Source organism: Ursus arctos, unplaced genomic scaffold, assembly GCF_023065955.2.
Source record: "Ursus arctos isolate Adak ecotype North America unplaced genomic scaffold, UrsArc2.0 scaffold_2, whole genome shotgun sequence".
In the NCBI taxonomy this organism is placed as follows: Eukaryota; Metazoa; Chordata; class Mammalia; order Carnivora; family Ursidae; genus Ursus; species Ursus arctos.
In genome coordinates, this window is record NW_026622874.1 from 54,814,773 (window position 1) to 55,023,092 (window position 208,320).

Sequence of the window (208,320 nt, forward strand, 5' to 3'; positions counted from 1 at the left end):
GTTCAAGTCCCACATTGGGTATAGAGATTATTTTTTAAAAATAAAAATCTTTAAAAAAAAATAAGTTCAGGGGTGCCTGGGTGGCTCAGTTGGTTAAGCATCTGCCCGCCTCTCGGGTCATGATCTCAGGGTCCTGGCATTGAGCCTCCTGTGCAGCTCCCGGCTCAGTGGGGAGTCTGCTTCTCCCTCTCCCTCTGCCCCTCCTCCCTGCTCGTGGTCTCTCCCTCTTTCTCAAATAAATAAAACCTTTCAAAAAAAATAAGTTCATAGCCATTTTCAATTTAATCCTAAAAGTACTTCCCAACCATGATATTTAAATTCCTTTTTATACCCCACCTCCAGCCCCAATAATATTTAAATTCTTCATCCTATAGTCAAACTGTAATTATGCCTCGTTTTCTTTGATCATAGATGACTCAAGTAATTGTCACTCTGAAGCTCTTGATTTATGACAAAGCTAATAGAATGACTCATTTATTTACTTGCCAATAAAAGAAATAGATCCAACATAGTGATGTCAGTATTACCCTTCTTATAAAACTGCTAAATAAAATTCAAATTTGAGTTTGTACTTGCCTTTGTTCTTAGAGTATACCCTGGGAGACAGAGTGAATACTTTGGTCTAGAGAACTCCGAAATAATTCCTCACTCTGTGGGCTCGGGAAGTTCTGTCCAAATGTTTCCGTTCCTTTTGAGTTTGCAGGGGTCAGAGTTGACAGTTCTGAACTCTTACTATTTTAGCTTCTACTTTCTCCTTGGGGCTATATTCAGCCACTGGCAAAAGCGTTCATTTTATTAGTTTGCGTCACGAAGATAAATAGAAAGGCTTCAACAGTTGCATCTCCAAAGTACTGAATGAGATTCTCACACTGGCCCCTACAACGACTCAGTGCACACTTAGATGCGCGAGATTTATATACGTACGTTCTGCACAGGCCGGACAGACCTCGTCAGGCTTCTGCTGTTCAGTTTCTCCTAAGATATTTAGAATCTACAGTTTCATGTCTCCAATTAGATTTTCGTTGTACTAAATTCTATCCTAATATGAAAACTTTTCGGTTATCCGCCTTCTGCCCCACCCTCGCCAGCCTTTCTTCTCTCAGTCATATATGGTAGCATTCCCTTCTCATCAATAGATCATGTGCGTGAGATCATGCTGGATATGACGATGCCGCAGGTCTAAATAATGCTTTACTTAGTTTTATAATATATATGAGCCAAGATGGTTTTCCATGTTGCTGTTTTCTAAATACAGTACCAGTTATTTAGGTATCTTAATCTACCTCTGAGAAAAACACATGCACACACACACAGGTATTGGGAGATATATATATGAACAGCATATTACTGGCGAGGGAGAATATATACTGATGCAGGTTTTTCAGGTTTTGTCAGAAATATTCTTTTGGGGCACCTGGGTGGCTCAGTTGGTTAGGCGTCCAATTCTTCCAAGTCTGCTTATCTCTCTCTCCCTCTGCTCCTCCCACCACTCATTCTCTCTCTCTCTCATTAGTAAATAAATAAAATCTGTAAAAAAATAAAATAAAGAAATATTCTTTTAACTCATCAGGTCATAATTCTTTTTTTTTTTAATCTTCTTGAGCTCCTTTCTCACTTCTTTTTTTTTTTTTTTAAGATTTTATTTATTTGGCAGAGACAGCCAGCGAGAGAGGGAACACAAGCAGGGGGAGTGGGAGAGGAAGAAGCAGGCTCCCAGCGGAGGAGCCTGATGTGGGGCTCGATCCCAGAATGCCGGGATCACGCCCTGAGCCGAAGGCAGACGCCTAACGACTGCGCCACCCAGGCGCCCCTCATAAGGTCATAATTCTGACCTTATTTCTCTACACATACATTTTTCTTCTTTTTTCATTTAAGTTTAATTCCAGTTAACATACAGTATGCAAACATGTTTCTATTATCAACATTATGAAGGGCAGATAGCTCAGTAGTTCTCCAAATCTTCGTTGGCTTTTAGAGAGAAACAACCAAATTAGTTACGATCCCGTCACAGCGTTGAAGAATTATTTCACATGTCACACGTGCCAGTCTGAAGCTTTATCCACGGGAGACTTCTGACGCCGCTCCTGTCGCAGAAGGACTCAGTAGACCCTCCATCCGGTGAACACAGAGGTCCAAGTCTGTTTGCACGCAAACAAAAATCGTATTCCACGGTGACTTCAAGGAGTGGTGGGTGCAGGGCGGCCTTGGTGAATGGCATTTCAGAGAGGGACACGCCTCTCATAGGTGGACGGCCACCGAAGCTTCCAGTCCTGGGCCAGTCACTGAGCTGAGCGCGGGCTCGCCTGGCACGGAACGGCGACTCCTGGGGGGCGCGGAGAAAAGAGCCAAGCGTTCAGTGACAGCGTGAGCTGGCAGGCTGGATTGGTATCTGGAAGCGCCCCAAATAAAAGTAACCAAATCACTCAGCCCTAGGATGGCCCCCTGTTCCCCAGAGTTGTGCTGAGAAAGCAGCAGAGGAGGGGACACCAAAGAGCAGAGAGCCCTCGAGCTTTCTGGAGCATTCCGCACGGCGGTCCACACCAGAGCCATGCTGGAGTTGAAGCCAAAGGTGCACCCACACGCTCCTGCCGGGCTCGCAGCCCCTCCCAGCCCAGGTACTGACAAGATCAAAGCCTTTGGCCCCTTGATAGTGGCGCCCCGAACTTGGAGTCTGGGACGAACCAAAGGCAAACTCATTGGAGCTGTGGTCCCGCCAGCCCAGCCCTGCTGGGCTAACTCCTGTGGGGCTCCTGATGTCAGCCTCTCACGCTAGCCCCAGACAGGAAAAACTTGCTCTCTCTGGGAAAGAGAAAACAAAATTTCGGAAAAGACTTCAGAACTCAAGAGAAACAATTTTTGGAAGACCCTTGTTTTGTGACTGTACTAAATTTAAGCTGTAACCTCCTCCAAGTGCAATCCCGTCGTTTACCTTGTATTCGCCTGAAGTCTTTGCTCTTTGGTGCGGAAACCCAACCCCTTAGGGAAATAAAAATATCATATGCCTTAAATTCCCAATTTTGCATTCAGTGGGATCTGCACAATAACCACGATATATTTTTTAAAGAAAATATTTTAAAACATGAATGCAGGTGTTAAATTTCTCCTTTCTATGATGCCATCTATTTTATCACCTTTTGAACTACACGATATTTAATATAGAGGACTTCAAATTAAAAAATAATCTTTAAAACATATTTGTTTAAACTTAGAAGAGGTGGGGACTGACCATACTCCCTTTCTGGGACGCACAAAAACCAAGACTTCACTGAAATTCAACACGGCTCCCCTCTAACTTCAAGTTCGGTCCTTGGAAAGTTAAACTTGTTACATCTGTTTCATGGTTTCTAACCAGTTCTTATCTGCTCCAGAGATATAGTTTTTCTCAAGCCTAAGCTTCTCCTGTAAAGATAAACCGAGAGTTTCAACAACTTGAATTCGTAAAACTTCAGGTCTATATAGATTCCGCCCCCCACATTTATTACAAAACAAAAGATTAAAACAAAGTCTTTATATAGCGACAAATGGAAACTTTGTTTTCAGTTAAATATCTGTAACTGTTTCTATGTAATTTATTCCAAATACACAGTCATTTTTAAGACTGTAAGTTCTCTAAGAATTTTTTTTAAAAGATTTTATTTATTTATTTGACAGAGAGAGACAGCCAGCGAGAGAGGGAACACAAGCAGGGGGAGTGGGAGAGAAGAAGCAGGCCCATAGTGGAGGAGCCTGATGTGGGGCTCGATCCCGCAACGCCGGGATCATGCCCTGAGCCGAAGGCAGACGCCTAACCACTGTGCCACCCAGGCGCCCCCTAAGCATTTTTTTTTTAACTCTATAACTGATGATATATTTTCATGAGCCTTAACTCACCAGTGTTTTTGCTTCTCCGGGGGCAGTTTCCTAATTTTATCAGTAAGGAAAGATCCCCATGGATTGGGACCCAGCATCCTTTCCACCCCTTTCCTGTGCAGAGGCTAGGAGATGAAAACATGTTCCAGAGTGCTGTGAGTACTAGAGGGAATTTGGCAAGTTATAATCAGGTGCACGCTGGGAAGCTTTGGAAGGCAGAGCGGGGTGAAAGTGGTGTTTCTGCTATTTTGGCTGTTCTGATAATAAGCACAGTCCTGCAGGTGTCAGATTTTTCTGTGCCAGATTCCAGTGTCTGGTCAAGAGACGGGGGCAGGGGGGGCGGGAGGCGGAGTGTGGGGTCCGTGTTCTGTCGCACAGACCGGCAGGCATGGCTGGAGCTGGAGCTAACCGTGAGGGTTGGGGTGTCCTGCAGCCAACAGCTCTCAGGTGTCTTTCTGGTGCCGCAGCTTCTTGACCGTGCACAAATGTCAGCTCTGTTGTTCTAGCAGTTACGCTGGAGGTGGCCTCCCGGTCATTTGGAAGCCCTGAATTCCCCATATTAAATCCTGTCCCATGTGGCCGTTCAGAAGGGCACACAGGCACAGGCTAGGAAAGCAGAGATGAACCACAGGACTCCTGGGGGTTGAGGAGGGCGTAGGCAATGGGACGAAAGGGCATTTGCTGGGCCATGACAAGTAGAATAGAATGTTCCTAGTGGGAGCTCCCGAAGAACCAAAGGAAGAGCTTCAAACCCCTGCCAGGTCCAGAGGGCAGAGACAATAGTTTGGGCAGGTACCAGTGAAGGAATTTTTCTGCTCTCTTCTCTGTTTTGGCCTAGGAAGGATCAGGAACAAGCCTGGGGAGCTCAGAAACATGAGGTGGGGGAAACAGAAGAGAAACTTTTACACACACAAACAAACACCCGTGCTCGTGCAGAGCCTGTATCAGGTGCTGTCTGAGGGAGGAGAGGGGATTAAGTTTAAATCAAGTTCAAGGTGGGGAGCCGGGGTGGCTCTGTTGGTTAAGCATCTCACTCTTGATTTTGGCTCAGGTTCTGATTTCGGGGGTTGTAAGATAGAGCTCCGTGCTCAGAGGGGAGCCTGCTTGAGGTTCTCTCTCTCCCTCTCCCTCTGCCCCTCTGTTTCTCTCTCTAAATAAATTGATAAAATCTTAAAAAAAAAATCAAGTTCAAGGCTCTGAGTATCACACGAAGTTGAGCATTGTAAGATTTAAAATTTTATAAATCAAGGGGCACCTGGCTGGCTCAGTCCGTGAAGCATGCAATTCTTGATCTCAGGGTCATGAGTTCAAGCCCCATGCAGGGCATGAACTCTACTTAATAAATAAAATAAATCAAGACCTGTTTGCAACTTTGGAACTTTTTATTACCACTGTGTGATTAAAAAAATTATAAGGCTGCCTAAGTTTTCACCCAGGAGCAAGGGAAGAACTTCCCACACTGAATAACTTCTTCTCCTTTTTTTTTTTTTTTAAGATTTTATTTATTTGAGAGAGAGAGAAAGAGCATGAGCAAGAGATAGGCAGAGAGAGTGGGAGAAGTAGATTCCTCACTGAGCAGGGAGCCTGACATGGGGCTGGATCCCAGGACCCCAAGATCATGACCTGAGCTGAAATCAAGAGGTGGCTGCTTAACTGACTGAGCCACCCAGGAGCCCCCAAACCATCAGAGACTCTTAACGATAGAGAACAAACTGAGGGTTGATGGAGGGAGGGGGTGGGGGGTGAGCTAGATGGGTGATGGCTATTAAGGAGGGCCCTTGATGTGATGAGCACTGGGTGTTGTATATAAGTGATGAACCACTGAATTCTTCTGAAACCAGCATTGCACTGTATGTTAACTACATAGAATTTAAATAAAAATTTGAAGAAAAAAAATAAACATTGTGATATTTGAATAGTATTTTGTATGGACAAAACCCACATTTTTGGTCCCTTGTACATTTTACCTTCGTTTCTATTTGATACGCAGTTTGCGGGGAGAAGGGGCTTTCTGAAGTCAGTTTTTTTTTTGTTTTTGTTTTTTTAAGTAATCTCTAAACACCCAATGTGGGGCTAGAACTTATCATCCCAAGATCAAGAGTTACATGCCTCAGAGTGAGCCAGCCAGGCACCTCTGAAGCCAGTTTGATACACAGAAAAAGGACCGTTAAGACCTCTTTCATATATATAAATATGAAATTTATACATATATAGAAATATATGTATGAAATATATATGTATATGTATGTATATGTATATTATATATGTATATATATATGAAATTTATATATGTATAAATTAATACTTACTTCAGTTACAAATCCACAAATCTAGCTTCCCTTAACCTTTGTTTTATTTACAAACCTAATTACTTTTATGTACAAATCTAATAAAATTTAACTATTACAGTAAGGGGGATTTTACCATTCACTTAATTTAATTATCTTAAACATTTTAAATGACTTTTACAAACTTAGTATATTTAATTTTCAGGTATTTCAACGACGTACAAGGCTATGTAATTCTTACAAATATAGTAAATTAAATTTATTTTTATATTTCTTTCATTTAAACTTATAACTCTAAATCAATTGCTTGATTATACATTTTAAGTTGGAATCATAAAACTAATATTTGCATATTCTAATAAGCTCAATTGTAAATATTTTATGTACTTATAGCAACATATCCAAATCATTCTTAAATGTAGCCTGCACTTTAATAGTATTAAAATTTTAATGAAATTAATAACCCATATTATTTTATACTTAACTCTTAGTTTCCAAGAGTTAAAAGATATTTACTGACATAGAGGGCGCCTATAGGGCTTAGTCGGTTAAGCCTGGGATTCTTGATCTCAGCTCAGGTCTTGATCTCAGGGTGGAGAGTTCAAGGGCCGCCTTGGGCTCCACGCTATAAGTGGAATTTACTTTAAAAAAAAAAAACCAGAGAGATTTACCCACATGAGACAATAAGGCATTCCCTAAAAGGTTAAGATTCACCATGAGCCAAGAGATGCATTATCTACCAGTGATACTGTTGAAAGCCAGACTGTCATGATCACATCACCTGTCCTATGCTTGGGCCAGAACTTAGCTTGCCCAGCCCCGTTGGTTTGCTCCCCTTTCGCACTGTGAATCAGACTGAGATTAACACCGCGGACTCCGTGAGCTCTGTGTTTCTTTCTCTTTAAGATTTTATTTACTCATTTTCTAGAGAAAGGGAGCACGCACAAGCAGGGGGAGGAGCAGAGGGAGGAGCAGAGGATAAGCCCGACTCAGTGCTGAGCGCTGACCTGGGGCTCCATCCCGGGACCCTGAGATGGTGACCGCAGCCCAAACCAAGAGTCCTTCCTTCCCTCAACCGGCTGAGCCACCCAAGTGCCCCCGAGCTTTGTGTCTCTGACTGTATCCTTAGGATAGGTGTCCAGAAACGTATGGCCCTTTTTCAGGACTCTTGAGGAATAGTTTCTGATTGTCTTCTCCAAAGTTCGTCCCTGGTGCGCATCTCATGAATGTTGCATTACCACCCCCGTCCCACCACGTCCTCGCGGCACCGACTATAATCTTTACTATTATTATTATCATTGCCTCCGCCAATTTGATCGGGCAAATGACGTCTCGTTATTTGGGGTTCATGTATGTCGTTGCAAGTGCGGTGGAACGTGTTTCGGACGTTCACTGTGCACCCAGCTTTCGGGGTGTCCCCCTGCTTGGCCGCCAGGTAGGAGGCGGGCGGGTGGGGCTGAGCGCACAATCCCGAGCCCCGCGGCCAGGGGGCGCTGCCACCCAAGTCCCCCCACCCCCCTCTACCCACGCCCCGTCCGGGCTGGGGCGGGCGGCCGGCGGCGGGGGCGCAGGCGCAGGCGCGGGCGGGGCGCAAAGGTCGGTGTCTTCTCACCCCGACCTTCGCCAGAGGGGCCGCAGCATCATGACGGTGGGAGCCAGGCTCCGAAGCAAGGCGGCGAGCGGTTTCCTGCGCCGCGGGCCCCGGGGGCGAGCGCGGGCGGAGGGGGACGAGGAGACGGCTGCCCTCCTGGAGCAGCCGGAGCGCGGGGATGAGGCGGCGAGCGGGGCGAGCGCGGGGCGCCCGGGGGCCCGGAGCGCGCGCAAGGTGCACCTGGCCGTGCTCCCCGAGCGCTACGAGCCGCTGGAGGAGCCGGCGCCCGGCGAGAAGCCCAAGAGGAGGTACCGGCAGAAGCTGAAGAAGTACGGCAAGGTAGGGCCCCACGCCTGCCACCGCCCGCGGGCTCGGGGTGCGGACAGCCGCACCCCCGGCTTCCTGGCAGATCGCCCGGAGGGTGGGGGTCGGGTCCCCACCGTCCGGCTGCCCTCAGCTTCTCTGGGCTGCCTCTGCGTCCCCTCGCCAGCAGTCGTTACCAGAGCACCGAAGAGGGTTCCGCCTGTCGACTGGGAGGTGAAGGAAAACTAAATCGCAAGTAATGATAGAAGCCACACCGGAGCTTTGGGGGGGCTGGGGGCACCAATCCACCCACTCCTCCAGGGCTGGCCGCTTGGTTACATTCCCGGCATGTCTCAACATTCCCCGGGGTTCTGATCCTGGTGTGTGTCACGGCCCCTTGTACAGTTGGTAGGACAGAAATCCGTGTCCCTATTTTACAGATGGGAATACTGAGGCATCAGAGTGGTTAGGTGACTTGTAGAAGGTGACCCAGTTGGAAAGTAGGGAGTTGCAGGCCAATTCATCTCTTCTCTGGCAACATGCTTGCCAGGATATCCCACCAGCTGAGAATTGTTTGGGTTGTTATTCTCAAGTATTCCCAAGGCTATTTCCAGGGCCTGGGAGCTCAACAATACATAAATAGGCACTTGTTGAATCTACTTTTCCCTTCCCCCAGCTGGCTGGCTGTACTCTGGGACCTGCAAACATACTACTGCTTTTTGCCGTGGGGGCTGGGGGGGGGGGCAGAGGAAGGAGGGGAGACAGGAGGAGAGAGAGAGAGAATATGAATGTGGGATAAAATAAGTGTCCTCAGAGATCAAAGCCCAAGGCAGTGCCCAGGGGCCTCTGCCTGGAATCACTTGAAGCTACTCTGCTCCCGCCCCCTGGGGCTGGACAAGGCCACCCAGAAGACGATCATAAACTCACCGTGTCCTGGCCAAAGGCCCCATCTGATTCAGTCTCATCTGTGTCCTCCAGTGGCCTCTTAGCCTATCTGAAACCATCCAGTCTCCACCCCTAGAAACTTCAGTGTATCAACCCCTGTAAAAGCCCATCAGCAGCTTTGGGCGCAGTATATGGGCAGGCCGTGAGTGGTACAGGCTATTACTAAAAACTCTGAAGTCGAGACTCTCGGGTTCGGAGTCCTGCTTGAACCCATCATCCTCTTCCTGGGCTCGGTTGAGTACAAAGAAACCAGCACTAGCCTCTCAGCTGGCGAGCTGATACTGTGGACATCTCAGGTCAGAGGCTGGCGCCTGAAGATGGGGTTGGTGCTCACCTTGTGCAGGGATTGTGCTAACCACTAGGGATCGGAAAGCACACAGTACGGTCCTGCCCTGGTGGAGGCCACACCTCCCAGGGGAATCCCGGCAGAGTCCGGCGCCACCACGGAGCCGCATGGTCCAGAGTCCTTCAGGGATGAGGGTATAAAGTCAGGGCATTTTGAAATCAATGGTGACATGAGAACTTAGCAGCGAAGATTGAGGTTTCACAGGTTAACGACGAGGTACTATTTCACACTCACTAGGACGGCTATTATTTAAAACCAACAAACAAAAAATAACAATTGTTGGCAAGGATGTGGAGAAATTGGAATTCTGTGAATTGCTAATGGAAATGTAAAATGGTGCGGTTGCTGTGGCAAACAGTTTGGACGTTCCTCCAAAAATTAAGCATAGAACTGTCACATGGTTCAGCAATTCAGCTCCCAGGTATATACCCAAAATAATTGAAAATAAGTATAAAATATACATATATATGTATATGTGTACAATATATATGTATATATATGAGAGAGAGAACATATTCACACATTCATAGCAGCATTTTTCAAAATAGCCAAAAGGTGGAAACAGCTCCTGTGTCCACCAACTGATAAATGTTAAACGAAGTGTGGGAGATACATATGGTGCAATATTACTCAGTCATAAAAGGAATGAAGTACCGTTACGGGCCACAGCGTGGATGTGATGGAGGCTGGCTGGGTCCGAGGAGGGACCTTGGCTCCGTGCAGGGTGGCAGGCAAAACTCCAGCCAAGAGAAAGTGAGCGCTGGGTTTATTGAAGACAGAATATAGGTAGAGTGCCTCAGAGACTTGGAAAGAAAAGTGCGTCTCATCTGTGCTTGAGGCCTGGAGTTTTTACTGAGGATGATGGTCTGGTGTCTTCTTAGGCATCCGGAGGAAAGACTCCGTAAGTCACGCAGGCCCTGGAGCCGGGGATCTTGATACATCAGTGGCCTTGGAACCATCCTGCCTGGTCACTCCTTGTATGTTACCGATTGTGCTGGGAAGATCCATTATTGAAACAGACATTATCTGTTCTATAAGGTGTGTGTAGGGCGACGGTGTGGGTCCTGGTGAAAAATAGAAGCAGAAAAAAGCAGTTTTTCACGAGGTCCCTTGAGTTTCCCTGTCTCAGATGAACCTCGAAAGCATCGTGCGAAGTGAAAGAAACCGGCCACACAGGGTCCCATGCTGTATGCGTGGAGATGCCATTTATATAGAACATCCGAAATAGGCAAATGGGGAGAGAGGGAAGCAGAGGCGTGGTCCCCAGGGACTGGGGAGAAGGGGAAATGGGGGCAGGTGTGTAACAGGTGCGGCTCTTCCTCTGGGGACGGTGAAGGTGTTTTGGAAGTCGGTAGAGGTGCTGGTCGCATGACACTGTCCATGTACTAGATGCCACCGAATTTTTCACTTTAAAATGGTTAATTTTTATGTCATGTGAATTTCACCCCAATTACAAAAAAGGGAATTTACCCAGCAGAGAAGGGGTGGCGTCCGAGGCGGAGGGAACAGCGCAGGCAGGGATGTGGGCAGCGAAAGCTGTCGTGTCACACCCCAGCTCAGTAGACACCAGAAGCCACATGAGAGGACACTGTCCTGTTGGAGTTGGGCGTGCCCGCTCTGCCTTCAACTTCTTGGAGGTGTCTGGGAAGGTAACCAGTTAGGGTCCAACATGGAGGAAGAGAAAAGCCCACCCCTCTTTGCTGAAAATCCATGGCAACAGCCAAGCCTCTGCTAGGAGCTTGGGGAGGTGAGTCTCCGGGCTTTAGCCACCACGTGAATCCTTCCCTTACGGGGAAGGGGGAATAAGGAGGGACCTGCGAATGCACCACATTGTTAATGGATGGCTTTTCCTTCAAGGAAGGGGGCTTGGCAGTTCCTGTTCATCTGTTCCCCGGTCAAGCCCTGCGCCCAAGTCCCTTCCTGCCTCTGTTTAAAGAGAGGCATTTGGCTTTTGTGAAACGCAAAAGCATTTCTTCTCTCCTGCTGCCCTGTGGTCCTAGCCAGGCGTGGACCCCAGTGTCGAGCTGGCCCAGCCTCCCAGAGGAGGCTCGGGGCTCAAGGGCTGTGTGCCTGGACTCTTGCCCGGCAGTGTTCCCTGGTGGTTTGTAAGAAATGACACTAGTGTTCCCGTGGTGCTTGAATTGTTCTCAAAGTGCCATTTTCTGGGTTCAGGGAAGGGGAGGAACAGACGTGTGCTGTTCTGCTACGTGCCAAGAGCTGTGCCGCACATTTCATGTGTGGTACCTCCGAATTATCCCCAGGACCTTGGAAAGCTGGGGGGCCCCGTTTGCAGCTATGGAAAACTGGAGTTGAAGGACGTTGTGCTGTTGGAGGCTGCACAGCTGGAGAGTAGCCGCGCTGGGAGGCAGGAGTCTCACCTGGCAGTTGGGTGGAGGGGACTGACCCCCAAAACTTAGCTTAAGAGGAGAGGTCGCCTTTCCCAGGCACCCCTGAGAGCCGCAGGAGGGGTGTGGATGAGGAAAGTAAGTGCATTTTTTCTGTGAGGGAGCTGGGAGAGGGTCGGTTGTCCGCGAGGGAGGGTCGGGGGGGGGGGGGGGGAAAGAATGTGCGGAGTGACTTTTAGTAAACTCAAGAGGGAAAGAAATTATCCTTCTGCTCTAGGTGGCAGCAGGTAAGGACAGGGGCCCCAGAGCCCGGCTGCCAGGCTCAGACCCTGACTCCTGTTGGTTTGGGGACGTTGGGCTGGGCCCACCTCTTCGCCTCAGTTTCCTTCCCTGTAACATGGGGTAAAACGAGGGTTATGGCAGAAGTAAACGGGTTCCTCCCCGCAGAGATCCCCGAGCTCCCCTGGCAGGTGGCAAGGCTTTTGTGACTGTTGGCTGCTGTCTCAGGGGGTGAAGGAGAGACCCCACCCCGTAGGACTGTTGAGTTTCTGATTCCTTTTTCATCAGAACTCGGTAACTGAGAAAAAACCCTCCGTCTGTAGCTGGTCCCCCAGCTCAGCTTTGTGCCTGCGTCCTGACCACATTTCCAAACGTCCTGAAGCCTCAATCTTCATATTCAGGGGGACATGATCTTTGTTGGCAGCTGGGTTTTTGTTTTTGTTTGTTTGGGTTTTAATTTTTCGAAACTGGAGGGGGCGGGGAATCCCTGACTTCACTGGGGGTTGGTGAGTATGGAGAACCCCCTGAAAGCGTGACATCCTAGGACAGCTGTAATAGGTCACCGCCAGCGCGGTGGTCTAGGACCAACACCAGCTGTGCAGGTCTGGAGGCCAGAGTCTGAAATCAGTGTCACTGTGCTGAACTCAGCAGGCTGGTTCCCATAGAGGCCCCGGGGAAAAACCAGTTTCGTTGCCCTTTCCAGCTTCCAGAGGCGCCCATCCTCCCGCATCCCAGCCAGCACGGGTCCGCAGATCTCTCCCTCTGCTTCTGTCGCGACATTGCCTTCGGTGGCCCTTGTATAAGGACGGTTGTCTCCTTTGGGTCCTTATAAATACAAAGGGGCCCTTATAATGATTGGCCCCACCTGAATAATCGAGGACCATCTCCCCATCTTAAGACTCTTAGTTTATTTGCATCTGCAAAATCCCTTTTGCCCTATAAAGCCATACATTTACGGGTTCTTGGGACTTCTTCAGCCTACCACGCTCCTCTAGGTCCCCCATGCCCCACTCCTTCTCCGAGAGATTATTTGGGTTGAAAACTTGACTCCCATCAAAGAATTCAAAACCTCCCTCGAATGACACCGAAATGGTCGTGGATAGATATTTTACATTTCTTTGTATTGCTTTTCTCGAACCTGTGTTTTGACAGTGTTCCAGCTAATGAGCTATTTTATTTTATTTATTTTTTAAAGGTTTTTTAATTTATTTATTTGACAGAGATAGGGAGAGAGGGAACACAAGCAAGGGGAGTGTGAGAGGGAGAAGCAGGCTTCCCACCAGGCAGGGAGCCCGAGGCGGGGTTCGATCCCAGGACCCTGGGATCATGACCTGAGCCGAAGGCAGATGCTTAATGACCGAGCCACGCAGGCACCCCTTATGAGCTGTTTTAGTAGCTTTCTTCTAAATGGCAATGGTGAAGTGACGAGCAGTTTTTGCAAATAGCACGCTGAGGAAAATGGATGTACTGATGCCCAAAATGTCAAGTTCAGTGCCGGCCATCCATGATTCTGGTGGCCTTGCTTGTAAAGGACTGTTTACACTTGATCCCAGAGAACAGTCGTTTTGTTATTGTTATTTCAAGGAGGGAAGTAAAGTTCTCCCACTGAATCTTATTATACATTTATAGCGATGTCTCTCTTAGCAACCTCACGCCACCCCCCGCCCCACGCATGCACCCTAGTGTCTCACTGAGAAGTCAGCGGGCACTATGCCAGGAGTCAGTGTCTAGAGAAGCCATAGATGTGACCTGGCTCTCTCCAGGGCTCCTTGTTGAGCCTGAGAGCTTCCATAGGAAAGACCCGGACCCTTTCTGGGTGCTGGGGGTACAGGAACGAGCACAGGAAAGCCCCTTCATCCGGGAGAGAGGGAAAGTCAGGCTACGAGACAGAGTTAGGTTTGCTGGGCAGGGTCGGCTCCGAGCTCTGTGATTGTGATCAGGGATTTAAGCGAAACCGGGAATTTTAGGTGCTTATTGGATGTGGGAAGGTCGGGAGGCTGAGACACAAGGTGTGTGGTGGGGTCCAGGTCACGCACATGGGTGGTGACATAGTTGAGAGTGATGACGAACGTTGGGGGTAGGAAGTGGAAGTTGGGGTGGGGTGGGCAACAGCACCATTGATGTTAGTGGCGGGGGGGGGGGTCGCTGTGCTTCCTGTTGCCATTCTTGAGTCGCTGGGATGCCCCTTGTCCAGCACCAGGCCTTGCAGAAAGGGAGTGGATAGCAAGAGAGCATGGCGTAGCCCTTACCCTCCAGGAGTTTATAATTGTGCTGGAGGATGCCGCTGTTGGAGAACAGTGGGAGACTCCAGAGACAAATGTGCCGGTTGGACAGGAATCTGCCCTGGAGATGAGGGAGGGCAGGGGGGCTTTTAGATAAGGTGGAGGAGGGACACTTGACCCAGCCTCCAGATGATGCAGTGGCTCCGCTGGAACAGAGAAGAGGAGTAGGCTTTGGTTTAAAAATAAAACCAGGGGCGCCTGGCTCTTGATCTCAGGGTCGTGAGTTCAAGCCCCTGCTGGGCGTGGAGCCTACCTGGAAACAAAACAAAACAAAGCTGGTCTGGCTTTAGAGCCAGCAGCCTCACTGCCGTTCCCAGGGTGTCTGAACTGTCTGGCCACGTGCAGCGCTTGAAAGCCATTTGCAAGGTGATGATGTCTGTTCTGAACCCCCACATGTTCTTGGACTGGGGGCGGATGTGGAAACACGGCAGCTTGCTAATTTGCCCTAAGAGATGAGGCAGAATGGTCCCTTACGTGGGTCACCATCGCGTGCGAGGGAATACAGAGCTGCCTAACGCGCCCCTTTGCTTTTCTCTTCTCTTCTACAAAACAGAACGTTGGGAAGGTCGTCACCAAGGGATGCCGCTACGTGGTCCTCGGCCTGCAAGGGTTCGCCGCGGCCTACTCTGCCCCGTTCGGAGTTGCCACCAGCGTGGTCTCGTTTGTCCGCTAGCAGGAGCGCGGACGGAAGCCCCGCGCTGGGAGCTGTGCGGGCCCAGGACCATCTCCGACCCGAACCCACAAAATCCTTGGAGGAAATCAATGTCTTTCCTTGTTGCATTGGATGAATGCTATGAACGGAACATCCCTGCCCATCCGCTGAGCTTTTCATGACTCTAGGACACAGGTGGCTCCGATGGACAGTCCCGCAGAGAGTCAGGCCCGTATTAAGCTTGGGGTTACGGTGTGCGGACACCGAAGCCTTCACATGGAGGCCACGGGGGGCTGGCCCAGAGGCAGACGCTTGGCAGAAGGGGGCACTCTGGGTGGGTAGCGCACTGGGGATTATGAGGGGGGAAAGGGATTTTGACCTGGACTAATAAGATGATTTGTTATGTTCTGGGAAGGTCGCAGGCCGGCTTGGCGCTCACAGCCCTTGGCTGCCTCGATTCTGGGGGCAGCAGAGGAGCTGTTTGTCTGTCATGTGCCCCATCTCCTTCCTCCACCCCTTTGTCACCAGGAGTTTAATTATGGGCTTGAGAAGAAGGAAGGAAGGAAGGAAAATCTCTTTGAAGGTGGGGTTGCTTTGAAAACTGTGGATGACGTGTGTGACTGTTGAAAGCAGATAAAGCTTGTGATTCCCACCCCCCCACACGAATGTGCAGCTGGCAGGGAGGGAAGGAGAGGGTTCAGAGGCAGGCTGGGTGGGCTGGAGAGGTCGCTGGAGGGCACGCTCCTGCGGTTCCCGGGCCAGCCCTGGCCGGCTGCGGGCTCCGAGCTTCAGGCCTGTGGCTGGCTGACGGCTGCCCCACTCAGCTGCCAGGCACCGTCGCCGACTCCCCGCCGCTGTCCAGAGCCTCTACGCCAAGCCACCAGAGGCGTTTTGTCCAGAGAGAGGGGGACACTGTGCCTGGCAGGGAAAGAGTGTGATTTAGAGAAGGAACCAGTAAGTAGGAGACAGGTGTGCTGGAAGTAGACAGAAAGATGACGGACAGGAGGAGTGGAAGTCCGGGAGCAAGGTATGGTTTATCAGCCCTGGGAAATCGTAGGTGGGCTGGGCTTTCAGCTCCAGGTAGGGACCAGGAATGCTGGGGGGCTGGGGGTGCCACGGCTGGTGCTGCAAACCCCCCTGAGGCCCGTGAGCACTCTCTGGCTGCCTTTGTAGCGTCCTGTCCTCTTCGGTGCTGCCAAGTTGGTCCACATCTCACCTGGATTCAGAGCTCAGAGCCGCATGGGTCTGGGGCCGGACGCTCCCCCAGGACGGCCCAGGGACTGCCATTGGCCAGGGAGGTAAAAGAGGAGGCTCCTCTTACCGTACCCCTCGGCCAACCCCCGTGATAGGCCACCGTGTCGATGTTGCCAGAATACCCGGAAATCCAAATCGTTGTTGCTGATCCGTCTGTAGGGTGGGTGCCAACACCTGCGTGTGGCCCTGAGCAGTTCCCCAGGCCTCGCGGAGGAGCCCTCGGTGCTCATGCCTCACCGGTCAAGCCAACCAGGTGGCACCAGGATGTGGAGAAGGTGGGTGGGGAAGACAGACAGATGGACGGAAGAAGGAACCGGTGTAGGAGAAAGTTGTAGCCAGACATTCTGGAAGCTCGTGTTGAAGAACTTTGTTCCAGTTCTGCCTCCTTAATATTTGTGAGGAAAAGAGAGAACAAATGGTCTTATTTTAACTCAAATGATGAAAGTGGATGATGGCACATTTTCACACATGGGAGATAATGACAACTTGCCTGGTCACACTGGGACTCGGGGAGAAGAGACCGAAGTGGAAGAAAAAGCCAAGCAGAGTTTAGTGGGAGAGCCAGGCCTCCGCGGCCCCTGGGTGACGGGAGGAGGCAGCCTGTAGTGGGCTTGGAGGATGTCCCTCCCGGGGGCCCAGGGATGCTGACCCGCCCCCAGAAGCCTGTTGTGTCCCCTTGGCACGGAAGTGTGACCCCGGAAGGGACCAGTGCTGCCGAGGCCTGTCTGACAAGACCTTCCCCGTCCCATCCCCAAATTGGAGACACTATCAGGCCAAGCACACAGGCCCTGAAATTCAAATTGTCTGGTTAAGAATCCACCTAGAAATGTCATCAGTCAGAACGTGCGGGGATTGCCCTGCGAGCCAGATTCCTGTGTACAGAAGATGACCTTGTCCAAACTCCCGGAGCGCTCAGTCCCCGGGGACATGGCACATTACCTTTTGCCTGTTTCTCTGTCTGCAGTTGTGTTTTGTTTTGTTTTTTTAGTGTCCTGGGTCCACACCCTACTGAGAATTGAGTTTTAGAGCTTTGTCCTTACACGCTTGACCAGGAGGCTGCTTTTGTATCCTTTTCTTGCCCTGTAATGTAAATAAAACCCTTAATTTGTGTAATGTGTCTGTGTGTGAAGTTTCTCCCCCTCACTTTCCAGCCTCGCCTGAGATTCCTGCAGTGTCCAGCCAATGCTGACCTCACACCCGTCGTCGTTGGGGACCTCCCTGGGGCACCCAAGCCACCATGAGGAGCCCGGGACTGCCCCAGGGGGAGGGAGAGGGTCCCGGATTCATTTGGAACTCTGCTTAGGTGGTAAGGAGCAGAGGGGCGGGGCAGGGGGCAGATTCTCTAGAAACCTAGCAGAATAGGCTTCAGCTCACGCCTTTGTTGAAAGTGAAAATTTCCAGAATCTCCAATAGGTGAAAACCGAGCTCTGTGCTCAGGAGCCAGAATCCGTAGCTTGAAGACAGAGTCTGGGTATAAAGAAGGAAGACAGTTTATTACTTTGCCAGGCAAAGGAGGCTGCAGCCGGCTAGTGCCGCCAAGACCGCAAGCCCACCCAGGGTAAAGAGGCTGAGGGGTCTTGGAGGAAAACCCAGGATCTGGGCGGATTCGATAGGAAATCCGGTCCGAGCTGCGTAGCCATGTCTTCAAGGTGGTCTCCTGACTCGCGCTGGCTCTGGCCATCGGAATGTTGTTACCACATCAGCATCCATACTGAAATCCTGGAACAAAGGATTTTGCAGAAAAGTGAAGGCAGGAGGGGGAGAGGCTTCAAGAATGAGGAGGAGAGAAAACTTGTTCAGTTTAAAGTCAAGCCTTGCTGAAGCATGAGTGTGTCCCTCCAAATTTCCGTCCATCTTTACGTTTCTGTAGCGGTTTCACAATTTCGATTGAGAGGCTCCTGTGGGACCAGGAAGCTGCGTTTTTCCCTAGTGGCTTAGAACATGGTGAAGCCCCTGTCCCTTCTCTCCGAGCTGGAAATGCTGGCCCCCAGGGGGTTGCTGCAGGTTGCAGCTGCCAGTGGACTCCCCAGGTGGGAGGCTGGGGTCTGACATGAGCTGGGGCTGCGGAGGTGGGGGGGGGGGGCGCCTGGCAGGTGCCAGCCCCAGGGTGGCATATGTAACATGCCCTTTGACTGAGTCCCCACAGAAGCTGTGGGAAAGGGCTTGGTGGGAGGGAAGCCCACCTCTGCACCCAGTTGATGTCGTTTTGGGAGTACAGGTGAGGTTCAGTGGGGTGGAGTCTGGAGCTGACGGCCAAGAAAGAATTCTTGAGACGTCTTCAGTGCAAAATGCTGGCTTATTAAAGCACGGGGACAGGACCCGGGGGCCGAAAGAGCTGCTCCCCGGGTTGTGAGGGGTGGCTGATTATATACTATGGGGTTGGGGGGATTAAGGAAAGGGGAGGTTTCAAAAGGATTTTCATATGTTGAAGAGGACCTACTAGATACCAGAGGCCTTGCCATTGTCAAGTTAAGGTGGTTTTTCCCTCTAGCAGGGAGGGCAGGAGCATTAAGATGGTTGGGAGCTTCCTGGAAGAGTATCACGCGCGTCCCATCAGGGAGTAGGGGGTGGGGGCGAGGTTGCCGGGGGTCGCCTTATGCTCTGTCTTCAGCCAGCCTTCTGCTCCCTCATCACAGTGGGGATGTGTGAGTTTTCCAGCACCTCCACGCAGTTCTGATACGAGCTGGGTGTTCTAACGCTTCCCTGGAGGGAGCCTCATATCTCACAGATGAAAGGGCTGAGCCCTCCTACAGGACTGGTCCCTCTCTCCAGACCAGGAGCAAGTCCAAGTTGCCACCAGTGATTTGCATTGACCAGCTCAAGATCGGAGGTTCCAACAGCCCCCTCCTTGGGTCCCGTTAATTTGCTAGAGCGGCTCACAGAACTCAGAGAAACATTTTACTCCCTGTTACCTGTTTATTAGAAAAGGATCTAACTTGGAGCAGCTGGATCGAAGAGAAGCATAGGGCAAGGTCTGAGGAGAGGGCACAGAGCTTCCGTGCCTCCCCAAACACACCCCTCTCCCCAAATCTCCTGTGTGTTCACCAGCCCGGAAGGTCTCCCGAACGCGGTCTCCCCAAATCTGTGTGTTCACCAGCCCGGAAGGTCTCCCGAACGCGGTCTTTATGGAGATGTCATTACATAGGATGACTGATTAAAAATCAGTGGCAGTTGGCAATAGAGTTCAATCTCCATCCCCTCTCCTCCCCGGAGGTCTGGGGGGAGACGGAAAGTTCCAAGCCTTGAATCACAGGCTTGGTTCTGGCAACCTGGAGGCTTGTCTCATTAGCATAACAAAAGACACCTTGCCTGCTCTCACAACTTAGAAATTCCAGAAGGGTTTTAGGAGCTTGTGCCAGGAACAAGGACCAAGACCAAGTCTATATATATATATTTTTTTTTTTTTTGAAGACTTTTAAAATTTGAGACAGAGCCCAAGCAGGGGGAAAGGGCAGAGGGAGAGAGAGAAGCAGACTCCCCGGTGAGCAAGGAGCCGGATGCGGGGATCGGGCTCGATCCCAGGACCCAGAGATCATGAACTGAGCGAAAGGCAGCCGCTTCACCGACTGAGCCACCCAGGCATCCCACCAACTACATGTTTCTTATAAATCACAATAACACAGGCGGGTCAAGAGAGGCGGGGCGGTTCTGGGTAGCCGCGGATTGTACTCCCTGGGGGGCGGGAGTCCGTGTGTCCACCTGCTGTTAGGCGTAGAGCAAAGCAGGAAGTGAGGGACCTTGGAACCCCCCCTGCTGTCCCTCTCTGCGCCATACCTGCACTTTGTCCGAGAACCCTGACTGGCGTCTGTGACGGAGAAGCAGGGATTGAGCTCAGGCCTCCTGCACCTTCCGGTGGTCGTCTGGGACTCGGCAGCGCCCTCGGCAGACATGGTCCTGGGGCTGGGAAACCCTCCCGGCAGGTTCAAGGAGCTGCTGCTGTGGGGTTTGCCCCCACGATATCTTTTTTCCCCACTCCTGACTCTGCAGGAGCACCGGTAAAGTGAATTTAACTTTGTGATGCCATCATCCCCAAACTGTTTTGAAAACTTTATAATCTCTCTGTAAAGGTATATTATAGCACAAATTATATACAGAGTTAAAGGGGAAAAATAATGCCCTCGGCATCCTTGTAAAGGCTGTATTTGAGAGGTTCTGTGGTTTGGCTAAAAGCCTGAAGAAAAAAAAAATCTCAAACTCCCTTGACCATTCATGGGGAAATGTGGGAAAAAATAATACGTGGATTTTTTTTTTTTTTTAAGAGGCAAGTTTTCTGAGTCAAACCACTCCACTGAACTTCATAGGGGAAAGGAGGTCTCTTCAGATTTTCTAGAAGGCTCAGTGCCAGAGCCCGGTAGGTGTGAAAGCCACAAAGGGGCAGGCCTGGGAGGGGGAGGGAAGGGCAGAACAAAGGTTTGGCTGCTGGATGGCCGGGCCTAATCTCCCCCGCAGGGGTGCTCAGCCCCTTCTACCTTGCATCTAGGACATACTCTAGGGTCAGAATTCAACATCTCCAGGACTGGCTCGGCTGTGGTTTGGTTTTTTTGGTTTTGTTTTTGTTTTTTTTTTTAAAGATTTTTATTGATTTATTTATTTGACAAAGAGAGACAGCCAGCGAGAGAAAGAACACAAGCAGGGGGAGTGGGAGAGGAAGAAGCAGGCTCATAGCGGAAGAGCCCGATGTGGGGCTCGATCCCAGAACACCGGGATCATGCCCTGAGCCAAAGGCAGACGCTTAACGCCTGCGCCACCCAGGCGCCCCTGTTTTTGTTTTTTTTAACTGACGTTTCTCAGGTGATTCACTTGCATAACCTGTTGACAAGACTCTGAACAAGTGTGTCTGGTTTAAAGCTGGCACAGAAATGAGGACCAAAGTACAGACCGAGCTAAGAGGGAGCCCTTCCTGTCACTGGCTCTTTCGTTCCAGAGCAAACCCCTTCCACCCAGCCCCGCTTTCTCCATTCAAAATGGGGGGAAATAGGGCAGCAGGGTGGCTCCGCTGGTTAAGCGTCAGCCTTCGGCTCAGGTCATGGCCCCGAGGTCCTGGGATCAAGTCCCGTGTTGGGCTCCCTGCTCAGCGGGGAGTCTGCCTTTCCTTCTGCTGTTTCCCCTGCTTGTGCTCTCTGGCTCTGTGTGTGTGTGTCAAATAAATAAAATCTTTAAAAAAAAATCAAAACGGGGGAGATAATTCGTGTCTGTTTCCCTTCCTATGAGAGATGTTTAGAATCAGTGCAGAAGTAGAAAGTGGTGACGTAACACCTTTTTTGTTTGTTTGCGAGGGACTTACCTGCTGGAAAAAGCACTTTACAAGTTTATCTTCTTTCGTCGTGGAAAGAGCCCTGAGTTAGGTGTTAGTATCATGCCCCCACTTGGAGCCGGGAAGCAGAAGCACTTTCTGTGGGGGACGATGCTTTGTGGTTTTTGAGATCTATAGCATTAAGGAGAAAAAGTCATTTAAGTTATTTACGAATTCCCTTTATCACTGATGAGGGAACAGAAGGCAGGCTGAGGACAAAGCAGAAACTGACACCCCCCCCCCATGGGATATATGTGACATTCCTCAGGCGCTCCTGGCTGCCCGAAAGGACCAAGAAATAGTTAACCTATAGATACCACAATCCTGCAAGACTTAAGTCTCCCTCAGTTTACAAATGTCTTTAGCAGTTTACAAGAACGAAGCATTTCTATCAATAACTGAGCTTTCGGAAGGGAATGTAGATACAATTAAAGGTCCTTGTAATCTGCAGGCTCCAGGAAGTTCCCAACTATCTTCATGTTAATGCCTCGCTAGAGGGAAAACAATGGCAAGGCCTCTGGTATCTTGTGAGTCTTCTTTAACATATGAAAGTATTTCCTCAACCTCCCTTTTTCCTTACCTCCCCCAACCCCATGGTATATAACAGCCACCCCTCACAACCCGGGGCAGCAGCTCTTTCTGCCCACGGGTCCTGTCCCCGTGCTTTAATAAACCACCAATTTTGCTCCAAAGACGCCTCAAGAATTCTTTCTCGGTCGTCGGCTCCAGACTCCACCCCGCTGAACCTCACCTGTATTCTGTGTCCTCATCATCACCATTATTTTCCATGCAAAATCAAGCTTGAATTTGCCTCTTGGTGCCTTCATTTCAGTAAGTCAGTGAGCCATGCCCGTGGTCCCACAGGCCTGGGATTCGGTCTGCCCCCCCGCATTCCTCATGCTCCCCTGGATTCCACCTGTTCCTGGGCAGGGATTCTCCATGCCTCCCAGGTCTCCTTGGGCATCAAAGAGGAGGACCAGGCACACGCAGTCTCGTGCTGGCTGGCTTAACCACATCCTTCTATGTGATTCTGGGTCCAGGAAGCCCTGAAACCAGGACTCGGGCTGCGCTTTCAGCCCCTTCCAGCTGCCCCCCACTCGAGGTTCTCTCAGGCTCTGTTACCCCCGAGGGATCCCAAGGAAGAGAGAACTTTCAGCCTAAGCACATCCAATCCAATTATTTGCATTCCTAGGCCCAATAACGTGACCCAGCTAGGTAGCTAGAAACCCTGCAGCGAAAGACTCGGGGCGCTGACCAGCCCCTCATACCACGAATTTCTGAGATGCTGAGATTGCTTCGCTGCTGCTTTACCACAGGCGAGGTGCAGGACGTCGCTGCTGCTTTACCACAGGCGAGGTGCAGGACGTCCAGGCTGCTTTGAGGTAACAGGCTTGAGCGATGGAAGCTTGAGCAAGGCAGGAGGGCCCACGGTGACCAGAGAGCTGAGTGCCCAGAGGCTCGATAAGCGACCCACCCTGAAATAGCCATAGGCCCCGACTGACCAGTTATATCCAGGCACAGTTCCTGCGATTACCCAAAAAGGGGAAATTCCCTACAGCTCCATACTCCCTCACTCCATCCTATAGCTATGACCCCTCACCACCCGTGTTGCACACAGTCTCTCCTTTGCTCTTCTGTCCCCATCCCTTGTGCTGTATTCAATAAACTTCTTTTTTTCTGCGTTGGGTGAAGTATCTCACCACCTGTGCCACCAGCCCCCACCCAGTTGGGATGCCCCACGTTTGGGGACCCCCCCATCCCATCGCCGCACCCCACACAGAGGGCGGGGCATGGGGGCTGGGCCGGGGAAGGGATCTGTGCCCCCAGGTCGGTCGGGGCGGTTGACCTTTGTTTTGCCACATGTCCTCAGTGTGATTTCTGTTGCCACGGTTACTGTGTTCCCCTCCTGGGTTCCCTGCAGCGCCCAGGGGCCACGTGCCCGAGCCCCCAGGCTAGCAGGCAGCCGCCCTGCACCCCAGGAAGACCACTGGCAGTCCTCTAGCCTTGGACGAGGTCTGGTTTCTTTGAATTGCAGGGCTTGGTTTCTTTTGTAAAGTCGAGGAAGTCGTGGCTGCTTCCAGGCTCTTCGGCGGATCAGATTTGGAGTGTATGAGGCACGGAGCGCGCGGGGGTGTGGGCGGGTCTTCTCACCGACTGGCTCCCCCCCTGGATCAACAGACCGCGTGCTGGGGGGAAAGAAGACCTGGGGAGCAGGGGTGGGGTTGAAAGAGGAACTTCGGCTGCTTGATTTTGATCTCAGCGGTTTAGTGGGGTTCTTGTTTCCAGCTTGTCTCTGGGCTCAGGTGGAGCACCCCCTGATGGGAACCCCAGCCCCCCCCCCCCGCAGCCAGGAGCACCCTGAGCCAGCGAGACCCCCCCCACCGCCCGTCACTGACTCCCAGATAATGCTGGCTTGAACCTTCACTGTGTTCCTGCATGTGTGCGCCCACCTTTGCCTCCCCCCCCCCCCGTTTGCCTTATATACACCCACAACTATTTTCGGTATTTGGAGGCAGTCTTTGAAATGCCAGTCCACTGTCCTCCCCGTGGTGGCCAAACTGAAATAAATTCCTTTCTTGTTTCACCACCTCTGGATTTTGTCAGCGGCAAGTGGCCGTACCTGGTCTGTTTGGATGCCCCCCTGCCCCAGTCAGGTGCTGTTTGTGGCACCCCAACCTGCTACAGGGGAGGAGGGGGAGGGAACTGGGGGGGGGCAGAGAGACACACAGCCTGCTTGCCCTCCACTGTTAGTGTTTTTCTCTCTTCCCCCTAAACTTATCCTTTATCTACAGGGAATGGCTTCCAGGTTCCTGAGGGGAGCAGAGCCCCCACTTTTCCCTTGGCTTAAAACGAGCCCAGCTAGAGTTGCGGCAGAGCTGGAGTGGGGGCAGGGGCTCGAGGTTCCAGGAAAAGGTTTATTTGTAGCTTTCTGTCTTTTCCAGCCCTTCCAGGTGAGGAAGGACACTGCACTTTCACCCTGAACTGGGTTAGGTTTGCCGCGGGCCTTGTTTCCCAACACCCAGACTGGTCCTGTTTGTGACATGGGGGTGCAGAAGAAGTCCTGTCAACTTCTTTGGGCACAGTGTTCAAAGGACAAACGGGCCGCCTGAGGACCACTGGGAAAGCTCGGGGCTCTCAGGAGGGTGGCAGGAGGTCACCGTCGTGGCTCATGGCAGACACGCAGGGGCCCTACAAACTCAGTAATAACAACTCTGAGGACCGGGAGAGCCAATACACACTCTCATTAATCACCCAGGGAACCTCTTCATTTGTGTCCGCTCACGTGTTCAGCAAAGGAAGCTGTGTGCACCTGTCATGTCCCTGCAGCATGCAGGACGGCTGGGCGGCTCCACTGGGAGGCAACAGGACAGGTGGTTGTGGCTGTGTGTCCGGCTATCACGCTGCCCCGGGTTGCAGGGTCGAGTGCAGGAGGTTGTTAGGAGGTTGTAGAGAGCAAGATGGAGTCACTTGTGTCAAGCAGGGGCCTGTGTGAAGCAATGACCCAAGGAGCAAAGGGTACTGTAGCCGGGAGACATCGCCGAGACCAGCACCTGCTGACCACACCCCAGAGCTGACGACGAACAGAAGCAGAGGGGGTCTGCGGGGGCCCAAGACTGGTTCAGTCCCTCCAAAAAGGGAAGACTTGCAGTAAACTGTCAGACTCCTCAGACAGGAGCGGGAAATCCTTCCCTGCTTGAACTCAATAGGCAGTAAGTGCCCAGAGCCGACCGGACAAGACAAGGCTTTATCTCAGCTGCACGCCTACAGATGGTCTGCACGGTTGGTTCAGTAACTTCGGGTAACCGCTCTGTTATCTTGTTTGTTGTGTGACTATCTTCTGTTCTGCTCTGTGCACTCTCTACAAAGCCAAGTCAATCACGTGGTGCAATGTCATTGAGTTTGGAATCCTGAACCCGCTTTATAATTATGTTAACCTTGCTTTATGACTGAAGGGAGCTGACGTTGTGGAAAGACCCAGCTTGGGTGTGGCCTTCAGAGCACGCTCACGACAGAGAAGGAGGCAGGACTGGGCTGAAGGCGCCCAGCAGTTAGTGGAGGCCCAGCCATGGCCTCTGCCCACCCCCAGGAACTCTGATGCTAGTGTGGCCTTACAGGGTTGACCTGACTTGCTCCGAGATGGCCAGGCCCTTATACCCCATGCTGATCAGTCCATGGATCTGGGCTGCCCTCCGGACAAGGTGGCTCTCCAGTCTTAAAAGTCGTCTCAGTCCACAGACATTCCCAGCAGGTGGGGCCGAGTCTTTCCTGGAAGGCGGATCTGGGTAGCATATCTGAGTGTCCACTGCGCTGGCTCTGAACTCTGACGCCACAGCTCGCCCCCTGTGTGACCTTGGGCAAGAGGCTCAGCTTCTCTGAATCATAGTTTGCCCATCAGACAAGAGGGAGTTTGATAACCGTACCCACTTTGCAGAGTTATCAGAAGGATATTCATTCTCACAATAGTGAAACCCATAGAAAGAGCTCAGTATGTCATTGTTTCTGGAAATAATAAAAAAAGTAAGGTCTGGCCTTGAGGGAACTTCTATTCAATCATATAGTTTCAGACAATTATAATCCAGCCTGAAGAGTGCATGCGTGAGGAGATCGAGGAGCCCCTTAGGAGCGGCCCCTGACCCTATCTTGGGAAGGCTCCCCACAAGGCGGGGGACGTCAGAGCTGGGACCTGCGTGATAAGCAGGAGCTATCCAGGCAGGGGGAAGAAGGGGAGGGGAGGAAAGAGGGTTTCAGGCAATGGAGTAACCTGTGCAAAGGTCCAAAGGGGAGAGAAAAGTGAGTGACGGTGTGCCTGGACAAGGGCGTCCAGGGGGTGGTGGGGAGAAGGCAGCAGCCCCCGCCTGAGTCTTGAACACCCACCTTGGCGAAGGGAGCCCTTTCCAGGTGGCTTCCACCGTAAGCACGGCCTGCCCTTTTCTCCTGGTTGCCTGGGGCTGGAACCAGGCAGGGGTGGGGGTAGGGGTGGGGGGTCCTAGGCCTTGGAGGCGAAGGCTGTTGGGCAGAAAAGTGCCTTGACCTCCAAGGCCAGAAGGCCCTGGGCCCTGAGGTCTTCCTGGGCACGTGGGCAAGGGACGTCCTGCCTGGCTGGGAACTGGGAACCGTCCTCTGCTAACACGGAGCTTGGGAGGGAGGAGGGATCTGGGTCTGCCTTCGCACTGGCTCTCAGCCGCAGGAGTGATCTGAGTCAGGAAGGCAGCCAGCTGTGTGGCTTCACACCAGTCCCCTTCCTTCTGGACCCGTTTGGGCAGAGGCGGGTACATTATCAGGACCCCGTACCTCTGGTTCCCTGAGTCTGAGGGATTTTCTGCAGCTTCCCTCTGACAAAATCCTGGCTCGTTTGCTTTGTACTTTGATCTTGCTTATCTTTTCTTTCTTCAAGGGGCCATTTCCTATTCTTCCTCCCTCTTGACCTCTTGAGGAGCTCTCAAGGCCACTGTGACAATCAGGGCCTGCCGCCTCCTCTCCACAGCCCCCTGAGAAGGAAACAGAAACAATAGGAATCACTTCCCCAGCAGCCTCGGTCCCATGTCCAGAGGGGCATCGAGTTGTTTTCTGGCTGCTGCTGTTCTCCCCAAACCCACCACACCCATGGGCTGCCCTCCCTCGTGACCAGGCTTCCCCACCGCGGGCCCACAGAGGCCAAGCCCTGGCCTTTGCCCCAGCCCTTTGCCCCAGCCCTTCTCTCAGCTGCGTCCCAGCACTCTTCTCGCTCTTGGAGCTCTGCATCTGTCAGAAGGCTCAGCGCGAGGCCTCCTCCTCCATGGAACATTCCCTGATCTTGGCCTCTGGAATGAATTGGTTCTTCTGGACGCGGCAGCCTCCCGCCTGTCCGGAGCCTTAGCCTCCATTGTATTCCGTCCTGTATTAGAATTGGTTGTTAACACGTGATTCCCGATGATGTTTGCGTAGAGTAGGCGCTGGGTAAGTATTGGGGAAGGGGCAGAAAAGAAGCAGCTCGACTCTCTGTAGGAAGCTTCGCGGTGCATCTAGAGCAGAACTGGTCCCAATTTATTGTTTTATGTCCAAGAAAAATCACAAAACAAAGATCTCTGGAGCATGCATGGGCCCAGACAGTTCTCTCAGGCAGCCTGCTTCACCAGGAACAAGGAAGAAAGCTGTTAACAAGGTCTCCCTGTGTAATCGGTGACAGCGCTAGAAAGGTCACTGGGAACGGAAGGCGCTCAGCAGCCCCTTGTCCTGAGTGTATAGAAAGTGTGGGGGCAGGGAGGGCGGGACGCTGACCAGACAGTTCAGGGGTCTGGCCATGGGGCTACCCTAGGTCTGATCTCAAAGTGAATGGAGTTTGGCCCGTGTGCTGCCGGATGGCCGGAGGGAGTTGGGGGTAGAGTGCGAGGGGATGAGTTCAGGGAGCTGGAGGCATGGAGCTGTGGACAGGCCATCATGCAGGCCTTGGGCTCCATGACGGGGCTCTCCTTCAGAGAGATATGAGGCATCGCCGTCCGTTTTGAGCAGTCAAGGGCAGGACTGACTTCTGTGTTAGCAGTGCCCCACGGGGAGGGACTGTCATCAGCCCATTCCGCTGATGAGGCTGAAGCAGAGAAGGTGAGGATCCCAACCCCCACTCACAGCACTAGGGAACGTGACTCCCCATCCTAGCGGCCCCGCTCCCCGCCATCCCACCCCGCAGTTACGTGTCCATGTCCTGGCTGCTTGCTTGCGTGAGGCCTCACTCCCACCCCTGGAACGTAGGCTCCACGACAGCAGGAACTGTGCGGTGCCTTATGCGACGCCTATAATGTAGCAGGAGTTCAGGGAACTTTTGTGGATGAGCGGTCAGACATCCCAGAGGGCGCGAGCAGGTGTGCTGGGTGATGACTCTGGAAGGCTCAGCACTCGGGGTTTCCTGGGGAATTCCTGGGATGCGAAGCCAGCTTGAGGTCACATATGTGGGGCTCTGCGTGGCACCTCTCCCTACCCCACCAAGGCATATTTCTTGGAGAGTCAGAGAGGGCGCTTGGCTGTGTGCTATCTTTCATTTATCAATGTCTTCCTTCTTTCACAGGCTCAGTCACTCACAGCTGTCCAGCAGGTGTGCCCCGAGCATTATTCTGTGCCTGACACTGGGCTGGGATGGCCCGCTGGTGACCGACATTGAGGTGCCTGACCCTATGGACTTGGGGAGAGGGTGAATGAAGGGGAAACTTCGGATGGGTTCTTCATACAGGGTGAGGGAGAGGTGTTGGGGTCCGTTCCACGGTGAAAAGTCTCCCTGAGCGGCAGTGGGGACAGGGTAGGCCTGGGGTGGGCATTGCTGAAGTGAGGAGGGGAGGCAGAGCCTATAGTGTGGGCCATGAGAGGGAGAGGGCTCCCAGCTGAGAAAGCAAGAGGGACTGGACTTGCCAAGGTCGGGGTAGGGGTGAGGGAAAGAGAGGAATCAATGAATTCTCTCAGATTCTGGCCTGAACAACAGGGAAGGCACCGGCTGGGGGGAGAAGCATAAGAATGCCAAAAGTCTTTGGAGTTCAAGGCCAAGACCGCTGTTTATTTGTTTAGTTGCTACAATGCCTCTTTGCTGAGCCAGAAAATACAATGTGCAAGGCCAGGCCCCAGGGTTTTCTGCCGCAGCCCGGGCATTTCCCGCAACGTTGTTGTCATTTCTACACTGGGACCCGGGGAGTCATGTGACCGGCCCAGTCCCTGACCTTGGCCTCCTGGGGCAGGCAGGGACTCATTGTACACACTCTCCCTGCTGGTATTCCGGAATGTTGGAGGAGAAGTGAAGGGAACAGCTGACTTAAGGTTTGTGGGCCTGACGTTGTGGCCTATGAATATCACAGGGAATCAGCAAAAAACATCACAACCTCTGAGTATCAGGCAGAGAGTCCCTAAAAGCTGGGAGCACTACCACGCATGGCTACGAGTGCTCTGGTGCTTACACTTTGACCACATCTCTCAGTCAAGTGGGGGCTCTCATTCAAGGGAAGGGGGCAGATCACTGAAACAAGAAAGCCACAGGCCCCGAATGGGCCAAGTCACCAAACCAGGGCTTACTAACCAATCTAATTGCAGTTTCAACCTTCCCCAGACATGTAAGTCTTAACACTCAGTTCAGAATTTCCTGATCAGTGCCAAAAGGAATCTGTCACACGGGTCTTCTCTGTCTCCCAAAGGAAGAGGAAGTAGTCTGAGTGACAAGACCCGCTGCCCTTTCCCCGTGGGAAGGTGGTCTTGATATTGCCTGGGGTAGACCTTTTTCTTAATATAACTCCTTGTCCCGCCCTCTGCGATTCCTATAAAAACCTTCCATTTTGGAGGTGGTACGTAAATACACAATGGAATATTACTCAGCCGTCCAAAAGAATGAAATCTTGCCATTTGCAACGACATGGATGGAACTAGAGGGTATTTTGCGAAGTGAAATAACTCAGAGAAAGACAATTATCATATGATCTCACTCATATGTGGACTTTAGGAAACAAAACGAATGTGTGGGAAGGGGAAAAAAAGAGAAGAGAGAGGGAGAGGCAAACCATAAGAGGCTTTACAAATTTTTATTATTTTTTTATTTTTTAAAAGATTTTATTTATCAGAGAGGGAGAGAGGGAAAGCACAACAGGGAAAGCAGCAGGGGGAGGGAGAAGCAGGCTCCCTGCTGAGCAAGGAGCCCAGTGTGGGACTCATCCCAGGACCCTGGGATGATGACCTGAGTTGAGGGAGATGCCCAACTGACCAAGCCACCCAGGCATCCCCCAATTTCTTTTTTTTAAAGATTTATTTAGAGAGAGAGAGAGTGAAGGGAGGGACAGAGAGAGAGAGAGAATCTCAAGCAACTCCTTGCTGAGCCCACAGCCCTACATGGGCCTTGATCCCATGACCCTGAGGTCATGACCTCAGCTGAAACCATAGGTTGGATGCTCAACTGACTGAGCCACCCAGGTGTCCCAAGAGACTCTTAACTATAGGGAACAAAAGGAGGGTTGATGGGGGGTGGGCTAGATGGGTGATGGGTATTAAGGAGGGCACTTGATAGGATGAGCACTGGGTGTTGTACGTAAGTGATGAATCACTAAATTCTACTGCTAAAACCTATATTACACTACATGTTAACTTAACTAGAATTTAAATAAAAATTGGAAAGAAAAAAAGAAAAACAAAAACTTTCCATTTTGTACGCCTCCTCAGACCTCCCCCACCTCCCAACTTGCTAGATGGGAGGCTGCCCGATTCATGAATTGCTTAATAGAGCCAACTAGATGTGAAAATTTATTTGTTGAATTTTGTTTTTTTACAAAGGACAGCGGAGGAATTTCTACTTGTTTTACTTTAACTCTTAGAATCTTGTTTATAAATTAAGGCTTATAAAATCTACTATGGGTTTCATGAGAACTCAAAGAGATAATGGTTAGAAAAACATCCCACTCATGGAAGTCACTTAATGTTTGCTCCAATATGTTTTAAAATTTCCACCTTGTGGTCTACTCATAGAGTATGTGCGTAAGTTTGATGATTGGCGAAAATATTCTTGTTAACCTTAATCCCTTAGTAACTAATGTTGGAAAATGGATAAAGGGGAAGAGAAGAGGGGTCGATTTTGACGTTTCTCTTCTGCATCCTTATGGGTTTTTAGAATATTCTCATTTTTTAAAAAAGATTATTTATTTGACAGAGAGAGAGAGCGTGCATACATAAGACAAGGGGGCGAGGGGGTGGGGGGATGGCAAGGGCAGAGGGAGAAGCAGGCTCCCCACTGAGCAGGGAGCCCAACACAAGGCCCCATCCCAAGACTCCAGGATCATGACCTGAGCCAAAGGCAGACGCTTCACCGACTGAGCCACCCAGGCATCCCTAGAATGTTCTCATTAATAGTCCTAATGATGCAGGGTTGTTGAGCACAAGGGTCAAGAAAGAATTCTTGAGACGTTTTATGGTGCAGAAAAGTCCTTTTATTATTGCGCGGGGACAGGACGCATGGGCAGAGAGAGCTGTACTGTGATTGTGAGGTGGGACTGATTATATATTTTGAAGTTGGGTGGTAGAGAGAATAGAAGTCTCTAAAGGTATTTCTGTATGTCAAAGAAGGCAGGATCCTGGGCGTCTGGCTATTGTCGAGCTAAGGTTGCTTTTAGTTTCTAGCAAAGCAAGCATTCACATTAAGACAGCTATGAGTTCCTTGAGGAATGTCGCACTGCACGTCTCAGGTATTTATCCACGGGCTGCAAGTTGAAAGGAAATTTAATTTTATCTACATTTCTCTTGCTTTGTTCTCCTTATCGCTAATAATCGGCTAGAAAAGTCCCAGGCTCTAGACTTATGGGCTCCCAGTAGGACACTTGGAATCCACAAGGCTTTCCCCACAGAATATTAAAATCCTGAGGTACATACATCGCTGTAAATATGAATGGGGAAAGTGGGTCCCTTTCTCCTTGTTCTTAAACATTAAAACAAATTGCAAGAACTCTGAACTGGAAGGAAATACCTAGAAGCAGTGTTTTTGGATTAGGAGAAAAAAGCAGGATGTGAGACGGAGTGTCATCATGACGGCTTTTCATTAGGGGAACTAGACAGAAGATGGGCTTTCAAGCCTTAAAAAAATAATTCTTCATCCAGCAAAAGGAAGGAAACAAGGTCTAGATGTGGCATAGGTAAAAACCCTCTCTTCTCCAACTGGGTATCTAACAGAGATTACCCCAAATCTGTTGGGGCATTTCCTGCTTACACAGTTCTCAGTAGCTCTCCTGGTACCACGGTGAGCTCCCCATTCAGAAGTATGGTTTTTGGGGGCCTTTCTCAACAAGGAAGGAATCTTTCTTTTGACTCCAGGCAAAAGTTATTTCTCCTTTCTTTGAATCTCCGTATCACTAGACTACGTCAACTTCCCACAGGGCCTTATTCACTTTTCACCTTATATTTATTTACTTGTAGATTTATTTATACTGTAAAAAAACAAACAAAAACAAAAAACCCCAAACAATCCCATAGGCCCAAGATGGAGTCACTTATGCCAGGCCAAGTCACCACCCGGAGCCTTTGTACCTAACCTCTTCGCAGTTTTAACCTTTTCCAGAAATGTAGTCTTAGTCAGAAATTTTCTGGTGAGCACCCATCTATAACGTGTCCCTTGGGTTCTCTCCATTGCCATCCCCACCCCAGGAAGAGAAGGTAATCTACCTACGAAACCCCCTGCTGTTCCCCTGAGGGAAGGTGACTTTGCCTGAGGCCCTCCTTTCTTTTGCTAATTGGCCTGTTCTGCTTCCGCCTTTAAAGTCCTTCTGTTTTGTACAGCTTCCAGACTGATGTGCTGCCCCGTTCTTGAATCGCCTAATAAAGGCAATTAGATCTTCAAATTTACTAGGTTACATTTTGGTTTTTAACCATATGTATATTCTACCAACCAGATTGTAAGTTCTGGGGGGGGGAACCTCCGGGTTTGTTTTGTCAACGTAGGGAGTCTTGCACGTAATAATGCTCTGTCATAATTCATACGTGTCAGGATTACTGGAGTTTGTGGGGGGCAGGCACGACTAGAAACCTAAGTGCAGGGAAGATCGAGAGGCGTAGGGTGGGGCCGGGCATTACTAAATCTGCTTGTCCCCCATTCTGGTTATTGAAGGAGAGACAGAAAGGAAAACGTTTTCACACTGTCAAAGGTCCCAGTGGTTTATCCAAAATAGGAGGGTTTAGGGCACCTGGGTGGCTCAGTTGGTGAGGCACATGATCTCAGGGTCCTGGGATCGAATCGTCGGCAGGCTCCCTGCTCAGCGGGGAGCCTGCTTCTCCCTCTGCCTGCTGCTCCCCCTGGTTTACGCTCACTCTCCCTCTCAAATAAATAAATAAATAAATAAATAAAACAAAACAAAGCAAGAGAGTTTATTTGGTTTTCCATTTGTCGTGAAAAATTTCAAATAATAGCAATTGTGGAGTTTGGTTATGAAGTAGTGTTTTCCACCCAAGAGCATTCCTTCCTCAGAGCTGCTTTGTTAGAAGTTTAAATCTAAAATCAGCCAGGATTCCTTCTGTTAATGTCAACAGCTCTTTCAGCACACCATCCAGATGAAGTTGTTTCCTGTTGTGTTTCGCAGGAGGGTCAAGGATGGGCCCAGAAGGTCTCAGGTTGACCCCCAGCGTTCCTTTCTGTGCGTATAAAGGGTTGAGTTCCGGGTCCCTCCGCAGGATCCGTGAAAACAGACGGCTCTGGCTGCATTTCAACAGACAGAGTGCCGGGTGCGAGGTCTCTGCGACGTGGATGGGATTTCTATAGCAGGATGTGGTGAACCCAGTCTTTTTTATAAATTAGTCGATGCTATCAGCGTTCTGCTTCATTGTCTACTTTGACAAGAACATGAAATAAGGAAAGTTCTAGAGAAAGATGCCCCCCCCCCATTGCCTCATTCTCTCTGAGCCAAGTGCCCCCGGGTTCCTCTGACTTGACGAGCCTCAACCTGGGCCCATCAGGACTTGAACAAGCGGCAGCAGAGTTTGTAACAGCTCAGAGCTACGGCTCTGGGATGACCCTCGCTCCCCTTTAAGTGCCTGCTTGAGGAAACTCAAGGCGGCCAAAAGAATTTGCTGTATGTTCCAGCCAGCACCTGAAGACAGAGCCCCTGGCACGCCTCCGCATTTGTGGGCCCATGGGAGCCTAACTTGATAAGCTCCAGGTAGTGAACTCAGTGGGTTTCCTAGGGATCAAGCCCCTTTCCCACTCTGTTGTGATTTTTCACTTCTCTGACCAGCGCTCTGGCATTCTCTCCTTAACACTCCCACTCACCTCTGTGCAAACTGAAGTTGAGGTCAGTCATGCCCGACTCCTTTCCCTGTTGCAATAGTTGTTACTGACCAAAATCTGTCCTTACCAGTGTCCCTCGGTGTCCGATTTCGTCTAACATCTTTAGCAGTGTAAGTTCAGCTAAGACCATCCAAACAATCCCTTGATTGCTTGGGTATAGAATGGAAGGGGGTCAAAGGGTAGAAACCTCCATGTTGTGGTAAATAGGTTGTGGGGATGTCATGTACAGCATGGCGACTGTAGTCAACACGACTGTATCGTGTATTTGAAAGGTGCTCGGAGAGTACATCTTAAAGGTGTTCATCACAAGAAGGAAAAAAGTTGTGACTATACGAGGTGGTTGTTTTTTAATCTGAGGTGGTTGATGGTAACCTAACTTATTGTGATTTTTCACAATACATACATAAATCATCATGTTGTATACCGTAAATGAGTTCAATCTTGTATGTCAGTTATATCTTAATAGAACTGGGGATAAATGGGAGGGAAGGTACACATTGCTGGTGGGAAATGTAAAAGGGGGCAGCTGTTGTGGGCAACACCTAGACGGTTCCTCAGGACAGTTAAATGTAGAGTGACCATAGGACCCACCAGATTCCACTCCAGCATGTACATATGCAAGAGAATTGAAAACATATGTTCTCCCAAAATGTATACACAAATGTTGATAGCAAGTGATTTATAGCAGCATGATTTATGGACAAAATGTCGTCTATCCGTACAACGGAATATTATTCCTCCCAGGAGGGAAGGAAGGAGTAACACACATGACAACGGACATGGACCCTGAAAACCTTCTGCTAAATGAAGAAAACCAAACCCAGAAGCACGCGTTGTATGATTCCATTAATAGAGGATGTCAAAAACAAAACAAAACAATGAAGAAGAACAACCCAAAACCAGGATGTCCAGAATAGCCAAATCCATGAAGACAGAAAGCAGACTAGTGGTTGCCAGGGAATGGAGAGGGGGGAGGTATGGGACTTCTTTTGTGGTGATGGAAATGTTCTGGAATGAGGTAGAGGTAACGATTGCACAATACAGCAAAGATACTAAAACCCACTGGGCTGCACAATTCAAAATGGCGAGCTTTATGCTATTGAGTTGCATCTTAATTAAAAAAAGAACACGACTGTGCTTGCAACCCAAGAGTTGTAGCATCGATCACACCTGTGCCACTATTTTCTGGTCGTATTTACCAAGATGTTCAAGACTTTCGCAGTCGTGCAATAATAAATACATGGAATGAAAGGCATCCTGGGAAAGAGAGGTTGTTTTGGGGCTAACCACGGGTGAGGAGGTGCTTTGCCTAATCTTTTCTTGGAGCAGGGAGTGGAGAGAGCGAGGTTGGAGGGCAATGGCTTTCTAGGGGCTGGGATTGCGTTTGGAAAGGAAGCCCAAGCAAGGAGATTCTCTTCCCTTCCCAGATGGCTGTATCCTGTTGGAGCCTTCATCCTTCACTCTGACCAGGGAGCATGCTGCTCAGATGAAAAGCAAATCTTCCTACGGCAGCCAAAGAAAACAAACCCAGAGAAAAAGCAACCGAAAACAGAGAGGAGGTAGGACTCTGCATCCTGGCTGATAACATCCACAGAATCCAAGCCACAAAGACACGCGGCCGTGGCCACTGGGGGACCTGGGGGAGCTGGGGGACACCCAGGACCAGACTGGCCAGATGTGAGGAGGGCCCTGGTCCTCAGTGTCAGCGGCCCAACCCCACAGCTTTGCTCTTGCTATCAAAGGGACATCAGTATCCTTCCCGTATACAGGCAGAGGCCAACGAACTCCGCGGGTCATCTCTTTATTTATAAAAGATACACTGAGATTTCGCTGTGCCTGAGATACACAGATGGACCCCCAAGTCCCAGCCGGTGGAAGGCCACCTCACCAGGAGTGATGTGGGAAACAGGCAGAAGGAAATGTGGATAAAATTCGATGTCCGTTTAACCTGCAGCCCAGGGACAAGCCCTCGAGGCAGGCAGAGTATAATGTTCCTCCAGAGAGCTCCCAGGTATCTTCAAGTTAATGCCTTTGCTAGAGGGAAAAGCAACCTTAGTTTGACAATAGCACGGCCTCCTATATCCAGTGAGTTTTCTTCAGCAGATGAAAATCCTTTTGGAACTTCCCTTATCTTTACTCCCCCCCCCCCCATATAATCAGTTGCCCCTCACAATTCCGGGACAGGGGGGAGCAGCAGGGAGCAGAAGGCAGCAGCAGCTTTTTCTGCCCACAGGTCCTGTCCCCGTGCCTTAATAAAACCACCATCTAGATGTCTCAAGAATTCTTTCTTGGCTCTGGACCCCCCACCAAACCTCACCTGTGTTCCAGAACATCGGAAGGACGTTTGCGGTGACAGACATCTCAACGTCTTTCTCATGGCCCCACCATTCCTTGCTCCCTTTTCTACCCATATGTTCTTGGCACCCTGTCTTCATGTGGGGCTTTTCTCTCTCCTCCTCTTCCTCTCCAGGAAGGAAAGTGTGAGGAAACCACCACTGGGGGGACCTGCCTCTTTCTTGCTGGGTGGGTGTCCTTAGGGGAGGGAGACAAGGGACTCTGAGTGTCTTGGCTAATGCAGGAATAGACACCTTTTCCTATTTTTGACCCAGGAGCACAGTGAGGACCAAATAATTCTGTCTCTGATTCAGGTTTATTGACTGCAAAGCATTATTCACATGTCAGGGGTAATACAGAGTTGGGTCTGCTGCTCCCTTTCTATTTCAAAATACTTGGCCTGCAACTGGCTCTTGGTCCCGAGCCTTCCATGTGTTGGGCCAAGGGAGTTGTGCCTTCGGACTTACTCTGCAGGAAGGAAAGGAGGGCCTCCTTCCACTGCCTGCAGAAGCTGCTCCAGCCGCTTCCTCCCCGCCCTGCTCTCCAAAACCCTGATCACAGCGCCCCCTGGTGGAGGCCCAGCCCCCTGCCCCGGTGGCCGACCCAGAGCAACCCCAAAGACCCAGAGGGGTGGGATGGAATAGAGAGGGCAGGGACCCGGGGATGATGCCTAAAGGGACAGGCTCCAGTCAGGTGCCGCTGACTGCTGTCATGCAGAACACAGACTTCGCATTTCCTGATATTTTGATGTTTCAAGACAAGCTAGAAACTGCCCTATTGAAAAACTAAAACCAAAACCGAAAACCAACTGTATAAGCCAAAGAAAACAAGCAGTGGGAGAGTTTGGGCTGCAAACCAACAGGAAAGCTTGACTTTTGGGGGAAGAGACCAAACATTGATAACAGTTCATTCCAAAACATAAGTGAAGAACAATCTTGGAAATAGAAATATTTTCGATAAAATATAAAAATCTCCACTATGAACATATTTGATGAGGAAAAAAAACCAAACTTATTGACTTGCTCCTGAATTTTCCCATATACTTGCTCGTTACACCGATATTTTTTTTTACTTCTTATATGAACGAACAGAAACTGGGAGGTTTCAGTAAAAATTATGGGAGGAAAAATACAAAATAGAAAAAATTATTTTCATAAGTTATTTTTTTCTTGCTACTTGGGGGGAAAAATAATTCATCCTAAAGGTACATCCTGAAGCTTCCAGAATACCAATGTCCGTGTGGGTTTATTTGAACTTTTTAGGAAAGAAATTCATATAACATGCACAACTTGCACCATTTGGCCTCATCCCACCTGGTAGCTTCACCTCCCGCTCCTTCCTGGGCCGCTGTGATCCTCATACCAAAGGATTTTCCTCCAAAACCATTCCAGGGCTTTGGGGGAAGTTCTATTTTTTTTTTTTTTTTTGAGGTCTTCCTCTCTTTTCTATGCTTTAAAGCTCCTATGCATTCTTCAAAACCCAGATTACATGTTGCCTCCACCCAAACCCAGATTACAGGAGTCTCTGCAAGCCTTCGGAAGCAGAGATGGATCAACACCTCATACGTCTTTTGACAGTGGGAATCTACCCAGAGGCGTGCTGTGTCTGCTGAGGCATAAACTTTGAGAACGCGTTACGGGTTAGAAGCTGGTAGGGTAGGTTTGTGGTCTGTTTTGCTCCCCCAGAGCTTGGTACACAGCCAGACTCCTGTAACTAGGATAATTTAAGAACATACTGTAAAAATACTCTTATTTTCGAATTTTTGGAATTTTTTGGAATAAGTATGGATTTTCATGGTTCAGAGTGCGAAAGGGTATAAATGTACATACACGTGAAATTTCCGTCTCTCCCTTGTTTCCAGCCACTCAGTTTCTCTTCTTATCAGTAACTAGTTACTCAGTTTTAAATACCCTCTGGATGAAGCTCACATTCTTTTACACAGTGAAATCCTTCTACACCTGGGCTTGTCTTCCCAGCCCTCTCCCCACGCTTGGCCTTTGCCCTCTCCTTTCCAGCCTGTACTAAATTTAGCTCCTCAGAAAGCCCTGTTCTCTGTCACCCTCTCTCACTGCCCTTTCGTCAGTTAGCAGAATGTCTCTGGTCAGCCTGGCCTCAGCTTCTCTGTCGCAGCAGGGACCCGCTGTCCAGAGGCTCCAGGAGCCCCCACCCGTTCCCACCCCCGGTTCTCCTGATTGCCCCGTTGTTCCTGATGTGTGTTCCTAGCATGCTCCTGGCTCCTGGAGGCCCGAGACTCCCTAGTCATTATTAAAGACTAAGGACCAGAGGCTAACACACAGCAGGGCTGGAATGAAAGTTGCTGTCTCCCGGACGACAATCGGCCATTGTCCTCATTCTCGAAAACTCCTGAGCTCTGAGCCTCAGGAAGTTCTGGGACTGGCCTTTGGCAACTGAGGCATCACCTCCCTGGTATCCGTGCCAAACCCCACCTCCAACAATGTGGACGTGTCTCCTCCCGGCAGCCTGTAGGAGGCGCCCAGCTCACACACGAGTTACCCCAGGAGCTAGTCGATCCCCCCTTCCACCCTCACTGGGCACTGTTGGTCACACTGCTGTGCACGCTTGTGGGCATGGCGCGATATTTCTTATTATGAATGAGTAAAACAGCGTGGATGTTTTCGTTATCAGTCTCCTGTGAATCTTAGTAGCAGAGGTTAGTGTCCCTGAGCCCAGTCAGCCCACGACACTGAAAAGCTAGACTTTCTACTTTAAAAGGCCAAAAGGCAGATTCTGAACCAGGATGAATTTGCCTTGATGGATCCTCTCAGTGGGGACTTTATAGATGGACACCCCACTATGTGAGAACATGCCAGTAATAAATGTGGAAATGATAGTATTTTATTTTATTATTTTTTAAAGATTTTATTTATTTATTTGACACACAGAGAAAGAGAGAGGGAGCACAAGCCAGGGGAGCGGCAGGCAGAGGGGAAAGGGAGAAGCAGGCTTCCCGCTGAGGAAGGAGCCCGATGTGGGGCTCGATCCCGGGACCCTGGGATCATGACCTGAGCCGAAGGCAGACGCCTAACGGACTGAGCCACTCAGGTGCCCCTCCCATATGGATTTTTCTTATTTAATAAGACTTTGGATCAAGTCACTTCAGAGATGGTTGGTTTCCTTGTTGTTACTTCTGGTTTCAGGGCCAAGGGTAGTATAAAGATGGACTCACTCAACCCGGGAGTATGATAGCACATTTGTACAGGAACAACCCTGAGGGGGCTTTTTGCAGAAAGGGGTTCTGGGTGTGGTGCCAGCAGGGAAGCGATTGCTAGCATTATCAGTTCCAGACCCTCCTGCCCTTGCTGGGAACAGATAGACGGGATTTCGTATCCCCTCCTCCCTCTCTTCTGCAGCTACAGAACCTCCAACGTGAGCAGCTTGCACACCTTCGAGCCTCTCAAGCCCTTGGCAGATGTGGCTGTGCGGCTGGCCTCTGGTAGTGGATGTAAGTCGAAGGGCTGTGCACACTTCCAGGACCACCCAGTATAAAACCTCCCCCACAAGAGCCTCGCTTTTTTGCTCCTTTCACTGACTGGATGGAGAAGTCCTCTGGTGTCTAGGTGAGCAGAGAGCAACAACCCAGAAGGAGCCCGGGTCCTGGAATGCCTGGATGGTCGGGGCTCCGTTGTCGGCTTGCACTGAACTGGAATCTAAGTGAGAAATAAACTTGTACTTTGTTAGACTGTTGAGATTTTGAGGTTGCTACACTATGTTAGCCTATCTGACCCATACGATTTGTTACAGAAGTTCAAGGTCGATTATCATCACACTCTGATAATTTGCACATCTCCCCAGGAGAGAGGTACTGCTGGGTGGCCCTAATTAATATTTCTGTTGGCTGCTGGGGACCCATCATCCTGATGAGGGCCTGGCTGGGCAAGGGCAATATTTGCCTTTTATTTTATTTTATTTATTTTATTTTATTTTATTTTATTTTATTTTATTTTATTTTATTTTATTTTATTTTTAAATATGCTCCTGAGAAACATGAATAGAATCCAGGCTTAGTTTTCTTTTTTCTTTCTTTCTTTTTTTTTTTTTTTAAGATTTTATTTATTTATTTGACAGACAGAGAGACAGCCAGCGAGAGAGGGAACACAAGCAGGGGGAGTAGGAGAGGAAGAAGCAGGCTCCCAGCAGAGCAGGGAGCTGACATGGGGCTCGATCCCAGGACCCTGGGATCACACCCCAAGCCGAAGGCAGACACCTAACGACTGAGCCACCCAGGCGCCCCAATATTTGCCTTTTAAATTCTTTTTTTTCTCAGCTTCCTGGGTTGGTACTCTGATCAGTTGTGTTTTATTTGAATATACCAGTGCCTTTAGGCAGAGAGTGATGTGTTATTCATTAAAAAGAGAGATTCTGGGTGGCTCAGTCAGTTAAGCGTCTGCCTAAGGTCATCATGTCAGGGTCCTGGGATCTGCCTGCATTGGGCTCCCTGCACAGGGGGGAGTCTGCTGGTCTCTCTCTCTCTCTCTCTCTGTCTCTTCCCCTGCATGTGCCTGTGCTCTCTCTCTCTCAAATAGATAAAAAAAAATCTTACACACACACACACACGCACACACACAGGTCAAGTTACCTGTCCAGTAACTCTTCCTTACTTGAAGTCCCACAAATAACTCACACTCCATGTCTACAACAGACCTCATCATCTTTCTCCCCAGATCGGCTTCTCTTGATTTTTTTTTTTAATCTCAGGGAATGACATGCCCCACCTGTACCCAGACAGCCAGGCAGGAGAACTGGGAGTCATGGCAGACTCCTTCTCTCCCTCAACCTCAGTGTTCCGTCTGTCACCACGTCTTGCTAAGTGTCTCCCCACTGTCTCTCCTGTCCACATCCCCATCTCATCCCCACTGTTACTTCCCCTGATTCAGGATCACTTCGGCCCAAACCAGAGCATCGGCTTCTCATCGACCCACCCTTGGGGTTACTCCTTCTCGGACCGGTCGGTGTTGCCTTCCAACAACCACGTCCAGCCATGTCTCACACCGTTCAGAGTTCCGATGTGTCTCCACACGAAGTTGGGACAAGGAGCATCTGGACTGGGCCCCGCCCAGCTGTCCTGCCTCAGCTCCTGCCGCCTGCTGCGCTGGCCGGTAGGGACGCTCGCTGGCCGGTAGGGACGCTCGCTCGTGAAGCTCAACAGCTGGCAGTCGCCGCATCCTCACGTCCCTTCCGTTCCTCCAAGCGTTGTGTGCGCCTTTGGCCCCGAATCCCCTCTTCTGCCCCCTCTCCCAACCCTCCATGTGTTCAGGCTCAGCTCAAAAGCTCCCTCCTCTGAAGACACCACTGTCCTGAGACACAGCTGTCCACTGCATCTTGTCCACGCCTCCTCTCCGATGTCCTCCTCAGTCTGCCAGGGGCTCCCTAAGCTCCTGGATGGCGGGGCAGCTTCGAAACTTTAAATGGCCAGTGCCAGTCTAGGGCAAATGATCAATACATGTCTGTTGAAGGAACAGATCATTTAATAAGGAACATTTTCCCTGTCTGGGAGCTCCCCTCCAGGGAGGAGGATGGACTTACAGACAACCTCCATCTGACAGCAGGCTCTTGGCTGGGGGCCCGGGGGCGGGGGGGGGGGGGGGCTCTGACCCTCCCTCTTCAAGAGTCTGGAGAGGAAAAGGAATCAGGTACTCCTCATTCACAGCACCATGCTGGAAAAAGAAATGCAAGGCTTGGCCGAGAATGGGCGGTTACTGAACAGGCTAATTCCACTGGTCTGGGATTTCAAACAGGGGCTGTTTGGGGGGTGGGAGCTCAGGTGGTTTTGACTTTCACTTTTCACAAGGAGCAGTGGAAGGGAGCTGGCCTCTCTGGCTCCTTCCTCCAGCCTCTTCTCACCCTGGAGGGTGGCCCTCTTCTCCAGAGGGTGGCTCATTCATTCAGATTTGGGAGGTGGCCCACTGGTTGCCTTCTTAAGCGTTCCCAGAACAGTGCCACGATTTAAGGAAGGGTTTTTGGAGAAATAAACAACCTCAAACCTGAACGTGCCTAAGAAAATCCCCTGTTCACCGGATAGCCGCGTGAATGGAGCTGGTAAAGATGAACATTAAAGCAGTGAAAACAAATTTTATTCAGCAACTAGTGACAGGAGGGGAAAAGAGCTGAGCTCCAGGCCATTCCTGCAGAGGTGACTGGGCCGGTGAAAGGGACAATGGTGTGCGGGTGGGGAGTGAGTGAAAAACGACAAAAGACAAAACGGTTGGTTGGTCGGTAGCAACGTGGTCAGGCCCGCTGTGCCTGCTAGCCGGCACTCACTGAAGCTAGGATTCCATCCTCCCGCAGAGACGGGGAGACAAGCCCTGGCCCTCCTGGACAATTCGGAGTTGCAGAAGAGCATACACATCTCAGAGGGCCAGAGGAAGGATCCGTAATTGTGAGCTCTGCTGAGCACACGCTCTAGAAGGAGGTCAGGGCCCTATCCCCACATGGTGTGGAGCAAGCAGTGAAGGGTCAGCAGCGAGCTCCCAGGCGGGTGTTTTACTGGGGGAGGGGACTCGGGTCCTCCCGGGGACCTGGCCAGAAGCCACGCCGGCCTTGGGTCTTCTCTTAGTGTAGACGTTTCTTCTGAGAGGGATCTGCCAGAGCAGGTAGGTACTAACCCTCGTGACACCTCCCATTCCGCCGCCCGCGATCCGCTTCCCGGTTCCGTTCGGAGCGCCCGAGCCGGCAGCCGCGGGGCCGCGTCGGAATCGGGGCATAGGGAGAGCGGGGGGTGTGGGCGGCGGAGGGGTGCTCCTGCTTCCGCATGGGGCACTGTGGCCGCGCAGGCAGGGGGCGCCGGCGCGGTGCTGCTGACCTATCCGGAGAAAGTGGGCGGCGAGGCGGCGGGCCCGGGCCTCTCCGCCCCACATCCGGTTACGCGCGGCCGACGGCGATCCGCGCGTGCGCGGCAGGGAGGGCAGGGCTGCAGGGAGCGCAGGGCCGCCACGAGCCGCCGCGCCTCTTCCCGCCCGCCGCGAGCCTTAAGCGCCCCCGCGCCCCCAGCCGCCCCGGCCGCAGTCGCCGCCGCCCGCTCCCCGCCGACTCGGCCATGGGCACCGCCGCCTCGTCGGCTCTGGGCCGCCTCGGCCTCCCCGCGCCGCGCCTCCCCGCGGCGTCCCGGCCCGCCTGGCTCGGGGTGGCCGCGCTGGGACTGGCCGCCGTGGCGCTGGGGACGGTCGCCTGGCGCCGCGCGCGGTCCAGGCGGCGCCGGCGGCTGCAGCAGGTGGGCACCGTGGCGCAGCTCTGGATCTACCCGGTCAAGTCGTGCAAGGGGGTGCCGGTGAGCGCGGCCGAGTGCACGGCCTTGGGGCTGCGCAGCGGCCACCTGCGGGACAGGTAGGGCCGGGCCGGGCGGGGTGCGCGGCACCTGCCGGGGACGGGGTGGGGTGGGGGCCGCTCGCGGGAAGGAGCCCCCAGGTTTGCCTCTTGCGTTTCCTGGGCTGCTGGTCGGACGCTTTGCCTTTGATCCTTTAGCTGGGAAGGTCAATTCATGTCTGGTTCCGATTTGGAAAGGTACGTAGGGGCAGACTCCTGCCCCTCTCTAGATGAGAAGTTCCTCTGTAGAAGGATGGGGTCTGACCTGGTCATCTCCCAAGTCTCCTGCTAGTTCTAAACTTTCTGATTCTTAGTCCACTGTACAGTAGTAGAAAATAAAATGCTGTGAGCACACGTAGGCAGACAGCGGCAACGCTGAAACCAAGACTCTGTTCAAGGACACTGGCTTTGGTCTTGCTGGAGTTTGCTCCTCCCATGTCGTCATTCCTGGAGCAGGTGCCTGGGAGACCCAGGAGGTGGAGAGACTTGATCCACTTTCATAAGTAATGAACAGAGTGAAGTTTTGTGTTGTAATATTTGCCGTTAAGAGAATAGTGTGTCCCGTCTCCCCAGAGGCAAAGTGGTCCTTAATGAAGAAGAACTCAGGGTAAAGGATCTACCCACGTAAGGCCTGGCATATGGAAATTCCACTCCCTAAGAAAAGAAAAGAAGAAAGAAAAGAAAAGAAAAGAAAAGGTGTTCTGTCATTTAACTCATCCCAAAGGTGAGGCCACAGACACCTGCTCACTCTTAAGAATCATGCAGCTGGATATCTGGAAGGTTCACTTGATGGTGAACAATGCAACACTCTAGAAAGAGTGAACAAGGAAGGGCAGAATCCCCTTCTTTGGTTCGTTAGGGTTAAAATGCCTTCCTATCAGGCTGGGGTGGTTTTGTTGTGGTCCTCTGGACGTTTGCAAGTTGGTCGTTCAAAGAATCTTCTAGCAGAGACTATCTGCTGCTCTGAGTTTGCTCCAGGATACGTGTATTCGCTCTTCTCAGCTGTCTTCTTTAAAAAATGTGGACTCTGGGGCGCCTGGGTGGCACAGCGGTTAAGCGTCTGCCTTCGGCTCAGGGCGTGATCCCGGCGTTATGGGATCGAGCCCCACATCAGGCTCCTCCACTATGAGCCTGCTTCTTCCTCTCCCACTCCCCCTGCTGTGTTCCCTCTCTCGCTGGCTGTCTCTATCTCTATCTCTGTCAAATAAATAAATAAATAAAAATAAAAATAAATAAAAAATAAAAAATGTGGACTCTCACGGCTTTGAAAAACTTCAACTTGTTTAGAGAAATGTTGTGTATGCAGACCATATAACTCTTGGGGGTTTTCCGTCCTCCTCCACTCCAGATTTCTCATCCTGGAGAGATTTTTATGTTTTGTTTTTGTTTTCAGTAATTTCTACCCCCAACGTGGGGCTAGAACTCAGGACCCTGACATCAAGAGCGCCATGCTCTATAATGGAGCCAGCCAGGCACTCCTAATCCTGGAGAGGGTTTTATTATTTACTTATCTATCTATCTATCTCTATACTTTATTCACATTTTCTGGGTTTTCCACTAATGTCCTTCTTTTTCTACCCTAAGATCCCAACCAGGATACATTTATAATTCCATTTGGATGTCGTGACTCCTTGGGCTTCTCTAGACTGTAGTAATTTCTCAAGCTTTTATCGTTATTTGTTGACCTTGAGAATTTGGAGGAATCCTGAGTGGGCATTTTGTAGAGTGTCCTTCAGTTTGGGTTTGTCTGATGTTTGCCTTACGGTTGACAGGGAGTATGGAGTTTTAGGAGGAAGAGCACAGAAGTAAAGTTCCATTCTCCTGGTAGCATATCAAGGGTACATAACTTACCAACAAAACTTTTTTTTAAAGTTTTTATTTAAATTCCAGTTAACATACAGTGCAATATTAGTTTAAGATGTACAATATAGTGATTCAACACTTCCCTACGGACATCCATGCTCATCGCGACAGGTGCCCTCCTTAATCCCCATCACCTATTTAACCCATCCTCCCACCCCCCTCCCCTCTGGTGACCATCAGTTTGTTCTCTATAGTTAAGAGTCTGTTTCTTGGGGGCGCCTGGGTGGCTTGGTCAGTTAGGTGTCTGCCTTCAGCTCAGGTCAGGATCCTGGGGTCCTGGGATCCAGCCCCGCATCGGGCTCCCTGCTCAGCGGGGAGCCTGCTTCTCCCTCTCCCTCTGCCTGCTGCTCCCCCTGCCTATGCTCTCTCTCTCTCTCTCTCTCTGTGTCAAATGAATAAATAAAATCTTAAAATAAGTCTGTTTCTTGGTTTGTCTGTCTCCTTTTCCCTTTGCTCCTTTGTTTTCTTAAATCCCACATATGAGTGAAATCATGTGGAATTTGCCTTTCTCTGAGTGACTTATTTCAGGAGAGGAGTGAGTGACCAGAGGAACCATGACATTTAATGAGCCACCGGAGAGATTTTTAAAACTTTAATTTCCTGAGAGTCCCATCCCAGACCTATGGAATCAGAATCACCCAGAGCGAAGCCCCCTCGTGTCGTGTTAAGATCCCCCCGCTGAATCTGCTGTATCTGGGGCCGTGAAAAACGAGAAGAGCATGTTTAGAGCTTATTCAAGTATGCAGGACTAGACGAGCCTTCCTACTGCTGGGAAAACTCCAGGCACAGGGGTCCTGGACACCCTCCAGAAACTGGGAGGAGCAAATTCTCATGGCGCACATCTAGAGAAAGTCGCCTGTGCTCCTTCCGTCCCCACTTGAAGGACTGAAGTCATTGTTCAGAGAGAGATTTCCCGTTCTTATCTGTGTCTCTTCTGGTCATCTGAATGACTCTTTTCCCACTTATTGTCACTCCTTGGCTGTGATTATTGCTCTTGTGGAAAGGATTTGTCCCTTGCTTTTCTGCTGCCATGGGTATCTCAAAATCAATAGGACTGTATCCACTTCCCCTTGTTTTGAACCATAAATGCTTGGGATGGGTGCTGGGGCGCGGAGACTGGGAGGAGGCAGGGCAGGGCAGTGGGATGAACATAGATTCGTGCCTCACGTGCCTCGGACACTGAGCTGAATCCTGTCACGTAGATGACCTTACACAAGCCTCAGCACAGTCCGGTGGGCTAGACGTTATCTCCACTCTGCAAATAAAAACGGCAGGATCAGAAAGGAGGAGCGTCTCACCCAAAGCACTTCTGTGCTGGAGGGATGTGAACTCTGATCTCTGTGAGTACCGCAGTCACGCGCTTTTCATGAACCCAGTGTGATTTAGAAGAGTGAGGATTGCACGGAGGACCAGGAGACCCACGCACGGTCGTCTAAACTTTCTGAGCCTCCTTTTTTTCATTTACAAAAGAAAGGGGTTGGACTTGATGATCTCAAAGACCCTATTTCATCTGGGTTTTATTTATTAAAGGATAATGGAAACTCAGAAGCAAGCTAGAAAGAACTCTGCTGAATGAGTGCTGTTCTCTCAACTTAATAATAATGAAACTACCAACAGCCTGGAATGCAGGAAAAGGCCTCTTGGATTTCATTCCATTTTGAACCATTCTTTGGAACCATTCTGAGAATCTGGGCTCTTCCTCCATAGGGGCTCTGTCCTCCAACTTCTAGAACTATTTTGTTCAAAGCTCTTAACAAATTTGTGAGTGTTTGGCTTGGGCACCCTGGACTCTGGGCTGGTTCAGAGTCCGCCTAGCAGAACGCTGCGTTGCCTGATTGGCGCAGAAGGTGGGAGGGTTGGCCTCCCTCCTTGACCTTGTAAATCCCACTCTCCTTGGCGGGTATATAGGACTCAATCAGTCCTAAATCTGCCCTAACCCTTCGGAAGCCAGCCCTTGATGTTTTCTGCACAGACCGTGGTCTCCGGGAGAAACGAGTTCTCTAAGTTTATCATACTGAGTGTCACTACCCTCCTTCTATCTGTGGTGGGGTCCCTGCCCCCCCCCCCCCCCGCCCTTTAGGCACTTCTGCTTCCCAGACCAATTTCTTTTTCTTTTTTTTTTTTTTAAAGATTTTATTTATTTATTCGACAGAGATAGAGACAGCCAGTGAGAGAGGGAACACAAGCAGGGGGAGTGGGAGAGGAAGAAGCAGGCTCATAGCGGAAGAGCCTGATGTGGGGCTCGATCCCATAATGCCAGGATCACGCCCTGAGCTGAAGGCAGGCGCTTAACCGCTGTGCCACCCAGGCGCCCCCCCAGACCAATTTCTAGTTCAGACATGAGGTTTTCCAGCTGTCCTGGGCTCTGGTCCCCCACACCCATGGTCACTCTGGGCACCGTTGTTCCTTTGGAGACTGAGCTCTGGCTTCTGGACCGATCCTCACACCGCACACTCCTGTTTTAGGTGTAAAAGAAGGTGTTAGTTTGGGGATAACTTGGTCATGAAAAATCCACACTCCAGACTTACTCTTTTTTTTTTTAAAAAGATTTTATTTATTTATTTGACACAGACAGCCAGCGAGAGAGGGAACACAAGCAGGGGGAGTGGGAGAGGAAGAAGCAGGCTCCCAGCGGAGGAGCCTGATGTGGGGCTCAATCCCATAACGCTGGGATCACGCCCTGAGCCTAAGGCAGACGCTTAATGACTGCGCCACGCAGGCGCCCCTACTCTTTTTTTTTTTTTTTTTAAGATTTTATTTATCTGAGAGAGAGAGAGAGCATGAGTAGGGTGAGGGGCAGAGGGAGAAGCAGACTCCCCGCCGAGCCGGATGCTCAATCCAGGGCTCAATGCGGGGCTTGATCCAGGGACCCTGGGATCATGACCTGAGCTGAAGGCAGACACTTCACCGAATGAGCCACCCAGGCGCCCCCAGACTTACTTTCTTTCAGATCTGGCAGAACAGAGAGAGTTATTCACTGACAAATGCCATGACCCCAACGGACAGGGTAGTGAGAGTGGTCAGGGTCTGTTACGGGCAGCAACTTCTTATCTTTTATTGGTGTCTCTGTCTGATCCTGGTGGTAGACTCCCTGCAGGCTGCCAGCTGACTTTCCATTTGCAGCAGCTAGCACAAAATGTCCAGCCCCCCTTCTCACTGTTGACGCCAGGGGTTAACCCCTGTGCTGTTAAACAGCAGGCTGGAGCCTCAGCCTCGGAAGGGACTCACCGTCAGAAGTAACGTGCAGACTCCAGTTGGGACGTGCGTCTGGCTGGGTGCAACTCTCGGAGGGAGTCCTGTTGGGGGCCAGGACATGATGGACGTTTCGGGTGCAGCCTTGGGTAGGACTAACCAGAGCACGGTCATCCAGGACTCCGCACCCAGGGATGAGGCTGGAAATAGGAACAGGGCCCAGCCCCAAGGGAATGGAGCCGTAACAAGGTAGCAGGAAAGCCCTTGGTCGCAGAACCCCGTAGGCGAGCGGGCCAGACACCCCTGGGAGCCAAAGACGCCTGGAAGGAAAAAGATGGCTTCTCAGAGGGATGGGGGCCTGCTGCTGCCCGCATCACCAGCTCTGGGATGGGAATAGCCAAGACAGTTCCCAAGATGCGTCTGCACTGTCATTCATCCGCTGCCACACCCCGACACCAACACGTACCTGTCGCTAGCGGAGCACAGGTGCCGGCCAGAGTGCTGGGTGGTGGCAGGGAAGGGACACCCCCTGGGGTCAGGCGAGGGCCAAGACGGAGCCGCCTGCACTCTGAAATCAGAGATCCTCATCAGGTTAGGCAGGCATTCCCATTTGGTTCCAGTCGTGTTTGGTAGTGTCTCCCCTAGAGACATTCTGGTCGGGGCTGTCCCTCTCATCCTGCCCACGGTTAGAAAGCCCGAGCTTCCAGCTGGGATGGTGCCATCGAAACTTACTTTCTCCAGGGGGCAGAACGCTTTTTAAATATCTTTTAGTAATCAGATCGTTTGTGTGGTGTAACCCCAGACATACGCTGTGCTGTAGATAAAGGCGTAGCCGACCTGCCCGGGCCAGCCTCCCTTCCCCTTTCCAGGAAAGCCCAGCCGTTCTCCCCCTAGATATGATGCAGTGTGCAAACAGCCTAGAACAGCGGGCTCTCCAGAAGGAAGTGGAGTTCCGATCTAACTCATGGTTTGCGGGCATCTCGTTCTCGCAGTCAGAACATGCACGGGAAGAGGGGAGGCTGTTTGGGGGTCTCCTGATGTCAGACCTGCGAGGCTCAGCAGGTCAAACCGAGCGCAGGCATGTTTGCATCCTTTGGCGTCCTGAACAGTGCAAGACCCTGTCTAGAGTTCTAGTTCACTTGAGCCAGTAGTTTGGGCCTCAGCTTGTTCCACAGCAAAGAGACCTGGAAGACATCTTGCAACGACCGGGAGAGTTTAATAAGCGCCTGGAAATTTCTGACCAAAACAAAGCCCCAAACTAAGCACCAGGATTCCCAGTAAGGGAAATTTCTGCATTTTTGGAACTGGGGATTTTCATACATTGGCCACATGTTCTCTCCCAGGGCTGTTTCTTCCAAAGAAGCTGCTTTTCAGGGCACCAACTTTTGGAGTCAAAGAATTTGACCAGATCGGGGTAATTGTCTAGAAAAAAATTGCTGGATCCTGAGTCTGGGCGGGGAGGGGGTTTGATGAAATAAAAGCTAGAGGAAAGTCTCTGAGAGGGTCAAAGAGGCTTTTCTGAGCATGTTCGTGTTTGTTCCTCGGCAGGTTTTGGCTGGTGATCAAGGAAGATGGGCACATGGTCACCGCCCGGCAGGAGCCTCGCCTCGTGCTGGTATCCATCACCTGTGAGGGCGACCGCCTGATCCTCGAGGCTCCGGGCATGGACCAGCTGGCTTTGCCCAGCAAGCTGCCTTTCTCAAACAAGCTGCATGATTGCAGGTGCTCTGCTCGGGGCCCCTGGGGACCGGACGGGATTTTCCCGTAGGCTCCTCCCTGCACCTGTCCTGCTTCAGTGTGTATAGTCAGTGATGAGTTCGGGGAAGGAAATATTTAAGAGAAGTCTGGCTGGGGCTGGGATCAGTCGAGTGGTCAGAGGTGAGTGGGCGAGGCAGAGAACCGTTTTAAGGGTCCTGGGATGTGCTTTACTCAGGTATGGTAATGGGTGTGGAGGTGCCAGTGACCGTGAGGAAGAAAGAAGTTTTCTATGCTCACAGATCCCTGGGAACAGGAGGCTTGGCGTGTCCTGCAGGGCCGCACAGAGAAGCAGCAGGGTTGGTCAGGACGTGGGCTATGCTAGGGGGTGGGGGGATGGGAGGAAGAGACCTTTTTTTTTTTTTTTTAAGATTCTGTTTATTTATTTATTTGAGAGAGAGTGAGCAGAGAGAGAGAGAGAGCATGAGCGGTGGGAAGGGGCAGAAGGAGAGGGAGAGGCAGACTCTCCACTGAGTTGAGGTTGGGGGGAGCCTGATACGGGGCTCGATCCCAGGACCCCAAGATCATGACCTGAGCCAAAGGCTAATGCTTAACCGACTGAGCCACACAGGTGCCCCTACGAGAGCCTTTATTGTGGTTTCTATAGAAAGTACCAGACCAGGCAGGGTAAACAACTTCAGGATTGGCTGGTTTGAGCAATTTCAATGGGCTCTGGGCATAGAGGCTGTCTCTGGGTGCCTGGTACCTGGCCCTGGGTGATTAGGGCCGGGGGACAGTGGCCTGGTGTGAAAGAGCCCAGAGAGGAGGTGGTTGGGGGGGGGCCTCCAGATTGGTTGGCATGCACGCGAAAGGTGAGTGGTCTCCTGCCTGTGGGAATCTTCCAGCCCTGGGAGGGGCGATTCCTTCCACATCAGCAAGGCCCCAGGATGCCAGTGCATCAAGAATATAGGAAACACAAAAGCGTGATTACTACGCATAGAGAAGGGGTGCCAAGGGCCAGTCTTTAGAGTTCTTCTCTGTTTATTCAAGCTGGATGGACTTTTCTTCGGCATTGGCAGCACCCCCCCCCCCCCCCCAAGCAGACAAGGCAGTTAGTGGAGACGACCATTAACTCAGGGTTGGGTGAGAAGGGCGCCAGAGCTTGTCACGGTCACCGTGGCCTCTCAGGTCTCTGGCACAAGTCAGAGGTAGGAGATTCCCATCCCTGGCCTAGATATGCTTCAGGCCTGGGCTTCCTTTCAGTCTGTAGGACCCCTGTAGGGTGGTCAAATTTCATGGTTCCTGGGGGTCTTGTCCTGTGCTACTGGAAAGTCCTAGAGGCTTGGGTATCTGTCATGGGGTGCTCTGGATCCCTTTGTAACACCTGAGCTTTTTCAGCCTGTGGAGACGGGGTTGTCCAATAGTCCCAAGACTCAGAGGAAGACCACAGATTGCTCCCAGGGCCCTGACTGTATGCTTTTCCAAGCAGAGCATCTGAGCTGAAAACCATCATTCAACGTTCTGAAATTTCAAAAGCCTGAAGTAATAATTCATTGAATATGATATTTTAGCTAATCATCTCCACAAGCTCGTGAGGTGGAGATCATTAATTCCGCCTCACACGAGGGAACAGGACTCGCATCGCTGTCATGCAGGGCAGAGCTGGGATTTGAACCCACCTGCCTCCTAGTGTTTGCTCTTCATGCCTATGCACAGGGAAGGGAAAAGCTTTGCTGTATAGGATTTGGTTAGTATTTATTCCTTGATCATTGGGAGAACTTTCCGGTAAAACTGGATTTTCTTTGTAAAAATCCATTCACAGGGACGCCCGGGTGGCTCAGTCAGGTAAGCTTGGGACTCTTGGTTTCGGCTCAGGTCGTGATCTCAGGGTCGCATCGGGCTGAGTGCTCAGCAGGAGTCTGCTTCTCTCCCTCTCCTTCTGCCTCTCTTTCTCTTTCTCAAATAAATAAATAAATAAATAAATAAATAAATAAATAAATCTCTTTAAAAAATCCATTCAAGGCTTTATGTCTTAACTACTTTTTCGTAGTTTTGCTCTGTGAATTAGTGGATTGCTAACGAATGAAGTTCTGTTGTGCTCACATAGGAAGGATCAGTCTTTCTCTGTAGGGTATAGATGATGGAATATTTTGTGTCAAAATGTGGAAGAAGGTAGGGCCCTGGGTGACTCAGTCAGTTCAGTGTCTGCCTTCAGCTCAGGTCATGATCTCAGGGTCCGGGGATCGAGCCCCACATCGGGCTCCTGGCTCCGCAGGGATCCTGCTTCTCCCTCTCCCTCTGCCACTCCCCCTGCTTGTGCTCTCTCTCTCTATCAAATAAATAAAATAAAATCTTTACAAAAATGTGGAAGAAGAGTTTTGCATAACATTCTGGTAGAATGGAAGAAGCCGGGATGGTGCAGGGGTAGGTTGCACCTGCCACAGGGACGAGGAGTATGGACTAGTTGGGGGGTGGTGTTCAGGAGTGGGAAGGGCACTGCATAGTTACCATTCCCTTACCCACTGGCTGCTTTCTACTTTTCAAAGTGCCAACACTAGGTTCACCTGGCAGATGGAAGCTGAGGGGCAGAAGTGTGTGCCCTTCCACGGGGGCTGGTGTGAGGGGTTGAGGGACATGCTGGACCCGGGAGCAGGTGTTTCAGGAACTCATGAGCAGTGGGGTCAAGGCTGTTCCGAGTAGTTTGTTGTTTGAGGAGACTTCTAGGGGAAAGGCTGAAGGCCAGGAGAGGACCATGAGAAGGCTCTGGGACAAGCCAGGAATTAATCGGAGGTCAAGCAGGGGCGCCACGAAGAGGGTGTGGAGAGAAGAGAAAGGCCCAAGAAACTTGAGAACAGCAGGGAGATTTGACAGGCGATGGGAGAAGCTGTCCCAAAACAAGGCGGGTCTAAGGGTCAGAGCGGGACTGGGGGCGTCGGGGAGCACAGGGCTCGTTCCGGTCTGGAGCATGTTGTATGTGCACCGATTCTTTCCCATGCATTATCCCAGGAGGCCTCAAACCTGGGTAACGGTCACAGGTGGAGGTGCAGACACTTCTCGTGGTATATGAGGGTCCGTGAGGGCAGGGGATGCTTTAAGGGAATAGGTTTCCAGATCCTTAAATCCCATAGACGACAATCCGAATTGCACCCACAGTGGGCACCTTCTCCTCTCCCACCTCCCCTCTGTATTCACGAAAGTCTTACCCACCCCACATCTTAATGGGGAGCATTGCTCTGGGAGGGAAAAACCTATGGGCCCAAATAATGGGAAATGTTGGTGTTGATAAAGAGAATGACTCTGATGACAGGGAAAATCGTTACAAGTTGGTGGTGCCATGTCTTTGTCTTACACTAAAATGAAGGAGCCAGTAATCCAGTTGTTGCTCACAAGGAATAAAGCTGATGCTGAGCCTTATCTTATCCCAGCAATAAGGGTCATACACAGATACGTGGGTGTACGACAGGAGTTATTAAGAAATTAGTTTTAGGGACGCCTGGGTGGCTCAGTTGCTAAGCGTCTGCCTTTGGCTCAGGTCATGATCCCGGGGTCCTGGGATCGAGCCCCGCATCAGGCTCCCTGCTCGGCAGGAAGTCTGCTTCTCCCTCTCACACTCCCCTTGCTTGTGTTCCCTCTCTCGCCGTCTCTCTCTGTCAAATAAATAAATAAAATCTTCAAAAAAAAGAAATTAATTTTAAACAAAATTTTATTTTTTATGCTAATCAAATTATTGCTCGTAATACTTTTTTTAAAACAGTGGGCTCCATGTGAGGCACGGAGCCCAATGCAGGGCCTGAACTCATGACCCTGAGATCAAGACCCTGAGACCAAGAGTTGGACACTTAACCAACTGAGTCACCCAGGCGGCCCTTAACCATATATTTTAGAAAATGGATAGGAGTGGGTATCAAACCACAGTGGCATTTAGATTCTGTTGCATACTTTCAAAAACATAATTTTATAGCTTTGTATGTTAACGTGCATAATATGCTTTATAATCATATTTAAATGTTAATATTTATAATTCAATGGAAATGATATTTTCTACAATGAATTAAACTTATATATGTCAGCTTGCCATTCTGCGAGGGGTACATGGCTTTTATTTATTTATTTTTTATTTTATTTTATTTTTTTTAAAGATTTTATTTATTTATTCGACAGAGATAGAGACAGCCAGCGAGAGAGGGAACACAAGCAGGGGGAGTGGGAGAGGAAGAAGCAGGCTCATAGCGGAGGAGCCCGATGTGGGGCTCGATCCCATAATGCCAGGATCACGCCCTGAGCTGAAGGCAGACGCCCAACTGCTGTGCCACCCAGGCGCCCCGGGTACATGGCTTTTAAACATTTTTTTAGTGGTACTCAAGCACGAAGACCGCTGTGTCATCTAATTGTGTGCCTGCCTGGCCGGTAGGTACCGTATTAGCGTCTCCGGTTCACAGCTGGCGACACAAGGTCAGGGGAGTTCAGTGGTTCGTATAAGGTCCCAGTCTGGAGAATGGTGGAGTTCCACTTTGAACCAGTTCTGCCAGACTCCAAGCTTAGGCTGCATCGACCACACATTTGTCCCTGTCCTCTTCTGAAAGTAGCGTGAATCCTTGCTACTCAAAGTGTGGTCTGCGGACCAGCAGCGTAGGCCTCCTGAAGCTTGTCAGGCGGGCAGCCTGTCAGGCTCCAACCAGACCTTCTGAAGCAGAGTCTGCATTTTAACCCGATCTCAGTGATTTGCAGGCATGTTAGCATTTGAGGGGCTCTTCCCTGGAGCACGTTCTGTGGCCTCCCCTCCTGTTTCTGTCCAGCTTTGGCCCTTGGCCTGAAGACCACTTCCTCACGCTCTGGGATAGTCAGGTCCCAGCGGTCCAGTGGTCCCATCTTTGATGCCGTCTCTCAGCGTGTTGAGGCAGGACAGTAACGTTGGCGCTCTCTTGTGACCCTTCCAGGATCTTTGGTATGGACATCAAGGGCAGGGACTGTGGCGACCAGGCAGCTCAGTGGTTCACCAGCTTCTTGAAAACAGAGGCTTTTAGGCTGGTTCAGTTTGAGAAGCACATGAAGGGAAGACCATCACGGGAAATTTTCTCTACCGTGGTACCAAATTACCAGGTGAGCTTACAGAGGGCTGCCCTTCGCTTCTGCCAGTCACCCCTCTGTGTCTGACTTCCTTCTTGATCCACAAAGGGGGTCCCCAGTTAGGAAAGTGTAGCGATGGCCCAGGTGAGGGGGTCTGAAGGTGGGTCCAGGCAGGTATCGGGAATGGAGAGGGAAGCAGCTCCGAGCGGAGCAGGCTGTCCAGCATGCGTGGAGGCTGGATCGTGTCCGGTACTGTGGAGGGAGAGGCCAGGGTGACCCCCAGGGAGATGGGGACTCAGGAGACACTCCCGTTGGAAAGGTGAAATGAGAAGTTCATTTGGGACTGAACCAAGGTTCCTAAAATTACCAAAGCCGACTTCCTCCTGGGGCTGCCTTGGCCATCCGTCTGGTTTGGTTATTTCAGGCACCAGAAAGGCACCTTTGGAGGAAGACCACCCTGTGGGCCAGCTACAGCCCAAAGCCCAAAGCCTTCGGTTCTGCAGTGAGCTGGGGATCAAAACGCAGGCACCTCAGGCAGCTCTCCCGTCCTCCCTGAACCACAAGCTGTTTGAAGGCAGGGATTTTTACACCGCTGTTTGCCTGCCTAGAACAGTGCCTGGTACACAGGAAGTGCGTCATAAATAGAGTGAATGGGTGCCATCCGAAGAAATTGGGACCAGGGCATAGCTGATCGGCAGCAGATCCTTCCCCTGTGTGACAATGATGTTGTGGGAAGGGGGTCAGGGCTGGGCGCTGGAGTGAGGAACAGGGTGAGTCCCGGGAGGGGACATTGGCCCTCAGCCCTGGCCGCTGCCTTCCGTGGGGTGGGGGAGCCCCTGCGAGGCCCAGTGGCTCGAACCGGCCTGGCCCTGACTTGGCTGGTTCCAAGACCGCAGTGTCCACCCCCCTCCCCGAACGCCACTGGCCCTCCCTGCGCCGTGTACCCTCCGCATGGCCCTTCTGGCCTTTGCCTCGCTTTCAGCTGGGCTGGGGCATTTCACGGGGCAGGAGGCCTGAGGGTGCCATGTTCCTGGCGCAGGTGGCCTACCCGGACTGCTGCCCAATCATGATCCTCTCGGAAGCCTCCCTGGCGGATCTGAATACCAGGCTGGAGAAGAAAGTGAAAATGGACCAGTTCAGACCCAATATCGTGGTGACAGGCTGCGATGCTTTCGAGGAGGTAAGAGGCTCACCGCTTTTGTGCAAGAAGCTCAGATATGCTGTTCAAGACTCTTACAGAACGGCCGTCCCCCTTTCCCAGCCCCAGCACAGACCCTCCACGGTCAGCTGGGAGGGGGACTCTCCTCCCCCAAGAGTCACCTTAACCTGGTGGAGCTGTCCACTTATTGCTGTCACCGGCACCTCGCTGGCCTCCGGAGGGCGCCACTCACCCTTTCATGCGTGGGCCCCAAAGCAAGCAGTCAGAGCTCCAAGCTGTAGCAAGTCTGCACCGAGGGAGAAAGTAGCCTTAAGGCTCAGAGATAATTAAAAGGAAATGAAGATGAAGAGAGAGCCAGGAGTGCTTCAGGATTTGAGGCTCTGGGCAGGCCCAGACCATAAAGTGGAGGCCGAGAGGGTACAGGAGATGTGCCTGTGAACAGGGCCCCTGAGACGGTCCGCGCCGTGGCCGAGTTCTGTCCCGTAGGACCCACATGCTCCCCTGTGTGGCTGATGGCAGGAATTTCCACCCTCTCAGCCACAGCCCCTCGTAGCCCTAACGGTTCACCCACATCAAAACCCAGGTGTTCTGAGGTACGTACAGAGATACGTAACTGGGCGTTGCTTTGTGCTAAGAAACATCGACAGTCCTGTTAAACATTGGGGGCTAAACTTCACGAGCCCGGGAAGCGACCACAGCAAATCCATTGACTGCGTGTTTGCTGGACACCAGGCACCGAACTCACGTATTACTTCACACAGATTATTCTATTTGATCCCAATGGCAACCCTGGGAAGTCTGTATTACTGTCTCCTTTTGATAAGGAGATTGAAGCTGGGGGCCCTTACACCCTTGTTGGACGTGTGACTCGCGGTTCTGGGATTAGAACCTCACACTTGCACCTCTAGCTTCTGAGGGGGTGAGGTCATGCTTCCAATTTAGAAATCCCAAGTAGCTAAGTCGGAAGGGAGAGGCTCTCCATTCTTTGTTCCCTTGGGTGGCCACCTTTCCTTTTGTGTGAGTAAAATGTGCCCCTATTTGCTGATAAGTGTCGTCCTTTAGAATAAACCTTTGCAGGGGCGCCGGGGTGGCTCAGTCTGTGAAGCATCGGGCTCTTGGTTTCAGCTCAGGTCGTGATCTTGGGGTGGTGGAATTGAGCCCCGCATGCTGGCGGTGCCTGCGGGAGCACTGGCTACGGAGGGGGCAGCATAGGAAGGGGCCCCAACATTCTCGGGCAGTCAGCGCCTTAAGGGAAGAGACGTGATTTTTCTTCCCAGGAATAAATGCAGATTTGGTGGGACTTAACGTTTATACAATGTAGGGGGGGCTCCTTCAGAAAAGACAATAACGTAGTTAGGTGCGGGGCCTAGAAGGGGTCCAGTGCCCCCCGCCTCCCGCCCCCCGCCGGGGTCTACTAGTGCACGTAAGCGTGGGGTCCTTGCTGAACACAAATGAATTTGGTGCTCGGTGTTGTTGGTGCAAGTGGCTGAGATTTGGATTAGAAATTAGTCCACGAAGCAAAACGCCTTCCCAGGAATCCTGTAATTGCTCCATTATTTTCCGGGAAATTTTCTTTTCGGGAATACAATTTTTCTTGATTTGTCTCCATTGAAGGTCCTAATTTTAGTAAGATCTTGAGCCAAGAGGAATAAGAAGAAAAGCTACTTCTTAGCCAGATTCCTGGCTAAAGAATTTTTGCTTTCCTGGAATTGGCCAACTAAGAGTTTTTGCTCCCCTGTAACTTGTCTAAGCGAACCGAGGCCTAATGTGAGCCTAATCGTGTTCTCTTAGGCAATTTGAGTGGGTGGAGTGTTGTTTGGTTTTTTAATTAAAAAAACGTTCAGTCACCTTGAGCTCTGTTTTAATTCCTGCATCATGATGGATTTACTGGAATAGTAACGTAAGTAAACCAGAGTACTTTTATTTTTCTAGAAAAGTCCTCTGGTTGTATACATTCAAAAAAAAAAAAAAATCCTTCGTATAAAATGATGCCGATGTTGCCAATTTTTCTCCCTGAATTAGGAAGGCCCATGGTTAGGGCCTGATGCACTAACCTGCCTCCCCAGCATTGTTGCACAACTATAACCTTTTCAGTTAGTGGGACTCTATTAAATATTGATGTAAAATGCTAATGTACGTAAATGTTTAATAGACCAACTAGTAATAAAAAAATAGCAAATCTAAGCATGGTGCAAAGGGTCAGGCCACTTTTTTATTGGAAAAATACAGAGCAATAGTAGAATGCATTTTTGCAACATTTGCTCTTTGTGACCCAAAATACTTGGTACTTTTTCCATGTAACTCAGAATGGTAAGCAAGTTTTAAAAGGTGGCTTCCCTTGGGCCAGTGTGGAATGTGTGAGTTCGGGGAATGCAGAGCAATGGAGTTTAAAAATAATACAGTTGACCAATGCTTCTTGTCTGTGTGCTTGGCCATGGCAGGAGTCAGGGACCAGGTGTTTCCCGAACTTTGCTCACTTTCCTGGTACGCAGGACTTGACTTTTTTTTTTTTTTTTTGGAGTATCTTGTTTGTATCATTTCTCATTCCACGGTATGAAAGAACTGTGGAGAAGCTTGCAGAAAACCTTGGGTGTGCTATCTGTCACTCAGGAAGTGATTCTTCAAGAAGTTTCTAGAAAGGGTAGATCTTGAAGCCAGGCAGCTGTGGTTGGACTCCCAGGCCCATCACTCACTGGCTGCATGAACTGGGTCCTCTCAGTCCTATCCTTTGCAGCTGTTGAGAAACAAGGTTTTTGCAAACCATTATCACCCAACTCTCAGTCCCCCAAATCAGAGTGGGGACGAGTTAGGATTTTACTTGGGTGCGTACATTACAAGTCTCTGTCCTGGGGTAAGAACATCATCTCTGCCGGGCTGCAGGGATTTCTGAAGAAGCAATGTCAGCAACAGCACATAAAACAATAACAAAGTAACAGTAACAGCCACGAATGCACTGTATGTCCCAGGCCCTGTGCCAGGCATTTCTGTGCAGGATCTGACTTCATCCTTCTTACCCTTTCCAAACTGCAGGTCATAACCCATTATGGTGTTAGAATTTCAGTTCTATGGATCCTGACCAGCTCTAAAAACAAAAACAAAAAAAAGACTAGAATAGAATAAAAGGTATCAGAGTAAACTGTATGTAATCAGGTTAAGACTTGCTCTGTGGGCTCCTGGCTGCCCTGGTTCTCTGCGTCCTCCGTGTCACCGTTAAGTGTAGTCACCATCTGTCACCATACAGCATTATGACCATCTTTTTTTTTTTTTAATATTTTATTTATTTGAGAGAGAGAGAGAGAAAGAGTATGAGCAGGGGGGAGGCAGAGGGTGAGGGAGAAGCAGACTCCCCGCTGAGCAGGGAGCCCGACATGGGGCTCGATCTCAGGACTCTGGGATCATGACCTGAGCCGAAGGTAGACGCTTCACCCACTGAGCCCCCCAGGCACCCTCACTGTGACCATCTTACTGACTGTATTCCCTATGCCGTACTGGTCATCTCTGTGACTTCATTATTTCATAACTGGAGTTTGTACCTCTTGCCTTCAACTATTTCACCCATCCCCTCCTCCACCTCCCTTCTGGCAACTACCAGTTTGTTCTCTGTATTCAAGAGTCTGGTGGTTTTTTTGTTTGTTCATTTATTTTGTTTTTTTAGATTCCACATATAAGTAAAATCCTATGTATTTGTCTTTCTCTGACTTATCTCGCTTAGCATAATACCCTCTAGGTCCATCCATGTTGTGGCAAATGGCAAGATCGCATTCTTTTTTCCGACTGAGTAGTATTCCGTTGTGTACGTACACCCCATCTTCTTTATCCATTCGTCTGTGGTTGGGCATTTGGGCTGCTTCCGTATCTTGGCTGTTGTAAATAATGCTGCAACAAACATGGGGGGTACTTGCGTCTTTTTGATTAGTGTCTTCGTATTCTTTGGGTAAATACCCAGGAGTGTGATTACTGGATCATATGGTAATTCTATTTTTCACTTTTTAAGGAATCTCCATATTGCTTTCCATAGTGACGGCACCAATTTGCTTTCCCACCAATGGTGCACGAGTGTTCCTTTTTTCCCACCTCTTTGAAGAGTGGCCATTTGCTTTACAAAGCTACCCTAGAGGTTGGCCCATCATATATAGATGTTGAAGTCATGATGGAAGAGTAGCGGAGACAGGAGTTGTGTGGGAGACACCCCCACCCCCCAATCCATCTCTCTTATTGTGTTCTGGAGGACTGTGGTTCTCAACCAAGGGTGCCGAAGAGCAGCCCAGAGCAGCCTAGACAGCTGCCTTTGGGAATTGAATCGGTGGCTGCTTCTCCCAGACTCTGCTGTTGGTGGCTGTGGGACCCCTTCGCATCCCGGTCAGGAGCTGAACCCCAGGGGAGACTGGGATCTCCATGTTCACTAGGCACTGGACTCCTCATGGCTCTAACCTCCCTGAGAGGAGCCTGGGAGAAATTCAGTCACCTCAGCCCCGCAACGTATCCAACTCCATGAATACACATCAGAGATGGAGAAATACGAGAAACAGTTCAAGGTCTCTTTTTTCCCTTTTTGTAGCCTGTTTCTGGCGTTCCTCACAGCAGGTGGCCTCCAGGGACCTGAAGCAGCTTTGCAGAAAACCTGAGGCTTCTGTCCTTCCCTGCTGCCTGGATTTTCCCCAAACAACAAATTCCTCCTGGCACATTTATTATGCACTTAGATTTACAGAAACGTGTCTCTCGTGATTCTGTAGGAACAGGCACCAGCCACTGTGTAACGGGAGGAGACTCACGCTTTACAGATCAAGTATACCGCGTCTCTACACAGTGTTGTTCAAGGAGAAAGACTCGGGAGAGAATCTGGGACCGGGCTGCAGGGGTGCGGCAGGCTTTCTAATGATTCAATTCAAGAATCTTTCAGATAAACTTAATTTTTTTATTATAAAAGTAATTTTTTAAAAAAGATTTCATTTATTTATTTGAAAGAGACAGAGTGATGGAGGGAGAGAGCACAAGCTGGGGGTGTGTGGGGGGAAGAGGCAGAGGGAGAAGCAGGCTCCCCGCTGAGCAGGGAGCCCAACGCGGGGCTCCGTCCCGGGACCCTGGCATCATGACCTGAGCCGAAGGCAGATGCTTCACTGACTGAGCCACCCAGGCACCCCTGAAAGTCATTTTTTAAAGTACCTAAAGAAAAACCTGGAGGAATACAAATCTTTCTCCATCCTACCATCAAAAAGTAGCCTATGGTAACATTTTCTTGTGTTTCCACCATTATTTATGTGATATTGTACAGGGAGTATTGAATTCCCCCGTTTTCACTTAATGGTAGATGGCACACAGCTCTGGCTTTACAAATTGTTCGTTAGCATAGTTTTTGTGGTTCCGGAGCGGTCCATCTTTGAACTGTGCCGTAACTTACTTGTCATTGAGCATGTAGGCTGTTTTCCAGATTCCCTTACATAAATAATGAACAGCTTTGTAAAACAGTCTTTATCCACATTTCTCAACTTAATCTTAAGAATTGCGAAGGCAATTTTCAGGGCTTTTCATATATATTGCCAAGTGGATTTGCAGAAACCTCATACCAACTTATGTTCTCCTGAGTTGAGCAGAACCCGCCCTTTGTCTTGTACCCCGGCCAGCGCTGATGCCTCTAATCTTTACTAAATCCGATAAGCGAAAAGTCGTGTCTCCTGTAAATTGGGAATTCTTAGTGTAAGGAATCTTGTGTTAGTCAGTCTGTGAAGGAGCTTGGCCATGAGGTAGGGTTTTACTTCAGCTAAGGAAACTTAATCATACATTAATTAAACATTAATTATAACATTATATACATATACAACAAAAGGAAACATAATGATACAATTATACATTGGCCAAGGTCCTGGAACACTCATGCTTGCAACAGGTGTTTATTGAGTTTGCTGGATGCTAATCTCTGAGACAGACGCAAAAGTTACAGAAATGAACTCACTGTGTTTGCCTGCAAGGGTCTCAGGATGAAGCAGGATCCAGGGCTCGGTAGCTGGAGGGGTGAGGGACCTAACTTCACTCGCGGGAGCCCAGGGGAAGGAACGCTTAGCACAGGGTATGTGTGTGTTTGTGGGAAGAATGCCACAGGGTTTCTTGAAAGGGAGAGGATTTAAATTTTGGAATAGGACATTAAAGAATATTGTTTTGCATGTATATCTTAAAAACAGAACAGTTTTTGGGTTTGGGATAGTTGAACTGTGTGGTGTAATGGGAGATATGTATTTGGCGCATGTCCCCTGATACAGCCCCTAAAACCCTTGGAATGTCCTGAGTGATGGGAGGGAATACGAGCACTTTTCATTTTTAATAATAATGAGTTATGCTAATGAGGTGAGTGGTGGGGGTGGGGGTGGGGGTGGGGGTAGGTAGCTTCAGGTTGGAGGTATGTCACCAGCAAGACCAAGCCTTGACCGGAATTTGGAACTTTCAGCCCCGCCCCCAGGCCTCCAGGGAGGGCAGAGGGGCTGGAGGTTGAATTCAATTGCAAATAGACGGTGAGGTGATCTTCATGCCTAAGTAATAAAACCTCCATAAAAACCCTTAAAGGACTGGTTTTGGAACATTCCCGGGTTGGTGAAGACACCGAGGTGCTGGGTGCTGGGACTGTGGCTTGGAAGCTCTGTGTTCCTTCCCCAGTACCTTGTCCCCCACATCTCTTCCATCTGACTACCCTTGAGTTGTATCCTTTATAATGAACTGGTAATAGTAAAGCACTTTTCTGAGTTCTGTGAGCTCTCCTGGCAAGATATCCAACCTGATGAGGGCGTCCTGGGAATCCTCGATTTATAGCTGGTTGACCAGAAGTACGGGAGAGCTGTACGCTTGGCTTCTGAAGTGAGGGGCGAAGGGAAGTCTGTGGGACTGAGCCCTTAACCTGTAGGGTCTGTGCTAACTTCAGATGGTTAGCATCAGAACGGGGTTAAGTCATAGGACAGCACTTGGTGTCAGGGAATTGCAGAACTGGTGTTGGAAAAGACACCATGTGTTTGGCGTTGGAAAGAATCTGAGAAACTTCCTAGACCAAAATAATTTTAAAAATGTGTTGTTGGGATGATAATGCTTCTGATAAAAAAAAATAACACAAAAAAAGGAAACCAAAAAAAAAATTATTATAAAAATACTGTTTAAACTTGAGGAGCCTTCCAAATACCAAATATATTGCTATAAATATACACATAGCTGTGTATACAGGTTGGTTTTTTTTACATAAGCAGACTTATCCTACATATAGTATATATATAGATGTGCTTTCTTCACTCAGCAACATCTTGAACATGATTCAGTTGATAAATAAAGTCTCCTATCCTCCTTTCTGCTGCCCCAACAGTAATCGCTCTCTATATGGGCAGCATGTAGTTAGCCAGCCCCGGTTCATGGCTTCCCAAGCTCACTGTAATCTTGTGGCATCATGCATACCAAACCAGAAAAATAGCGAAGGATTTCTTTTTTTTTTTTTTTAAGATTTTATTTATTCATTCGACAGAGATAGAGACAGCCAGCGAGAGAGGGAACACAAGCAGGGGGAGTGGGAGAGGAAGAAACAGGCTCATAGAGGAAGAGCCTGATGTGGGGCTCGATCCCACAACGCCAGTATCACGCCCTGAGCCGAAGGCAGACGCTTAACCGCTGTGCCACCCAGGCGCCCCGAGGATTTCTAAACAACAAATTCGTTTAGTTACTTATTCAGTCCCTCCGTTTATTCCAACATGGCTTAAAATTGCTTCTAATCATTGAATGTGTGACATAATCTGTTAAACTTATGAGTAGCAATTAGAGAATTTGGAGCAGGGTACGGGGAGGCACCGATCTTGGGACTGAAGGGCTCCAGGGATGGCGGGAGACCCCGGCCTGAGGTATAGGTGCCCAGAAGCTCTGTAGCTGTGGTCGGGTAGAACTGCTGATCCAATCCGTGTTCTTCAGGATAATTCCTTTGATAGCCCATGGCAACAGCAGAGCGCTCCAGCTTTTGCCTTCTGTCTTTCTGTCTTACCCGCAGATGTCTTGTTCGTCTGTGGCACATGGGTGTTTAAGAGTGCACCTTGGGGGGGGCGCCTGGGTAGCGCAGTCGTTAAGCGTCTGCCTTCGGCTCAGGGCGTGATCCCAGCATTCTAGGATCGAGCCCCACATCAGGCTCCTCTGCTATAAGCCTGCTTCTTCCTCTCCCACTCCCCCTGCTTGTGTTCCCTCTCTCGCTGGCTGTCTCTCTCTGTCAAATAAATAAATAAAATCTTAAAAAAAAGAAAAAAAAGAGTAAGAGTGTACCTTGGTCTCCCTTCTCATCTGGTGCTCCCCCCCGTGTGTGTGTGTGTATAAAATATAGATATTATACACATATACATGTTATGTATATGCATGCATATGTACATACATTTACATATATAATATGTAGTGTATACATATTATATACACAAATTATATTCACACATACACATTCTATATACAACATATATAGAATATATGGACGAAGATAGAATAGATGTATTTCATCTATTCTCTCTCTTTAAATATATGTGTATAGCCATATGTGTGTGTGTGCTGTATGTGTGTACAAAGAGGGAAAGGGAGGGGGAGAGAGAGACCCAGAAAGAGAGGGGAGAATCTCCTGTCATACATTTAACTTATTGCTTGGCAGGTGCCTATAAGGACTCTAGTGAAGGCCTCAAAGAAGCAAACACCCTCATCTGCACTGTTCCGTGTGCTCCATAATAATTGCCCCAGAACCTTAATTTATGTCTTTCTTTGTGCTACTTGTCACAGGAAACCATGTAATCTTAATTTAGTGTTTACCAATGTGAACGGCAAATACATAGTAAATTCCCAGGCTGATTCCACAGAGCTGAGCCCATGGCGTACAGCGCTCTGTCCTTTCTCACTGCCTTTCTCTCTTCCTTTCCTTTCTTCTCGCACCTCAAAAGCTCCATGGTTTTATCCCTTCACCTAAATAAATGTCTTAGGGGCCTGGATTTTGCCAGACTGCAGAGAGGCAGCTCGCCAGCAGGGGGAGCAGTCAGCTCTTCCAGTAGTTTCCTGTGTTTAGGGAAGGCCCTGGAACCTCGGGAGTGTCTAGGAACCTAATGGAAAATTTAATTTCATGCGTTCTTAATTCAAATTAACTTTTAATAATCTACGGTGTTTTGTTATTTTCCTCTAATAACTGAATTAATAATTACATTTAAACTTAGTTCGCTTAGTGTTTTTTACTGCAAATAATGCTCTGCACCAGAATGCCAGTCTTGATCAGATTAAGGTGAGCGACGTTATTATATAAAGTGATTAATATTTTTGAAGGTCATGAGAGCTGGTATTTGGGGAGCTTCAGACAATTTCTATGAATGCAATTTGTTGCTCTGAACTGGGTACTGCCGCTTTCTAAGAGCGAAAGTGCAGATTAAATCTCTTATATTAAGCTAGGATACCTAATCGAACTTTTCAGGCTTTCCGACTTCATGCCACAGTCACAAGGCAGAGTTTCCACAGTTCTGTGGCTTTGAAATATGAAATTCCTCATCATTTGTGCAAAGACATTGAAAGGAAGGTAGTTGAAGAGCCAGGCGTGTTGGGGGGAGCGGGTCGCCGCGCTGATGGGTTCACATTCCTGTGGCCGCAGCGCCCTCGTGTGGCAAAATGTATCCAGTCTTTTCCGCCGCCCCCAGGCCAAGACTGCAGGCGACCCATCACTTCCCGGTGCAGGAGCCCTATTACTGGTCACTCGGGAGAGGTCACATACCCCCAGCTGAGCCACCTGCTCTGGTTGTCTTGCATATTTTTTGCCATTTGCACAGAGCTTGTAATAAGTCCTGGCTGGGATATAGAAATTCCATTTGTTCCATGGGGGTCCTTGCCTTTTACAAGGGCAACATGGTTCCTCCGTCAACTGGTTGTTGGGAACATAGATTTTATTTCCACACAGCAATGGTTTCATAAATGGTGGTTGGGAACCCAGGGCATCCACAGAGACCTCTCCCGCGGCTGTGCTCCTATTCCGTAAGAGATTTGTGAGCTGGGAAGAGCCAGTTAGGGACTGGAGTACCTTTCCTGTGTTGGCTAAATCACCCCTGTAGGCCCTGGGGGCTTCATGTACCCCTGGAAGAGAAGCAGAGCATGACGGGAGCCTGGTCATCAGTGGCGGAAGGGGCAGCATTATGCGTGAGTCCCTCCCCCTGCTCTTCCTTGCCTCCCGCAGAAACAGGCCCAGTCACTCCTGGAGGGTGGGCGGGGAGGAGTCAAGGACCAGGTGAGAGGAAGAGATGCCTCATTTCCTCACTTGGGGACTGACTTCTCACCAAATCCCTTAGACCCACGGCCTCCAAACCTCGTTTGGGTTGAGATCAGGAAACAATGTTTCAAGGGACATTTTTATTGCATCTGATTATAGATACTGTTGTCAGTTTCTGGAGCCTGGAGTGAGGCCCCTCCCCTGAGGCCTGGATGGAGGGTTGTCCAGGGAAATGCAAATCCCACAGATGGCTTCCCTATTAGCAAGAGAATCCTGTAACATGCCCTTGTTATGTGTGTGCATGTCTGCGTGCACAGGTGTGTAAATATGTATACCTAGGCATATGTCATCTGTATAATCTCCATATGTGTGTGTACAGGTATATACGTGTGTGTGTAGACAGATAGAGACAGAGATAAATTTAAAAGCTGGGTGGTTAGAAGTCCTGCCTTTCAGAATCTGAAGTTTTCAAACCTAGCTGCTGTGACCCTGAGAAAATCTCATAATCTCTCCAGGTCTTGGTTTCTTTGTATGAAACGGGGATCATAATAGTACCTTCTTCGAACTTGTGGGGATTTATTGAAGCCCCAAGGCGGATGTTGGCAGTGCCCACCTTTCGAGGGTGGGAAAGCAAAGCAGGGCCAGTGGCCATAATGCCGCCCCCCCCCCCCCCGTCCCCGGGGCAGTCTGCCTGTCTGTGGAGGTGGGAGTGGTGAATGTGTGACTCTCCTACCTGACTCCCCGTGGGTGATGTCCCCTTCATCAAAGAACTGTATCAGATTTCAACTTGGCTTCCGTTGTAGCTTAGCTATTGGGCTTGCCTTGCAAGCTGTACGTTTCTGTACTGATACATTATGTATCAGTAAATCGGCCTTGTAGCTGATGGATGATTCTCATGGCAAACTGCCCCCCAGAGAAGGAGGGTTCATGCTGTGCTGACAGACTCGGCTTCCTGAGACAGTGAGTCCGGAGGTGGACGGATCCTGGACTCACCCATATGCTGTCTCCCCTTGTGTCCCTTTGGGACATACCTCTTAGTGTCCGGCTTTGCTTTCTTCTGCTAGCTCCGTAGTTAGCACCAGCCAGAGAATAAACTGCTTTCAAGACTAGGGAAGCCTAGTGATTCTAAAAGATAACTTTTCCTTTCCTCCTAGGACACTTGGGATGAACTCCTGATTGGCAATGTCGAAATGAAGAAGGTTTTGTCTTGCCCCAGGTAAGGGTTCTCTGAGAGTCACCCTCTGGGGGTGGCGCGTTCATGGGTTCCTAACCGCCACCTAATCGTTGGTTCTTGAACGACAGGTGCATTTTGACCACTGTGGACCCAGACACCGGAGTGATAGACAGGAAGGAGCCACTGGAAACCCTGAAGAGGTAAACAGCAATGTGTCTGCTGTGTTTTTAATATTATCCCCAACCCAGAGCTACCTGTGGGGGTAGGTGCCCCGTCCGAGCACCTTTCACTCTGCCGTCTGGTTGGCATGTGTCGGTTAAGTTGCTTCCTCTTTTTTTAAGGACAGATCCTCAACTGCTTTTGACAGATTTTTTCATTGTCTAATACTGTGTTTTAAAATTTTCATATCTCTCACAAGAATTTTTAATAAGCTTCACGTGTGTATTTCCAAATTAAGACCTCAAATACTGTAATTATTGTTATTGCAGCTCAGATTTCTTTATTAGACTCAACATCGAGGATTATGAGACTAATGGAAGTTGCGTAATGAAATATTAGAAAAATGGAAATGGGACGAGTTGTGAGAGCTTGTTTTTTCAGGAGCTGCTTTTGCACCGGGTGTCTCCTTGTGCTATCAGCTGACTTTCGTTATCAATCGAGAATGTGTTTTTTTTTTTTTTTTTTTTTAAGATTTCATTCATTCATTCGACAGAGAGAGAGAGAGAGAGAGAGAGACAGCCAGCGAGAGAGGGAGCACAAGCAGGGGGAGCGGGAGAGGAAGAAGCAGGCTCCCAGCAGAGGAGCCTGATGTGGGGCTCGATCCCATAACGCTGGGATCACGCCCTGAGCTGAAGGCAGACGCCCAACGACTGAGCCACCCAGGCGCCCCGAGAGTGTGCTTTTAAAACGAAGTCAACACTTTCGGGAGATAATATTCTATTTTATTTTCCTTTTCTCTGTTTTGTTATTTGTTTCCAATGGTTTTGAGTTAGGGAAGAGGTTATTTCTTGAAGCCTTCAGACATGCAGTTCTGTTTTGTTTTTTTGGTTTTTGAGATGCAGTGAAGTTAATTTTTTTTCTCTGGAGACAGGCCTCTTGGAAAAGATTACCCTCATCAGTAGTCCAGCCCCATGCCACCTGCATCTGTATCTTCATTTTTGTTTACCAAAGAGCCTCAGCTCCGGGCTTGTAAACTGGGGGGGTTGGGGGCTGGGAGGTGGAAAGCACATTACTTACTACTTACGTGCATTGAACAGAAAGTTTGGAGGGCGCCTGGGTTGCTCAGCGAGTTAAGCAACTGACTTGATTTCAGCTCAGGTCACCATCTCAGGGTCCTGGGACTGAATCCTGCATCAGGCTCTGCGCTCAGCAGGGAGTCTGCTTCTCCCCCCACCAAATAAATAAATAAATAAATAAATAAATAAATGTAAAAAAAAAGAACTTGGAGAGTTCAGGCATTTCCATTTCGAGATTGTATGAGCATCTGTTTCAGGGAGTTGTGAAGTTAGAGGTATACATGCAAACATACCACTTACTGTTTTTTTTTTAAACATACCACTTATTTTTATATTTTTTTTAACATACCACTTATTTTGAGTAACACTTAAAGTTTTTTCAAACTGAAACCATGGAAAAACCATATAGACTCTCAGGATGCTTCTAGAAGAACTAGGATTACGTGTGGTTTGCCTACTTGCCCACAGACTTCTCTGTCCACATTGTAGAAGAGGTTTGCTATTTATGGGTAGGTCATCTGACAGTGAAAACTTGAATTCTCTTGGGAGCACTTAGATTCTTACCTCCCTTTTGTGCCTGATGATGAATTTTTGCCTCTTTCAGCTACCGCCTGTGTGATCCTTCCGAGAAGAAAATATACAAGTCGTCCCCACTTTTTGGGATCTATTATTCAGTGGAGAAAATTGGCAGCCTGAAAGTTGGTGACCCTGTGTATCGGATGGTTGAGTGACACGGTACGGTGAAAGGCCAGCTTTGCTGTTGCAATTCATTGCCTCAGGGCCATTGCCACATTTTCTTGTGTTGAGATGTTTTTACATTTTGCTGCTTTAACTCTTAGGAGAATGAGCGGTTTGTGTTCTGCTCTTTGGAGTTGGAAAATGCCTTTTATTTTTCTTCCCTCCGTTGCTTAGGCTTCTCTCCCACTTCCCTTTCAGTTACAAAATGCTGATGCAGGAGCCCCAGCAAAAGACAGGCAGATGTTCTCAGTTCATTAAGGAATAAGGAAAATAAGGTGAGCAGGTCTCATGAGTTCTAGATTGACTTTTTCTGTCTCCGATAGAAAAGTGAGGGGAAATGTTTAAATTATTCAAAATCAACTTGAGAAAAACATTAAATACTTTTTACAAAAATTATTTATTTATTTTTAAAGATTTTATTTATTTATTCGACAGAGATAGAGACAGCCAGCGAGAGAGGGAACACAAGCAGGGGGAGTGGGAGAGGAAGAAGCAGGCTCATAGCAGAGGAGCCTGATGTGGGGCTCGATCCCATAACGCCAGGATCACTCCCTGAGCCGAAGGCAGATGCTTAACTACTGTGCCACCCAGGTGCCCCACAAAAATTATTTTTAAAATATGATTTAAAGTTTGAAAAATATTAGTGCATCAAGGTGCCTGGATTCTGAATCCTAAAGTAGAAAATAATGTTCTCACACTGATTCTATCAGGCCAAATACAACCCTGACTCCTGGAGCATAACACCGACCCCCCAAATTACAGAAATAAAATCATTTGGAAGACTTCGAATTGAGTTTTTAAGCAACTCTTCCCATAAAATCTATAACCCAGTTCTGAAAGTCACCTCATGTCTGTAACTCTTGACCATCCTTGTTTCTAATTCTGGCCTGACCTTCTCACCTTCTCGCTTGACCAGCCTTGAGGACACCATGGGATACTGGTCCAGACTGTCTATATCCAGATCAGATAGACTTGGGTTCATAATCCTAGCAGCTCCTAACTTGGTTGAGTTATTTAACCTATCAGCCTTAGTACCGTTATCTGCAAAGTGGGACTGTGGCAGCACTCAACAAAATAATTGCAGTCATTTCAAGGATGATTTTATATAAAGTTGCAGCACTGCCACAGCAATGTCAGGTGTCCCAATTGGGTGGGGGCGGGAAGCACGGGCAGTGAAAGAATTCACCCAGGGCAGAGCAGAGGAGGGAGTTTATCGAATGCACTGCAGGGGAGCAGCAGGCAGGAGAGAAAAGAGAGACTGTCTGCTAGGAGGTGGTGGTGAGGGGCTATAGTTATAGGGCAGAGTGAGGGGGTATGGGGACATAGGGGATTTTCCCATTTTTGGTGATATTAGGAACTGTGCCTGGTGTAAGTAGTCCATTGGTTAGGTAGGGCCTATGAGTTAATGAGCCCGTTCGCACTCAGCTCTCTGGTCGCTGTGGGCCCTTTTGCCTTGCTCAAGCTTCCATAGCTCAAGCCTGTTGCCTGCAGCAACTTCTACAACAAGCACAGAAAATGCTCAATAAATATCAGCCATGATTTTTATTGTTGTCATTGCAGAGAGGCTCCTTGGAACACTGGCAGAAGCCAGCAAAGGTTAAACATTCTTACCAGAATCAGCTCTTGGGAGTCTCTGGCTGTAGGGCCCAGTTGAGAGAAAAATAAAAGTTCACGTTGTCCCTTCCTTTCCAAATCCAAACGCATTGTTGATGGATCCTTTCTCTCCCAGAGGGAGCTATTGCCTCTGCTTGTCTCGTTTTGCGTAACTGGGCTTGGCTTTCTGCCTGTCTGGAACTTGCAGGTTGCTGGTTCTTTCTTTTGGCCGTCTTTGGGACTGACTCCAGCTTTGGGGAACTTAATATTCTTTGTACCCTCATCGAGGACCTGTCTTATACCCAAGGGGAGGTTATTCAATACTGCAAAAAATATTTAAAATCTGGGGAGCCTGGGTGGCTCAGTTGGTTGAGCGTCTGATGGTTGATTTTGGCTCAGGTCATGATCTCAGGGTCCTGGGATTGAGCCCCTGACCGAGCTCTGCACTGAGCGTGGAGTCGGCTTGAGATTCTCTCCCCCTCTGCTCCCGCTCATGCTTTCTCTCTCTAAACTAAAATAAAGAAATAAAATCCTTAAAAAAAAGAAATATTTAAAATTTGAACTATATACCAGGAGGGAAAGAAGCAAATTGAGGGTAATGCAGGTTAGATGGGTGAATCGAGCCATAATGTCACTTAAGTTACAATCCAAATTCTAAAGAATTAAGAACAACTGTCCTTTTCTGACAGATCTTTTGCAAAACGAAAGTCAGCTCTAGAGGCAATTCAAAATTCACCTGTTCCTTTACCAGTCCCCAAACTTCCCTTATCTGTCTCAAAAGGCTTGAAAACTATTTGCTTTAGGAAACAAAAGTCCTTTTTGGAGGAATTTCCATTCCTTCGGTGACCCTTAGTTATACATCCTACCATGTCTTTGAAATTTAAACACAGCTCGCAATCAGGTATCTGAGACTAAGGGGAAAAAGAAAAAGGAAAAGAGGCCTTTTTGAAAATACAAACTATTTGTAACGGCACTTGTGCTCAAACTCCGGCAAGCCTCCTTAATTCCAGAGGCAAATATAAGTCTTAAAAATCTTCTCCAGCAAGATTGTAAGGTTTGTATATCTGTGTGCTTCTGTGTTTGTTATAAATGTGAGGCATTTTTCTACTTCTGGATGGTATTGCTCCAAGTAATGTGTGAAAGAGCTCTATTTAGTTGGTTGGAAGACAAGCATTTATAAGGCTTGGATATTTTGGAACTCTGAAAAAGATAGAAACTAACCCAAATGTTTTCCAGCTTCATGAGATCTGAGACAATGTTTGGTATTAAAGCTAATTTAAGTTTGTTGGTTTAGGGCGCCTGGGTGGCTCAGTGGGTTAAGCATCTGCCTTCTGCTAACAGGTCATGATCCCGGGGTCCTGGGATGGAGCCCCGCGTCAGGCTCCCTGCTCGGTGGGAAGTCTGCCTCTCTCTCTCCATCTGTGCCTCCTCCCCGCTCATGATCTCTCTCTTGCTTGCTTTCTCTCTCTCAAGTAAATAAATAAAATCTTTAAAAAATAATAATAAAGTTGTAGCAGGTTTGTGGAAAAGGAATCCTTGAAAAGGAATTTTAATATTTGGTCAAGCTGGCTAAGTTTAACGTGAATAGATTTTAAAGATTTTATTTATTTATTTGACAGAGAGAGAGACAGCCAGCGAGAGAGGGAACACAAGCAGGGGGAGTGGGAGAGGAAGAAGCAGGCTCCCAGCGGAGGAGCCTGATGTGGGGCTCGATCCCAGGACCCCCGGATCACGCCCTGAGCCGAAGGCAGATGCTTAACGACTGAGCCACCCAGGCGCCCCTAACATGAATAGATTTTAAAAATAAATTTTTTAAAAGATTTTATTTATTTATTTGAGAGGGTGAGAGCTAGAGAGAGAGAGTACACGCGGGGAGGAGAGGGAGAAGCAGATTCCCCTCTGAACAGGGAGCCCAACGTAGGGCTTGATCCCAGGACCCCGGGATTACACCCAGGTGCCCCTAAAAATAAGTTTTAATATCACGATTAAGCTGGTGCAAAATTACAATTTGGATTTCTCTATTAAAAAGACAAAGTGTTGGTGCTCGCTTCGGCAGCACATATACTAAAATTGGAACGATACAGAGAAGATTAGCATGGCCCCTGCGCAAGGATGACACGCAAATTCGTGAAGCGTTCCATATTTTTGTGCACTGGGTGTTATACACAACTAATGAATCATCGAGCCTTACATCAGAAACCGGGGATGTACTGTATGGTGACTAACATAATATAATAAAAAAATCATTAAAAAAAAAAAAAAAAGACAAAGTGTTGGGACACCTGGGTGGCTCAGTTGGTTAAGGGTCTGCCTGTGGCTCAGGTCATGATCCCAGGGTCTTGGGATCGAGTCCCACATTGGGCTCCTTGCTCAGCGGGGAGCTTCTCCCTCTGCCTGCCACTCTCCCTGCTTCTGCTCTCTCTCTCTCTCCCTCTCTGACAAATAAATAAATAAAAGCTTTAAAACAAATTAAAAAAAAAAAAAAGACAAAGTGTTTTTTGTTTTGTTTTGTTTTTTTCTGGACTTTTCATCTGCTTACGTCTTTTTGACCTGGAACATTCCAACAGATTTGCTCAACTGATTAGGCTTATTTGATATATCGAATTACATGAGAAGCATTGTCAAATAAGAGGTAATACTAAACCTTCTTCATGTTGCATTGTAAAATTGTGGCAAGTGGGGTAAGTCCATTCTTCTTCTGAGGGGGGAGAGAAAGAGGTGCTCACTGCCAGGCTTTTGCCATACCAGTGTCCTTACAACGTGGCCACGCTCTGCTCCTGACTTACCAACATGCAGGTAGGTAAACAATGCCTGGAAATGAAGTGAACAGTCGGGGTTATAGGAACCCCAAGAAGGCCACTTGGTTCTCCTTGGCTCCCTGGCAAGCCCCATTTTTCAGGTTTTGCATTCTTTCACCCACCGTAGTACGTTTAAGATGACTCCAGTTACAAACAGACAGTGGTGGAGAGATTGCAAAAACAGTCTGCCAGCAATGCCTGACCTGTCGGGCCCATAATCCTGAAACAAAACAAAACAAAATGAAACTGTTTTGATTCCCAGAGGCCTCAGACCTCCCTCTCTCTAGACCCTTCGAACACCTGCACCCGGACTTCATTCAGAGGCCAGTTAGTAGGGCTTATCAATATGTTCTTTTTATTGTATGCGTATTTTCCGGAGGGGCTGAAGCCTTTCCCTACTGCAAGGCTGATGCCCTCATGGTAGCAAAAACCTGTTAAAAAGTGTGTTTTCCGCTTGGGGTCTACCTTCCATGACTTCCGGTGATCAAGCACCCACGTCACTAGACAGAGCGTATGAGCCTTAACCATAACCTTGCAGAATTTGTAGAATTCTAGCAGCATGGAATGAAGCGACCATCTTCTGATCATCATGAGGTCGAAGAAGCTTCCCAGATCCCAGTTTGAAGGATCCTCTTGGTCATAGTTTATAGCCTGGTGACTAGGTATTCTGGAAGCATCATCAGAGGAAGACAGCCCTTCTAGCTCCACTAAGAGAGACCTCTCCTGGTGCTCCTGACCACTGACACTGCTGCCAGTCTAGAAGGTGTTACATCCTGGGGACATGTCACAAAGCAGGAGGCTCTCCATGACACCTGTCCTATACAGACCCTGAAGACCTAGAAATTAAATTAATGCAGAAGAGAAATCATTGATATGGCAGTCGACTTCCTCCACCCAAGACCAAGATCTTGACTTCCTACTTTGAACATAAAACCCTTCTCCTTCTTTTCCGTTCCTTTACTCTGGCCTTAGCTTGGGAAGATAACATTCCATCTCGCAGGCCACTGCTAAGGCTAAACTTACATTGTTGAGTTAAAAGGGACCTAGCAGTGGGGTTTCGTAGTCCAGGATTCACTCCTTTTGACAGGTCCCTGTTTCCCTAGTTAGGAATGAATGTAAACGAGGCTAATTTCCGGGGCGCCTGGGTGGCTCAGTCAGTTAAGCCTCCGACTCTTGATTTTGCTCAGGTCATGATCTCAGGGCTGTGAGATCGAGCCCCGCGTCTGGCTCCATGCTGAGTGTGGGGCTTGCTTAAGATTCTCTCCCTCTCCCTCTGCACCCGCCCTGGTTGTGAGCACACGTTCTCTCTCTCTCTCTCTAAAAAAAAAGGGGGCTGATTTCTTAATTCTTTTTTTTTTTTTAAGATTTTATTTATTTATTTGACAGAGATAGACAGCCAGCGAGAGAGGGAACACAAGCAGGGGGAGTGGGAGAGGAAGAAGCAGGCTCCTAGCAAAGGAGCCTGATGTGGGGCTCGATCCCAGAACGCTGGGATCACGCCCTGAGCCGAAGGCAGATGCTTAACGACTGTGCCACCCAGGCGCCCCTGAAGTCAGACATTTAACCAGTTGAGCCACCCAGGTGCCCCCAGGGCCATTTTACAATTGAGTGTTTTTCTGTAAGTTAGGTTGCTAATGTGGAATTATTGACGTGCGGGATACAGGCGTACGAATACATGTATATACATTCTGACCAATGGCTTTCAAAAGCGCTCTTCCCCTGTGCGCCCCCTCGTGCCCCGTGAGGCAGATCCTGGCTCTGGGCTCTTGCCAGACCTGGGTGGGCTTCTCCGTCTTAACAGGCTGCTTTTTCCCATGAAGGTAATTTGGCGCAGGACATAGCTTATGTTTCCTGCATTTTAACCTCATTGAGGGACTGTTTTGTGAGTGTTTGCGGTATTTATGACCTGTAGGAGAAATAACCAAATAATCAGAGGTCCTTGTCGTTTATTTCAGCAGCCGGGAGGCTTTCTTTAGGATTCTACCGACCGCGGCAACACCATGACCTCGGCGCACCCTTGCTAACCAGCCTGTGGCCGTCTTCACCCTGGAAATGAATCTCCATTTTTCACTTTTTGAAGTTATGCATGTTCCAAATTCCTGCAGGAAAAATATTAGAGGCAATTCAGAAATAAGAAGATCAACAGATTTTAGGTAGTGAGGACTTTTGAAATAGATAAAACTGTCTATGAAATTGTTTCGAATGTTACTAGAGCGATTACACTTCCCAATCCCTGACATTAATGCTGATGAGTAAAGAAAGCTTAAAGAATCAGTTAAAAAGCTGCAAAATATTTTTCTAAGCGTTGACATTTTACTACCTATCATTTGTGTTTTAGGAGGAAGGGGAAATGAGATCACTGTTTTCTGATGTGTGTTTTACATGTTAACACCAATTCCTGTTGTTGGTCTTTACATGGCTGTTGAATCCTGTCACCTTTTTGCTCATGGGTTTTGGAATCAGGTTGTACGTGAGTATGGAAGTTAATTTATAGATCTTGGTTTGGTATTCGACTAGCCTCTGTGAAGCCATATGGAAGTAATCTGTGTGTAACTGCCAGATACAGCGCCTGGAATTCCCAGTATGATGAAGAAAAGATGGGATTTTTAAAAGAATGGAATTTTGAGAGCGGGAGGGAGGAGGAGGAAAGCATGAGCACATTTAAATAATTTTTTTTGGAACAAAGAGAAGTGAACTATTTTGGTATGACTAAATAAAAACCCTCACTGAAGAAATCTGTGGATGAATGAACCCACTTATAATTTTGTAGTTCCTTTAATATTAATAAATGTGAATCTCAGTTGTATTTTTTCTTTGGTGTTTATAAGTCTGCTTTAGGGCTTCTCTCATTTGATATTAGAACTTTGGTCACTGGCTTTCATTTTTCTTTACTCTTTTCTAGTAGCCTAGCAGAGGGCTTGCCTCCAGAGATAGGAGTGGATGCTGCAAACATTACCTCCCGTGGTGGGTGGGGGATGGGAGGGTATCATGAACTACCGGCGGCCCACTGAGGCAGGATGGCCAGTGACCATGAGGAGACTGTCAAAGGAGACTTTGAAGTCAGCCATTGAAATAGAGAAGCAGATTTTTTCCTTTTGAATTTCTGAAGAGAGCAGCGCCTGGCTGGCTCAGTCAGAAGAGCACGTGGCTCCTGAACTTGGGATTGTGAGTTCAAGCCCCAAGTTGGGTGTCGAGATGATTTAAGTGAATAAATAAAAACTAAACTAAACTAAATTTCTGAAGAGAAGCTAGAGAGGGAGATAAACAGAAATGCACAAAATTGAGCGCCCCTGAGCTGTCTTTCTGTGGAGAACGTGGAGAATATGGAGCTGGAGTCCTGTGCCCTGCTAAGGTGTGTTGTTCTCGCTATCTCCCGATGGCACACATCACCATCCACCAACAATTCTCTGTGGGAAGCTAGGTTTACCCCTTCTTTTTCCAGCTCATTCCTGGAAGAGGCGGTCATTGATGTACCGTAACAGTGGAAGTAACCTTGCCCCCTGTGCTCTGAAGACAGTTCCTGGCTTTCACAGGAGTGGGGCAGGGAGAGGGAGACCTGGGGTTGGACCAGAGACTAGGACAGATATACTCTGTTTAGGCCTAAATATCTATGGTGAGGAAGAACGTTCAAAAACAGATCTTCCCTGAGCACTAAAGGCCCAGCGGTGTTGCCACTTGGGGAAAAAGGATTTGCTGTGCTTTGGAGACTCTCCCTTTACTGACGTAAGACATTCTCCATTTGTGCAGACAATTCTGGCGGGGTCTAGAATTGTACTGTTCTAGGCTGACAGAGCCTCTCTCCTTGACCAAACTAGTTAGGCTCCTCTGAAGCCCCTTCTCCACTAGGCCTTGCCTAGCTCAGTTTAGCAAGAATCCTGCTGAATCAGTTTGAGAGCGTCCTCACCCGTGATACCTGATCACTCGTATTAGTGGATTGAGTTCCTCATCTCCACCTTCTACATGTAAGACCTTGGCCTGCCTTCAGCAAGAATCTGCTGAGTCAGTTTAGCAAGAGTCCTCCTACTCTTGATGTTTCCCCCGAAGTAATTTTCCATCCACAGACCCCGTCTCTCTGCATCTTGTCTATAAATCCGCACTTGTCTTTGCTGTGTTCAGAGTTCAGCCCTATTATAATATCTCTATTGCAATTGTCTTATTTTTTTCTTGACCTATAACATTGTATTAGTTTAAGGCATATGATGTTATGATTTGGTGTATGTATGTATATATCATGAAATGATCACAAGAAGTCTAGTTAACATCCATTACCTCACACAGTTGTAATTTTTTTCTTGGGATGAGAACTTTTAAGATGAAATCTCTTAGCCACTTTTAAATTCACAACACAACATTGTTTTGTTTTTTTTTAAAGATTTTATTTATTTGTCAGAGAGAGAGAGCAGGCAAGGGGAATGGCAGGCAGAGGGAGAAGCAGGCTCCCCACCAAGCAAGGATGTGGGACTCGATTCGGGACTCAAGCCCAGGACCCTGGATCATGACCTGAGCTGAAGGTAGACACTTAACCAACTGAGTCACCCAGGCGCCCCCACAACACAGCGTGGTTAACTATAGTCAACATGCTGAGCATTACGTCCCCAGAACCTGTTCCTCTCACAACCGGAAGTTTGGGTCTTTTGACAACCTTCATTTATTTCGCACACCACCCACCCCCTGCCCTTGGCAATCACCAGTCTCCTCTCTGTATCCATGAGTTGTTTTTATTGTTGTTTTTGTTTTAGATAAACATATAAATGAGATCATATGATATTCGTCTTTCTCTATCTGACTTATTTCACTTAGCATAATGCTGTCAAAGTCTATCTACTTTGTCCTGAATAGCAGGATTTCATTTTTTTTTAATAAGGCTGAATAATATTCCATTGTAGGTATACACCACATTTTCTTTATTTGTTCATCTGTCCTGTGGACACTTAGGTTGTTTCCATGTCTTGGCTATTGGAAATAATGCTGCAATGAACATGGGAGCGCGTACATCTTTTCAAGTGAGTGTTTTCTCTTTCTTTGGATAAGTACCTAGAAATGGAATCGCTGGATCCTATGGCAGATCTGTTTTTAAATTTTTGAGGAAACTTCATACTGTTTTCCACAACGGCTACACCAATTTACATTCCCACCAACAGTGCACAAGGGTTTTCTCCACATCCTCCCCAACACTTGTTATCTCTTCTTGATACTAGCCGTTCTAACCTGTAAGGTGGTAGCTCGCTGTGGTTTTGATTTGCGTTTCCCTGATGATGAGTGATGGTGAGCACGTTTTCACGTAACTCTCGGCCATTGTATATCTTCTATGGAAATATGTCTGCTTGGTTATGCTGCTCATTTTCATTTTTATTTGTTTTTAAAGATTTTACTTGTCAGAGAGAGAGAGAGAGAGCACGCACAAGCTGGGGGAGCAGCAGGCAGAGGGAGAAGCAAGCTCCTCTCCTAGCAGGGAGCCTGAGGCAGGACTCCATCCCAGGACCCTGGGATCATGACCTGAGCTAAAGGCAGATGCTTAACCAACTGAGCCACCCAGGCGCCCTGAGTTGACTCTTCTGTACGGTGTAAGATAGGGGTCCGGTTCATTCTTTTGCATGTGACAGTTTTGCCCCTGCCATTTATTGAGGAGACCATCCTTTCCCCTTTGTATATTCTTGGCTTCTTTGTCATAAATTAATTGACCATATATGCATGAGTTTATTTCTTTTCTCTATTCTGTTCCATTGATCCATGTGTCTGTTTTTATGTTGATACTATATTGTTGTGATCACTCTGGCTTTGTAATATAGTTTGAAAACAAGAAGTATGATGCCTTCAGCTTCATTCTTTTTTCTCAAGATTACTTCGACTCTTCAGGGTCTTTTGTGGTTCCATGCAAATTTTAGGATTGTTTTTTTCTCATTTTTCTTTTCTTTTCTTCTTTTTAAAAAAGATCTTATTTATTTATTGGGCAGAGAGCACACACAAGCAGGGGAGCAGGAGAGGGAGAAGCAGGCTGAGTCCAGAGCCCAATGAGGGGCCCAATCCCAGGACCCTGGGATCATGACCCGGGCAGAAGGCAGATGCCTAACAGAGTGAGCCACCCAGGTGCCCTTCTTCTCCTTCTTTCTCCTTCTCCTCCTCCTCCTCCTCCTCCTCCTTCTTCTTCTTTTTCTTCTTCGATTTCGTTTTCAAGTGATCTCCACACCCAACATGGGCTTGAACTCACAACCCCAAGATCAAGAGTCGCACGCTCCACTGACTGAGCCAGTCAGGCACCCTAAGATTGTTTCCCCCCCCTATTTCTTTGAAAAATGCCACTGGAATTTTGGTAGAAATTACATTGACTCTGTAACTTGCTTTGCGTTCTATGGATATTTCAACAATATTAATTCTTCCAATCCATGAGCACAGAACAATTTAGCATTTATTTCTGTCGTCTTTAATTCCTTTGATTAATGTTTTATAATTTTCAGTGTATAGATCCTTTACCTCCTTGGTTAAATTTATTCCTAGATATTTTATTCTTTTTGATATAAATGGGATTATTTTTCTTAATTTCTCTTTCTGATGGTTTGTTGTTATGTATAGAAATGCAACTGGTTTTTGTATATTGTTTTTTTTTTAAAGATTTTATTTATTTATTTGACAGAGATAGAGACAGCCAGTGAGAGAGGGAACACAAGCAGGGGGAGTGGGAGAGGAAGAAGCAGGCTCATAGCGGAGGAGCCTGATGTGGGGCTCGATCCCATAACGCCAGGATCACGCCCTGAGGCTTAACCACTGTGCCACCCAGGCGCCCCTTTGTATATTGTTTTTTACTGAATTCAGTTATTCTAATAGTTTTTGGTGGTGTGTTTTGGGTTTTCTATATATGTGATCATGTTATCTGCAACACAAACAGATTTCCTTCTTCCTTTCTGATTTGGATGCCTTTCATTTTTTCCTTTCCTAATTGCTCTGCTAGGACTTCCAGTACTCTGTTGAATAAAGTGAGAAGAGTGGACATCTTTGTCTTGTTCCTGATCTTAGATGAGCAAAAGTCTGGAAAGAAGTCTTCCTTATGTCTTAGCAAGTGTCAGAGTAATTATTTAACAGTCTGGCACATCAAACAGGAGCCTAAGACTCTAACCCTGATCCTGATGGCTGACCTTGTTGTTTGAGACTGACCTGATTTGAAAGAAACAAGTGACTAAGGTCAGTGCCTGCCCCGTCGGTGGACATTCCCATCTGCCCTGAAGCAGCCTGGGGATCTTGGGCCAGTACCCGCCTTCCAAACTATGACCCCGGCAATGCTGCCAGGAGCGCACCGCGCCCTAAGCCCTGTAGAGGGCGCTTTCCGCCGCCCAGTGCTGCTCCGACCTGCGGCTGGGAGAGCCCGAACTACCGACAGCTCCTCGCCAGCCTCGGTTCGCGGGCCCTGGGCGCCTGGCCTCATCCGTCCGCCCTGATTCCCACTCCCGCAAACTCCCTCGTCCCGCGTGGCAGGCGGGGAGGATGGCGGAGGGCAGCGGGACGCTCCGTGCCAGCCACGTTGTGCCCACCGGCGCCCCATTATCCCCAAGGCGGGGATCTCCTGGCCGCCCGATTTCTAATTTAGATAGAAATCACGCTTTGTCCTGCAACTGTGGTATCTGTGACCGCTTTAGGTTTAATAAAAACCCACACATACGTAAAGAAAGAGGTCACTCGTAGCGAGCGTGGGGGAGGGCGCACGGCCTTGCAGTCGGAGGCCGCGGAAGGCGGAGGAGGCTGTGGGGCAAGCGCCCGGCCGAAGCGGAGCCACCACCTCCCACCGCCGGCGCCCCAGGGGCCACCCCTCAGGGAAAGGCCGCGGTACTCGGAGCGGCCCGGAAGGGGTTCGGGAGCGGCCTGCCCTTTGGGCTCCGGGCCAAGGGTCGCACCTCCCCCCCGGCCCCAGCGGCTGCCGCGCTCCGGCCGGGTGACGGATGACCGCTGGGCGTCCGTGGAGGGCCCCGCTGCAGCCGCCGCCGCCCGCTCCCGGCCCGCTCGGCTATGGGCACAGCCGCCTCGTCGGCTCTAGGCCGCCTCGGCCTCCCCGCGCCGCGCCTCCCCGCGCCGTCCCGGCCCGCCTGGCTCGGAGTGGCGGCACTGGGACTGGGCGCCGTGGCGCTGGGGACGGTCGCCTGGCGCCGCGCGCGGTCCAGGCGGCGCCGGCGGCTGCAGCAGGTGGGCACCGTGGCGCAGCTCTGGATCTACCCGGTCAAGTCGTGCAAGGGGGTGCCGGTGAGCGCGGCCGAGTGCACGGCCTTGGGGCTGCGCAGCGGCCACCTGCGGGACAGGTAGGGCCGGGCCGGGCGGGGTGCGCGGGGTGGGCTCCGGCCGCGGGCGGGAGCGGGGCGGGCTGCAGAGTCCGCCGGCGGGTCCTTCCTGCCCTTACAAAGGGGCAAGGACAAAGAAAACGGGGGGCTATTACCTCCCGACAGAGGACCCCAGGGGCCCGGGACCCTGGGCCTCTGTGTCGCGACCCAATTCCCGGAGACAGCTGTATTTCCACCTCCCACGGGCGCTTTCACCCCTGCGCTCCTGCCCAGGAGTGCTTTTGGCGCCCAGGTGTCCGCCAGTGCGCAAACGGGCTCCTTTAACTCCATCTAGAGGAGGCGACGAGCGTCCGGGGATTGGTCACCGCCACATTAGCTTTATTAACTGTCTCTGCAGAACTTGGGGCAACTTGGGGCCTCGGAGCCTACCCCTCAAGGAGCGCACCAAGGCGGAGCGCAGAATCCTAAGGACAGCTGTTGCGGCTGAAGCTTCTCGCAGCTGGGAAAGGGCTAGTGCCCGTGCTCCTTCCCCTCATTCTCGCAAGCCGCCGTGCGTGGACGGGGAAACCGAGTCCCGCGCCCCCCAGCGGGGGAACCCGGACCCTTGTTTTCTTCCGCACGCGGGTGCTGCGTGGAGAGGCCTGTTATTAAGGCCGGGTCTGGGTAGTCGCGATCCTCGCGAATGCTTGGGGTTCAGGGAGGGCGGCAGAGGCCCGGAGCGAGCGGCTTTGTTCTCCTCCGGGTCTGGCGTCAGGCCAGCCCGGAGCCTCATTGTAAGGCTGTGCTTCGAGCTCTTTCCTCCCACACGGGCCCTCACGGCTCCTGCAGGGAACACAGAAGGGAGGGGGGCTGAGGTTTTCCCGCCTTGCAGCTCCCGGCACAGAGCAACTCACAGCATAGTGAGGGGTGAGCTCTGCCTCTGCTTCAGGAAGGCAGCCAAGAGTCCCAGATATTTCATGGTTTGTACGGAGTCACTAACTCGGCAAGATGGTCGAATTTATCGAATTCGTTTTGTCGGCCCCAGAGGCAAAGGGCCTTATCATTTTACTGTATGGACTGGGACTATTTACTGAGCTCATATATTAATAAATAACAATCAGACACGATCTTCGTCCACCCACTTCCACGAAGTGTCATCGGGAGAAGCAGACAAAGGCTCACGGGACTCAGTGTGACAAGTGCCAGGGAGCACAAGGAAGGAGCACCAGAAACCGCGGGGGGTGGGCGGGAAGGACCTCATAGCTTGAACTGAATATTGAAAAGTAATTATGAACTTTCCGGGCAAGTCAATGGGGAGAGGAACATTCTAGAGAGAGCTGGGTAAACACCCGGAGGGAAGGAATGCTGGGGGAAAGGTGAGTGCTCTCTTAGGGAATGACCGGAAGGAACTGAAACCAGGCAGGTATGTCTACACCAGTGTCCCGTGCGGCGCTACTCACAGTGGCCGAAAGGTGGAATCAACCCCAACATCCACCCGCAGATGAACGACAAACAACATTTCCACACGATGGACTGTTGTTGGGCCACAAAAAGGAACGGAGTTCTGATACATAGATAAATCTTGAAAGCATTATGTAAAGTGAAATAAGCCAGACACAAAAGGACAGATATATGATCCTTATTATATGAAATAGCTGTAGTAGGCAAATTCACAGACAGGAAGTGGATTCGAGTTTACCAGGGGCTCAGGGGGGAGGGGGGAGGGGGAGTTATTGCTTAATGGGTTCAAAGTTTCTATTTGCGATGATGGAAGAGTTTTGGAAATTGCTAGTGGTGGTGGTTGCATAACGTTGTGGAGATACTTACTGCCACTGAATTGTGCACCTAAAATGATTAAAAACACATAACAAAAAAATATCCGTTCTCTGTTGATGGACAACTTGGTTGGTTTCCACCTTTTGGCGTTGTGAATAACGTGCTGTGAACATCAGGGTCCAAGTGTCTGTGTGAGGCCCTGTTTTCAGTCCTTTTGGATATACCTAAGAGCGTGCCAGGCATCTTATGTTGTAGATATTTTACCACAATAGAACAATTGAAAAAGGCTGGCCTGCGTGAGGGCCCAGGGAGTTGTGAGTGGCTGGGAGGGCAGCTGGGTTATGCTTTGCCGAAGAGTTAGGGTTTTATCCTGAAAGCAGGAACCAGGGAGGGATTTTTCATGAGGGGGTGACATGATTAGGTTGGTGGTTTTGAAAGATGAGACTGCCAGGGTGCCCAGCTGGCTCAGTGGGAGGAGCCTGTGACTTCGATCTTGGGGTCGTAAGTTCGAGCCCCCCCATTGGGCATGGAGAGGACTTTAAAATATTAAAAACAAAAGAAAGATCCGACTGCCATCAATACCTGGAAGAACTGTTACACGAAGAAGAATATTCCTGTGCCTGTAGGAAGGATTTGGAGCAGGGCAGAGCTCTGTCTGGGTCCAGGAGGAGGACCGATAAACGGGCAGTTCAGGAAAGGGGCTTCCACTAACCTTGTTTTTCTAGTGCAGCTGAAACATCTCGACCACGATGACCCGCCGGAGGTCATACAAGGGAGCTCTTTCACAGCCGCCCACGATTACCAGCATGTTATGTTGATGGACCCCAACAGCACAAGCTCACTTCTAGAACTGTAATCACTTGATCCAGGGTGAATTGAAATTACCAACATGTCAGTATGTTTCCCTTCCTCAGTAGCTGAGAAATAGCCCATACCAGTTACTCCCCACCTCCCACCCCTGACCAGTTTTCTAGTCTCTTATTTCTCCATTTATCTTTTTTTCTGGGAAGTGCCTCTGCGTCAGAGTATTGCACCAGAAAAAATTTTGGCCCTAGTAACGAGACCTTTGAGCAAATTGCAGCATTCACTGCCCTGAATATTGAAACCTTAATTTTTTAAAAAGGCAGGGGTGGATTTGACAAGGTGTAAGTGGCATCGTATGCCGCGCCACTGAACTCCGTGCTCTGAGCACAACAGAGCGACAGTCTTGTTATTTCACTGCCGGAGCCCAGGGCCTACTGTGTGCCAGGCACGGTGCTTCCTTGTGCCCTTAACGTCTTTCTGGGAAATAGTTTCTTGTCATCTCTTTGGGGCATGTTTAATGAAGGTGGTCAGAATTCCTGGCCGTTGAGATGAAAACATAATAACATCTTTGATTTCTGTGTCATCTAGGAGCTCAAAATATTCTGAAGATTATACACACACACACACACACACACACTCACGGGATGCTTGACTGGTTCCTCAACCCTTTGAAATTAACAGACTCAGTCTTGCTGTGCTGCTGAGTTGATGTTTGGGATGGACAGATAGACACACACATAGACACACAGACTCACACACACCAGGCTGACAGGGGACAAAATCAAAGAGGACAGTGTATGGGAGAAGCTCCCACAGAGACTGGCCATCCGTCACGGTGGGCCCCGCGTATCTTGTGTTTTGAACATGGCAGGTTTTGGCTTGTGATCAACGAGAAGGGGAACATGGTTACGGCTCGGCAGGAGCCTCGTCTGGTCCTGATTTCCCTGACTTGTGAGGGCGATGCCCTGACCCTCAGTGCGGCCTACACGAAGGATCTGCAGTTGCCGCTCAAGACACCTGCCACGAACGCGGTGTACAAGTGTAGGTAAGGAAGGGGTCGAGACAAATCACACCACCAGAGGAGGAAGGACAAAGATGGGGTGGGAGTGACAGTGGACAGTGGGAAGGGGTGGGATGAGATGTACACATTACCATCACTTGTCCTAGTACGCCTGGAGAGACTGGGAACCTTCCAAATCCGAGTTAGGAAGGGAGTCGCAAATGTTTTGGTGAACTGTGATGGTTAGTACCAACGAAGGGAAGTTCTAAGGTAGAAAAGACAGGTGCACCCAGGAGAGGGATCTGTCCTTCCCGTGCCCGGGGGTCTGTCCGCACGGTAGTGAGGGTGGAGATTTCAGCCAGGAAGGGCTTGGGCAGAGGCTCTTTCCCCAACATTAGAAGGGCTGCAAGGAAAATTCAGTCTAGGAAAACTAGCTTTGCTTCTGAGAACTCATATCTCAAGGTGATTTTTTTATTCCATTAAGGGGAAATTAGAATTTGGTTTAATTATACTCTTGTCATTGTTTCTACATCTTGAATTAATGCATTGTGAACGCGGAATGGAGTCCGTAACCTATCACAGAAAATAACATCACATCAAAAAATGCAGATCCGAGTTAGCTGAAAAATATCTAAAGACCCCAAAAAGTTTATAAGATGCAATACCCATCTAATTTCTGTAATATTTTAGAGTTTCAGGCATAATATGTTCTTATTTTAATTTGATGTTTTTAAAATTATAAATGTAATGCATATTCATAGTTGAAAAAATGGAAAATACGAAAAGGAGCAAACAAAAACCTGTGAGATAACTGTAAGTAGTATTCTGATGTTTTTTCTGTCTTTGTAGTTAATATTTTAAAAGAAATAATAGAAAAATCAGAGCCTTGAATATTGCCATATACTTGATATGTTGAGTAGCTTTTCATATTGTTAAAAATCTTCAAAAATAACAATTATCACGTTGGCCTAATATTTTATTCTAAGTGAGTGTCCTGTAATGCATTTTAACATGTTCCCATGATTAAATATTTGGATTGTTTTCCATTTTTTCCAGGTGTGAAGAAGAATGTGACAAATACCTTGGTGTAAATCTTTGTCAAAATGCTAATTATTTCCTTAGGGAAGAATGTTTAGCAGTGGTTTTGCTAGAAACAAGGAATGGTAGACTTTTGATACATGTTGCTAAATAGTTTTGCAGACCTGTTACACCAACTGTGTGGCTACCAGTATTTTATGGGCATCTCTGTCTAATTGCATTCTGACCACTACTGTAAAAACATTTGGGCATTCTTATAGGAAAAAGGTGGCCATTTCTTGTTGCTTTAATTTGCATTGTATTTATTGTCTGAGAAAAACTTTTTTTTTTACCTTTTTTTTTTTTTAAAGTAGGCTCTACACCCAACATGGGCCTTGAACTCACAACCCCACGATCAAAGAGTTGCATCCTTCACCGACTGAGCCAGCCAGGTGCCCCTGAGGGAAAGTTTTTACTATGTCTGTTGCAATTTGGATTATATATTTGCTCCTCATTCCTCTTTGTTTGCCATCACTAGGTATCTACCCATACTTACTTATGGTTATTTTTCCCACTAAATTATTGATTCATTTGGAATTAGGTGGAAACTTTTTTCATGGCCCCATACAGAATCTTTGGTCCACACTCAAAGACTAAACAAGAGCATGTTTGGAAATTGCAAAATGAGAAGGTTTAGACATGTTCCAATAGTTCACAGACTCTTAGGGCGAAGATGTCAGGGACCTTTTGGACCTGGGTTTCCTTTGGGAGCCAGGGCCATTCTCTTGTGAAGGAGTTGTAACTTCAGCCCTCAGTCTCCCAAAGATTTCTGATGAATCTTGGGGCCCTGGGGTCAATTTCAAAAGGTCACAATCATAGCCAGTACACCTGTTTTTTACTGTTGAGGTTGTTGCTTGATTTTCTTATAAGCCATGCTAGCCACTAGCGGGATGCAGAGAATTAGGGCCATTATATGGATTTCAGGCAAACAGCCTCAAACCATGCCTATATTATCTTTGTCAAAGGTTTTAGAAACATTTGGATTTTTTTTGGCTTGGATTTTTTTGGGACAGTGTGTCAGTGGAACGTTGGACCCCATGGCACAGCTGAGGCTGCTCAGAACATAGGAGAAATGTGGGAAGAGAACAGAAGAAGGCAGAGAACAAATTGTGCTAATTTAAGGGCCTCATATTGTGGAAATTTATGAATCTTGTCTACTGAAGGCAGTTAGTAAAGACTGAGGAGATAACTCCTAGTCAAATATGACAACAGCAACACAAAACCCCGAGGAACATGAAAAGTCAATGAAACATGACATCACTGAGAGAGCATAGGAACCAAGTAACCTATTTTGAAGACACAGAGATGTGTGATTTACCCAATAAAGCATTCAGATAGCCGTTTTGAGGAAATTCCATGAGATACAAGAAAGCATAGACAATTCAGTGAAAACAGGAAAATAATAAATATGGACAAAGTGAGAAGTTAAAGAGATAGAAATGATTAAAAAAAAAAAAATGAACCAAAGAGAAATTCTGGAGCTGAAGAATACAATGAATGAAATGAAAAATGCAATAGAATGTTACCAAGAGCAGCGTGGGTCCAGCAAACAGGGGAATCTGTGGGATTAAGAGCAGATCTTTGAAATTGTCCGGTCAGAGGAGAACAAATTAAAGAGAATGAAGAGTGAAAAAAGCCGATGTGCTCTATGGATTACCATTAAAAGAAACAACTGGTGAATTATTGGAGTTCCAGAAGAAGAAGAAAAGTGGAAGGGGCAGAAAACTTACATAAAGAAGTAATGGCTGAGAACTTCCTAAACCTGGGAGACCTTTGCATCTCCAATTTCGTGAAGCTTATAGGTCACCAAATAAATTCAACTTAAATAGAGGCTCTCTCAGACATGATAATAAAACAATAAAAGAATCAAAGAAAAAGAATCTTAAAAGCAGCAAGAGACAAGAAGCTTGTAACTTACAAGGGATCCCCCATAAACGTATCAGCCGACTTCTCAGCAGAAACCTTACAGGCTAGGAGAGACTGGGAGGATGAACAGTATTGCCAACCAAGAATACCCTCTCTGGCAAAGTTAGCCTTTAGAAATGAAGGACAGATAAGGACTTTCCCAAACACAAGCGGAGGGAGTTCATCTCCACTACATCTGCCTTACAAGAAATGCTAGAAGAAGTGCTTCAAGCTGAAAGGAAAAGATGCTAATTAGTCAAATGAGAGCATATGAAAATGTACAACACACTGATAAAGGTAAGCACAGAATTGGGACACATGGCTGGCTCAGTTGGTAGACACGTGACCCTTGATCTTGGGGTCATGAGTTTGAGCCTCACGTTGGGTGTAGATGACTAAAAGAGATAAATAAATATATAATAAACAGAGCATCAAATTCGGAATACTCTAATACTGACATATGTGGTGCGTTCGTCACTTTAGCATAATAGTTAAAGGACAAGAGTATTAGGACTATAGCTACAATAATTTGTTAATAAATATGCAGTATAAAAACAGGTGAATTGTGACATCAGAAACATAAAAGGGAGTGGGAAGTAAAAGAGCAGGGTTTTTATAAGAGATCAAAATTAAATTATCAGCCTAAAATAGACTGTTATATATATATATATATATATATATATATATATATATATATATATATATATATATATATATATATATATAAATGTTTCAATTAAACCTTATGGTAACCACAAAGCAAAAAACTGGCCATTGGAATCAAAAGATAAAGGGAAGGGAACCGAAGCATTCCACTATGGAAAATCATCAATTTACAAAGGAAGATAGAAAAAGAGGAAGAAAGGAACAAGGGAATTACAAACAACTAGAAAATAATAAGGTGGCATTAATTGGTCCTTAGTTATCAGTACTTTTTTTTTTTAGAGAGAGTGCATGCATGCACACAACAGCTTGGGGGGGGCGGCAGAGGGAGAGGACGAGAGAGAATCTTAAGCAGGCTCCACGCCCAGTGCAGAGCCCGATGTGGGGTTCAGTCTCACGACCCTGTGATCACGACCTGAGCTGAAAGCGAGAGCTGGATGCCTAACCGACTGGGCCACCCAGAAGCCCCTAGTTATCAATAATTTATGGAAATGGATTAAATTCTCCCATCAAAGGCACAGAGGCTGGATGGATAAACAAGACCCACAACTATGCTGCCTCTACGAGACTCACTTCAAATTTAGGGACACACATAGGCTCTGGGTGAAGGGTTAAGGAAAGATATTCTACACACATGGAAACCAAAAACCAAAAGAGAGCAAGGGTTGGTATATTTAATCAAACAAAATAGATTTTCAGTCAAAGATTGTAATGAGACAAAGAAGGTCATTATATAATGAAAAGGGATATTCTTTTTTTTTTTTTTTTTTTAAGATTTTATCTATTTGAGAGCCAGAGAGAGAGAGAAAGAGAGAGAGCACAAGCCAGGGGGAGGGGGGTGGGTGGGGAGGGGGAAGCATACTCCCCACTGACCAGGGAGCCTGATGGGGGCTCAATCCCAGGATCCTGAGATCGTGACCCGAGCTGAAGACAGACGCTCAACCAACTGAGCCACCCAGGCGCCCTGAAAAGGGATAAATGCATCAAGAAAATGTACCAATTGTAAATATATATGCCCCCCACCTTGGAGTTCCTAAATATATTAAGTAAATACTAACAAAAATGGGCAAAACAGCAATAGTCGGGACCTTGGTATCCCACTTTCGACGATGGATAGATCGTGTGGAGAGAAAAATCACTACTGAAACGTTGGCCTTGAACCATACTTCACACCAAGTGGACCTAACAGACATTTACAGAACATTTTCTCCAGCAGCAGCAGAATACACCGTCTGCTCAAGCAGACAACGAGTCTTCACCAGCATAGGTCCTGGGATAGGTCACAAAACAAGTCAGCAAACCTGGAAGACTGAAATCATATCAGATATATTTACAACCACAATGGCATGAAACCGGAAACCAAAATAGGACGCAAGCTGAAAAGTTTACAAACATACAGAAATTGAACAATACACTTCTGAACAACCAGTGAGTCAAAGAAGAAATCGAAAGGGAAATTAAAAAAAAAAAAGTCTTGAAACAAAGAAAAATGGAAACACAACTTACCAAAATCTGTGGGATGCCGCAAAAGCAGTTCCCAGGTTTTTTTAATGCTGACATTAAAAAAAAAAAAGATCACAAAGAAATAGCCTAATTTTATACCTCAAGGAGTTAGAAAACACGCTAAGCCTGAAGTTAACATAAGGAGGGAAGTAACAAAGATCAGAGCAGAAATAAATGAGAGGCTAGAACAATAATAGAAAAGACCAACAAGGGGGCGCCTGGGTGGCACAGCGGTTAAGCGTCTGCCTTCAGCTCAGGCCGTGATCCCGGCGTTATGGGATCGAGCCCCACATCAGGCTCCTCTGCTGTGAGCCTGCTTCTTCCTCTCCCACTCCCCCTGCTTGTGTTCCCTCTCTCGCTGGCTGTCTCTATCTCTGTCGAATAAATAGATAAAATCTTTAAAAAAAAAAAAGAGCAACAAAGCGAAGAGCTGGTTTATTTATTTTTATTTTTAAAAAATTTGGGGATGGTTGGCGCACGTAAGAGCTGGTTTTCTGAAAAGATACAATTGACAAACTTTTAGCTAGGGGCATTAAGAGCAATGAGAGCAGACTCAGATAAAATCAGAAACGGAAGAGGAGACATTAAAGCTGATAGCACAGAAATACAAAGGATTATAAGAGACTGCTGTGAAGAAAACTCACTTGAAATAACTGGGGGAAAAAAACCCCAAAACAAAACTAGAGTACTTACTACCATCTACTGAGAACATCCGAAACCTGAGAATCGTTCTGGGGACCTCGTATAGATGATCCCTGATGCTCGTAAGAAGGTTGTGATTTTATCCCCATTCTATAGATGAGAAAGCTAAGGCACAAAGTGAGAAATATCCCCAAGGTCACCGAGCTAGTCCTTTGTGGGAACAGGGCGCACTCCCCAGTAGGTCTACCTGACGCTCTCCTCTTTCCCAAACTTCAGGCATTTGCACAGCCGTGCGTTATGCTGACTCTCGGGCATACGGTTGAGCCCGGAGCAACACAGGTTTGAGCTCTGTGGATTCGAACATGCAGATGTTTTTCAATAAATACAGTGCAGTCCTGTAAATTTATTTCCTCTTCTTTACGATTCTCTTAATAACATTTTCTTTTCTTTAGCTTTATTGTAAGAATACGGTAGGTAATACATGTAGCCTACAAAATATGTGTTCATCACCTGTTTATGTTATCCATAAGGCTTCTGGTCAACAGTAGGCTCTTGTAGTTAAATTTTTGGGGAGTCAACACTTATATGTGGATTTTCCACTGCATGGAGGGTTGACACCCCTAACCCCCGTGTGGTTCAAGAGTCAACTGTATTTATTGAATGTTTTCCTTCAAATTGATTCAGCTTTTAAAAAAGACCTTAAAGGCATTTAATTAATTAATTAATTTTATTACTTATTCTTAGTATTTTTTTTATTGTACCAGATGTGTAGTGACTTTTTTACATACATCTTCAGTAGTAAAATATCAAAGTATTTTAATTCCGTGAGAAATGTATGTCTCGGGACACCTGGTGGCTCAGTCGGTGAAGCGTCTGCCTTCGGCTCAGGTCATCATCCCAGGGTCTTGGGATCGAGCCCCACGTTGGGCTCTTCTCCCTCTGCCTACCTCTCCCCCTGCTTGTGATCTCTCTCTTTCTGTATCTCAAATGGATAGATAAAATCTTTAAAAAAATATGTGCTATAAATGGAATGTAACCTACTAGAAATACTCCCTGCAGAGGTCTCTGGACCTGAGGTCTGTTCTTTCTTTTTAAAAAGAGATGATTACCACGTGTTGCTAGAATTAAAGCCTTACTGTCATGAACTGAACGGAATCATGTTCTGTCTGTGCAATTCACCACTCTTTCCTGTTGTTCCCAAGTACCAGTCTTATCTTGAATACCCACGATAGTAATGGTCCTACGCATGGGAAATACCATGCGATCGTTCTGGAGAACCATCCAGAAAACATACTATACTGTTTCTTTCTCTTTGCAGCAGTGAGACACATACAGCTCCCACGAAGTCCTGCATCCTGTATGTCGGGGGGGGGGGGGGGCGGGGAGACTTCAAATCCTATGCTGATTGCTAGCAATCAAATCAAATTAGATTATTCTTGTTGTCTATCGTGTTTTAGATTTTATAGAACATTTTCACATACATTGCTGTGACTACTTTCATTACCATCATACTGGTGACATGTGGCTGGGCCTATTAAGTACAGATTTCTGGTTGCTGTCCAGCTGGGTGAACCAGATTTTGCAGTAATTGTACGTTTACTTTACACCGATGCATTCGTTTTCTTCTGGAGAACTCCGTACCTTTTCAAACCTGTGTTCTTATTTTATTCTCCGTGCATTCCTTCCAGATGGGGAAGCACAGGTATGTATCACTCTGTTGTACAAGTGGGGAGAGCAAGGCTTGCCACAGACTTCACTGAGCCTTACACAGGGGTTCGGAGGCAGGGCCAGGCTAAAATCGTGTTTACTTGATAATTAAGGAATCACAGTGACACCCCAGCTTTTCGGATCTGTGTAGGACACGCTAGGGTGTCCAGATTTTCAAAGCCCATGGCCATTCTTTGCTCTTGCCACCCCCTGCAGAGTGCACGGCCTGGAGATCGAGGGCAGGGACTGTGGGGACGCTGCTGCCCAGTGGATAACCAGCTTCCTGAAGACACAGCCCTACCGCCTGGTGCACTTCGAGCCTCACCTGCGACCAAGAAATTCTCACCAAATATTGGACGCTTTCCGGCCTACCGACCAGGTCAGAGGAGCATCCCTTGGCTTTGGCCTTTGGTGTGTCCTGGGGAAGGCTGGCCTCCTCAGGGGTGCAGAGCCCATCAGGCAGGGCAGCCTGTGTGCTGAGCTCCGCTCGGTCATTTTGCGAGGCAGCCCCCAGGCAGCTTGGCCTGAGCGGCAGCTGGGGATTATAAACAGTAGGCAAAAATAAAGCCCTTCCTTTGGAAGCTTCATCTGTATTTCTTGATTTGGGGGACTCTTGCCTTTTTCCCATGGGCATCTACTTTCCTACTTATGCAAGCCTTCCAGTGCCAACAGGGTTTCAAAACTGTTCTATGTCAGGACTTTTTCCACGCTGTTCTGTAGCTGAATGTGGAGTCCAACCTTTGTACGGGGTGATTGCAATTGTCAGATGATCACACTTGGGCAAATGGTGTGAGGGTAAGGAGAGCCACAGGCTTCAAGGGACCAGGTTAGCCCTCTCGGGAATAAGGCTGTAAGGATTCATCATAAAGGGAGGGTTGGTAACACAACACTATGGTAGCACAATTATTATGGCCATTAAAAAATTATATAAATGGTCAGGAAACAGACTTGATGTTGATTTGCAGATTGCATAAAAAAATAGGTATCCAGAGAATCAGTGAATATTTTTATCACCCATATTAAGGTCATCAAGCCCATCGCATTGGGGAAGTTGAGGCTTGGAAAGGTGGAGTGACTTCCTTAAGGGCACTTGGCCAGTGGCAGCTCTCCATCCCAAGCCCATGTTCTCTTCATTCCCTCATATAATTCCAGTTATCTGCAAGGCTATTTAGGAATCCTGAACCACTGTGACTTTTCTATATAAAGAACTAAAGAAATACTTAGAAATATTGTGTATGTATGTGTGTGTGTGCGTGTGTGTGTGCATGTGTGTGTGCGTGTGTGTGTGTGTGTGTGTGTGTGCATGCGCGCACGTATACACGGGTGTAGGGGCTGGGGAAGAGAGGGTTCCAGGAACTAGACACATATGACCTCTGTGTACCACCTTCTAACCATTTCTATTTCCTTCCCAGGTTGCGTACTCAGATGCCAGCCCATTCTTGATTCTTTCTGAGGCATCGTTGGCAGATCTCAACTCCAGGCTGGAGAAGAAAGTTAAAGTGACTAACTTCAGGCCCAATATCGTAATTTCAGGGTGTGGTGTCTACGCAGAGGTAACACAATGCCTTCCTTGTCCCTTTCCTTGGATTTAACTTTTTTTTTTTAAGGTATAAGAGTCTCTGACATTGCATTAGATTATTCTAAAGAATTCATTAATTATCGGTTGTGTGCTAGACAATTCAGAGTTTCAATTTCTTGAGCATCTTATCAGTGCAGACTTCTGCACAGAAGGCGCAAATATACATGACGTGCTGGTGTCTGGGGGGCAGTTCTGGGTCTGAGACTTCTAAGGAGAGTTCCGGTATGTAGCGTAGTTTTCGAGTCAAATGTATGTAGCATAAAATACATGCTGTGTGTGGACCATGGCTCAAAGTCAGCATGGGCTCATGTCTTGTTGAGGTTGGCCTTCCTGTTCCATCGATGGCCCCAGGAGAAGACAGGCATCTATAGTATGGCTGCTGGGGCGTGCGAGTGAAGTCCCCAAGCTGGACGGCACTGCCCTAAAATTTTCCCAGTGCCACCTTCTATCTGTGCTCAGATGTCTGTGCTGTGGCTTAGCATGAGGGCACCATGATTCTGGTGGCAGATTTACCTTTGTCATTGTCTTTGGATATTTCGTTTGGTTCTCTTCCTCGTCAAACACGATGGTAGATGTTGGTGGCCTTGGGCATTTGGTGACTGATGACCACCCAGCTGTGGGTACTTGACGGAGGCACTAGCCCTCAGATGGGAATTCTGGAGTTCCGGCGGCGCATATTTCTAGATGGCAAGTGGAGGTGGAGGGCAGGCGGCAGAACTGAATCCACGTGACTGAGTTCTAATCCCTTATATTCAAGGGAACGGTTTCTGCCTTTCTGTCAGGCTGTGAGGAGGCAGCTATGTGTGCTGAAAGAAGCAGTCTAGGAATTTGAGGCCCACACTCAAACCCGAGGCTCTGAGGTCAGCTGCCAGCTTCCTCACTGGCCTCTCTAGGACCCTGTGCACTCCCTCTAAGGCTCCTTTACCTGCCTGGAGAATGGGATGATCTTTTCTGCTTGGGATTACCTTATAGGTTTGTTAAAGGATCAGTTTGGCTAAGGTGCCTTATGAAAAGTATAAATGCAGCGTCAGTCAGTGGAAGGCAACAGATGTACCCCCAAATCCACCTCTGCCATTTTATGTGAAACGCCCCGAGCATATCATGTCTTCCAAAGATGGCAGGTCAGCTGCTAGTGTGAGGTGGGAAATGTGCCCTATCCCCGAGAGCCTGGACTGGGCCGTCTCTCCGTGTTCCACTGTGACGAGGGAGCTCGTCTGCCCTCGATCACACCTGGCACAGTTCAGCCGGACTCAGACAAGAGGGAAAAATCCATGTGGGTTGCCTTTGACCATCTCATTGATATTCGTCTCTCACCAGTTGTGGCCAGGAAAACAGTTTCTCTGGAGGGTTTTCCTTCTTGGGAAAAGAGAAAGGAGAGGGAGGGTTTCCATTTAATTCTCACATTGTGCTTTGCAGCCCAGGGAGATGAAAGTCATCATTCCCATTTTATAAGGGGGAAAGGAGAGGGCTGGTGTGTGTGGGAGGGGTGACCTGACTTACTCAGGCTACCCCATAGCAAGAAGTGGAGGGGCTGGGTCTTGAACCCAGACTGTACCATGGGCCACAGGAACTCTGAGCATTGTAAGGGGTGTGCATGAGGTTGGGACACTGAATTTGAATCCACCTGCTTCACTAAGTGGCGGTGTGACCCTGGACAGGTCCTTCACCTCTCGAGGCCCCTGCTTCCTGCAGTTGTAAAACTCAGATGATTTCAGCCAGCCCCTCCCCTGATGGCAGCTGTCAGAATCAAGGTTGATAAATCTGCGGAAAAGCTCTTAGACATAGAAAGTGTCACAGGGAGGTGGGGGAGGGTTTCTGTCCTACAATCAGAGTGAAGGGGCCTGGCTCAGGCATTCCCAGCTGTGACCGACTTAAGCTTCCTTCCTCCTGCGATCCTTGAGCCCTGGGTCTTGTTGACGACGTTTCCTACCCCCAAATTCTGAGATGGTCAGATGCAGGTGAACTTGAGTACAGAGGAGATGGCTCAGAGTAGGAGCTCAGATTTAAATTTGTTTGAACCGAATCTAGTTCTGGAAGCCTTCCTTTCCCTCTACCTCTGAGCGCTCCCTAACTGGGAACATTTCATATTTTAAGTCGGATGGTAATACGACACCGGCTGAGCTCATTTTGCCATGGCGTGTCACTCATCACACTGAGTTGGTGCCTCTGTGTCCCATGCACTGTGGATGACACGAGGAAAACAGGATTGAAGACGAATGGCGGCTTCTTCCAAGGAGATCACAGTCCCAGGTGATCAGACTGTGAATAGGCCAGCGAGACAGGCCAGGAGGGTGGTGACTGCAGGCTGTTAGGTGTCCCCGGGGGTGTTACTGACCCAGACTGGATGGGAGGTGACGGCCCCCCCAGGGTCTGCTCAGGCACAGAGCATCCCAAGGCTCAGGCCTTGCACCCGTTTACATCCCTGGCTTTCCTTATGGTGGAATTTTCTACCTTATTTATCTGTGGCTCAACCCCCAACAGGTTCTAGTGTACCTAAAAGGGGCTCTGGAAATACTTCTTTAATGAATAATAAATTAATTTCCTACCCAGAACCCACATTTCTCCTTTTGGATCTTGTATGTTTTTATGACCACAGTGCCCCCTGGTGGGAAGACACACACAGAACAGGCTGGGGCTGCTCTAATCGGGTGCTCAGCTTTTTTGGACCCTTGTGATACCTGCAGTTAAAAGACCCACTTTATGATTAAAAACTGCAATACTTATAGCAAGAATGATACACACGCTCAGAATTAAAATTCTGAGTCTGCAGGTCTCTCTCTGGCTTGTGACCAACAAAGAACTGGGCAGGTTGGTTTTGACTCAAGAAATTCTGTCTTCAGCCCTCAGGCAGCTGGCACTTGTCTCCCAGGGTAAGAAGTTCAGGACTATGATCAGATGTCCTTCGTCTCCTCAGTGTCTTCCTTCTAATCATTCCCTGAGGCTCCTCACCCTTCTTCTGTGACTTCCAAAGTCTCTGCTCTGGAAGGTTCCGTTCAAATCCTCTCTTTTCTGTGAAACTTCCCCTGACCACAGCAACCTGAGGCTTTGTTCCTCTGAGCTTCCAGATCCGTTCTTGCCTGTGTGGGTGGACCCACACACAGTGTACCACCTTACAATGCTTTCTCTCCAATTCTCCGGAACTTTAAAAGAGAAATCGATCGTTTACCTTTTCCTGTCTCCCCTGCTGGATTCGAGGGGGCGCCAAGTCCATTGATTTGGTTTGCCCTGAAAAGGAGGCCCCACTGACCCAGGCTGTGGACAAATACCCGAGGAGCCCGCTGGGCTGGAGCCCTTTGTTCACACGCCTGTGGAGGTGCGGAGATAAGGGCCTTGGCCTCTTCTCCATCTGTTCGGATTCGCCGGGGGAGATGCGAGCTAACCCTACCAATGCCTCAGGGTCTGAATGCACCCAAGGCATGCACAATTTAGAGGGATGCCCCTCCCTACCCCTTTTCTCTGTCCCCCACGCCCCCTGGGGGCCCCAAGCCTTCCATTCCCCACCTCCTCGAGCCCAGTGGCATCCGGAAGGGGCATTCAGGGACATGAGCAGACATGTCCAGGCAGAGAGGGGACAGGAGGGTGTGTGGCTGCTGAGGGCTGACCCAAACGTCTGCCATCTCGGGTGTAAGTGGCTCCGTTAGGCAACACCATGTGTGAAGTCCTTACACAGGTGTGCAGGGCTCAGGCTTGGATGGACTCATAGGAATTTTGTGCTTTGTCCTCTAGGATTCGTGGGATGAGCTGCTTATTGGTGACGTGATACTGAAAAGAATAATGGCTTGTTCCAGGTAAGGCTCCTCTACCCCTGGCAGGGAGAGGGAGGGGAGAGCCAAGTCAGTCGGCTTTGTCCCTTGTATGATGCTATGTGTGTACTCAGGTGCGTCTTAACCACGGTGGACCCAGACACCGGCATCATGAACAGGAAGGAGCCGCTGGAGACCCTCAAGAGGTAGGACGAGGCAGCTTGATCTCTCTAGAAGCAGTGAAAACACCAGTGAACGTACAGTCTTAGAGCCGCCGGGGGTCCCAGTGGCTGGGTCCCTTGGGCAGTATTCCTGGCGGCCATTGGGCAGTCATTCCTGGCGGTTCCCAGAATGCCTGCTTGCACAAATAATTTAATTTCTCATTGAAAGTTCACGATTCAAACAAACCAACTTAAGAAATGCACTGTTTAGGTATTTCGGCAAATTATACTATGGAGTATTAGATGATACCGAAAATTTATTAAGTGTCATTATGGCATTGTGATGGAAGAATTTCCCCATATATTTTGGGAAGGGTGCTGAAGTAAGGAGGGGAATTGGCACCATGTCTGGGATGTGCTGTATTATTTTAGCAAAAAAAAAAAAAAGGTCATGTGGAAAAATGTGTCAAAACCTTGATTGATAGAATCTGGTGATAAGTATGTTCCCCATATACTTATTCATTGTAGCATTTCTACTTTTACGTTTATTCTGAAATATTCATAATAAAAAAATTTAAAAAATTTAAGTGAAAGATACAGAGAATAAGTTTAAATTGCATAGAAAGATAGTTAAAATAACATGGATTTTTAAAAGCTGATTGTAAAATAGCCTAAATAGTATTTATTTTTTATTTGATTTTACTTAATATTTTTTTTATTTTATTAAATATTTTTTATTTATTTGAGAGAGAAAGCAGAGGGCAGAGCAGAGGGAGAGGGAGAGAGAATCTCAAGCAGGCTCCACGCCCAGCATGGGGCCAGACTCGGGGGTCGATCCCATGACCCTGAGATCATGACCTGAGCCTAAACCAAGAGTCACCCAGACGCCCCTGATTTTACATTTTAAAACATAGAAATGCACATGAGTAATAAAGGGCTGAAAGTTTATTAATGCAGGTGTTCTTGTGGTAATGCAATTATGGGCAAATATATAGATATATATATATTCTTATATGTAGACTTTAAACTTTCTGTGATCATGCAGCCTTACTTTTGCTAAAATGACAGTTCAGGACCGAGCACGTCAGTGGTGTTATCTGCCCAGTGTGGGGTCCGAGAGGGGCTGTCAGGTCTCATCCCTGCAGCTCCTGAGCCCCTCAGCTTGGATCCCGACTTGTGCCCCAGGGTGTCTCTAACAGAGGGGGAGGGGAAGGCATGGAGCGCCGTGACTGCTGCTTCGGGCCAAGCCGCAGGAGACTTGGGGCAGGAACGTAGCTGGTGCCATCTGGCTCCAAAACCGTCGTGGGAGAGCACAGTGAGGGGTTCGTGCGACCAGACTCACTGCCCTGGAATGTGAGTCCTGCTGCCTCCCGTCCTGCCCTCTCTCACAAACCTCGTGGCCTTCTTTGGGCCAACTCTTTAGCTTCCTTTGATCAACACCAGTCTTCTCTGCCGATCTTGCTGTTTCAGCAGCTACTATCTGGCCGTTCCTGGGGTAGAGGGCTCTTGTCCCAGCCAGCAAATCACCCCCAGGCACATGGCTCTGGGCCTGCCCTCGGGGGCCATCACCCGTAGCCCGGGAAGACAGGTGTCCTTCATGAGGGCCAGGCCGCATGGCAGAGAGGTCGGTCAGAGTGAAGTCAGACGAGCTGGGTTGAGGGGGTTAAGGAGAAGCATTCTTAAAGTGAAGAGCAAATGGCTATTTTCCATCTGGGTCCCCACCACTGAGCGTGGATTTGCGAGAACATTCCAAGAGAGGGTTCAGACCAGCCTCAGGCAAATCTCATCATTTGGAGATGTATTTCTCAATGCACAAAACAACGTTAATTCACTTTCTCGTTTTCACTTAATAATTATTACTTAATATTAAGAACTTAATATGATAAAACACTTGAGATTTATATATTTCACTCCATGTACATCCCCCCCCCAAAAAAGTGAAGAAAAATTTAACTCTAGGGCATGATGTGCCAGTTGAATTGTTCAGAGGTGAAGTCCACTGATGTGTGTGAGTTACTTGAAAATGCCAAAAAATTATAATGAGTTGATGGATGGATAAAAATGTGATCAAGGAAGTGTCGTAAAGTGTTATGGGTAGAGTCCAGGTCATTGGTCAATGGGCGTTTGCTCTAAAATTCTTTTAACTGGTTTGCATGTCTGGGGATTGTAATAATCCTACGTGTGTTGGAACATTAGTAAGGGGAGCGGGGTTTTGAGAAGCAGCGATGACAGACTAGCTATTCCTCAAAATGCACTTACTGTCAGAACAAAGCAGAATCTGGTCTACTTCCGGTGGCCGCAGAGGAGCTGTGGGGAGAAGGGCAGGTGGGGGAGGAGAGCGCCGTCCTGGGAGTCAGGAGCCCTGTACTCATCAGCCGCGCCCCCTCTCACGCAGGCCAGGGTGTTCTTGCCTCTGAAACGAGCCAGGTAGGACAGATCTGGGTGAGTGTATGTGCAAACCTGCTGAGTGATTTTGGGAAATGATTGTCACCCTTTTGTGTACATCTTGTCCCGTCTTTCCCCCCAACATGTTACTTGGTGTCCCCCCAACATGTTACTTGGTTACTCTAGACTTAGTGTCTCTGCAGGCAGAAGCCCCTGAAAGCACTCGGGTGTTTAGGCCCATCCTCTGAATCTCTCGTGCCCGCCTCCATGGGGAAGCTGTGTTGATAGAACGAGGATAATTGACCCAAACGCAGAGCAAGGGCAAGCAGGCAGGGGTCACAGGGAGCCAGCACCCCCCACCCCCTGACCCTCCGCAGGCTTTCTGCTCCCCAGCGGTCACACCCTGATGGCTCCTAATCCCCCAGGAGACAGAGCAGCCAGTCTAGGTATCTTCCCCTAACTCTTACGGAGATGGAAATGGCCGTAGATGGGGTAATCCATGCCATCCCCAGGACAGGTGGCCATAAATCCAGAAGAGAAAGGCCGGGCCTCGCAACATGGATCATGGGAAGCACAGCAAACAGTGGGTCCAGAGCACCTTCTCCGCTCTCAGGCGGGTTGCTCAGAGCCAGACTGCTGTCCCTTGTCCTGGGTCCTCAGGTGCCCAGGGGCTGTGTTGCTTCGAGAATGCAAGGGAGACCTCTACCAGCCTTACCCACCGAAGCCTGTTGCCCACAGGCAGAGCGAGGGGTGGCAGAGCAATGAGAGGAAAAGAAACAGGTCTGGCACTGCTGCTCGTGTGCGAGCGGGAGGCCCAGGGGAGCCTCTGTCTGTAAAATCCCCGCAGTGGCGGCACAGAGGAGGCCTGATGCCTAGCGGGAAAGTAGGAAGACGGAATTACTCTTTTCTTTCTCCCTCTCTTCCTTCCTTCCTTCTTCCCTCTCTCCCTCCCTTCCTTTCTTCCTTTCTCTCAAGATTTTATTTATTTATTTTATTTTCAAGAGGGGGAGATAAAGGGACAGGGAGAGACAAATCCCAAGCAGATTCTGCTCTGAGTGTGGAGCCTGACATGGGACTTGATCCCAGGACCCTGAGATCATGACCTGAGCCCAAACCAAGAGTTGGACGCTCAACCGACTGAGCCACCCAGGCGCCCCCTACTCTTTTCTTTCTTAAGGGAGACTGACTTTCACACTGATCCCCAGAGCTTAAGGAGTGGTGGGAGTCCGTCATTGTTGCTTCCAGAACATCTGGAGCCTACTAGAAAGAGGAAAGCACGTTTGCCTAGTAGATGCAAAAGTTTCACCGGACACACGAATACTTTGGCATTAAGGACATTGGCCACTTGTGTTAGGCTGTGTTGAGCTAAAGACAGAAAGATATAGTAGTAATACTGTAGGGGGAGACAGACACCCCCAGCCCCATCTGGCTCTATCACCGATCATGTGACTTCCGCAAGTCACTTAGCTTCTCGATGCTTCAGTTTCCTTGTTGGTAAACACTGGACTAATAATACTGCTCCTGGTTGATCTGAATAAGGCAATAAATATGATTTAAAAAAATAGATGATAAAATATTGTACACAATGACCATGTAAGCTCTGGTTGTTGATAGTCTCAGTCTATGAACTTGACGCTTCTGGGAGAGGGAGAAGCCTGAAGACGCTTCTCTCTCTCCTCTGAAGCTATATTAAATAAAACCCAACCCAGATCGGCTCAGCCTCTAGGACTCGCCTCCTCTGAGCTGCCTTCACAGTACTGTTTCATTCTTAGCCTGGCCATCGGGTTAGTGGGTCTTGGGGCCTCAGAAGTGGCCCATGCCTGCAGGTTGGGGACCCAGCCATGACCAGAGACCCTGCTTGTGGTCATGGCCTGGGCATTGACCAGTAACCAAGCAGACCAGGCAGGGTAAATAATGAGCAGCCCTCACGGTGCAGAGGACTTTACAGGTAACAGTGTTTCCACTCACACCCTTCCAGTTTGGACACCTCTGTTTAAACTAAACAAAGTGTCTTGAAACTGCTCATTAGAGTAGTTGTAGGTTTCCTAGTCGTTGAAAAAGAAAATGCATTAATAAAAGGAGCTTTTAAATGAGTTTGTAATTTATCAATCCCCCCCCCCAAAATATATCTTTGAACAAAATCATAGATGATCCCAGGAAGATACAGCTCTGTTTGCAATCTGTTGAACAAAGCTTGGTGTGCACACGGTTCGCAGACCGCTCGCAGTACCCGCTCATCCCCACAAGGGGTCGCCCATGATCTCGGTTACGGGGGTTTCCCGCGTCCCTGCAGGGGCGGTGTTAAGGGGAGCTTCAGGTGGGGCGGAGAGTTGGGGAGGGTTGTAGGGAAGTCCTGGAAGGCTGGGCCCCGCGGACAGCCAGCTCTCCAAATGCCACAGCGCTTCCCGTTTCTAGTCCTAGACGACGAAATGGACTGCCACCTGCGAACCAGGTGACCAAACCTGCGCTCGCACAAAGCAACTTTCTTGCCCCACCCTGCACGGTTGAAGGGGCGGGGCTGGAAGGGACCCTCCCCTCTCATTTACCTGGTGGGGGCGTGAGTGCCCATGTGAGTGGCTGGTGGGAACAAGCGGGTAGAACCCACGAGCGGCCAAACCTTTGTGTGCAAGAATTAATACTAACCCGCTCAGTTTTTCTCAGGTCTGTGCGTGTACCCAGCTGGTACGTAGATGACCAGGGATCAACCACATCTGGGTAGGGAGCGTGGTGACTGTGGGCGGAGTGGCCAGACCCCGCCTGACCACTGAGATCTGTGCTCCGGGGCATGCTGGTTACTCCTCTGAGACTCACCTGTCAAGTGGGGAGAACCCACATTCTCACCTAGGCTTGTTGTAAGCATTAAGAGATTGCTGTGTGAGAAGTTCTTTAGAACTTTCAATACCCCCCCCCCCGCCCCCCAAGATAATCCGAGTGGAGGACCCAGGCTACAGAACTCCGATCCTGAAGAGGCCGTCCTCTGATAGACACAGATCCTAAAATGTCCCTGGTATTGCATGCTGACGGGAGGGAGAGGCAGGTGAGGAGAGGCACCTGGGCTCCCGGGGTCCAAGGTCATTGCGGGGACCTGACGGCCAAGCTGGGGGGTGCTGGGGGTGGGGGGGAGGCAGGGCAGCCTGGAGCAGCGGCTCATGGCCTTCATCCACTCGCTGATTGCTCATTTGTTTGCTCGGCCAACCTCGTTGGAGAGGCCGCAGCGATCCCGCAGGGAACGGGACAGGCCGGGCGCCTGCAGTCTGCCCGGAGCCGCGGGGCCCGGAAGGCGCCTCTGGATTTGATCCGCCATGTCTGATGTGAAGAACAAAATAAGGGCCAGGTTGCCACAAAAGTGGTTTTTTTTTTCCTTTTTAAAACACTGTAGAATGAAATGAAGACTTTCTATAAAAGTGTTTGAAATAGAAAGATGATATAAAATTGGAGCTAGCTTTGGTGAGAAACTGAGGGAAAGCTTTCTCCCAGTGGAGGGGAGAGCGGGGAGAATGTCGCCATGTTGTTCCACACACTCTGCCTGGGGCTGCTCGTGTTTTCCGCCAGGCAAAGATGTTCATCCTGATCCTAATAGAGGCTTTCAGTCACCCACACATTCATCCATTCGGCGAAGGATTGTGTGGGTCACTGGGCACCTGGGGGGCCCAGCGCTGGGTGTGAGCTGTACTAGGGAGTCTGTCACAGCTGCTGCTGTCAGGGACCCTCTGTCTTGCAGACAGACAGACATGTACCCCGACTACAGGACAGGGCATGGGAGTGTTCCAGGGGCAGTTAGGGAAACACTGAGGATGGGAAAATTACTCCTGGCAGGGGTCTCCTGGGCTTCGTTCCTGGCAGGTGGGGCATTTGAGTTGGGCCTTGAGGGGAAGGTAGAATTTTAACGCATGGGGAATCAGAAGAGGGACATCCCACAGGAGTCTCGGAGCCAGTGAAGTGCAAAGCAAGATAAAAGGACATTGAGGGATCCCGTGGAGAGCTACACAGGGGCAGGGAAGGGGCAGGGGGTGACAGGTTTGAAAAAGCTGCTGGGGCCAGGTGGAGAGCCTTGCACGCCCCACTGAAGAGTTGGAATGTTGTTCTGCAAGCACTGGGGAGCCATTGACAGTGTCTGAGCCTAGGCATGGTTAAGGCCAGAGCAAAATTAAGAAATATAGTGTCCCACCAACAACGAATTGGGAGCCAGGGAGCGGAGAATGAGGAAAAGAGTTTGGTTAAGAAGTTGTCACAATGGTCTGAGCGTGCTGGAAGCAAGGTGGTGGCCGTGGGAGAAACCTCGAGCAAATCCAGTGATGTGGGGCAGGAAGAACCTCAGGACTTGGTGACTACGGACAAGTAGGGGGGGGGGTAAGGGGAAGGGGGTCCTGGAGACCTCCAGGGCTCCAAGCCTGAGGCACTGGGAGGATGGTGGTTCTAGATGCCCAGGGAAAGGAAGGTGGTAACGTATGTCTGCACATCTCAAGAACCTCACCGTTTAATGCCACAAACGGGAACGTTCCATGGAGGAAAGATGTGGCGTCTGGCCATCGGGGGCTCTTCTGTAGTTTGTGCCAGGGGCAGGCTGCTCACCACACAACTCCGGGAGGCGCTGTTCTGTTAGACTTCGGTGGGAATGGTGCCCCCTGGTGGCCCTGTGGAGGGGTTGGACATTGACTTTAGCCGAGAAGGAATCATAGGCTGTTTGCACTCTTGCTTCTGCTATGACTCCTTGTGATCTTTCTCCTATTGCAGTTATCGTCTGTGTGACCCTTCTGAGCAGAAGCCGTATGGAAAATCACCTCTCTTCGGGCAGTATTTTGTTCTGGAAAGCACAGGGACCATCAAAGTGGGAGACCCTGTGTACCTGCTGGGCCACTAGTAGGAATCATGTCCTGCAATGTCAGATACCTTTGAAAAAATGTCCTCAAAAACGCCAATACTGGGAACACAGTTCTGGAACTGATACCTCAGCATTTTCTTTAGGTCTGTGACTTCCAAGCTTTTTGTCTTTTGGACTTCCTGGTGCCTCAGTGCTCCCCAGTGTCTTTGCACAAGGTGAAGAAATACAGTCTTGATAACTTAAGAGGAACTCAGTAAGTCATTTGGATGACAAGACAGAATTCTGAAAACCCCTTGTGTAACTGTGACGGTGGGATTCGTGTTCCTTCTTTTCCATTTACCTACCCAGAGGGCTAACCTCCATCATCTTATTACCACTCTGTAGGGAAAGAGAAGAGAAGAGCAAGAGGAAGAGTGGGCAAGTGAGAAGAATGTTCTGGAAGAATGCTATGGAGACGAACCAGCTCTCCAAATAAGTCTGGAGTGTCACATCATTTTTCTCCTCAGGCCCTAGACTAAGTTTTGAGAAAGTATAAAGAGCCTGACCTTCAGGAAACACTTGAGATGTTAATTTTCCATAGGTCATCTTGGACTTGGCACTGTTCCTCCTCAGACAACATCCATGAGGGTTTGATGGATCCTTCATAGCATGCAGTGTCTCTGGTCTGGAGAACCACTGACACGTCCGGGTAAAAGTCAACTCATGAGAGCAGCATTGCTGTCAGACTCTGATGTGGAACGTGTGAAAAGCAAGACAAAAACTTCCTCGCCTTGACACTTGAAAATATCAAATACATCTCATTAGGAATCCCAAAGTTTTCCCAACATACGAGAGTGGGCAGTAGCACTAGAGAGGGGAAGACCCCTAGTTTGATGTTGTCTGAGAGGCTGTTCAGTGTTGATCAGGGAAATGATAGTATCCTGTCTGTATTCGCAGAAGAGCAAAAAGAAGGGAAAGGAGAGGATGCCACCTAGTGGTGTTGAATGGTAGCTCAGCCCATGCTGTGGAAAACATTGAAAAAATACCGGTGGATGGGTTTTAATTTTCCATCCTTGAACTTTTTTTTTTCTTTAAGGAAGTGGGGGTACCCTCCAGGTGCTCTCTGCTTCTTGGCTGTAGGTATTTCATTTCCTAAAAGCTCTCAGAAGGGTGGCTGTGCTGCCACAAAGCCCTCTGAGATCCTTGCTGTTCCCATCAACTCATGACAGGGAATGCCTCCTTACTCGTGAGTGGGTACGCTTCCTCAAACTCAGGGTGAGAAAGTTCTGGAGTCCATGGATGAGAAGAAATGTGATTTTGTGATTTGAAATAAACCACTGGAAAACTTTCAAAGGAGAAAAAGAAAGCATGTTCTAGTTCATTAAAAACCAATATCCAATCTTTCTACCGATCCAATGACTTTTAACACTAAGTTGATGAACCATTTCTTTCACTGGCATTTTGTCCTTAGGAGCTGACCAAATCATGAAAAAATGTTCTCCAACTGTAAGTAAATGGAAGCGACTTTGACTGGTTTCAGATCTTACTAACTTCTTGGCACAGAAATCAGACTCTGAAGCTGACTGATGTGAATGGGCAAAGCCAATAATCCTGCCGCCTGACCAGAACCGGGTCTCTTACAAATGGACCTGCTCACACACGCCTTCCCCAGGCGAACACCCATCTTTGACGGGCTGTCAAGCGAACATGCTTTTTACCAAAAGCTCTGCATTTTCCACGTCGGTTTTATACAAGAGGTTAGTAATCATTGGAATCTAGCCTAGCTCTGAGGTAATGTTAGAAGTGAACAGGTGCACACGTGTATGTTTTCTGGTTGGCGAATTCTTGCCATTTGTGTCCTGCACACTCGGCGTGAAGTGGAGAATGAAAACAATCCATCAGGTAATCTGGCCCATCACCTTCCCCGATAAATCCACCGTATGCTGAAACTACAGAGAGACTGAAGCAAAAATAAGAGTTCAGCAAGTCACGTTCCTAATGGGACCTTGGGAGCCCGTGACAGAATTCACACAGGATTTAAGAAACCAGGTGAATATGGACTATAAGGGTAGCCAAGAGTTAGGCACTGGTGAGACACTCCAGGTTGGTTTGTGGCTGTTCTAGAGATTTGTAATCAGTGGCAAGCTGAATGCCTTCGATCTGAATTTCTAACCCTTTGTAAATAGTAACATCCGATTCCCCAGTGACCCATTCTGTGTCAAAGGCCATCCTTCCTGCAGACCCTATCACTGTCCGCAGTGCAGAGCCATCCTCAAATGGGGGAGGGGGTTCCCGGACACCATCATTTGTCGGCAGTCCCCTTCTGCCCCTCGGAGTGTGAGGAAGATTCCTGTCTGGAGAGAGAAGTTCCAATGACCTCTAGAATCTCAGAGTAGTTGCCAAGCTTTCTGTCAGGGAGATTTAAAAGCCATTTACTTGTGTTTATTTTATATTTAATGAGTTGGTTCATGCCAAAGGCCGGGCTGCTGTCTCGTTTATTTTGGATACCGAACATTTGCACACAATTCCACTTGAAATATAGGATCGGGAATATAGACGATCACAGACCCTCAGAAAGGTCTTACAGCTGTGGGTGATGGACATTCGAGGTCAGGCCAAAATATCCACTCTTGGTGGGTGTTGTGTTTCATTCTGGGTGGCGACTTTGTGCTGTAATCACAGCAGAGAGTTACCAAGCAAGAGCTGGAGATCCAGAAGTGAGGAGTGTGGGAAAGGCTCCACTGGGCAGACTGCTCGAAGGCTCACTTTCATGGCCGTTCCAGAGAAAAAGTTGGAGCTTTGCAACCGGGAGACAGAGCAGCGACTTAGACTCACAAGGGCAGAAAAAAATCAGGGTAGGCCTAGTGGGAATCAGGCAGTTGTCTGGCAATGAGAGATCCTCCTCCTGTCTTTCTGCCCTTAGGGTTGTGGGGGCAGGGTGAGGAGGTGTGCTTGTTGGGGGCTGCCCATTTGGTGGAGGCCAGGCCGGCTTGTCACTTTGGGAAATTATCTATGAGGCTGTCACCAACAGCGATGGCAAGCCAGAGCTCCTGGCCTGTGTCTCCAGAACTCGGGTAGTGTGACAGATTGGAGCGGTCCATGATGGCAGAGAGCAGAAGGTCAAGAGTCACTCAAAGGCGCTGGGGCGGCTCTCACACCAGGCTTTGACTGTAGGTCTAACCAGGGCGTTGGGGCTGTGTCCTAACACGACACTTCCCCAGGTTTTCTTGGTCCATGAAATTCTGGGACTTGGCCTGGAGGGTTGCTTCTAAAAAAGAATTGCACTCTGGGAAGGCCTGCGTGCCTCCCTTTAGGGTTTCTTCAGAGGCCTAGCAACTCATTGGAGGCTTGGGACCTGCATCGAAGAATTCTGTTGAACGCTGCCCTCCTCCAAACTCCTATCTGACCCTGCCTGAGAAACCTGTGCTGACCTCCAGAGCTCTCAAGGGAGCTCCAGCCAGGGGCAGGGAATCACGATTAGCAAGAGTGGTGCACTCATGAGAGGGCTGAGGGAGTTAAAAGAGCCCCCAACCACATGAGGAGGCGTCTCTTGGATGCTTCCTCCTGTCTTCCCCCTCGTCCCTGGACTGAGGCTTGAAAGGTTAAAGGAGGTGTAGAGAGAGCGTCTTAGACCAGCTTTCCCATTATGGAGCTTGGGGAGATGCATTCCTTTTCTTTGGACTCGTTTTCCAAACCTGCATTCACGGACGGATAGGGTGGATCGGGGTTGAGGGGTGGCACAGACTCTCGTCTTGGCCTTACAATGCCGCATCCGTTCTCCGGGGCGTTTATGCGCCAGGGCGGGGCCCTATCTTCCCAGCTGTTAGCTTTCCCTTTCCCTCGCCACTTGCAACTAGAGTTGCCTCTCTCTACCTGAAGCAGAACTACCCCAGGGGTCCTACTGCCCCGGCCATACATATATACTCACTGGATCCCATGATCTTACACCTGCAAGAACATTGTTTGCTTCTACCACCTTCTTAGAGATGGATGAGTGAGTTATGACAGGGTCTGAAGTTGCCCAATTTCAAGCAAGGGGAAGAATCTGGTTGAAGGATTCAACAAACGCACTTGGAATTGAGATAATAGAAGTGTACCTGAGGTATCCTTGTCTGCTTTGGCTGCACTGTCTTGAAGGAAGAGGCCCAGGCAACAGCTTTGACTCTGATCCTGTTCTCCCTCAAAACATAGCTGATAGGGGACTGGTGGGGCCATCTGGTCGCATCCTCTTTGGCCTAGCTCCGAAAGAGGAGTTGTTGCCCTAATCACATGATTAGTCTTCCTGGACAGGCTGTAGTAACAAAAGGGGCTGAGAAGTGTCTTCTCATCTAACTTCTTCCAAGGCTGATTTTGATGGGTGGGTCAAGTTCACTCACGTTTGGCTATTGACCAGCCTAATCTTTTCACTCTTGGTGGTCCTCAGTTGTGCTCCCTTACCTTCACAGAGCATTCTAGACTGCGCTTCCTCCTACTTCCCTACTGAGGCCCACGGCCCCTGATTCTTTCCCTTCATTTCCTGCTCTAGGCCCTCTACCGATCCCTGACCTATACCTTCAGTGGTCCGGACTCCAGTCCTGGTGGAGGCCTGTGGGATATAAGTCAAGGCTAACTTCTCTCCCTCTCTTTGGGATTTGCTGGGACTATTGTAAATAAAGTATTGTCATAATTATTTCTGATTAATATTTTTACACCTAGTAAAGTTTCAAAGGGATGGTGTTTACACTGTTTAGGGGAGGGGCACCTTCCAGATGACTTGCCCAGCAATTAAAGCCGCTTGTTAGTTGGAGGCCCGGGATGGCCGAGGACAGCTGGAGAGCTCTCTTTGCAAGCAGCTCTGGTTAACATCAACCGGGAAAGCTCTTTGTAAACACATGAATAATTGATCGTCCAGCGCTCACATAGCTACTGAGGATCTGAGCCTGTATGACTCATTTGCGAGCCATCCCTGTCGTCTGGATGCCATAACATTGGAGGAATGATGATCGTTTCTTGGAGATTCTTCTGTGGCCAGAGTTGCCAAGACCAAGGCTGTAATGGTTTGTTATGATGACCTTTGTTATTCCATTAGGCTCAATTGCTTTAAAAAATGATGTGTGCATACTTTGGGAACGTTTTTACCCTTTACGTTGACCTGACATCATAGTTTATATTACAAAATGTATTAATGACAGAGGAGTGTTTTCATGTCCCAAGGACAAATTTTAACAACCATAATCTGCCCTTAGTCATCATAAATATAAATGTATTGGTCAAACAGATCTCGTTAATGTGGCCAAGATAAATGTAAGTCTATATTTTAAGGCAGTTGAAGTTCTAGAGAATATTTGGAGCTTTTTGTGGGGCTAAGAGATCTTGTATACGTGCTATCAAAAGGCTGAGAAAATTAACATGTTTCCCCCTCTGGTTTTTCGTTGGACAGATATAAACGTCTTGGGGATGTCAAGTAAGATTGTTCACATAGTTTCTGGACTCTGTTAATGCCTGGTGGGGTGAAGCGTAGTTCTTAAAGCTGTATTCTTTTCATCATGCTCACAGTGCTTCTGAAAAGAAACAAAATAAAGATTTCAAGACTTAGCAATGTGTTGCTCAACCACATTTTCCTGTTTTACGTGGTGCCTTGAAGTTTTAATTTTGTTAGTGCCCCCTGCCCCACCATCTTGCTTCCTGTGGGAGGAGCCCCTTTTCCACAGATGCACGGCTGACATTTTGCCGCCTATATGCCGGGCACGGGCTGGGTGGAACGCTTTGCCTTCCTCTCCGTTACGCCGCAGCTCGGAAGTGTTGGCCGTTGCTGGTGTCCACATTTTAAGCTTCTCAGGCAGAAAATAAATCCTTGTTTAGAATCCTTTTTTAATCGTGTTCTTCGTTTGAACCATGAAAATGTGTTTAAGGCAGTAATGTCCCAAATGCCACTCTCTGAGAGAGTAGACCGTTTACAGGGTGAGTTTGTCTCCCCTGAATATGGCAAACATGGTGCCATAATTAAACCCTGATGACCCCAGGGTCCTGGGATTGAGCCCCGTGTTGGGCTTCTGGCTTGGCGGGGAGCCTGCTTCTCCCTCTGCCTGCTGCTCCCCCTGCTTGTGCTGTCTCTCTCCCCCTCCCCTGTCTGACAAATAAATAAAATCTTAAATAAATTACCACTGAACTGTACACTTCAAAGTGGCTAAGAGAGTAAATTTTAAGTGATGCGTATTTTGCCACAATTAAAAACTAGTAATAAAAAAGAAAAAAAAAGAGGGGCACATCGGAGATTTGGAGTTGACTTAATCCAAACTTCAAAGCCCCTTTTCTGGAAACAGCCTGACTCTAGCCCCAGAGATAACCTTACCCCCATCCAGAACACCAACAACTCCTCTTGTTGAGACTAAAGAGAATAAGAAAGTGAAATGTAATGGCTTTTAACTTAACCTTGATCAAGGGTGAGATAATTTAACTTTAGACTTTAATTTCTTGTTTTAACTTCTTTGGACCTTTACTTGTTTTGTTTTTAAAGATTTTATTTATTTTAGAGAGAGAGAGAGAGAGTGCAAGCAGCGAGGGGGGCAGAGGGAGAGGGGGAGAAAGAATCTCAAGCAGATTCTCCACAGAGCACAGAGCCCAAGGCGGGGCTCGATCTCATGACCCCGAAATCATGACCTGATCGGAAATCAAGAGTTGGACGCTTAACCAACTGAGCCACCCAGGTGCCCCTGGACCTTAACTTGCAAGGGGATTTTGAGCTTTGGAGTCCCTGGTAACTTGATATTTTGAGAGGAGTGAAGTTCCAATGTAGAACACCTCACTGTTGACCTTTTATTGTGGGGGCGCCTCTATGGTGTCATTGGGTCTCGCTGCCTAATTTCTAATAGGTTATGTTGGTCGATCAGGCTGGAGACAGACTGAGATGGAAAATAGAAGAGAATCTACATTTTCTATCTTGACTACAGAAAGGCCTTGAAGAACATAATGTACTGTACTGACCCATCTCAGAAACTTCTGGGGCAAAAATTCACACTTCCTGCCCAGGAAGATCCCTAATGGAACTGTGGCTGGTGTTAGGGGTGTCGAAGATACTGTCCCACTTCTGGCTGACTACAGGCATAACGGGTAAACACAATGGGTCCAAAGAACAACAACAACAACAAAAATGGAGGAATTTTGGGGCAGAGATGGTAATTTCCCTGCAATAGACCGCTTCAGGATTAAGATGGCACATATCCCAATGTACCCACATGAAGAGATGTTAATTAGTCTAGGGTCCTCTCTGCCTCCTCACACTCCTCTCCTCAGGGGAGACCTGACTGGTAAATTTAGAGGCAGCAACTGAGCTCTGCCCCTCCTCCTCCACCTTTCTTCTTGGGCTCTGCTCATCCTCCAGCTGCAGGATCCCAGGTCTCTTTGAGCCGAGTGGCGAGCTTGGCAGAAAAACCCTGCCCTTGTTGGGAGAAGCCTGCAGTTTCGTGTTGTGCTGCCCAAGGCTGGGTGGATAAATTCAGCACTGGGATTCAGCATGAGAAATTCAATTGCTTCTATGTTTCTAAACCACATCCTCCAAGCTAACTTTCATCAGTAATAAAATAGCTATTTTGATCTAAAACAAGAGGATTTTTCTTTGATCGAAAACCACGTCCACATACTCATTATGCCTTCACGTCGGTCGCATGTCATGCAGTCTGCAAAGCACGGTTGCCCGCACACGCTGGTTGACCTGGCAATCCTGTGAGCTCGGATGGATGGGAAAGCTTTTTGTACGAGGCTGCAGTGCTACAATCACACTTACCCCTAATCGCCGAAGCCCCGTCGGTGAGGTTTGAAGAGATTAACTCACGTGCCTGTGTTGTAGGTGATGGGCTAGAATGAGAACTCGAGGCTTCTGGCTTTGGGTCACGTGCTCCTAAAGAATGCGTTAGCAAGAGTTATCTCAAAGAGTGGTAGTATCTTCAACTGGAAACTGGTTTAATCCTACAGTCTTGTTTTGAAACATCTGCTTATGACTTCACAAAGGGACCTTTAAGCTCGGTGTCCGTAAGCTCTAGTGCGTATGTGACTCACGTGGGAACCTTGAGTAGAGTGGATATTCCTGTATCCGGCACCCAGCTCTGCCGATGGGGGACTGAGGTGGGGTTAGGGATTCTCATTTTTATAAAAACCCAACTGCTCTAAACCCTTCCCTGATTTTGTGTAGACCAAGTCCTCACAATCCTCACTCCGTTTTAACGTGGACATGCTTGCTGTATGGTGACTAACATAATATAATAAAAAAAAAGAATAAAAGAAAGAAAAAGAAAAAAAATAATATAGGCATGCTCCTTCGTGGTGGGTAAAGAGGGACAAATCCTGGCTTTCTTTGAAAAAGGGAACTTGGAAATACATCATGGTGAACCATGGATGCACACGTTTTGAATGATGGGGTTACACTGATGCAAACCCATAGAGGCCCCGGCAGCCCTCAGGGGACCACAGTGCCCCCTGCTGGATGCAGTGGTCCTGACAGACCGCGGAGCTCTGAAGGCTCAAAACCTACCACCTGAGCCTCCAAACGACTGAGTTAACGGCCACGTCACTAACTAATCCTGAAATAATTCTCCAGGAAGGGGCAATGCCTGGGGCTTAAGCATTGTGCACGTGTGTGTGTGTTGGGGGGGGGGGGGATAAATGAGAAAGAATGTTTTGTAAAGTATTTGCTTCTTGTTTTAATGAATCAGTGCCTTTCAACGAATCAACAAACAAGAAGGAGGTCCCAAATACAACGTTAACAGCGCGAAGCGTACGGGAGCCGACGGTATGGTTTAAAAAAAATATTTAAAGGCAAGGTAGGGATTAGGAATGCTGAGGAGTAATCGCTACATTCTCTCAGGGCTCAGGGAGTTGTTGCGAGCCTACTGGTTTTTCTCTCTTTCTGCTGCCCAGCCAAGCTTCAGAAGAAACTCTTTCCACGTGAACTGGAAAAGATGAATTTCAAGCTTCGTTGAGAGCTCTAAAACCTTAAATCCTTCTTGAAAATAACCTGCCGCTCGGGAATCTTTGGTCCCCCCAAATTATAAAGCTTTTCCTCGGGCTGAGGAATGGCTGCATTATTAACTATGATTACTTAAGTCTCTGAATAGAAGGATGCAATAAATCTGAAAGTATTTGTTCTGGTTTGTGACTAAGCAAAACTGTATAATATTAAATCAGATGTTGTTATAAACATATGAAATAGCACATTTTTTTCCCAACTTGGGGCATTGTGGCATGAAGCTTCTGGGAATCTAAAAAAAAAATGTTTTTACATTCTTGGATCCTGAGACTGGTTTCTGCTCGGTTTTCTTCTTTCTGAGCATGGATGTTAAATAAAAGTGCTTCTGTTTAGATCTCTGTGTTTTCCCAGTGAGTTAGCGAGGTTGAGGAGAGGTGTTCTTACTTCTTTGCAGACTGTTCTCTGGGGTGGAACTGGTGACCCAGGCCGTGTGTGTGTGTGTGTGTGTGTATGTGTGTGTGTGTGTCCGTGTGTGCCTGTCCAGTGGGGATGACGAATGGCGTCCGAGTACCCTGGCATGTTTGGGTTGGAAGGGCTCTTAGACACAAATTCGTTCACCAACCTCCTCATTGCCCAGGTCATATTTTCAAACTTTGGTTCAAGTGTGTGGGAGAGAGAAAGCCATACAAATCTGGAGGTGGGGAGGAATTTTGAAATTCAAGTCCAAGTTTCTAGGTTAAGCCTCTGTGGCCTCTGGCTTGGTCAGAAGAACAGGAGCGTTGTCAGTCACGTGACTAGCCTGCCGCTGTCCTTGGGGGGTCACCCCCAGCCCTGGGCAATGACAGATAATCACAGCCCTGGGGAAAGCTTCACGTTTGCCTCTGGACAGTGGTCAGGTTGGCTTCATTTTCCCCCTCAAAGGAGTGATAATGCCTCTGGATGGTGTATAGAATCGCGAGCAAAGAGCCACAAAGAGGGCAATAGAGGAAGTGTTAAAAAGTGATTACAGTTTTTCTTTTGTCGGCACTTACGGGCACTTTTTCTTTCTATCGTTTCCCAATATATTATTTTTTATCATTAGGATAATACATTTCTATTAAAAATAAAACTATAGCCTCAGAATACTGTGTATTTAATAATTGCCTTTTACAAAGATGAATTAGGGTATTAATAGCGTTCTACAATTATTTAGAGCTGCACTGTCCGAAATGGTAGCCATTTAGGGGTTATTGACATGTGGCTGGTCCAAATGCGGATACGTGTGAAACACCTACGAGATCTTAAAGACTTAGTAAAAATGAAAGGTTGTAAAGTATGGCTGCAGTCATTCTTATGATTACGTGTTGAAATGATAACAATTTGGATAAACAGGGTTAAGTAAATTATTAGAATTAATTTCATCTGCTTCTTTTTAATGTGGCTACTAGAAAATTAATAAATTAATTAATTTTTGTTTCTTTACGTCATCTTTATGCCCAACATGGGGCTTGAACTCACAACCCCGAGATCAAGAGTTGAATGCTCTACTGACTGAGCCAGCCAGGCTCCCTGCTACTAGAAAATTTAAAATTACATTACGTGGATGCTGTCTGAAGGAGAGAAGGTTAGCTTTCCCCAGACAAGGACAGAAGAGGCTGTCAGGCCTGTACAGCATTGTCACCTACTTGGTGGCATCTAAACATTGTTTCGAGGAAGGAGACTGACTGCTGGATGGGTACAAGGTATCCCCTTGGGGGAATGAAACTGTTCTGGGTAGACAGTGGTGACAGCGGCAGAATATTGTGAATGTGCGACATGTCACTGACGACAAATTTTATGTTATGTGTCTCTTACCACCATAAAAAAATTGCGGGGGCGCCTGGGTGGCTCAGTCAGTTGAGGGTCCCATTCTTGATTTTGGCTCAGGTCACGATCTCAGGGTTGTGAGATGGAGCCCGTCATCGGTTTCCATGCTCAGCATGGAGTCTGCTTGAGATTCTCTCTCTCTCTCTCCCTCTGCCCCTCCCCTGGCTCATGCTCTCTCTCTCTTTCTCAAGTAATAAATAAATAAATAAATCTTTTCAAAAATTGCATATGCAGCTCACGTTATACTTCTGTTTTCATTCCGTGTTTAAAGTAAAGAGGAGGGGGGTGTGCCTTTGCTGAAAACAGTGTCTCTAGAAACAGAGAGAAAAGTTGGAAGTGTGGCGGGAGAGGTCGGAACACTTTTCTCCCCGGGCCCCCATCTCTTCTAAAGCCTTCCTCTTCTCTCATCCCACCGTCCTCCCCGCGTGGCCTTCTGCCTGCCGCCAGGTTGCTCACGAAGATTGCTCTTTCCCTAAAATTCCTCCCCGTTTACGTGGTGTTAAGGAGTCAGGAATCTCGAGCGCTGGAAATAAAATAGGACACCCACATCAGGTTCGACAAGCCCCTCCACCTCCCAGATACTGCTGATTAAGAAAAAATAAAATCTGGGGCGCCTGGGTGGTGCAGTCATTAAGCGTCTGCCTTCAGCTCAGGACGTGATCCCGGCCTTATGGGATTGAGCCCCACATCAGGCTCCTCCCTATGAGCCTGCTTCTTCCTCTCCACTCCCCCTGCTTGTGTTCCCTCTCTTGTTGGCTGTCTCTCTCTCTGTTAAATAAATAAATAAAATCTTTAAAAAAAAAAAGAAAAAAGAACATCTTTTCTGCACATCGTTGGCATCCAGCTTCTTCAAAGTAAACCCCACAAGGCAAACTGATGGGTGGTGTTGGAAGTCAGGACAGCTCAGTTGGGGGGCTCGGGGTCGGGAGGAGGTGGGGGGGCGGGGGCTGGTTTGGGGCCTCCGAAAGGGCTGCGGGCAATACTCTGGTACCGACCTGGTGGCTGATGATCTTGGTGTATCCATTTGGTGAAACTCGGTTGAGCTTGTGACTTCTGTACTTTTCTGAATGCTCTTTACACATCAATAAAAAGTTTAAAAAACCCAAAAAACCCAACCCATCCTGTGAGGTGCATGCTTTTTTGAGTGGAAAGCTGGCAGTTCTGGAATGAGTGAACGCGGAGGGGCGGGCACACGTTCCGTGAGCACACCTACCAGAGGACGCTGTATCCCCTTCCTTACGGGGCCCGGACTGGCCCGGCAGGTCACGGAGGCCCGGGCCGAGGGGCCGTGGGAGGTCCTTCCCCAGATTAGTGATCTGTCTGGGGACAGATCGTGTGTGACGCACCTCAGAAAATTCGCTTTCGTACCTTATCTCTTGTCTCTCCATCTGGGGCACCCCCACGCTCAGAGACCAGGGAGGAGGGTGTCAAGAGTGACGTGCTGCTTACCGAGAGGCCGGCTCGGCTGTTGGTGGAGGTGAGTTCGCTAAGGACAGTCCCAGCCCTGTGGGAGCCTGGAGTGTCTCCGCGGCTTACTCGGCCGTCCAAAAGAATGAAGTCTGGCCATTTGCTACGATGTGGATGGAACTAGAGGGTATGATGCTAAGCGAAATAAGTCAATCAGAGAAAGACAAATGCCATATGATTTCACTCATTTGTGGAATTTAAGAAACAAAACAGATGAACATAGGGGAAGGGAAGGAAAAAGAAAATAAAATGAAAACAGAGAGGGAGACAGAGCATAAGAGACTCTTAACTCGAGGAGACAACCTGAGGGTTGCAGGAGGGGAGGTGGGTGGGGGGGGCTGGGGTAACTGGGTGATGGGCATGCAGGAGGGCTCGTGATGTAATGAGCACGGAGTGTTGCGTGCAACTGGTGAATCACTAAATTCTACCCCTGAAACGAATACTACAGTATATGTTAATTAAATTAAATTTAAATAAAAAAATCTTTTTAAAAAGAATTCTTCTCCTGCTGTAAAGAGTCGCTTGCAAGGACAGGAGGGACCACTCTGGGGTGAGCAGACCCTGGCTGCAGTTATCACCTACGGAAATCCTGTGTGCTGGTAAATTCCACCCTCAGCGAAGCCTGGAGAAGAGATGACAGGGACCAGAGGGGCTGGGAATGCTAATGGGGGAGCTCGTTAGCCAGATAGCGGCCGGGAGAGGCCGGGGGACATGGGTTGGAGGATCATATGCAGACACAGGGAAGGGAAAATAAATAAATGAGATAAGCAACTTCATTTGCTTCCTCCCTTATGACTCTTTTATTTTGTGGGGACTGTGGTCTCCCCTGGATCTCCTTTTCTGGGGACGACAGCCTGGCAACTGATTTTGAAAAACCAGGCCTGGCCCCTCCCTCCTTGCCCTGTGCCCGCCCCACTGCAGTGAACTTCAACACCATTGGCTGGACGGGCTTCCCAGAGCCCCTCCCCCCCCAGCAGGGTGTCCACCACAAGCTCAGACCCCGGTCCTCACCTATGAAGGGCAAAGGACACACGGCTACACAGCCAGCCGGACCCCCTCAGCACTCCCCCACACCAGAGAGACCAAATGCTGGGGTCACTATGAGGTAGCCAGGTCAAGAGAGCTTAATAACAATGCTGACGGCCTGTGGAGAGATTTCTTTTCTGTGGGAGCACAACCGGAAGTGGTCAGATTGGCCCCACGCTAAAGCGCTAAGGTCCAGGTCCGCCCGCTTGCTGGAAAGCAATGCTCCGGTTCCAACATCAACATCACTTGGTTCCCTTGGAAAAGCTTTGGACCTCACGTGATGGGCAAAAGGGAAAGGGGAAGGGGCTGGGAGAGCAGCCTGTCCATGCCTGTCCACCTCTCTGGTTCCACTGACGGTATGACCAGGGCTTTGCCAACCTGTGTTCGGACATCCGTAGTATAGGTATGACGATGATGACACAGCATACGTCAGATGATGATGATAATACCTCACAAATCCGTAAGGATCTGATAACACGTATGTGAAAAGCACTTTGCAAACTGCGGAGTGCCTAAATGTTGGCTCTCTGGCAGGGGCTGTCGGGCAGCATGCTATGAGGCGTGTGGAGAGTGAGTTGTGGCCAGAACTCAAAGAACTCCAGTTTGCAAATGGTTAACTTTTACTTCACAGAATCTTTAAGGGAGAATCATGATTCCAATTAAATCAGTTAAGCCCTACCCCTCACCAAGAGCCCATGCTGTCTAGTGACCCAAGAGAGGAACAGTTCAATGGAAAAGCAAGTCACGTAATTCTGTGGAACTGGCCTTGGGATGGCACTTTGGACTCACATCTCAAATCACTGTTTTCTCAGTCCGCCTCCAGGCCATTTCTATCCTGCTCACCTCACCTCCACTCCAGGGAGGGGATCCCTGCTCTGAACTCACTTCTACTGCAGTAAAGTGCAGTAGAACTTTTAGAAGTTTTCCTACATTGCTTGTTTAAGCCCAGGCCAATGGACTCCCCTCTGCTAGGCCTGCCTCCTCAAGCACACTCCTCGGTTTGGAGATAGGATGTGCCAGGGTTGGGTTGAGAGGGAGAGGAGGCCAGGAGCCGCCATGTTGAAAGTCTATGTACTGCTTCGCTATCCTCTGAATGTTCTCCATAAGGACTGTGAAGTCCTAGAGGCAGGGAAGAGATCTTAAAGCTATTCACTAAATATTACGGAGCACCTAGTATGGGCGAGGCATCCTTCATCATGAGCAAAACAGACACGCACCTACAGTCATTAATGGAGCTTACCGTGCAGTAGGGGCGCCTGGCGTTACACAACTAATGACACAAATAATTAATTGCAAGTGTGATGAGTGCTCCAAAGGGGAAGGGCGGGGTGCCAAGGGAATGTTTCAGTTGAGCCCTGAAGAATAATGGCCTCGGCCTAGTGAAGGGTGTAGTGGTGATGAGGGTCAGAAGTGGGTAGAGCCTTCCCAGCAAAGAGAACTTATAGACGTACATACTCCTCCATGAGAAGGGGCTCAATGCCATATATAGTCTGCTGATCCCCGGCCCCTCCCAGCCTCTCATCTCAACACTCTGCAACTCGGCAAACGTCGTTCCTTGACTAGACACAGAGAGGCTATGCTTAGTTACGAAAACCATCCCAATTTGTACATTTTCATATTATAGGCGTAAAACTTGCCTATTCCTCTTTGCTGCCCCGTCCCTGCCCCTTACATAACTGACCAAAAGAGAAACCCGAAGAAAACACACACTCCCAGAGTTTATTATAGTTATTATGACTCAGACATTTGAAGACTAGAATTTAATGGAGTTTTTTCTAACATTCCTTGGGGACTTGAAGGGCTTTTTTTTCCCACCAGCCATTGAAGTAAGATTCTAGAAGCACTGTTCTTTCTTTTCTTTTTTTTAAAGATTTTATTTATTTATTCGACAGAGATAGAGACAGCCAGCGAGAGAGGGAACACAAGCAGGGGGAGTGGGAGAGGAAGAAGCAGGCTCACAGCGGAGGAGCCTGATGTGGGGCTCGATCCCATAACGCCGGGATCACGCCCTGAGCTGAAGGCAGACGCTTAACCGCTGTGCCACCCAGGCGCCCCAGTACAGTTCTTTCTTAAAAGAAAAGAAAAAAATCTGAATTCAAAGTCAATTATCCTAGAAGCAGAGCACTTGTTTCATGTCCCCCCATACGTGCCTCTTCCCTCTCCTTCCCTCTTTCTTTATTTCTCTGGTGTGGTAATAAGCGAAATAGAAAAGCTGGTTTCAGTCTTGGCTCTTGACCTTGCCATGTGACTTTGGACAACCCACTTCTCCTGTCTCAACCTCAGCTTCTTCAAATACGGGGATGGATCCTAGGACTCGGAACCCTAACATTCCTTGTTTCTCTTGGGGAACCTCAACAGAGAGGCACTCTTCATCCAGCAGCTCCAAGCCCCATATTGAAAAGCCAGCATCAACTGAAGATCTCCTTTCTCAGGATGGAAACTGGAGGCAAGGCCTTCCTCGTCTTCCAAGATGACCCTGGTGGAGCCAACGTAAGTAGGGTTTCCTCTCGTCCAGGCCAGCTGCCCTCTCTCCAGCTCGCCTTGTCCCCACCTCCGTCTGTCTACACTTCTACAGGCCTTTGGAACTCCGGAAATCCTTAGTTTTCTCAGCTACCCCTACTGTTCCCCACATGGATCTCCACCCCTGAGACTGTCCAGACCAAGAATTAAATGCCTCCAGGACCCCGGTCTGGAACACAAATGAGACAAGATGTCTGGGTGAGGTGCACAAGGCCATACATTATAACAGGTGGGGACATGACCACCTCTGGTCTCACGCTCAATTGAAGGGGATCTAAGTTCCACTTAGCTCTGACCAGTTGGCATCATTCTGGAATAAGTGGGCAGCGTTGCCAGATATTCTGCCGATCTTTCAAGAGAATTGGTATTTTTAAGTCAAAAGTGGCTCAATTTCTAAAAATCATGACACAGGCCAAAGACAAAAGTCTATGGATCAGATTTAACCTGTGGCTGCTGGTTTGCTACCTGTGTGTGTGGACACAGTATTGGGTCCTTACCTATTCTACCCGTTATTTACAAAACCTGTAATACTTATCTGTGCCTTCATCCGTGTAATAAATATTTGCCACCTACCATGAGCTGGTTGTATGTAGGAACATAGGGAACTGAAATGCAACACACTGAAATTAGGAATGCTAGTGTGACCTTGGACTTGAGCTGGGCTGAAGCTAGCCCACTGATTTTATGTCACTCAGGGCTATGAAAGCAAGGGAAGTACCTTGTACCCTACCTCTCTCTCTCAACCTCGGCTTAAGAAACACTTTTGTCCAAAAAAAAAAAAAAAGGTTAATCAAATTGTTTTAAATCAGGTCACTTTATTTCTACCCTGTATCCACCCCCCAAAATGAGGAAGCAAAACCATAGAAACAAATAAGAATAAAAGTTTAATCTCTGAAAGCCAAGGGCATTCATTCATTCAGGATGAGAAACTTAACCATTTAACAGATGAGAGCTTTAAAGGGCAGATTTTAACAATCAGTATTAGTGGTTGGGGTGCCTGGGTGGCACAGCGGTTAAGCGTCTGCCTTTGGCTCAGGGCGTGATCCCGGCGTTATGGGATCGAGCCCCACATCAGGCTCCTCTGCTATGAGCCTGCTTCTTCCTCCCCACTCCCCCTGTTTGTGTTCCCTCTCTCACTGGCTGTCTCTATCTCTGTCGAATAAATAAATAAAATCTTAAAAAAAAAACAATCAGTATTAGTGGGAAAACCATTGGTTAGGAGTCAGGTCGCCTGGCCTCCAGCCCACCGCTGCGACCGTGAGGTCTTGAGCATACTACTGACTGCATCTGGCCTCGGTTGCTCCCCTCCCATGCCCCCCACCCTCCCACCTCCCCCATCCCTGGGTTAAATGAGAGGTGATGAGAGGATTTCCAGAGTTCTTTCTGACCTGAGTCTGGCAACTTAGTGGACAGAAAACATAAAGAAATATGAGCGGGGGGGGGGGGTGGCTCAGTTGGTCTAAGTGCCTGACTCTATTTTGGCTCAGGTCATGATCTCAGGGTTGAGAGATCAAGCCCCACATTGGGCTCTGCGCTAGGCGTGGAAACTGCTGGAGATTCTCCCTCTCCCTCTGCCCCTCCCCCACTCTCTCTCTCTCTCTAAAAAAAAAAAGAAGAAGAAGAAAACAAAAGAAAAAAAAAGAAATATGAGCAAACCTAAGAGATCTCGCTCTATGAGAGTGGCCAGAGCCTTGCTCTGCAAAGGACAGAAGGAGGGATGGGGCAGTGGAAATCTCACGTCCTCCCCTCTTCCTCAAGAACTAAGAGACTGGTTAAAAGCGTATTGAAATGCAGCATAAAATACAGACCACACCAGAGTTCAGGTCAAGGTTTTAACAGCACTCTGATACTTGGCATATTTATTTGGATTTCAGGTTTTTTAGGCCAAAGCTCTGCACCTCTCCATTCACCCAGCAGCAAAGTGTTCTCTAATTGGGGCTTTGGAGAGATCCACTGGGAAAAGGAGCATGGGGGACCAACGGGAGGTTTGGATGAAGAGCCAGGAAATGCTTCCTTGGGGGAAAGGGAAATCTGGCACTGTCAATAAGGTTGAGTCTATAAAATCATCTTCCTCTGGGATTAAAAGCTCGCTAGATGTATTACATTTATCAGTCAGCGAATCTCATTTACTGCCTTATTCAGAAATTCCACTTCCTATAGCTGACTTCTTTTGGCCCCTGACCTGTCTTATTTCTTACATGGCTAGTATATTGAATTTCAACGATCAGCACTCGGTAAAAACAAAGCACAGAAACCCAGCCAAACAAAACTTGGTTAAGAGCAAGTTTCTTAAACATCAGAAAAGTGTTAAGAAAGTTGCTCTTGAGGCTTTCACACCTTTTTAAAAGAAATGCCTTAGAGCAGACCCACAATCAGGGGTTTTCTAAATAAGGTGGAAATTAAACACTTTGAGAGCTTCCTGTTCCACAGAAGATGGTAAACTAGCACAAGGTGCTGGCTTCCTCCCAGAGCCCAACCGTGGAGAAGTGAGAGGGAGTTGCTGGATTCTGGAACCTAAGAGAAAAACTCTAGGGATTGTGGTGACGGTGGGAGACGGGAATGCACAGTGGGAAGGGGGCCAAGTGTCACAGACAGGGCATGACGATTGCCTTTGGGGGTCAACTGGACTGGGCCATGGGGTGTCCAGACATTTGGTCAAACATTGTTCTGAGTGTGTCTGTGAGGGTGTCTGGATGAGATTAATATCTGAATCTGTAGACTGATTAAAGCAGGTTGCCCTCCCTAGTTGAATGGGCCCCAATCAAACAAAGACCTGAACAGAACAAAAAAGTCTGAATTAGAGCACACCCCTTCTGCCTTTCTGCTGAGCTGGGACATTAGTCTTTTTTGGCCCTCAGACTTGAGCCGAAATACAGCTCCGCAGGTCTCAAGCCTGTCCACTTTGGACTGAAACTTCCACCATTAGCTCTCCTGGTTCTCAGGCCTTCAGACTTGGGCTAGATTGACATATGGCTCTCCTGGATCCCCATCTTGTTGGCTATAGGTCTTGGGACATATTAGCTTCCATAATTGCATGAGCCAATTCCTTATAATCTATCAATTGATCAATGGATCTATCTCCTATTGGTTCTGTTTACCTGGAGATACCTAAGTCACAGGAAAGTGCTTTCCAGTTGGATTCTTTTCTCTCTTTCGTATTTACTTAGATGAATCACATCCACCACATGGACCTTATAGAAAAACAAAAAAATTGTGCATCCCAGAGGCAGAAGAACATGATCCTCGATTTTGCCTAGGATGGTAAGTGGAGGCTAGCTATCCTCCTCTGAGTACTCCCTCACCAAAACATTCCTGCTGATGCTTTGGGTTTGGTGATGACCACAGAGAAAGATTATCTCTGAAAAAGAGAAGTGCCGGGGTAGAGGTTCTAGGCATTTCCTTGAGGGTGGTTACATAGGTAGTGATTATAGTGAAATTGCAACATCATTCTGAAGTGCCTGGAGAGATTCTCCTTCTCCCAACTCACTTGGAAGTCATGAAATCTAGGGCTTTAGGAGTGCCCAATGGATTTAAATTCAGAAGAAAAAAAATGAGACCTCTAGGGAAAGGCCCTGGACTGAACAACATATACCAGAGGAAGCAGAATTAATGAACTGGGAAGAATAGGAATGTAAAATAAACTTAATGAATATCTTCAAAGCCCTAATGAAGAATATTGAACACATGAAGCTGGGTGGCACAGCGGTTAAGCATCTGCCTTCGGCTCAGGGCGTGATCCCGGCGTTATGGGATTGAGCCCCACGTCAGGCTCCTCCGCTATGAGCCTGCTTCTTCCTCTCCCACTCCCCCTGCTTGTGTTCCCTCTCTCGCTGGCTGTCTCTATCTCTGTCGAATAAATAAATAAAAAATCTTAAAAAAAAAAGAAATAAGAACTTATGAATATGAGCCATATTTCCATTTGGCAATACTGAATGTGAAAATAATAATAGTTGAAATAAAGAACTCAGTGGTTAAGATGAAAGTACTCTTTTTCCCTCTTAATTTCATGAAAACATATGACTGTATAAAGCGAAAATTATAGTATTGTATTTGGGGGTTTATAATATATAGGATGTAATATGTATATAACAATAGCACAAAGGCTGGGGATAGGTACATGGAACCTACAGTTATGCTGTTCTTATATTTCACGTTATATTTCATATTAACTTATATTTTCATATTAACTCTAAGTGAGGAGTTAAGGATCTCTAAAAACAACCACTGAACAAAAAAACAAATGCAAGGGGGCAACGTTTAAGAGCAGTAAAGGAACGGAATGCTAAAAAAATTTCAATCAACCAAAAAGAAGACAGAAAAAAAAAAAACCCAGAGAAATAAAAAACAAATGGGAGGAATAAAAAACAAAGAGCAAATGGTAGACCTGGATCCAAGACATCAATAATTAAACTGAATGTAAATGGATCAATTTCATAGGCAGGGTTTATAGGAATGGATAAAAAAGCAAGACTGAACTATCTTCTTTTTTTTTTTTAAAGATTTTATTTATTTATTCACTAGAGATAGAGACAGCCAGTGAGAGAGGGAACACAAGTAGGGGGAGTGGGAAAGGAAGAAACAGGCTCATAGCAGAAGAGCCTGATGTGGGGCTCGATCCCTTAATGCTGGGATTACGCTCTGAGCCGAAGGCAGACGCTTAACCGCTGTGCCACCCAGGTGCCCCAAGACTGAACTATCTTCTGTCTACAAGAAAGGTACCTTAAATGTAAGAACACAGGTAGACTGAAAGTAAAAGAACAGGTAGTGATATACAATGTAAACAGTAGGCATATGAAAGTTTGAATGACTATATTAATATCAGGTGCAACAGACTTCAAAGCAAGGCATAGTGTCAGAGATAAGAGAGGCATTTCATAATCAGAAAATGGTGAATTCATCAGGAAAACCTAACGACCAGAAACATGTATTTGTGTAAGAACAGACCTACAAAGTACACTGAGCAAGAATTGATTGAACTAAAGGGAGAAAGAATCCCACAATCACAATTAAAGATACTCTTACCTCGCTCTCAAAAATTGATAGAACAACTATACAAAAACATCCTCAAGGAGATGGAAGATCTGAATAATATTATTAACACCCCTTGATGTAAATGACATTTATAGAACATTATAACCAACATCTGTTGATTACGCATTCTTCGTAAGTGCATACGGAGCATTTGCTAAGGTAGACTACATGCTGGGCTGTATGAAAAGTCTGAATACATTTCAAACGATGGAAATCTTACAGAGTATGTTTTCTATAATTAGATTACAAATCACTGGCAGTTATATAATGAACAATAATGTATGTATTAGACATATATCATTCATACATAAAGATATACATAGGGCCTCTCAGAAAGAAAGGCTGGTTCCAGGGCTGGGACAGGAAATACTGAGATGAGTCCAGAGCATTTTATTGTGACAGAAAGTCAGGAAACATTCAAGCCCCAATAATGGGGATACGTCAAAATGATACTGATTTTTGAAGTGGTTGTCACTAACCAAATCTGTGACAATTTTATAGTCAAAATAAGGAGTAACAGTAAAGGATTGAACTCATTAAATAAAATGAGAATCCACCAACCCATACTGATACAAACAAACAAATAAATACACGTGGATAAAGAGCGAGTTCTTTCTTACAATGGAAGGAACAATGGAATTAGAAAACACTCAATGGATGCTAAAACTAACGAGTGAAAGTTCAGAGAGGAACAGAATATTTACATGGTCTTAAGGGATCTTCCAACTATTACTTAATATTTATGAAGGAAAAAATCCTACTGTTACAGTGGAGAAATCTGGCAGGCGCCACCTTATATCAAGAAACCTTAGACAAGCCCAGATTGAAGAACATTCTACAAAGTAACTCTTCTTTTGAAGAGTCTGCACTCTTCAAAAATGTGAAGGTTGAGAAAAGGGCTGAAGAAATATTCCGAATAAAAAAAGATTAAAGAGGGGGCGCCTGGCTGGCTCCATCGGTGGAGCGAGCAATTCTTGATGTTGTGGTTTTTGAGTTTGATCCCATATTGGGTGTAGACGTGACTTTAAAAAAAAAAAAAAGGTGGGCTGCCTAGGTTGCACAGCCGGTTAAGTGACTGGCTTTTGGTTTTGGCTTGGGTTGTGATCTCAGGGCTGTGATCTCAGGGTAGTGGGATTGAGCTCCCCTTGCCTTCCCAGCTCCTCGAATAGTGTGGACTCTGCTTGGGACTTTCTCTCCCTCTCCCTCTGCCCCTCCACGCCACACTCACATGCACGTTCTCCCCCCGCCCCAAATAAAATAAATCTTTTTTTTTTTTTTTTAAAGGAGATTAAAGAGACACAACATGCATCACCCTGGATTGGGTACTGGATTGGGAAAGCTCGATAGCTCTATGCCATTAGTGGGACAACTGATGAAACGTGAATACGCACTCTGAATTAGATAACGGCATGATATCAATGTTAATATCCTGATTTTGACCCTAGAACTGTGATCCCTAAGAGTATGTTATTGCTCTTAAGGAAAAAGTCACTAAAATATTTAGGGATAAAGGGGCCTGATGACATCTCCGAACTTACTCTTAAATGCTTCAAAAACCCCACACAGATAGAGATAATAGATAAAGCAAATGGGGCAAAATGTAAATAGCTGGTCAATCTGGGTAGACTGTCTTGGACTGCCTTGCGCTCCTTTTTCAATTTTTCTGTGAGTTTGAAATTATATCAAAATTAGAAATTATCAACAAAACCAATGGAGAAAGAGTTGTTTAGTATGAGTAACCAAAATAGTGGAGAGCAAAAGGCAGTCATCGGTCCATTCTTAAGGGAACAGGTAAGTCTAAGATGGTAGGTAGATACAAATAATGGAATACAGTGTGGCGGTCAGAATTAAAAATCCGTATATATGTATAACAACATGACTAGGTCTTATTAGCACATACTATCGCCTGGCGTGAGAAATAGAACGAGATCTACGGCGAAATACTATCCACTTTTGGCTGAGCGCGCACTAGTCATTCTGCTTCTGTGAATGGACCACAAGAACCAACCTCATCACTCCTTCTCAATGTATGCTTCCTTGCCATCTGCAGTATTTCCTCTTAATCCCTGGGGTCTACAGTGTGTCGTCAGTTTTGTTTTGATTACTTTGATCTGTAAAACCAGCCCCATGTACGTTAAGAGTGATCTATAGAATTGTGAGGTCCAAGTTGGGTCTAAAATCCACTTGAACGTCGCACTCTGTGTCCAGACCAGTCATCGGCCCCCGTTATTGTTCCTCTAGAGTCTGATGGATGCGTCAGGCCCTTCCCAGGAGAATCTAGGCTCTTTCCACTCTCCTCACACCAAACATAACCCTCAGTCACACTGAATTAATAATTAAACAAAGATGTTCTAACATGAAGTCTGGAATAATGTACATGCGACCTCCGGCCCTTGGTTTCTACCAATGCCCGTAGAGAGGTCTGATCAGTGTTATTGTACATTACACTAGAAGAAAAAAGAATTTAAAACCTTTTGACAAATCTTAGCATGAATTACTATATCGTTTTGTCAGTCATAGCGGCTCAGGATGCAACTAATGAGAGTTACATTTTCCCACAGACGGTCTGGGATGTAAAACACATTGTTCATACTTTTGGGAAAAAAAAAAAGAAGAAATAATAAAAATAAGATCTTGTGAGAGCTTTGAAGTGCCTGGGGCACAATGGCAGGTTCCTTTGTTGACCAGCGGATTTTCCTAATGCCACTCGGCCAGATCCTTATCAAACGTTTCTGAGCAGGAGACAATGAGAATGAGCCAGCATGAATAAAAGAACAGATGAGGAATGTGCTGTGATAAAGGCAGAAAGGAGGCGGGCAAGCGCCTGGGTCCTCATTGAAAACAAATACCTCGAGGTGGGGAGAGAGGCGCACTTTATCTTCAGCATTCTTTTTATAGCTCTGATCCAGAACTGTTTTGCCTTGAAAATGAATGGAGTGCGGGGAGAGCGGCTCGGCCTTGTTTTCTGGCCTCTGTGTTGCACCACGCAGCCATTTTCATGAGTTATTTCTCTGAGTCGCCCTACCAGGCAGGTCGTCATCAATATCCCCGCTTTGGAAGCAGAGCTTAAGTGATGCAAGGGTTGAGGAGTGACTCAGTAATGGGCCTTAAATATGTGAGGGTCATGTGGCTGTGGATGGGGAGCAGCTGTCCTGAGAGTCTCTCCTGAGTTCAGAGGAGAGGATGTGAGCAGAGCGTCAGCAGGGAGGGAGGCATAGACAGGGAAAGAGTTTCCGGTCTACGCGGAAGTGCTCTCTGTGACATCAGGAAGCTTTCTGGGGGCCGGGATCTGTCTCCCACCTCTTGGTTTGCACCATCACAGCATCTCCTCGGTATATAGTCCCAGGAACAAATGCTCGATTGGTTGATTAATGAATGGTATGGATCCCTACTTGTGTAGGGATCTTTCAACCAAGACTAGAGACACATTGATCTTGGCTTGACTCGATCTACCAAGAAGGAAGGACCAGATGAGCCTACAAGGTCACCACTGTTTCTTGCGTTCCATAATTAGCTCCTATCTGATACTGGCTCTGTTCAATTTGATCGAAAATTCGATCAAATCACTATTTCTTGATCAGCTGCTATGTGGAAGGCTATGGCCAAAGCTTTGTGTGCATTGCAGAAATGAATTAGTCATGGCTCCTGTCCTCGAAAAAGCAAAAGGTAGAATGGGAGAGAAAGACATGCATATAACTTATTATATTTCATGTGTTGCCGAATATGAGAAGTGCTAGCTTAGCCATCAGTCAGGGTTCGTCAGATCATGGAGTAGCAAATGGGGCATTCCAGTTTGGGAACCGGTAGAAGAGTGATAGCAAGAACACAAACTAGCTTTACTGTGTGCTGGGCAAGTGATAAGAGCTTTCCTTGGATTATTTTCTTGAATCCTTGCAATAACCATGTACAATAAGTACTAATGCTATTTTTATTTTGCATCTGATAATTTGGAAGCAGAAAGTTAATTGACTTACCAGCAGGCAGCAGAGGCAGGATCAAAGCCGGCAGTCCACAGAGCTCGAGCTAAGTCTTGGAGAAAATTAACATATTTAGCACATGTGGGAGTCCAGTCTCTGGGCCAGGTGTTTCATAGAGATAATTCATTTATGGCTCATGATAACCCTGGAAATTATATTATCGTCTTCATGTTATAAGTCTGAGACTCAATGAGATTAAATGCCTTGACCAAGTTATATGGCTAATAAATACCAGATGGGGCATTTAAACCCAGGCAAGTGTGGTCTCACAATATGCCCTTTCCCCCCACTGGCCACATGCTGGCTCGAGAAAAAAAAATTGGCCAATGGTCCCTAAGGGCCTCAGGAACTCCAGGAAGGTAGTCATGTGCTGCTGAAGGCAATCGAAAGATCTAGGCATGGACCTGAAATCCTGCCCATCCATGTCTCCTGCCCACTGTAGCTGCATCTCTATGGAGGAACTGCCACTGGTAGGACTGTAGCAATAGCAGATTTCAGGTAGAGCTTCTACCATTTAAAAACTGGTCAAGTCATCGATAGTGCGATTGTATTAGTCATCTATTGCTGTGTAACAAATTACCACAAAATTAGTGGCTTAAGGAAATACCCATTTCTATCTCACAGCTGCTGTGTGTCAGGAGTTGGGATACCGGTTAGCTGGGTCCTCTGCTTAGGGTCTCACAAGGCTACAATCAAAGTATTGGCCTGTTGCATTATCATCTGGAGCTGAGGCTCGCTCCTCTTTCAAGCTCATTTAGATCGTTGGCAGAATTCAGTTCGTTGTAGTAGGACTCCTCAGCTCCTAGATGCTGCCCTCTCCACAGGCAGTTCACAGCATAGCTTTTTGCTTCTTCAAGGCCAGGAGGAGAATATCTCTCTTCTGAGGAAGGAGGAGGCTTCCTTTTAAAAGGCGTTCTCTTGATAAGTCATATCCATTTAAGACAATTTCCCTTTTGATTAACTCGAAACTGACTGATTTGAGATCTCAATTACATTTGCAAAATCTCTTCATCTTTGCTAATATAATTACCCTAATTGCAAGAGTGATACCCCACCCTCCATACGGGTTCTGTCACACTCAAGGGGAGGGGCTTATATTGGACATGTACCTGCAGGAAGTGAAGTTTGGGGGCCATCTTAGAATTCTGCCTGGCTCGTGGAACTCATTCCTGGTGCCTGTGGAGGTGTTGGCCTCCTTCAGGTTAAAATAGGACCCCGTTCCATTTTGTAGGCAGGGCCAGAGCAGAGTCTGTTGGTAAGCTGCATGTGCTTTGGAATTCTGTGTGTCCATTTCCTCTCGTGCAGGGCTCACCTACCACCCGTCACTCAGTTTTGGTCATTGGTCAGCATTTCCAATGAAAGATTTCGTGGAAAAACGGTGACATTTATGTCTAAAATTGATTTGGTGATTAGCTTTGGTGATTACCTTTTAATTATCTCTGCTTCCCTTCTCCCCCATTGTTGTCAACAGTCAAGACTTAGTTGTACATATTATTTATTGAACGAGCTGAAGAGGAAAAGGCCAAGGCTAAGGCCAAATAATTGAAAGGAAGCAACATGTCTGAGGACATCTAAATGTCAGTTGATGGAATCAGCCTCTAGACTTGAAGATTTTATCTTTAAACGCTCTTGGGAAACTGCTCTTCAACCAAGGAACTCTTATAAATGAAACTGGATTGCCTTTTCAAACGTTGCCTATTGAGACCCACCTTAAGGTTGGTTTGTTTTGTTTTGGTTTTATTTTGTTTTGTTCTGTTTACCATTTTCACGTATACACGCTCAGCGTAAAAGGATCGGACAATGAAAAAAGGCCAAGACTGTGGCACTAAGCAAATATGTAAGAAATCAATTTAGGGATTTCGATCTCATTTAAAAATGTCCAAGGCTTTGATATCCTTAGACAGTTCATGCAATAGTACTGCCGAAATGGAGACAACTTGTGCTCCAAAGTCAACTCTGATAGCGAGCCAGCTTTTACTGAACAAAAGCAAAGACAAAAACCCAACAAAACCCCCACCATTCTGATCAAAGGTAGATCCTTCCAATGTCCTCAAGACTGAAGAGGAGTTTATCCCATCCTCCATGGCTTCAGGGATTAAGTCTGCTCAGAACACAACCAGCTCACAAGGGCTCAGGTCCTGCAGTTGGTGAGAAAGGTCTTGCTGAAACAGCAGGGCAGAGGAACTTCTGTGGACTTGACATCTGTGCCCAGATTAGGACCAGGGTGAGTCTAGAATCCGGCTTTCAGGCCCCATCTCGTCCTCATCATCCTACCCATTCCAAATTCAGACTTGAAGGCCTTGGTGACTTTAAATATCTTTCTGGGTCTGTAATGAAGATGCTTATAAATATTACAAGAGATTTATCACTTCAGTGTGAAATTCTCTGATACCAGCAGGGAGTTTTTAAACACAACTGGCAACAAGAAGCATATGGTCAGAGATTCAAGTTACAGCTTTTTTTTTTTTTTTTTTTTATTGTTGTCTGCCAAGGACAATATATTTTTTTCCCTTCTTCAAAATAAACACTGTGCAGGAATGTGCCTCAGCAAATGGCTGGGGTTCTATTATATTTCATGCAGCTTTCTAAACAATTTCCAACCCTGGGCTGGCCTGGTGTCAAACAGAAGGCCACCAACAATAGCAAAATCCCATTAAAGCCGAGAAGGTTCCTTCCTGAGGTGAGCCTGGCCAGAAATAGTCATCTTGGCTCATTCTCCAGTTTGGCACCGGGGACTAATAATGCACGGTCTCCTAATGGAAATTATCTAATTTCATCCAAAAGGTCCTCTAGAGAGAGCCGGGCTGACGCACTAACAGTCAATATAACAACATTCTTCTTGAAGTGCTGAACAATGGGCCTTTGGAGAGGCTGTGACAAACCACGTCAGACTCCGGACAAACATGAGTGTAAAAATAGGCATCAGAGGCATTGACCCAGCCACCTAATTTCTCAGGAGGGAGGCCCACAGAGCAGGGTGTGTTCAGAGTGCTTGCTGGGAATACATCAGACCTGGTGGGAGAAGGAGAGTGGGGAAAGAAAGGAAAAGGAGTGGGAGAGAGTGAAAGAAAAGACAGAACAAGATCAAGAATGGGGGGAAATTAAGAAAGTGGTAAATGAACGAGAAGAGTTCATTCTCCATCTGTGGTCTGGAGTGTCGGCAACTGTATGTGGTTGGCTAATATAAATCATGCTTTGGGTGTGATTCCCATAAAAATCGGAGAGCTGTTTTTCAAATGCTATGGGCCAAGAACCCAACAGGAAATATGCTCCATTTAAAGATATATATTGGAGTTCTGTGAAATACACACACACACAGGAGTTCTATAACACTATATAATATATATTATAATAGAGTGTACCTATAACCATGTGTAACTAACTATATCTCTATCTGTTTGCCTATCTATCTATCTATCTATCTATCTATCTATCTATCTATCTATCTATCTATCTATCATCTATCTATCTATCATCTATCTATCTATTATCTATCTATCTATCTATCTATCTATCTATCATCTATCTATCTATCTATCTATCTATCATCTATCTATCATCTATCTGTCTATCTATCTATCTATCTATCATCTATCTATCTATCTATCTATCTATCTATCATCTATCATCTATCTATCATCTATCTATCATCTATCATCTATCTATCATCTATCTATCTATCTATCTATCTATCTATCATCTATCTATCTGTCTATCTATCTGTCTATCTATCTATCTATCATCTATCTATCTATCTATCTATCATCTATCTATCATCTATCATCTATCTATCTATCTATCTATCATCTATCTATCTATCATCTATCATCTATCTATCTATCATCTATCTATCATCTATCTATCTATCTATCTATCTATCATCTATCTATCTATCATCTATCTATCTATCTATTATCTATCTATCATCTATCTATCTATCTATCTATCTATCTATCTATCTATCATCTATCATCTATCTATCTATTATCTATCTATCATCTATCTATCTATCTATCTATCTATCATCTATCATCTATCTATCTATCTATCTATTATCTATCTATCATCTATCTATCTATCTATCTATCTATCTATCTATCTATCATCTATCTATCATCTATCTATCTATCTATCTATCTATCTATCTATTATCTATCTATCATCTATCTATCTATCTATCTATCTATCTATCTATCTATCTATTATCTATCATCTATCTATCTATCTATCTATCTATCTATCTATCATCTATCTATCTATCTATCATCTATCTATCATCTATCTATCTATCTATCTATCATCTATCATCTATCTATCTACCATCTATCTATCTATCTATCATCTATCTATCATCTATCTATCTATCATCTATCTATCTATCTATCTATCTATCTATCTATCTATCTATCTATCATCTATCTATCATCTATCTATCTATCTATCTATCTATCATCTATCTATCTATCTATCTATCTATCATCTATCTATCTATCTATCATCTATCTATCTATCTATCTATCTATCATCTATCTATCTATCTATCTATCTATCATCTATCTATCTATCTATCTATCTATCTATCATCTATCATCTATCAGTTATGTGAACTATCCCAATAGCACTTTTCTCAAACCAACAGGATAATCCTGAGGCATAGAGCTGGTTTTATGTTGTCCATGTTATTACTCATTTCATGAATATTTTTAGCTCCACGTAAATTTTAAGCTCTCCAAGGGTAGGAACTAGCTTGTGTCTATAATGGTTATTTACCTTAAGACATAAGCATCTGTCAAAACTGGTGGTTGATTGATCAGAATTATTGAGTCCATAGTCCTCAAATGTCAGAGAGTCTCTCATGTGTGGGCATTTTAAGAAAAATGGGAAAACTTCTTCAACATGAATCAAGCCAAGGCTCAAACCTATGTCACCATTTCCACACCCACTACCCCTTCCTCTCTCTCCTTCCATCAACAAATTAAAAAACAGTCTAGCTCCTGGAATAAGGAAAGAGTGCCCAGAAAGCCCTGAGGTGGAGAGATCACAAGGAATTTTCTTTGGATCTGATATGAGAATTTGCAGTTCTAGGCTGATGCAAGATTATACTCTGGCTGCATTCACAACACTGGAATGATATGCAGAGACTGAATCAAGATGGCAGTGTGAGCTTGCGAGTTGGCCTTTTCTCCTCCTTCCCAAATTTGGATATATATTTAGTACACTGATAACACTTGTGTCTGGGGAGGGAAACTCTGTGGCTGGGGAAAACCAGAGTGAAAATGCAACTTCTCTGAATAAGTTTTTATTTCTTTTCAAGTTTGAAATATGTGAATATAAGACTACCAATTTTTAAAAATTTTTTAAAACTTTTTTTAGAGGGAGCATGAGCTGGGGTGGGGAGAGAGAGAGAGAGAAAATCTTAAGCAAGCACCTCATCCATCATGGAGATTGACGTGAGGCTCGATCTCACAACCCTGAGATCATGATCAGAGCCAAAATCAAGAGTTTGATGCTTAACTGACCGAGCCACCCAGATGCCCCTACACTATAAAATTTTAAAATTAAATTTAAATTGGAGTATTTCTATGAGATGAAATGGAATGCAGGACCAAAGTTTAAAAGGAAAAGGAAGTGGATTTATATTGATTAAAAGTACAGTCCACCAAGAAGTTGTTAACCTCAACGTCTAACAACAACTTCAAAAAAATATAAAATAAAACCAATAGAAATGCAAGGAGAAACTGACGAAGATACACAAAAAGTCAGATTAAATACACAAAAATAAGTAATGATATAATAATAGTTTTCGAACAACATGTATGTACCTAATAGATATGTGTAAAACTTGGCATTCACCAGAGACAACCGCAGATTATTTTTCAAAACATTACAAAAATGAGATCATATGTTGAGCCACAGGGAAGAGAAAACACATCCCAAATAAATGGAATCATACAGGTTGCATTTGTTGTGTGCAATGCAATAACAATAAAAATGAACAAAAATGAACATCGCACACACATATTAATCTTTCCACTTGGAAATTTTTTTCCCACTTGGAAATTTTTAAATGTTTTTCTAAGTTCTTGGGGTTAAAACGAAGTCAAAACTATTTAGGAATAAATGATAAGAAAAGTTATCCAAAAAAATTTTATGGCTAAAGCAATACTGAGGAAGTTTTAGAGTTTTAATATGTATATCTTTAAGGAGATAAAAGGTTAAAAAATGAAGTATTCCACTTGGGAATAATCACAAAGTTAAATATAATAGAAGAAAATAATAAAATAGAAAAGTATTAGTGTGCATATACATATTTGACCATCTAAAAAGGAAACTATTGTGTTTTGGGGGGATTTCTTCTGGTGAATATATTGAAATGGACACTGTCTAATATCGAATTAAAGAAAGTATCCATGATTTCTGTTGAGAAATCAGTTGTTTATCCTGAGAGTTCCTTATGTGTGTTGAATGCTTCACTCTTGCCGCTTTCCAGATTTCTTCTTTTCTTTTCTTTTCTTTTTTTTTTTTTTTTTTGGTCTTTCAACAGTCTCATTATGATTGGTCTGGGTGTAGATGTCTTTCCACTTACCCTATTTGGAATTGGTGGAGCTTTTGGGGGTGTGTAGATAAATGTCTGTCTTTTTAAAGCAAATTTGGGAAGTATCCAGACACTATCTCTTCAAATATATTTTCTGCTGTTCCCTCTTCTCTTCTCAGACTCTCATTATGCATATGTTGGTGCAGTTGGTGATGTTTCACAAGTCTCTGAGTTTCTGTTCATTTTCCTTCATTCATTTTTGTTTCTGTTTCTCAGACAGGTAACCTCATTGACCTATTGTGAAGTTCACTATTTCTTTATTTTGCGACTCAAATCTACTGTTGAAACTCTGTAGTGAATTTTATTTATTTATTATTTATTTATTTTAATTATTATTATTTTTTTTTTGAGAGAGAGTGAGTGCAAGTGAGCAGGGCGGGGCAGATGGAGAGGGAGAGAGAATTGTAAGCAGGCTTCATGCTCAGCGAGAAGCCCAAGTTGGGGCTCAATCCCACAACCCTGAGATCATGACCTGAGTTGAAATTAAGAGTTGGATACCTAACCGACTGAGCCACTCAGGTGTCCTATGAAACTCTGTAGCGAATTAAAAAAAAAGTCAGTTCCTTTATTTTTCAACTCCAGAATTTCCATTCAACTCTTTTTTATTTTAAAGTTTTTATTTGTTTATTTGAGAGAGAGAGAGAGAGAGAGAGCACAAGCAGGGGGAGTAGCAGAGGGAGGAGGGAGAAGCTGAGCAGGGAACCTGATGTGGGGCTTGATCCCAGGACCCTGAGATCATGACCTGAGCAGCGCAGGCACCCCTCCATTCAACTCTTTAAAATAATTTCTATTTTTTATTGATATTCCTTATTTAGTGACATTCCATTCTCATATTTTGCTTCTGTCCTTTTTTTTTTTAAAGATTTTATTTATTTATTTGAGAGAAAGAGAGTGAAAGAGAGAGCATGCACAGAGAGAGAGGGAGAAGCAGACTCCCCACTGAGCAGGGAGCCTGATGTGGGGCTTGATTCCAGGACCCTGTCGCCATGACCTGAGCCAAAAGCAGATGCTTAACTAACTGAGCTACCCAGGGACCCCATGAAACTCTGTAGTGAATTAAAAAAAAAAAAAAGTCAGTTATTTTATTTTTCAACTCCAGAATTTCCATTTAACTCTTTAAAATAATTTCTATTTTTTTATTGACATTCCTTATTTGGTGACACCCCATCTCATATTTTCCTTCTGTCCTTTAAACATGCTTTCCTTTATTTCTTTGAACAAATTTTGAGTCTTTGTCTAGTAAGTCCAAAGTACGACGCTTCTCTGAGACAGTTTCTCTTGATGGCTTGTTTTGCTCAAATATGAGACATACTTTTCTCTTCCTTCACATGTCTTGTAATTTTTTTTAACTTGACATTTTTTTTAAAAGATTTTATTTGTTTATTTGACAGAGATAGAGACAGCCAGCGAGAGAGGGAACACAAGCAGGGAGAGTGGGAGAGGAAGAAGCAGGCTCATAGCGGAGGAGCCTGATGTGGGGCTTGATCCCATAACGCCGGGATCACGCCCTGAGCCGAAGGCAGACGCTTAACCGCTGTGCCACCCAGGCGCCCCTTAACTTGACATTTAAAAAACTATCATGACACAACTCTGGATTTCAGATTCCACTCCTCCACAAGCTTTGTTGTTTTTTTATGTTTGTTGTGGTAGTTGTTAGTATTTAGTGACTTTCCTGATGAATTATGTAAAGTCTTTATTCTTCATCATGTATCGTTATGGAAGTTTCTGCTTGACTAGCTTAGTGGTCAGCTAATGATTGGACAGAGATTTCCTTACACGCCTCATACCAGTAAGTCTTCCTGCCTTTGTCAAGAGACTCTGTGTACGTATTGGGGGTGCATCTCTAATGCCGTGGCAGGCAATTCACAATCATATCTTAGCCTTTATTTCCTGCGTTTGCACATCCTTGGGTTCAGCCAGAGATGAGCGATTAGGGCCTCAGATTTTCCTGAGCATGTGCCAGCCCTTGCGTGGGTGCATGACCTTATGAATTCTCAAGAATATGTCAGAGTTCTATAAAGCCCCCTGTAAACATCTCATTCCCCAGAGTTTTTTTGTTTTTGTTTTTTAGTATTTATTTATTTATTTATTTATTTATTTATTTATTTATTTATATTTGACAGAGAGAGAGACAGCCAGCGCGAGAGGGAACACAAGCAGAGGGAGTGGGAGAGGAAGAAGCAGGTTCCTAGAGGACGAACCTGATGTGGGGTTTGATCCCAGGACCTGGGATCATGCCCTGAGCCACCCAGGCGCCCCTGCCCAGAGTTTTTAAAGCATTTTTTGGTCGGGTTCTCGTTGGCCCTGACTGTTATGGCAGACTCAGGTAGCTGTGATGTTAAACAATTGTTGCTGATTGTTTTGATAAACGCTCCCAGGAAAAGGCTGTTTACACTGAATAAACTCTGTATCAGGTGAAATAAAGGTTATCCCTGTAAGTGGAAGTTTCTAGTGAACGTCTAGAGAGGTCAAATAGTGACAATTCTCTGGGGATGGGACTTCTAAGGATCTCCAAAGTTAATCACTTGCTCTAAGATTGCTAAGTGCTGGTTTTCATGGTACTATAATTAGGAAGTTGTCGGTGTTCATGGCTACTCCATAACTGAGGAGAGGGAAATCAGAATAGGGCAAGCCAAAGTGCCATCAAGCTCAGTGTTGTTAATAAGATTCAGCCATTTTATCTTAAGTTATTTTATTTTATTTTATTTTAATTTAATTTCAGTATAGTTAACATACAGTGTTATACTGCTTTCAGATATAAAATGTAGTGATTCAACAATTCCATACATCACACCGTGTTCATCACGACAAATGCACTCCTTAGTCTCCATCACCTGTTTCACTCATTTCCCCCACCCGTTTCCCCTCTGGTGACCATCAGTTTGTTCTCTATAGTTAAGAGTCTGTTTTCTTGGTTTTTCTCTCTCCTTTTTCTTTCCTTTGCTCATTTGTTTTGTTTCTTAAATTCCACATATGAGTAATATCATATAGTATTTGTCTTTCCTGACTGACTTATTTCACTTAGCATAATACTCTCTAGCTCCACCCAAGACTCAGTCAGTTTTCTCAAATAAATACTTCTCAAATTGTTATGAGGTTTTGGTTAATTTCTAGAGTTCTGAAAAAAATTGATTTTGACCATTTTTGCCAATGTTCTTGTTATTATAAAGGGGTGGCTTTTGGGGCAGCTGGGTGAAGTGTCCAACTCCTGATTTTGGCTCAGGTCATGATCTCAGGTCCTGGGATCGAGCCCCGCGTTGGGCTCCCCATTCAGCAGGGAGTCTGCTTGAGGATTCTTTCACTCCCTCTGCCTCTCCCCCTGCTTGTGCACTCTCTCTCTCTAAAATAAATAAAATAAATCTTTAAAAAAAAATAAAAGGTGGGTTTTCAGAGGTGCTTTACCAACATTTGGCCCTTTCTTGGTTTTCCATTGGTTTTGTCTGATTGTTCTCTTTAGCTTTTTTGCACTGCATGTCCGAGGCGTATTCCTCAACCAAACTGTCTGTATCTATGTATGTCAGCGTTGGAAAATTCAATCAACTAGCATCACATCAGTAATTCACATTCACTGTCTTGTCCTAAAGTATATTACACAGCTGCTGCTGAATGTTCTGCTTATATCAAAATGTAGTTTTTCAGTGTTATTCCTCTTATTTATTATCCCTTTATCCTGCTTTATCTTTCTCCACAGCATTTATCACCACTAACATAGTCACTTTTATTCACTTTTTGCAGACTTCACCTCTACAATGTGTGCTTCTAGAAAGCAAGGACATGGGATGCCTGGGTGGCTCAGTTGGTTAAGCATCGGCCTTTGACTCAGGTCATGATCCCAGGGTTCTGGGATGGAGCCCCACATCCAGCTCCCTGCTCAGCAGGGAGCCTGCTTCTCCCCCAGCTTATGCTCTCTCTGTGATAAATAAATAAATAAATAAATAAATAAATAAATAAATAAAATCTTAAAAAAAATAGAAAGCAAGGACATGTCTATTTTGTTCTGCTAGGTTGTCTGCTAAAGTTATGTAGTTGTCTAGGAGAGTTCCTAATACATAGTATCCAACTCAATAACTATTTGTGAATGAACTGAATTAAGTATTTATCAACTTAGGGAAGATAAAGGTCATTAGTTTGACACATTAGTTTGCTCTTTAAACAAAAAATCCGTTTGCAAATTTTGTCATTTGCAACAACGTGGATGGAACTAAAGGGTATAATGATAAGCAAAATAAGTTGTTAGAGAAAGACAAATACCATATGATTTCACTCATATGTGGAATTTAAGAAACAAAACAGATGAACATAGTGGAAGGGAAGGAAAAATAAAATAAGATGAAAATAGAGAGGGAGGCAAACCATAAGAGACTCAATTATAGGAAACAAGCTGAGGGTTGCTGGCGGGCAGTGGGTGGGGGGCTGGGGTAAATGGATGATAGGCATTAAGGAGGGCACTTGATGTAATGAACATTGGGTGTTATACGCACCTGCTGAATCACTAAATTCTAGCCCTGAACTAATAACACAGTATATATGAACTAAATTGAATTTAAATAAAGAATTTTAAAAAGACCATTTGCTTCAAAGGAATCCTATATGCTTTCCAAAAAATCCTTCAAATTATCTGCTTAATATTCCAGTCCAGGATTTCTAGAGAATAATATCATACTTAATAGTCTGAGGTTTAAAAACCCTTTACAATTTGGCCTAGTTTTTGCCTCTTGGGTTTGGTACCTCTCCCATTTCTCACACACTCTCAAAAATATCTTTAACAATCTAAGATTATACCTGAATGCTTTTCAACACTTTGGGACATAGGGAATCTGAGCTCAAGGACTGAATTTATTTAAAGTAGCTACTTTTTATTTTAGTATCTTCAATATTAAAGGGGATATAGAGGAGTGTGTTGCGTTGGAACTCCAAATTTGCATTAGCTGTTTAAAAATCATTTGCCGGGGCGCCTGGGTGGCTCGGTCATTGAGCGTCTGCCTTTTGCTCAGGGCGTGATCCCAGAATCCTCGGATCGAGCCCCGCATCAGGTTCCTCCGCTGGGAGCCTGCTTGTGTTCCCTCTCTCGCTGGCTGTCTCTCTCTCTGTCAAATAAATAAATAAAATCTTAAAAAAATAAAAAAAAATCATTTGCCATTTGAAAACAATTCTTTCTTAGAAGACTTGAATAAAGAGTTGCATAACTCTGGCTTGTCTGGCTCAGCTGAGAGCACACAATTTTCACTGAAGCCTCGTGCTTTTCCAGCCTTGTTTTTAGACATAGATTTAAAAGTCCTAGTTGGGGGCACCTGGGTGGCTCAGATGGTTAAGTGTCTGCCTTCGGCTCAGTTCATGATCCCAGGGTCCTGGGATCAAGCCCCACGTCGGGCTCCTGGCTCAGCGGGGAGTCTGCTTCTCCCTCTCCGTCTGTCCCTCCCCCTGCTCATGCTCTCTCTCTGTATCTCTTGGTCTCAAATGAATAAATGAAATCTTTAAAAAAAGAAAAGGATTGGCTGTAGATTTTTGGTTGGGTACACGTTAAGTTATCACTGCCCCCTCCCCCTTTTTTCATATTCTTGGTGTGTTTAGCCTTGAAAGGGTTAACTGAGGGGAGCTGAAACAGAAAGTAAGCCCTCTCAGCTGCCAGGAAAGCTAGGTGGGCAAGTAGACACGGCCGCTGTTGCTGCACACAGAAGTTGTGACCTCAGACTCCTGGCGGCAGCACAGGAAATCAGACGTCACTGGAGACAGGCTGACATGGGGGGAGGGGGCGGTCCCCCAAGTGTAGGGGGTCCAGCAATGGCTGTAAGGAGGACGCAGCACTTGGACCTCTGGGCCTATATCACAAGGCCCCAAGTTCTCCTGGAAGTTTAGGGACAGAGCCCAAACAAGTCAAGGCAAGCCACAAGCTAAGAAGAAAGAACTATGACCCAAAGTCATGATATGTCTTCAATATATAAAAGTTCATAGCCAATAAGAAGGAAAGCATAAAAATCTCCTCAGAAAGAAATGAGCGAGGACCAAGCAAAGGTAATTTTGATAAAGGGAATTAAAAACAACCCAAACCATGTGACTATATCAATTGTACGCAAAACCAAATACAGGGTTAAAATAGCGGCCTTGGGAAACATCTTTACGCTAATAAGACATGTTTTGTTTCAAACCACTAAATTTGTGGTAATTTGTTACTCCTTAGAGAGAACTGATACACCATAGATTCATGGCAAATCGCAAGTAGGTTCTGGGCTAATATAGGGAGAAAACCAGGTCTGACTTCAGTAGTTGATATTTATGGCCTAAGAAATAACCATACCAAGTTGAGAAGTACACTGATAAGTCCTATAAATTGAGTCTTCTGTTGACATCGAGCCTGAGTATCTGTTGATACTCGGTTCGGTATAACCATTTACCCAATTAGCCCTCCTTCTCGGCTCGACACTTACAGATTTCCTCCAGGAAGTACTGAGAGTTCATTTAACTGTTGAATTTTTCTTGGTGAAATAACAAAACCGGTTAGGGGAGCACAGCTGTCTCCCCAGTGTTTCACTAACTCAACCTAATCCCTTCGATTTTGGAATTCCCTGCTATTGACCTTGGTTACAATGCAGGACCAGTGACACTGGGGCCTTCGGCATGTCCCAAACATCCTCTACCAAGGACTGAGAGTCACAGCCTCAATAGGAACTGGGGGCAGGGCAGGGCCATTAGGGTCAACTAATACCACGTCACTCTCATTTATCAAATAAAGGGCTGAGGCTGACAGTGTTTCTTGGAGTTTGGATTCAAAGCTGTGGACAAACTGCTTTGATGACTACACTTGATCTTTTCCTCTTAAACTACCTGAGATGACTCATCCTGGATTGTTGGAGAAAGAGCACGCACAGCAATGGAAGGCACGAGACAAACAGTGGCATATATGGAATGCCATCAGAAAAGCAGAGATGTGAGGAAAGTAGTAAATGTGAAATGAGAGAGTTTCTGTAGATTTTCAGAAAAGGGACACTGGGGAGGGGGGCGCCTGGGTGGCTCAGTTGGTTAGGCGTCCAACTCCTGATTTCGGCTCAGATCATGATCTCAGGGTCCTGGGATGGAGCCCCGGGTCCATCTTACTGCAGAGTCTGCTTGTCTCTCTCCCTCTGCTCCCCTCTTCTTGCCTTCACTCTCTCTCTCAAATAAATAAATAAAATCTTTTAAAAAAGAAAAGGAACACTGAACAGATATCACGAGGAGGAACTCACCCAGATGTCCTTCACAGCGCACGTGAGCTTTGAATGGTGAAAGAAATGCTGGGTGTGCATTGGGCAGGACAGAACTATTTCAGCAGGGATGACAAAAGGAACAACACGCTAAGAGGCGTTCTGGTTCTCCGTCAAACCAACAAAGAGTGAACATTCACTCTGTGCCTGGTGTAGTTTATGGGAGAGACAGTGGTGAGCCTGCAGAGAAAGGCTTCATCTCAGAGGCTTTCCAGTCTGGTGGGGACAGACAGACAATAAACACGTGTGAAAGATGAATCCCATAGTTCCAGGTATCTAGAAAGCCTCCGAAGAAAGTAAAATGGGGTGGTGTTACAGAGTGTAACAAGTGGGTTTCAAGGATGGCCTCTTTTGAAAAAGAACATTTGAGTTGAATGCTTAGTGACCCAAAGTAGATAGCCATACAAGACTCAGAGAAGAGTGTTCTTTTTTTTTTTTTTTGAGATTTTATTTATTTATTGGACAGAGAGAGACACAGTGAGAGAGGGAACACAAGCAGGAAGAGTGGGAGAGGAAGAAGCAGGCTCCCAGTAGGGAGTCCGGCGGGGGCTTGTTCCCAGGACCCTGGAATCACGACCTAAGCCGAAGGCAGACGCTTAACGACTGAGCCACCCAGGCGCCCCAGGGAAGAGTGTTCTAAGCAGAAGGAACAGCGAGTGCAAAGCTACTGAGCTCAGTATGTTGTAGGGACAGGAAGAAGGCCAGGGAGGCGGATGTGCCATGAGTGGTAGAGAATGAAGAGACATGAAATCAGAGAGCCAGGCAGGAGGGAGCAAAGCAGAGAAGGGACTTGATGAAGTAGAGGGAATCAGGCTGAGTCAATGAAGATGGAGGATTTCAGATGCAAAAGGCTGGAAAAGACAGACTCTTGACCTCGGCGTGCTACTGTTCAAGGGGCCATGGTGCCTGGGAGAGAAAATTCTGGCTCCTTCTCAAAGAATGAATAAGAGCAAGGGATCGTTGGAAAAAGGACGAGCCAGGGCCCTAGTGGCCAAAAAAGCAGTTTCGAATGTGCGTGAATCACTTACTAACTGTGACTGCAGGCAAGTTACTGTTTAAAACTCTGCTTTTCTGAGTAAATGGAAACACGAAGGAAAGCTCCTTTCTAGGGTTGTTTTCAAGTCAACTGTGATAATGTCGTTCAGAGCTTAGCCGAGGGTGGGGCCCTCGTACTCACTAGTATCGCTCTGGGCCTGAAACAAGGAGCCTCTGAACCAAGGAGGTTGGCAATAGGTTTGGAAACTTTTAAAAGAAATTTCAGAAGAGTCTCTGGGACCTTAATGCCTAAATTGTATGTGTTACAGGGAAGGAGAAAGAAGGGCAAGGGAAAGAAGAGGGTAGCTAAAACCTTTTTACCTCTCAGCAGAGTGGGATCACCGGCCAGGCCACGTGTGTGCAGAGCCTCCCTGCTGTCCAGGACGCCTGCTTCTGGGCCCCCGCAGAAGCCTCTTAAAATCCACTCAGCCTTCTTGGGCTCCTGCCCCTGGAGCTCCTCAGAGGCCACCTTTCCTGTGGGATTCTCCATTGGCTGCTCTGGAAAGAAGGGGGTGGGGAGGAGGGTGAGCACTAGAGAGAGGAGGACACATTTGAAGCTGAGAGGCACCTCTAGGTCCTGAGGGTCGTGGAGCTCAAGTTGGGCACTTTGCCGGGAGCCAAAATAGATTCCACTCCCAAGCTGCAAAGGACAAAGGTGACCTGGCTGTTGGGATTGAGGGCAAGAGTGGAGGGTGAGCCAGTTTGAGTAAACGCCTTCCTTGGCCTGTTTTCCAAACCACACCTCATTGGTTGACTATTTTAAATATTCAGGGTGATTCGCTTTTTGTAATGCCCAGACACCTGAGTGTAAACGGGGGGATTTCTTTTCATCTGCCTGTGTCACTTAGACAGTCTTGTGTGGCTCATTGAATTCTGATCTCAGAGAGCCCGATACAAAGGTGGGGGGCAAGGTGTGTCTTGACAAAGAGGTTTCAGGCTAGTGGGGAGGGCTCCTGGAGCTGGACTTCCTCCTGAGAAGGAGGAGCTGGAAACGGAGGTTGCTTGAAGAGTTACTGTGTTTTTATCATGTGGAGAGGCAGACGTAACATTAAAGACTCCAGACATCCACTGTGTGAGAGGGGGAGAATCGTGCGCTCTTGCCAGAAGTCTGCCATATGCAAGTTGAAATAATAATGGGATACCAAGTTCTGTCAGTCCGGTAGGCAGGAGTTAAAAGGACCATTAGGATCTATTGCTGGTGGGAATGTGGGGAAGAAGATTACTGTCATAACTGGCAGCAGAAATGTGATGTTACCGCCTTTTTAGAAAACAATATGACAATATCTACTTAAATGTATATGTATATACATATATATGTATATTATATATGTTGAAATTCACACACCCCCACACACACTTTCTCTCCCTCTCCCCTCTCTCCCCCCCCATATATATAAACACACACACAGAGGGAGAGGGAGAGAGAAACCAGTATATATAAGGACGAACACATAAGGGTGCATATTGCAAAAAATATCACCGATGATGGTGGAAAAAACCCTAAAAACCCAATAAATGCCTGTCAATATAGGAAAGATGTACTATCATACATTCACATCATGGAATATTATGCAAATAAAAGCAATGAGCAATGAAGGAAAAATTGAGTTACAGCCCATAATTTTCAACAGGGAGGAACAAAGCCCTGGAAAGAAATGGGACAGTGGTGAAGTTTGCAAGGGAGGCCGCGGGCCTCAGGAGCACACAGAATGCAAGATGTTGATATCAAGACTTTCTCTTTCTCTCTTTCTCAGTTCTTCATGGCTCCTCTCTTAGACAGGCTTTGTTCTCTCTCTTTTTTTAAATTAAAAAAAATTTTTTTAAAAGATTCTACTTAATTATTTAAGAGAGAGAGCAGAATGGAAGAGAGAGAGAACCAGCGGGGGGGGGGGGGGAGGGCAGGGGGAGGGGCAGAGGGCAAAGCAGGCTCCCTGCTGGACGAGGTGCCCAATGATCATGACCTGAGCCGAAGATAGACGCTTAACAGACTGAGCCCCCAGGGGCCCCAGGCTTTGTCCTCTTGAGGGCAAGACGGGCATCCGGGCATATGTTCTCCTCAGAACCAGTAATTCCAGGGAGAGGGAGAGATCTTCTCTCTTGTTCACCTTCTCCACCAACCTCAGAAATGGAGTCTGATTGGTCGCACTCCAGTCTCATGCACCTGTTTGCACGTCTGCTTGTGGCGTACGTGTCCTGGGCAGGGTCCCATGATTTACCACCTGCAGCTTTTGGGAGGCAGAGGGCAGGTCCCAAAAGGTAAAGGTCCTGGCAGATCAAAAAGATAACAGGTGTCCACAATATCTGCCTAGTCTTTTCTCTACGCATATGTATGCATAAACTAATTCAGCTTTCATTGTTAATGAAAAGATTCTAACGTGTAAAGCATATTCTTATACTACTCATAAAACGTCTCATAACCTTCAATTTTTCATGATACTGACTGCATAGAGAAAAGGGGACGTTACCCATTGCCTTCCATTTTTCTGCTTTATATTGATACAAATTGATACTATATTTACACACTACTATATAAAACCAGACATCTCAGAGAAGGGGAAGACCCATGTGTGAGAAAGCGGGCTCTCCCAGTAAATAAACAGCCCCACTCAGTGGTTGGAATTAAGGAAATTGTCAAATTACAAGTAAAAGGAGTGGAGGGAGCACTGTTCCCCATTTCTCTATTGATTTAGTTCTTTGTGCGGCCCATGGAAGACAGGCAGGACAATATGAAGACATCAGATGGCAGATCCTAAAACGAATCAACCTAGATAGGAGAGCAATGAGCCAATCCATTCTGTCCACCGTTAATTACTCCATACGTGTTTCCTGAGCCCCTGATATGAATCTGGCACTTTACTAGCTTCACAAACACAGGCCTGTCCTCATAACGTTTAGTGTTTGTTGTGGATAGGCGGAGGGCAGGTAGTAAACACAAACGTGATGGGGACTAATTCAAAAAGGTGCTTAGAATGACTGGGGGCAGCAAAGAAGGTGTGGCCCTCACTTAGCTGGAATCAAGAGGGGCTTCTTTAGAACGTGTCGTGTAAATCTGACAGCTGGAAGAGAAGCGAGAGTTGGCTAGACAGAAGGGGATTGGGAAGGAAGGTCGCTCCAGCGTCAGGACATGGAACCTACAAAGGCCCCGCAGCAGAGAGGGCACGGTGTGCTCACAGAGTTTAGAGAAGACTAGAGAAGGTCTACAGAGAGTGTAGACTGCGGAGTCGGATGGGGTCGGGCGAGGGGACAGGGCCGTAATCACTTGGAACATCCTAGGTGATGTGTAGGGTTAGGGCCTGTGGGCTGAGGCTGGTGGGAAGCTGCTGGATCTGGGCTAGAGGAGCGATAGGACTAAAAGGGAGTCGTTAAGAGAACACTGGGTTTGTAGAATATGGAACAGATGGAAGGGAGGCCGGTGGGGAGGCTGCCTTGGCAGTTCAAAGGAGGGATGATGGTGGCCGGGCCTGAGGTGGTGACCAGGTGATAGAGATGCGAGGGTCTTAATGTCCTTGAGAGTTGGGAGGCTGGTTAGATGTTTGGAATGAGAGAAAAGAGTCCAAGATGATGATCAGGTTTTGTTTTTTTGTTTGTTTGTTTGTTTGTTTTTTAAAGATTTTATTTATTTATTCAACAGAGATAGAGACAGCCAGCGAGAGAGGGAACACAAGCAGGGGGAGTGGGAGAGGAAGAAGCAGGCTCATAGCGGAGGAGCCTGATGTGGGGCTCGATCCCAGAACGCCGGGATCACGCCCTGAGCCGAAGGCAGACGCTCAACCGCTGTGCCACCCAGGCGCCCCGACGATCAGGTTTTGGATTGAAAAAACCCAGATCATACCAAGCCCAAAAAAGTGCCTTTGAGGCACCTAGATGGCTCAGCCAGTTAAGCATCGGACTCTTTTATTTTTTTAAGATTTTATTTATTTATTCAACAGAGAGAGAGAGAGAGAGGGCACAAGTAGGCAGAGCGGCAGGCAGAGGGAGAGAGAGGAGCAGACTCTCTGCTGAGCAAGGAGCCTGATGGTGCGGCTCAATCCCAGGACCCGGGATCACAACCTGAGCGGAAGACAGACCTTTTTTTTTTTTTTTAAAAGATTTTATTTATTTATTAGACAGAGATAGAGACAGCCAGCGAGAGAGGGAACACAAGCAGGGGGAGTGGAAGAGGAAGAAGCAGGCTTCCAGCGAAGGAGCCTGATGTGGGGCTCGATCCTGTAACGCTGGGATCACGCCCTGACCCGAAGGCAGACGCTTAACGACCGAGTCACCCAGGTGCCCCATAAGCGTCCAACTCTTGATTTGGCTCAGGTCATCATCTCAGGTTTGTGAGATGGAGCCCTGAGTTGGGGTCTGAGCTCAGTGGAGTCTGCTTCTCTCCCTCTCCTTCTCCCCCCTCCTCCTGCACATGCACACGCAAGGTCTCTCTCTTTTTCTCAAATAAATAAATAAATAAATCTTTAAAAAAAAAGTGCCTTTACCAAGAACCCTGGAGGAGGAACAGTTTGGAGCAGTAAATAGTGAGCTTCGTTTGGGATAAGTTGAGTGTAAGGTCTGAATGAGACAAACAGGTAGAAATTTTGACTAGGTAGCTAGAGATATACATGGAGAAGTCAGGGTATCATTCACATGAACTCATCACACCAAACCAACTTGTTCTGAGAGTTTGGGCTTGAATTACGTGGATACTGTCAACCATTCGTCCTATTCCACGTGTGAAGAAAGAGTCACCTGTGTGTATCGGCTTAATTTTTGCTTCCTGCCCACAAGATTTCTTAGCCAAGATAAGTCTTCACTTAACAATGTAAGTCCTTCTCCAAAATGTTAGTATTCTTGAAATAAAACTTCTTTCTTTTGGAGATTTTGAAAGACACGATGAGCAAACCATCCAGTGAGGGATTGAAGGGAAGGAACTAATGTCCTAAAATGGCAGCTGGTCTGGGACGGTTTTATTTATTTATTTTTATTATTATTTTTATAAATAATTTTGTTTTCTTTTTTTAAAAAAGATTTTATTTATTTATTTGAGAGAGAGAGAGGGAGAGCACGAGTGGGGGGAGGGGCAGAGGGAGAAACAGTCTCCCCGCTGAGCAGGGAGCATGAGGCAGGGCTCGATGCCAGGACCCTGAGATCATGACCTGAGCAGACCGCAGAAGCTTAACCAACTGAGCCACCCAGGCACCCCTCTGTGACGTTTTAGGTTAAATATGCCCTACTTGTGTTTTATTTTCTAAAAAGTGAGGGTCTTGAAATACTGTTATGTGCCACACTTTGCCTTCCTTAACAGGCTAATGGCCTTCCCAACTCACCAAATCGTGCTTTTGTAAATATTTCTGTTTTGTAAATACTTTCTCCGTTTTGTAAATACTTCCGAACCTAATGGCTTATTTCAGTGTGCCTAATCACAGAGAAACACAGCCACCGGCCCTGAGCTCCAAAGTACAAACTCACACGCAGCCGATCACTTCGAAGAATCACACATTTTTTGTTGGCGTCTCCCATAAAGGAAGCAGTCCTGCAAGAGAAAAACCATAAAGCCGGGTGTTCAATCGGCACCAGGTTCTTCGTCTACGAATTTATGACTGAACACGGTTACATTTGTGTTCTAATCAGTACGTTCTTCAACAGGAACTGATGAAAGATGGTCTTTTCTACCTTTTTTTTTTTTTTAAGATTTTTTATTTTTATTTATGTGACAGAGAGACAGCCAGCGAGAGAGGGAACACAGCAGGGGAGTGAGAGAGGAAGAAGCAGGCTCCCAGCGGAGGAGCCCGACGTGGGACTCGATCCCGGAATGCCGGGATCACGCCCTGAGCCGAAGGCAGACGCTTAACGACTGAGCCACCCAGGCGCCCCTCTACCTTCTAAGCATCTTTAAATTCCTCCCCTAATATCTATCGATACCCGCCCCTCCGCTTTAGTTATGCTATCCCTATGTGTGGTGGGACCGAAGTTTCTGCAGCCGGGCTGAGCTGGCTTGACACTGGGTAGTAGGAGGATGCCAGTTCCACTGAAATCTTTCGTACACTCAGGCTTGTCTTTCTGCTTCTCTAAGACCCTGATTCTCTTTCAAGACCCCTCGAGGCTAGTATTATAAGCATTTGTAATACCTATGACTCAGACAAAAGATCTTCCAGCCAGAAATACCTGTATCTAAAAGAAGTAACTGTATAATGCAGTTATACTCTTTATATAACTATGAGCTTCAAAAGTGAAAGATCATTCTTACTGTGTAGTTCAACAGGGCATGGAAATCCTACAAAACTATTTGGGCTGCTGGGAGGAAGTGACTGGCAGAGCTCCAGCGTGTAGAGTACCCATTTAGAGCACTTGTAGACAGACGGCAGACCTTAGAAAAACTGAAAGGCCATCCTCCCATCTCCCTCTTTAGTGCCCGGCAAGGGGTCCGTGTCCAATGCTCCCAAGCTGCTCCCTGGGCGCCCCCCAAAGGCCTGTGTCATTCATGCTCAGAACCTTCTCCTGGCTTCTCCTGGTCAAAATGGCTCATTGCCCTCAGGTATTAGCATCACGAGAATGGTCAGACACAGGAATTCATAATATGATGCCTCCTCTCCAAAGAAGGAATCCTCTAGGAGCAGAATTTCAGCTGCCTTGAGAGGAAGGGGAGAAAAACATTGTGAACCCAGGGTCTTCCTGATACGCGTGGTCACAAATGCATGATGGAGTCACCAATCCGCCCTTGCTCGACAGTGTTCCCGTGCCAGCCTCCGGGCTAGACCCAGTTCCATCCTCCAGCCTCGGCCTGAAGCCAATGCACATTCTGCTGGAGGGCAAGAGTTTTTCCTCCAAATGAACCGTTTCCCCTAAAGAAATTGGCTGAGTGATAATGGCTCTGGCTGATGAGTCAGAAAATGCAGCCTCTGCTCTCGGCAACACCGTTTCCTAACGACGTAACCTCGGGCAAGCCACTTAACCTCTCTGAGGAACAGCATCCTAGACTCCAGTCGGGACAATAACACCTCCCCTGCACCCTTACAACTGGTTATTTTAAAGAACGAGGGAGATAATAAATGTGAACTGGCCTTGAGATCTGTAAAGTGTAAGATATTAGCACTGCAGGGTGACAGCTTCCCTCACCCGGTCCGGTTATTTCAAACACATAACACAAGATCTTTCCATATTGCTGGCAATATGGAAGGAAACAGCTGCTGGTCCAAGCCAATTTTAGAAAGCTGTGTTTTCGCAAAAGGAAGAGTCAACTTTGATCACAACAGCGGTGCTGGCACAGGACGGGCACTGCCAGACGACGATGTCGAGATGGCCCAGCAGGTGTCAGCAGAGAACCAAGTTTTGGTGTTCTGCCGGCTCACCGAGGGGTGGAGGGGACGCTGGGGCCGGGCGGCCGAGATGGGGCAGGCAGGGGTCTGCCGGTCCAGTCCTGCTGGGGTGCAGATGGGCAGATTGGGACCACGAGGTGGAGACAACCCTCCAGCTCTATGTACGGAGCTCTCGCTGGCTCCAGGATCCTCTCCCTTTCAAGGGTCCTTCCCATTCCTGAATTGGATGATTCCGTGTTCCTCTCTGCCGTCAGAACTGTGCTGTCACTTGGAAAACTTGTCTCAAAGGAAAGAAAGGTTTTGTTTGTTTGTTTAGAGAAATACAACTTTGGGAGAGGTGTCCTCTTTTCCTCTCAACACCAGAGTTGTTTTGAATGGATGATTTTCACCTACACTTCCTTCTCCTACCTTAATATTCAGCTCACTCAAACCCCAGCTATTGGGATGAGATAATTCAGATAACTCATCCAGCTTCCACAGGCTAATGCACTGAGAGCCGGCAAGTGCTGTTTCAGAAACCAAACAGAACCTGTTGAATGAAGTACCAAATCTTATGTGTTCAAGATGGCGTCTCATAGTTTATTCTCATGGGGACACGATTTCACTGCAGATACATGAGTCTGTATTATGGTTCGCCATGTTGAAATGGGTTCTACTATTAGGTTTTATGAGGTCTGAGGTCTTTTCTGGCTGAGTGTGGAGAAGGTGACTTGGAGAGACAGAGAAGTATCTCTTTGAACAGGAGCAAACCCCAAACTGCTTGCTTGCCCTTCTGCCCAGTTTTTAAGACCCCCAGTAAGCACACAAGTGTGTGTGTGTGGGGGGGCATGGGAGTGGTACACGTGTATGAGGTGGTACACGTGTATGCAGTGGTACATCCTAGTAATGGAAGGAAGGACATAGGTGAGAAACTCTGTGAGAAGGAAGGGCAAACGGGATCAGACCCAGAAGGTTTATCTAAGGCTCTGAAGCCAGATCTGTAGGCAGGAGGTCAAGGGCATGGCCGTGGTCACATAAAGAGTTGGCCACCTACAAGTCTGTCATACCCGGGGAATGAGAAAAAGGCAAAGGAAGAAATCAGTGGCTATGGACCTTGTGGTCCTACCACATTGTTATTTGCCTTTTCTACCCCATATGAAAGTCTAACTATCTTCAGAAGAACTCAGGAATCTTATTTAGTTCTGGAAGAACTAAAGTCTCCAGGAAAAGGGAGTTGGGGCCTGCTTAGAATAATCCAAAGGGTGTGTGTGTGTGTGTGTGTGTGTGTGTGTGTGTGTGTAGTCTCTAGAGTCCTAAACTCCAGTATCTAGCATCCACAAGGACCAGAACTCCCATATCCAGCACTAAATGTGAGCACTGAGCCCCGCAGTCTATAAATCTTGAGCTGGTGGAACGATAGCAGAATATATGCAGATTCCTGCATTACTGCAAATCTCTCACATCCTCAGCCGGGTAAGCTATGCTTCCTTCTCTTTCTGTGAATATTTAATTATTTCCTTCTTTTTCTTTGAAACCAGGAGGTACTGTGATTGAAATAATATTCAAAATAAAGGGGGGTGGGGGAGTCCCAAGTCCACAGAGCAACTGCCTTGCACATTATTTTGCCCAGCGTGTACAAGAAAGAAAAGAAAAGAAAAACAAGACCAGATAGCAGATCTGGACAGCTTAAGCCCTTGAGGAGTTGTGTTACTGCTAAACAAAGGTCAGCATTCACTCTCTTTGAGCCTTTATGCTCAATCGGTGTGTATCTGTGTCCTGGGATTTAGGACAAGAATTTGCACCGGTGATTTCAACAAGGGCAACCAAAGGGTAAGGGGACCCATCTTTTGCTTCAGTCAACGCATTAACCTCTGATTTAGGCTCCTTCTTTCAATCCTAGACCCCCATTAGCAAAACTGTTCCATTATAAAAGGGACCTTATCTGGCGTTGTCCATTCCCAGTACGGTGAAGCAGTTTTTGGCTGTGTCTACCCAGCAAAAGAGAAGCGGAGAGTGGAATGCATTAAAGACAGCCATCAGAATTGATCAGAAACCCCTGCTCTTGTGGCCTTTCAGTATCAACAACTACTTCTGTTGCTCTATTTTCAATTGTAATTTGCCAAAACCAGCTTTGCGGCCTCCGAAGAAATTGTCTTTACAGATGAGCTTCCTCAAAGACAGCGCAGCCACATTTAAGCTCAAGTTAATTCGGTTAAGTGAGGCCCTCTCTGCTCCTGCTGGAGCCCGGAGCGTGGTGGCTACCAGGCCCCGGGACGCCCTCGCCTCTGCCCCCAGGGCCTCCCCGCCCGTCTCAATTGCTCTGGACCAGTTCATTTCGCCACAGCTCAGAGCCGCTCGGAAAGCAAAGATTAAAGGGGAAAGTCGCAGCTGTATATTTATATTTTCATTGCTAGAAGGGAATTGATTTCCGCGCATTTATTTTGGTAGTTGTAATACACAAGGGCGGATTTGCGTCACCCGAGCAACTTGTCGGTGGAGATAAAGTTGCACAAATATTGAAAGGGGAAGTGCTAGGAGTCATTATAGAGTTTTTCTCCGGAAGAAATAAGGATTTCTGCAGTATCCTAAAATACTAAGGCCGCTTCTATTTTGAGACCAATCTCGCAGGCACATCCGCTCATTTAGTATGAGTTTGAGCCCATCAAAAAACAGGAGATGACCTGAACTCCGGCGAGCCCGGGGTTTCCTGCTGCTTTCTTGGCTCTGAGGGGTGGGCAGTAAGGAGGAGGGGAGTCAGCGGGCTCAGAAGAGGGCGAGGGGCCGGCAGCGGCGAGAGCTGATCCTGGGGAAGGGGTGTGTGTTGGGGGCGATGGGGGAAGCAGGGGGTCTTTCCACAGGTTTCCTTTTTTGCTTTTCCCTCCAGGAGCTCCGGGTAGGCCCGGGTGGCGCTGACGCGGTTGCAGTGGAGCCGAGGGCCTGGAAGAGCAGGGGGGCGCGCGCGAAGTTGCAATTTAGAACCAAGCCGCGGGCCTTTCGGGGACCCAGAGGAGCGCGCGGCGGGGGTAGGAGTCCTCCGGAAAACCCCGCTCCCGGGCCTCGTCTCCGCCCCACCTGCCCGCGCTCCCGGCCTCGAAATGCTGCAGATACGGGTCGTGGACGCCTCGGGACACCCGGAGGGCCCGCATTCCTCCTAGTCTGCACCCCGCGCCCACCCCGAGGGACGTGTCTGATAGGGGCAGGAGGCAGGGGTGAGGCCTAAATACGTCGCCTTTAGAACCTTGAGTTTGAACGTAGGCGCCGCTGTTTGAATGTTTGCAGTCTAATTGGAATTAGAAGTGACACTAGAAAAGAGAAGGAAAGGGGGTTTATGGCTGTCCCCACACACACTCTCGCTGGTGACTGTTCCTGGGAGCTGTGAAGGCCGCGCCCTTCCAGCCGAGTCTGGCCTCGATCCCCGGCCTCTGCCTGCAACACTGGGGCACTTCAAGGAGGGTCCAACGCCCCAAAGTGGCCCTATACCTGTGACCCCTTTGCCTCTGGCTAGAAACCGGACTGGTCTTCCTGATCTCTTGCCCCGGATGCCCGTGTCCGCAGGCGATCCAACCATCGCTGGAAATAACACCTCTGTCCTTGCAACAAGGAGCAAAGAACGAAAACCTTTTAGTAAAAGAGACCTAGAGAGGGAGAAAGACAGAGAGCCTATGGAGGCACGGCTAGAGGACAGGCAGGAGGGGATGTTCCAGAGCTGCCTGGCGGAAGTGATTGATCAGTGATTGATTACTTTCCAGGAGAAAGTCAAAAGCTTAAAATGACATCATCTGCAACAAGAGGCTAGAAACCACTAGAAATAAATTTAATTAGCCCAAATCCTGAATTTGACCTAGGCACGGCAAGTTCAGTTGCCTTTCTGGGTTGATTTGGTAAGATCTCTTAGTGCTGAAGTGAATTTAAAATGTCACAGAAGCTTTAATGCAACTGTATTCGAATATTTTTTGGGGGGGAGACATGCCGCAGAAGCACAGAAGTTCAATCAGGAGTTGCTTATTAGGGCAATCGAAAACAAAAGATTTCGTGGTTTCGTTATTGTTATTATTTTATTTTCTTCCTGAAAATGTGCAAGAAGAGCTCATCTGGGTGGCCTGTGGTTTGTTTGGGAGAGGGGTGGGGAAATCCATTCTGACTGTAATTTAAAAGAGAACGAATTCTTAAAATAGAGATGTTGATGTTGCAGAAAACCCCCACTACACCCACCCTACGCTCTAAAGACCCAAAGCACGAAGGGAAGGCGTTGGCCTCCGCTGCAGCTTCTTCTGCGACCAGGCCCAAGGGGCTCCTGGGGCAACAGTCACTGAATTGAAAGTAGCATTTAACCCCAAGGAAATGTGCTTTTGTGGGCACTTGCACAACAATGGACCCCACGTGATCTGGGGTTGTGGTGGAGCTGGGAGGGTGACATTTCCTACAAGGTGCAGCAGAGGAGGGGACGCGCGTGCCGCTTTCCCGGGTTTCGGACGGCGGCCTGTTTTGTTGTCGTCTGAGGCTCGGGGGAGGGTTTGGCTGCGTCCAAGGGAGACGTTCGGAGACATCCATCTTATTTTGTTTGAAAAGTTACTCGTCCAAGCTGTCACTGTGTGACAGGTTGGACTAAAGCTAATTTGCGACCGCCCCTCCTCTCTTCCCTGAGGATCTCCGAGGCCCCGCGGCCGACGCGGTGCTAAATTGGGCGGGGACTTTGGACCCCAGCTTTCCCGCGCCAGAGCTCAGAGCCGAGCAGCTCTGGCAGCTGGAGCCCACGAAGGATGAGGACACCGACTTTCGGGATAAAGGCCGAGGGAAGAAAAATCAGGCCCGAGTGAAGTCAGGAGGAGGGAACCTAGGGGGCCGCCCCCGCGTTCCAGGAGGCGGGCTTTGCACCCGCGAAAACACACGGGAGCAACAACTTCTCTGGGCAAGCGCTAGCGCTGGGAGCAACTCTCTACGCCCGAAGTCGGTTTGGAGCTGCAGAAGTTAGTGGAGGGTCAGAACTCCCCGGAGCCGCCGCCGGGGCTCCTACGCGCGGGACCCTGCTCGGCCCACGCGGCAGCAGCAAACACTTTGGCGTGGCCGGGGCGTGGCCGAAGAGGTGGGCCACGCCCCTCTTTCCCAATTCCCCTCCACTCCCCGCTCCCATTGGTCACGAGGATGGCCAATGAGCGCTCGGATCGAGGTCCTACCCTGGGTCTGACTCCGAAGCTCCTGCCAAAACTTTGGGAGTTTTTAGAGAGGAGTTTTTTTTTTTTTTTCCCCTCTTATTACTTTTTTTTTTTTTTTTAACTAACGGATTATTATTGTTGTTGTTTTAAATTTAGCTCTTAGGGCTTAGCTGTTTGGGTTTTCTTTCGGTGCCCGGCCCCTGTCTCCCCGGCTTCCCTGGCGTGTGCGGAGCCGCGGCCCCCGCCCGCCCAGCCGCTCCAGCGCCCCTCGCTCGCCTCCAGCCCGCGGGGAGCGCGGGCGCCGCGCCGCCTTTAAAGTGAGGCCAGGGGCCGAGGCTGTGACCGGTCGGGATCCGGGCCTCGCCTCTTCCCTCGGTGGCGCTAGGGCTCCCTGGCCTGTCTTCAGTGCGGACGGAGAAGCGAAAGCGGATCGTCCTCGGCTGGGCTGCCGCTGCCTCCGGGAGTCGGCGGGCTCCTCCCCGCGCACCCACCCACCCACTCGGCCGGGCCCGGCCCGGCCGCGGCGGCAGTTCGGCGCACCCAGCCAGAATGTTCGCCGCCGGGCTGGCTCCCTTCTACGCCTCCAACTTCAGCCTCTGGTCGGCCGCCTACTGCTCCTCGGCCGGCCCGGGCGGCTGCTCCTTCCCCCTGGATCCCGCCGCGGTCAAGAAACCCTCCTTCTGCATCGCAGACATCCTGCACGCCGGCGTGGGGGAGCCGGGGGCGGCCGCGGAGGGTCTGGCTGGGGCCTCGGCCGCCGCCCTCACCGCGCACTTGGGCTCGGCTCACCCGCACGCCTCTTTCCAAGCTACCGCCAGATCCCCGCTTCGACCCACCCCGGTGGTGGCGCCCTCCGAAGTCCCGGCTGGCTTCCCGCAGCGGCTGTCTCCGCTCTCAGCCGCCTACCACCACCATCACCCACAGCAACAGCAGCAGCAGCAGCCGCCACAGCAGCAACAGCCTCCGCCTCCACCCCGGGCTGGCGCCTTGCAGCCCCAGGTCTCCGGGGCGCGGGTGGTCCCGAACCCCCCGCATAGCGGCTCAGCCCCGGCCCCCTCTAGCAAGGACCTCAAATTTGGAATTGACCGCATTTTGTCTGCAGAATTTGACCCCAAAGTCAAGGAAGGCAACACGCTGAGAGGTAGGTCTTGGGCGAGAGGCTGCAGGCCTCTGACCATGGCCCTGGCGCACTCCCTGGTCCCCGGGCCCTTTGGGATTACTTTGAGTATTTGCACAATTAAGGACAAACCGGTAAAATGAGGGAGAAGAGGGTGAATTGTAAGAAGACTGTGAAACGCTAGGTTTAAAACTCACCTGCTTTGCGTTTAAAAAAAAAATGAGTCCAGGGATGCTTTAAAAACACGTCACGGAATCATTATTCGTAAAAATCGTTGGTGTAAATATTTGCTGAAATGACTATCATCTGTCTCTTGAATCACGTATCTAGAAAGAGAACTATATTAATTTGACAGGGAAAGCCCTTTTGGGGAACACATTCCCTTCCATTTATCTGATTTCTAGTGAAATTCCACTCAAGGAATGTAGATAAACAAAATAGACCCTGGGCTCCCAGGAGAAAGCAGAGTTGGGGCTCCTTCAGGGGGAGGGGGTAGGTCTGTGGAATTCTAGGCAGGCACCTGGAAGTGACTTCCTTTCGGCCGTTTTTTAATAAAGCCCTTCCTTGCTGTAAGTGTAGACGTGGACGTGTGGGCTACACGCAGGAACATTTTGCGCATCGCCCCTTGGCCACTGTCGGGAAAGAGGGGTTTTGGCGCGGAGACAAGGGTCTGTCGTGACTTTGCTCCAGGAAAACAGAATCGAGGGGGAGGGGAGGAACAACTCAGCCCGAGAGTGCGGCTTTGCCCCAGGTGTAACCAGCTCTTCTTTTCCCTCGTCTCCAGACCTCACGTCCCTGCTAACCAGCGGGCGACCCGCAGGGGTGCACCTCCCCGGCCTGCAGCCCTCCGCCGGCCAGTTCTTCGCGTCTCTAGATCCCATTAACGAGGCTTCTGCCATCCTGAGCCCCTTAAGCTCGAACCCGAGAAATTCAGTTCAGCATCAGTTTCAAGACACGTTTCCAGGTATGGAAACCCTCCCGAGCGACGGCCTAACGGGGCAGGTCGACTGACCCAAAACTCAGGACTGACGCCTCACGTGGCCACCGCGGTGCTGCAATCCCGGAGTTGGTGGCAGGAGGCTACCAAGTCCGGAGACAGAAACCGAAAGAGTTCTCAGATAGCTAGCTCACTCTTCGGTCGGCTCCCGGGGTAAGGGGGGTGGGGGACCTGGGGGTGCCGAGAAAGTACGCGCGTGGGCGGGCGGGACGGGGTGGGGGTGAAGGGGTTTTCCCTAGTCGTTGCGCCAGAGAGTGGCTTGAAAATGCAGCAAGAGGTGTTGCTTTTTAACATGCACAGAGTTAGGAATGACCTCAAACCCTTTGCCCCAGGAGGTTCCGTCTATGCGCACGGTTGCAAGAAGGTGTACACACAGGCACACACGTGAGAGTCGAAGCTGTCATCCCTACATCCTTCAGGTGCAAGGGACAGTTTCGCCCCCTTTTCGCAGGCGCCAAAGGCCACGCGTTAGGTTTATGTTTTTTCTTTGGAATTCATCGACGAAGCGCCAGGCTTCTCCACGCCACACTCGCTTTAGGCCTTACGCCTGAAGTCTTAAGAGCTGTAGGATTTCTCTGTAGAGAGGCCATTCCGGCCAGCGTGAAGGGCTTTCTGAACTTTCTGAATGGGGCCCGACTGCTAAGGCAAAACAGTTTCGAGCAGCACGGTGAGTCCCGGGCCCGCAGACGGCGGACGCGGCACTAATGCGGCCCTCCTGTCTTTCTCTTGCTCCCGCTCCTGCCCGGTGGCAGGTCCCTACGCGGTGCTCACGAAGGACACCATGCCGCAGACCTACAAGAGGAAGCGCTCCTGGTCGCGGGCGGTCTTCTCCAACCTGCAGAGGAAAGGCCTGGAGAAGAGGTTTGAGATTCAGAAGTACGTGACGAAGCCGGACCGAAAGCAACTGGCCGCGATGCTAGGCCTCACCGACGCCCAGGTAAGTAGGCTCTGGCTCCCGCGCACAGCTCGCTCTGGGGGTGGGTGACAGCCGCGGCGCGGCCTAGCCCCAGGCCTCGGTCCACCCCGGCCCACTCTGCTTTTGCCGCGGAAACGCAAGGTCTCGAATTTCTCGGAGACATTGTAGGCGTCGAAACTTGAGGCAGGAGGAGAGGGGGATGGGGTGGGGAAGAAGGACGGAAAGCATAGCCCATCCCCAAAGATGTATGTCAACAAGCTTTGCATGTTTATTTTGGCCAACAGGCGAAAGAACCGCGGAGAAAGCAAATAGGCCGCAGCAGATAATAATTATGGACTCGACTTAGCGCAGTTCGCTGTAGGAGGCAGTTTATTTCAGAAGAGATAAAAATCCAAAGTCAAGAGATTGTTGTTGGGTGTTTTTTTTTTTTTTCCCTCCTCCCGTCCTTCCTCCCTCCTCCTCCTTCTGCTGCCGCTGGATTGTGAAATCCCCATTTGTGAGGAAGTGAAAACATCATTTCAAACGGAATGACTTACCCCAGCAGGGCGAGGAGTGCACTCAGCAGCAGCCGAAGTCAGTCCGATTTTCTAATGGCGCAAGCTCTCAAGAAAATCTCTGGTTGGGGGGGAGGGGATGGGGAGTGAAACAGAGAGAGAAAAAAAGATTTTCTTAAGCTTTCAGCAGGTTTTGCCTACTTGGATTTTTTTCAATGGCGAATCTATTGGGTTTGAACTCAGTTTCTCAATTCAATTTTTTGTTTCTTTTCTCGAATTCAAGAACTGGACTTGTTTTGGGTTTTGAAAATACAAGAGTCGCCGTTCTTCCACACCCCATAGCAGTGACCTTTTCTCCCTGGGTGCTCAATGTTCTGAGTAGGGCAGAAGTCAAAGGCAGGCACCTTTTCATAGCTCTTTTAGGCTCCCCCCACCCCCCTTGTCTTTCTGTCCTCCATTACACAACTCCCCTCCCCAGCACACACTGGAAGAGCCCAGCAGTTTTCCACCAGCTGTGGATGTTATTTTTAAAAGGGAAGCTGGAACTTGTGTGAACAGCATTGGGTCCCCCAGGGGATTGTATATATTTATATAGATTCTCCACCCCATCCCTACCCCCTTCCTCCACTTTGCACAGGTTTAATTCCAGCATTTTCTAAGCCTGCAGAAGGATTAGTTTATCCCGGGCAGGGGCAGGGTCCTTATCAACTTCTGAGTACACACATGCCAAGGAAATGCTCCTTTACTGAAGGTCCAGCAGTGCCCCCACCCCACTGGGATTAACTCTTTGAACCCTCTTTCCCCTCTGTGCTTCCCACGGTTTCTCCTTAAGAAGAATTGCTTTAGTAGAAACTTGCTTTGGGTGGTGGGAGTAGAGGACGCGACCAGCTTAGCAGGAATTTTTAACATTGGTTCACCAAACCCTTGAAATCCTGGGTATATTTTTTCGCCTGGTGTCCATAATTTAATCAGATTCTTGGGGAGTCTTGGCTCAAGTGGGGTTAAGAAGCACCAATTTAGAGCAGAAATCGTCCTTAGTTTGAGGGCGAGATGCAGGACTCCGCCTTTCAACAAGCATCCAGGTCCTTTCAGGATCAGGTCTGGAGGGCCATATTTTGAGAAACAGTCCTCGTGGGTTTCGTAGGCGAGGGTCCCCGGCGATGTGGTTGTTTCCCTGAGCCGCCCCTCGGCCTCTGTGCCTGGCCCGTGGTGGAGGTGCGGGGGGCCGGGGCTCGACAGGCTGCACGCGAGTAGAGTGCCGCGAGCCCACGTCTTACCTCGGTGTCCCTTCTTGTCTTCCCACGTGCTGCGGCGCAGGTGAAGGTGTGGTTCCAGAACCGGCGGATGAAGTGGCGGCACTCCAAGGAGGCCCAGGCGCAGAAGGACAAGGACAAGGAGGCGGGCGAAAAGCCGTCGGGCGGAGGCGCGGCTGCGGACGGCGAGCAGGAGGAGCGGAGCCTCAGCCGCTCGGAGGGCGAGGCTGAGAGCGAGAGCAGCGACTCCGAGTCTCTGGACATGGCCCCCAGCGACACGGAGCGGACTGAGGGGGCCGAGCGGTCTCTGCACCAGACCACGGTCATCAAGGCGTCGGCCGCGGGCGCCCTCCTGCCGACCAGCGGCGGCGGGAGCGCGGGCAGCGGCGGCGTCGGCGGCAGTTTCAGCTTCGCCAGCCTCGGCGGCGGCGGCGGCGGCGCTGGTAGCGGGGGCGGCGGCCCCTCGGAGCTGCTGCCGGCGCCCCAGCCCACCCTCAGCGGCGCTCCGCAGAGCCCCGAGCCCGCCCAGGCACCGCTGGGCGGCCTGTAGACTGCGCGAGGCCGGACCCCGGGGCCCGCATGCCGCCCCCAGCCTCCCAGGGTGGGCTGGATTTGGCGCCTGCTTTGTGTTGGCAGTGGGGCCGGGGCCGGAGACGCCGCCGCGGAGCGCCCTTGCCCACGGTCCCACCTGCCCGTCGCTGCCGCGCTGGTGCCCAGAGCCCAGGGGGCTCAGAGCCCCAGCCTGAGACCCCGCGCCGGCCAAACACTTCTCCCCGGCCGCGAGCAGTTCACACTGTGAGGTGTTGGACGAAACAGTTCCTCCCCGCACTCGGGGTCGTGGCGCAAAGACGAGCTGCACTTAGGACGCCACAAACGTGTAAATAAAATGTTTACTACGGTTTGTAAAAGGCCGCTTGGCTTGCTGGGGCGGTGCGGTCGTTAAGGTCGGGGATCTCCCACCCGGACCTCAGGCTGGGGGCACCGTAGGTCACAGCAGCTGGAGGTGGGGCTAGTGCTTTTGGAGGAGGGAGTGCTGCAACCTCAGAGTCGCCTTGCTCCAGAGATCGGAGTCGGGGCTTAGAGTTCAGAGACCTCCTTGGCCATAGCCTGCGCTCCCTCGCCACCGAACCGGTGCTCCACGACCCTGAGTGTGGCCAGAAGGCAGAGAGCCAGCCACAGAATCCGTTAGGCCCGCGGGGCAGATGGCCTCCCCACCCTGAGTCAGGACGCTGTGAATGGGCCGGTGGCCTTTCCTTCACTGTCGATTATCCAGAGTTGGAGTGGAGAAGACGGTGATGCCTGCAGGGTCCATTTAGCCACAGTCGGTACTTAACAAGGTGGCCGCTCAGTGTCCGTAGTGGAGCTTTGAGGCAATTCCAACAGAAACTGTCCCTTGCTTGGGGATGGCTAAGGGGACAAGGTAGTGTCCTGGAGGAAAAGACAGAAAAATCACAGAAGTTAGGGTTGAAAAGCTGGGCCTGAGAAAACTCTAAAGGTGCCCAAACAACCATGGGGAGGGAGGTGACTTGTTCAAGGTCACACCCAGGCAAAGCCCAAACCAGAGCTGAGACCTGGCTCTCATTTGGCCAGTGATGGGTCTACAAAACGGCATCTCCCAACCCCATCCAGGAACACACAATCTTCCTTGCAGTTAGGCCCCTTCTGGTGCCCACTGTGTCCTTCCGCAGCCCCCACCGCCACCCCAAAGCAGCCAGGAGTTGAAAGGCAGTTTCCCCATCACACTGCCTCTGAAATATCTGTTTTGCCTCCACGCTGCAACTGGAATGGGACATTTAAAGTTTTTTGTTTTGTTTTGTTTTTGAAAGGCTGGAGAGTCCAGCCTCTCTCCAAGACCTGTCCTCTCTTGGCTCTCCTTTCCTCAAAACGAAATGTCCAGAGTTTGTATAAAGCCCTTTTGGGAGATTTAAAAACACACAGACTGCTGACAAACCTGACCACACCGGGCTGTTTGGCACTGAACTCTGGCCAGGGCACCAGTCTTCTTACAGGCCCACCATCCATGTCAAGATCCGGTTCTCTGGTAGGGTGCTCCCTCAGAGATGCTCGGGTCAGCTAGCCCAGGACCCATCCCAGTCGCCTGGCTGGAGTGAGGAGGCTCCTAGCGGCTCCCTGATCTGGCTTAGCTCCTTCCCCATTTTGACTCATTGATTTGAGCACATTCAAAGAACTCCGTTTTAGAGTAGAGGCCACAGATTGAGCCTTTGCTGGCCTGGTGCAGCACAGGGGTGCAAGGCTGACCATTCCCTGTCCCAGTCAACCTCCCAGCCTCCAAATGGAGCTGAACTCCTAGAGGAATGTGCATAGTGGGGGAGGGGAGTGGGAGCTACCAGGGTGGTCCAGTGTAGGAAAGAGAAGAGAGAGGTAGAGGGCTCTAGGAGGGACCTCAAGTTGAAAGGGAATGTGAGCCAGTTATTATCTTTCAATGGGCCCAGACTTTCTGGGCACAGCAGCCTCCACACCTGCTTGGGTTCTAGCCCTGGATGGGAGTGATTTCTCCACCATTCCACAGGCTCTGCTATCCAAATGGCAGGATTCTCTCTGTACCTCAATTTTGCCTTCATTATAGAGATTAGTTTCCTCAGACCCCTGAACTATTGAAATTCTGTAACCAAGACATCCCAAGAACATGGAATTTCGAGGCAGTTAAACCCAGGGCTGGCGATCCGGAGAATAACGTGGCAGCATGTATGTCTAGTAGAGGCGCTCGGCTGGGGAGGAGAACTGGGGAGGAGTTCATGCTTTAGGCACGCGGCAGCTACTCCCAAGGCCCTGGAGGTGCCCGCTACCCCAATTCCCCTCCGCATTTCTCCTCCTGGGGCCCGGGTTTACAAAGTAAAGGAAATAATCACCCAGGGACTGTAATGATATGATTTCAGGTACAGTTCGTCCTTAGCACGGCCAGGATCCACTAGGCCAGAGGGAGCAGCAGAGCTGGGGTACCGGCAGGGAAATGAGCTGGGGCGGGGGGAACCTGGGGATGCTCCTGGAGGGTTCGCAGGAGGCGCCCGTTCCTCCGCCACCCTCCACCTCTCCTTCTTGAACATTTCACCCTTGAAACTCCGGTGGGGCTTTGCCCTGGGCAGAGGAGTTCTTCCACATTTTCATCAGGAAAGGGGTGTAACAAGTCCAGGAGAAGTTCAAAGTTCATTTGGAAGAGGAGCGCCGCAGGACGAGGAGTCCTCTCTAGGCCGGCCTGCTGGCGGGGAGCGAAAACCGCATTTCGGGCCGGGTCCACTCATCCGGGGACTGCTCACTTGGCCCAGGGAGCGGGATTTTTCCGGGTGGCTCTCGATGCTCGCAAGAGCGGTCAGGGAAGCTAGAAACTCTTGAACGAAGCCCGAGATTTCTAAGGCGCCGAAGAGAAGGCCGAGCGCGCTAGATCCGCACACGCCAGGCCCGCCGAGGCCCGCCGGGCTGGGGCTTGGACGCCGCGGGGGGTGCGCGCGGGACCCGGAGCGGAGCCGAGCCGCCACCCCCGCTTCCAGCTGCGTGCGGCCGAAGACTCGCCCTTCCCGAAAAGCAGCCGGAACTCTGCCGGAGCCGGGTTCTGCCTCCCTCCGCAGTGGTCCCCGCCGCGCCGAGCCCTCGGAGCGAGGTTACCGAGGCGCAGCTCGGGCGTGCCGAGGGGTGGCGACCGCAGGTCTTGGGGGGACGCGAGGAGGCTAATACCCCCTCGGGGGCACGCGCGCGCACACCACAATTACACACGTCGGTCACACATCCACATGCTCACAGAGGCGCGCAGCCACGCAGACCCAGACACACACGAGAGACCAGGTTCACTGGCCATCTCAGCCTTTTCTGAGCAAAACCACATAAAGTTCTCCCTTCTCCAGACGGCAAGGCAGAGTGAGGAGCCTCACGCCGCCTTCTTCTGCCAGGGTGGGTGGGTGGGGCGCCCGTCTCCAGGAAAGTTTCCTTGCGCCAAGCCTGGCGGATCAAAGCACCGAAAGCCGGCGCGGCTCCATTCGTCCGCGGCAGTCCGGGGCGGGCAGGGACCCGGAGGCCGCGAGTTGCTGGGAGTGCGGGGCCGTCACTGCCCTGTCCTCCCCCCACCCGGCGCCAAAACTGTCCGGCCCAGTGGTACTTCAAGGCCAAGTCTTGGCTCCAAGGGAGGCTCTGGCCCGCAGACCAGCCAAGGAACCAAGGAGATCTCCTTCTGTTCTCACCCCACTACCCCGCAAGGATTCGTGGGTACCGTGTGTGTGTTGGGGAAGGGGGCTTGCTCAGACTCCGGTTGTCACCAATCTCTCTGACTCCCTTCGCACCTCAGGGGGGACCAGTGGTTCTGGGATCTTTCCTGTGGCTGCTTCCTCCGGCTGGGGTCTGAAATGGGGTCTTGGCCGGGGTTCTGGTTTGAGGCCAGCGCGGAGCAGGTGAGTTCTGAGTGCCCAGCCCTCTGGTCTCTCCTGTTCTAGGTCCCGGAAGCCAATCTAACTGGAAGGTGACCCCAGATTCCCCTGCAGTCGGTCGCAGTCTCAGGGAACTTAAGGGTCCCCAGGGCGGGGCAGGAACCAGGACCTAGGGCAAGGAGCGGCGTGTATTATGGGGGAGTTTCGGACCTGAGTTTTAACCCGTGTGGCTTTAACCTGTTGAGTCTCAATCTATCCCCGCATCAGACCCCGCTTCCCCTCAATCCGGTGCCGACCTCAAACAGACCCCCGCAGTGCGGGGCGGGAGGGGGGAGGGGGGAGGCGGGGCTGGGGCTGCTCTGGAGCTAGAAATGGGAAAGAGAGGCAGGAGGCTGAGGTCCACGCATCCTCCTCCCGGTAGCGCGCGGGTCTCCTCCACCTTAATCCTCCTTTGAGAAGGAAGAGCTGGTTGAAGAATTGAGAACTCGGCCCTCTCCATAGGACGTGGTGACACTGCTTTAAAGAGGGTGGAGAAGACCCCAAACACGCAAGGCCTTCGCATTTCCCCTTCTTTAGTGTTCAGGGAGGGGGCTGCACACTCCATGGTCTTTGCAAAGACCCAAGTATTGGGTTTCCGAGGACTTGAACTGCAGGTATTCGGGCTAGGGGAGATACACCCCGATTTAATTGTGTTCATGCACGCGCCTGGCTCACCGTATTCCCTTCGAGGTTGTGAGGGGATTGGCCTGGTCCTAAAGACCAATGAACAGCCTTCTCCTCGGTTCTCGCCACACCCGCGGGTATTAAAACTTGCAGCGCACACCCCCCTGTAGCGGCCCTTTGGACTTCCAGACACAGGGCGCGTTGCACTTTCTAGGCTATTCCCTCATCCCCCCTCATCTGAGTTCCAACAAACACAGGCTCCGAGCCTCCGACAGGTGAGCTCAGAGAATTGCTGGCCCTCGGGTCCCTTAGTTGTTCTGCCTTCTGTCATTCTAAGAATGAGCAAGGATGTCCTCACAGGTATGATTACTTCTGACTTCTTCATTTTAAGGACGGGGTAATGGAGGCTGGTTTCTTCACACTTGCCCAACGTCCCCTGGAGAGTGATGCCAGAACTCGGATAAGGCTGTGGGGTTAGTGCTTCCTGAGGTGCAAAAGGAGAGGGGTCCTCCGGGACACACTTGACCAACCAGATTCCGATCTGGATTGTTACAACTCAATGGCTTTTTAAAAAGGGCATAAGAGGTGTTGAGCCTTTGGGGGAACTGTGAGCTCCAGTTGGCCCACTAGCTCTTTCTCTCGGTAGTCCCTGAGAGGTGTCCCTCCAGGAGTCGCAGGCCTGGGCCTCTCCCGGGTTGATACCCCACTCTTCAGCCGGTGCCACTGCCACCATTAGCTTTGCTAATAAGTCTAAGGTCGGGACCACACCCTGCTCATGGGTTACAGCATCATCCTTGGTGTTTTTCCCCTCCGGTCAGTGATTGCTGACACATGGGATTCTGGGCAACACAAGGAGTTCGAGGCCTCCTCACTCTTGTCGGGCAAGGGCAACCGCTGCACTGGCTCCTTCAGTCTCCCCCTACCCTCAGTCCTAGTCCCAGCCAGCAGATACTGAGCCTTCCCCTTTTGCACAGTCCTGGGTGACAGACCAGGAATAGAAGGCCATGGAGGTGACAGTGGCAACATCACCTGACCTATGCCCAGAGCTCAAGGCTTTGGTGACCCCAATGACTCTGGGGGCTGGGTATGAGAAGAGGCTGGCAGGTGGAGCTCGGAGTCGAGGGTGTGAGAAGGAGCATGCCTGACCCCAACCCAAGGAAGCCCAAGAAGCATTCATTCATTCATTCATTCACCAATAACTAAATGTGAGACCTTGGGAAATATACCCATTTGGTTTCAGTTTCTTCATCTCTACAATAGGAGATAATCAAAGTCACCTAACTTAGACGCTGCTGTGAGAATTAATTGCATTATAAAGTGTGAAATGAGAATGTGGATGGCACAATCAGCACCCTACGCTTATTATATTCCTCCTCCCTTCATTTATTAATTGCAGTATTTATTAACTTATTAGTATTTGCACAAGAGAAAAAAGTGCAAGAAAATCCTTACTCTCCTAGAAATTAAATCCTTAGATGGGGGCTCATGAATTCAGGGCAGTCACAATGTCTCTCGGGGCAACCTTTTAAAGAGTAGACTGGAGTGTTTGGATAGCCTGTCCACAGAGGTCGAACTCCATGAGAAGCCCAGCGGGACTCCTTCCTCTCAGTCCCCTAGGCACTGCCCCTAGCACCCTGTGCACACAGCAGGTGCCCAAGACAACGCTTGCCGATAAGGTTGGGAGTTTTCCTTGGGAGTTGAAAGGGGAAGGAGATAGAGTTTTCTGACACTTCAGATTTGAGGGAAACTTAAGCAATTATCTGGGGTCCAAGGAGGGGAAACTACGTGCCCACTGCTGAGATCACGTCAGCACAAATGACATTTCAGGAGTTTTATTAAGTTCTTAACTAATCACATAGAGGGAGAGACTTCAAAACGGAAACAGGATATCAACTGTCCATTTAGCTGGGAAAAGGCACCCTCTGCTTCTTGACCGCAGGGTTGGGCTCTGCTTCCCGGTGGGAGTAATTCGAGCACCTAGCACAGCGCTTGGTACAGGGAAGGCGCCTCAAGAAGTGTTTATTGAATCAATGAGTAACACATTATTGTGGTCCTTGTGGTCATTTAGAGTCCCAGTGAATCCTCGGGAACAATGTGATTGGTGGTTAACATTGTAAACACAGGAAGAAGCGGGCAACATGGCACGGGAAGTACTGAGTGGTGACCCCGGAGGAGCCGACTTGGAGGTCCCAAATCATCTGATGAGGATACACAAGGGTCCCCAGTACTAAGTCCATTGCACAGCAAGAAAATGAGTTCACAAGCAGCGTTTGATACAGATGACGCACGCGCTCATTCGCGCACTTTCATCTGTAGAACGTCGTGTGCAGGCGGGCATCGCTGGCCTCATTTTGTGCATTGAGTGACTGGTCCACAGTCATCTCGCTAGCAGTCAACGTAAGGAACGGGGCGGTAGTCAGAAACTTTGTGTGCTTCCCGGGGTGGCCGCCTCCGGGCGTTAAGATCAATGCGAGTGTGTCTCTGCACAAGGGAGGGCAGCGAGCTGGCCGTGGTGAATCTCCACCTTGCTGCTCCCTCTGCTGCACAAAAGCCTTGGTTAGTTTCACCGAGTTCCGGAGCTACCCTCACCCCCCACTCGCCTTCGGCGATTTCAGGGTCAGCAAATTTCAGGCGCGCTTTGATTTGTCAGGGCTGTTTGTTTTTGTTTGTCGGAATGAGGTGAAGAGTGCACCTCGCACTTTCCAGCACCTGATGCGAGCTCAAGAAATTAACCAATGAATGAATGAACGAACGAATGAATTAAGAACTGAATAGGATTCCTTATCTCGCAATCCCCACAGGCATCGGTTGGTCATCTGGCCATTTTCTGGATCCTTCTATGGAGAGAATCACAGGCCTCGCATGCCCGCCAAAGGAATGTCCCCGAGACTCGGTGCGGCCCGGCTCTCCCGCTCCCTGCGCAGACCGCGCTTGAAGCTTCAAGCTTTAGGGGGGCGCCTGCTCCGCGCCCCGTTCACCACTCATTTGGGTTGTGGACGGTCCCAAGTTCTCTGTCTTCTCGGATCCCCAACCCGCCGGCCCAGCGCCCCGTCCAAGGTCAGCGAGGGCCCCCAGGCCGCGACCTCGCTGGGGTTGGTCCTGACATCAGCCCCGCATGGCTGGGCAGCGCCCAGAAAATCGTCCGGTAAGGATGCCTTGGGTCCTCCGCAGCGATCTAAGCCAAATCCCTTTGTTCTCATCTCCCTCAAGGTCCCTGCCTCCTCGGTTGACTTCTCTCCCTGAGTTTTGTGGTTTTGTGGTTGAATAAATGGGCGAAAAACTAGAAACTTAAACTAAAGTTTTCTGCAGCACACAATTTAAAAAACTGAATGTCGACTGTAATGTAAATGTCCCCATTTCCTTCGCTCTCCACTCTTCCTTGTTCTCCTCGCGTTGGGCATCCCTACCCCTTCCCCCCCTTTTTTTTGGTTTCCCCCTCTCCACTCCCTGTGCTGGGCTCTTCCCTTCATCCTGAGATGCTGCAAGCTTCCACTTAGGATTTTAAAAGGAGCTGGGACACGCTGGCTGGGTTCCGGGGTAACCAGGGCAGGCGACGTGGATGGGGTGCCTGCAGGTAAGGTGTGTGACTTTAGCTATCCTGCAGCCAGGCTGCTCCGGAGACGCTGGACTCCAGCCTCCTCCATGACCCAAAATGAAATGAAAGGCAGCTATTTTTTAAATTATTATTATTAAAAAAAAAAAAACAACAAACCCGGCTGGGCCCGTATGATTAAAAAAAAAAAAAAGAGGCGCAAAAATGCCATCCTCATCAGAAGCATTGTTCAGGAGCCAAGGGAGATGCGCAGGCGCACAGGGGCCACCCAAAGCCTCGGTGTCATCCATGAACACACGCTTACACCATTTGAGCGCCTACTACGTGCTGGGGCCGGTCCTAGGTTACAGACCATCAGCGGCTCCTGGCGGGAGCTAGAGGAAGGCGCCCTGAGTGAGGTGCCTGGTCTGAACCAGCAGTTTTAGCTACCGTAACCTTTCTGTCTCACTTCTTTCCCCCTCTTTTGGTTTTCCCATAGCAGAGGAATGGTCCTGAGGACACACATCCTGCCTTCTGAGTCCTCTCCAGCTCTCCCACTATGCCTTCCCATTTTCTTCCCGTCAGTTTGCTCAGCAACCTGGACGCAGTTCAATATCCCGTCTACACAGGTTAGGGGAGCATGTCTGATACAGCGCACAGTCGCAGACGCAGGCACGGTCTCGGGCACCCTCACCCTGGCAAACAGAAGGCGCGCACTAAGTGAGAATGGTTATTAAACTATCCTCGCTATTACCACCATTACATCGCTCATTTCTTCTGTCCCGGACGCGTCTTTACTTGGAAATCACCGAAGGGTTGGGGGCGTGCAAGTGAAAACGGAGGAAACAGACTCAATCGTTTCCCACTTTTAAAACAAGAGTTGAAAGTCTTGTATCTCATTTAACCTTCCCAGCAACCCTGAGCGAGAAGATACCATTCTTCCAATCTTACAGATTATCCAGTTTGAGAAGCGGAGAAGTTGGGTAATTTGATCCGGGTACTGTCTGGCAAGGGGCGTGGCCAAGCCTCTGACCCCGAAGCCCACCAGTTTCTTGTCCCAGTCCTGAACTGGTGGGTTTCCCTGACTCTTCAAAGAAAAAGAGAAGTTCAAAGTTCAAAGAAAAGCTCTGCTCTCCTTTTCAGTGAATTATTCCATTCATTATTTCAGATACCCACTATACATTGTGCGAGTAGACACCACCACCAAGAAATCCATTAAGAATCGTCTTGCTGAAACTCACGCCCCCCAAGGTAAGCGCATTCCTGTTGGGCCCTGGCTGGTGTACAAGGTTGACAATCGAAGGAGGTGAGAGTTCACTACAAAAGCATCTGTAAGTGAGTGGTCGCCACGAGCACGTGCTGCCCCCTTCCACCTCAAGATGGAAAGAGATGAGTAGTCTAGAAGGCACAGATGCTTCCCCCTCCGGGCTCCTAGTCACTCCTTTCTCTTTCCATCCTCACCTGGCCTCCCCCAGGCCTCGCCTGCCTCCCCCTCTGCTGCCTCCCTCCTCCTCCTCCTCCTCCCGCGCAGCGGCCGGGAGCCTCGGGCGGGCTGTGACCCGAGTCTTCACGCTGCTCTGGCACCCCTGCTGCGGCGGGACGGGATGCGACCGGGAGCTGCGGCCGGTCCCAGCAGCGCTTTCCCGCCGGCCGCAGCTCCCAGGGCTGGAGCGAGGGGCCCGGCGCCGGGCGGGGCAGGAAATTTATGGTCTGTGTACACTTTCTGGCTCCAGAGCCCCGCGCACCAGAAGGATGGGGCCCCGCGAGCCCCCGAGGCCGCGAGCTGGGGCCGTAGGCGCCGCGGCCAAGTATGGTGCCCACGAGTCAGGCCATAAACCTCCTTTCTGCCACGCTCAGGCCATAAACCTCCCCGGGAGGGCGCGGCTGAAAAGGAAAGTTCTGGGCGGAGGTGGGTGCCGGCCACGCCGCCGTGACCCAGCCCCGCAAGCCTAGGATACCGGCCCCGAGGCCTGAGTTCGGTCGCCCTGGGAAGGAGGCGTGTCTATACTGAGAGTGTGGCCTTGGTACAGGCGGTACAGGGTGGGATTCCTGGCCCGGTGGAGGACTGCGTGGCCCCAAGGGCCGACAGGTGACGCGCCCCGGTGTCCCCACAGGGTCGCTTCCTCCTAGCTTCACGTCGAGGCCTGGGCTCGGTCCTCCGCCCGTGGGCCGGGACTTCCTTCTAGTTCTTGAGACGGCCCGTGGCCGACAAAAGGGCCCATCAAAAAGTCGGGGCAAATTGAGACAATGCCTTGGGCCTCGGGTACTGGAGGAGGTGCGAAGACGTTCCGGGCAGACGGCCAAAGCTGGGCGAGATTGGAGTGCTCGTGCTTCAATCCTGCAGGGTTAGCACGAAGCGTGTCCACACTGTATTTCGGAGGCCGGGCCACACCGGCGCATAGGAGCTGTGAGGGAAGCCAGGCAGCCAGAGCAAGACAAGTCCCTTTATTCATGGTTTCACCGGACCAGCGTCATGGAGTGTGACCGCCTAGCACCTCGAAGGACGGTTTAGCCTAACTCAGTTTAACTAATAATATCGGGCACAACTTTTAATTCACACCTAGCGGGTTGTTGCGTGCCTCTGTGCCAGGCACTGTTGTAAAAACTTTTTTATATATTAACTTATTTGCTCTTTACCAAATTCCAGTTAGGTGATGACTTACAGTATCCCCATTTTACAGATGAATAAACTGTGGCAAAGAAAGGTTAATTAGGTCGCTGAAGGACAGGCAGTTCGCAAGTGGTGTTGGGAATAATTCACATCTCCCTCTCTTCACGGCCTACATTATCTAAATCACGGAACTAATGACACCACGACTTATTTCGAATATATTAAGAGTCGCGCAGGCGGGGATGGGCTGAATTCCCAAAGAAAGCTCCAGGGGTCGGTTTACCCACTCGTAGTCCTCCTCGGAAGGGGCCAGACTCTCGCCCCCTGCCTGGGAGCCGCGAGCGGTCGAGGTCAGGCGAGCCGGGTGGCCCAGTCCATAAATACGGGCCATTTAGCAATTACCCCCCGGGCGTGTTAATTGCGCTCGGTGGTAGTCGTTGTGAGTCTCTCTGACACGGGCTTCTCTCCCTCTGCTTTCTTTTGATTTACACTTGGGCCGGGGCTCTCGTCCTGGAAGCTTTCCGAGAACCCAGGCTTGGCGAAAACGCGTGCTCTGGGATGCACCGGGCCGCTCGGTGAGCGGTGCCCAGCCTGCGCGGTTACTGCTTCTCTCCAGGGACATCTAATGACCGCTGTGGGTGTCTTCGCTTTGCACGCGGGAGGTGGGAGCTATGAGGTGCGTCCATCGACGGAGGAGGAGAGATAGGAGCAAAAAATGGAGCAGGGTGAACGGAGTGAATAAAGAGGAAGAAGAAGTAGGAGAGAGAAGATGGAGATCGCGAAAATGAGTGGAATTTTGAAGCATTTCTCACTTTTTTTTTTAAGGCTGTGGGCGGGGTTGACACAACCGGTTTGGGGCTGGGCCATAAATTAGTAGATTTATTCCTCAATCAGGAAAAAGCCATTAAGATATTCTTGGCTTCGTCTGTGGGAAAATAATTTCTTTGATTGAGTTGCCCCAGAAGACCCTCTGAAGCCCTCTCCTCTCCCCCTCCAACGGCCTCCTCTTTCCTGCCTGCCGGAAGGAGGGGAGAAGCGGGAGACCCCAGGGAGAAGAGGCCTTTCCATCTTTTCCAGCATCTTGAATTTCACTTTGCAAGTTTCTTTCTACTTCTTGATTTGATCCCCGCTGCCTTGGAGACTTGGAGCCTCTGAGGGAGAATGCTCCCGCCCCAAGCCTCGCCTCCATCCCTGCTCTTCTCCCCCCCGCCCCCTCCCCGGGTCTCGGCCGGGACGCTTCACCCCTGGCCAGCCCCAAAGCGCCCGAGACTGGGTTTGTGAGCGAGAGAACCGAGCTTCCGGGCGGGGGCGGGGCAGGAGTGCCCCTAAATGGGAGGAAGGAGCCCAGAGCAGGGGAGGGGGCATGAAGAATGGTTCCTGCTGAGCGGGAAGGAGTTGTGCGCCTGTCCAGCCCCCCTTAAGACTCCCAGTGCGTTCCGGGACCCCTCCGGGTCTCCAGGACTCTTTCAGACGATCCCCCAAGTCAAAACTATTCTCACACTAAAAGGTTGTTGGTTTCCGCAAGTGTGCAATGGAGTTTCCCCGAAGGTCACATTAGGTGTGGTGTTGTCATGGCTCCGACGGCCCATGGAATGTGTGCATATTCTAGTACATTCCAAAAATATGCTTTGGTTTTCCATGTGTGTCTGTGCTGCATGGTTATTTACACTTATATTAATTAGAGTGAAATGAAATATTTCTTCAGCCACACCAGCCGCATGTGGCCAGTGGCTGTCACATTGGACAGTGCAGATGTACAGATGTTCCTTCCTCATAGAAAGTTCTCCTGGACAGTGCTAATTGGAGGTAAATGTAAATGGGCACAATCACACAAATACATGTCCTTTAGCTACCTCAATACTTTTTAAGATTGTAAAGGAATTTTGAGGCCAATAATGTTTGAGATTCTCTCCTGAGAGCATTGTCAAGGTTACATCTCTGACATAGACATTGGAACTAGAGAGGCTAAATTTGTGTTTGGACTCTCCACTTGCTATCTTCCTGGTGATGGACCGTTTTCTGAACTCGGTCAATTTCTGCTTCTGCGAAATGAGGGCAATAGTTTCTGATAATAAACTTTGGAAAGGCAGTGTGGCTGGTGGTGGGGAGCTTACACTCAGGCAACACTGAATGGGCTGGTATCTCAACTCAGCTCAGATGACTCTGGGTTAGTGTTGGAACTTCTCTGTGGCTCAGTTTCCTTATCAGTAAATTGAAATAATAATAGTCATGACAACAATGCTTTCTTTATGTGATTATTGTGAGGATTAAATTAGATAATAAGTGAAAAGTGCTTAAGTACTTTAGCACTAACACATTGAAACTAACTACTGTATGCATTAGATATTATTATTACTATATATACAAAATGTAAACCTTAATGGGTGACAATAAACTGTAATTCCCCTCCCCTTTCAGATCGAGATCTGTATCTATCTGTCTATAGAGTTGTGGGTAAAATAAACAAAACATAAAATTTACCGTCTTAATCATTTTAAGTGTACAGTTCAGTAGTGTTAAGATAACCAATCTCCAGACTTTTTTCATCTTACAACACTGAAATTCTATATCCATTGAATGATAATTCCCCTTCAGTCATATTTTTACGTTGACGTGAACGGGGCTCCAGGTGTTAGAATTTTAGTCAGTACTTTTTTCTAATATTAACCATTCCAGTTAAGAAATCAGTTAGCTAGTCATTCAAAATAGCTGAACTGCTTGGGAAAAGACAGCCAGAGTCCTCAAAATGTAATCAAGCTCCACTGAATATGCCATTTCCACGGATTCCTCTGTCTCTAACCCCTTGGATCTTAACAGCCCGCTGCTTCCTAAGCACTGGATATCCCCAGGGGTTGAAGATGATGTGATGTCCCCCAAATGAGTGCTCCTTGCGCATTTAGGGCGTTAACGGTGGCTGGTGGGTTAGGGCACTGGATCTTTGTTTCCAGTAAGTGCCTGAACAGTTGTTACAACAGCAGATAAAGGAAGATAAGCTCCAGATGAGTTTCTGGTTGCATCTAAAATCCTGGTGTTGGTTAGCTATCATGAGGAGAACAAAAAAGTCAGAATATTTAGTAATATTTTGGTACTGTGTGGCAGGAGGAGAGAAAAAAAATATCCCCTAAAATAATCATAGTTACTAAAAAGAACTACATGCTTCCTTTTGGTAGAGTTTCTCTTCTCCAAGAATTTCGTTTTCTGTCATTTTTAATTGAAAAAGGATAAAATCGTCAATTGGAAATGTTAGATAAATGGAATAGGTATACTACATAGGATGCTTTGAGATGGAAGTAAAAGAACTCAACGTAAAATGGCACATCTAATAAAGGAAATTTATTGCTTCGCATGATTGAAAAAGTATGGTGGTGGAGTAAGATTCAGGCATGGTTTGATCAGGGCTCTGGCTCTGTTTACTGCAGGCCTCTCACCTCCCTGTGTCCACTTCATGCTCAACCTGGCCTCCCTCTTGGTATCAAGGCCTCCCTTACGTCTATACATGCTAGTATAGAACACAGTGCCTGATCATTGCTGGAAAGATATTCATGTGGAGATTTTCTCAAGTCTTGAGATGATGGCTTTCTTCTTACATCTTTAACACTGTTGCCCTTGTCTACACTTTCCACATTGTATTCCTATCTTACAGATGCTGTGACCTGTCTAATTCATCTTGGATATTTATTAAAATCCAGGTTCTTACTACTTTTCGACTAGGTTCTGCTTCACTAGGTCTTGGATGAGGTGAGAACTGGATATTTGGATGTTTACTAAGGTATCGAGGAGATTCCTACTGCCAGGCTAGTTTAAGAACTAGGAGCCTAGGGGCAGCTGGGTGGCTCAGTCGTTAAGCATCTGCCTTCGGCTCAGGGTGTGATCCCAGAGTCCTGGGATCGAGCCCCGCATTAGGCTCTTCCGCTGGGAGCCTGCTTCTTCCTCTCTCACTCCCCCTGCTTGTGTTTCCTCTCTCGCTGGCTGTCTCTCTCTCTCTCTCTGTGTCAAATAAATAAATAAAATTAAAAAAAAAACTCCAAAAAACTAGGAGCCTAAAATTGGTTATGCCTTTTTTCTTTGCATTGGATGCTGGGGAGCTCCTCAGGCCAGTTCCCCACAACTGTCCAGGGCTGTATGTATGCATGGTGGTATGATTTTGGATACTAATATCCATCCTTACATCATTTCTTTCATCCTTATTTTCTTTTTCTCCCCATTTTTTTCATTAAACAAAATTTCAGTGTACCATATATATTTTTTGATATTCTATCTAAATTCTTTTTGAATGAAGTAGAATGTATCTGGATTCTGGCAGGAAACAAAAGGCTTACTCAGCAGATTTTTGAAGAGACTTTTTCAAGAAGGACATTCATGGAGGTATGGACAGGATTCAGGGGACCCACAAGGGACATACAGGCACCAGTAACAGTTGGAGAACCATTAGCATCCCAGCTCTAAGAGGCTGGGGAAATGCATCCGTTTCCTAGGGCTACTGTCACAAGTTACCACAAACTTCTTGACTTGAACAATAGAAATGTATTCTTTTACGGTTCTATAGGCCAGAGGTCCAGACTGAGTTTCCTTGGGCTAGTTTGTGTGTGTGTGTGGGGGGGGAGGTGGGGGTTGGCAGGGCTGAAGGATCAGGATGATGCAGGGGAAAATCTGCTCCTTGCCTCTTTCAGCTTCTGGTTGATGCTGGATTCCTTGGCTTAGGTCTGTGTCACACTGATCTCTGCTTTCCTGGTCGCATAGCCTTTCCTTCTATGTCAGATATCCCTCTGTCTTCCTCTTACAACCATACTGTGTTGTGTTGAGTGCCCACCCAGATAATCCAGATAACCCATCTCAAGATGCAAAGCCCCTCTTGCAAAGCCCCTCTTGCCATGGAAGGTAACAGTCACAGGTTCCAGGGATTAGGGACTGGTTATGGTTGGGGCCATTATTCAGTCTTCCATGCATGGAGCCGTGCTGCTGGAGCCTGGAGCTTGGAGTTGGGGAAGAGAAGGAACCCAGGTGTGGGTAGAGGGCTTGGCTGTTGACATCATGGCGTCCCTTGTTCCTGTATGGAGGGAGCCGGAGGAAGAAAGACTCTTACCTCTTGGTTCTCCCCCCTGGCACTCCGGGCCCTGATCTCCTGCCAGTGTGTCGCATGAACGAAGTCAACCTCCTGGCAACAGAGCAGGACGAAACAGAGCAGAGCATGGATGTGGAGAACAGCCCGCGTGAAGGTGCCCAGAAATACGGGAGCACTGCTGAGCGGTGGGCACCAGGGCAGTCCTAGACTCTGAGCTGCATTTCTCAGAGGAGGGCCTTATGCTCCAGTTAGGGGCTCGGGTTCCAGTTACACACATGCTCCAGCCTTTCCGTGGGGTCCTGGATCTGGGTCCTGCCAGGTAAGAGGAGACAATCTGAGAAATTGGAGGCTGAGTTTCAGCCCAGGTTTTGGATTTCAATTTGTAGCCCCAGTGCCCGAGTCGAAGGTGGAAAAGGGCTGTTTCGTTGACATTAAAGGCAGCAGAGCAGTAATGGGATCCCGGGCACTCAGGAAAGCACACTCTGAAGTGGGCACAGTCCCCTCTCTTTGGAAGGTTCCAGCCCCAGGCACTGCTGCCACATATCTTGTCTTCAGGAACCCCATGCTGTTCTGGAGACTTGCAGTGGAACTCTGATACCTTGCATACTGTAGCTGGCATCTCCATATGGAAATTTAAAACCCAGCTTGGATCAGCAAGAGGCTGGGGCCAGGCCTGGGTTACAGGGGAGTTGGGAGCTGGCCCCTGGGGCTGCAGGCCCAGACGTCTGCTCCTGCTTCACAACCCCCAGCCCACACACTTCTCGGCTCCTCGCCCCCATCCACCACTTCCTACCAGTACCCCCTTCCCTTACCTGGGCCAGACCCACCTATGGGCCATGTCAGTCCAGCCCTTCTCCTCCACCTCTCTCCCCTGTTGAGCCTGGAGCCGCTCCTCCTGGCAAACCGGCTGGGATTGACATCAGGTGTGTTGGGAAGCTCCCATGTACAGATTCCTGCCTTCTAATGATTGCCCTGATTTTTTTTTTTTTATCGACATTTGAAACTAAAGACAAAACCAGCTGCTTCTTGAGGGGAAAAAAACAAAACATGAAAAGAATCTTCCATATAACCCGCTGCCCCCCGAAGCCCAAACCAATAAAATGAGTCTAACTAATAATTCACTCTCCCTGCCTGGTTCCCTGTGAGTAAAGCCAGCCGAGACAGCACAGCAGGGAACCCTCATTGACGAGAAATTTATCATTGGTAATTTTATTAGGTTTAATGTAGCCAACAGGGGCTACTGATAGTTTCAGTATACTTTTTCCTGAGGGATTTTTTTCCCCCAGAAGGACAACTGTTCTATAGTACTGACATTTGATTGTCTTTATAATTGAGCGTAGCTTGGTTTGAATGGCAAACTTTTCAAAACGATCCGGCGAAGAAAAGATTCCATAGTTTGTGATTTACACAAAATTGCCACTTATATCTTTCTTTTAAAAATGTCTCAGGGCTCAGAAGCATATCTACCACAATTATTATAATAATCCGCTAAAGGAGACACTCATCTGTCATGGTTGAAAGCAATTTCTTTTTAGTGGGAATGCTTTCACGTATCTTGTTTGGACAGAAATGGCCATCCATTCGTTGGTAATTTAAGCAAGTGACTGAAAGTCAGACAATTAGGTTAATGAGACAGTTGGCCTTTTGAAGTTGAATGGGATCAGGGATGAGCTCACTGCTCCTCGAGAAGACGTTAAATCTAATCGGAGTGAGAGGTGGAAGGACATAGCTCCCTCCTGCAGTTTCGGGGAAAGATCATGCACACAGAGATTTAGTTCCAAGCATGGAAATCAGATGGTGGGCCCCGTAGACTTTCTGGCAACCCCCATGCTATGGAGGAAGAAACAGCAGCTGCTACAGCTATCACTGGGCAAGATGACAGGCCTGGATTAGGCCTTTCGTGGAGGCCAGAAACTCTTGAGGGAGCAACCCCAGGCCCTGACACGACAGAACCACGGACACATGGAATGCCCCAAACTGGGGCAGATGGAATTGCTGATAAATGAGCTGAAATGGTAGAGGTCCCTCCAGTGAGAGCCGGTTGGATTTACAGAGAGCTGCTCAATGGAGGGGGCAATTTCAGGGCGGCCAGGCTGCCTTTGGATGTTAATCAGAGGCATTCATAGATTCTGTCGTTCACCCTTCAAAGGAAGGTGTCAAATGTCTTGATGAAATGCCTCCCCCGCTTACTCAGACATGGGGAATCAGCCCCCTGCTTGATAAATGACTCAGGGCAAATCGATAGCGCGAGGGTCAGGCTGGGCTAGACCCATGGTCACAGGGCAAGAGTAATTATGTCATAATCGGTCTGTGGGGCAGAGCGCAGGCAAGGCCATGGTCCATGTTGGAAGGCAACATGTGGAATTGGGGGGGGGGTGGGGATTAAAAGGGAGGGGAGCGAGGAACTTAGGACTACTGCACTCTGATGGCACTACCCCTGCCAAATCTTACTGAGCCCGGCCGGCAGCCCCCCGAGGAGGCCGTTTGGGTGTACGAAGTGGTGGAATTGGAAAATGATAGTGGTGCTTGCAAAGGAGGAGGGATCTAACAGTTTAGGAGGTCTCCTGGCAGAAGTGGGCTACCTAAGTCACACTTAGCTGAAGGGACAGGTATGATCTATGGACAACAAACTGTGGGTGCTGTGGTGTGGAAGCAAGGTGGCTTTCTGAGTCCACGGCGGGAGAAGCCACTATTCTGAGACTGACTTCTCTGACGCCCCCAGCTGCCTCTGCCCCTGCCTGGGACCTTTTAGGCACCGCAGAGTAACAGGAGAGAGGCACCATCATGCACCCTCAAGATTTGGGGAGACAGAACCTTTTTTCTTCATGATGCTGATAGGAGGGAACTGTGGGTAGAGACACATAAACTCCATGTATTCGGGATGTTTCTGGGGCACCACTACAGGCCATGCCGGGCCCTTACACTGCTGCCAGGTGACAGCCGCTGTCAGCGAGCGAGGGGGAAATTATTTTGGCAACTGGTGTTAGAGATGCCTGGGGTCACGTACAGCGCTTGGCTGTGCTGCCTGCCCTCCACGGTGGGGCACGCATCTCTCTCTGCTTTCAGTGCTGCTTCTTTCCAAAAGTTGCCCACAGGTGTCTTCTTTCCCACTCCGGGACTATCCAGATGTTTCTCCTGACACGATGTCACCTGGAACCTACGGAAGTAGCCATTGTGATTGTCTAGGTCTCTGGGCTCTGGGGTGTCCTAGGGTTAGTCCTTCCTGCCCGAGTCCTTCGTAGTTTTGTCTTTTTGTTGGAGTTAGAGGATCAGGATGAGATCTCCCCTCTTTTAGGAAAAAAGAAGAGCGTGTGAGACACTTGTGCACGGCCTTGGTCTGTGTGGACCAGCCTCGTGGTTGAAGCCCCACACCCAGTTCGCTTGGCAAGGCTGGTCAGCATGTGGCACTGCACTCAGAATACACTGCAGGATGCCGGGCAGGGGAACTTGGATTCCCCAGAGCCAGGTGGGATGGGTGTGTAGGGCAGGTGGGATGAAACTGGCCAAAGTCAGCCTGCTAAGGTGGTGCTGGACTGGTCAACAGCACTGGCCAGGACCAGAGCAGTATCGGAAGCAAGCTCCAGGGCAGCGAAGATGGACGCTTCTAGGTCCCTCCTATCCTGAGTTCCTTCATTTCTGGGCTACTCAGAACCACTTGAGTGGGGGGTTTGTGGACGTCTTAAATCTTTATCAAGGACCTCGATGTACCAAGCACTCTCCTAGGTCCTGGGGAAACAGCAACAAACAAACAAACAAACAAACAAAAAAACATTCCTTCCTGGAACTTAGAGTCAAATGTAGTTGCAGACAAGAGGACAAGAAATTGTGATACATTGTAACAATACATGCTAAGATAAGGAGATTTTTGGGTGCTGGAGTTGGACCAGAGGAGGCTTTTTGGAAAATGCCATCTCTCAGCTGGGACCCTTGAAGTGTTTTTCAGGCAGAAGGAAGATTGTCTTCAAAGATCTAGAAGAAAGAGAAGGCACAGCACGTTTTATCACGGGTGTGGCCAGAATGAGGACTAAGGGGTGCAGAGTGGAGAGCCAGGTTAGGGACCTTGCTACATAATGCAACCTCTGGTCCCTACCAGGTGGGAATATCTGAGGAGAAGCACATCTCCACCTTTTTCCGAGGCTCTTTGTCACAATGGCCTTAACATGGCTGCTTTGGAAGGAGGTCCTGACCAAAGGGAGGACATCCACAGACTAGAGATGCTGTGCTTAGATTCTATCAGCTGCCTGTCCCAGGAAGGTGACCATTCAAGTTATCTCCTATTTTCTTCTGTGATTAAAGGGTTAACAGGCTGGGTTGGACCGAAGGCTCCAGTTGACCTTATTTACCACCCTGAGGCCTCCGAGACCTTTTTCTTTTGCTTCTAAGATTCTGCCCCTTCCGCCCACCCAACCAACTTTGTGCAGGAAATTATTCCTTGTTTTTAATTAGCCCCCATCTTTTCTTCTTTATCTCTCACATTTCAAAATAAGATGTGCCTCTTCCAGGAAGTTTGCCTGGAGTAATTCTACCCACTGTGCAAGCATCTCCAGTGGCCGCTCTCCCACATACATGGTTGATGTATTTTAAGTATGGTCATTTCTGAACTTTGGTTTTGCTGTTTCCTGAGTGGAGGTTGCATTTTCACCTTTGCTGCTGCTTATGCAGTTTTGAGACCCGTACACCAGGTGGTGGTAGTTTCCTCATGCTCTGATTACACATTCTGAATAATTTGCAAAGGAGGAAAATGGAAGAGAAGAACTAATTTTTGATCGAGTACCTACTATGTGCCAGGCCCTGGGTCACAGTGATTTAACCCTAAGAAATATTCTAAATGAGGGAGATACTGTTGTTTTCACTCTCCGGTTAAGGAAACTGAATTTTGGGAGAGGTAAAGTAACTTCCCCAAACTCACACCATCCTTTGTGGGGAGACGGGGATTGGCACCTGGGTCTGAGCTCTCCAGCGCTGTTTAAGATGAAACATGATTTTCTTTATTTAATTATGAATACAATAACGAAATCAGCCACCATTTCAAAGTAACTATTCTATCAACATCTCTGGGGTAATTTCGTATCTTCTTCACTAATTGTTATATTGTAATAGTCTGGAATATTTGTAGATGAGCAAAAAAACTGGCTTGGACAATTTTTCTCAGCATTGGCCACATCTTCCCCCCTCTGAGGTTGCCAGCTTAGGTGTTGATGGCTCACCGGGATCTCTAGGAAGGCCTATAAGCGCTACTGAGAGTTGGCGAGGTTGGGAGGGGATCCAGTCAGGATCTGGACTCAGGAATCAAGGTTCTGTGATTCTAGGGGTCAGAGAGAGTGAGAGGCTTGGGGGCTAGGATATGAATGGGGTGGGGATTCCAAGTCTTATGGGCAAACCTAGGGTCTCAGGATTGGCATTCAAGGCAGAGGAAAGAAATCGCTTAGTCTCTGAGGTCAAAGAGATGATTCTAGGAGGTTGGGCAGAGCAAAGGGTAACACAGACATGTTTTTGCTTTCAGAATTGGAGGGGACACTTTGGCTTTCACCTTGGGGTCCAGGGGGTTGCGAAAGGTCATTGTAGCTCTCTGTAGAATGGGTCTGTTCCAGCTGCCAGTGTGCTCAGACCTGTTGGGGCAGAGAAAGGAGGGCTGGGTCCAGGGCAGGGAGAAGGGCAGAAGCAAGGCTGTATGGTTTTTTCCTTCTCCAATTAATTGATTGCTCCTTTCCCTCCTCCCCTTCACTCTACAGACCAGATAAAAAGCTGCAGCAGCAGAAAAAAAAAAAAAAAAAGAAACAAAAAGAAAAAAGCTTTTAAGCACCTAATATCCAAAACTGTACATTCCCCACAACGAAGTGTTCTGAAATTTCTGAATTATTTTTGCTAATTTGCCCTATTGCTTTTACTCTGAGGGATCCTGTCCAATGCCTTGAGAGCTGAGACACTTGGCTTCTAGACCCAGCTCTCCAGGTAATGGAAATATTTCTTGAAGTATGTCTCCTCTCCTCTCTGGGTTTCAATTCTGCCATGTGTGCAATAAGGCAGTTAGAATTAAGGCCGTTTCATTCCTGTTCTATGGTCTGGTTGTTTATTTGGCTGTGCTGTGGCCTCCATTCAACAAACATGGAAACGTGCCGCCACCAGGCACTGCCCTCTCCGGGTTGGTTTACGTAATAATCAATGAGGGTGTGTAATTATTCAATAGTGAAGACAACTTAATAATCAAAATAATTCAGCTTCATTAATTGAAATAATCCAGCTTCTTCTAGCAAACTTGCTTCACAGTTACAGATAATCTTCTGGATATCCTGCTTAGGTTATCTTGCCCACCCCATGTTTCCATGAACAATCGGTGTCATTTCTCTGGTGAACACCTTCCTCATGTCTTTGGTCCTGTCTAGACTGGGGGACGATATGTGTGTGTGTGTGTGTGTGTGCTATGTGTATACGTATACAGGCACACATGCATGTGTGTGTGTGCACAGGCGTGTGTTATGTGTATACGTATACAGGCACACATGTATGTGTGTGTGTGCGCGCACAGGCGTGTGTTATGTGTATACGTATACAGGCACACATGTATATGTGTGTGTGCACAGGCGTGTGTTATGTGTATATGTATACAGGCACACATGTATGTGTGTGTGCGCGCGCACAGGCGTGTGTTATGTGTATACGTATACAGGCACACATGTATGTGTGTGTGTGCACAGGCGTGTGTTATGTGTATACGTATACAGGCACACATGTATGTGTGTGTGTGTGCACAGGCGTGTGTTATGTGTATACGTATACAGGCACACATGTATGTGTGTGTGTGCGCACAGGCGTGTGTTATGTGTATACGTATACAGGCACACATGTATGTGTGTGTGTGCGCACAGGCGTGTGTTATGTGTATACATATACAGGCACACATGTATGTGTGTGTGTGTGCGCACAGGTGTGTGTTATGTGTATACGTATACAGGCACACATGTATGTGTGTGTGTGCGCACAGGCGTGTGTTATGTGTATACGTATACAGGCACACATGTATGTGTGTGTGCGCGCACAGGCGTGTGTTATGTGTATACGTATACAGGCACACATGTATGTGTGTGTGTGTGCACAGGCGTGTGTTATGTGTATACGTATACAGGCACACATGTATATGTGTGTGTGTGCACAGGCGTGTGTTATGTGTATACGTATACAGGCACACATGTATATGTGTGTGTGTGCGCGCACAGGCGTGTGTTATGTGTATACGTATACAGGCACACATGTATGTGTGTGTGTGTGCACAGGCGTGTGTTATGTGTATACGTATACAGGCACACATGTATATGTGTGTGTGTGCACAGGCATGTGTTATGTGTATACGTATACAGGCACACATGTATGTGTGTGTGTGCACACAGGCGTGTGTTATGTGTATACGTATACAGGCACACATGTATATGTGTGTGTGTGCGCACAGGCATGTGTTATGTGTATACGTATACAGGCACACATGTATATGTGTGTGTGTGTGCACAGGCGTGTGTTATGTGTATATGTATACAGGCACACATGTATGTGTGTGTGCGCACAGGCGTGTGTTATGTGTATACGTATACAGGCACACATGTATGTGTGTGTGTGTGCACAGGCGTGTGTTATGTGTATACGTATACAGGCACACATGTATGTGTGTGTGTGCACAGGCGTGTGTTATGTGTATACGTATACAGGCACACATGTATATGTGTGTGTGTGCGCGCACAGGCGTGTGTTATGTGTATACGTATACAGGCACACATGTATATGTGTGTATGGATGTGGGTGTGTATGAATTCATTCATTTTTCACAGGTATATTCTCCATCTCACAGCAGGAATATCTGTAATTCTCATTCTTCCTTGTTATTTGGCTGTGAGTTCCAGTTTGTTGGCTTTTTATTTTTTAAAGATTTTATTTGTTTATTTGAGAGAGAGAGAGAGAGAGAGAGAAAACACAAGCAGGAGGAGAGGCAGGTGGAGAGGCAGGCTCCCCACTGAGCAGGGAGCTGGACATAGGGCTTGATCCCAGGACCCTGGGATCACGACCCCCCGGGATCATGACCGGAGCCGAAGGCAGACACTTAACCCGACTGAGCTACCCAGGCGCCCCTCCAATTTGTTGGCTTTTTAATGGGGATTCCAGAGAGAACTTCCAGAGGAGCACCCCCTCCCTGGAGCAGCGAGCTCACCATTACCGGCATCTGTGCCAGACTCCAAGGGACTGAGGTGAATCGGGCGAGGTGCTCAGAACACAGTGCAGGAGATGAGTGAGCAGACAGCAGGTCATACGTAGCACGATCACTAAGTGTGTGATCACAGGTCATAGCACGATCACTCGGGGGTGTGTGCAGGGCACACGTGCCCGGGAGCACAGGTGAGGGGCGGTGCAATCGCTTGGGTTTGGGTAAGCAAGCAGGACATCGATGGCTTCAGGGTGGTGACGTTGGCTCTGGCCTCGGAGGATGCCAGGCACTACTGACGGGGTGGATAACATGCAAAAAGGTGCATGGTGTCCTGGGAAGTGTGACTAAAGCCTGGGGCTTAGAGTTCAAGTATGTCTGTCATGAGAGTAGAGAGGACAAAAATAGATCTGTATCGTGAACCTGTTTATTTTCTGTCCAAAGGGGTCCCTAAGATCATCCTTAGGCCCTTATTAGGGACAGCTTATTACTGATGTAACAAGACAGCAGTCAGAGAAGAAAGAGTTATCACGGTGGAGTAGCTGGATTTTCAGGTCCCTCTGCTGATCCCCGGCATAACATTAGGAAGGGCTCCCAGGCAGGGGGCCTGGGTGGCTCAGTCGGTTGGGCTCCCCACTCTTGATTTGTCTTGGGTTGTGATCTCAGGGTGGTGATATCAGGGTCGTGAGATGGAGCCCCACATCGGCCCCACGCTGGGCTTGGACCCTGCTTGAGATGCTCTCTCTCCCTCTCCTCTGCCCCTGCACCCCGTGTTCTCCATCTCCGGAAAAAAAAAAAAAGGAAGAAAAGGGAGCCCTGGCAATGAAACACCAGAAACCAGTTTGGCAGTGCTGGCTGAGCTATGATCTTCCCTTGACTTGACTCTTCAACAAGGCTTCAGGACCCGCCATAGCCCTGCGCTATCTGGATGCTGCTCAGAGGGCTCACCCCTCCACGAGAGCGGGCAGGGGTGGGGGTGCGAGTTCGGTTCTCACGCAGCTGCAGCGCGGAGGCAGACAGAGAGGCCGGAGAACACTTCGGCGGCACCGGCGACGCCAGGATTAGGGGTCAGGCAGCGACTGCAACGGGGTCTCAGGCCTCTGGTTCCCGGGGTCACAGTGCTGGGGAGCCAGGCGGTCAATGCAGCTCCGAGGTACGCGCTCCTCGCTCAGTCTGTGGGAGGGGCCAAAGCCTGCGGCGAAGCCCCCGGAGCCGGCACCTGCTGCTTCCTCGCTTGGACAAATGACCCTGCTCCCAGCCTCCGTCTGCTCATCCCTCCCTCAGAGGGTCCTTGCAGGGTTCTGCAAGATAGTACCTGTGTAAAGGGCTGTAGATGTGGAAACTTTGCCATTTTATTGGTGGTATTTGTCCAGAAGGGTTTATTACTGATGCTTATTATTATTATTGTTGTTATTATTGTTATTTTGTTGTTAGTGCTGTATCTTTGTTAGATGTGTATGTGCAAAGAGTCTAGGAACTGGTGTGTTATGACTTGAAATACTGCTGGGCACAGCCTGCCACTAGGGTTGTGATATTGGGACAAGAGAGGTTGTGATTATTTTTCCTACGTAAAAATAACTTTTTGTTTATAAAAACAATACACGTGATTCACAGAAAAATTTGGAGACTTCAGAAGAGACCAAAAAAAAAAAAAAAGAATTCTATGATGCGGTTCTCTTGCTCCCAGCTTCCATTTCATAACAACATGCTCTTCTGCTTCGTGACTTGCTTACTTCTGCTTGTTTCTCTTAACACCATGCGGGGGGCATTTCCTGCTGACAGTATTTGCTCTGCACAGACATGCTATCATCACACGCACATTTGTGCTCGTTCCAATTTTAATTCTTATACATAGTGCTGCAGTAAGCATATTTATGGGTAAGTCTTTGTACTGCCTGAGGATGCATTTCCTTAGGGTAAATATTTCCTTGGGATAAATTGTAAAATAAATTTGTAAAATTTGTAAACCTAAACCTATGGATCAAAGGTTTACTTTTGTCTTTCTTTCTTTTCTTTTTTTAATTTAATTTTTTTTTAAAGATTTTATTTATTTATTTGACAGAGATAGAGACAGCCAGCGAGAGAGGGAACACAAGCAGGGGGAGTGGGAGAGGAAGAAGCAGGCTCATAGCAGAGGAGCCCGATGTGGGGCTCGATCCCATAACGCCAGGATCACGCCCTGAGCCGAAGGCAGACGCCTAACTGCTGTGCCACCCAGGCGCCCCTTAATTTAATTTTTTTATTTTAATAATTTTTTTATTATATTATGTTAGTCACCATACAGTACATCCCCGGTTTTCGATGTAAGGCTCGATGATTCATTAGTTGCGTATAACACCCAGTGCACCATGCAGTATGTGCCCTCCTTACTACCCATCACCAGCCTATCCCATTCCCCCACCCCCCTCCCCTCTGAGGCCCTCAGTTTGTTTCCCAGAGTCTTTCTTTTTTTTCTTATCAATTTTTGTTTTCTGTTTTCTGGTCCCAACAGGCACTTATGAGCCACACAATTTTCTAACTTCTTCCAAACACTTGATATGGTAATGGAAAACATCTTTGCCTATAAGATTGACAGAAAATGGCAAAGGGGGTCTCATTTTTAATCTGAGTATCTTTTGTTACCAGTGAAGTTCTATATTTTCATATCTTTATTGATTGTTGGCATTTCTTCTTAAGGCAAGTTTAAATTAATGGCCTTTGCACATTTTTTATTAGGGTGTTTTTTTTCTTTTCATGATTACCTGTAAGATTCCTATATAGCATAAGGATTAACTCTTTGTATGCAAATATCTTTTCCAGTGTTATTTCTCAATTTTGTTTATGGTAGTTTCCTTGGGTTCAGAAATTTTTTTTTTAATTTTATTTTTTAACTTCAATTTTATTTATTTTAAAAAATATTTATTTATTTATTTTAGAGAGAGTGAAAGCAGGGAAAGGAGCAGAGGGGGAGGAGCAGTGGGGAGGGGAAGAGAGGGAGGAGGGGAAAGAATCTCAAGTAGATTCCAGGTTGGGTGCTGAGCCCATGTGAGGCTCGATCTCACGACCCTGAGATCATGACCTGAGCTGGAACCAAGAGTCAGACGCTTAACCAACTGAGTCACACAGGCACCCCATATTTAAAAAAAAATTTTTTTTAGAGGGGGAGAGAGAGAGGGGAAGGGAGGGACAGATAGAATCCTAAGCAGGCTTCACGCACAGCATGGAGCCTGAGGCGAGGCTTGAACTCACAACCCTGAGATCATGACCGAAATCAAGAGTCAGACAGAATCAACAGTCTTAACCAACTGAGCCACGCAGGCGCCCCCAGAAAAGTGTAAATTTTTATGTAATCAAGCATTTCATTGTTTTTGCTTTGTGGTTTCTGCCTTACAAAGTTCTTCCAAAGATGACATTATATAAATGTTTATCAATATGTCCTTTAGATATTTTTATGGATTCAATAACTATTTACCTTGCAATATAGTGGACTGTCATTCACCTGAAATTTATTTTGGTGTGTAGAACCAGGAATCTTTTTTTTTTTTTATTTTTCAAATAATTATTAGATTATTTGGTCATTTATTTTCCTCACTGACTTGAAATGTCACCTTTAAGTCATTCTATTTTTAAATAAGAAAAATACCTTCATTGTAGATATGCATTACTGAGTTGTTCAGGCTTATGAAAAAAAAGAGTTTTTAGTTGTCGAGGTATATGGAGATGGTGAGAAGAGCTCTCGAAAGGAGGCAGAGGAATGGCGGTAGTAACAGCAATAGGAATGTAGGACCAAGTGGTTGCCCGCAAGTGAAGATTTAAGTTTTACTTCATTGGTTTTGTTGAGTTCATAGCACCAAGATGTATCTGTCAGGAGAGCACTCTTTTCTTTCTTGTAGCAAACATTTGTTAAGTGACTATTTCTGGACCAGATTCCAAAGGGGACTCAAACATAAATATGGCCTCTGTCCTTGAGCTGGTCATCATCTGGTCCAGGAGCATATTAGCTGGGAATGCTTTTAGCCCCAGTAAACAAAATACCCAACTAAAAATGGCTTAAACTTGAAGTGTGGTTCTCTGCACATTACCAAGGCTAGTTTAGTAGCTTAACGATGTCAAAGCTCTGGGTTGTCATCTCTTTGATGTTCTTGGCTTTCTTCCTCATTGTCGCAAAAAAGCTGCAGCTGCTCTAAGCATTTTGCCCTCCCCCACCCATGTTCAATAGCAGGGGAAATGAGCAACGTGGGGCAAGAGAGCTTCCCCTCATAGTGCCTCCCTCTTATCATGAAGGAAAACCTTTCCAGAAACCTCTAACAGACTTCTTTCATCTCATGGGTCAGGAACCAGAGGCTGGGGACCAATGGCTAGACCAGAAGCCGGGTCCATGCTTAAATCAGAAGCTGGGTCCATTTCTGGGGACCAATGCATCTCTGCCCAGTACTGAAGAAAATTTTCATTCTATGAATAAGAAAAGAGGAACAATGACTTTTGAAGAGGTGAGTTACAGTGTCTGGCACAGAAAGGTATTCATTTATACAAATATATACATACACAAATATATATTAAAATATATGCTTATATACGTGCATATAACATATACTAAAGTAAAATGAGTGCTAGAAGTCTTCCAACATGTGTCCTGCTTTTTATGACTTTGGTAAACCTAAGCCCTTTGCATCTCAGTTTACTCTTCTGTAAAGTGGAGAAAGAATACTCGCTCTGCCCACATCCAGGGCTACGATGTGACGATCATCTTAGATGAGTGCTTTGCAAACCATAAGGCATCAAGTACATATCGGCTTCTCAGTGCAGGCGTTACCCTTGTCTGGGACCACCTGTAGTTCGGCAAGGTCAATTTGGACCTGGACATAGAGCAACGGGGGGAGCCTCGATGGGACTGGGATCAGGGCACAAAGCTGGCACACTGGGAAGCACCTGGAGAGCCTCGATGGGACTGGGATCAGGGCACAAAGCTGGCACACTGGGAAGCACCTGGAAGCTTGTGATTACATTTCTGTGCAGAAATCCCGAGCTAGACTAGAAGCAGAGAATGTGAAGGCTTGCCTTCCTTTCTGTGGTCTGCCCTTGGGGGCAGTGCTTTTCAATGCTGGGATTTCTTGTTGATGTGCGAAGGCAGACACCTAGGAAGTGTCCCACGGAGGGAACCCATGGTGGATGCCACAGAGAGGAATTCACAACCCTTTCTTTGATGCTTTCTCTCCTGGGGGTGGGCTGGTGCATAGAAAGCTCCCAGAGATCGCCTGGGGCAGGTGCTCCTTCCAGAGACTCAGGAGGGAGGTGGGGGAAGACTTGATCCCCTTAGGCAAGGAGCTGTCGCTCAGCCTCTAAAAACAACTTGGACAGGAGGAAAAATGGAGTTAGCTGGAATGAGAGGTTGGTCAGGGGAGGGTTTGAAGGGGGACCTTGGTGATTAAGTTCAACCGTTTCCTTTTTGCGGGTGTGGGAGAGAAATATTTCTGAGTTTGCCCTGACCTTTTAAACTTTAGCCTGCCTGCTAATCTGGTGGAAGCCCAAGTTCCTCTTCTAACCACAAAAGTCCTTTGCTTTCTCCCTGGAAATGTGGAGCCTTGCCATTACCCACATGTGCCAGAACCTCCCCTCTGTAAACCTTGCGTGAACCTTGGTCCACGTTTAACCAACCCACTTCCATTGATTGAGGCAGCTCGCTGAGCAGACGGCTCTGGGCGCAGTTAATAATCTCGTCATTTTTTACCTTGTGGTCTTTTATATCTACCTCACCCATCCAGTTAAATTAAATTACCATCAGTTTCTTCCCTGCCACGGTGAAGATTAATGGGTCTTCAGCTGTCCCCTTAGAACACATGCAATCGTCACGTCCTGAAGAGAAATGCAGTGGCTCATAAATTATGGGCTGTCATCAGAGAAGATGGTGGGTAACTCCAGAGTCCTCGGTTCATGGGGGTTTGAGCTAAGCATGTGCAAGGTCAAGGATGGGCACCTTGCTGCAGGCTCTGTCAATGCTCGTGTTTCTGAGGGGTGCACAGAGGTTGGGAGACTGGGAGTATGGGAAGTGAGCGGCCATGGAGCGGTTTCTGCTGTTGAGGCCCTGCAAGTGTTGGAGCAGGTGCGTCTTTTCCCAGAACAGATGGCCTTCTAGTGGTTTCTAGGGGGCTGGCATTCATCGCTACAAGGGCCACCCCCAATGCCTGTTTCAGCTGTCTCAAGGACTTGTCTTCTGTTTCCTCCCATCGAAGGTGGCTTTCTAGGGCATATCAACAGGTTGTATCCTGAGCCCTCCCTTAGCACCTATGGGGCTCCCCGGAGCGTTCCAAAAAATTATGGTCCCACAAACTTGAACTGGACTTGCAAAATGTGTGGTGGTATCAATGTCAGTGTCCTCCCAAAACTCAGGTACCCCCACCCTCTGCTGCTGGCTACTCATTGGGAAAGCTTGCAAAGTCATCAGTGGAAATAAACCCAATTTTATTTTAACAGAATGGATTCACATTGCAGTTGTTCGTTCTTCTATTGATGGATTGAGTTCTAAAAAGACATAAAACGTTTTAAAATAGAAATCTTACTGATACCAAATGTCCTTTCTAGGTTCCTTAGAAGTCAAACCAAGAGTACAGTTGGTAAAGCAATTCTCTTGATCCAGTCTGTGCTGTTGGATGCTTTTCCCTGTTTCCTCTCTTGATTGCTAAATCTCGGGGGAGCACTGACCTTGCTAATGATGTTCACTCCATTCTAGGAACTGTTTCCCCTGCTGGTTGGGTTCCTCTGAAGGGGAAACTGGTTCCTGCCGGGAAGCAGGCCTCACAAACCCAAAGGACCCAGAGCTATTGTTTCATCCTTTGCTCATCAACGAATAAATAGCATTTATGATACTATAGAACCTTAAACAGAATGCACATATACTCTGAAGAGCTGTGTGACCTTGAGTCATTCATTTTTTTACACGTGCAGTTTCTTCACATGTAAACGAAGTTATACAAATAACCCGCCATATGGCTTCATAGTTGGATTGAAAAGAACTTACGAAAACCCACCTAGCCACAGAGTTCCCTATTAGGTACACACATGGGATTTTCATGGGTTGTCTTCAGTTCGGGGGCGTGAGTGGCGTTTCTAGTGCGTGTTACATTGTAGCAGGTGCTTAACATGCTTTGTCTATTTCCTTATTAGTTCCTAAGTGGTGTATTTGTCATAGGGTATAATTATTTCACCCCCTTGCCAGATAGTAATAATAACTGACGTTTCTTGTTTTCTATATGCCAAGCATTATTGTAAGGCATCTACACGCTTCCACCTATTTAATCCTCACTGCACACTTACAAGGTGTAGACACTATTATTATTCCATTTCACAGATCATGACATCAAGGTGCAGAGAAGTTAAGGATCTTGTCCAGATTCTGTAGTAAGTGGTGGAGCTGGGGATCCCATGGCAGTGGTTTGGCTCCAGAGTTCTCAAGTGTAAGGTGCTAGATTATACAATTAGGGGAACCCAGCCAGTGAAGAACTCAGGTCCGATCTGGAATCCCAAGGCTTTTCTTTACCCATGCCACCTCTTGGTTTCCACATACCCAGGGCATTTATAACTAGTTTTAAAAATCGTTATGGAAACTACAGGTACATACGGTACACAAACATACCCTTATCTCCATATATTTAGACAATGTCCTTCAAATATGTTTGTACCAAGAATCCAGCAGACGCTTCCCATTCAGATTAGGAAGAGAAAAAAAGTGATAAAGGACCTCAAACTGGAGACCTTGCCATCCCGACAGACACCGTTTATGCTGAAATGTGCACTGTTTTCAGCAAGAAGTATGATCCCAGTTTTCAAAGGTCAAATAAATCACCTTTAAAGTCGTGAAAAGGTAAACAGACTGATACCTGGACAGCTTTCCTGAGTTTATGAGGTCTTCTGGCAACAGGGATATACAAAAAGCCCCATTAATCACCCCCTCCGCACTCCCACCCCCACTTCCCAGCGCATTTATTCCTGGGGGGGGTCACTCTACCATACAGGGTAATTTCCCCTGAAACTATTATTAGGAATATTAAATCAAAGGAAAATAGAACCCCCCCGGAGTCAACACACTGCTACAGAAAAGCATTTCCCCTCTAGGCAAACTCTAAAAGGTAGCTGAGATTCAAGGAGGCTGAAGTGGGAGAATGGGGGTGTCAAGGAGGAGGGAAGTGGGGAGAATGGCCGAGAAAAGTGGGGAGATATCTGGGGAGAGCTGGCATGACAAGAGGTCAACAAAATCATTGCCACGGAAGAACACTAATTGCACAGTGCACGCAGTGTATGTTTGACTGCTAGTCAGTTTCCACTTGGCCCGTGTCATCTTAGAAGGCCTCCGAAAGGGCCCTGCACACCTGCTTCCAGCACATTCTTAAGTTATACATATATATATATATAAAGCTCACTGTAAATCTACGAGTCGTCCTGGAAATGACTATTCCGTACAAGAAAATAAATGTCTTTTAAAGACCTTTTCATCAGAGCACTTCAATTCTGTGCTATAATTTCGCAGGCCTGTAATGAGAGCCTGCCTGGTGTAACAAGAACCCTTTCAAGCAGTGATTACAGTTGCGCCTTGTGCACGGCCGCAAGGATGGATGGAGCCTTGACCGTCCAGCTATAAGGCAGTTCTGGCCGAGAATGCTTTGGGGATTTATTGTCTTCTCCAGTGTTTTCTTCTGGGTGCAGGAACTGCCCCCAGATGGGCCCTGTCTCCTGGAGAAGCCTCCCCAAGTTTAGATGTCCTGTGGTGTTTTCTGCCATTCTAGATATCCTGGGAACATGTCTGGAGGAGGCAGGCGGAGTGCTTTAGAGCTTCGGCGGGCCGGAAGAACCTGGCTCCAGAATTTTCTTTGTTTGTTTGTTTATTTATTTTTGTGATGGACAAAGAGTATGGGGGAGAGGGTCAGGAGGGAAGGAAGATGAAAACTTAATTTCTTCTAACTCTCGCTCCTTTGAAATCAAATGGTGTAATATTAAATCTATCTCATTTGCATTTGCGTTTTGATCCCCTTCCCCCCCCACCCCCCCTTTTTTTTTTGGCCTGGGATTTGTCCAAGTCAAGCTGGAGAGACCACCAAGTGTTCTCATCAACCAGAGACCTAATTGTGGTCATTTATTATAGTCACTTATCTGATAGTAGCTTCATTATCTGTGATAGTTTTACGGGGACAAAATCCACCAGGCATCCAATGGCGTGTATAAACATGTTACCTCGTGACAGGGTGTCTGTTACTTACTGTCAACACTAGCCGGTCCTAGCCACATATCTGCAGCTTATATGAAGTAACGATGAGTTTAATAAGCTCCAGTGAAAGCTGCAATGTAAACATCGCATCAGGAGTGTTTGCCTTGTCAGGCCTCTTAAACAAATAAAGGTGATGGAGAAGTACAAACAGGACTGGATTGGAGCCTAATGAGATGGCCATCGGGCGGCGGAGGTAAATTCCACGGCTGGTTCGCTGCGGAATGCATTGTCATTACAGATGATGCATTTTCAAAAATTTATTTTTATCATTATTTATTTTAGAGAGAGAGGGGTGGGGAGGGGCAGAGGGAGAGGGAGAGAGACAATCTTAAGTGGGCTCCTCCTGATGCAGGGGCTCGATCTCACAACCTTGAGATCACGACCTGGGTGCAGATCAAGAGTTGGACCCTTAATTGACCCGGTCAGCCAGGCACGCCACAGATGTCGCATTTGAATTTAGAATACATTAGAAGGGATGCCGCCTGGAAAATCTCTTCAACTGAAGCTCACCCCAAATTCTGATTTGAGGACTTGGGGGAATTTGACAATCATTTGGGGGCACACAATCGTGTGCTGAAATGGGTACTGATTTCTCAGGATTACTAGCTTCAGAAAATATCTAGTGAACCACTTGTTTTTGAAAGACACCGTGTTCAGCATTATACAGCTGGCATTACACGGACATATCTCTTTTGTTAGAAAAATTTCATATATGATGGGCAGTAGCTTTCAGTTTGGCCCTCTTGGCATAAAACCATAACCCAAGTTATTAGCAGATGGCAGAGTCCGTGGGCTGCACGGGTCCGAGTATCTGGAGTTATTCTTACATATTCCCACATCATAGCTGTGCCTCTGTATGAATCCATATTTGCACCCCTTACAACCTTAGTTTGAACGAAGTTGAGAGGTTTCCTTGCTCAAGTGGGAGAAACTTTCTCTGCGCCCATGGCGAGGGGGCACTGTGGTCAGAAAGGAGGACCAGCCTCGCTGGCTTCCTCAAAGCCTTCCATGATTCCGGTCAGTAGGGATTCATTTCATTCTTCTGGGATTAAAGTATTTTTTTCTCTTTGACTTTAAAATGTAAACATCCCTGGAAAGTGAGCATATTAACCCCTTATTGACATGAGTGGCTAGCTTAAAAGGAGTCACTAGAACACCTGGATTTAACTCTCAAGCTGACACCTTCTGGTTGGGCAAGACTTGAGAAAGTTCCTTCCCTTTCTTAGCGCTCAGTTTCTTCATCTGTAAAATGAGGATGCCGTTGCCTTCCCCCCCCCCAAAATATTGTGGGGAGTAGAAACTAGTATCAAATAGTGTGCTGGTGTTATTAACTCAATGTGTCATTATTAGCTCAATTATCCAACTATTCTGATAGAATGACACCATAGTGGGGATTTGATGGGAAAGGAGGAGTTCAGAGGAGAAAACTGGTCCGCAGCAGAGTTTCTCAAAGGGTATTATTCTGTGGACTGGTAGTTCATTCCTTGTTAGGTGTTATTAAAAAGGGCGAGTGTGGTCAAGTGCATTTGGGAAAGGGAGGTTAGGTAAGTTTCTCTAATACTGGACTTTTCAGAGCCTTCAATAATGTACTTATAAATATCTAAGGGGAATTTGATATGTAAACTTATTTAATGGTGAGCTTTCTCTCTTTAATAATTTCTTGAAGACAAGTATTCCTTAGAGTTCCCAATTGGAAATTCCAGCCTCTGCATCTAAGGTGGCAAGGTGCAGAGAGGGGGTAGGGGGGGTACATGGTGGATGCCAAAAGTGAGGAGACGAGACATGGCTGAGAAGTGAGAGAGAATTGAAATTATTATTATCTTTAGAGTTATAATCAAGACAGCTTAGAGAATTGGATTGAGTCTTTGGAAACTGATCAGCAGTTTCCTCCTTAGAAGCCACCCACAGGGCTGTGCACCTGCCATGGGAAAGAAATGCATATGGGAAATATTGGGTTAAATAAGTTTTTTTATTGCAAGACTTGTCACTGATGTGCATTGTCAATTTCCAGGAAGCACACACAAGCCCTTTTAGGCACAGTCAGGTGAGAGGTGAGAACACAGAGAGAAGGAAGTTGGGAGAGAAGGAGATGAGGTGAATGACCTGGGCGTGGTGCGGGACCTCTTGGGCTCTTCAGAGGCATTGCCATCATTTGGTCCTCGACTGGCTTCTCTATGGGCATGGGAGCCGTGCCCCGTTCTTGCTCCAGACCAAGATCGGTGGGGCGTCATTTGAATGCGTCAGTCTTATTCTGCACCCCTGCCAGGCACAGCCTCGAGACCCGCAGAGGAGGCTGGAGAGACGGAAAGACTGCGGGTGTGGCAAAGGCTCAATTCTCCTAAACCTCAGCTTTGTCGGTGCCTAGGGTCATCTTTGGCCTGTAGTAGCTGCTTAATAAATACTGGCTGAATTAAATTGAATGTATGTGGCATCTGAGAGGAAGACAGGACCTTGGCCCTTTCCTCTCCATGTCTTGGGGCACTATCATCGTTAGAGTTAGAAAGGTATATATGGAACATACCATATAGTTTTCTTTAAATGAGAAAAATGGAGTTATGCAAGACAACGTTAAGAATAATGTGAATTAGGAGCAGCATGTTGCCTTGTTTAGAGCAGAGGTGTTCCAGAAAAGTTTGGTACAACGCAAAGTCCATCGACCATTGTCCTGTGCTATGATTTTAGTTCCTTCTTATCATCATTTCTAACAACTTTCCAATGGGCAGGAATCCCAAACCCTTCCTACCCAGATACTCCTGCTCCTCTTAATTCATATAGCGGATGTTACATGAGGGACCCTTCGATAAAGTAGCAGTTCTTTTCAGATATGAATTTGAATATTGGTAGAGGATGTTTTACACGCCTGTGGCCCTGCACAGGGGAGGCTAGAACTTGAGCTGAGTTGAGGATGTTTAGTGAGCCGGAGGCCCCCGGGTCCCCGTGTCTTGGAGCATGCAGTGCGTGCTGACGATGGCTACATCGAGGGCACGGAAGGGGCCTTCAGAAAGAGAAAGTTTTTTTAGCAGTGCTGTGGACTGCCTGATGTCCTCCTAAAAATCATATGTTGAAACCCTCAGCCCCTAAATGATTATATTTGGAGAAAATTAAGGTTAAATAAGGTCGTAAGGGTGGGGTGCTGACCCAGTAGGATTTGTGTCCTTCTCTCTCTCTTTCCCGGCCATGCGAGGACACAGTGAGAAGGCAGACGACTGCACGCTGGGAAGAGAGCCCACATTAGGAACCAAACTGTCTGTCATCTTGACCTTGGACTTCCAGTCTCCTTCTGTTGTTCCAGCCCCCCACCCTGTGGTGTTTTGCTCTGGCGGCCTGAGCTGACCAGCACAAGCAGCAAAGCTGCAGTTAGCCTCCGAAGTTTGCCATGGATCTGGCATCATCACGTCTGGAGGACCTTCGTCTTATCCATGCTGGTCTTGAATGACGTTGGGAAGAACGGGGCTCTTTTTTGCTTGGCCTTTCCTCAGAGTCTTCCTCTCACCTTTCTTATTTAAGGAATAAGCTCCACAGACATATGCCCTTTCGGACTGTCAAAGGGGAGTGTCGTCTCTCCGTCTGTTTCCCCTCCCTCCCTGCTCGGCTTCTCCACTAACTTTCCGGGAGAGTCACCCACCATGTATGAAGCGCACCGCAGAGCTGGTGCCAGGGACACACCGCAGAGCTGGTGCCAGGGACACACTGCTGCTTCGACGTGTGGGTAACACGCAGGTTTCTAGCGTGCAATGACCAAATAGGTGCCGAGGCTCTTCCCCAACAAATGGCAAACTACCCACAATTCCTAGCAGGAAGCCTGGGCCTTGCCGTGGTTTCAGACTCAGGAAGGACATCTGTGATGATAGAGCTCAAAAAAGCAGATGGTTGTTTGAGTTGCTAGGAAACGGGGTTGATTATTTATTTGAAAAAAAAAAATACAGCATATATTTATATATGTAGACGCACTCAGCTATCTTTAAACAAAATTGGTGAATTCATGGCAGTGAGTATACACCATGCTCTGCCACTTGGATAAATACTTGAGTTGGACATTTTCTTGTGATTCCTTGTCTCTCCTCGGGTCCTCTGTTCACCTCGTGCTCGGTCAGGGAATAGTCTGGGTGACGGCTGAAGAGCTCAACCATGAGAGAGATGTCAAAATTCCCATAGATTAAAAAACAATTTTTTTAATGGGAATGGGCATAAAGAAATCAAAGATGGCACTAAATACCTTCTGTTTTCTCATACATGTCAGGTCAGGGTCCAAACGACTTATTTTTAACAGCGCAAACTGCTGACCTGTCTCCAGAGAATCAGAGTTTTCGCTGGAATGCTCGGGAGCAGGGCTGAGGGCGGGGGCCGGGGAGAGGCAAGCTTGATGTCCCTGGCAGCTGAATTACCACACCAATTTAGATTTTGGAAGCCTTGGAGCAATTAGCAGATCCCCGTGCCATCTGTAGGCACTAATTGCCTGGCCTGGCCACCTGCTGCGGACGGTTGGTTTCATTTGACAAGTAGCAAATGAGATTAGAAGGTCAGAGAGCAGTGGAGACTGTTGCTAGCCTCCCGTAGGCTGAGGGTCCACAACAGGCCAGCCATTGTGCACTGCTGTGGTCTAAGCTTCGTACCAAGATCAGCATTACGAGAGCATCATAGAGCAATACAGCTTATCATCTTGCCCATTTTCAGAGGAGCGAACAGGCTCCGAAATTGACTTGCCCAAGGCCGTTTGGCTGCTACTGAACAAAGCTGGGAGGAGAGCGTTGGTCGGCACTTTTCTCCTCTGCCAAATGCCCTTGTCAATAAGATGAATCGCCTGTACGCTAACGGGACACCAAATGAATGGAAGTCCTGTTTTTCTTATTTTCTGACGTTGGCAGACCTGATGGAAACAAGACACACTTTTATAAGTGCAAGAATATTTGCAGACAATAGACACAATTGCCAAGTTGCAGAGTATAAGGACGTAGGTCCTGGCAGAAGGGATACAGAGCATGGGATCGATAAGAAGTCCTGTAAGCCTAGGATGATGGAATCGTTGGGTCTTAGGGACGAAAGGCCATGAGGTCACACCCAATAGACTTAAATTCCATGGGGGCAGAGACTTTGTCTCCTTCACTACTATAAAATGGTGCCAGATCCATAGCAGATATTCAAAAAATAATTAAAAAATGAATGAATATATGAGTATGTATGGATCTCCTGGCTGCTTTTCCAGTTTCCTCTACAGCATTTCATTTGTATGACCGTCATTTACCGCCACGTTCTGGCCTAGTGCTTAGCCTTTCCATGGTTGCGGTGCATTTTGAAATACTAGAATATTTGGCTGTGCACTTGAAGGGATTAAATGTTTTAAAGCCACACTCAACAAGTTAATAATAGATAATACACAAGTACTATTATAGCACAAGCACAATAAAAACTCACAGTGTTTGAAGAAACGTCCACAGTTGCTGGACAATTCACTTATTCACTATGCAGACATTCTTGGCTACACACTTCGGTTCATCTTCCATTATAGAGGCCAAAGTGGAGACACCTACTTTCCCAGACTCCTTTGTAGCTAGAGTACAGCCATGTGATTCCATATTGACCATGGGGTTTGAGGGATGTGTGACTCTAAGAAAAGAGACCCATTGGGAATTCTTTGCTGAACATTAGCATGTCTACCTGGGACGACTAGAACTATGGTAGCCATTTTGCATCTCAGGGGATAGATGCTTAAAGACTAAGTTGACGGGCTTAGGTTTGAAGATTGGAAAGACGGAGGAGTCTGGGATTAAATGTTGTAATTGAGCTGCTGGACCAAACTTTGAACCACGTTCTTTGAGAATTTTTGTTATGCAATATAATAGATGTTCTTATATGTTACCCATTTTAGTTGGGTATTGTTATTAGCGGATAAAAGTAGCCCCGAGTACTCTTACCGTTCAAACAGAATTACTTGTGGCCTAGTAGCACTTTCTTATACACTTACCAAATACATTTCGTACATTTTCTAGGAAGGTGCGATTTTTCTTTTTGGTATAAGCTCGGCATTCATTGTTGCCTGCTCTACACAATATTGTCTGTCCACTCAGCTCAGCGATTTCGCTGAGGACCATAACTGTATCATACTCAGCATAGCACATATTCCTTTGAAACTTTGTCCCCAATTTGGCCGTATGGTCGTGAAGTGCTTTGGGTATATCAGTGTACCATGGCCGACTGGTTGGGAAACACCACTGTCTTGAAATGTTCCGGCTTAGTAGATTGCATTTTCTTAGAGGGCTGGAGAATAATTTACTGATCATGACATCCCCAGGGTTTAGCCACTGTGTAATCATAATAAGGATTACTATACACAGAGTGCTGGTTTGGTGTTGGGCAGGGTTTTAATTATTTTGGATGTATTACCTCATTTAACTTAAAAATATCAAAAGAGATGGTGACTCAGGATGTGGACCAGGTCGGGTGGCCCCGAGCTTGCTCTTGAACTCATTAGACTCCACTTTTCACCAACAGAAGCTTCCAAATAAATGTAGGCAGAACCGAACAGAACTGCAATGGCTCCCTGACGTCATGTTCCCCGTGTAATAGGCATGCAGTATATATTTGTTGTGTCGTCCAGCCTCTGCTCAGTTACTCGGGGTAAACCGGGGCAGAGTCTCTGGAGAGGCTGTGCTTTGAGCTCCGAAGGACACAGCTGCTTGTGGGTACACGAGAGCCATTTCCTCTGGGGTTACCTGCTCGGGTTCGGCCCAGGCCTGACTCAGCGGACGATGAGATCTGTGCAGCAGACCAAGGGGAATACGTGGTGAGTCCAGCCTAGTGCCAGGAAAATGATCTCTTTGGCAAATCTAAGTTCTCTGCTGGCGGCCTGAGCGGTAGGCGGGAACATTTGGATGGTTCTCCCTGTTGCTTAGTGTTGGCATTTCCCTGAAGTCAACGAAAGTCTGCTCTTGCCCTTTTTGCCCACACCCGAAGGCTCGGAGAGAGCTGTGGGTGAGGGAAGGGAATGAGAGAGGTGCTCTCCCAGCGTACCCCACTCCTAGCGTCGAGGGGGATGGTGGCAGGGGATGTGTGTTCAGGGTCCAGCAACATGAGGGTACAGTTAGGGATGGGGAAGTAGTTAGCTCATCATACTATATTTTGTGATGTTGTGTAGATTACATATAGAGATATAGTTATCATAGATATTATAGATACAACTATAATACTATATCTATAAAATTAAAGATATAATTTATATCTATAATACATATATGTTTATAATCTACAATCTATGTCTACAATCTATCCTATGATCTATAGCTATATATAGATAATGTAGATAATATATATTATATACTATTATATACTATTATATACTATTATATATATATATATATATATATATATATATTTAGTTGAGGAGGTTTGTTAGAAATAGGATGGAGTCCCACAGTGGTAAATAATTGACTGAGAAAACCCCTGGTTGCTATAATAATGAGATTTGTTATTGCCTACTCGTCTTGCCCATGCCTGAGAAGTAGAAGTTGTTTTGTAAAATCTAATTTTTGTCCTTGGAGGGTGGGACAAGCCAACAGAGTGCCTCTTCCATGGCTTGAACATGGGCATGAGTAAGCCCCCGGGGGTCCTCCCACTCACTCTCCATTTATCATGACCTCCCCAGTCCCGAGCAGCTGTGATAGGCTTTCCGTCTTACACATTGCTGGAATGACTTAGCACGTCTGAAATATGCGACCGTGGATTTAGCCATAGGCAATAACCATCCGAGCTAGTAAGTGTGCTCAGAGCGCTTGCGTGGATGGAGCTGTTTTCCCGGGACCCCCGGGGCATTTCTATTTCCAACCTTCAGCCCAGTCCACCTGCCCCTGGGGACCGTGTGGGCACAGGTGACTCCAGATGCTGACCAGCAGCCCTCCTCCTGGCCTTCCCCGCCCGGGGATTGTTTCCCCACCATGTGACCACAGCCTCTTGCTGTCTCGAGCTGATAACAGGACCATAAATCTCCCTTCTGGCTGCAGCTTGACACCTGAAACCTCAGCCCAGGCCTGATGTGAGAAAACAAGATAAGACATCAGGACGGGGTGTTTGCAAGTTTTCCAGGGAGGCAGGGGAATCGTGGTGGGTTATAGGCAGAGATAGCTTTCCTCCAGGCGCTGTCTGCCCGGCCACGTAAATCTCCGTGAGGGAGACGAATGGTGTTACCTGTTGATAGCATCTACCTGCTGGCCCTTCCTCCGTTTTCGAAACTTGTCAGCAGTTCTGTGGGTGCTCCTCCCTGTTGTAATAATAAAATGGGCTTTGGCAGAATCAGGGAACAAGCTTGGGGTTGTTCGGGCCCTGCGGAGGGCTGGGGGTTGATGGCTTACGGCTACCTACAAGCTGCAGTCCCCATGCGTTGATCTAGCTTTCCAGACTCCTGACAATCTGGCCGCTTCCTACCTCATCCAGAGAAGAGCTTCTAGCAGTGAGCGCTCTCTGTCACGGTGTTTGCTGCCTCTGATGGCTGAGCTGTTCAGGGAGAGGCTCAGTGACTACTTTTCAGGGTATCGTAGAGAATTCGTGAAAAAAGAGGGAATGTTGAACTGGACAACTTGTAACAAGTTCTGTCCTTATGAGTTTCTGTGACTTCATCTTATGGCGCAGAACTCCTGAGGCCTTCCTAAGCCCTTCTCAACGGGGGTTCAGTAAGAGAAGTAAGCCGTGATGTGGAAGGCATCCATTGTATGTCATGACTCAACTTTCCTCTGCAATTGAAACAGAACTAATTATGTACTATCTTCGGGAGCGAGAAAATAGTCACCCCCATACTTTCTGGGTTCCGTGGTTCATAGGGGAAACCCTGATTGGGAATGTCATGGTCTTGAAGGGAAAAGGCAAAGCCTTACCTCAAAAAAGGGATTATTACCAAGGATAGAACTGCTTGTAAGGTGTAGTGGGTGGGTGGACAGAGTAAAACTATTTTTAAGCCCTACAGTATCTCATGCTCTGAAACACAAACACATACGTAGTTGTATAGCATAGTTTGGTGATCTTGGTCAATGATGAAGCATGGCTGATAGGACCATAAACCTCCCCGTGGGCTTGGTAACGGATGACGTCTGTCAGATATGGATGTAACCAACAAAGGTTTACTAAACTCCAGGTCATGTCATCTTCTCAGGTTGGTGCTTAATACTTACTCCTCTCACTGCTGGTCTAGCCCGTCATGACAAATGGTATGATGAGCTTCAGAGAGGGAAGCCCGTGGCGAGCCTCCCAGCAGGACTGCACCTTGAAGTAATTTTGATGTCTTCATCTCAATTAGGTTAAGCCCACAAAAATAGTGTCAAAGGGGAGCACACCCAGAATGCACTGGGAGATCATGATAAACACTCCTGATGCTTTGCAGCTGGGCCCATCATCTGCGCATTTCACAATAAAATTTTATGATGCGTCCAGACACCCAGCTGCTTGTGTTCATGGGGACAGCATTTCCTCTGCTGCACCATTCAGATCTGCCCCACCTGGGACTCGTTTCCCTTTTCCACCAACCTCTTTCAAATGACAATGAAACTTCATTATCACGCCGCTCCTGGGACAGAATTCGAGAAATGTCATATCCAGAAAAATGTTCTATAGAGACAACTTCATTTTATTGGACGCGGAGAAACTATTCCATGGTCCCCAGTAAGCCGTAGGGCTATTCAGAACTTTGGGAACTATTTTAGAAGGGGCCACTCCAAAAGCCCCAACCCCCTTCCAGTGGGTAGAGTCCCCAAATTCTCATGCATTAGGTGGCATAGTGGTTAGAGGCGTGGGCTTTGAGATGAAACACACCTGCCTCTATACCTCAGCTTACTGCTTATTATGAACTTGGTTTCCACACTCGTAGAGTAGCAATAACTCTACATAACCGACCGAGAGGCTGCGTGTGAAGCAGCCAGCACTGAGCTGGGCGCGCACTGGTCCCCAGGAAAGGATGCCTGTTGTCATTACATGTTGGATGGTTACAGAGCATTCTAGGCATTAAACACGAATGGGGATCTAGCCCAGCTTTCTACCTACGGCACAGCATCCCTTCCCAGTGAAGAATTCTCAAAGCGAAGGATTTACATTTTTGCGTCGGGAGCGTTCACAGTGTCCTACTCATCTTAAGGGACAATAATCCTACCCCAGGTCACTGCACGCATTCTGAGAGCAGCTATTTCCGGTAGTTCCATTTAATAGCTTCCCCTGCAGAGGTGGAGAGAGATAGGTCCCCCTACGCATTTTTGCATTTAATTGTTAATTTTTCAAGCTGTACCTGAATATTTTCTCCTTGTAAAAACTGTAACATTACATATCCGGCTGCACTCTGTCTTGCTCGGTACCCACGGCTTCTCTGCTCCTCTCTCTTTTCCTCTGCCCTCAACCCCAAGGTAACCATGGTCAGGGGACTGATGGGTACCTTTCTCCACATTTCCCAATCCATTTACATGCCTAGTGTTGTTGTGTTCATAGAAAATATCCAGGTTTTGCGTGTGTTTGAGTGTGTGCTTTAAGCAAATGGGTGCCTGCCATGTAGTTACATTCCCTTCTTCTTCTTCTTCTTCTTCTTCTTCTTCTTCTTCTTCTTCTTCTTCTTCTTCTTCTTCTTCTCCTTTTTTTAAACTTGATTTGTCTTAGAGACCTGCTCATGCTAGTACAAAGAGGTTAGCTGTGCTTCCTGTGCTGCCTGCAACCAACATTAGTTAGTCTGGGTCTATTGGTTTATTTTGCCCTTTTGCTGTTGTTGGGCATTTTGTTTCCAGTGTTTCAGTATTATAAAGACCACCGCAGTTGACAGCCTTGTGCGTGCCTTATTACTGTTATTATTATCTTATTCACACATGTGTTTTCCAAGCGAAAAGTAGAATACTACGTTATAGGGTAAGATCATTTAAAGTTCTAACGGATGCTGCCCCGTTGTTTTCCAAAGTTGCTTCACCGATTTTACTCCCGTTTCTGTTTTCCATATTTAAAGGAAATAGAGCTTGCAAAAGAGGTTTTGAGTCAGGCCATGCCGAAGTTATAGCGGCGTGTACTCAATCACAGGCCTCACCCCCTGGCATCTACCTTCCATCCACTGACTTATGGTCAGTGGATTGGCTGGCAGTCAAAGGTATTACTGGCCGATGGTGGCAGGAATGAAGATCCAGGAGAGAAAATCCTTCCTCAGCTCCAGACTGTCTGAACCCACGGTATCCTCAAGTTTGGCAATTGGGTTTTGGGGACTTGGAGGATTAA

At 48.0% G+C, this 208,320-nt stretch overlaps 4 protein-coding genes, 2 long non-coding RNA genes, 1 other non-coding gene and 1 pseudogene across 15 annotated transcripts; 7 read left to right on the forward strand and 1 right to left on the reverse strand.

Annotated features, from left to right (window-relative positions):
* The first annotated feature begins 7,695 nt into the window (after nt 1-7,695).
* On the forward strand, nt 7,696-17,247 carry CUNH1orf115 (chromosome unknown C1orf115 homolog). The gene is made up of 2 exons (XM_026517300.4): nt 7,696-8,067; nt 14,782-17,247. The coding sequence occupies exons 1-2, from the start codon at nt 7,780-7,782 to the stop codon at nt 14,899-14,901; spliced, it is 408 nt and encodes a 135-aa protein (XP_026373085.1). The 5' UTR covers nt 7,696-7,779; the 3' UTR covers nt 14,902-17,247.
* Nucleotides 17,248-27,104: 9,857 nt separating this feature from the next.
* Nucleotides 27,105-38,227, forward strand: LOC125283474 (uncharacterized). Its single transcript, XR_008960407.1, has 4 exons — nt 27,105-27,364; nt 28,467-28,560; nt 35,615-35,746; nt 36,421-38,227. It is a non-coding gene; the product is annotated as an uncharacterized LOC125283474 (long non-coding RNA).
* Nucleotides 38,228-43,428: 5,201 nt separating this feature from the next.
* Nucleotides 43,429-77,384, forward strand: LOC113268718 (mitochondrial amidoxime reducing component 2-like). 4 transcript variants are annotated; one of them, XM_044390646.3, is made up of 8 exons: nt 43,441-43,862; nt 50,445-50,618; nt 55,529-55,691; nt 56,698-56,838; nt 68,197-68,258; nt 68,345-68,416; nt 70,056-70,186; nt 70,388-72,329. In XM_044390646.3, the coding sequence occupies exons 1-7, from the start codon at nt 43,576-43,578 to the stop codon at nt 70,180-70,182; spliced, it is 1,026 nt and encodes a 341-aa protein (XP_044246581.2). In that variant the 5' UTR covers nt 43,441-43,575; the 3' UTR covers nt 70,183-70,186; nt 70,388-72,329. The 4 variants fall into 4 exon arrangements, with proteins under 4 accessions (XP_057171566.1, XP_044246581.2, XP_026373079.2 ...); XM_026517294.4 differs by lacking the exon at nt 70,388-72,329 and adding an exon at nt 76,536-77,384 and having other exon boundaries at nt 43,442-43,862; XM_026517295.4 differs by lacking the exon at nt 70,388-72,329 and adding an exon at nt 76,539-77,384 and having other exon boundaries at nt 43,442-43,862.
* On the reverse strand, nt 47,858-49,611 carry LOC123002011 (uncharacterized). Its single transcript, XR_006411469.3, has 3 exons — nt 49,363-49,611; nt 48,645-49,216; nt 47,858-48,160 (listed from the first exon to the last, which is right to left on the reverse strand). It is a non-coding gene; the product is annotated as an uncharacterized LOC123002011 (long non-coding RNA).
* Nucleotides 73,823-73,929, forward strand: LOC125283499 (U6 spliceosomal RNA). Its single transcript, XR_007191420.1, has one exon. It is a non-coding gene; the product is annotated as a U6 spliceosomal RNA (small nuclear RNA).
* Nucleotides 77,385-81,562: 4,178 nt separating the features above from the next.
* MTARC1 (mitochondrial amidoxime reducing component 1) lies at nt 81,563-118,462 on the forward strand. Of its 6 annotated transcripts, none has more exons than XM_057315580.1 (8): nt 82,300-82,862; nt 86,272-86,445; nt 94,114-94,276; nt 95,310-95,450; nt 99,203-99,264; nt 99,354-99,425; nt 115,254-115,330; nt 115,406-118,462. In XM_057315580.1, exons 1-8 carry the CDS (start codon nt 82,576-82,578, stop codon nt 115,501-115,503), a joined length of 1,074 nt encoding a protein of 357 aa, XP_057171563.1. In that variant the 5' UTR covers nt 82,300-82,575; the 3' UTR covers nt 115,504-118,462. The 6 variants fall into 6 exon arrangements, with proteins under 6 accessions (XP_026373082.2, XP_057171565.1, XP_057171563.1 ...); XM_057315581.1 differs by having other exon boundaries at nt 82,303-82,862; nt 115,459-118,462; XM_057315582.1 differs by lacking the exon at nt 86,272-86,445 and having other exon boundaries at nt 81,886-82,862.
* LOC113268795 (U6atac minor spliceosomal RNA) lies at nt 117,090-117,194 on the forward strand (annotated as a pseudogene).
* Nucleotides 118,463-158,783: 40,321 nt separating the features above from the next.
* On the forward strand, nt 158,784-166,304 carry HLX (H2.0 like homeobox). The gene is made up of 4 exons (XM_026517293.4): nt 158,784-159,803; nt 160,564-160,743; nt 161,529-161,713; nt 163,504-166,304. Exons 1-4 carry the CDS (start codon nt 159,212-159,214, stop codon nt 163,987-163,989), a joined length of 1,443 nt encoding a protein of 480 aa, XP_026373078.1. The 5' UTR covers nt 158,784-159,211; the 3' UTR covers nt 163,990-166,304.
* Nucleotides 166,305-208,320: the final 42,016 nt, after the last annotated feature.

What these genes read in the sequence shown, in the direction of transcription:
- CUNH1orf115 (XM_026517300.4), top strand. Translation starts at nt 7,780, where the DNA reads ATGACGGTGGGAGCCAGGCTCCGAAGCAAGGCGGCGAGCGGTTTCCTG. An exon ending in AGCTGAAGAAGTACGGCAAG is followed by an intron (nt 8,068 to 14,781) that starts GTAGGGCCCCAC and finishes TCTACAAAACAG; the next exon opens with AACGTTGGGAAGGTCGTCAC.
- LOC113268718 (XM_057315583.1), top strand. Translation starts at nt 43,576, where the DNA reads ATGGGCACCGCCGCCTCGTCGGCTCTGGGCCGCCTCGGCCTCCCCGCG. An exon ending in AGCGGCCACCTGCGGGACAG is followed by an intron (nt 43,863 to 50,444) that starts GTAGGGCCGGGC and finishes GTTCCTCGGCAG; the next exon opens with GTTTTGGCTGGTGATCAAGG. An exon ending in AACAAGCTGCATGATTGCAG is followed by an intron (nt 50,619 to 55,528) that starts GTGCTCTGCTCG and finishes TGACCCTTCCAG; the next exon opens with GATCTTTGGTATGGACATCA.
- MTARC1 (XM_057315580.1), top strand. Translation starts at nt 82,576, where the DNA reads ATGGGCACAGCCGCCTCGTCGGCTCTAGGCCGCCTCGGCCTCCCCGCG. An exon ending in AGCGGCCACCTGCGGGACAG is followed by an intron (nt 82,863 to 86,271) that starts GTAGGGCCGGGC and finishes TGAACATGGCAG; the next exon opens with GTTTTGGCTTGTGATCAACG. An exon ending in GAAGCGTACGGGAGCCGACG is followed by an intron (nt 115,331 to 115,405) that starts GTATGGTTTAAA and finishes ACATTCTCTCAG; the next exon opens with GGCTCAGGGAGTTGTTGCGA.
- HLX (XM_026517293.4), top strand. Translation starts at nt 159,212, where the DNA reads ATGTTCGCCGCCGGGCTGGCTCCCTTCTACGCCTCCAACTTCAGCCTC. An exon ending in GTTTCAAGACACGTTTCCAG is followed by an intron (nt 160,744 to 161,528) that starts GTATGGAAACCC and finishes GCCCGGTGGCAG; the next exon opens with GTCCCTACGCGGTGCTCACG. An exon ending in TAGGCCTCACCGACGCCCAG is followed by an intron (nt 161,714 to 163,503) that starts GTAAGTAGGCTC and finishes GCTGCGGCGCAG; the next exon opens with GTGAAGGTGTGGTTCCAGAA.